At 40.6% G+C, this 288,358-nt stretch overlaps 2 protein-coding genes across 2 annotated transcripts; both read left to right on the top strand.

Annotated features, from left to right (window-relative positions):
* Positions 1-46,497: 46,497 nt before the first annotated feature.
* Positions 46,498-47,284, top strand: LOC308244444 (ubiquitin-conjugating enzyme E2 K-like). Its single transcript, XM_080660406.1, has one exon. The coding sequence runs from the start codon at positions 46,558-46,560 to the stop codon at positions 47,158-47,160; it is 603 nt and encodes a 200-aa protein (XP_080516532.1). The 5' UTR covers positions 46,498-46,557; the 3' UTR covers positions 47,161-47,284.
* An 18,553-nt stretch (positions 47,285-65,837) lies between these two features.
* PTPRO (protein tyrosine phosphatase receptor type O) lies at positions 65,838-279,284 on the top strand. Its single transcript, XM_080663098.1, has 27 exons — positions 65,838-66,340; positions 177,587-177,860; positions 185,569-185,727; positions 190,215-190,367; positions 192,099-192,539; positions 194,403-194,564; positions 198,152-198,348; positions 206,076-206,196; positions 206,542-206,735; positions 207,680-207,791; positions 212,522-212,673; positions 213,840-213,960; positions 229,839-229,978; positions 231,884-232,016; positions 234,079-234,199; positions 238,550-238,618; positions 241,090-241,173; positions 246,335-246,370; positions 250,394-250,475; positions 260,984-261,074; positions 262,166-262,242; positions 262,790-262,924; positions 263,149-263,271; positions 267,819-267,973; positions 271,060-271,195; positions 275,666-275,785; positions 277,033-279,284. Exons 1-26 carry the CDS (start codon positions 66,266-66,268, stop codon positions 275,768-275,770), a joined length of 3,648 nt encoding a protein of 1,215 aa, XP_080519224.1. The 5' UTR covers positions 65,838-66,265; the 3' UTR covers positions 275,771-275,785; positions 277,033-279,284.
* Positions 279,285-288,358: the final 9,074 nt, after the last annotated feature.

Genomic DNA, 288,358 nt, shown 5'->3' with positions numbered 1-288,358 from the left:
GTCCCGAGGATGTTCCCGGGACCCAGGCCGCTCAGCGCCTGCATGTGCAAATTAACCCTCCATCTTTGTTGGGTTAATCCACATACTCACTCCTGATTGGCTGGTGAGCGTAGCAGAGGTATGGTCAATTTACATGTTTCTCTTTTATTATATAGTATATGTTTAGTGTATAGATATAGCTTTAATTGCCTTGGCCTTGAATTGACACATATTACTACTTCTTCTCATCTTCCATTGGCAATACTTTGTTTCAGGGTAAAACTAGATATTTGGGGAACTGGGGAATGCAGTATCTGGCTAGACAGCCTCTTCCAGAAATAACTTTGTACTTTGAAAGACAGAATACACATTTGATAGACAGTCAGCCATACTAGTCATTTAAGACAGGTAAATAGTATTCCCATGATTCAGATGAGAAAACTGCAATTTAAAGAAATTGAATGACTTCCTTAATGTCACACAAATAGAAGCAGAAGAACCTGTTCCATGCCAGGTATTTTTCTAGATGCTTAATGCATATGATTTAATTTAAATATATGGCAAAGATTCTTTTAGTAAAATGAGTTAGATGAAATAAAGTTAAGTTGCACCCCAACTAACTGAATTAAAAGACAGCAGAAGTCATTAAAAGGAATAAATAACCTCTTTATATAGTGATAAGAAATGAACTCCAAGATAAGTTACTGAATTAGAAAAGAAAAACAAATTGATATAATAAAAATTGTATATTTTAATGTATTTATACTAGTATATACACATACTCATGCATGCATAGACTACCTCTGGAAGGAGAATGTATAATCTGCTGGTACCACTCTTTCTTTTGGGGAAGGGAACTCAAGGCTTGGAGAGGTACTTACCTTTCATTATCTACCCATTTATACCTTTAGGGTGTTTTATTTTACACCTATTGCAAATTTTAAATATTAGTAAAACTACAAAAAGTGATCAGAAGTAACCCATTGAGAATTGGTTATCTTTCTCCAGGTTGGAGAGAACTCCTTAGTCCTGATCTCCTACCCACACCCTTGGCTTTGGTGTAGCCTGGAAGTATACCCCTTTGACTTGAAACGGTAGTGACTCCTGGCAACCTTAGGGGACACTGACCCTGGTTCCATTGCCAATAAACAACTCTTTGGCATGGTTCTGCTTCCCTGTTTCCTGGCAAATGAACCATCCAGTTGGGCTAAGCACCAACCAAACTCCCTTCAAATGTGCTGCTTGTGCCTAGATCTTCTCTCTTGAGACTGAAAGTCTACCCAGGCTTTCTGGATGACTGGCCCCAGTGCAGCACATGGGTAGAATATCTGCAGACATAAACTGAGAAGAACAACTAGCAAATGAGTAACTTGAGAACAAAGAATAATGATGATTCAAATGTGAATTCCATGATTAAGAATTTTAAAGAAAACAGGAATCACTTTTTCCTTTTCGTGTTTATCAGAGCAAATCATCTGTGACTTTTTATGCCAGTTATCTAGATAGGTCAAGCTTTACTGTGACCAGAACTGATTGTCACAAACATGGAAGCAGGTGCAAACAACTTAAAAAAATAGACTTGAATAGAAATAATTACTTTATATGGTCATATAAGAAGGCATATCTTTATGCCCAAAAGGCATACCTTTTCTACTTGGCAAAATTCTAATTATCTTTGCTCAGAGAGAGAGAGAGAGAGTTGATGAGTTGGTTGAAATGCCTAGATTCCAGTGTTTAAAGTTGTTTACTATAGTTTAGAAAATGCTAAAAATTATATTTTAGTTCAAAATTGCCTCACAGACAATAATTGTTGTTCAAGTGATGCATGAAATATTGTTCAAGTCCTCTGGTCTTACTTTTGAGTCCTTTTTCAGGGAGAAACTGCAATTAACAAATCTAAAAATTAACTCTAATCCAGCCCACTAAATCTTCCTTTAAAATTATGTACACAATTGTTGTTTCCACCAGGAGTTAAAATAATTTGAACTACGAAGTGAAAACAAAATTTATAATTAAAAGCTCTTTAGAGCACAGATTGTATTAGGGTAAGTTCTGTTACCATAGTTAGCTAAATATTAATAAAAGAAAAGAAGTGAAGGAAGTCAGACATTCTTAAACCTAATGGGTGGGGGAGCATGAACCTGTTTGCTTGCCCCACTAAGGATTAACACCCCTCCCTTCCCCGCTTTGGTACTGTATGTGGGGAGGAGCAGGGGGAGGTTAGCTTGTGCAATAGATGTCAAAATGCTGGACCATAAAGGCTTGTCAGTCTAACTTGGGAAAAAGATGATGGGCTAGGAGGTGAGCCCAATGCAAGCCCTCCAAAGCTTGGGAAGTTGGTTATTTTGAAAAAGCTCCTGGTTAAAAACCCAGGGGAGCAAAGAGGTTCCCATACCCAGCCCCTCACCCCATGACCCACACTCACCTTGTTCCCTCCCATCCCAGGAATATCTGGCAATGGCAGACCATGTGGGCTACAAAAGGACTAAGCTTTAATATGAAGCAGAAACTCCAGACATTAGCCTTTGTCTTGGCCTTTCTGAAAACCTGGTTGGACTTTTTCTGTGGAGGGATGGAGGAAGATGGGAAATTGAAAACCCAGGAGGGAAACTTTGATTTGTATCACAAATAAATCATCTTACCTCACCATAATCTCTCTTGCCTGAGTCTATGAAATGTTTTCCTTGCCACCCTGTGGAAGAACCTAATTTCCACTGACAACAGTTATAGCCCATTTCTTAACTAGAACATGATGCTCTGCTTGGAATGCAGAAGAAGAAATATTAATGTGACTTTTCGAATTCTTCATGTTTGGGATATGGTACTGTGGACAAAAAAAGGAGGTGCTGTAATAAATCTAATTGAAAGTAACCTCACAGGATGATCTGATCATAAATTTCTAACTGGGCAGGTCATGGTGGGTAATCATGCCCCAGGCATATAATTCTTTAGTAAAAGATTTATCTTGGCCTTAAACAAGCTCTGTTCATTGTGTCTGTGCATCTAGGTTAACACATCTCTGAAATTCCTCTTTTTCAGACCCCTTGGAAGCAGCAACCACCCTCAAGAGAGCACATAACCTTATTATCTATGCTATGATCTAATCCCCACCTTGCTTCTCCCACCTTCATGTAATCTTCCTTATGTTGCATCCTTAACTTCCAATGCATAAAAGAAATTGCAAACTGTAATTCTGGGAAGCATTTTTCTCAGTCTGTTGAGACCTTGCTTCCAGGCCGATCTTCTCTTTGGTTCAAATAAACTCTTGTAAAAAAAATTCTACAGGTTTGGATATTCTTATATCAATAGTACATGTTACGTACACTCTTTAATTTATTTATGCATGCATTCATGCCAGACAAACACTTTAAAGATCATTTCTTTTAAATGTATTCGAACAGTAAAAAATGTCAGTATACAATATGCTTATTCTACTTCGGCATAGAAATGGATGTCTCAGCTTAAATGTCCATTTTTCCAAAACCAAATAAAAGAGCCATTCATTTTTTTTAGTGTTTAGATATAAGAGTTGATTCGGGTTGTTTTCCTGAGCAGGATGCAAGGGTGATTTCTTTCCCGGGTCCTTGTCCAGATGAGTTTGAGGAATGAAGCCACGGACAAAAGGTGGAAGATGAAAAGGGTGGAAATTTATTGGAAGCAAATACAGACTCCCACGTGGGAAGGGGGTCCCCAGGGGGTAACCTCCTAAGCTCCTTTTTGCTAAGGTTTATAAAGACTGTAGTTCTTTGTTTCTTCACTGCCTTCTAATTGGTCACTCTTTTGCAGAATATCAGCTTCAAAGCCCAGACCCCACGTGGTGCCCCCCTCATTCTCTTCCCCTTCAGTGGTAGAATTCTCTATCTCCCGTGAAAATCTGTTTTCCTCTTTCTCCCATTTGTTGGCATTTCTCTATCTTCTGTGAAAATTTGTTTCCTTTTTCTCCCCATACTCTGTGGCTTTTCCCTATCTTCTGTGAATGGATGTCTTCCTCTCCCCTTATCCTGTGGCACCTTTCTGTTCTCTGAATGTATGCCCTCTGGCAGCACTAAGCCCTCACCTAAGCGGTCCTCCCCCATGGACCCTCTTTATTCCTAAAACTCCCTAAAACTGCCAATTTTATCCCTAAAACTCCTTTCAGAGTGAAAATGAATTTTGACTGCTTTCCTAATGTTTTTTGTTTGTTTTTTTGGTTGGTTGGTTGGTTGATTTATTATTTGGTTGTTTTTATTTTCATTTCATTTTTGCCTATACGGAAATAATGCCCTAAACTGGCCCCTCCACATCCACGGTGGCCCTTTCTCAGCCTTTCATCATAGCAGCCACAGCGATTAATTATGTGACCATTTTATGAAGGTGTCTCAACTCCTAAGGTCTAAACATAGAGCAGGTCTTTCTTTAGCTGCTGAGCCACTCTTTCCTGCTAGGCAGCATCTTCCTGGGCAATATCTCAGCCTGATTCCCTGTTTTCAGTCCCTTTATATCACTTCGTCTCATTTCAGCTTCTAAGACTCAGTCCTGTTCATTTGAATACTCTCATCCCATGCCCAGTGCAGCTCTTCTCCCCAGCCCGTCAGCCCATGTGGCAGGTGTGGTTCGCGTGGTACTGAGTGGAGAGCTGCTTGATTTCCTCCACTCTTTCCTCTTTGGATCTGAGGTAAAGCAAAGAGACAAGGGGGACAGAGTGCTTACTTCTCTGACTACCTCTGCAGGCCACAGACCTCTCCTTGTTTGCAGAGTAACCGATGTCCTAGCTCATTGTCTGTGAGCTGCAGGGGCCAGGTGGCAGCTCTCTCCTGGGCACTGGCAGTCCCTTGTCACATTCAGCCATGTCTGCCAGCTGTCACCTGCTGCAGCAGCCCCAGTATTCGTCTGGCACACCTGCTGCACACAGTATTCGTCTGGCACACATGCCTCTTGTTCCGCACCCAAGCCCTGACAAGCCTACAATCCCATCCTTTCTCCAAACCTCTAGTACCTCTCCAGGGAGCTATGAGATCCAAGTTCCTCACATCTCATAAACTGGAACCTATGGGGGGGGGGTGCGGAGACTCTTACGTCTCTTCCCTCTAATTCATCACACCCTTATTTCCCAGCACAGGGCAAACACTGGCGAAGCTCCCATTTAACCATGTCAGCATTGCCAGGCTCTCCTTGCACCTGCTTCCAGGCCCCTAATATACTCTGATGCTTGTACAGGAAGGATGAAGACAAGGATATGGAGGTTATACAATACACTGAGTGGCCAGATTGTTATGATCTCTGAACGCATAATAATCTGGCCACTCAGTGTATATCCTATAGAATAAAAGGCTAATATGCAAATTGTCCCCTCGACCAGGAGTTCAACCAGCAGGCAGGCCAGCCAACCGTCCATGTCCCCTCCCCCTGGCCAGGCTGGCCAGATCCCACCCATGCACGAATTCATGCACCAGGCCTCTAATATACACATATATACTGAGTGGCCAAGTATAAGAGCAAACTCAGCAGGGGCGCTTTCTATTCTAATAGGTGGCTTTGTGAGTGCCCCACTTATTATTTTTGGCTTGCTTTGTTCTGCTTGTTTTAATGAATGTTTGAATAGTACAATGCTACTAAGAGCATGATCAATGAGAGAATAAGTACAGACATTGATAGTAAGCATTTAGAATTGAGAGCAATTTGACATGGAATCAGTGAATTCATCTTGCTTAATAAGGAAGAGACTTGCTTTGTGTTTTCTTTATATTTATTCATTTTTATTGTTTTCTCAAAAGTAACAGGCTGTGGTGTGGGAAAGAGAGAGGGGAGGATGGGAGGGGAGGATGAGAGGGGAGGGAACAGACAGGGAGGGGAAGGTGGAAGTAGGGAGAGGGGAAAGAGGAGAGGAAGAGTGTAAGAATGATATATATTATATATTCTCTTTAAACTGCCTGAAATTTATTATATGTACTGGTGGAGGATAAAATAAGCACATAAACCCTCAACTCCACCACTTTGATTCTCTTAGCTGGTGATTTGCTCTCCCGCCCACTGATGTTCTCTTTCCCATGCCATCCAACTCTTTGCACCTACTCTTTCCCCACCTACCTGGCCAATTTCCTCATCACCGGTCTGCCAACCACTACTGCTTTCAATTGTGCTGCTTGAAATGCTATTTAAACTAAAATGAACATATATTATGGTTCCTAAATGATCTTCCATACAATTTTCATGCACTATTGACCTGTGCCTACATTTCTTTATAGTTTATAATAAAATTGCATTCCCATTTTTTCATGCTGAACACTTCACAGGTTATATAAGACCTCTTTCCTTTCAAAATTATTCAAAAAGATTAGTGAATTAGCTTGCATTACAAAAAGCAATCACGGAGAGAAAAAAGGAAAAATGTTTATATAATGGTGTTACACATTTTTCTGAGCGCAATCTGTTGGAAATTCACTTTCTCATTCAAAAATAAAGATAAGTAAATTGAAATCAGTTGGGTTTATATCAGTGTGAATGGAGTGGTCTAATACATACTGACAAGGAAATGCTTTGTTAAAGATGAACTAAAGGATTGCCTTTCAACTACATTTGACTTTTGGGTCAGTGTTAGTTTGGAGTTCGTTTTCCCTTCCCCATGGAGGAAGTATGTTAATTTATCTGTCAACAAGATAATAAAACAAGACTCAGAAACATTTGAGTCCTTATATTTGTATTTCTTGTCCACTTTGTTCAAGATTTGATTGAAATCAAAGTATAGAAAATAGAGAATGTATTTGGAATTCTACAAATTAAGAATTTATTTTTATTCTCTTAGTTTAGTGTACAGAGATACATCACAATAAAACTATGAATATTTAATATAGTTGAAAGAGTCTAGAAATCAGGGAAGATAGAGACAGATAGCAGTGCAAAGGGGAGGATATGAGCAAAGAGAGATTGTGTGTGTGTGTGTGTGTGTGTGTGTGTAGTAGAAGACAGAGGAGGAGAGAGAGAAGTGAGAGGAAGAAGAGGAAGTCTACAGAGAAAGACAGCTCACAATTTTCCCAAAAAGATTTAGAGATGTTGAAACATTCTTTATTTCCTCATCCTCTAATTTTACAACATTTTTCATTTTCTCCACTTCCTCCTTGCCCGCCACTGGACACAAAAACTCCCTGTGACCTTCCATTCTCTCCCTTGTGCTCACATTCTATCTCCTGGGAATCCTTCCTTTCTTGTCCTATGCCTCACAACCTCAAAAAAAAAATAAGAAGAAAAGAAAGAAGAAGGAAAAACCCCACTTAAAAAGAAGCTATAGTAAAGGTTACTGTGAGGGGATTAACAAAATCAATAGGCTTTGAGTCAAATATTATTTCTTCGAGAGCCCAGAACTGGCCTATAGGATTTCCTTTCACCTCAAAATCTCACCAAATGTTTCTAGAACATCTAATATATTGGACTCATGCCATGTTCTTCCTCTCTGTCTTGTGCCATTTGATCTTCCCCTGTCTACAAGTTAGTAGTTTGTAATAGAACCAGTGGAAGGTGGAAACAGAGTAAGGCCAGTCAATTTTGTGCTTTATAAAAGCCTAGGCTCATTAAAGATATTGTTATGTGCTTTCAGAATGTGGAGCGAAGGAGAAGTTTCTTTGCAAGAAGAAAGCAAGGGTGAGAGCAAACCCAGAGTCTCCCCAAGGTGGAAAGAAGATAGAGCATAGCAAGCAAGAGGAACTGGGGACTCACTGCTTTTGGGTGTGTCCTAGGCCCTGGAGTTTTGCACCTAACAAGACCCCATGCGGCACCTTGTAAAGGAGCACCAGGGCTCTGGACTTCAAACAATGGGCATCTGAACAGGAGCCAGTGCGGGTCTCATACTGGAAGTGCCTTCTTAAATATTTGCTGTGTATGAAACCCAGGACCTTTGCACACCCTGGAGGATTGGTGGCATGGGAGCTTAGAGTAGATTTAAATTAATTTCAGGAAAAGAGGAAGCATGACACTGCCTGCACCTGGAACTCATACACACTCTAGCAGTACTGTGAATATAAAGAACTACATGTAACAGGAAAGTACGTAATTACACAATGTATGTATATACATATGTATGTAATATAGAATCAACATAAACGTTACATCTATGGATTGCATGTGGACATTAGGAACCCTTTCAAGCACACGTGTCTCCCTTTAAGTGTCATGAATATCACTCCTGGTCAGTAATTCTTCCCGAACTTGTGATACCAACTCTCCTAGCTCTCCAACTACTTAGAAGCTGAGGAGAGCATTTTGATGTCAGCTCTCTGATCCCATTCAGAGTGCAATTCCCTTGAAATGTTTCTGCCTCGGTGCTCTGGGTGGACTACAAGTCTGTGTGATATTGTGAGCTCCACCTCACATCTCAGCACCTGGGAACCTCTAGGTTCATAGCCAGCCCTCAGCATATATTGCTCTCCAATTCTTTGCTCTCCATATTTAGGGGTGTGTGTGTGTGTGTGTGTGTGTGTGTGTGTGTGTGTCTGATTAGGAAATAATTCCATTCATTTTTCTATAGCATTATCGTTTATCATTTTTAAACATTTTCCTTGTGTTACTGACCCCATTCGTCCAGGAGGCTATTGCTGGAGGACAGCAACACAAAAACTTAGCCAGCAATTCCACTTGGCGGCCTGATAAACTCTCATAAATGCCTTGCTTGTAGCACAAGAACATAAATGCATATTTACACGCAATATGCATCTCTGGCAAATACCCCTTCCATATCTGAGGGCCATTAATTTGGACTTAACTAGTTTCCTGTAAAAATAAATTGCACGGGTCCAAGGAAGAATATTATGTGTTTGAATAACTTCCTCTGCCGGCTATAAAAATTAAATTAAATTGATATGCAAGTTATGACAATAATGAGCCTTTGGATGATCCTACACCACAAACATCAACTGAAATGAGCTCCCCAGTTGTCACTGAGAAAATCAAAAGGATCTTAGTTTGAGGAGTAAATATGTGATTATGGTGATTATGTGTGAATTGTGATTATATTCTTCAATAAAGAAAACATGGTGGGATTTACAACTCTCCTCTGAGAATCAATCAGTGAATTAACACACATTGAACACCCATGGGGTTCCTGGAGCTGAACAAACAAATTACTTCAACAACCTGAAAAACATCAGCTAGTGGACTGAGATGTACAGTGAACCCAGCTGAGTGTTGCCCGAGCAGAACCATTAAGCAGGCAGAATTTATTCTCTCCATGGATAGCACCTGCATTGTGCCTTCTAAGAGAGTTTGGACCAGAAGTCGAATTCTGTTCCCAGTTCTGTCACCTTCTAGCTACATAATAATATCCAAGACACTTCACCCTCCTGAGGTTTAATTCTATAATTATGAAGTGGAAAATACAAAGTTTCAGAGGAAAAAAAGAAGTGAGAAATTGCTTTGAAGATTATTAACATTCTACACATAGAATATTCTCTGCTTCATTTTTTCTCAAGACTCCCCCAAGGCATTGTTTTGTTCTAAGTCCTCTCAATGACTTCCATGCTGCTAAATCAAAACCATGGCCAGCCCTCAGCATGTGACACCAACCAGTGGCAATTGACACTACTCTATCTTCCTTCTTCATTTGGCTTCCAGAACATACATTGTTATTTCTCTCCCTAAATCTCTGGCCATATTTTCTCTGGTGGGTCTTCTTCATCTCCCTAATTTTTATCCTTAGAGCAATCATGGCTTGAGTTCTTAGACTTTTTCTCTTCTCTACACCTATTTTTTTCTTCCTGCGCTCATCTAGTGTCCTGACTTTTAGTGTTATCTCCATTCTGATTATTCCCACAGCAGTCCAGACCTCCCTTGCAGATGCTAGACTTTTATATTCTACTTAGAGCTCCCCTGGGATATCTTATAAAACTAAAAAAAAATAATATGTTCAGCACCTAATTGCTCATCTTTTCCCTTACACTTTTCCCACCCACAACCTTCCTATCTCAGTTAATTGCAACTCCATCTTTCCATTTGCACTAGATGAAATTCTAGTCATGTTTGACTTTCTCCTTAGGCCCTGTAGCCAATTCGTCTGTCCCTTATCCCACAGCAAGTCCTGTTGGCACTGCCTTCAAAACCTATCTACTGACAACAACATCAATCATCATCACTCTGGTATAAACCACCATCCTCTCTCTCCTTAAATTATTTTCCTAGCCTTCTATCCATTCCCTCTGACCCTGCACAGCTTATTCTCAATAAAGCACTCAGAACAATCCCTTAAAAGGTAGTGCAAATCATGTCACTCCTTTGTCAAAACTTTCCAATGTCTTTTCATCTAAATAGGGTAAAATCCAAAGCCCTTACAATAAACTTTAAGATTTTGCAGGATCTGTTACACACACACACACACCCCCTTGGGATACAGCAATAACAAAACATACAAGCATATATTTCTTCAAAGCACAAACATTCTAATGCGTTGATAACTGATTTTAAAAACGTAATTACCAAACATATTAAATGACAGATGATATTTTAAAAAAACCAAACATATTAAGTGACAGGTCATATTAAAAAAAAAACACGGAAGAAGGAATCGGGAGTAAGGCAGTTTGCAATTTACAAAGAGTTAGGGAATGTCTCACTGAGAAAGTGAAATTTGAGTAAGTACTTGAAATAGCTGAAGAAGTGAGTCATGTCTATATTGGGAAATAATACCCAGAGCAATGAGAACAATGCCTGGCAGAAAATAGACAGACGATGAATTTTTAAATAGATTTTAAATGAATGAATGAATAAATAAATGAGTTTTGTTATTACTGAACCTGTATATAAAATTAGCCCTAATCATTTTTCATTTTAGGGAAGAAAAAGCATGTTAAGAGAAATGATTCCTACTGTAGATGATTCTACACTGACTGGAAAGTAGACTTTGATTACTGGTGCCTGGACTTACTTATTAAGCTGAATTCAGCTAACATGTCAGTTTGGAGGACTCAGACAAAGGGAAAATTAATACATATTTGTGAGCTTTTTTCCATGGCCCTCTGCTGGGAGCTCATGAGGAAGATTTGAGGACAGAGAGAAAATTGGAGCAAACTCCCCTGCGTAGTGGTGCAGTCACTGAGTAGGTGCCTGGTTGGTTTGCTGCTGGAATCAAGCACAAAGCATCACCCACTTCTCTGGGGTCCTCTGTCTCATGAAGCAAATCTAAGCCTCTGGGCTGGTAGAAAACCCGTTCATTCCTGGCACGGGAAGAGAGCCTTGCATGCTTAAGCCATTGCTTTAATATTGCAATGTTTACATAATGCAAAAGCTGTATTTCTAGGAATCTTCAATGCCAATTTTTTTTCATGCATATTACTTTGCTCTTTGGAGCTCTATGGATAATTTTTAATATTTTGGTGTTAAATTTTCCTCTTAAAGTAGCAAGAAATCAGACAAAGATTTGCCAGGGATCCACCAGAGGAGAAGAGAGTCACAGCCATCAGATGAGACAATCAATTTCTCTTCAAGCCACCCTATTTGTGAAACTTTGTTACAACAGCTCTGCCAAACAAATATCCCTTCCATAGCTGAGGGCCATTATTGTGGTCAATAAACCTAGGAAACTGTGATCAAACCAGTAATTAGAAAAATTAAAATAATAATGATCTATTTCTACACACCAGCTAGATCGGCAATAGTACAATACCACCAACTATGATGAGAATGCAGAGCAATAGAAATTATCATCAATACTGCTGACAACCACTTTCAAACAGTTTGGAACAAGCTGATATCATCCAATTAAGGTTCACTCCTTAATCCAGCTATTTCACTCTTAGGTATATAACAGGATTTAATCAGTGCACTAATGATGTCTAGGCATCAGGATACATACAGAAGAATCCTATCTAATAAAGACAGAATATGCAAATTGACCATAACTCCACGACAAAGATGGTGGCGCCCACGGCCAATAAGGAGGGAATGTGCAAATTGACGCGACAAGGTGAGAGGCAGAAGGTGGCTCTGGCCGGAGCGAAGTTGGTGCCAGCAGCCAGGGGAAGGAAGGCCTATTCTTGCACAAATCTTCGTGCATCAGGCCTCTAGTGTTTAATAAGAAGCAAAATGAGAAACAAAGTAGATGTACATAAAGTAAATAGAACAATCAGGGTATATTCATATAATGGAACACCCTGCAACAATGAAAACAAATAAACTAAAGCCACATAAAAGAACATGGGGGCCTATTCCAAACAGCATCCTAAAAATTTCATAGGCATGGTCCTCCAGGTGCCTAATTCCTAATTACTTATTAAACTGAGTGTACAAATTATGTGTTTTATTCTATTTAGTTACATTTCACAATAAAACATCTATTTTCATTTGGGGAAGTTTAATGCAATGGCTTCATTCTTTAGTCAGAAACGAGTCACTTGTCCACCCCAAACTGAGTCTGAGAGGGTAAAAATACGATGACAATGAGATTCAGTTTAAGGAGAAAGAAGAAAGCAGGTAAGGAGTTAGCAGTGTCTGGTGCACATGTGCTGGTCATCATTTGAAATCCTGGAGTGCAATTATAGTTTGAAAGGTATGTGCACAAATGAAAGCCAAGTATTTCATCTGGCGGTCAACGAAAAATAAAGGTCTGTCTCAAAACCTGAAGTAGACATTTACAATATTGAGCTTCCTGAGAATTATTATGCCAATGATTAACTTGATTCTGAAGGATTTTCAGAAGAAAGTGTGCCTACTTTAAAACTAATCCCTGGGAGACAGACGTAGACTATCATAGACTATTCCACTTTGTGGACTTAGTTTATTCCCCCACTTGGCCTAGTGCCCTGGGGGACGGCATCCCTGAAGCTTTTTCAGCTCTGCTGAAATCCTGAGGATATAACGGGCATGTCCGCTGCAGGATTTGTTACTGAATTTTCATCCCGTGCCCACCCTTTCTCTAAGTCCCAGAGGTTTTTGGTGATTCAACTTCAGTGGGTTGTCAAGGCCAACACTTACCCACAATACCCTGCTCCCTAATATCATCTAAGGGTGGCTTTGGGGAAGTGGAGGGAAACAAAGGGGAAGTCGGCTACCTGGGGCTCCTTAGAACACTTTGCCTTCTTGGATATTTTCTTTGGAGTGTGGTAGAGAAGTAGAGATGCTGGCAGTTGTATCTTTTCACTGTGAAGCAGCAAGCATGAGGACCAAAACAAGCAAACCACAGATTGTGGAGCAGAAACTTAGACCAAACCCAGATCCCTATCACCACTGCAGCATTAGCTTGGGACTGCCTACCTCTGGGCTCCTGGCATCACAAACCACTAATTGTATTAGATCTCCAAAATCATTTTTCACTCTGTCTACAGGGAGATAAACATTGCTGTAGGACACCATCTAGAACCTATGTCTTATAAATCACTGACCAACAGTCATTTGAAATTTGACTTAAAATCAGTAACATACCTGGATGAAAGATGATAACTTCAAAAGTAACTGAAATAAACCCTTAGTGAAAAACGAGGGCATTGACTGATTCTAATCTCTGACAGTGTCTGATAATTTGGGTTCAGAAAAAAATTCTCTGATACCTTTGATAATGTGGGCAAATAGACAACATGAAGATAAAAGCAGAAGTGAGGTGAAAGAAAAATTTGTTTGGCTGTCACCATATTCCATAACCAACTGCTAAAACTTGATGTCTGGCACAATTTTGATCAAAGGCTCAAACCTGCATATCTTGACTCCAGTGTCAAATGTCAGGAACTTGATTTGAGACAAAGATATTTTCCTTACTGTAGGATAAGAGGAAGTTCTAGCCTTAGCTGGTTTGCCTCAGTGGATAGAGTGTTGGCCTGAGGACTGAAGAGTCCTGGGTTTGATTCTGGTCAAGGGCATGTACCGGTTGCAGGCCCCTCCCTAGCCTGGGCCCTGGTGGGGGCGCATACAGTAGGCAACCAGTCAATATGTTTCTCTCTGTCTTTTCCTCTCTCTTCCACTCTTTCTAAAAATCAATGAAAAAATATCCTCGGATGAGGTTTCTAAAAAAAAAAGGAGGAAGTTCCGGGTTGGTGTCAATGAAATTGTTATAAAGTAGGGATGAGTGAGAGGCATAAATTCTTAAAGAGAAAAGAGATGTAACACCAGCCCAAGGAAAAAGTTCTGAATTCCATCAGTACACCTTAGGCCTCATAGGTGATAGGAGGATATCACATAATAATTACAGAAAAGGATTATAAACCCAAGGACTTGGAAATACCTTTTGAATTTAAGGGATCCATTACTTTGGGGGGAAGACACTGGGTTGCAAACATATAAATTTAAATAACTAATTAATTTCAGAGAAGAAGACAAAATTTTAGAAAGTTTGTGCTCACATGACAGTCAAAAATGTGATCATGCAAAAGAACCCACAGCAACATCGCTGGCTCAGCCGAGTTAACAGGGAGTCACAATGCTGTGTGTGTGTGTGTGTGTGGGCGGGGGGGGGGCGGTCTGGGTCTCAAGCTATTTGAAATGCTTAGAAGAATTTGTGCTACTACATTAGTAAGTCTGTTTTATTTTATTTATAAGTCCGGTGCTTAGTAGGATGTTGTTAGATCTATATTTGGTATTTCTAATAAAATCTGTGTGCTTAGGCAATTAAACATTTGAGATAATTCAGTTGTATTAAAATCGTCCTGGTAGCATGTCCAAAGCATTTTGATTAAATATTTAATGATGTTAAATGTTTTAAAAAAATTTGATCTGAAAGCACTTTTTTTCCCCAAATTCCTACATATTAAAAGTAAACTAAGATCTATAAGATAAACAAAGTCTTAAAAAAATTTAATTTTCAAATGCTAAGTTTAATAAAAGAAATACTGAATAAAGCCCAAGTATTAGACTTCCTGTTCTAGCACAAAGTCCCCACCTCCATTACGCCAGTATTTTTCTCCCTCTAGCTCAGGCTAACTTGGGCCAAGTCCCACAGAACAGATAAAGGAATCCTATTCTAAGTTAGATAGGCACAAATCTTTGAAACAATGTCTATGCCAATGCCTGCATTTGTAGTGCCACCTAGTGTTAAAGAAGGATAATAACATTTTCATAAGTCGAACAAGGGTGGGGACATGAAACCCATTTCAATGACACTATTATCAATCAATCTTTAAGTGCTTTAGGCGTGAAACTTGTGAAAATAATGCTGATTAAAGTCTTTTTCTCCCCTGAAGTTTTTTTGATTTAATAAATCTTTATGGTTCAGATTATTACAATTGTTCCTCTTTTTTCCCCCATAGCTCCCCTCCACCCAGTTCCCACCCCACCTTCTGCCCTTACCCTCCACATTGTCCTCATCCATAGGTGTACGATTTTTGCCCAGTCTCTTCCCGCACCCCCCACACTCCTTTCCCCCCAAGAATTGTCAGTCCACTCCCTTTCTGTGCCCCTGATTCTATTATACTCACCAGTTTATTCTGTTCATCAGATTTTTTTATTCACTTGATTTTTAGATTCACTTGTTGATATGTATTTGTTGTTCATAATTTTTATCTTTACCTTTTTCTTCTTCTTCCTCTTCTTAAATAATACCTTTCAGCATTTCATATAATACTGGTTTGGTGGTGATGAACTCCTTTAGCTTTTTCTTATCTGTGAAGCTCTTTATCTGCCCTTCAATTCTGAATGATAGCTTTGCTGGGTAGGTTCTTGCTGCTCATCACTTTGAATATTTCTTGCCACTCCCTTCCAGCCTGCATAGTTTCTGTTGAGAAATCAGCTGACAGTCGTATGGGTGCTCCCTTGTAGGTAACTAACTGTTTTTCTCTTGCTGCTTTTAATATTCTCTCTTTGTCTTTTGCTCTTGGCATTTTAATTATGATGTGTCTTGGTGTGGTCCTCTTTGGATTCCTTTTGTTTGGGGTTCTCTGCGCTTCCGGGCCTTGTAAGTCTATTTCTTTCACCAGGTAGGGGAAGTTCTCAGTCATTATTTCTTCAAATAGGTTTTCGGTATCTTGCTCTCTCTCTTCTTCTGGCACCCCCATAATTCTGATGTTGGTACGTTTGAAGTTGTCCCAGAGGCTCCTTACACTATCTTCATATTTTTGGATTCTTTTTTCTTTTTGCTTTTCCGGTTGAGTGTTTTTTGCTTCTTTGTATTTTAAATCTTTGACTTGATTCTTGCGATCCTTTAGTCTGCTGTTAGGTCTCTGTATAATATTTTTTATTTCAGTCAGTGTATGTTTAATTTCTAGTTGGTCCTTTTCATATCCTCGAGGGTCTTGCTAAATTTATTGCCCTTTTCTAGAAAATTCTTGAAAAACCTTATAACCATGGTTTTGAACTCTATATCCAGTCATTTCCTTTCCTCCATTTCTTTCATTTGTGACCTGTTTCTTTGTCTCCGCATTTTGGCTGCTTCCCTGAGTTGATAGAGTGGCTTTGTGTGCTAGGTGTCCTATAGGGCCCAGTGGCTCAGCCTCCCAAGTTACCTGAGGTGGACACTCTTGGTGCACCCCTTTGTGGGCTGTGTGCACAGTCTTGTTGTAGTTAAGCCTTGATTGTTGTTGGTATCACTGGAAGGAATTGACCTCCAGGCCAATTACCTGTGAGGATCAGCTGTGTCTACGCTGGGAGAACTTCTGTGCCAGAGACATCCTTATGAGACCAGACTTGCAAAAGCCTCTGTGCTCAGCTTGGATGGGGCGGAGTCTCAGGGCAGAGCAGACAGCATTGGTTTCCCGTCAGCCCTGCCCTAATAGGCCCCTGTGTCTCAGTGTCCCGTGGTAATTGCTGCAAGCACCTCTGAGAGAAAGCCGCCCTCGAGTTCCGCCCACTGCCAGACAGTCCAGTTTCTCCCCAAATGAGTCTGGGTCCCCAGAGTCTCGCCCAGAACTGGAGTTCAGCGCAGTCAGGAGCTTCTGTCTCCCTCCCACTTGAGAAAGCCAGCCACACACTCAGTTGCCAGTCCTCTCCACACGCACATCTCAGTACCTCTGCCTCCTGCAGCTCCTCTGAGTCTCAGTGTGCTTTTCTCTTTCCCTCTAGTTGTAGAATTTCCACTCAGCCAGCCTTCCTGTGGCTCTGGATGATATCTGTTTTGTCTTTAGTTGTAGTTTTGAAATTGTTGTGCGAGACAGCAGTTTAGGTGTTTACCTATGCCACCATCTTGGTTTCTCTCCCCTGAAGTTTTTTGGAATTTTGTGTTCCTTTTTTTTTAAATATTCCCAGAGCACATTCATTCATATATATTCAGTAATATATATATATATACACACACACACACACACACACTGAGTGGCCAGATTCTTATGATCTCTGAACACATGATAATCTGGCCACTCAGTGTATATCCTATATAATAAAAGGCTAATATGCAAATTGTCCCCTCGACCAGGAGTTCGACCAGCAGGCAGGCCGGCCAACCACCCATGTCCCCTCCCCCTGGCCAGGCTGGCCAGACCCCACCCATGCACAAATTCATGCACCATGCCTCTAATATATATATATCTTGTCTCTTTGGGGAGTTAGGAAAATTTCTGTCTTCAAAAAGCTGTGTTCTAGTGGAATGCTTATTTCTGTCATTGTATTTATCATGGTTGGTTCATATTGGAATCATTTATATATGTCCACCTCTCCTACTGCCTGTGAGCTTTGACTCCTCCAAAGTGTTTCATTACTAAAAGGCTTTGCAGAGTCAGTGTTCAAAATGCATAGGAAATTAGATAAGATGTGGAAAAAAAGGTTAAGTATAATTTATGAATCAATTAATATTATAGTTTTAATGAGCTACCTTTCCCTTTGGGTTTTTGATCAACAATTACTGTTTGTCTATTCTATGTGGGAAATCACCCTGTTGTATACTTTCTAACTAGATTGAGATAAAGACATTTTTCTACTTTTGTATGAGAATGAACTATCATTCTCTGCTTATAAAAGAGAATTTTTAAGTCTTTAATTTTTAAAACTAATTTGTTGTTAATTCAACTTTTCTACTGCATTGTATTCCTTAATTGATCAAATGTAATGCACCAGGTGAGAAAACAAGTATTCAGGTGCTATGTGCATCAGACTTCATCTTCCACAAACATTATGTCCTGCTTTTCAGAAATGTGATTGAAGGATCTCAGGTGTGTGTAAAACTAATCAAAAGAAGGTGTAGTGTTGTTATGTGGTGTTTTGTTTGTTTGTTTGTTTGTTTGTTTGTTTTTTGTGTGTGTGTGTGTGTGTGTGTGTGTGTTTAAGGACAATTAACACTGTTTGGCCTGGGGTAGAAATAAAGAGACAGTAGATTTTTTTTACTCAAAATTTTTTAGCTTAAGAGTCCTGATATCATATCTTCCATTGTACGGAATCTCACTTGCCAGTCTTAAAAGTATGAAAAATCTCAACTAGATTCACAGTGAAGAAGCTGGTCTGTGTAATTTTCATGTATTTGAAGCTCATGCAAGTATAATGCAAAAACACTTTACGGTGTTTTGGCTCCCCAAATAACACCTGCATCTGTGAGTATGTTATATTACATGGCAAAGGGGAAATAAGATTGTCTATCAACTGATCTTATTTATCCAGGTGGGCCCAATGCAATCACAAATGTCCTTCGTAGAGGAAGAGAGAATTGGAGGAGAACCAGAGAGGTGGCAGCATGAGAAAGACTCAGCGTGCATTTGCTGGCTTTGGAAATGAAGGAAGGGGGCTGGGAAGAGAGGGTAACCTCTAAATGCTGGAAAACACAGGAAAACGGATTCTCCCCACGAGCCTTCAGAAAGGAATGCAGCCCTGCTAACACCTTGTTGTTAGCCAGTGAGACTGTGTCAGACTTGTAATGAAAACTGCAAGATAATAAATCCATATTGCCACTAGGTCTGTGGCAATTTGTTATAGCAGCAGTACAAAACTAATACATACCTAGACCCTCCCACCATAGAATGATGTACACTTTGTTATAAGTACATTCCTTTGGATGGTAATATTTCTGTGCTGGTATTAGAATTAGGCTGCAATAGTCAAATAAGGAATCCGGGTACTGCTATCAAATCCAGACATTTGATAGCAGTATCTGGAGGAGCCCTTAATGTGGGATTTGGTAGCATAAAAATAGTGATGTATTGAGAATGAGAAAGATCAAACATATACACATACATCTTAAGTCTCTTATTGCTGTAACCTTCGTTTCCTTTAAAGTGCTTCATCAATAAAAGGCTTTGCATAGAATCAGTATTTTAAAAAATGCATGTACAATTAAATAGGTGTGTGAAAAAAACGTTGAGCATAATATAGTGAGGTTTTGAAATAAATTGTTCACTCCTGATATCAGAAATGAGTAAAAATGTAATGTACCAGAGAGAAATCTCAGTTATTTACCAATCTGCATTTGTGGTTTTTGTGTTTTGTGTTTTGTGTGTGTGTGTGTGTGTGTGTGTGTGTGTGTGTGTGTGTGTGTGTGTGTTTTGCCTTTGCATTCTAAGTGGTACTGAATTTTCTCCAGGTTTCCCGTGGTTCTCATCTGGTCTGTGTTGCAATACCATTTTCTTGTGCCAGAACCTTTATCACAGTTTGTAAAAGATTCTCAGTATGTAAAATTTTAATTGCTTCAGACTTTATCATCAATAGCTTTATAGGCTTTGCTCTGGAAAATGCGAACCTCTTGCTTTGCCTGTTACCTCAGAAAGGCTTTGCCTTCATCTCTCTCAGTGCTTTAGCTCTGTTCTGAGGTCTGATCTTTGTGCTTGAGTTCTGTGTCCATGTGCGCTCATGATGAAGTTGGGAGTACCAAGTTAAATCCTTCAATGTAATGCCAGGTCATGAGCATAAGCTTGACTTCTGTTTTCTCATGCCTGGGAACTTTTTGATGCCCCCCACCACAAGTGTGCAGGGTCTTAAACTATCCCTTTATATACAAAGCCTCTTCCTGTAATTCACCATTTGAAATATTTCCCTAGGTTATAGTTAACAAATAAGATTATATTATATTCATTAGTATTAACATGGGTGCTGTGGATGGTGAAGGAAAGTTTTTCAGACTTGTCAATGGTCCTATGCATTGAAAGAAGTTGGATATTAAGTTCTTCCATGCTGCTCACCAACTCTTGAGTAGGAAAAGGTATGGAGATTTCTCTCTAGTAGGAGCTCTGACTTCTCTGGCGGGAGGAAGAGTGATGACAATGACAATAGTCCATGACCCTCTAAAATAGTCCCATGTGTTTGCCTTCACTGAGCTTAACATAGATAACTGCCTCTATCATATTTTCTGTAATCAGTTTCTTTACTCTAGAAAAGTGACTCTAAATCATTTTGAGTGGGGCATTGGATTCAAGATGGCAGTGGATGCTGTCTCCTAAAGCAGTGCTTTCCAAACTTTTATGTGCATACAGATGACAAAATGCATAGTCCGATTCAGTAGGCCAGGGGTGGGTCTTTAGAGTCTGCCTTCATCTGGAGACAAGTTGTCAGCAAACTCCAGCCTGCAGGCCAGTGCAGCCCATGTTTCCTATGGTGTCATTGGGTCTGTGTTGCCTTACCATTTTGACCTATGGCTGCTTTAAGCTACAACGGCACAGCGGAGTAGCTTGGCCAAGCCCATATGGCCTGCAAAGCCCTAAATATTTACGGTCTGGCCTTTAATAGGAAAAGATGTCCAATCCCTATCCTGGAGTATGGCTGGCAACCTTGGCTGCATGTTACAATCACCTGAGGAACTTTTCAAAATCCGAATGCCTGAGCTATACTCCAGGTCAGTTCAGAATTTCAGAGGTAGGATCAGGCATCATTTTAGGAAAATTATATTTGAGAAATCTCAAGAAAGTTGAGAAATACTGTTCTAGAACAAGGGTTCTCAAATATGGGTGAGCACAAGAATCACCTAACCTGACTTAAAAATGCAGAGTCCAGGGCCACATTCCCAGAGAGTAGGGTCCAACAGGTCTGGCCTGGGGCCTGGGAATCCACATAAACACGTCAGTGCTCCTGACACAGGGACCCCAGGACCTCACTTCAGAAGAGACAAAGTACTTCCAATGTCATAGAAACTCTCTTTCTTGAAAGTTCTGCACCAACTCAGGTGTTTACGGAATTATGAGTCATGAGAGTGAGTCATTATAATAAAGTACAACCAGTCCCAACTGAACTTCCTACCAGGAGCACAAGATAGGTTTCCCTGGCAACCTGATTGTGCCTAACCTCTGAGTGTCATTACTGCTATAAACTGCCGAAGAAAATGTCCACAGGTTTCCCCAGAACAATTCCCAATCTCCGTGATTGCCTTTAAGAGTTGGCTTTTATAAGTATGGGAAAGTGACATGAATAGCCCATACTGAATAATTCGAATCCCCTAGAAGGATTTTGATCCCTCTGGCCCAGTTTTGGGTTGTTTGAAAGATTAGCAGGATAAACAGCTCATTTTCACTCAAGCAGAGTACTTAAACGGTAATAACAACCCAATTTCTAGAATATCAGCAAAGTGAACCAAATCTCTAATCAAATGATAGCAAATGGACAGGAGACACGCTAGATTTTCAGGGAACCTGGTAACCATGCACTGCTCACTGGCAGGGGCATCAAATCAATGGTTCCTGCGTCTCCTCCATGTTCTACATTTGCAGGGGATGGCAGTGGCTTTTCAAAGCCGCAGGGAGGTTACCGTAAGCCCGGCTCTCACATCTGCTGAGACCCAAGAGATCCAAGAGCGTTGTTTTATCGAGTTTTCTGCAGTCTTGCTGAAGAATTGCCATCTAAGCACTCCTTTATCTTTCCTTTACCTCATGTCTGCTGTAGGTTTGTTAGGATCCTGGGTGGTATTTGTGTTTAGAAATGTTTCAGTTGAAAGTGCAACCAGGCAAAAGGAAGAAAAGAATATTCAAGAAATTGATTGTTTCCTTTTCTTTCCTAAGATTCAAAGAAAACAAAATTCATCACATGCTTCTGGGTGGGAGAAAGCTACTGTACACCTTCGGGCAGCAAAATTCATTTGAGTACATGGAGTAAGGATCTAGTTTTCCACAGGTCAAAGATATTTTTGGAAAGGGTAAAGTATTTTTTGTTTTTTTTTTCGGAATAGTTGCTGAGCCTCAAAGGAAGGAAATAGGATATTATGTTCTGCATTATGGCAAAGAATGATTAGAAAGCAGGCAATTTATGTCAATTTGCTATTCCCTGCTCCAGGCTTTAGAATTTAGGAAATTAACAGATGTCATGTCTCGGTTGGCCACAAGATGGCAGGATTTCAGCACCTTCCCGCAGGAGGACGGCATCCTCTCCCTATCAGGGTTAATGGATGGTAGTGATTGCCACATGATTCTCTCAAGAGCTTTCACACTCTCATTCATGAAATACAAATATGGTTCATGAACTTATATTTTATAGTTTTAAAATATCAAAAGTCAGCCATGCACATAAAATAGTTGGCATCCACAAATGGAAAGGGCTCTAGTTTTATTGTCTCTTTCAACTCTCTCCTTGGATGAGGTCTGGGGAACCACCTGGATGCTGGGTCCCTTGCAAAGGCTTCCTCAGAAGAGGCAAGCAATGCTGCCTCTATGGAGACAACTTTTGCAGCTTCACAGGACAAGTGGGGAGAAGGGAAGGGAGGCAAACTTTGACAGTAACAATGAAGGAAAAGGTGGGAGAGGGGAGAGTGTTTGCACTTGGGGTGCATGAAGGGTGGACAAAGAAGTGTGTCCGCTCTCTCACCTTTATTCACTCACTTACCCATCTACTATTTATTCCAAACTTTGATTTCCCAGACAGTGTGATATTCCCTACAACAAGGCCTGGCTCTACCCTTAAAGAGCTAGTCCATTAGACTATATCTAGTAATACAGAGCAAAAGAAAATGTCCATTTGACAACTGGATTAAAACAAGACAAAACAAACTACAGAACAAATGGGAAAGAAACTGGCCACATGGCAAGCAGGGATAGAGAGGGCAGCAGTCAGGGATTAACAAGGAAGAAAAGGGAACTAAAATGAAGGATTGGGAAATGGAGTCACCCTGGGGAGTTGAGAGGTTAGCATTTGTAATCCAACTGGGAGCCAGTGTGAGGAGAACACTGACACTGGAATAAACAAAAACAAAAACAAAATAGAAAACAATCACCACCACAACAAAGCACTTGGGTTTGACAGTTACTCCAGGATTGCCTAGCTGTGTGACCTTGAGCAATCAGTCAAATCTTTAAAACCCCTATGTTTCATCTGTACAATGGAACCTGCAATGACTAACTCAGGAAGTAAGACTATTAAAAGTGTGCCTGGCCGATGTGTCTCAGGGGTTGAGTGTCGACCTGTGAACCAGAGGTCACGGTTCAATTCCTGGTCAGGGCACATGCCGGAGTGGCAGGCTCAATCCCCAGTAGGGGGCATGCAGGAGGGAGCTGATCAAGGATTCTCTCTCATCGTTGATATTTATCTCTCTCTCTCCCTCTCCCTTCCTCTCTGAAATCAATAAAAACATACATTAAAAAATAATATGAAAGGTGAGTGTGCCCGGCATACAGCTGTTTATTGCAGAGCATCAGGCACTTTACTTCTCTGTCAAGTGCTTTATAAATATTAGCAGGAAATAAGGAGGGCAAGGGACCCCCATGCTGGGCACACACAACAGACACTTTTTCCCCCAGGCCCCAGCTCTTCCTCAGGATAGTGAGGGTAACAGGGACATACTGGGCTCAGTGATCCTAAGAAAGACAAACATTTCATGGAAATAGGCTGTTTGTTTGCTTGTTTTACCAACATAACATCAATGCATGCTGCTTGTGATATGCAGAGAGTTTAATCCAAAATCTCATGCCCCTTTTCCAGCAGTAATCACATGATAGTCTTAGGTGTGTTCTTCCCACTTTTGGGCCGTGTGTGTGTGTTTGTGTGTATGTATGTCATATATATATATATATATATATATATATATATATATATATCTCCCCATATATCTGTGAATATAACTCAGATACTGACTGTCTCCAAGTTAAGACCCTTTCTCTTCACCTTTCCAATCTCGGAGCTAAATGCAGCCTTTTTCAATAGTCTACACAATAATTCAAGGTTATGATCAGAATTCATTGGCTAAGATATGAGAGGCCTTCAGCTGCTTAGAATAGAGGTGCTAGTCAATAATCAAAACTATATTACTTATATAGCTAATAATAAACCTTGCTAATACTTCATCAGCATTCTTCTATATACTCAGAACTATTTCTAGCCATTTGTACGCATAGTAGCAGTAATCTATTATGAAGTAGGTTATTCCCATTATATAGATGATCATTCGGAGGCATGGGAAAGGAAGTAAATTGCTTAAGGTGACACAGCCAATGTGTCATTGCCAAAATACAATGAGACTGGCTCCAGAGTCAGTGCTGTTAGTCACTGAACTGTACAACATGTGTCCGACAGGAAGTACTCTGTGCAGGCTTGGTTGTCAGGGACCCAACCCAGGTGTCATTGACCCCAGGAGCTACATGTTCTCACTCCCAGCAGAGCTCCGGCTGATCCCGGTGGGCGTGGAGCTCCTGTGCTGGCTCTAAATTAGGCAGCTGGGCCAAAAGGAGATACGGAGCATCCATTAAGCGCAAAGTGAGGCTAAGTGAAATGTGTCAGGCAGAGAAAGACGAACACCACATTATTTCACTTACATGTGGAATCTAAAAAACAAAATAAATGAGCAAACAAAACAAAACAAAAACAACAACTAGATACATAGAACAAACTGATGGTCACCAGATGCAAGGGGATGGACAAAAAGGTGAAGGGATTAAGAAGTACAAATTGCCAGTTATAAATATAGTCATGGAGATGAAAAGCACAGCATGGAACTATACTCAGTAATATTGTAGTAACTATGTATGGTGCCAAGTGGGTACTAGACCTCTGGGGGGGTGGGAATCACTTTCTAAGTCATATGAATGTCTAATCACTATTTTGTACATCTGAAACTAATATAATGTTGTATGAAAACCGTAATTTTAAAATTTTTTAAGTAAAAATAAAGAACAAAGTGAAGCAGTCTACTGAGCAAGGCATGGCATGGAGGGAAAACTGGGAGGAAAACAAAGGAGGAGAATGAATGAGTGCAGAGGATTACGGCCAGGAACCTGGCCCGGCTGAGAGCCTCTGAGGTGAGCATGCCAAACCTCGCAGCTCCGAGCTTAGCGCCCAGAATAGCTGCAAGGAGGCACGCTGCCAGCGAGTCACTTATTGCAGCCAGAGCTTGGAGCACTTCATCAGATGCATCCGGTTTGTGTTCATGAGCTATGAGGTGGAAATAGGTGGTCAATTGCAATGAATTGGCATGCCCTGAAGTGGGCCAGCCATTGCCGGAAGCCAGATCTCTTGCAAGTTGAAACCTAATCTTTCTTTCCTTGAAGTGGCTGTCACACATCTAATTGGTTCTGCACATTTTATCCCTATATTACAGGACTCTCAAACGAAGAAGATATTTCTTTCTTGGGATGATTCAACGGAAGTTCAGAGTATAAGCTAGCAGGACCACGTCTAGGGAACACTCAGGCCGGGTACCCATCCGACAAGCCAGTCCCCTACTTATGGCATGTTACAACACGCCTGGTCATCCGATGCCAGCAGACCAGGGCGGCTGGCACAGGAAACATGGCGCCAGTATGGGGAGGGCCAAGATGACCCTGAGAATTCAGGAGCTTCCTTTTCTGTCAGTAATGATGTGTTGTCATGTTACCAGTTGGCTTCAAGATCTATCTGGACTGCAGTTTATCAATTGGTTATGTCAATGAACTCTGGGTGTTTACTGTTGCCTTGAGTATTTTTTTCTCCTGAGTAAGATTGTCTGGCAGAGGCTCCCCGTGTCCCCTGTAGATTCCTCTTACCAGGCCTGGGAGCCTCTCGCCCAATTTCTGTGACTGTTGACTTCTGTTCCAGAAGATAGCCACCTCACCAGGAGAGGCCTGGGATGTTACCATGTTCCCTCAAGTGACCTATGGCAGACTGGGGTGGGGTTGCAACAGCTCAGTCTCCTTGCCTCTGGGCAGGACAACTCTTACGTTGTATCTACACACCAATATTCCCTGTGGGATCAGCCTGAAGCTAAGATTCTCCAAAACCATGGTTTTGCCTAGCTTCTCCTCCCACCCTATCCTGTTCCCCTTTCTCTCCTATAGGTTTTTCCTGAAGGCATCCATCAGTAAGTCACCTGCACAAAAACCCCTGCCTCAGGTCCTGCGTCTTGGGAACCCAGCCTAAAACATCACGTAAGATCTTTGTCAACAAAGACCACAAGTTATACACATGACACTGTAATATTTCTCAAAGCTCAGCTGTTCACATACCACCTGTATTATTTTGCCATATTTGCATATTACTCATGCAACTCTTTACCCAACAGTTGGTTTCAAATAGTTTTCAAAAAAATAAAAACAACTAACCTTGTCCTCTAAAAATATTTCTGAAGCTATGAGTTTAAAGTGCTAATGAAAATGTTAATACACAGGAAAGTATATGTAGTCATCTAAATATCATCCCATCAACCACCATGTGTCACATGCACGTAGACTGCATCTTTAACAACATGATAACATGAAACGTGTGCTCCTCTCTGATTTGTAAACCCTGTGTTTATTGCTTTGTAGTACTATTGCAGAGCTGTGCCCACATTGGAGGTGGAATAAATTCCTGTCGATTTTAAAAATTCAACAAATATCTTTTATTTCCTCCTAGCCTCTGATCTTGCCAATAGTCCTAAGGGAGATTTTCATGACATGGAGTAAAAAGAGGAAAGGAATATCAATTTTTTAAAAGCAGAAATAATTTCAAAATCCTTTGATACTTCAATTCTACCTTTCATGTTTGGATTTTCCTAGGTCCCTCTGACAGCATGCTCTTGTTGCATAGGAACATCTCGGATTGCAGGATTAAATTAAAGTTTAGTGCAGGGAAAGGAGAGCTTCCAGAAACTCTTACTGCTAGGATGATTGTCTGACATCATGAAATGCAGATGCTTTTCTCCGAGGAGGAGGACGCATCGGTGACCATCTGCTCAAGTGACTGAGCAGAACAAGACAGACTCTTGAGATGGTCACCCTTTTCCTCTGAGCTGTGGCCATGCAGCCAGAATGTGTGCTTGAGTCCCGATCCTCACAGGTGGAGGCTGATGTTAAGACAGTCATGCACCATGGGCCACTTTATCACCAGTGTGGGGCCAAAGGCATACAGACAACACAGCGCCTGCAAGGGTGGCTCTTCCTCCTGACTTCTCCCATTGTGACTGCATTGACTTTGTTTTGGTTTGTAATGGCTCTTTTGAGATAAGCAAAGTATTTCAATGTGGAAGATGATAAGCCAATTCTCAACAAAATGCTTTTATCTCCAGCATAATGGTCTTTCTATACCATTCATCCTTCACACATTCCTTCTGAAATAAGCTAGTACTGAGGAGATGGAAGCCAGAGGTCCATTATATCTTGAAAAGCAAACTTTTTACAATAGCAAACATTGCCAGAATCATACATGTTAAACCTAATGGAATAAGTTTAAAATTAGGGATTGAGAAAAAAAATAGCACCTATTGGCTAAGAAAAGAGTGCAGACTGGGTAAACAAGTTGTCACTTAATTGGATCTTCAAATTCTTTCCCAAATAAAAAATTATCCTATATAATAAAAGAGTAATATGCAAATTAACCGTCACTCTGCTACACCCACAAGCCATGCCCACAAGCCAATCAGGAGCGAATATGCAAATAAACCCAACCAAGATGGCTACAGCCACAGAGGGCAGGAGGGAGGCTTGGGTTTCCCCAGCAATGGAGGAAGCCAAGCTTTCCACCTGCCCTTGCCGGCCTAGGCCTCCACTCAAGGCTACAAAGTTTCAATGATAGAAGATACATAAACCCAAACAGAAATGGTGGCAGCCATGGAGCTGGAAAGAGCAGGAGGCTAGGGTTGCCCGCGGCGATGGAGGAAGCCAAGCTTTCCGCACACTCTGGTGGGCCCAGGCCTCTGCTTAAGGCTACAAAGTTTCAATTATAGAAGATACATAAATCCCAACAGAAATGGCTGCTGCCACGAAGCAAGCAGAAGGCTTGGCTCCGCTCCAGACTACAAAGTTTCAATTGTAGAAGATAAATAAACCCCAGATACCAGGGCCTCCACTTGAGTTGCCAGGGGGCGTGGCCGGCCTGCAAACCACCACGGCCCCTTGCCCAGGCCGACTCACGCCCCAAGGGAACCCCCACCCTCATCCGGGACACCCTTCAGGGCAAACCAGCTGGCCCCACCCATGCACCAGGCCTCTATCCTATCTAATAAAAGAGTAATATGCAGATTGACCATCACTCCAACACACAAGATGGCTGCCCCCATGTGGTCAAAGATGGCTGCCCCCATGTGGACACAAGATGGCCACCACAAGATGGCCAGCAGGGGAGGGCAGTTGGGAGGGACCAGGCCTGCAAGGGAGGGCAGTTGTGGGAGATCAAGCTGGCAGAGGAGGGAAGTTAGGGCAACCAGGACTGCAGAGGAAGGCAGTTGGGAGGGACCCAGGCCTGCAGGGGAGAGCAGTTGTGGGGGACAGGCCTTCAAGGGGAGGGCAGTTAGGGGTGACCAGGCCTGCAGGGGAGGGCAGTTAGGGGTGACCAGGCCTGCAGGGGAGGGCAGTTAGGGGCGACCAGGCTGGCAGGGGAGCAGTTAGGCATCAGTCAGGCTGGCAGGGGAGTGGTTAGGGGGTGATCAGGCTGGCAGGCAGAAGCAGTTAGGGGCAATCAGGAAGGCAGGCAGGCGAGCAGTTGGGAGCCAGCAGTCCTGGATTGTGAGAGGGATGTCCGACTGCCAGTTTAGGCCCGATCCCACTGGGGGGGGGGTCCAGATTGGAGAGGGTGCAGGCTGGGCTGAGGGACACCCCCTCCCCCATTCATGAATTTTGTGCACCGGGCCTCTAGTTTTAATATACTACTTGATGTTTTTCTCCATCAGTGTGTGTATCACTGAATGATAAAGTCTGCTCACAGCCAAACTTGAGCTCCATCAACATATCAGTTAATCTTTGGTTGTGGGTTTTCCTGGTGCAAGAAAGTATATCATCTTGGTTGTATCCTGACTTTTCATCTGGAAGTGGCAAGGAGTGTTCTTTTACAAGAGAGTTGTTTGTATTTCCAAGTAGTTACATAAGCTTAAACAGTTCAGTATGATCCAAATATCTGTTCATTTCCAGAAATGTCCTCAGTATTAAAGGTTCAGTCCTAGGTAGATTTCTTTTTTTTCTTGTAGGCTCTTAATTGCGTTAGTGGCTTGAATGGTTCCTCTTTGCTTCCATCACTCAATAGCTGTGACCTTGGGAATCCAATTTTCTCCTTTCTTGTAGCCAGGTAAGCACCACAGCTTACAGCCAACCCAATCATCTCTGGGTTGTGGGATGTGGGTTAAAATACAAAAAATTTTAATTGTATATTTAAAATTTTATGCTTATGCTGGATTAGATTAAATTATTTTATTGAATTTATTGGGGTGACATTGATTAATAAAATTATACAGGTTTCAGGGGTACAATTCTGTAATACCTAATCTGTATATTGTATTGTCTGTTCACCAACCAAAATCAATTCTTCTTCCATCATCATTTATCCCTCCTTTCCGTTCTTCTACTTTCCCCCATGCCTACTTCCCTCTGGCAATCACCATTGTCTATGAGATTTTCTTTGCTTAATCTCTTTACCCTTCTCACCAGCCCCCAACCCCTTTACTAACAAGTCCTATATGGGTAGATACAGGTGTCCTAATTAGCTCTGTATGTAAGACAGGCATGTGTCACACGTGGTAACAGGCATTCTGGGGGAAGGGTGTTAAGTTCTAAGTGCAGAGGAGGTGACAGTGACGGTGTCATGGCAGAGATTGCATGTCATTCTATAAAAAAGAACTTGGCCTAAGCATAATACCAATAATTCATAGGCAAACATCAAAAACTGGCAGACATTTCTGTTCCTAGTTAGAGCTCTTTATTAAACGCATCAAGGGGTAGAAACAATGAGGATGAAATCAGATATGACACAAAGAAGTCAAAATCATTCAAAATTATCCAGGCTATTTGAATCTCACGTTAGGTGTGCTTTCTGCCTTGAAATGTTAGCTAATGATAATGTGAAATCACCACAATTAGTAAGACATTTAGAATTTAAGCATCCAGAAGAAATGCAGGCAAACCTTTACAATTTTTTCTACTGATGTTTTGAGCCCCAGGAAACCCAGTTCGCTGATCTTTTCAGTGACAACAAGTGACTCTAGGTAATATGCTATCCATAAGACATGTTTCCCAAGATACACGGCCTTAATCAGTTCCTTCAAGGTAAAGGTGAGATTTTAACAGGGTGAGAACTACCTGCTTTCAGAAGGAACTTGTCACGCAGAGCACATTTTGGGAACTGCTATTGGCTAATGTTTGTATTATTATGTGATTTTGTTGCTGAAAAGGATGTGTGTCATCTATAAAAACTCTCATACCTGCACACTTAAAAATTTGACCACAGACTTATTTAAGCTGTTCCAAACATTTCCAAATAAATAGTTTTGATGGATTTTGAATCAGTTTTTAAAATATAAAAATGCAAAATATTTCCACTTATTGTCAGGAACAATGGTTGGCATCTGGGAAGATAGATGTATAGTAGCTACATTTTAAAAAAGACTTTTGTGAAGTTGGTGGATGGAGTAGAAAAATCAATATCATAAAATAATAAACATGACAACTATGCACTTCACTTATTTAGATCTATATATATTTGAAGGTATCTTTTTCAAGATGTGACAGCCATTCAAATCTGTTTTCAAAGTCAAATGAATTTAGGATCTTTCACTTCTGCCAAAGATTAAATAACAGTAACCACATTTACCCTCCAGCCTGAAATTATCTTTTAAAAAATAGGTACAATAAATCAAACAATAGTTTTCAAAGCACTGGAATTCAGGCGTAAAGAGCAGTGATTCATGACAAATGGGAAATGAGAAAAGCCCATGACTGTCCCAGCAGGCTGCCTTCAGTTTCCTGTCAGCAGCTCAAGGAGGAAGGCCAGGTGGAGCCCAGAGAATGCCTGAGTTGAGGGCAGGAGCTGAGCTGAGAGCTTGGGAAGTTGGAAGTTGCTAGCATTTGCAGGACCGAGCACCAGAAGAAAGGCGCCCTGCAAAACAAGAGAACCCCCGATATCTGCAGAGGACTTGTCCTCAAGTGATCAGCAGAACATTACAGGGCATTCATGTGAGGAAAATACCCAATCCCAGGAAAAAACACCTGAAAGACTAGAAAGAACAATAGTTAATGCTCACACGAGTGGGAGATGGCCCACAAGGCTCCCCAAAGCCCTTGTAAATTCCTAAGTGATAAGAGCACTAGGGCCATTTTTTGTTCTAATATCTCTTCTGGGAGTGCGGATGAGGGGGTAATTGTGACCACTTAACTTGCCTGTCTGGCTGGTGCAGAAGACAGATTCTGGGATAATGACTGTGAATTACTGCAAACGTAATTAGGAGGTGATGCTAATCACAACTGTGCTTAGAACATCATATCTTTATTAGAGAAACTGAGCACAGCTTTTGGCTCCAAGTATGCAGCTATTCTGAATATGGAAATATCTTTTCTGTCTGCAGGGCTTCTACCCAATAACCATTTGTAAACTTAAAAACAAATCTTATTCAATGCTCCGATATCCCATCCAACATCACATCTAACTGGGATACCTTTATGGCCTGGAAAACGCAGCAATAGACTCTTCCTACAATTCAAGGGTGTTTCATGTATCCCATCACCCAGAAAAACCAAGCAGTAGAATCGTTCGATGAGTACTCATATGGCACCAGCTGGCATACTGCTCCTTAGATGTTGGCATGCTGTCTAGTGGAATATGGTATATGTCTTCAACCAAGCAATAATTAATATAAGGAACTATTTACACAAATCCATCAGGGATGGAGGTTATGCAGAGTCTCAAGAGGTTAGCTGTCCCTTCACCAGGATGAGCTGCTGGCTCCTGCCCCACTGTGGAGTGCCCAACTTGCCAACCACATGACATCAAAGCCGAATCCCTCAATGGCACCATCACCCATGCTCTGGCCATGCTACCTGGTGGCAGGTTGATTACCTGGAACCCTCCCAACCTGGGGGTCAGGGTCAGTACTTTGTCTTCTGGGAGTGGTTTCCTTTTCTCCAACCCAAATGTTCTCCATCATTATTTTCTCTTTATATCATTTCCAGCCTATTCTCTATTCTCTGCAGGACGAGAGTTTTCTGTAATGCTAAGGTGAAGCATGAAGGAATGTGCTTGACTCCCTTTGGTGGAAAGGGTTGCCTCCTCATTGGAGATCAAGATGAAAATTGATCCACTTCAGTTGTATCCTGTGTATTCCGTGTGTCATGTCATGTGTATTCTCATTATCTAGCTTCCTAGCAACGGTATTCAAAAAAAGAGGCATCAATATTGTAGGTAAAAATTACAATAAAGATATGACAGATTAAAGTATAGGTTATTTTTTTCCGGAATTTTATATTTTACTAGAGGCTTGGTGCACGAAATTCGTGCACAGGTGGGAGGGGGTCCCCTCAGCCCAGCCTGCACCCCCTCCAATCCGGGACCCCTTGGGAGATGTCCAACTGCAGGTTTTAGCCCAATCCCAGGGATCGGGCTGAAACCTGCAGTTGGACATCCCTCTCACAATCCAGGACAGCTGGTTCCTAACTGTTCACCTGCCTGCCTACCTGATCACCCCTAACTGCCCCCTGCCAGCCTGGTCACCCCTTAGTGCCCCCCCAGCCGGCCTGGTTGCCCCTCACTGCCCCCCTCTGCCGGCCTGATTACCCCTAACTGCCCCCTGCCAGCCTGGTCACCCCTTAGTGCCCCCCCAGCTGGACTGGTTGCCCCTCACTGCCCTCCTCTGCTGGTCTGGTCACCCCTCACTGTCCCCTTGCCAGCCTGGTCACCCCATGCAGCCTGCTGGTCAGTCATTTGGTCATCCCTCGCTAACCCCCCTGCCAGCCTAGGTCACCCCACGCAGCCTGCTGGTCAGTCATTTGGACATCTCCCGCTAACCCCCTGCCGGCTTGGTTGCCCCACACAGCCTGCTGTTCGGTTGTTACTGTGAGGGTGTCATGACCAATTTGCATATTATACTGTTATTAGTATAAATGGCAGTTAACTTAAAATTTTGTAATTTGTTGTGATTTCTTTATCTCATTCTAAATATATATTTACTTTCACACATAATTTTGTATTTTCAGATTTTAAATTCTTTTTCTTTAAAAAAGGTCCCCCAAATCTTATAAGCTTCAGGGCCTTGGACCTACCTCTGGGCTCTGAACTTGCTTAGTGTCAGTCAACAGGGTAATTTCTTCGTCACCAACACACACTGCCAGGCTATCACCATATAAAGGACCCAGGATGGTCACTCATTCTATTGTTAAGATGTCTTGGGAATTTGATTTAGTTGCTTCTAGAGCAGTGGTTCCCAACCTTTTTTGCTCAGATCCGAGCTTCCAGGACCCACAATGTCCTCAAGTGCTGGGGTATGATACATCACCCACAAATAAAATGGAGTCTATTTCAATATCCTGACTAGAACAACACAGAAGGATTTTTAAATATTTATTTATGTTTGAAGAAAACTTGGCTGCCTTACACTTGTTTCTCAACTGCAAACATGCTTTTAGTCCTCAGCACCAATTTTCTGAAATCTTTTGTTAATTATTTGGTAACATTTCACATAAAATAAGGAGATGCCAAAGCACTTTCAATGCTCTCCGATATGATTAGGGGGTAGATATAAATGAATAACTTTCTCTTTGTGAGGGAATAAATTACCCTGCTCTGAGATTTAAAATATCAGAAAGGATGAGTACCAAAAAAATGCCCTAGAGTAAAAATGTGTGCTTGCTTGAATCAGAAATAATATAAAAGGGGTTTTATTCCTGTATGTTTTAGAGTCAAATCATGTATAGATGCGTGTGTGTGTGTGTGTGTGTGTGTGTGTGTGTGTGTGTGTGTAAAAGAAAATGACCAAGAAACATTTCTTGTTTTCTTACCATCATCATCTCTGTTAACCGTGAGAGGTTTAATGGAGACATCTTTTGGCTCCATTATTCTGATACAGATGTCATTAACTTCTCTCTGACATATTTTTAATTGCTGTTAGTTTCTATTGAAATTCATAATCCTGAGGGAAAGTTAAACTCACTGAAGGATCTTTTTGGCTTTATTGCAGAATACTAAGCAGCATAAATGTCTGATACTGACATAATTAATAATACTGCATGGAAAGAAATATATTCCAAGGGACTGGCAAAGAATTCAATTATTAGATATTATGCAGAATAACATATATTTTATAAGTTATTGCCACTCTGGTGTCATATTCTGCAGAAATAGTTTTATTTCTCTCAAAACATAGAGAATAGCTTATTTACAACTCAAAAATTCAGTCTCCATTATACTTGTATTTTGTCATAACTGGTGAAGTACAATTAACCAACTAAGATCATGGCATTTTCTTACTACTGTGGAGCTAGTCTGAGGAATTTTTTTCTTTTTTTAAAAATATGTTTTTATTGATTTCAGAGAGGAAGGGAGAGAGAGAGAGAGATAGAAACATCAATGATGAGAGAGAATCATTGATTGGCTGCCTTTTGCATGCCCCCTACTGGGGATCAAGCCCACAACCTGGGCATGTGCCCTTGACCAGAATCCAACCTGGGACCATTCAGTCTACAGGCTGATGCTCTATCCACTGAGTCAAACCAGCTAGGGCTGAGGAACTTTTTTCTACAAATGTTTATTCTGATAAAATATATATGACTAAGCCTTTAAAATCTCTTTCAAATGCATTAATTGTGTTCCCATTTATATCCCCAATATTTCCATGTGGTTAGTAATTCATCTATTCATTTGAAAATTAATCTGTAATCTTACCAATATTTTTTAATTGGTGGCCTTTTCTGTATATTACTATTTTGTGTGAAATTTTTATATACTGTAAAGCAAATGGGTTCGTTAAATATATTCTCAATGTAAATTCTTTTTCAGCATTATAAAAGTATGAAAGAATAAATGTGAAAACTTCCTTGTTTACCCATTCTGTGAGTTATACTGCTTTCCATATGGATTGCTTTTGTGGGGGGTTGAAAAATAATTTTCCTCCCATCTTTCTAAATTATTTTACCTAAGCTGAAAATCAAATTAACTTGAGGCAGATTAACAGAAGAAAGAGTCCAAAATTAATGATAGATGTATATGCGGAGGTTCCATCTATATATATAAAAACCCAGCTACCATAAGGACCAGAATGACTAGAGACCAGAACACCATGGCCCCTCGCCCAGACTGGCCCCACCCTCTAGGGAGTGGTTAGGGGTGCCCCTAGGCAATGCGATAGGGTGCGAGTTTGATGGGGGAAAGGTGAAGAAATAGAGAGGCAGGTCTTAAGGTTGGGGCGGTGGGCCCAAAGGAGGTTTGGAGTGTGCTGGGAAAGGAAGAGGAAGATCCGACTGGAAAATGGCTCAGCACAGTACCTTTCTCATTGCGAACCAGGACGGTGCCAGCTGTGGACTGAATGGGCGGTTGTTTCATGAATGTGCTTGGGACCAACATGTTCATGGCAGCGGCAGTGCTCCCGAAACTTCCCTGATTCCAAATAGTAAACAGCTATCAACGTCAAAGAACAGAAAAATCCTCTCCAACTGGAGGCCCTGGACTTGCAATGCAACTGAAGGAAACACCGTTTAAGGAGGAGCTAGAAAAACTGGAAGTATGCCACCAGAGGATTGTGGGGGATTGTGGAGGACGCCTGGGCGCCTACGGCTACCAGGGGTGGGCAAACTTTTTGACTCGAGGGCCACAATGGGTTCTTAAACTGGACCGGAGGGCCGGAACAAAAGCATGGATGGAGTGTTTGTGTGAACTAATATAAATTCAAAGTAAAGGAGCGGAGGGGAGAGCAAGAGAACCGGATAGAACAGCCAGATCCGGCCCGCTGGCCATAGTTTGCCCACGGCTGGAGACCGTGAGCCTGTTATTGTACAGGTACATAGTCAGCCGTATAGTCCTCAGTTTCCCAGCATTTGGAGGTGACTTCTGGCGGGAAATTATTTCTACTGAGGTTTGCTGTTCCCTTGTGGCGAGGAAGAGCAGAATTAAAGGTTTCCTTTGTTACCTTGGTTTGAAGCAGAGGACAAAAGCCGGGGGTATGACCAGCTCTAGGAGGAGTACACACGCACCTTCCAGGAACTGCAGAAGAAGCGCACCGCATCAAAGCCTTCAATGAAACCATCAAGATCTTAGAAGAGCAGGGCCAGACTCAGGAGAAGTGCAGCAAGGAGTACCTGGAGCGCTTCCGTGTGAGGGCCATGAGAACGAGATGCAGAGGATCCTGCTGAACTCAGAACAGCTCCAGTCTCACATCGCCGAGATCCACAAGAGCCGCACGAAGCTGGAACAGGAGCTGCGGACACAGGCCTCGGACAACCGTGAGATCGATAAGTGTAAGCACAGCCTGAAGCCAGACCTCATGCAGCTGCACAAGATCCCAGACCAGTGCCTGGTATGGCTCACCCAGAAAGGCGCCCGGCAGAAGAAAATCAACGAGTGGTTGGGAATCAAAAATGAGACTGGAGACCAGTGTGCGCTGATGGAGGATGAGGATGACCTCCCCCACCATGAGGAGCGAACCTGGTGTGTGGGCAAGATCAACCGCACGCAGGCTGAGGGAATGCTGAACAGGAAGCGGGATGGTGCCTTCCTCATGTGTGAGAGCAGCCAGCGGGGCTGCTATGCCCGCTCTGTGGTGGTGGACGGCGATACCCAGCACTGTGTCATCTACCGCCCGGCCACTGGCTTGGGTTTTGTGCAGCCCTACAACCTGTACGGGTCTCTGAAGGAGCTGGTGCTGCATCACCAGCACACCTCTCATGCAACACAGCGATGCACTTACCGTCACACTGGCACATCCTGTGTGAGCCCACCCCGCACCCCAGCCCCCTGACTCATACAGAGCAGGACTCCATCTTTCTGTCTGTCTGTCATCTGTCTGTCTGTCTCTCTTCTTTGTGAATCTTTCTGTCTCAATCTCCCTCTTGCTTTCTCTGAGTCTTTCTCTTCCTGTCACTCTTTCTATCCCCATCTCTGTCCTCTCTGTCTCTCTTAGTCTCTGTGCCTCTAAGTCTCCGTTAGAGGAGCATACCTCCTCCACCCCATTCCCCCTTTCCCCATGGGCACTGCCCTCCCTGGCTCTGGCTGCCCCCACCAGTTCCTACAGTTCCCCCAAGATCCCCCTGCCTGTACCTGCCATGTTTACAAAGGCCCCTGGGGTGCTCAGCCCCAGCTTGGTGCCCTGATTTTTAAGCCATAGACCTGGGGTCAGGGCAGGAAGAAGGCAGGAAGGAACTTCGCTGGGCCACTTCCAAGAACCTCAGCTGTGACATTTGGGGCCGGACAGGGGGCGGGGGGTGGGTCCCGCCCGCCCCGCCCGCCCCGCCCCACAGATCCAACTTCCCCTCCAAACCCTCAAGTGAAACCCACACAGGTTATCCCCACATGGAGCTGCTGCCCAGAAGCCCTCCTCCCCCAAAAGTAAAATTATTAAAAATGACCTCAAGAGCTGGGCCCTATCGGACCCCAGGCTTCCCAGGAACCGAGGCTGCTGCAGGTACTGCTGGGCCAGCGGAGATGCACCGCTGCCCACAGCACCTCTGCTCGGTGCAGTTTCAAGGCTTCTCCTTGATCACATTGGGTTCTGATTTTGTTTCCTTGACTGTAAACCCATTTTCTCCTCTTTTGGGACAAGAACCCCGGTTTTCTGTGCTGCCATGGACCCCCCTCCTGCCTGCCCAGCTAGGCTGGCAGGTGGGTTTTGTATCGTACTTTGATACTGATGTGGATATAAAACATTGAACTTAAAAAAGGAAATGGGATAGTGACAAATAAGAAACTTTGGAGACAGTGAAGGGCAGTTTGTCCAGACTGTTGAGAGCTAAGAATTAGAGTTTAATTGGGATAGAAAGCCTGCTAATAGCACCTGATGCCTGAAATCTGAGCACTATACTTTTAGGTTTTCCAGTTCAAGTTTTTGGAGACTGCCTATTAAAACATTCCTGGCTGGAAAGTGTTTGTATAGAAGCCCAGAAGTGTTAAGTATTTGCTGTGTTTACCATGCTTAGCTCTCTGTAAGGAATATGGAATAATGTTTAGCACCTCATGTTCTCAAGAAGCTTGACTTTTAAAATAAAAAAATGAAGAAGAAATATAAATATTAAAAATAAAAAAAGAAGAAGCTTGAGTTTTAGGGGCAAAATCAGGAAGCCAGGTGAGCAGTTAGGAGCCAGCAGTCCCGGATTGCAAGAGGGATGTCCGACTCCCAGTGTAGGCCCAATCTGCAGGATCAGGCCAAAACCAGCAGTCAGATGTCCCCCGAAAGGTCCCAGATTGTGAGAGGGTGCAGGCTGGGCTGAGGGACCCTCCCTCCCCCCCCTCCGTGCATGAATTTTGTGCACTGGGCCTCTAGTAAGAATGTAAGACCCAAGGGTGCACATTGGGTGGTTGAGTTTTATATGTCATTCTGAACTAAGAAGGGGTTGTGGTTTGGGATTTCAAAAGGCAGGAAGGCAATTCACATGCAGATGAAAAAGCTAATATTTGGTAAATAAAAGTTTGTTGGGTCATCATTAACAGTGGGACACAGTGAGGACTTTGAACATATGGACCTTGCTAGGTTCCACTCTGTTAAATGCTAGTTTATAATAAACGATAGTTGTCTGATGAATCTTTCTTCCTGGCACAGGTTCTCCATCTAAATTCCTTTTAGGCGGATAAAGGGCAAGAGTCAACGGTTCTTTCTGAGTTTTTAAAAACAACCAGGTTAGCCTGACCAGCAGGCTCAGTGGTTGAGCGTAGACCTATGAACCAGGAGGTCACAGTTTGATTTTAGTCAGGGCACATGCCTGGGCTGTGGGCTTGATCCCCAGTAGGGGGGTGTGCAGAAGGCAGATGATCAATGATTCTCTCTCGTTATTGATGTTTCTATCTCTCTCTCCCTCTCCCTTCTTCTCTGAAATCAATAAAAATATATTTTTTTAAAAAGTTTAAAATAGTCAGTATCCCAAAGAGCATATTTTCCATGTCAAACTCTGCTCTCCTTCCCCTCTGTAATCTATTATAAGCAACACTGCTGAGACCATTTCTTTCTATCCACCTTGTGGAGTGTCTTTAGGATAGATATATAGATGTAAATTAGCTGAGGCAAAGAGCACGAATAGTTCATATTCTGATTAATTCCTTGAAATGAGCCCCTAAATTTATTCTACACCCAGTAGTTTATAGTTTTTTTAAACCATTAGAAACACCAGATGATATAATTTAAATTAATGAAATATATAATATATATATCCAATGCAATACATTATAATTAGCATTTTCCTGATTACCAAAGAGGTTGACCATGTTAACATTTTATGTTTATTTTGTTGTTGTGGGTTATAGCTTAGTATTTACCAAATTAGAAATTTAAACAGGGCGAATTTTAAAATACTAATTTGTTAATTCATTTAAAAACAGTAAATCTACTACATGTTAATGTAAATAACATGTTCAGAGAAACAAATAACAGTTTTGAAACAAAAAAACAGTGAAAATGTAGCATTATTTTATATTTTTGCATATCATTTTTATGTTTGATTTAATATAAATTGTCTGAATTATTATTACTATTTCTTCATTTTATCTGTTGAAATATGTTGTTTTGGTTAAAATATATGAAGAAAATTCAGCCCCATACAGATATGTTATTAGATAAGGGAGGAATCCTTAATGCCCTTTTTATTTACTTTTATTTTTTCCATCACCATTTATCCCCTCTATGCCCTCTTCACCTCCCCCCTCCAATCACCACACTGTTGTCTATGCCCATGAGTTCTCTCTCTCTTGTTATTCTTTTTTGCTCAATCTCTCCACCCCTGCAGTACCCTCTCCAACCCCCCCAACCCCAACCTCCTCAAGCTGTCTGCCTGCTCTCTATCTATGAGTCAGCCTCTATTTTGCTTGGTTCAGTTTGTTCATTAAAATCCACATATGAGTAAAATCATATGATACTTCTTTTTCTGACTGGCTTATTTCACTTGGTATAATGTTCTCTAGGTCCATCCATGCTGTCGCAAAGGGTAAACTCTTTCTTTACCCTTTTATATCCACTCATCTACTGATGGACACTTGGGATGCTTCCAAATAATCATAAAATTTTTCTTCGTTAATATACCAAAACTTGACAAGCTATAGTATTTTAAAGGTTAGTGATAATGTGGAAGCTGAAACTGTATAAATGTACTTTCATATTCTATGGCATTAACTATATTGATCCATCTTGTATTTTTTATTAATTTTTATTATTGCATGCTTTTGTAATATTTTCCATTTGTTATTTAGAACATATTGGTTCATTGATTCATGTGGATCTTCCAAATGTGAAATATCCTATCTAATAAAGAGGGAATACGCAAATTGACCATCATGCCATTCCAAAGATGCGAGTGCCCACAGCGGAGGCCGAGTTCCCGTAACAAGCCTTAAAGAGCAATCAGCAGGGACCTGAGGCTGTGTGGCGCTGGGCTGGGGCAGGGGACCTGAAGCTGTGCCCCCCCACCCCGCCCAGTGGGCCTTGACGGGGGACCTGAGGCCATGCCTCCCACTCAGCAGGGCTTGACGGGAGACCTCAAGGTGCATCCCCAGCCCCGGTGCTGGGCCGGGGAAACTCAGGCTGCTCTCCTGACCCTGGGCTGGGGACCTCAGGCCTCGACCCTGTCCAGCGGGGCTTGATAGGGGATCTGAGGCTGCACTCCCCCTCCCAGCACTGGGCCAGGGAACCTGAGGTTGTGCCCCCCCCCCACCTGGTGGGGCTTGACAGGGGATCTCAGACCTTGCCCCCCACCCAGCAGGGCTTGATGGGGGACTTCAAGGCATGCCTCCCAACCCGGCCCAGGCTGGGGTCCTCAGGCCGCACTCCCTGCCCCACCACCAGGCCAGGGGACCTCAGGCCATGCCCTCCATCCAGCAGGGCTCAATAGGGGACCTGAAGCTGCACCCCCCACCAGGCGGGGCTTGATGGGGGCCCTGAGGCTGCGCCCCCAACCCGGTGGAGTTTGACAGGGGACCTCAGGCTGCACCCCACACCCCAGTGCTAGTCCAGGGGACCTCAGGCCGCACCCCACACCCCAGTGCTGGGCCGGGGGACCTCAGGCCACACCCCCACCCTGGCACTGGGCTGGGGAACCTCAGGCTGTGCCCCTTGCCCAGCAGGGCTTGACAGGGGACTTCAAGGCACGCCTCCCACCCTGGCCCAGGCTGGGGACCTCTGACCATGCCCACCACCCCGGCACTGGGCCGGGGAACCTCAGGCTGCGCCCCCTGCCCAGCTGGGCTTGATGGGGGACCTCAGGCCACACCCTCGCCCCGGCACCAGGCTGGGGGACCTGAGGGTGCGCTGGGGGACCAGAGGCTGTGCCCTACCCTATGGGGCTTGATGGGGACCTGAGGCTGTGCCCCCTGCCTGGCAGGGCTTGACAAGGGTGGGGCTGGTCGGGTCTGGATCTCGCCCAATGGGGGTGGGGCCAGCTGGGTCTGGGTCTTACGTGATTTTGAGCACCACAGGTGGGTGGGGACTTGACTCTGGGTCCTGCGGCACACCCCAGACTCTGACAGGAGGAAGATTTTCATATACATTTTACTAATTTTATTTTATCTCTGACACTTCTATTATAGAGAAAGGGCAAATAGCAATATTAAGATATTTCCTCTAATTAATCCCCTTTTAATGTGCATGAATTTTGTGCACTGGGCCACTAGTCTCTTTATATAACAGAAAAAGTTAACATCTTTTAATATTTCACTAATCTCACCAGAGATCTTTAAATATTGAAAAGCTGTCCAGCTCACAGTGGCAAATGCAAAATTCCATTATTTTGGGTGGTTGTGGAACTTGAAAAGCTTATTCCAGTTTTCCCTTATTTATACTTTTAATGGCAATAGGATCTATAGAGATATTCCTATTTTATTACTAATATTGGTTAATTTTCTTCTCTTCCAGGTATCTATGTTTATGCAAACCCGATTCTTGGCTCTCTGTTCTGTTCTACTAGTCTATTTGTCTATATCTGTTCCAATAGCATACTTTATTAACTCTTGTAGCCTTGTAAATATTTTATAACATCTGGTAAGGATTGTCCTCTTCTTTTTCTTCCTTCCACTTTCTCTTCTTTTTCTCCTCTTTCTTTTTTTTTTTTATTATTCCCCTTCCTCCTCTTTTCTTCTTTTTACAGTAGTTTGCCAATAGTTGGTTATATGATTGTCCATAAAAATTTAGATATAATGTTTCAGGTTACACACACACACACACAATCCAAAAGAAGACAATAGCAGAAGAGATGACCAAGGGAAATGAATACATATGTACACAGAGACTTGTACAATAATATTCAAAGCATCTTTCTTCATAGACAGCCAAACACTGAAAATAACTCAAATGTCTATCAACAGCAGAATAAATAAATATGTCAAGGTAGATTCATAAAATGGAATTTACTACTAAGTACTACAAAAGAATGAACTCCTGTTACACACAGCAAATTAGGTGAAACTTAAAAACTTTATTTGGAAAAAAGTAGCCACTTATAGGATGAGAGAATTCAAAACAGTGGTTGCCACTAAGGAAGCAAGGTGAGGTATTTAAATGCAAAAACGCAAAGGGGAAATGACTAGGGTGTTGGAGATTTTCCATATAATGATTAGAATGGTGGTTACCTGAGTGTGAAAACCCACAAAATTATATCCTCAAGATCTGAGCATTTTGTTCATTGTAAATTACTCATTAATAAAAAATGCAATCCACTTCTATATAAATGCATGGTTTCAGAAATCATAATGAAAACTACAAATTATTATTATTTTTTATTTTTTTTAGTATATTTTTTATTGATTTTTTACAGAGAGAAAGGGAGAGGGATAGAGAGTCAGAAACATCTATGAGAGAGAAACATCGATCAGCTGCCTCCCGCACACTCCCCACTGGGGATGTGCCTGCAACCAAGGCACATGCCCCTAACTGGAATCAAACCTAGGACCCCTGAGTCCACAGGCCGACACTCTATCCACCGAGCCAAACCTACAGGGCCGAAACTACAAATTATTTTGAACTTGGTAATATCACACAACTTGTGAGATAGCTGAATTAGAGGAAAACTTATAATGTAGAAAAATACTAGAAAATTGAATATTGCATTTTTTTTCAAACAAGTTAGTTCTTTATTTTTTCCAACAAAATATGGGATTCATGAACTGTACCTTATTTTTAATTTTCAATGTCTTTATTCATTTTATCTTAACCTATTTTACAAAGGTACGCTCTTTTATTAGTCATTTCAAAAAACCACCTGGCATCCTAAGTTATGCTATTATTGTACAACTTTTATATATAACTAGAGGCCTGGTGCATGAAATTCATGCACTCGTTGGGGGGGTCCCTCAGCCTGGCCTGTACCCTCTCGCAGTCCGGGAGCCTCCTGATTGATTGCCCCACCCATCGGTGGCCAGGACCTCCCTCTGTGGGGCAATCATGGGGCGATGGTGGGGCCCCTAACCAATCGCATCGCACCTGCCTTGGCTTGCCTGGTGCCAGTGGGTGTCATGGTGTGGTCATCCGGATGGTCATTCCACTGTTCAGCCGTTTGGTTGATTTGCATATTACACTTTTATTATTATAGATTTTAGGAGCTTTTTGGTTTATGTTTGCTTGTCCGTTGCTGTCTTCTTTCAACTGTCCTTATTTTTGTTTTATTTTTTGTTTGATAAACTTTAAAGTTACTCATTTATTTTTTTAAGTGTGTGCAACACCCAAATACAGACCAGCAAATTTCAGGACATTTGTTATCTTTCACACTTGAGAGGGTAGATGTAACGTTCATGAACAATTCATGGAAAGTTTGATGTGTAGTTATTGATCTCTCAGCATTCCTAAGTATGTCTTTCTCACCAAGTGCAAGTAATGATATTTAAAAATGCTTGTTTCTGGGCTTCAAGCGAGGATCTGCAGTCTCTGAGGCAGAAATTTCCTATATTAATAATTTCTAAACTCCATTGCCAGAAGCATGAGGCTTCTAACTACTTCTTATCAGTTTTGAGGCTTTCTCAGCGCCTGGCATATGCTTGAGCTTTTCTGTGAGTAGGCAAATGTTCCTCGTGTTGATTTGGATATTTACTTTTACTCTCTGCTCCAGTTCCATTTTGTGACTCAGTAAACAGGAGGTAATTTCACGCTTTATGAAAACTTGGAGTGATTGTGGATATTTTGTTTTTAAGAAATGGAAATGCAGATTGTTTAGTGGCTGCTGCTATTGATATTATGCCACATGGTAATTTAGTGTCAACCTAACTTTTCTACCATTTTAAAGTGCCAAGGCTAAAGGGAAGATTAAGAAGGGCCATGCATTACCAAAGCAAATGAACCACTTTCACTGAATCTTTGTCAACACAGCCACCTAATTTGGGAGGCCCAGGAAGTCTAGGAATTGTCTGGAAATAAATCTTCTGAAGCTCCTTTTTAAACATTTTTAAAAAATATTTTTAGATAGAAAGAGAGGGAGAGAGAAAAGAGAGAGAGAGAGGCCAATCATTTTACTGCTCCTCTTATGTACCCATTCATTGGTTGATTCTTGTTGATTCTTGTTTTTTTGTTTTGTTTTGATTTTTAATACTCATCCGAGGATATTTTCCCATTGAATTTAGAGAGAGTGGAAAAGAGAGAGGGAAAGACGGGGAGAAACATTGATGTGAGAGAAACAAATAGATTGGTTGCCTCCTGCACGAGCTCCGACCAGGGCCTGGGCCTGGGGGGTAGCCTGCAACTGAGGTACATGCCCTTGACTGGAATCAAATTTGGGGCCCTTTGGTCTGCAGGCCGATGCTCTATCCACTGAACCAAACCAGCTCCGGCTGTTGATTGTTGTATGTGCCTTGATCGGGGACTGAACCCACAACCTTGCCATATCGGGACAAGGCTTTAACCAACTGAGCTACCTGGCCAGGGCTGAAGCTCTTTTTTAAATGTTTACCTCACCTTGCAGTTATCATCTGAAAAATGACAATACATAACACTGAGGGTTTATATTTAAGCAAATGAAAACGACAAGGACTCTTAATATCAAGGATAGGCCAGTGTATCTAGTTTAGGATTGAAAGCCCCAATAGTAGTTGACATGGATCATGGAGACCTGCAAGAATTAGTAGCTCCAAAAGTAAAGCAGTGAGATTCCCAAGACATCTTTCAGATTGTCAAGGTCATTGCCAAAGGACCGCATGACTTGAATATTTGACTTCTTTTTTAAAATAAATCTTTAATGTTGAAAGTATTGCATATGTCCCCCACTCATTGTCCTCTCCCACTCCCCTCCCCTCTAAGCCTTCACCACTCTATTGTCTGTGTCTATGGGTTATGCATATACTCATATGAGTTCATTGATTGATCTCTTCCCCCCTCCACCCGCCTCTGCCTTCCCTCTGAAGTTTGACAGTTTGTTCGATGTTTCTATGTATCTGGTCTATTTTTGTTCATCAGTTTATGTTGTTTATTAGATTCCACATATGAGTGAGATCATGTGGTACTTATCTTTCCCTGACTTAATTGACTTCTTAAACTCAAAGTAACTTATTTGACTTTATAAAATCTTCACATGTACTAATAGTGAAAAAATTTAAAATCATTTTTTCTAACCAAGTATCTGAACATGAAATTTTGCTAACATTGAATTGGTTAAAAAACAGAGTAGTGGCATGTATATTTGATTTTTGCATATCTATTTTCAACTCTCTAAAAATAATTTTAACACTTGCTTTCTGCTAAAAAGTCCAAATGAGTTTTTCAAAAAAATACAGAATATAAAAATAATAAAACTAACAATAGCCAGAGGACCCAGCCAGAAATACTTGGTATGTAATAGACACTTAATACTTTCTGAATAAAATAACAAATGAATGAGTAAGAGATTTTTGTCTAATTAAGGGTTAGGTAAATAAAAAATAAATACTAAGTCAAATGAGACTAACAACACTATTGATAAAATGTTGAATAAAGCATGCATACAAACAGGAAGATTCATTTTGATACTTATCTATATGTACATATCCAGATTGCTCCATTAAGTCAGATTATGACATTTACTTTGTAAACTGATTATACTATCATATAGCTATTAAAGAGAAGCTCTCCACAGATTTATGTACAAGCAGACAATTTGTCTTCATCCTGATAGAGGGGCAGAAGGGGGATTTTCTTTTTACCTGTTTCTTAAGAGCCTATTGCTGTTTTCTGTGAAGGCAGAAGATGAAAATCAGAGTAATTCTCAGTCCTTAGATATTTTTATCTTTTGTATCTACACTCTCCATTGGTGAGCTCAGACAGTTTCAATTTTGAATACCATTTTATGCACTGAAGATACCTATCCAATCCATAGTGGAGCAACCTCATTTCCAGAATGATTTGTTTAATTCCTATTCAATAGCTCTACTTAAGTGTATAATAAAAATTCAAAATTAACATGTCTAGGTGGCAGTGTTCGGGTGTGAATCGCAGAGGGAGGAGGCAGTGGAGGGAGAGGTGGCGGCGGTGGTGGCGGTGGTCCTAGCGGTGGCGGAGGAGGCGGGTACCAATCAGCTGCGGGCGGAGACATGGCCAACATCGCGGTGCAGCGAATCAAGCGGGAGTTCAAGGAGGTGCTGAAGAGCGAGGAGACGAGCAAAAATCAAATTAAAGTAGATCTTGTAGATGAGAATTTTACAGAATTAAGAGGAGAAATAGCAGGACCTCCAGACACACCATATGAAGGAGGAAGATATCAACTAGAGATAAAAATACCAGAAACATATTCATTTAATCCCCCTAAGGTCCGATTTATCACTAAAATATGGCATCTTAATATTAGTTCTGTCACAGGGGCTATTTGCTTGGATATCCTGAAAGATCAATGGGCAGCAGCAATGACTCTCCGCACGGTATTATTGTCATTGCAAGCACTATTGGCAGCTGCAGAACCAGATGATCCACAGGATGCAGTAGTTGCAAATCAGTACAAGCAAAATCCTGAAATGTTCAAACAGACAGCTCGACTCTGGGCACATGTGTATGCTGGAGCACCAGTTTCTAGTCCAGAATACACCAAAAAAATAGAAAACCCGTGTGCTATGGGCTTTGATAGGAATGCTGTAATAGTGGCCTTGTCTTCAAAATCATGGGATGTAGAGACTGCAACAGAATTGCTTCTGAGTAACTGAGGCAGAACGAGAGAGCTGCTGCTATAGTCAAGCTTGCCCCTTCTTGAGGAGCCTCAACATCTGTTATTTTTAGGATTCTGCATAGATTTCTTTTAAACTGGCATTCTTGCCTAATGATGTTATCTGGGCACCATTGGAGACTGGAAAAAAAAAAAAAACATCCCTGCTCTGTAAATAAAGCTAATTAAACGTCAGCGTAAATTTAAAAAGGGGAAATACTTTAATTTTTTTTCTTAATAGTGTAAAAATTCTTTGAGCTAAGTGAAACTATGGAAAAAAAACATGCTACTTTAGTATTTAGCAGTGTACCAGAATAGCAAGAGTTTGCTTCAGGGTTTTGTTGAATAATTAAGGTAATATTTTGAGTGTGTCAGGGCCATTCAAATTGTTGGTGTTGCATCACAGCTACCTTAACTGTTTTTAACATGGATCTTCTGTGTGTGTGAATTTACTTACATGCTTGTACTTGACTTCTTAAGATGGGTAGCTGAAAAGACCACCATTTTAAGCATTTGAGAATTCTTAAACTTGAGATTTATCTAGAATGAAGATGGTGACCTCTTCAGAGCCTTTTTGTCCTGGTCAGCAGACTGGGACACTATATTTATTTTTCCTCTCTTACCACACACAGCTAATATCCTAATAGTAAATTCTCTGGGAAATGTGCTGAAGGACAGTATCCCTTGCCTCATTTTTTTTAGGTTGTCCATATGGAATGTTATGTCAGTTCTTTACTCTTAAAAACGTTCCTATGTTAAGTAATAATGTAAAGATGGAGCTGCCAATTTTGTTTCTCTTGCAAAATCAGTAAATACTTGATGTTGCAGTATTCCCAAGATTTAATAATAAAAGAACCCAACTTAGTTTTTCAAGTGAATTTGACATCTATTTTTAAGCTGATGAAGTTTTTCTTTGAGAACTCGAAAAGATGAAATAAACCAACTGCAGTTTTTTAGCCTAATTTTGTCTTTATAGAGATTGCTTTATCAGATACTTTAAAAGTCACTCTTGCTTGCATTTTCCCCTATTTACCCATGAAAGCTGTGTTGATGTTTAACTGTACATACTTCAGATGCACATAGGAATAGAAATGTGTTATAAATCTAGCTTTCTTTATGATGTTTCTGATAATACGAAAATTGAAAACTTTACCTTCTCTTGTACATATAGTCAGATTTTCTGTGTATTAAACTTACATTTCATTCTAAATTCTAAAGTTTGAAAATTTTTAGTTTTGCAAGTTCAAGCACTAATTTGATCATTTTATGAAGGTTGAAATGGATTTATGCAGGCAGTTCTATGCATAGAAACACAGTTCTTATTAAATTTTCAGGACAGGGCAAATAATGAAAATGTAATGGAATTGGAATTAATTAAAGCAAGGCTGTATATTGAATGTCCTATATAAAAGGTTTGCTTTCTTCAAGTGTTATTTATCCTAAATTATAATTGTTAAGTGTTTGGAAAATAATTTTAAACCATAAATTCAGCATAATTTCATTGACGTCTCAATAATCTTAGAAGCAATAAAAGAACCATTGTTAAATATATTGTAACGTTAAAGATGTGAGGTTCTTCCAAAAACTTGTAAGGCTTTCCTAATCAATAGTAAACTCTAGTAGTAGATATTATTGCATACTAAACACAAGTTGCTATGTTTTTTTCCCCCTATATGTTTGCTTAAGCATAAATTTCTTTATACAATCAAAAAAAAAAAAAAAAAACAAAAACACAAAACATGTCTAAAATTGAGCACTGATTCACCCCTCAAAACCTGTATCACCTTTAATCTTTCTCTTTTCAAATGATGGCAAGATCATTCTTCCTGTCTAGGCCAAAAATCTGTGTGTCATCTTGATTCCTCTGTTACTCATTTGTCAAATTCATATCTAATTCATGAACAAATCTTGTTTTCCCTCCTAAAAACACTACCTAGACTCTCAGATTTCTCAGCACCTCCATTGCACATTTTTTTCTTGCCTGTTTTATCCCATACTCTTCCAATGGTCTTCTTTTATACAATGGCCTTCTAACCTTACTTCCAAGAGTATACTCCAACACAGAAACATCGCAGTTAAATAACATCACTCCTCTGCTCAAGACTCTACACTGGTTCTCTATATCTCAAATTAAAAGCCAAAGTCTTTACAATGATCTCCATTATCCTACATAATCTTTTTCCAATATCCCCCACTCTCATCTACTGCCAAAGTCCCCTACATGTTCCATTCCAAACACATTGTTCTTTTTGCTGTTCCTTAAATATCAGGGACATCACTGCTTTCTAGGTTTTGTTCCCTTTGCTTAAATGCATGTCTTGATTCTAAGCACTAGAACATAATCTGACACAAAAGAAGTGCACAATACATATCTGTCAAATAATTTAATGAGTTATAATTCAAGATTAATGTTAATTGAATTTGTTTTATCAAAAGGACAGATTTTTAAATTGTTCATATAGTACCAGAAAAAGTAAGAATATGCTTAAAGATTAATGAGGTACTTTAAAAAATGAGCCAGGCCCTAACTGGTTTGGCTCAGTGGATAGAGCGTCGGCCTGTGGACTGAAAGGTCCCAGGTTCAATTCGGGTCAAGGGCATGTACCTTGGTTTCAGGTACATCCCCGGTAGGAGGTGTGCAGGAAGCAGCTGATCTATGTTTCTCTCCCATCGATGTTTCTAACTCTCTATCCCTCTCCCTTCCTCTCTGTAAAAAATCAATAAAATATATTTTAAAAATAAAAATAAAAAATGACTCAGAAGCAACATTGAAGAGGCTTATACACTCTAAATGGCAGCAATTAAACACTAACAACACCAAATGCTGGCAAAGATGTGGAGTAACATGACCTCTTATTTGTTGCAGGAGGAATGCAGAGTGCTCCACTTGGAAGACAGTTTGGCAGTTTGTCATAAAGGTAAAATACTCTTACCTTATGATCCAGCAATTGGGTTGATACTTATGTTTACACAAAGACCCTCACATGAATGTTTAGAGCAGCTTTATTCCTCTCTTTGTGACTATTAGACAAGGGCTAGGCTGGGCTTGGGAGCCGAGGGATGAGGTTGATCTACAGCTGAACGTCATGGAGTTCAGGGAGACCAAGTGTGTAGAATTGAAGCAAACAAAATGAGTGACAGTGTTGGTGCCAACATGTGGCTGGAGTACTGCCTAGGGTGGCTCTTGGGTGATAGCAAGTAGTTAAGGACTCAAATGAAGTCTGAGCATGTTCAGATCTTCACAGATCTTGATGTTCTTCTGCATTCACTTGCTTTCTTTCTCAATCCAGCCATCGTTTTAATTCTTTTACTAGAACCTTTAATCCCTCCATATCTTCTTTTTTATATTCCACTCTACTGAAGAATGTACTCAGACCAGTTTTTCTAAAGGATTCAGTTCTGATCATATCACTCTTCTGTTTCAAACAGTTTAGTAGCCCCCGTGCCCTTACCTTGGCCTCTGATGACAATCTCCTGGTCTAAATATACCTTTTCAATTTTAAGATCATGGTCTGAAGAGGATTATCTGGTGTTCCTTTTTCTCTTGCAAATGTGCAGGAATCAAGGCTCCTTCCATCTTATGGTTCTTCACTTCTCTAGGTCCTTAGAGTCCTCTCTATTTAGGATGAAAAAAAGAGAGTGAGGATTATGTATTAAGGCTTTTATGGACCAGGCCTGGAAGTACCCATCACTTCTGTCATAATTCCTGGGCCCTGGTTCACACTTGTCTCAACACTTAACTATAAGAGAAACTGGGAAATGGAGTGTACCTGTGTGCTGCCAAGAAGAAGAGACAGATGTGGCTATTAATGAGCAAAGGACTTTGTACATGTCAATCTTATTACTCCAACTTCTCTAACTGTACTCTTATTTTAGGGCATACTCTGGGCTTTACAGCTTCCAGGATTTTTACATATGTAAGTTCTCTGTCCCTTCCCTGAATGCTTTTAGCATTTGTTTCTATCTTTGCTTCTACTTACTATATTTTATCTTGTTTGTAGTTCTTTTAGTATACCATCTTTCCTACTAGGTTGCAAGCTCCCAGAGGTCAACAGCTGTATCTTATCTTAGCTGTGCCCAGCATGGCAAGAATTGAAAAATATATGGCTGGTGAGTGACTCAATGAATAATCCATTTAAATAACTCAGCTAAAAGGAGACAAAGGGGGAATTAACCAATTTCATAAGCTTAATTCTGAGATTTTGTCACAAGATAATATGGGAGAGGCAATCACATAATCAGAAAGCTGAAATATTTCTTAAAATACTGTTATTGTTAAGCACCTTTAAACACTCTTAAAATGCTGAAACTCATGTATATAAACATAAAGCAATATTGTCTTTTAAAAAACAAGTTTTTAAAAGATTGAATGTTTTTTTGTCCATACTTAATTCTTGCTGGGAATTATTATTTTTTATTTTTTAAATTGAAAAGCAGTAAAACTTGTCCTTTTTATAGTAAAATTTGATGAGTTTGGGCAAATGTATACATCACATAATGACCAACCAAGTCAATATTTAGTACATTTCCATCACTCTGAAAGTCCCTTTATGGTCAATCCTTTCATTTTTCCAGCCCTTGACAACCGTTAATCTACTTTCCTCCCATATAGTTGTGTCATTTCTGAAATGACACATAAATAGCTTCTTACAGTGGGTTGCTTTTTGAATCTGATTTCTCTTCACTTAGCATAATGTATTTGAAATTCATTCATGTTGTTGCATGTATCAAATCACTTATTTTCTTTCCTGAGTAATATTCTATTGGTTTTATATACCATGGTTTGTTCATCCATTTAAAAGTTAAAGGATTACTTAATTTTGAGTAAAATTATCATTCTAATAAAAATAATTTTCTCTTTCATGTTTCTCTCCTGATCACTCACCAATCTTAGAGGCTGCACAAGGTTTCCCAGGATAATTCTTGTGAAGATATGGGTAACTTATTGCCCACTAAAGAAAGTAGGAGTGTACTTGGAATAGAGTTTGATTTCCCATCTTGAACAATCACACCAAACCATTAATATAAATATTTCATATTTTGATATTTGATAGTATAATTATCATTGAAAATTATGCTACTTTACTTATTTAACCAATGCTTTCTGAGGACCTACTTTATTCCTGGAATTGACTTAAGTGCTCTGGAGAAAAAGGCAATCAAGTACTCAACATAATTCCTATGCTCATAGAATTTACAATCTAATGAATGAGATATTCATTAAGCAAATAGTGATAAAAATAACATATCGATAATAAAAATACTAGATGGGCTTTGAAACCTTAAACTATGGGGTTAGAGTGAGAAAGTAAAATTTGAACAGAGATCAGATGAAAGAGAGGAGAGGAGCATTCCAGGCAGAGAGGACAACATGTGTCTCAGTGTTGGGAGGAAACATGTTATGCATGAGTTTTAGAAATTCAGAAAGCAAAGAAGATAAAGGTGTGGCAAGAGACCTGAGAAGCAGATAGGGAATAGTTGACGTTGTGGGCCATGCTGAGGATTTTATCACCATCCTAGAAATGTTTGGAAGCCATTGGTTGGATTTATGTAAAAGAGACAGAGTGATCAGATTTGAGTTTCAATAATTGGTTCCAACTGGCTGCAAATGGAAATACTCCCCTATCATGCTTCAGGGAGAAATAGAAAGGGCCATAGACGCTACAGGTAGACTCTTGCAATTAGGAAAGTTACAAACAGTTCAACAGAAAGTAATGGTAATTTTGAACTAGAATGAAGGTGGTTGGGATAGAGAGAAGTGAATTGATGAAAGAAATATTTTTGAGGAGAGAGAACCAAGATGGCGGCATAGGTAAACACCTAAACTGCTGCCTTGCACAACAATTTCAAAACTACAACTAAAAGACAAAACGTCTATCACCCAGAACCATGGGAAAGCTGGCTGAGTGGAAGTTCTACAATTAGAAGGAAAGAGAAAAGAGCATTGAGACATGCACAAGCTCTGAAAAGCTGAGGTACAGAGGCGCATGAATCGGGCTGGTGGTGGGCGACTGGGTGCACTGCTTTTTTCAACCTGAAGGGAGACAAGCTCCTGATTACTCTGAACTCCAGTTTCTGGGGAGATGCTGAGGACCCAAACTCCTACGGGGAGAAGCTGGACTGTCTGCCATCAGGTTGGAAAGTGAGTGTGGCTTTCTTGCAGAGGTGTGCGCAGCAATCATTGTTTACTGTGCTGGGGCGCGGGACGCGGGGTCTTGGAAACGCGAAGACGCAGAGACAACTGACTGGCAGCCATCGCTCTTTGCCACACCCTAGCCTAGTGACTCCCTGAGACCCCGCCCCACACAATCTACAAACCCACTCAAGCTCCACACAGCGGCTTTTGCATATAAATGGTCTGCCCTATCGCAGCTTAACCTAACAAACTGCAACTCTGGTCAGACAGCTCCAAAACCTCCAAACCCCAAGCAAAGAGGAGAAAACTGTAGTTCTCGCTGTAGCTCCTGCTGGGTGGCCTCAGACAGTAGCTGACCTGCACCCCATTGGAGATCTAGAAGCTAGTGTATCTAGTGGTCAGTTTGAGATGACACCAGATTTCAACTACTCACATCCATAAGTGACACATTCCAGAGGCAGACTCAGTGAACACCAAAGCCCCACTGAAGCAAGTCCTGCCCCATAAGCGTGTCTCCAGCACAGCAGTTCATCCATTATAGACACAGCGGGTCCTCACAGCCAGTTGGCCTGGAGGTCAATTCCTCTCAGTGTACCAACAACAATCAAGGCTTAACTACACCAGGACTTTGCACTCAGCCCACAAAGGGGTGCACCAAGAGTGTCCACCTCAGGTGAAAGGCTGAACCACTGGTCACCTACCACAGAAAACCACTCCATCAACACAGGGAAGCAGCAAAATGCGGAGACAAAGAAACATGTCATGAATGAAAGAAATGGAGGAAAGCAAATTACTGGACATAGAGTTCAAAACCACATTTATAAGGTTACTCAAGAATCTTCTAAAAACCTCTGAGGAACTTAGTGAGACCTTCAAGGACCTTAATGAGAATACCAAAAAAATGGACCAGTCAGAAATCAAGCATACACTGTCTGAAATAAAGAATATACAGAAATTCAACTGTAGATCAAAGGACCCCAAGAATCAAACCAAAGATCTGAAATATGAGGAAACAAAAAACACCCAACCAGAAAAACAAAAAGAAAAAAAATCCAAAAATATGAAGATAGTGTAAGGAGCCTCTGGGACAATTTTAAGTGTACCAACATCCGAATTATTGGGGTGCCAGAAGAAGAGAGAAAGCAAAATATTGAAAACCTATTAGAAGAAATAATGACAGAAAACTTTTCCTACCTGGTGAAAGAAATAGACTTACAAGTCCAGGAAGCGTAGAGAACCCCAAACAAGAGGAATCCAAAGAGGACCACACCAAGACACATCATAATTAAAATGCCAAGGGCAAAAGACAAAGAGAGAATCTTGAAAGCAGCAAGAGAAAAACAGTTAGTTACCTACAAGGGAGTACCCATACGACTGTCAGCTGATTTCTCAACAGAAACTATGCAGGCCAGAAGGGAGTGGCAAGAAATATTCAAAGTGATAAACAGCAAGAACCAACAACGAAGATGACTCTACCCAGCAAAGCTATCATTCAGAATTGAAGGTCAGATAAAGAGCTTCACAGATAAGAAAAAGCTAAAGGAGTTCATCACCACCAAACCAGGATTATATGAAATGCTGAAGGGTATTCTTTAAGAAGAGGAAGAAGAAGAAAAAGGTAAAGATAAAAATTATGAACAACAAAATGACAACAAATACATATCTACCAACAAGTGAATCTAAAAATCAAGTGAATAAAAAATCTGATGAACAGAATGGACTGATGAATATAATAGAATCAGGGACATAGAAAGGGAGTGGAGTGACAATTCTCAGCGGGGAAGGGGTGTGAGGGGTGCGGGAAGAGATTGGACAAAAATCTTACACCTATGGATGAAGACAGTGGCGGGGGGTAAGGGCATGGGATGGGGTGGGGAATCAGGTGGAGGGGAGCTATGGGGAGAAAAAAGAGGAATGCCTGTAATAATCTGAACAATAATGATTTATTAAATATATATATATTTTTTGAGGAGAGAAGTGAAGATGGCGACCGGCAGGAAGGTAGGGAGGGAGTGTGAGAGAGTGAGGGAACCATAGAGGAGAGTATAGACGTGTGTGGTGTGTGTGTGTATGAGCTAGGGACAGTAAGATTCTACAGGTCCTCCAAGGGGCTGCCAAACTGGGCAGTCTTAGATGGCGGAGCCCTGGGCACAAAGCAGACACTTCTGGGCGGCCTGTGAAGGCACAGAGACCATGCCACCCGAGTGTCACTGAAGTGCTCCGACACTAGGCCATGTGGCTGCCATGGTTTGGTGGGAACCAGGGAGAGCTGCTTGAGACTAGGATCCTGGCCTCAGCACCACCCAGTCGTGTCTCAGATGCAAACCAGGACCCTGCAGCCACTGGGGATAGAGTATTGCAACCACAGCTTCAGGCCAACAGATAACAAGAATGCAGACTTCCCAGCAGCAGATTTCTGTGAGTCAAAGAGCCTATCCCCCTCCCCGCAGGATCACTGATAGCACCATAGTAACTGATAGACCCGCCTCTCGCTTGGGCTGCAGACCTGCTAAGGGAATTTGAGCACAAAGACTGGAATCTGCTCCCCGCAATGCAATCAGGTGACCAAACCCTAAGCCCACGCAGGGCGCAGTGCCACCTGACTTCACAGAAGTTTGTTTTCCACAGCGCACACAGAAGTCTATTTTCTGCAGCGCAGGCATGCCACAGTGCTACTGTGCAACCCAGTCCCCCATGGTGACCATGACCCAGATTCTCCCAGCAAGAGGCAGCACTGAGCACCACTGACTTAACTCTGTTTCTTATCATGTGCGCCTGGGATCCCTGACTCACAGCGCACTCACATGAAGAGCCAGTGACTCCAATTCTTGGTGCATGTGCACACGGGAACCCTGATTCTCAGCGAGAAGCAGCACGAGGCAACAGAGACTCTGATACTTGATTCTTGGTGCAGACACAGGGAAACTCTGACTCATGGCACGTGCTAGGGGACTCATTTTTTGCACATGCCAACAGCACAGTGCAGGTGGGGTCCATGATTCTAGGTGTGCACATGAGACCACACTGAACGCTGGTAACACTGACCCTAGGCAAGCCTGGTTCCCACCAACCCACAGCAGCCACATGGTCTAGTGTCAGAGCACTTCAGTGACACTCAGGTGGTGCAAAGCTCCCCATGGCACATGGCCCAGGTCCAAGCAACTTGAAGTTTGAACCTTCTGGTGATAGTCAGAATGGGGAGACGACACAATCCCCAGAGGAAAGAAAATGAGGAGTTGCCAAGAAAGGAAATTAGTGAAATTGAAGAATGCAACATGACTGAAAAAGAATTCAGAGTAATGGTTATGGAATTCATACATCGGATGGATGAGAAAATCAACAACCTATGCAAGAATCAGGAAGAAATAAAAATTGATATAGCTACAATCAAAAACACCATGGAAAGTTTCAACAGTAGACTAGAAGAAGCAGAGGACCAAATTATTAAGTTACAAGATCAGTTACAGAAACAAGCCCAATCTGAACAGCAACTGGAGAAAAAAATTAAAAAGCAGGAGGAAAGCCTAAGGGAGCTTTGGGACAACATGAAATGAAGTAACATACATATAATAGGGCTGCCAGAAGGACAAGAAGAGCAGCAAGGATTAGAAAATCTATTTGAAGAAATAATGACAGAAAACTTCCCGGATATGGGGAAGAAAAAAGTTACACAAGTACAGAGAGTTCCAAGCAGGATCAATCCCAAAAGACCCACACCAAGACACGTCATAATTTCAATGGCAAATATTAACGGCAAGAGAGAGACAGAGGGTTACCTACAAAGGATCCCCCATCAGATTATCAAATGATTTCTCAACAGAAACACATCAAGCTAGAAGGGAATGGAAGGAGGTATACAAAGTGTTGCAAAGCAAAGGACTGAATCCAAGAATACTCTATCCAGCAAGACTGTCAATCAAAATTGAAAGGGAAATCAGGAGCTTCACAGACAAAAAAAGGCTAAGGGAGTTTATCACCACCAAACCAGCAATGCAAGAAATGCTAAAGGGAATACTGTAAAAAGAAGAAATAAAAAGACAAGAAGGAACACAGATACAAAAATAGATATGATTATAAACAAGTACCTTTCAGTAATAACTTTAAACATAAATGGACTAAATGCTCCAATCAAAAGACATAGAGTGGCTGAATGGATAAAAAAACACGACCCATATATATGCTGTCTACAAGAGACCCACCTCAGTACAAGGGACTCACACAGATTGAAAGTGAAGGAATGGAAAAATATCTTTCAGGCAAATGGAAATGAAAAAAAAAAAGCTGGGGTAGCAATGCTTATATCTGACAAAATAGACCTCAAAGTGAAGGCCATAACAAGAAATAAGGAAGGCCACTTCATAATACTAAAGGGATCGACACAACAAGAGGATAGAACCCTGATAAACATATATGCACCCAATGTAGGAGCACCCAAATACATAACAAAACTCCTGGAAGATATCAAGGGAGAGATCGACAACAATACAATCATAGTAGGGGACTTTAATACACCACTGACATCACTGGATAAATACTCTAGACAAAAAATCAGCAAAGACACAGCAGTCCTAAATGACTCACTAGATCAGATGGACTTAACTGACATCTTCAGAACATTGCATCCCAAAGTCACGGAATATACGTTCTTCTCAAGTGCACATGGGACATTTTCAAAAATAGACCACATATTGGGTCACAAACAAAGTCTCCCCAAATTCAAGAAGATTGAAATTATACCAAGCATCTTCTCAGACCACAATGCCATAAAAATTAGAAATAAACTACAATAAAGACAATAAAAAATTTCAAACACTTGGAAGCTGAATAGCATGCTATTAAATAATGACTCAGTTACCAATGAAATCAAAGAAGAAATTAAAAGTATCTTGGAAACTAATGACAACAAAACACAACCATCCAAAATCTATGGGACACAATGAAAGCAGTCTTGAGAGGTAAGTTCATAGCTCTACAGGCCTACCTCAAAAAGCAAGAAAAAATGGTAGTAAATCATCTAACTCTACAACTCAAAGAATTAGAAAGAGAGCAACAAGAAAAGCCCAGAGTGAGCAGAAGGAAGGAAATAATAAAGATCAGAGCAGAAATAAATGACATAGAGACCAAAAAAAAAAAAAAATACAAAAGATCAATGAAACCAAGAGCTGGTTCTTTGAAAGGATAAACAAGATTGATGAACCTCTAGCTAGGCTCACCAAGAAGCAAAGAGAGAGGACTCAAACAAAATCAGAAATGAGAGAGGCGAAATAACAACAGACCCCACAGAAATACAAAGGATCGTTAAAAAATACTATGAACAACTCTACTCCAACAAACTAGAAACCTAGAGGAAATGGACATATTCCTAGAAAAATACAACCTTCCAAAACTCAATCAGGAAGATTCTAAAAATCTCAATAGGCTGATAACTATGGATGAAATTGAAGCAGTCATCAAAAAGCTCCCAGCAAACAAAAGCCCAGAGCCAGATGGCTTCACAGGGGAGTTATACCAAACATTCAAGGAAGAACTAAAACCTATCCTCCTCAGACTATTCCAAAAAATTCAAGAGGAAGGAACACTTCCAAGCTCATTCTATGAAGCCAGCATCACCCTAATACCAAAACCAGATAAAGACAACACAATGAAAGAGAATTATAGGCCAATATCCCTCATGAACATAGATGCCAAAATCCTCAACAAAATTCTAGAAAATCAGATCCAGCAATACATCAGAAAGATCATACACCATGACCAAATAGGATTTATCCCCGAGATGCAAGTATGGTACAATATCTGCAAATCAATAAAAGTGATACATCACATAAACAAATTGAGAGATAAAAATCACATAATCTTTTCAATTGATGCAGAAAAGCATTTGACAAAATCCAACACCCCTTCTTGATCAAAACACTCAGCAAGGTGGGAATAGAAGGATCATACCTCAACATAATAAATGCCATATATGAAAAACCCACATCATACTCAATGGACAAAAACTAAAACCATTTCCCCTAAGAACAGGAACAAGACAGGGATGCCCCCTCTCACCACTCCTGTTCAACATAGTACGGGAAGTACTAGCCATTGCGATCAGACAAGAAGAAGAAATAAAAGGCATCCAAATTGGAAAAGAAGAAGTAAAACTGTCCTTATTCGCAGATGACATGATATTTACATAGAAAACCTTAAAGACTCCATCAAACAATTATTAGACTTAATAAATAAATTTGGCAATGTAGCAGGATACAAAATTAGTGCCAAGATATCTATGGCATTTCTTTACAGCAATAGTGAACTTATAGAAAGAGAGACTAAAAAAGCAATCCCATTTACCATTGCACCAAAAAAAAAAATTAAGATACCTAGGGATAAACTTAACTAAGGAGGTAAAAGACCTATATGCGAAAAACTACAGGACACTAAAAAAAGAGATAGAGGAAGACATAAACAGATGGAAGAACATACCATGTTCATGGATTGGTAGAATCAACATCATCAAAATGTCCATACTGCCCAAAGCAATCTACAGATTCAATGCAATCCCCATTAAAATACCAACAGCATATTTCACAGACCTACAACGAACTTTCCAAAAACTCATCTGGAATAAAAAAAAGACCCTGGATAGCCACAGCAATCCTGAGAAAGAAGAACAAAGTGGGTGGGATCTCAATACCAGATTTCAAGCTGTACTACAAAGCCACTGTTCTCAAAACAGCCTGGTACTGGCACAAGAACAGACATATAGACCAATGGAATAGAATAGAGAACCAAGAAATCGACCCAAACCACTATGCCCAATTAATATTTGACAAAGGAGGCATGAACATAAAATGGAGTCAAGACAGTCTCTTCAACAAATGGTATTGGGAAAATTGGACAGATACATGCAAAAAAATGAAACTAGACCACCAACTTACACCATACACAAAAATAAACTCAAAATGGATATAGGACTTAAACATAAGATGGGAAACCATAAAAATACTAGAGGAATCCACAGGCAGCGAAATCTCAGACATATGCCGAAGGAACTTCTTCACCAATACCGCTCCTATGGCAATGGAAACTAAAGAGAAAATAAACAAATGGGACTACATCAAAATAAAAAGCTTTTTCACAGCAAAAGAAACCATCAACAAAACAACAAGAAAGCACACTGCATGGGAGAACATATTTGCCAATGTCATCACCGATAAGCGTTTAATCTCCAACATTTACAGGGAACTCATACAACTTAACAAAAGGAAGATAAACAATCCAACCAAAAAATGGGCAAAGGACCTAAATAGACACTTTTTGAAGGAGGACAGAAGGAAGGCCAAGAGACATATGAAAACACGCTCAAAGTCACTAATTATCCGAGAGATGCAAATCAAAGCAACAATGCGGTATCATCTCACACCTGTCAGAATGGCTATCATCAACAAATCAACAAAGGACAAGTGTTGGCGAGGATGTGGAGAAAAAGGAACTCTTTTGCACTGCTGGTGGGAATGCAGACTGGTGCAGCCACTGTGGAGAACAGTATGGAGTTTTCTCAAAAAACTAAAAATGGAACTTCCATTTGACCCAGTGATTTCACTTCTAGGAATATATCACAAGAAACTAGAAACACCAATCAGAAAGGATATATGAAATCCTATGTTCATAGCAGCACAATTCACCATAGCTAAGATTTGGAAACAGCCTAAGTGCCCATCAGCAGATGAGTGGATTAAAAAACTGTGGTACATCTACACAATGGAATACTATGCTGCAGTAAAAAAGAAGGAATTCTTACCATTTGCATCAGCATGGATGGAACTGGAGAGCATTATACTAAGTGAAATAAGCCAGTCAGAGAAAGATAAATACCACATGATCTCACTCACTTGTGGAATATAATGAACAACATAAACTGATGAACAGGGACAGATCCAGAGACAGAGAAGCATTGATCAGACTGCCAAACCTCAGAGGGAAGAGGGAAGATAAGGGAGGGTGGGGGAAAGGAGGAGAGATCAACCAAAGGACTTGCATGCATGAATATAAGCCTAACCAATGGACAGGAACACCAGGGGGGGGGGTGAGGGCATGAGTTAGGGGGGGTTGGGGGGTTAATGGAGGGATGAGGACACATATGTAATACCTTAATCAATAAAGAAATTTTAAAAAAAGAAATATTTTTGAGGTAAAATGACAGGAATTTGAATCAAATTAGAAATGGTGCTATTGGGGGTGGGGAGAAGGAGACCGCAAGTATGCCTCAGTTTGGTGTTGGTACATTTATGGAGATAGGGAACTATGGGGGAATTATTATGAGTTCAGTTGCAGACCTTTAAAGTTCAACCTGTTTTAAACGTTCAAGGAAGGAGTCAAGTGTACCATTAGTTATACGGTTCTGCATGGCTCAAAGAGTAATATCGACACTATACAGTGTATCTAGAAATGTACAGCTTCCCAATTATGCTTTTCTTCATGTCCCTTCATAAAGCGGATGTTCTCTAGGACACTGAAATCTCCCCGAGAACATTGGTGTTTTCTTAAACAATTTTACTCTAGATTTTTCTGCTAAGATAGTTAATAACATCAATCTATCATTGGCATCCTCTAGCCCTCTTCAGACTATAGACTTCTTCACCCCTTCTCTCACAGAGTAGAGAATATTATTAACTTTGTAATTTTTAGCAAGAAAATTGATTTAGTGTGATTGATTTGAAGTAAAATTGTCACTGCAACGTTATTATGCCTACTCATAGAATCCTTAACTGTTAAGGCCATGCAGTACAGTTTCTCCAGTACCTGAAGTCACCATGACAAATTTTTCCATAATTATACATTTGCAACCATTTTTTGTTTTGTTTTGTTTTGTTAATCTTCACCCAATGATATTTTTTCCATTGATTTTTAGAGAGGGTAGAAGGGAGGGAAGGGCAGAAAGAGAGAAGGAGAGAAAGAAAGAGAGATAGAGAGAAACATCGATTATTTGCATCCCACCTGTATCCCAATGGGGACTGGGGATCTACTGGGGCAGGGAATCCATCTGGGCCAGGATCAAACCTGCAACCCAGGTGTGTGTCCTTCCTTGATCAAGGGAATCAAACCCGCAACTCATTGGTGCACAGGCCTATGCTCTAATCACTGAGAAACACCGGACAGGTCTGCAACCACTTTTTAAGAGAGGCATATATAGACTCTGTTTGTCACACATGTTAGATAGTAAATGTTGCATTACATCTTCAATTTGAAGGGAAGTAAAGAAGGAAGAAAAGGGAAGGTCAGCAGGCACCATTTTCATTGAGCAAACAATCTGTCTTGCTTTATTGACATACTATATACAAGTTCCAGTCATGCTTTTTTCCTAGGCTAAAGTGGATCCTCTCACGCAGGATGCTGATGCTTTAAATTATAATTAATCAAGATACCTAGTTATGGAGAACAGCTTGGTGAGTAGATGATAACAATGCCTGTAATGGTTCAGAAAAATTATTATAAAAGTCCATTAGCCAATGCATCACATACAAACAGGCTATGAAATAAAACTGCATGATATAGGGGTGTTTAATGTCTTTTTAAAAATTAGGAAAAGTAAAGGACATGTGAACAATACACAGTAATCCTAGCACATAATTGACTGCTAGAGGGAATAGTATCTAAAAATAACAATCTGCCTCCCTAATTTAGGATCGTTCATTCATCCCATAGCCTGCAGTTTGTGTCCAATGATTAATATCTGCTCAGGCTTTCCTGTTCTTTTGAGCAGATGATTTTAGTCATAAAACTATGCCCTGTGTTACAGTATTCTTATTTGATTTTCCTTAAAATTATGTAAGAGTCAAGTTAAAAAAAATGATAGATCCCTCAATACGCATTATTTAGGAAGAAAAAATGAGGCAATGGGAAAAGAGTATCCATGTAAAAGCAAATATGACCTTCTGTAGTAAATTTCACTGTTTCTCAAGTGTGACAAGAATAATATATCTTGGCAGTTAAAACATGCTATTCACCTGAGGCCTGTCAATCATCCTGATTTTGAAAGACAGAATTTATGAATTGTCAACACGTCTTTTAGGCGAGAACCCAGTGTTCATCAAGAGCAAAACTAAAGCAAATGTTCAAATAAATGGAAAGTCGAAATGCTGCCTGGGCATTCAATTATTAGAACATATTACACATAATCTAGAGTTCATATGTGGTAATAATGGTAGCATGTGAGATATGGATGACAAACTACATGGCTATTACTGTGCTTTTCAAGTGGAATATGGTCTGGAGATCAATGGCTTGGGTTTTTCCTGCGAGCCACATAAAGCAAACTATTTGTCATTGGGCAACCCCCATAAATGCAACTCTCTAATACTGAAAGTGCTGACAGCCTTGTAGGCGATTTCAGCAGTGAAGCCAGGACTAAACATACTGAACTACATTAGAGTTGGTCCCTGGAGGACAGAATTCAGCCTCATTGGCAAGGGCACTGGAAGAGTTCCATTTGACTCCTCATTAAACCTCTCCTAGGGATTGAAACTCCTGCTCCGTGGCTGCTATTGCTCCTCTTTCTACAGGAGAGATAGTGTGAACTACACAGGCATAGATTCATTTTCAGATATTTAGGCAAAGGTTGCTTTGCCTAACAAAAATAAAGCCTCCTACAGATTTAAAAAAGGATCTTCCAGTCTCTTGCTTATTAAAAACCTTGTTACTATTTCCAGAGGAAATAGCTTTATTTCAGTTTGTGGGGATTCATGTTAAAGGCCTGTCTTAGGGCATGTAAAAGGTTCTGCTTTTCTGCATTTAGCTGTTCTCTGAGAAGCAGCATTCCAAGGAAAATAGTTGGTGATAATGACCTCAGCCTTCTTTACCCACCAGAATTGTTGGGATAATGAAATCAGAACAAACACTTTGAAGCAATTGGTGAAGCACACATTACTACATGCACTATATCCTGCCAATGCCCATTCTTATTGATTTGGAATCTTGAAAATAGCATACTTTGGAAGTACTGCATTGGAAATTGCTGATGATACAGCATTCACATTCTTCTGGGAGTCTCTCCTAGGAAGATTCACAAGACTGTTTTTGTTTTAAGTGCAATAAAAACAAACGAAACTATTTTGTCTAGCAAGAGCTGTGTAAAATACCTTATGATGGAGAGAAAATTTTCTGTGATTATCAAATAACTAGAGGCCAGGTGCCATGAAATTCGTGCATGGGGGGGGGAGGTGTCCCTCAGCCCAGCCTGCACCCTCTCCAATCTGGGACCTTTCGAGGGATGTTTGACTGCCTATTTACAGGGATCAAGCCATGGGGGTGGGGCCAGCCTGGGTGAGGGACTAAGGGCTGTTTTCAGGCTGGCCACACCCCCTTCAGGGTGGGGGATCCTGCTGGGGTGCCTGGCCAGCCTGGGTGAAGGGCTGATGGCTGTTTGCAGGCTGGCCACAGCCCCTTCAGGGTGGGGGATCCTGCTGGGGTGCCTGGCCAGCCTGGGTGAGGGGCTGATGGCTGTTTGCAGGCTGGCCACACCCCCCAGTGACCCAAGCTCCCAGCCCCTCCTTTTTTTCTTTTTTTTTTTTCAGCACCTCCTTGAGTGGAGGCCAGAGCCAGCTGGAAGGAGGTATCTGGGATTTATTTATCTTCTATAATTGAAACCTTGTAGCCTTGAGCGGAGGCCAGGGCCAGCCGGGGCGGGCGGGATGCTTGGCTTCCTCCATCACCAGGGGCAACCCAAGCCTCCTGCTTGCTCCAGCTCCATGGCCACTGCCATTTTTGTTGGGTTAATTTGCATACTCTCTCCTGATTGGCTGGTGGGTGTAGCAGAGTGATGGTCAATTTGCATGTTTCTCTTTTATTAGTGTAGATACCTACAGTCTTTGGCCATCTAATTACAGTGGTACTTAATGGAGTATTAATAATGCAAATTAATGAAGAATGCTTTACTGTTTACTGTTAATGTTTCCCCAAAGTGGTCCATATGTACATGTGTAAAAAGGCATAAAAAGCTAAGCAAATTCTGATAGAAGTGATGAAGAAAAAATAGAAAGACAACATAGCAAAATATAATCATATAAAAATATGCATCACGTTGAAAGTTCTTTTTGCATTTACAAGATAAATGGTATCAAAGGGTGGCTCTTGAAATTTACAAGAAGTCCTGATTCCAAATGGAAAATGTGTATACTTGTGCTATATCCTCCTTGGTGAGTGTGGGATGGAGAGTGCGCGAGTGTTTAAATGGGATAGGGAGAATGGAAGAGAGAAGGGTTGTATTCTCTTTCTCTCTCTCTCTCTCTCTCTCTCTCTCTCTCTCTCTCTCTCTCTCACACACACACACACACACACACACACACACGCACCATGCACTCACTCCATTGCTAGTCACAACCACCACTCCCTTTCAGGAGTTACTACTGGTGCTTTATAACCAAGACTGAAAGCAGATGTGGGGAGGTTGAGAGGGGACTGGGATCTGGTCCCTGAGTTGGTCCAGAGGAGTCAGGAAAACCACACGGAACTCCCAAGACTGAGACTGTGGGAGGGGTTGGGGCGGAGCCCAGCGATAAGAGGCAGCGGGCGGACCCTGGTGGGAGGGCTGGGAGGTGCTGCCACTTTATGAATCCGCAGCCCAGAGAATATTGCTGTTGCCAGAGAGCCTGGCGAGGTGGGACAGGGTCCCCGCCTCTCGCTCGCCACGCGGATCCGCGCCTCCTCTGGCAGCAGCGGCCGCGGTGGCTGCAGAGCCTCGCCCACTCCTCCCACCCTCTCCATCCTTAGCTGTTAAAGAACAGCAGCGCCTGGCACGTTCCTGGAGGACCCCGGGTGCAATACAGGAAAGAGAGCCGCGGCAGGGAGACCGGAAAGGCAGCATGCGCCCTCCGGGAGCTGCCTCGGCGCCCTAGGTCTGAGGCTGCTGCCCCAGTTCTCCATTGTGAGCCGCCACCGGGGCACCAGCCTGCACTGCCGTCCCTCTGGGTGCCCCATCTGCGCTGCGATGGGGCACCTGCCCGCGAGCACCCGCGGCGGCCGCCGCCTCCTGCCTCTGCTCGGGCTCTTTGTGCTGCTCAAGGTAGGGAGCCCTGCACCCCGCCCGCGGTCCAGCCTGCGCCCGCACTCGGCTCCCGGCTCTGCCACCACGGAACTGGGCGCCCCGGGACGCGATGGCCTCGCGGCTGGGAGCACGCTTTGTTGTCCTGGCGGGTGCGTGTTCCCCGCGCTCTTAGGGGACGTGGTGGGAGAATGGGGAAGTTTGCTCCCTCCAGCTTTCAACCTCTGTGCTCTTTTACCGCCGCTGCTAACCACATCGGAGGTGGGCTTGTTGGATAATGCTTCCTCCGGCAAAATGAGGTCACTTTCCCTTCTTCTGGCCGCTTCGTACTGCACCCCAATGCCGCTCAACCTTTCCGCCTCCCCCAGCGGAGTGTGAGCCTGCTTTGTCTTGATTTACCTTTTGCTGGGATTACACTGGGGGCGGGCGCTGAGCTCCCCGGCTGCCCAAGGGCTGCTGGGGGTGGGTCGTGAGAATGGTTTTCTTTGGAAAAAGGAGTGTCAGCTTGAGCCTAGAGGGGACTCCTCGCTCCCTGAGAAAACCCCTTACAAAGTCTCCAGACTTTCCCCACTGTATTTACCGAGGATGATAATCGGTATAATTTACATTCCAATGGCAGAAAAATCGGTATAATTTACTTTTTCATGTCTTCTTTGGAATATCCTACTCCAGGGTTTTACTTTGAGGAAAAGGAGAGGGCTGCTTTAAAAAAAAAAATCTAGTTTGACAACTATACTGTACATAAAAAATTAGACATTTTAGCTAGATGTTTTCTTGGAAAGTGGTGTGAAGTTATGAGGTAATTGTCTACCACTTGCGTCTTCGGTAGGTCTACTTCAGTGTTGTCCTGAGTCGTTCCTGTCCATTCTCCCCAAAGCAAACTGTGTCTGCTGGTCACGGGGAGCTATTCTTTCAGCACCACAGGCTACCTTCCTCAGAAATGGACAAGACATTGATGGATGCAAATGTTTCCTTATTAAAGAGTCACTTCTTGCTGGCATGCGCCATTGATTATGAATGCTTGACAAGGAGACTGTGGAGCAGGACCAATGGATTGAAAACAGTGTCACTTCTAAATATTCCATATTTTCATTTATCTTAATGGAAAAATAGTTTCAGGGAGAAACAGCAACAGAGTGTGTAGAGAAGATTCTAAATTATATTTACTATGTTTTTACATTTTTCTTAAATTTAAATTATCATTTTACTTAGAATCTGGTTAATAATAAGCTCACTAATATGCTTTCACTCCAGGGAAAACTCTGTGAGCACATACCCGCACACCACAATGCATTAGAGTTAAGTTTCCTATTAATTTTTCTACCTGTCAAATTCTGTCATGACTCTTCGTATATGCAACACTTGTCATGCATCCAAAGTGAGAAATGGAGTCACCACACATTTTACTAAGTAACAGCTAAGACTTACACATATGACACCTGCTCCAAATCCAACCTTTGGCACAGCTGCAAGTTTTTACTTGAATTCTTTGTAATGGGGGAGAACTCCAGAAATGGGAGAGGGCATAGAGTGCTGCAAAACTTGATATTGGAGTGAGAAAATGGTCAATGATAACATAATGGCACTCTCAGTGACCGTGATAGAAGTTCGCCTTGTTCCTTCCACTTAGTAGCTGTACTTCTGCACATTTGCAGATTAATGGCAGTTACGGTAAACTTCATCACATAGTAAATACACTGATAGAGCTTGTCATTTAAGTAAATGTTGTAATGGGACAAACAATTTTGTAAAGCTTTGCCCTTTATTTTATACTAGAGGCCCAGAGCACGAAATTCGTACACGGGTAGGGTCCCTAGGCCTGGCCGGTGATCAGGTTCCCTGCCTCCCCGCCACCTCACCTCCTCCTTCCCTCGCCCCCTCAGTGCCATGCCGCTGCCACTGGTCACCCACCATGTTCCGCGCCGCCCCCTGGTGGTCAGCACACGTCATAGTGAACGATCGAACTCCCGGTCTCTGGGTTGAACTCCCGGGGGGACACTTTGTATATTAGCCTTTTATATATTATAGATAAATGCAGTGCTTTATGTCACTTGAATACAAAGTACACCAGAGGAAGGATACCTCTGTGCCACTCAGTCTGATATATACTGAATACACACAATGTGCCAGACAGTCTTCCAGGCATTTCACATTTGCAATTTCATTTAATCCAATTTTGTTATATTTTACAAGAGATGTTCAAAATGGCAAGTTGGGCACCTAGGGTTATGCATTTACATTTGGGGAATAGTATATTACATGGTAAATTGGGTACATAGTATAAGTTCTTTATAATCTGGAGAAACTTTTGCATCTAAGATCCTGAATACATGTCAGTAAAATAAGTTTAATATGCTGGTGGTGACAGGAACATGAAGAAAAATGCGATTATTAAATATGTTGTCAATTGAATCTCAATGATAAGATCTAAAAAGGTCTATGTGTGGTAAGAAACAAACCATTCACCCCCCCCCCAAAATCTCTGAAGATCTCATATGTCAATAAGTCTTTCACTGCTCCATTTGAAGTATCTTCATATGAAAATGAAAATCTCTAAAAACCATAGAGAAACTCAAGTATGAGGCTTGATTTATAGTTTTATCTTTTTCACAAATTAAGTGGTAGGACAGTCTGAAGATCTGAATCAGCTATAACCAGTTTCATTGAGGTAATCCAAGTGTGCCTGGCCATGATGTCTTTGTCCATCGTTCCTTATCCATGGCTTAGTGATGTACACATTTAATCAGGCATCTCATATTGTCTAAACCACCCACTGAATATTATAAGGTGAATATCTGCATAATCGGTGCTGCATAAGCACAATATTGTTTATAAAAATTTTAAATATATGTCAATATTGATGGTATATATATAAATACAAAGCAAAAGACTTTGTTTATCAAATACACTGGGAGCCTACCAATCTCAAAATCTTCTACCCATATATGAATGCAAATGGAATGTTTTTCTACTGAGTCTTCCTCTTATGCATCTTCCCTTAATTCCCCTTGAAGACGATGTAACTTCTGTCATCTATCATATCTTTACCAAACCTCTCCCTGACAATTGTCTCCTGTATCAGTTCACTCTATATGGGGATTTTGTCAAGTAAGATGCAAATGGTAGACTATGACATCATAGGAATGTAAATTCTGCCTTCCCTGAAATGATGCTTATTAGTAGTCAACTGGAATGGTTCCCTAAACTCATGGGCTTGGCATGAATCCTTCTTTCTTTCTTAACCTCCTTTCTGTATTTCTTTCCATTTCTGCTCTTACATGACTTTTAGCCAAAGAACATCAAATTTGAAAAGAAGGCCTTAATTATATTCTCTGAAAGAGGTTTATGTTTAGCATTATGATGCTGGCCATAGTACTCCTATTCAGGAGAAATATCCACTTCCCAAGGTCTGTCTGCCTTTCCTCACTTCCATATGACCTCCTCTCTCCTTTTCTTTTTCTCCCTTACACAACTCCCTCTCTCTGTCTCTCTCTCTCTCTCTCTTTCTCTCTCTCTCTCTCTTACGCACACACACACACACACACACACACACACACACACATTCACATTCCTTATTGAAGGTTCATCTGCATTCTATATTATATAATAATAGAGGCCTGGTGCATGAAATTTGTGCACTGGGCAGGGGTTCCCCTCAGCCCGGTCTGTGCCCTCTCACAGTCCGAGATCCCTTGGGGGATGTCCACCTGCCAGCTTAGGCCCACTCCACAGGCCTAAGCTGGCAGTCGGACATCTCTCTCGCAATCTGGGACCCCTCGCTCCTTACCACCCATTTGCTCGCTGCTCCTTACCGCTGGGCTTGCTGTTCCTTAGTGCTGCCATGGAGGTGGGAGAGGCTCTCGCCACCGCTGCTGCACTTGCCAGCTGTGAGCTCAGCTTCTGGTTGAGCGGCGCTCCCCCTGTGGGAGCGCACTGACCACCAGGGGGCAGCTCCTGTGTTGAGCGTCTGCCCCCTGGTGGTCAGTGCGTGTCATAGCGACCAGTCATTCTGGTTGTTCTGCCGTAACGGTTGCTTAGGCTTTTATTATATAGATTGGCAGATGAACTATAATCTTTTCATCTTCCAGAGCAGCCTAGACCATCCTCATAGGAATAAAGTTTGCTCCTCTGTCACTGATTCCTTTGATAAATGTTGCTACCAACCTTTTAGAGAAACCCTCTACATGTGACATCCCCAATAAGTTGGAAAAGAATCATTGGGCTGGGCTTCCATAAGGGATCGGTGGTAATAGTTTTCACTGTGCACATCCATTTGCTTTTGTTCTTTGTTGTGTGAAAGATTATTATTTTATGAAAGAATAGAACAGTCACTCTATACCTCAGCCTCATTTTGATCCATAAAAATATACATCTATATGCATAGGTAATTAAAAGCAACATATGAATTGTACTTATTTTAAATGTAGCACTATATCTAGCATCTAAATATACAACTAAAGTTATTTAAACTTATAAGCACATTGACTCTTGAGTATCATAAGTACAATTTGAACTTGAGTCTTGAGGGTGTGCAAAGGATCTTTGGTGTTAAATACAGTTGTTGTGTCTAAACCATTGTGATTGACAGCTGTGTGCCAAAATAGAAGGCTTAGCAGCAACTTAACAGCAATGACCACATACCAGTATATTTAGTTTTCATTTTCTTCCTCAGTTAATACCTTTAGGTACATACTTCCAATGGTGTTGCGTTTTCAGAAGCATAGTCCCAATGCAATGATGAGCTTTACTGGAAAGCACTTAATGTATTCATTTAATTACTCCAACTATGTTGTGAATATTTTTGAAATAAAGAAATTTCATTTGTAAGCTTTTGTATGCCACTGTACTTAGTATGTGATATTAGGCAATAACAGAGGCTTAATAAAGAGGATTCAAATTTTGACTTTATATAATTGGTTTCTGACTGAGACTTGTTAAATATAATAAATGACTTGTGAACACATCTTTAAGGAAAACATGAGAAAAGTATTGTTATGTGAATTAAATCTTTATAATTGCAATGCAATCATTACACTAAAAACAAAAACAAAATGTTACCATTCCCTTATATGAACAATTCATTAGAATCATAGATCAAAATACTGATATTATTCTTTTCCAGAAAAATAAAGTCCTGGTTCCTCATTCATTTATCAGTGTTACCTCAACTGCTATTTATTTTCATCAATGAAAAACTAGAGTTAAAATACTATGGGAAATAGCTTTCTACCCTCTATATGTGACCTGCAACTTCAGGCAATACTCACATATGCAGGTCATATTCTTTTTTAAAAAATATATTTTATTGATTTTTTACAGAGAGGAAGGAAGAGTGATAGATAGTCAGAAACATCGATGAGAGAGAAACATCGACCAGCTGCCTCCTGTACACCTCCCACTGGGGATGTGCCCGCAACCAAGTTACATGCCCTTGACCGGAATCGAACCTGGGACCCTTCAGTCCGCAGGCTGACGCTCTATCCACTGAGCCAAACCGGTTTGGCTGCAGGTCATATTCTTGTTTCCTCTTCTATTTCATCTCTCTTTTATGACTACTACCAACCACAACTGACAAAGATTTCTGCATTACTTTAGTAGAGATTCTTTAATTTTTTTGCCTGAACTTGGCCCTTAAGAGATGAGACCTTTTTTATACCCTGGTCTTAGTTATCTGTATGGGTGGTGTTTAATCCAAGGGCATAGCCTTAAAGAATTCATCTATGGTGGCCTTAGAGACCCATTGTACCACCTCTTTGAGTTTAAATAAATGTGAGATACTTCTTTGCACACTTGTGTCATTGATTTGAGGTTACTGTGGCACAAATAGAAATGAGTAAGAAGGTGAATGGGGTGGGATGAGGTGGGAGGCAGAACACAAGGCTCTTGTCCTCTTCTCTCCTGGTGCTTTGGGCTCTAGCAGGTTCCATATTGTTCCAGCAGAGGACAAAGGAGAGAAGGGCAGTGAGCCAGGATGGGGGCTTGAGGAGCACCAACATTTAACAAGAAATCTATAAAGATAAAGAAGGAACAGCCAGAAAGGTACAAAGGGAAAGCAGACTCAAAGAAACCCAGAATTCAAGTGGGAGGGATTGGCCAGCAACCTCAAACACAACAGAGGAGTCCTGTAAACTAAGGTCTGGAAAGTATTGTTGGGTTGGGAACTAGGTAGACTGTTGGTCTCTGTGGAGCTTGGGAGCAGTAGCATGCTGGGGGTGCAAGAGGAAGCTGGTTGCTTATTTGTTCAGAGCATAAGCAGCAAGTTGGAGAGACCCGATTTCATCTCAGCTCCCAGCTGTGCCACTTACCAGCAGCAGGATGTGGGGAAGAGTTATTTCAACTCTCAGGGGCCCCTTTGACAATCTGTTACATATTTATCTCAGAGTATTATTGTCAGGAATACGTGGGATAATAACCGTAACGTACTTTAAACAGTGTCTAGAATACAGTAAGCACTCAATAGTGTTATATACAAAAATAAAAAGAGGAAAAAGAAATAGGACAGTAAAAATTGCCAATGCAAAATCAATAAGTAGAACAATAAAAATGTGTATAGAGCATCATCTTCCAAAATGTGCAATGTCAGCGGGTGTTATTGAAAACAATCACTTCTGTAATGGCATGAATCGAGGCAATAATCTGTTTAACTCTGTTTAAACTAGTATTATTTTAGTACCAGGATATCTCAGAATGTTTAGTATGTTCATATGCGTTTTTGTCTTCCAAAAGAGAACGATGATGTATGTATAGCATTTCCCAAGTTTGACTGTAGCATCATTTTTCTAAAAGTGATTCATGGAAATAGTGAATATATTCTAAGAAACGATGCCTATACTTATATACCAGGTATATTTTTTATTTATCTCTCTCTTTTTAAAAACGAGAAATATAACCTTGATGGTAAGGAAAACGTAGCAGCAAAATGAATTATAATTTAAATTTCAGAATCAGAAGAAGTTGCATGGAGGAGAGCAACTCTTCCCAGCTTTCTTATCAAGGACTGATATTCAAGAAACTCCCTTGAAGAAAAAATGTACATAGTCTCCTTATTTTATGGATTGTGCTAATTCTGATTTTGATCAGTGTACATACAAAACTTTTTTGGGGGTTTTGACTATTAAAAATATGGAAAATTCATTTTAACACTATTTTCCAATATTATCTTAATATATAACAAGAGCACAATATATTTTGTTCTGTATAATTATTTTGTTGAATCATAAAACTATACTTTTTAAAAATCATCTAGTTCAAAACTTAAGCTGGTCATTAGATCTTGCCTGTTCTATTACTGCCAATTGGTCTTAAACGGTGAGATTACTAACAGTTGAGAGGTGGCTGCTCCATTCATGGACAACTGTTTTGCTGTTTGATTTGGTCTTGAGACAAACCATTTCTGGTTGTAGCTTTCACACATTACTTGTATCTCCATTTCATGTTAGGATACACTATGCTGTGACAGTTCCTGCTTTCTTAAATGTTAAGAATAACTGCTTTACCAACAGGCCTGACAGGTCATAAAGATCAAATGTGAAAAGGTTGTCATCTCACTGTCCTGTCTTCAAATTTCCATCACACCACTTTCGGCTGTTTACACCAGCCCACATTTTCTGCCTATTCCCCTTTCTTCTCTTTCTTGGCTATAATAGCTACTTGGGGATAAGACAGTCTCATTCTACCCATGGGGATCCCATGATGAACCATGGTAAGGACTTGAAAGTATAAACTAAAGGGAAAAAAATGCATGGTCCATGGTAAGTATTCTATTAATGCAGATTTCATTTTATTCCAATGTCTGATCGAGGGTATTTTCTCAACATATCTTTACCAAACAGCCAATCTAAGATCACCCCATCACTCTGAAATTTTACTATTGTATCCCAGGTTTATTTGCTTCAGAGAATATATCAGTCACTATGAGACATTGTATTAGGTCTTCATTATTACTTAGCACCTTCATTGAAATGCTTGTAGGTTCAATGAGATCAAGGACATGACCCATTTTGTTTACTACTCTATCCCCACTGCTGGAAGTGTGTCTGGCCCATGGTAGATGCTCAGTTTGTTGAGTATTTGTTGAGTGAATAAATGGGGTAAGAGAGGCCAAACAGAAGGTATGGGACAGACTCAAGACAGAGGAAGAGCAGGATGCAAGCATGCAAATGTGAGGAATGGAGCCGATGCACAGTGAGAGGAGACGAGGGAGAGGCAGTCGGGCAGACAATGCTGAGTGGGACTTGGAGAGGGTGTGCAATCAGAAGGGGGACATGAGCTGGAAATTCCATTTGGTGATCTTGTGGAGGGAGCAGAAGTTTATGACCACAAGTGAAAATGAACTCTTAGGCATAAAGATTAGTTTCCGCGCACATTTTTTTCTTGCTATCTTATTAGGTCAGAGTAAACCACTGAGGAGAAATAATTTGTGCCAACTAATTTTTCTTGGCTTTACAACTTGAATACATCAAAATTAAAATAATTTTTAAAATATTTTTTCTCATTTTTATTTTACTCTGCATGTTGATGTACCCAGATTAGTTCTAGATCTCTAAAGACATTTCTGGAAACTCACACAAATAATTGAAGTTCAGATGATCAATTTTATTTTTCTTCAATACTTATGTTTTTTTTATTTTTGAAAATGATAATTTTATTTTTTAAAAACATATGGGTAATGTACAGAAAAAAAATTTTTTTAATATATTTTATTGATTTTTTACAGAGAGGAAGGAAGAGGGATAGAGAGTTAGAAACATCGATCAGCTGCCTCTTGCACACCTCCTACTGGGGATGTGCCCGCAACCAAGTTACGTGCCCTTGACCGGAATCGAACCTGGGACCTTTCAGTCCGCAGGCTGACGCTCTATCCACTGAGCCAAACTGGTTTTGGCTGTACAGAAAAATTTTAATGGGTTTTAGAAAATGAATATAGTTTTCTGCATAAGGTTCCAACAGGTAATTTCATATGGAAACAAATGTCAATTTGAATATTTATAAAATATTTTATTATCTAAACATGGACAGTTAGTTAAACGGGCTGATTAAATTTGCATTGTATTCATTGAAATGTTTGTATATATACATCAAAAAACTGGATTGTCAAGATTTTCAAAAGACTAAAATATAAAAACATATGCTTAAAATAAATACTCATAAAATTCAGTATTTCACTAGAGAATTGAAAGGTATTACATTATTAATCTATATCCATAGCCTGCTATTGTACTGGTAAAATAAGGGAGTTTGGGTTAGTTGTCATTTTTTTGTGTGACTTTAATTTTGTGTTTATTGATAAATTCCTATATCCTTTAAAGCCAAAATAGGGGGGAAATTGTGATCAGATTATTTATAAACTCATACACATGGCTAAAATGAAGTCCCTTCCTCCATAAATTTATGATAAGGAGAAGTGCGCCTGGATAATATAAAAATAAAATTAATAATTTATGATTAATAAATTATTTTTCTTAAGTGTAATACTTTTTAAAAATATCAATCAAAATTTCCAGAAATCTTTAAGAACACATTTATAAATTTCTCTTTCTGTCTCTGAGTTGATGCCTCAGAATTAAGCTAGCTGTCATACATCACCCTTTCTCTCAGATAAACCAGGAATTTCCTTTTTAAGTCAAGTTGGTTATCCATAAAATAGACATTCTAGTAATATTACCTTGATAGTGTGCTGAAAACTAAAGTATAATCATAAAAATGGGAGTGTTCTTGCCAAATGCCACAAAGTGTACTAGTAAGCATACATTGTATATGCGCAGTGCCAACACTATTACCATAAGAAATACCTCATTACTTGGATGTACTTAAAATTCTTAGATTTTATCTAGAAAGAAAAATTGGCTTCTAAAATTTCTGAATGTTAAGTTGATTAAGGTGAATAATAAAATGCCAAGGGAATTATACATTGTCTGTAATGTATTATTCAACAGTAAGCCATTTGGTCCTTCCTTAATGGGTTATAGAAAAAACCTGGTTAATATGAAGTACACCAATGCAATATTGTTATTTGCATATAAATATAGGGATGTGATTTAGCTGAGTTTATTTTGCATCATCGTAGGGAATTTCTTTTACAATTTTCCCTAAGTCATACTTTTTAATTAGTCTTTCAGAAATGACTATAGGCCTCACTCAAACTAGTTAGATCTTTGGGATTTGTAATATGGAAATTCTGGTATTGTCAAAACTGTTAAAATGACGGCAAGGACTCAGACTTAAGTACCATGCACTTTATTCTAAAAATTTAGGTAATAACTTGTTTCTTTTTAATTAGCTAAAACTGTTGCATCTGCTAAAAATCCGCCACTTTTTATAAGTGTTCCAGGCTGCTTTCTTTAATTCACTTTTTTGTATTCAGTTGATCTTTGGACAACATAGGGGCTGGGGCACTGACCCCCTGTACTGTCAAAAATCCATGTATAACTTTGACTACCCAATAACTTTAGTAATTTCCATACATCTGTTGATTGGAAGACTTGTTGATAACATAAATATTTGATTAACACATATTTTTATGGTATATGTTTTATATACTGAATTCTTATAATAAAGAAGATAAGCAAAAGAAAATGTTAAGAACTGTAAGGAAGAAAAAATGCATTTATAGTATTTATTTTTAAAATTTGCTTATAAGTGGACCCATTTAGTTCAAACCCGTGTTCACAGGTCAACTGTATTTGCAACTGTAAAGAAAAGATAGCTGTCTTTAAAGTCCATTTTCACCTGATTGCTGCAACATCTTCTTATTTTATTTTTTGAAGGTTAATTGAGAACCTAATGAGATCTTTTTATTGAAATTCTTGTTGCTATGCTGAGGCCTTCAATTAGTGTTTTTACTATGTGGTTTCTTGTGGTACTGAAGTAGGGAGTTCTTAAACTGACATCTTTGTCTGAATCAGACATGCATCATCATACAGAGGAGTTTAATGAAAATGTATTGAGAATTAGAAAACCAATACATATTCAATGTGGAAAATGTATAAAATACAGCAGGCAGAAGAAGAAGAAAGTATAAATGCTTATACATTCCATTCCGAAATAGCTACCATCTGGGGATTTATCATTCCAAATTTTTCCTATGTCTGTGTATCCGAGTGTATATGTAAAAAGGGAAAAAAGGAGTAGCAAACTGCCTTACTATTTTAACTTGCTCTTTTCACTTAAATATATTATGATGATTTTTTCAAGACATGGACATTTTTAGTCTTCTGCAATTTAGGACACTAAGCCATAGGTCTGTCGGTAAAATGAATCCAATTCCTAATTGTATTTGCATCAGTTAAGACATGGATGATCACATATATTGATAATAATTATGAAGTATTGAGGATTATAACCTATACTAGAGGCCCAGTGCATGAAATTCGTGCACGGGGGGGGGGGGTTGTCCCTCAGCCCAGCCTGCACCTTCTCCAATCTGGGACCCCTTGAGGGATGTCCGACTGCCTAAATGGGCAGTCGGACATCCCTCTCACAATCCAGGACTGCTGGATCCCAACTGCTTGCCTGCTTGCCTTCCTGATTGCCCCTAACTGCTTCTGCCTGCCAGCTTGATCACCCCCTAACCACTCCCCTGCCAGCCTGACTGATGCCTAACTGCTCCCCTGCCAGCCTGTTTGCCCCTAACTGCCTTCCCCTGCAGGCCTGGTACCCCCAAACTGCTCTCCCCTGCAGGCCTGGGTCCCCCCCAACTGCCCTTCCCTGCAGACCCGGTCACCCCCAACTTCCCTCCTCTGCCAGCCGGGTCACCCCTAACTGCCCTCCCCAGCAGGCTTGATTGCCCCCAACTGCCCTCCCTTGTAGGCCTGGTCCCTCCCAACTGCCCTCCCCTGCTGGCCTGATTGCCCACAACTGCCCTCCCTTGCAGGCCTGGTTCCTCCCAACTGCCCTCCCCTGCTGGCCATCTTGTGGTGGCCATCTTGTGTCCTCATGGGGGCAGGATCTTTGACCACATGGGGGCAGCCATCTTGTGTGTTGGAGTGATGGTCAATTTGCATATTACTCTTTTATTAGATAGGATAGAGGCCTGGTGCACGGGTGGGGGCCAGCTGGTTTGCCCTGAAGGGTGTCCTGGATCAGGGTGGGGGTTCCCTTGGGGTGTGGGGTGGCCTGGGTGAAGGGCCTGTGGTGGTTTGCAGGCCGGCCACGCCTCCCGGCGACCCAAGCAGAGGCCCTGGGATCTGGGATTTATTTATCTTCTACAATTGAAACTTTGTAGCCTGGAGTGGAGCCAAGCCTTCTGCTTGCTCCGTGGCGGCAGCCATTTCTATTGGGATTTATGTATCTTCTATAATTGAAACTTTGTAGCCTTAAGCGGAGGCCAAAGCAGGCCAGGGCTGCAGAAGCTTGGCTTCCTCCATCGCCGGGGGCAACCCTAGCCTCCTGCTCTCTCCAGCTCTGTGTCTGCCGCCATTTCTGTTGGGATTTATTTATCTTCTATATTTGAAACTTTGTAGTATTGAGTGGAGGCCTGGGCCAGCAAGGGCAGGCGGAAAGCTTGGCTTCCTCCATTGCCAGGGAAACCCAAGCCTCCCTCCTGCTCTCTGTGGCTGCAGCCATCTTGGTTGGGTTTATTTGCATATTTCCTCATGATTGGCTGGTGGGCGTGGCTTGTGGGTGTAGCAGAGGTATGGTAAATTTGCATATTACTCTTTTATTAGATAGGATGTATGCATTTCATTAGTGTGACAGTTAATTACAGAGAACATCTTCAGATGCTTTTTTGACAGGCATTTGTTTCCTATTTATCCACAGCTAAATTCCATGTAAAAAGAAACTTAAGAATAAAGGATTTCAAGGCAGAAAGATCGAGGATTGAATTCTGGCTATGCTCCCTGCTAGCTGTGTGGCATTAGCCACTGTACTGACCTTTTCAAAGAAGGCACAAATGACAGTGGCTGCCCAGGTCACCATTTCTCCAATGGTAAAGTCTACTATCTTCTCCACTACCTGCTATCCTTTGAGGAAATAGCTTCCTTTTTGATTCATATAGTTTGTAAAAGGGATACCATCCTCCTACTTGACCTCAATGCCCTGGACAGAGGAGTCAATCAAAGGATGAGCTGTGACCCAAGCTAAGCCCATTTTGGGCCTGCATCTCACTGATCACTGTCTTTGAGATTGGCATGTGTTCTAAGCCAATTTATCCTTAAGGAATTTAGGATGTTTAGGAATTTATCCTTGCAATTGTTTGCAAATTGGCAATGATGAGGCAGAGTCCTCACTTCCAGTGGCACTAAGACATGAGTTTGGAAGCTGTCTTCAGTCATAAATCTGACTCACAAGAAAAACTTTTTTTTTTCCTAGCAGAAATAGAGGAGGTAGGAACAATAGAGACTTACATTGCAAGAAGACTGTCGCATTTCTCAGACCCCAGAGGGTCACTTCACAGGTACTTAGACTACAAAACAGCCATCTACCAAAATTCAGTTCAATTCATCATAGCTGATAAGGCATATTAGCAATCCTTGGAATATTTAAGTAATCTGAATCAGAGTGATTATATAATTTATCAAACCAGCCAGGGCACTTCCAAGAGTGAGAGATCATTATGCCAGTCAACATACACCAATCGATCTATTCTGAAAAAACCAGGGCAGATGGTTACTCTTTCTTGAATATACTAACACACATGTTTGATGCAGTATGCAGTCACTAGCTCTTCATCCATCTCACCCATCTCTGAGAACCTCTGCCTCAAACAAGATGAATTAGCCATATAAGATGAATGGTAATTATCTTCATCAAAACTAAAACCTGTGCAGGAATGTTCATACCAGCTTTGTTTGTACTAGCCAAACACTGAAAATAACCAAAATGCCCTTCAATAGGTGAATGGGTAAACAAACTGACACTCCCATACCATGTAATACTACTCAGCAATGAAAATGAATGAACTATTGATATACACAGCAACTTGACTGGACTTCAGGAAAATTATGCCAATCTTAAAAGGTTGATTACTGTATGGTTTCATTTAAGAAACATCCTTGAAACAACAAATTTATGAAGATGGAGAACAAATTCATGGTTGCCAAGAATTAGAAATTGGGTGGGGGAGATGAGGACGTATGCATGGTGATAAAGGGGTAGCATGAAGGAGTTTTGTGACAATGGAACAGTCGTGTATCTTGATTATGGGGTAGTTACATGAAGTTATATATGTGATAGAAGTATATAGAACTACACACAAATGAACACATAGATAACTAGTGAAATCTGAGTAAGTCCTGTGGATTGTACCCATGTCAATTTTGTAGCTGGGATATTTCCTGGTTTGGGGTATTTTCTTCTTTTGATATGCAATATGTCAACATTGGGGAGGCAGGATGAAGAGTGCATGGAACTTCCTATAAATGTATAATTACCTCAAAAACGTTTAAAAACTTTCTTTGAGTGCCTGACCCTCTGCTAAGTATTCTGACTGATTGACAGATATAGTTTCTTTCTTGAGGACTGTCTCTAAAAGGCAATAATTACTCCTGCAGGGAAAGTAAAGCTATCTAAGCAAATGTGGAAAATACACAAGAACCTTACAATAAAACACCATTAGCTGCAAACTCAAATGCATTATGAGGAAGGTTACATATTGAACTATAGTCTTAATGAGATTTATCTACTGAGTTCTGGAAATGGCTAAATATTAAGGCATTGCCATTTATATTTCCCATAACACCAATGTTAAAGACAACATTTTAATGACTTTTCAGAGAATCAGTTAAAAATGAAGTCATGGAAATTACCATTGTGGGAGGAAAGGACAACATACTATATTGATTGATGAAATAATGTCATTTTTCCATTCCTTTAGCAATTTTTAAGTAACGTCTAGGAATAATATAAATAAATTAGAATGAAATATAAAGTTTAAGACAAGCTTCAAAACTTGAGTAAAACAGGAGATATAAGTGGAAGATATATGAAGGTGAATAGATGTTTAAATATTCCAACCAGTCAATCATCAAACGTGTATTAAACTGGACATGTAAGGAAGGCACTGCATCCATCATTTTTAAGAGAATAAAACAAAATTATGCCATCAGGAAGTCTGTAATATAGGGGAAAATATAAGCATGCAGCAAGTTAAAGGGCAATATATGATTTAATACTGTCAGAGAAGATTGAAGTAGTAATATATTAATTTGCAAATGAATGAGACAGACTATAGTCAGCTAACTGCTCTTACATCATAAGGGAGAGCACTTACACTTGAAGAAGCACTGTTTTTATGAAGGAAGACACATTTCTATCTGAATCTTCTCTGGGAGAGTTCAGATGGATGGACTAGGTTCAGAAAAACATTTCAGACTAGAGAAATAGAAGATTAAAAAGTAAGAATGTGAGAAACTGTAAGTCATGCTTAGGAGGCTTGAGTAAAACCGAGAGGATGGGTCATGAGGAGGATGCCTGGTTGGAAGTGAGATGGAAAAGGTTGCTTTGTCCAGCCATGAGCTTCTATTCATAACCTTCTCTTTAACAGTGCTGCAAAGGCAAGCATTCAAATGAGCTTTAGCTCAGCAGTGGTGTGCAGGAAAAAAATTATCACACCTCACTTTAGCTTTAATTGCTTTTATAATTTTGAATTTGCTGCTAAATGCAAATGCTTAATTCTAAGTATGTGTGCTCTGTCTTAATTAGATAAAATAATCCTTTGTTGCTTGGGTAGTTTAGTAAATTAGTCCCTAGATTTCAATTCCCCTGGATCATGTTGTTTATGCATGAATCTTTATGCACTCTTAGAGAGAAATGAAAAAATATATGGATATTGTTCAGAGACAAGTTGTAACTGTCAGTATACTTTCAAATTTATATCTGCTGCATGTAACTAAGAAGTTGTCATGTCTATTACAGTAATTATAATTCACATATACTAGTATATGCCCCATCCTTGTAGAATTTCTTCTACAGTTTTACACTTTAAAAGTACAAGTTAAAATTACTGTTTTGCTAGCCAAAACTTAAGAGAAGATCTAAACTGTTCTGTTATATACATAAATATCCTATCAACTCAGCAATCAAGGTCCTACCAATAGTGCCATATTTTTATATAAGACTAGAGGCCTGGTGCATGAAATTTGTTCACAGGTAGAGTCCCTAGGCCTGGCCGTCAATCAGGGCTGATCTGTGGGGTGACCAGTGGAGTGATCAGCGGGAGGGGGCTCCCCACTGGCACCCGCCTTGGCTGGCCTGGGACCTGCAGGCTGGGGGCAGCTCCTGCATTGAGCATCTGCCCCTGGTGGTCAGTGTGTGTCATAGTGACTGGTTGCTCTGCTGGTGTTCTGTTGTTTGGTTGATTTGCATATCAGGCTTTTATTATATAGGGTATGTCCCAAAGGAAATAAACCATACAGTTATCTCAGGCAGAAATGAGAAGAGAATTCTTCTAAACTTTGCTGCCTTATTGGAGATGATGGTGAAGATCACTACCATTTACTGAGTGCCTGCTGTTTGTTGGGGACTGTCTCGGAGACTTTACATATGTGAACTTACTTTGTACTTATATACTCCTGTGTATCATTATCATCATTTCAAAATGGGGGAAACTGAGTTTCAGAGAGGCCCTGAAGGAATTAGGAATGAAACTCTGGTCTGTTTGACACAGCTTCTATTTCCCCACTCCCTAACTCACAATGTCTGCCTCTTCCTCTTCCTCTGGAAACATCCTGCAACACAGCGGACTGAATCAGTTTCTAACTCCTTGGTGGGAACTGCCATTTGGACAGAAACAAGGTACAGGTTACTCCTAGGGTCAATTAGTTCCTGCTTATCCCAAATCTTTCTTGCAGTTTCTCTTTTTTGTCAATCTGTCAGTCATAGAGTCCCAGACCAAAGCCTGCTGACTATCACAAGATTCCTATAAATTCACTAGTATCAAGCTTATACTTTTGGTCCTCACCTTCTTCAGTTTAATGGACATGGGGCTGTAGCACTTTGTTAGGTACGTGCACAGAGCTGAGTGTAATGTCATGTCCTGACATGGAGAAACTGTATGTCAATTTTCATACATCCAGAGCTTTTACAGTCAATGACATAAGTACCCACGAAGATTTTTGCCCTAGCTTTAGAAGCCTGCATGAGATTTCGTGGTTTGCTGGCTTTACGGGACTTTTGCATTTCAGCATGCCTTTCCCTCCATGAAAGATACCACCTGTACAGAAAACAATTTTTAACACTAATGTCTTCCTTTTGATTACATTAGATTTGCAAATTTAAACAGATTAATGGTAGTGTTCTGTGTTCCTCTCAGCTCTTCTGTTTAATACTCTTATCTGACAAAGTGTAAATAGAAGACATAATGAATTACTCACGACTTGCATGTCAAGTTGCATAAAAAATTACATCCTCAAGAGGCCCATTATTACATATCTGACTGTTCTGTGAAATTAGTTTTGCAAAGAAAAAGCATACCTGAAGATAACAGTTGTATTTGTTTTCCTTTTTTAATTTAATTTATTGGAGTATTTGCAAAAAGATGTGAAAGAACAACATTAACTGTTAACACAATTTTAAGGAGCTTATATCATTTGCTGAGGGAATGTTCTTTCTCTTTTTTTCCTGTTTGTGCATGAGATACTACACTCTGTATAGATGCTTCTGCACAAGGAAGGCCTCAGAATGTGACTATTATCTCTTTAAGACACATCTTGCTGAGAAAGTTATTAACAAAGCACACTATGCCATACCATCTCCCCCATAAACTGTCTCAACCTTGTGCTGGGAAGTGCACTACTATGACTGAAAAAAAAAAAGGAATGATTGTTCAGCCATTTCTTCTGTCTGATCTGTCTGGAGTTGATCTGAATGAAACGAGGTCTCTGCTTTCACTGGAGAGCTCAGCATTTCATATTTAGCTCTCAATCTGTTTCATGGTAATTTTTGAAGAAACAGACAGCTCATGACTAAATGTGCTGTACTATTATTAAAGGTGTGCTGCCTTTATAGGTTTCTATCACTTTGAAGCAAACTGACAGCTGGGAAGAATTTTTGAATGAGCATATTTTCTAAGTTTTAAATAGATTATTTTATAAAATGTAGTATATGCCTCAGGTTAGAGAAAACCAAGTACCTGATGAAAAAATGGTGTTAGAGTTACCAATGAAATGAGACAGCCTAGAGGAAAGACTACCTGCCCACAGTGGCTTGGGCACTTCACCTCTCTGTAAAAGTAAGAATCATAATCACTTCTGCCCCCCGGGAATACTGTGCAGTCTAAATGGGATAATCTGTGAAAGCACGCTGTAAACTGTAAAGCTCAATTTCAATACATGATACTATGTTATTCAAATGATTGCATTCCTTTGTTTCATTTGCTTTGGTATAAAGGTGGTTTCTTTCTCCACATTTACCTGGATCTGTCCCTGTGTGTAGTGTCACAGAGGGCTTTAATTAATACTGCAGTACATACTCTATATTTAAAAACAGTAAAGTCTGACCTATCACAGCTTGCTTATGGGACTAGAATGATTTAATATAGAATATTTGTAAGTATTGACATCTAATAACAAAATATTTTCAGCTCAGCTCCACCTCTGGTCTACCAATCAGATCATTCCCATAAAAAATTATTTTCACCCAAATTCATAAATATAATTCTGTCAGGCATTATATTCATACAGTATTTATGTCTATGATCACTTAAATTATTTCATAAGTTATTTTCAACCATAATTCATTTATTTTTTCAATGAACATTTATTAAACGTTATACACCAAATACTGTGCTAATCACTCACTGTTTTCTTGAGTTTCACTCATCTGTGGGTACAAATGTGTACATATTTACAGTAATAACTCCAATTATAGAGCAATTGACCCCATCTGTACACCAGGCATCAATCTTATTCCTATAGACCTCCTTCCACAGAAGTGTTATAAAACTTGGAAATATGCGAATAAATCAATGAAAATAATAGCAATTTCTTCCTCCCAACTCAATAACTTAAGATTAATAAAACACCTATTAATAGAGGTGAAAGCATGCTCAGTGAAATAAGCCAGTCAGAGAAAGACAAGTTTCACATGACCTCACTTATATGTAGAATCTAATGAAGAAAATAAATCGTTGAACAAAACAGATCCAGAGACATTGACACAGGAATCAGAGAGAAAGGGAGTGGGATTAACCAAATAACTTACATGCGTACATGCATATTCCTTGCACAGACAATAGTGTGGGGAAAGCCTGGAAAGGGGACATTTGTAATACTTTCAACAATGAAGATTTTTTTTAAAAAGAGGTGAAAGCAAATGTGATATATATTATTGAAATGATTTCATATTATAATTAAAACTTTTATATGTGATCTTTCAGATCATATAAAATGTATATAATATTTCCTTAACAATGTTTCCAAAATACTATATAAAAATGGGGTTTAAGTTTGTGATTTCATAGCTCTTTTCATATGCTGATCTCAGTTCAATATCAAGTCTCTCTCTTTCACAAACCATCTGGGAGATTGACAAGTTGCATCTCACCAGATGGCCTCCCATACCAACCTCTCACTTCCATGGCACCATACCTCAATGATAAATCCTGGAATGCTTTGCTACAATGTTTCTACTTAGGAAGCATGCCACAGCTCATGGCATGAAGATTAATCGCTGCCCACTTCATCCCCCAAGATTGAAATCAGATATGCTTGCCATTGGGTGCTAAACTCTTTTGGAGCACAGAGGAATTAAGCGATTCCAGCTGTGCACACCCACCAGCCTCCTATCATCCCATCTTTCTACAATTTCTCTTCCTACTCCATCCTTCCTCTCCACTCTTGGTCTGTAGTTTTATTACTTACACTTATATAAAGAAAGTCCTTTCTTCCTCTCTTTTTACTAGTAGCTCACATATAATCATTGGAAAATATACATTAACGCATCAGAAAAGAACTACACAGGTTTGAATTCTGTGTGGGAGATAACATCTTCCTGAATCTAATATGCAGCTTGATTATATCTTGTAACAAGAAATGTAATTGCCTGTGTCAATTATTTTCTAGAATAACCGCATATTTAAAAGTGATTGCCTGTGAAGAGGCTCTTAAGTCCCTTCTGACTTCCTTTTGTCTTTATAAATATTCGGGAGGCACTAGAGAAGTCACGAAGGACAGGGGCATAGAAAGGACTCTTAATTTTTTTCAGCTTAGAGAGCAAATCTGACCTGAATATCTTCTATTCCTTTTCCCTTCTTCTTCCCTCTGAACCCCTCTCATAAGTTTTACCAATTCTTCCAGCCATTTTGTGTTTAAGAACAACGTATGCATTCACAAATATGACAGCTCTCATTTCTCTGGTGCCTTGAACATCTTTCTTTGAACATACTGGATTGTAGCTTCTAGATTTTTGCTTTCTTTTGTCCCTCTTGACTTTCAGGCTTCAGTGCCTCCGTATTCTCTGGTAAACATATAAAGTCCCCATATCCTCAAACCCCTTTTTTGACTATCAAGCCTAAGTACCTGCTATGTTGTTCTTCTCATTCAGCAGTAATTTACTGTCATAAATGTGCCACCGCCATAAGAACAAGCCGTAGCACATGGAGGTTTGCCTCCAGAAATTTTATTTCTAATTTCCATTTTACTTAAGTTTTCAAAGTGCTATTTGTGTGCTATTTTATTTCTCCCATTACCTTCCCAACTTGGAAATGATAACAGTGTGCCTGCCTCATTTTTATATGTGGAGGCTTACTTCTCATTCTCTCAGATGCAAAGCCACAGGAAGTTGTCCATGTTTGGCGGAGGCAGAAGGAGTTTGAGGGAGCAACCTCTGTTGCTCACAGACAAGTCTAATGCTTCCCTCAGGCATGATTTTTGTAGACTAGAAGGACATTAGCCAATCTTTCTCAAGAATCCTGCATGTTCTAATTTTTTGTATAAAAAAAAGAAATGCGATGATCAATGAAAGAGTAATCTCTTGATATAGAAAGAACAGATTCGTTCAGGCATAGGGATGGGGAATGGCCAACTAAATCATTTAGTCAAAGGATAAAGGAATGGAACAAGATAAAACCTGTCATCACATTTTCCTGTTTAAAACACATCAATGGCTTTCCTTGGTTCTTTGGAGAAAATTCTTCATTGGCTGAAAAGTCTTTCTTGATTTGGTTTTTGACTACTTCTTTAGTATCGTTTCTTCCCCATTCTTCACATTTGTGCTGTGGTCATTCTGAACTTTTCTCAGTGCCTCAAACTTGACACTCATTCTCACTACTCTCCAGTCCTTTGTATATGCTATTCTCTATGCCTCAAAAATTCCTTTCTCCTACACTCTTCCCCTAATATAACAAGTGTGTAATCATCCTCCAGGTCTCAGCTAAGATGACTTTTTATATAAAAATGCATTCCTGACTTTCTCTCCTCCCAAACAGGCAGAAATGCATACATTTTTCCCTTTTCCCAAGAGCTTCTTCCCATTCCATCCCTATACATCCATCTGGAAAGGTCATATTTATTCTTTAAGACACCTAAAATATACTAGGCACTTTTGATAGGCAGAATAAATGGTCCCCCAGAGATGTGTTCACTGTAACCTAGGAATAAGTTACCTTATATGAGAATTGAGACTGTGTAGATATTAAGATTGAAGAATTTATGAGAGCAAGAATATCCTGGAACTTCCAGTGGGGTTCAACCTAATCACATGAGTCCTTAAAACTAGGAAAAGAAGGTAGAAGAATAGTCAATCAGGACACAGTAACAGAGACTCTGCCATTGCTGGTTTTGAAGGTAAAGGAAGGGGCACAAGCCAAGACATTCAAGCAGAATCTAGAATCCAAGAATAGTCCTCAGCTGACAGCCAGCAAAGACATGCAAGCCTCAATGCTACAACTGCAGAGAACTGAACTCTGCCAACAGTCTGAATGAGCAAAGAGATTCTCTCCTAAAGTCCCCAGGAAGAAAACCCTGCCAACACCTGGTTTTAGCCCAATGAGATACACACCAGATTTCTGACCTATAGAATTGCAAGGCAATACATGTGTATTATTTTAAATTTGTTATGGCAGCAATGGAAAACTAATACAGCATTGGAATACACTCTTGGGAGAGAACAATAATTAAAATATACTCCTAATTACAGTATGTCCTTCAAAGCATATTTGAAGGCCACAGAATAGTCTGGTCAGGAGAACAACTTTATGGGCAAATAATGCCAATGCAGTACAATTAAATCTATAATAGAAATATAGACTGAGTGGCCAGATTATTATGATCTCTGAACGCATAATAATCTGGCCACTCAGTGTATATGTTTCATATTTTAAAAAACCGGGAAGGAATTAAGGAAGGAGTCAACTAACTCTATTTGGAGTGAAATCAGAGAAAGTTTCAGAGAAAAGGCAATTTTAAGATGACAAATTCTAGTTTTCCAATTGGGTGGCTGGATAAATGGACAGTGCACCAGTTGGTAAAATGTTGGGCTAAGAAGTGGTGCTATTGGAGATGAAGCAAATAGATGGGTAAGTGACACAAGGACTTATTTATTGTACAAAATATTTTTGGATGAATAATGTGGAAGGGTTTGCAGTTTAGAAAGTTTACTCTAGCCACCATATGTTGCCTAAAGAATAGAGAAGAGGCAGGACTGTATTTGAAAAGACCGCTACAATAATCTTAGCAAGAAAGGATAAAGTCTCTGCTTCGTAATAGATATCATTGCCTAGAAATGTGTTATGTGTCAGCAACAATACCAATGCTTTACACATCTAATCTAATTTAATTCCTGTTAATCAGCTCTGTGAAGTAGATGCCATCTCCATTTCACAGATTTAAAAAACAAAGCTTAGACACATGTGCCCTCCAAAAACATGTGCCCACTTGGCAAGGAGGTAACAAAAATGTGACTGAAACCAGGAGTTAGCGGGATTAAAACCTGCACTGGAATCCATCAGCATGGGAGGAGGGTAGAATGGAGAAATTCAATAGGTAAAATCAATGGGGCTTAGACTGTTCCATGTGGTAACAAGGAAAAGAGAGAAGCTAAGGCATACTATCAGTGTTCTGACTTGAATTATTAGATTAAAGCTGTTAGATAATGAGGCCACAGTAGAAATTTTCTGGATCAGGGGCAGGGGAAGATAAAAGTTGCATTTTGGATAAATTCAAAGTATGAATGGGCTATGCAAGTAGAGATGTTCAGAAGCCAGTGAGTCTGAAGTTCAGAACTAGGACATGGATTGAAGGTGAAAGCTACTCATATATAACCTTTCTCAACGAGGACATTGTTTATAAAAATCTTGGAGAAATCTCTTATTTCTAAGGCATAGTGTATGAGCTTATTCTTAACTCTGATCTGAAGAATATTCTCATCTGAGGCTAGAAGATGTTCCAGCTTAACATCAATATGCTGAGTTCCAGACTGAGGCTGCTGGTTGGATGGCAGATGACCTCAGGGTCTCAGACTGGACCCACGTGTCCTGGCTGCTGGGGCCAGAGCCCTGTTTCCATGGAAGACTCTCTATGCCATGCAGCCCTGATGCATTGGCAGCCAGCGTGAATTTAAGCACTTTGCTTCAGATAACTTTGCAACCCCCTTAGTGAACATACCGACTTCCCATCCCAACCCCCAGTTAAATGCCTATCAGTCAATTAGCAGATTGACAGCTCAGCCAAGGGAACAGTGAAGGCGGGTTTTACAAAGAACTGTCAAACCTGGCTTGAGTTTGCTAGTGGAAAACGAGAGACATTTAGGGTAAATACTGCTTCATATCCCTGATCAAAATCTTTTAAATGAAATAGTTGCCATCAAATATTCTGGTATTCAGTTTCTTGAAGCTGCCTAGTTACTTTCTTAGAGGGAGAAGCAGCCACAAACTGCAAAAGACTACCTCTGTTGTACCAGACACACAAGAAGAGATTTTCACCATTGCAGAGCTATTTATACACAGCCAGCTTCTGTCCTCAGTTAACATACACACACAACTCCCATTGATTTCAATGGAAACTCCAGGCATGTGGCTGAGAACAGAACTTGGCCCGCTCAGCCATGAGGCTTGGCATTCTTTTGCTCACTTTGACAACTTCAAAAGTGGGTCCATTAGCATATGAGCTTTTTGATAAGAATTCTTGATTCCTTCCCTCCTCTCCCCACACACATGTTTTCTTTTCGTGGCTATGCCACACAAAATGGAAACCTGAGAATAGGTTCCTTGCATAGAATAAACTTTGTGAGGGACTTGAAGAAATGAGACTTTCCAAGTTTCTGGATTTAGAAACGTGACAAAATAGTTTTATGAAAGTACTGTAAGTCCCCGGGCTACAGGCTGAGAGTCTGACTTCACAACCACCTTGGAAATACAAAATAATAATAATAATAACAACTTTGAATCCATAAAATTCTCAAGTCCAACATTTAAATTGCAAAAGACACATTTCAGTAAATATTTGAAACCTGCCATGAAAATGTACCTTCAATTCTTTCATATAGGAATTGTTCCTTCTCTAGTCCAGGTGACCTGGGGCTGCTCTCACCAAGACTCCTGCCTCTGTGATAAGGTTACATGTCAGGCTGGGCAATTGAGGTCTCCAATCCCTTAGACACAAAAAACTGATCCAGAGGTGGGCATAGGAACCAAGGAAAGGTAATCAATGCATGCTATTTCAAAGATTATAGGGGAAACGGAGGCACCGGAGATCGGACAATGAAAAAAATACAGAACTTTTCGCTCTTTGGGAACAGTTTTCTACCACTTAGAGAAAACTTGACAACAAATACTGAAGCCAACAGAGAGGAAAGTCAAGATATTAAAGTGAAGACATTGTTTAATGATATCCTGAAAGCCCCTGGATCCAGTCATGCCTTATTGGATTTTCCCAATATGAAAGAAAAGCCATCCATTTTATTCGTGAGCTGGTTTGAATTGAGTCTCTATAACTTAAAACCTGTAGAGATGTTGCAAAATCTATTTTTCCATCCCATGTAAACATTTGTATTCTACCAGTTCTATACATTCTGAAACTTTTCTAAAAAATAACCTCCGGGGAACATGTCACCTAGAAATTACTGTGCATGAGCTGCACACTGAAAGAGACGGAAAGCATGCAGTGTCTCCTCCTCTTTGTTCTATAGGGAAAAGGAAGCCAGAGGAGGTCCCTCTCTGTGGATGTGCTTTGAGGAACCATCTCATTGTCTTGGCTCTTGGCTCCTGCCCAGTGAGCACCCTGACAGGGTGTGAGCCCAGCAGGTAGCCCTGGTAATGGATCTGGCACCATGGAGAGTGTATTTCAGGGCTCACTCGGCTAGACCAGCTACCATCATCACATCAGTTCGCCCCAAATTATTTGTTAGCGAGAGTTAGGAACTGTTCATTGGTAACTACTATTTTCGGAGAAGGGAACACAAAGGGTGGAGGGTGGGGGATGGGATTTTCAGAAGTGTCAAAACCCAGAGGGACGTTGTTGTGCTCAGACCAGGAAATGTGATTCAGCCTTCTTACACATGAACTGGAAGGAGCGCTTATAAAAACAGGTTTAGTTACCTTCATTCAGCAAACAATAGATACACATTAATAGTTTCTCTGGGAGGTAGATTCCATCAGCCACCCAGAAAATATATTGTTAGGGATAAATGCCTATTATTTACTTCCTGAGAAATGTGATTGTTTAAGAAATTGTTTGCTTTCAGCATGGCCTGACTTCCGTCATCATTATCAACATGCTTTTTCTAACATATAATAACTAACTTTCCAGATAGTCACCTTAATGTGTTACATGCCATTGACTGACTCCCAGCGACTGTATGAGAGAGTGATGCCCACAGTGTCCTTCGTCAGCAGCCTGCTCAGCTCCTGTAGACTCATGCCTGTGGCTTATTCTACACAGTCTCCCTCTTTTTCTTCTGCCTTCTATTTTTCCCAGCATTATTGTCCTTTCCAAAGAAACCTGCCTTTTCATCATATACCTAAAATAGGACAGCTTCAGTTTAGCACTTCTATTTATATGCAGATTGCAGTATCCATTAGACCTAGAACACTCCCTCACTACACACACACACACACACACACACACACACACCCCATAAAGCTAAAAACTGTTAAAGTTTAAGTAGTTTTACTCATTTAAGAGAATCACAAGCATTGATTTAACAGTAGTGGTAAAAAGAAAGCTCATTTTCTTCCATTTTAAGGTGTGTATTTATTTATTACTACTGCTAATAATAAGGGGGCCGGTTAAAGAGGACTTGCTCTAAGCACCTTACATACATAGTCTTACTGAATACTCACAACAGGCCTATGAGACAAGTAAACTGACCTCCATTTTGCAAACGAGAAAAACAAGCTTCAGAGATATGAAGTGCCCAAGCAAAAAGGATGAACTCCAAAGCCCGTCTCATAACCACTGAGTAAATTTTAGTACATTATTGTATGTATTTTTTAAAAATATTTTTATTGATTCCAAAGAGGAAGGGAGAGGGAGAGAGAGATTGAAACATCAATGATGATAGAGAATCATTGATCAGCTGCCTCCTACATGTCCCACACTGGGATTTAAACCTGCAACCTGGGTATGTGCCCTGACCCAGAATGGAACTGTGACCTCCTGGTTCATAGGTCAACACTCAACCACCAAGCCACACCAGCTGGGCAACTGTTGTATATTTTAATGGAAATTTATTAAAGGATATCTAAAGAACAAAATTCTCTAAGCATGGCCATTTCTCTGCTCTATACATTTCCCCCCAATGCACTTTCCTTTAGCCTAAGTTAATCTTCTCAATTTTAATATTTTTAAAAATTCTCAGTAGTAAAGAAATTTAGGAGAGGGAGGATGAAGGGGGAGAGAAAGGAAGAGAGAGCACACAGATGAAAATGGGTTTAGAAATGAAGCAACTCTGACTCATGTTGGAGGCATTTCTCTCTGCCTCCTTCCAGAGCTGTCATCGGAGAGGGGCCTCTCTTAGGTTGGGTTGAGTATCTGTCCCACAGTTCTCACTGCTTCACACCCAACTCCCTTTTCCTACTATGAACTGAAGACAGTGACCAAAAAGGATCTTTCTCATTATTAGTCACAGGTCCTTTTGGGTTTGAAGTAATAACTTATAATTATCCTCTCCCTCTTCCCTTGATTTCCATGTTTACCGCACGGTCTTAGGCGAATAACTCAGCTGCCAATCTCCTTTCTCTGCCCAGGAAAAGCCCAGTTCTTGTTGGGCAATTTTAGTCCCCACAATTAAGAAAACACTTTCAGGGGAGGGGGGCTGGAGGGCTGAGTAAAAAGTGCAGGAATTAAGAAGTAGAAATTGACCTCGGCTGGTGTGTTATCCAGTGCAACAAGAGTTAGCTGGTTTGATCCCCAGTCACAGCACATGCCCGGGTTGCAGGCTCAATCCCCAGTAGGTGGCATGCAGGAGGCAGCCGATGGATGTTCTGCTCTCACATTGATGTTTCTCTCTGTCTCCCTCTCCCTTCCTCTTTCTCTCTCTCTCTCTAAAAAAAGTACATATTAGGAGTTACGGAATAGTCATGGGGATGTAAAGGACAGCATAGGGAATATAGTCAAATCCTATATAATAAAGAGCTAATATGCTAATTAGACCAAACAGCAGAACGGCCATCTGGACGACCTTCTGGATGACCACCCAGATGACCTTCGGATGAAGCTGGGGCTGCGAGGGGCTGCAAGGGGCTGTGAGGGTAGGCCAAGGCTGTGAGGGGCTGTGAGGGTCGGCCGGGGCTGCAAGGGGCTGCGTGGGCCAGCCGAGGCAGCCGGGGCAGTGAGGGCTGAGCCCCTTGCACAGATTTCGTGCATTGGGCCTCTAGTACTGTAATAACTATGTATGGCGTCAGATGGGTACAAGATTCATTGGGGTGATCACTTTGTAAGTATATAAATGTGTAATATGGTTGTGTACCTGAAACAAATATAATATTGTGCCTCAACTGTTAATTTAAAAAAATAAATTAAAAAAATGAATTTAAAAAAGAAGAGAAAATGAAAGAAAAGAAACAAAAGAAAACTCTTCCCATGTGGACATATATAGCCTGGTGGGTGGGGCTCTTCCTGCAAAGCAGACTGCCCTCATACACAGGCCAGGACATAGGAACATGTGTTATCTCCAATTTATTGCCAATATAAAACTAAATCATAGCCTTATCTTTCTCCTCATCTGAAATTAAAAAAAAAAAAAATGCTTGAAGCCTGGCTGGCATGGCTCAGGGATTGAGCGTCGACCTATGAACCAGAAGGTCATGATTCGATTTCTGGTCAGGGCACATGCCTGGGTTGAGGTCTCGATCCCCTGGTCGGGGCGTGCAGGAGGCAGCTGATCAATGATTCTCTCTCATCATTGATGTTTCTATCTCTCCTATTCCCTTCCTCTCTGAAATCAATAAAAAACATATATTTTTTAAAATGCTTGACATCTTGACCCATGGGTGAAAATTTTGGTCAGATCTTTTTCATCTGATAATCATATATCTTCATTAAAATTACCAGATGAGCCCTAGCCGGTTTGGCTTAGTGGATAGAGCATCGGCCTGTGAACTGGAAGATGCTGGGTTCGATTCTGGTCAAGGGCACATGCCTGGGTTGCAGGCTCAATCCTCAGTAGGGGGCATGCAGGAGGTAGCCCATCAATGATTCTCTCTCATCATTGATATTTCTATCTCTCTCTCCCTCACCCTTCCTCTCTAAAATAAAAAAGTATATATATTTTAAAAATAAAAATAAATAAATAAATAAAATAAAATTACCAGATGATTTAATGTCTTTTTTAGAATGAAGTGTTAGGATTAAAACTCTTTATAAACTGACATTTTTCATGGCTATTTATAATGTACAAAGAAAAATAACCAAAAAAGGACTTTTATTCATTTGAGGAGGTAGCTGGTATTTGCTAGCAGAGGAGAACTGCCATATAATTAACTGTGTCAAAATGTTTTCTTTGTTCACAGTTAATCTAACTGCAGCTGCTAGGAGGCAGGAGGCATAAATATGACTGTGTACTTTTAATTACAGAAAATGACAGGCGTAAGTTGTGACTGGAGCCTTGCCTGATATTGTTACAGGCGAAAATGTTGCTCAGAGGCTCTTTGAATTAATAAGTAGCCTTTTGTTTTCTTGGTGTCAAAATTTTATTGACGTTAATAGCGAAAATAAAAGTAAAATTCATAATTTTCAACAGCCAAATAAAATTTAAATACATTCAATGTAACACTTAGAGAGAAATCGTGGCACACAATAACCCTCTAGTATTGAACTTTAGATGAAATAATATTTCATTCATGTGTCTTTGTCCTGGAGAAAGAAATGCCGCACATATGTAAGTTTTCTGGAGACACCTTTAAGAATTAAATTCTTTCCCCCCATTTTCCTCTCCATTCTATGCAGAGGTCGCTCCCAATTTAAATTTTTATCCTAAGTGCTCTATTAATAATGAAGAAAAATATTGCCTATCTGCTGACTTGTCTGTTTCTAGTGCTGTGTAGGGATGCTCATAAGTAGAAAGGGGGGGTGTCCCTAGCCCTGGACTTTATTCCCCTCTAAGTGTTTATGCCTAGAAGGTAGGACTCACTAGCAATGAAGCAGCACATCCTTCTTGGGACATGGTTCTCTTCTTCCCCTTGTTGTGCCGGAATGTTCCCTAGGCTTTATATCAAACAAAACGTTTTATCTTCTTTGTAACCTGAGCAAGGTACTTGAAACCTTTCTGAAAACCAGTTCCGTCTTCTGTCTTCTGTAAGGATGAGATAGGAGAATCCATGTTTAAATCCTAAATGTACTGGTTGCTCCAAAATGATATATTTTATATGCCTTTCCTCTATGATTGCTTTTTAATCATCTCTTTTCTTTTATTCGTATATATCTCTTCTGTGCAGTGTTAGATAGGTAGGGGGTATGGCTTTGGTTAGAGAGGTTCCAGGTGCCGTGGTCAAGGCTGTGGCTAAGAGCTGTTTCCAGCTTCCTTGTTGCCTTCATTCCACTGTTGGTGCCTCTACGCAGTCAGTGTGGGGGCGGCCGTCACCTTGGTGACAGCAGCTCTGCACAGCGCGTGTGGTGTGAACACCGGCCTAGTGCAGAGTACAAACAGTTCCTGCTGGCTCAGTAATTCACTGTAAGCAGACAGGCTACTGTCTTTGTTCTCCTGGCAGCTCTGCTGCTGAAATACATCAAGGATAGAACACGTTAGTGGAAATTGCGCCTCTCCATACCTAATTACTGCGTGCCAATGTATTCTGTTAGTCAACAGCTGATGGCTCTGGCTGATTGTTTCAGATTGCGCTCGAGGGAGTCCTTCTCATCCTGCCTTCCCCCGTCGGAATGGGGTGTGCGGCAACTTCACTGATTCACTTCAGTACGCTGACTGGTTTCAACGGAATAGAAATGAGCAGTAAGAAAATATTACAAATCAGCAGATGTTCATTGTGGATTGACTCCGTATAAGGGGAAACGGACCTAAACAAGACCCACACATTAAATTGAATTGGCTAGTAGATACTGGTCATTTTATATGTTCCAAGGACTATGCTCAGTATATTACATGTATTTTCTCATTTAGAACTCATAACGCTAAACATTGGGTCTCATTTACAGTTGAAAAACTGAGATTCAGATTCCTTAAGGGTCATAGGCCAAATCATAGAGCTAGCAAATGTCCGAGCTAGTGTTTGAATCCAGATGTCTGATTATAAAGTTCATGCCATTGGCACTCTACCTGTTGTTCATTATTTTTTTACTGTTGCTCTTTTTAAATCTACTGCAGCATTCTAAACTATGCTTTTAAGGATAAAAAAATTAAAAAATAAACCATGCTTTTAAAGGTTATTAAAAAAAAGGGAGAAAAGGAACTGACATCGAAATTTTATTTAAGACGATCTATCCATTCTTGAGTCCAATGTACTTGATCTTGGTAAAGACAATTATTCAACTCCATCCCTACTCTTACCTACTCCCCCAAGTCTCCAAACATTTCAGACAGGACTTCAACCATGACCTGGCTTCCTTCCTGCTATACACAGTCAATTCTGCTCAACCCATTTGGACTCTTAGAGAATCTCTAATTCAGTTTGCAAGTTGCATAAATGAAAGAAACCCAACATTAAACAAATTATTTATGTTCTCACGGTGATTAATGCAAAGACAGAACAAATAGGCAGGTTTCCCATCTGTTGACTTAACATGCATTCTGCCTCACTTTATTGCCTGTATCTTTAACCTGTTAGTTCAGAATGTGGATAGAAGTGATTGGTGGCAGGTAGAAATCCTAGGCCAACATGGAAAGTTTGTCCTTGCCAGAACTTCTGCTCCGTTTTAATTACATCTGCTAAGGATTGTATGCCAAGTTTACATGCCTCTCCCTAAAGGCCCCTGGCATTTTTACATCACTTTCATTCATTTACTCCTTCATGATATATTTTGTGTAGCGAGACCAAAATGATCATGTATGGTTTACATATTTGTGCACGCAAAGTTGAATGTTAGGTGCACCCAGAAATAGAACAATTAGAGCAATTCTGTAATATAAAACCTCAGTTGAAACTAGGCTATACTCTCAAGTAAGTTTGATACAAGTAAGGTGCAAAAACATCATGTATTTCCCAGAATATCCAGCCTGCTAGTTCTAAAAGATAGAGATCATGATCTTAGAGACCACCAGAGGTATTTTAATGGATAGATTCGGGTAGGGGGGTATAATTAACATTTATAATAATATGGATTCTCATTCACATAAAAACATAGATCTTTCCATTTATATCCAGGCATTCTTTCCAGCCTTTCATTATTGTTTGATTAATTTTCAATGCTTTTGTTGGATTTATTCTCAGATATCAAAAAGTTTGCTTGCTGTTGTGAATGATTTCCTAACTTGTTTTTGTTGACTTACTGAAACAGAGGTGATTTTTTAAAATGTTGATCCTGTGTCCAGCATCACTGCAGAACTCTCTTCTTAGCTCAAAGAGTTTGTCTTTCTACTTCCTAACCTCATCTTGTTTAGCTGATCCCTCAGCTTTGCTTCAACCACACTGACCTTAAATAGTTCTTAGACTTCTCCAAGCATTTCCCTTACTCAGAGTCTTGGTTCTTCCTGCTTCATGTGCTTCAAATGTTCTTCAGCTCAGCTCTGTATTCTTGACCTTTTAAGGTTCCATTTAAAAATCAACATTAGGTTTGGCTCAGTGGATAGAGTGCCAGACTGGGGACTGAAGGGTCCCGGGTTCCATTCCAGCCAAGGGCACATGCCCAGGTTATGGGCTCAATCCCCAGTAGGGGGCTTGCAGGAGGCAGTCAATCAATGATTCTCTCTCATCATTGATGTTTCTATCTCTCCCTCTCCCTTCCTCTCTGAAATCAATAGGAATATATTTTTTTAAAAATCAACATTTCAAAGAGGTTGTTCCTGACCAGACTATCAAAAGTGGGCCTTCCATCTCTTTCGCTTTTCTAAAATCACCAGCATCACATTTATATCCCTCATAGAATGTATCACAAGCTGCAATCATTTCATTTACTTATGCATTTTCACTGAAACATGAGTTTCATCTGGGAAGGGACTTCTCAGTGTGGCTCACTATGGTCTCCTCTGCACCCGAGCTAGTAGTCTGACAAATAGTAAGTGTTCAGAAAATGATTACAGGAAGAGTGGTCTGAGGCTAAAGATCTCTGGTTATAGCATAGAAGATACACTTTCAAAGCATATATTGATTCATTTTGTATCCATTGTCCAAGAACGCAGATATTATGTAATCAAAGTGAATCTCCATAACAAAGAAAAATTGCAAAAATTTCTGTTCCAAGTACTGTCTCAAAGCACTATGCAGAAACAACCCGAAATCAACATGTTATTCATCTCAAAAATATAGTTTATCAGTTAGTTATTCATATACATATATTTTAACCTACAACATATAGTTACATGTTAAAAACATATGCCAGCACAAGAGAATACACTATAAATACTCAGTAAATAGACCAGGAATCACTTGCTTCAGAAACTCAAAGCAGGAAAAGAATGGGGCCTGTTTGGTCAAGTCAAGGTGCATTTACAAAGTGTTCTGTCAGTGAACCTTGTATCTGCAGTAGAAAAAGAAGTTATTCTGATCCATCAAAAAATGAATCAAATATCCGGGCGGGGGTGGGGGGGGGGCGGGAAATATCCAGCGGGGTATCTGGTTTTGATAAAGAGCACAAATGACTGAATGAATGAGTTTTAAATGTGTTTTGTGGATGTTTAAAAAAATACTTTGAATTTTGTCACCATGTAGGTGTTAGGCTGTGTTATAATATACTGTAGAGCCACTAGTTTTCAACATTAAATCAAACTCCTGTTTGGAGAATAACTCCCCCTTCGTTATCCCTATACTCATGCCAAGGTCTTCTGGAACAGCATAACCTATAAGCACAAACTATTCCATGGACCCCATTTATGGTCATTTCTATTTTTGTCATGTTTGTTACCATTACTGGAACAAACTACTACTGCATCCCTTTCTCCGTGCTTCTGAAGCATCCTGAGGACTGCTGATTCACCAAAAACTGTGAAAACCACCAGCAACTACTGAGAAAACAATGCAAAGTGAAATAACCCTGATTGGACAGTAAATAAGGAATTGAGTGTTGAGTCCATATGCATTATTCCTGGCCATATGCATCAGAGCTAGATGCCAGGGTTTGCACAGTAGCATCATACTTATTTTACAAATGCAATATAATTTCGATATTAAAAGTTCATCTCTTAAATGCTTCTAAATATATTTTCTAGATATGTTCTTACATTTATCCTGAACCTGTTAGGCCTTTAGAGAGCAAAGAGCAAATAGGAAATACTTGTTTCTTACAGAGCATTTTCTCAAGTAATGTATCATATTATCACATGCCCTTTCTTCTATGATATAGTTTATAAAGTCTTGGAGTTCACTAGGAAATAAATTGGAAACTAGGAACTACGAGCAAAATAGGAGCCAATACACCAAAAGGAATGACCCCTAATGTAAAAGTGACTTAAACTACAATATAAATTCTAGTTCCAGAAAGTTAATTTTGACATACATGTTCAACAGGTATTAATAAATTACATGAAACCTTTAAAAATTTCAATTCGAGGTAAGTATTCTGATTATTATAGACTAAAAACACAGCTTTCTAATTCCAAATTGGAAAAACAAAACCTATATACCAAAATGTTTTCAGTTGAAACATTTTAAAACATTATATATTTTTATTATTACTTGAACTTTTTAAAGTTAATGATTCAACCTAAGCTTGAAATACCTTGCAAAATGGGATGGGAATGAAACATATAAGAAGGAATAGGCTACAAATTCAAGATGGCAGAAATTTAATTTATGGGCCGACTTCGAGTCTGTCTAGGGAGGAAATTTGGCAATCTCTTAGCAAAATAAACTAGGACTTAGTTTCTGTATGGAATGAAGTTTGAAATTAATATGGAATGAAAGTAAATATTTAGAAGATTAATTCTTGAGCTCCCTCAATATCTTACTTTTGCAAGACTTTGCAAGTATCTTCTCCAGGGACAAAAGAAAGTAATTACCTCTCCCACACATGGTGTTTAATCATGCTCTATTTTTCGAAGAACAGCTGTGCAACACTGGCTGGGCAACAAATTAAACACACCTCCTTCAACTTTCCTAGATTTAAAGAGATAATGACTGTGTTGGGTGACAGGATCTGAATTCAAAAAGATTTTAATAGGTTAGAGCTATAGGCTGAAAAGGAGATGAAAGTGATCATGGATAAATGTAAAAGCTTAGACTTGGGTCCAAGAAACCAAATGAGAAAACTCAGGGTGAAGAAGATTTGATTTAATGGAACAGGAGAGTGAATTGAAACCCACAAAATGTAAAAGCTTTATTTGACAAGCAGTTAAATATGAGTCACTGGTTTGATCTGACTTACAAAAAACACCAATGTGACTCATACTACACAAGCAAAAGCAATCATATCCAAGAACTAACTTAGGTAGACACACAAAAAATAATAGCAAAGGACTTAAGGCTCTTTGCAAACAAATGCCATCACTGTTAAAGTTTCTTAATACCTTAATCAATAAAGGAAAAAACAAAAAAACTGATAAAAGGAAAAAAAAAAGAGATCAGAGAATCTGACTTACATAATGTTCATTTTGCTAAAACTCCAAGAATTCCTCTTACGACTGACATTGTAAACTTGTAGACACTTGGTGCATCAGAAGATTATGCACATTAAAATACTAGCACATACATCATACATAAATCAGTAAAACAAGGTTGGGATAGAATGAGCTTATTTTGGAGAGCTATCTGCTTAGCTTATGCCACACTTGTTAAGTCCACATTACATTCATAATTCTGGCAAACACTGACAAACAGATCATTGTACAATACAGAGGGAAAATTTAATCTACATAAGAATCACAAGAGGATCCAAGAATATGATCTATAGGACATTTTTGAGGTTTTACTCCAGAGCATAAGATTGCAATAGGACACATGTGCCAGGAGATAAAATACACCTCAAAGCATATGTGCCTTTATGAATATTCGTTATTATAGAATTGGTACATTTCCCAGGTGGAAAAGTGTTTTCTTGGCTTCCCTTTCTTACAAATAAATCACTGTAGTAAAAACTCTCAAAGGAGTGACAGGTGGGTTTTCTGGAAATATTTACCATAATTGATTCCTGTGGGTTTCTAAATGCTTTCGTCCAAAACCTCATTCATCATCTTTCTGTCTATTTCATTGTAATTACAGGATTTTCTATTACTATATCATGACAGGTCAAAGCAGTGCTGTCTCAAAAGAGCCCTTGTGTTAGAAGGAGAAAAACACATCCACACACCACCCAGCAATCCAGGTTCATGACTGTAATTAAATTTACAGGGGAGTCCCCCTTGTTTGACAAGGAAGGAAGTGGGATGGTTTTCAGGGCTTATTAAGTTTTAGCAACAATGCTGGATACCTGCCCCAAAACTTTCTCTGAATTTTTGCAGTGTCTATATACATTTGGCTGAATAACAAAAAGACTGAATGATTTTGTTCTACAACAAATTGGTACATATTGATGTTGCTGAGCCATACACTTGAACCCTTGGATCAGTGGTCCCATTCATTGAAAAATATGAACATGCTCTTTGAAAAAACTAATATACCAAAATTTGCTATTCTAATATGAAGTCATTGCAGTTAGAGACTTCTGGCCTGGGATCCAAAAATAATGCCATTTTTAATGGGTTGATTGCTAAATCTCTTGACTTTTGCATTTTGACTTATTCTTTTTCCTTTCTCCTTCTGAATTTGACTCATTTCCTTTTCACAATTAAGCTTTGTCCCTGCTCTGCATCAATTCTCCAACTTTGACCATTTGTTTCTATCTTTACCAAGAATTCTGACTCTTTGTCTTCCCCTTCGTCCATCCCCATACCCTCCAGCCAAATCTGGCCCACCCACATGATCATACAATTTATGATGTAGGTTTCAAACAAAAGTATAGAAAAATTTGTCTTCAAAAGTAAGAACAAGTCTCACTTTCAAATCTTATCATTTGAAATGTGTTTAGGTCTTTGGAATTAAAAGATGTGCTTATTGCCACATGGTTCTTCTTTTGCTGAAGGGGGATATGGTTTTAAAATAAGCGGAAAAGCAGTACTTTACTTTAGGTGAATGGAAATGCATAGAAGTTGTGTTTTATCTAAATAACAGATTTACATTAAAGGGAAAGGCAGTTTAAGGTAAATTTATTAAACTAAACTAGACATGACCAAAATAGCTTCAAGTAGCTGAGCAAATGCTTAAATGGTGAGATTCACTTCACCCTCACTCATCTTATGAGCCAAGTTCCAGTAGCAGGAGGTCCCCACACCAGCTCCCCTTGCTGCCTAGGACTTCTCATTCCCTCAAGCTTCCGCTGCTGCCACAGAAAGTGGGAAGCCCTCCATATGGAAAATGGAAAGCGCTGAACTTGCTACCAGATCCTGCTTTTGGCTATTGGCTATTTCATGCTGGGACCACTGATTTTTGTCCTTTTGGCAAAGGAAATGGAGAGATTTCAGTACAGGGTCTGAGCTTGAGACAAAGTTCAGAGAAGGGCAAGGAAGGAAGCCGGGTTCCCAGAGTAAGGTTTAAGAGGAATTAGACTTTTGCTTTTAAATTTGTTGCTAATAAATGACTTTTAAGGGAGTTGGACTTTGCAAAATGTCTCATGAAAGACATTTTGTTCACCAAATTCTCCTCAAAAAAATCGTTCTGTGTGTCAAGTATGTGTGGTAGGTTAATGTTGATATATATTCCTAATGAATCACCCATTCAGATGTGCTGAGAATGTTTTCTGCTTTTTTAGCATTTTGGGATGCAATTGAGAACTTGAGACACTTGATTGATATAAATCTTGGGGCCTAAGGGGAATAAACTAGGAAGCTCTTCACCCTTTGCTGTCTATAGCAGAGGCCATTGGTACAAAAGTATAGCTTTCTAGTTCTATAATGCCATTAATCAGAAAGACTCTAACGTCAATTATGGATCTAATTAGGAGATTCTTACCGATTATGAAACCCAGCCCCTCTTGTTTGACCACAGCGGCTATGTGGCAATACAATTTGATAGTTTCTTGATGGTCTTAAGAGAGGAAGAGTCACTTCTCTAGAGAGAGAAAGCTAAAGTCCATTTAGTTTAGATACCTTGCCCAAGATGACAGAGGTATAGAGTGGCAGGATATGATGAGCAAGAAAGAAGCAGGCGATGGGAAAAGAAAAATAACTTCTCTGATTAAAACCACAATGAATTGGTGGGATTTTATTTTTCTTTAAGAGGAAGAACAGTGCAATTATACAGCTTAGAATGGAGCCAAGGGAGGAAAGCCAAGTACTTGACAGTGAACTCCCATGAAAGAACTTGACCTGTGTTCATCAGTAAACTGCTGGCGTGTGGGATGGGAATGAGAAGGATCCATAGGACTCTCCCTACTGTCTTGTGAATTGAACCTGCCATGAAAGGGAAGCCAGATAGTGATGTTAAAATATGATGAAAATACTCAGTTTTCCTTTATAATTTAGCCTGAGAAATAAACTGATTGCCTTACCAGTACCAAGAGTTTTCATAGGCAATGTTGCAGAGAATAATTTTGTGTTGGATTCAGACTAAAACTGGTACAAATGGACCATCTATATTTGTCACTCGATTAATTAGCATTGGAGCTGAGTCAGTTAATGACATGACTGTAACAAGGGAAGATTGCAGTGTGAGTTCATAGGGTAGGTAGTAATTAGTGTCTCCAGATGTTTTCACATTGAATCTTGTTAAAATACATGGGAAATTTAAAGTAGAATTAATTACAGTACCTAGGAGAAGCTGTTACCATATTCTGATCCATAGATAAAATGCTAAGTGAAGTGGGCAAAGGGGTTTGGTAGAAACAAACATAATGATGGAGTCACACCGTTGAACACAGGCTTTGCTGCCTTGGACTGTTAATGCTACCATAGTGATGGCAAACTGTCCTGTGAGAGATACACAATAGAACAGGAGGAGAAAGTAATTTGGGCGTGAGATTGGCATCACAACTGAGGCCTCTGAGAATAAATCTTCATCATTGGTTTTATATTATTTTATATGAAGAAAATCTTTTGGAGAAGAATATCTTAGGAATGATGGAAATTGAGAGGTTCCCAATGTCTATTTTAAATTTATTCTCAATCTCAGCTTTACTTTTCATCTTTTTCTCCCCACCACTCTGCTATTTCCTGAGTATAATATATTATTAAACTCTTCTAGCTTTTTATTCGGGACAATGTTGATCTTTCAAAAGTTGAGGAAACAGGGATGCTGAAATGATACAGGTAAAGTAGTATTAATTTACTTATAATTATTATTTGTGCTCTCTTCAGCAGCACCTATACTAAAATATAATTATTAAACACCTATTATGCAAAATCATTTTCTATAACCTAGTGACTGACATTTAATCAGCACTCAAATAAATGTTGATTTTATTCTTCTTGTTTACTACCAGGGATAAATTTGCTCAGAGGAAAAGACGTTAGAAAACAGAAGAATCATGATTATAAACAAATTTAGTATAAAGTTCTAAGAGAGAAATTCTTAATTTGCATTCCAGAGTAATCTTAGAGACTAAGGCTCATGAACACATTTTTGAAGTATGTAATTTTGTACTGATATGTATATATTGGGGGTGGGAGTCCATACTATACATCATAGTTTTTCAAAGATTCTACCACTCCCAAAATGCAAAGAACAATTGATTGAAGAAAAGGCATGAGTATTCCAAATAAGTTAGAATAAATGCTGATTATTGGTACAGACATTTGTTGTCACCTCCAAAATTAATTTGATCTTTAGTCTTATCCAGTAAAAAAAAATGTTACTACCTCCAGGAAAAAGTCCAAACTCCTTAAGATGTTGTTGAAAACAGTGGGAGAGGGGATTAACCTTACCCCACAGAATTCCTGACCCACACGTGCACACTTGTTCCAGAGCCCCACGCCTTTTCTCAGGCTCTTCCTGTGTCTACAGGCTGTTCTCACCCACCTGGTGACACCTCCTCCTCCTCTTCAAATGCCATTTCTACAGTGAAGCCCTCAGCATCCTCAGCATCCCTAATACATCATGTCTCTGCCTGCCTCTCCCACATGACCATACATTCACTTTTGGGCAGGGGTCATGGGATCTGAGTATGCCAGGATCTAGAACATAACCGGGTACTATACATCTCTGCTGAATGAATGAATGAACTAACAAACAAATAAAAGGCCAATCATGCAAATTATTTAAATAAGGGAAATAGGGCTGGAACATTAGTGTTTTACTGAGTAACAAACCAGAAAAATCTTAAGCAGTGATTTCCAAACTCAAAAGCATATCTCCCTGATGATGCCAAATTCAGAACACTTTCTGTATTACTGTTGTTATGCCAGAATTCAAGGTTTTTTTCTGATTCTTCCAGAGCCTACAGCTGTACATCTACAGAGCTGATTATTCCCCTGCCCTCACAGTTTGACTTATGTGAATTATGACACTACTAGTGGCCTGGTGCACGAAATTTGTGCACATTAAAAGGGGATTAATTAGAGGAAATAATTTAATATTGCTATTTGCCCTTTCTCTATAATAGAAGTGTCAGAGATGAAAGAAAATTAGTGAAATGTATATGAAAACCTTCCTCCTGTCAGAGTCTGGGGCACACCAAGGGACCCAGAGTCAAGTTCCCACCCACCCACATGCGCCTCAAAATCACGTTGAGACCCAGACCCGACCAGCCCCCGCCTCTATTGGGCTAGATCCAGACCCGGCCAGTCCCACCCTTGTCAAGCCCCACCAGGCAGGGGACGTAGCCTCAGGTCCCCCGGCCCGGCACCAGGATGGGGGGTGTGGACTGAGGTACCCCAGCCCAGACCAGGGCGGGGGGTGTGCCTTGAGGTCCCTGGTCAAGCCCAGCCAGGCAGGAGGGTGCAGCCTCAGGTCCCCTGGCCCGGTGCTGGGGCAGGGGGAGCAGCCTGAGGTCCCCTAGCCCAGCACCAGGATGGGAAGCGCACCTTGAGGTCCTTTATTGAGCCCTGCTGGGAGGGGGGGCATGGCCTCAGGTCCCCTGGCCTGGCGCCGGGGTGGGGGTTGTGGCCTGAGGTCCCTGTCAAGCCCCACCAGATGTGGGGTGCAGTTTGAGGCCCCCTGTCAAGCCCAACCAGGCAGAGGGGCACAGCTCAGGCACCCCCAGCCCGGTGCTGGGGTGGGGGTGTGGCTTGAGTTCCCCCAACCCAGCACTGGGGGTGCACCTTGAGGTCCCCTGTCAAGCCCCGCTGGGTGTGGAGCACAGCCTGAGGTCCCCTGTCAAGCCCTGCCAGGCAGGAGAGCACAGCCTCAGGTCCCCTGGCCCGGTGCTGGGGCGAGGGGAGCAGTCTGAGGTCCCCTAGCCCAGCACCAGGACGGGAAGCACACCTTGAGGTCCCCCATCAAGCCCCGCTGGGTGGGGAGCACGGCCTGAAGTCCCCTATCAAGCCCAGCCAGGCAGGGGGGTGCAGACTCAGGTCCCCTGGCCCGGTGCTAGGGCGGGGGGTGTGGCCTGAAGTCCCCTGTCAAGCCCCACCTGGTGGGGGGCATGGCCTGAGGTCCCCTAGCCCAGCACCAGGATGGGAAGTGCACCTTGAGGTCCCCTGTCAAGCCCCACTGGGCAGGGGGCATGGCCTCAGGTCCCCTGGCCTGGTGCCGGGGCGGGGGGTGTGGCCTGAGGTTACCCAGCCTGATGCCAAGGCGGGGGGTGCAGCCTGAGGTCCCCTGTCAAGCCCCATGGGGGCAGGGGAGAGCATAGCCTCAGGTTCCTGCTGATTGCTCATTAAGGTTCCTTATGGGAACTTGGCTTCAGCTGTGGGTGCAGCCATCTTTGTGACAGAGTGATGGTCAATTAGCATATTCCTTCTTTATTAGATAGGATAAGGAAAGCAAAAGAGATCCACTTAACTGCAAACAGTGCTCATTACAGAACAACCTCCAGCCAGGCCAGTGCAGAGGGCCTTAGGGAGTGCTAGACAGAGGGAATTTTTTCCTTGCAAGCACAGATTATTTTTCAACTGTGAAAAGCTATGTGCAGGTTTATCCTCTTAGTGGAAGTATGATCAGTTTCCATCATGTAAGAAACAATATGTGGATTACCCAAGAATGTTTCAATGTTTAAATCAAATTCAAGGAAAAATTATGTGAATTTAAGAATAAATATTACACATACATTTTGTACACTTCTTTTGGATAATACAGAAGATATATTGATCCAACAACCCCCAGTTATATTGTAAAATTCTGTATTTTAATTATGACATTGAGACTTTTTTCTCCCCATACTTTAAACTGCTAAGAAATTATAAGATTTGAAAGACCTTTGGTGATAACCAGAGTCCTGTCATTAGCAAATGCCAAAATAATAATAATAATACACCTAAAATGATAAAGTACTAGTGTCTGGGCTGAATAACTCTTTAATTGGAAATAGTTCATGTTTAGTATTCAACATTAAGTAGTGATTAATAACTATATCATGTGCTCTCTTAAATAGGATAGATAACAACATGTCTAATTTTAATGTAATTCAGTGAAAAATTTACTGTTACTCTAAAATGCTATCTGATTACTTTCAGAGGAGTTAAAAAATTTTTAATAGTGAGCATATCCATCAAGCATTAACAGTAAAAGCCCTTAAAATTTTTATTATCTGAAATTGTTGCAATAAATGGCTAGAAGGTCTTAATATTTAATAAGCACGTATTGCTAGTATATCCTTTTAAAAACAATTCAAAGGAGGAGTTTGTTCTTTTCTCCACCCTAGAAAAACATCTATTCTTGTTTGACCTCCTTCCTGGCTCTCACTGACGGATCATAGAAAAAGGCCTATTTTTTTCCGACTTCTTAAAAATCTATTTTGACAGTTTTTTTTTTTCCCTCCAGGGAATCTTTAAATAGCCAGGTAACAAGAATCTCAGAGTGAATGGTACAATGAATGTGAAAATGAAGAATGACATTCAGAACAACTTTTTCTCTAGTTTCACATTCAGGGAGCTCAGTTTACTAATGAAGAGATTTAGTCTAACCATGTTCCCCTAATATTGCTGTCACATTTAGTAAATTGCTGTTATAGTGCCGATTTAAAATGATAAGCTCTTCCTTTCACACAGCTTTGACTATCATCTAATTCCATCCTTTCACCTTAAATCCAGGCTTGCAATGCCAAATGCTTTCTAGATGAATTCCATATTCAATTTCACAATTTGAGATTAAGTTGTTAATCTCGCCAGTCTAACAAGTAGCTCTCCTCACAACATTGCCTGTTTTCCATTAACACAGCCATTTAGTTATCCAGGCTCAAGAAATTGATAGATAGGACTCAGCTGCCCCTTAACTTCATGTTTCTAGAGAGTCTCCAAATAAAGGTTTCCTCCTAAAACTTTTTCAAGTTGTATTTTAGTCTGCCCCCTGGTGGTCAGTGCATGTCATAGTGACTGGTTGGACGGTTGAACACTTAGCATGTTAGCCTCTTATATATATAGACTAGTGACCTGTGCAAGGATTCATGCACATTGAAAGGAAATTAATTAGAAGGTGGCCAGCGGGGCAGGACTGGGAGAGACAGGCCAAACACACCCTGGAGCCAACCTCCCACGGTCTCTCCCCAGTGTCTATGGAGTGAGCAGGGTCCCCAGCAGGTGGGGTCCCTCAGCCTGGCCTCCAGGGATCAGGCTGAAACTGGCTCTCCAACACCCCCTGACGGGTCCCAGAGTGCAAGAGGGCACTCTGCAAAGTTGCTGTGGTACAAGGTGTGGAACGCAAATGCAAGTGTGCAGTAAACCAGATTCGGGGCCAACAGTACCCCAGCAACAGCATAACCTATGGCCAAAAGTGGAATTGTGTGGCCCCGTGAGGAATCAGGCTCCCTCCTCTCTGGTTTTGAGTTGCATCACCCAAGAACTGCTGCTGCCAAGTCACTGTGGCTTGGCAGCTCCTGCATTGAGCATCTGCCCCCTGTTGGTCAGTGTGTGTCATAGCGACTGGTCAGATGGTCGGACACTTAGTATATTAGCCTTTTATATATATAGATTGTCTTTCTCCAAGTCCTGAACAACTAGCTAAACCATTTGTTCTGTTCAGAAGTCCAAGACTCAGACCATTTACCCTTCCATGGAAAGTGAACTTCCAAATGTTATCTTTGAAGATTTACTACCATCATCATGTCCTTTAGAGCCATCCCTTAATGAGCCTAGAGTGTAACAATTATTCAGTAAAGTTAACATGAACAAATGACACCAATTTATCTGTGACTCAGTTGTTGTCTCCTTTGTCATTTAGTTATAGGGAACCCCATGATGCTATAGCTATGAGTTGTGGGAACAGGATTGGTGCCACACAGTTGATTTAGGCATTACATAACTTACTTGTGTCATCTGAAACTACTCAGGCCCAATCCTGAGTGATACATTTACAATAAATCACTTACTTCTCTTTTGACCCAAACTTGTGACTCAGTTAATTAGATAATGCACAGCTTTATTCCAATAGTAATTTGGTGTTCCAACATTGGGCATTAGGCCTCTACTAGGTTCCATTATCAAACAGGAATTACATTTTCCAAATGTTGCTACAGAAGGAATGGCTTTGCTCAATCTAGTACCATAGGGGTTTTTGCTGTGACTCACCTACTGAGGTTTTACCTTTATTAGGCTGCCAGGAATACTGGCCACTTCCTGCTAATCATGTCAAATTACCATTTATTTCACCAGTATTAGGAACCAACATGATGTGTTGCAGAATATAAAAAACAATCGAAGTCTCTGAAGACTATATAGTGACAGAGAGCAGTAGATTTAACGTAGCTCTGAGGCAAGACAATGAATGGATATTGCTGTCTTTCCCATGTAAAACTGATCTTGTTTTGATTTCTCTTACCCAGGGGCACTGAGGAAAACACTTTCACCAAAGCAGTAGCATCCACTTATCAAGCACAAGAGGCTGAGTTAATCTGCTCCCCAAAACATACCAGCTCCAACATGTGGTAATTAGGCTTAGCATTTGGTTAAGTTTTGATAGTTCACTGTCATATGCCATGATCCATCTGGCTTATTCAAGGCCCAGAAAATTAATTAATTGGCATTATAAGGGGAATGTCCACTTTTGAAACTCTATAGTTTTGTGTTAGTGGGTTTTTTATATATTTTTTTTATTGGTTTCAGAGAAGAAGGGAGATGGAGAGAGAGATAGAAACATCAATGATGAGAGAGAATCATTGATTGGCCACTTCCCGCACACCCCACACTGGGGATCGAGCCTGCAACCCATGCAAGTACCCTGACCGGGAACTGAACTGTGACCTCCTGGACTAGGTTGATGCTTAACCACTGAGCCATGCCAGCCAGGCTGCAGCTCTATAGTTTTTAATGATGGTGTTAATGTCTGAAATTCATTTTGACATGAAGTTCGATGTCTGATTGCTATCTTTGCTGGAGGTGATGAGGGGTATGCAGTTTCAAGGGCTTTTACATGGCCTTTCCTACCACACTTGCTGGTGCGCCCTAATGAGGTAGCCGATGGGAGGGTTCTTCCAACCACAGAGTGTAACCACCCTAATTATACATTCAGGAGCCTGTGGAAATAATTACAGCATTTTTCCTGGTCCACTTGAGATGGACTTGAACCCTAAGTCTACTTATCACCTGCAGAAGATACCACAGGAGTGGAAGAAATCGCACATAGCCCTAGCTGGTTTGGCTCAGTGGATAGAGCATCAGCCTGCGGACTGAAGGGTCTCAGGTTCGATTCCAGTCAAGGGCATATACCTTGGTTGCAGGCACATCCCCAGTAGGGGGTGTGCAGGAGGCAGCTGATCAATGTTTCTCTCTCATTGATGTTTCTAACTCTCTATCCCTCTCCCTTCCTCTCTGTAAAAAATCAATAAAATATATTTAAAAAATAAATATAAAAAAAAAGAAATCACACATAATAGAACAGATAAGGACTATGGTAATACTAATATTTAAGAGGGAGGCAGAGGGAAAACACGCAGTAAAAGAGACATGGAAAGAGAGATGAAAATGGAGAATAAAGTGATAGCAAGATTCAACAAACTAGGGAAGAATATATTTTAAAGGGAGAGATCATCAGTGCAAAATACTGCCAGTATAACAGTGAAATTAAGAATGAAATAAGGCCAATAGATATAAAAAATAGGAAGACTATTTTCCTTTGCTTGAGCAATTGAAGCAGAAGAGCAGGGGCAGATGTCAAATTTCATGGGGTTGAGAAATACAGGGGAGCATAGGCAATGAGTTTACACTTTTAATTAGTTGGCTCTTGAACAGACAAAGAGTAAAGGGATGATGGCTTGAAGGGGAGGAGGAAGCAGATAAGGAAGTGGCTGTTATTTAGGACTGGGACAGGTATGAAAGAATTTTGGTCAGAGAAAAATCAAAGATATAAAAGGGTGATAAAAGATTCTTCTTTTCCCTAAAAGCCTTTGTTCTTCCAATTCTAATGTGAATAATAAAAAATATTTCCATAGTCCCTTTGGAATTGAATCTTTAGTCTCTTATCTTGGCTAGTTTTATTACCAACATCTTAATTTTATTTTCTTATTGCCTATAGCTTAGTGCGGTAAGATTTGCAAGACTATTAAATGTTAGACTGCAGCATGAGAGAAGGAAGGCATATTTCCACAATTATCTTGCCTAAATTGAAGCTGTCCAAATCTGAATTACTAGTGCTTTTTAAGAGATAACAACCTATTTCACTTTATTGTCTCTCAATATATGACAGCACTACAGAATTAAAGATCACACACTGATGATGAAAGCCATTGTATTGGAAAATGGGATATTCTGGTATGCCTGAAAAGATTGATTAAGCAATGAACCAAGACAAGTGTATGGTTCTTTCAAAGTAATCAGGCCTTTGGGACTACTTAAGGTTATAAACAAAAGCAGGTGTCTAATTCCTCATGAGTCCTTTTACCATTGATAGTGCAGACACCAGTGTGTGTATGTGTGTGTGTAGTATACCATTTCTAGAAGGTCCTGTATTCTATAGGAGTTATTTTCTTTTATTTCTCTTTATGAGTAGAATGCCCCTTTGGATGTGTTCTTATAGAAATGTATTTAAATATGTGATGTGAGGTATACAAATGTGTGTGCCAATATACACAAAAATATAAAGGTTCATATATGCAAAAGTATATATTTTGGTGTAAACATTTGTATGTTTGCATGTGCAAATTAAGGTTTAAACATAGGTGCTGGACTTATTGGAATCACACTTGACTCTTCAATTATGATTTTAAAAGTCCCTTAAAAATATGAGAAAATAATTCAGTTAGGCATGTATAATTAATTTTGAGAAAAACACAGATATCCTTAGTAATAGTGTAGCTTTAAATGTTACTGAATAACTATATTTTTAATTGAAGTTATTGCAAAGAAATTGCTTTGAGTCAGCATTCTTTATATAGCTAAAAATTAACAATAAAAATTTTGGATTCAAAATATGATTCTTAACATGATGTGATGGTAATATGTGACGAGGGGGAAAAAAACCTCTTCATTGAACAAAGAATCTGCAAACAGAAATCCATAGTGCCAGAGCTGATATCTACGGGCCAGATCATCAAATAGCGATATTAAAATATTTCTTCTAATTAATTTCCTTTCAATGTGCACAAATCCATGCACCAGGCCACTAGTAATATAATAGAATAAATATAATATAATTAATGTAATATAATATAACATAATATAATCTATAATAATAAAAGCATAATATGCTAATTAGACCAGACAGCCAAACGACCTTCCAGGCGTCCTTCCACATGACCTTCCAGACAAAGCCAGGGCTGTGAGGGCCGAGGCAAGCCACCGTGGCTGCGAGGGCTGAGCCCCTTGCACGAATTTCGTGCATCGGGCCTCTAGTATAATATAATATAATAAATATAATTAATATAATATAACCCTGCCAGGCACTATTCTGAGTTATTTACAAGCATTAACTCATTTAATACTTACAGAAATTCTATGAGTTAGGTACTGTTTGTATTCCTATTTTACACATGAGAAAATTAAAGCACAGAAAGGTTAAGTGACTTGCCCAAGGTCAAATAAGTGACGGAGCTGGGACTCAAACCCAGGCAGTCCGGCTCAACATCTGGCTAGTATGCAGTACAAGGGCCTCACACAGTACAAGTCTGTTTCTCATAGAGTCAGGGTTTGTCCCACTAAACTAGAAGTTCCATGAAGGCACAGACCATATCTGCTTACACTCACCATTGAACCTATGGTACCTGACACATATTAGCTAACCAATGAATCATTTGAATATTAATCTGGTCCCTATTTTTCATGTCTTTTAAAAGTTTTTTCATAGAAAAGTGTGTTGCTTAGTGTTTATACCAAGATTATTATTTACCTGGTTAGAGATAAGAAGTGGTTCAGAAATGTTTGTTTATACTAAACTTAGTACCAAAAGACCTTGAAGACGACATAACATGAATACATAAAATGTGGTAGGAAGATCTAATTTACAAGTAGATAAGAACAGCCCTAGCCAGTTTGGCTCAGCGGATAGAGCATCGGGCCTGTGGACCAAAGGGTCCTGGATTTGATTCTGGTCAAGGGCACATACCTTGGATGCAGGCTCCTGCCTGGCCCGGGCCTTGGTCTGGGCTCATGTATGACGCAATCAATCGATGCGTTTCTCTCACATTGATGTTTCCCTATGTCTTTCCCTCTCTCTTCCACTCTCCCTAAAATACCAACGGAAAAATATCCTCGAGTGAGGATTAACAACAACAACAAAAACAAATAAAAACAAATTAATTAATTTTTAAAAAAGAGATAAGAACAAAAAGCAAAACCAAGGGTAGAAACACACCACCAAGACAGGTTAATATACATACAAGTGCTGGTCTATGCAGGCACTTCTAGTGGGTCACACATTTGTCCTAAGCTTTTTCATTGTCACAGGGAGAAAGGGAAATCAATCTGTTTCAATTTTGTCCTGTCCTTAAAATTCAAAAAGAATATTGTTAAAGAGAAGTAAACTTATTCTTAGTATCGAACTAGGAAGACATCTCTTCCAAAGATCTTCAAAAGAGACCCTGGTAAGGACACGAGCAATGTCTTCCATCTTCAGTGTGCCCTCCCTCTGTACTGCCTCTTAACATGAGACTAAGGCACCAGACCCAGTCTCCTTAGTGGGGAGGGAGCTGTGAAGACTACAGGTTCTCCCTCTGGAACCAGCCAGTGCTTGCTTTTAGTCAGAAAATTGGGGTAAATCGCTAAGCTCCAAATCATTGTGTTTCATTCTGAGTTAGAATTAATAGTAAATTGAAATGATACCCTGCATAAACTCCTTTTATTTTTTTAAATCTTCCTAGTCTGTTTTCTTCACAGCAACCTGTGTAACTTTGAATCCCTCAAATCCCCTGTTTTCCTAGACTGAAACCTACAATCCTTAATAAGTCCCTCAAGGCCCTGCGTGATCCTCCCCACAGTGGTCTCACCCACCACACCTTGTACCACTGTGCCTGTTGTTCCCACCCTTAGGCTAAGTCACAGTCATTTCTCCATCATGGCAGAGACATTCCCATGTCAGTGGCTCTGCACATGCCATCACGTTTGCATGGGACATGCTCCCCTTTCCCACTCTACCACCCCTTATCTAGTTAATTCCTGCTTCTCAAAGCCACTGCCTCTACTCCCCTTAGGTGAACCGGCACCTTGTATCATTACAGTCTGCCATCACACTTTGTACATTTCCAATATGGAAAGTATCACTACTTTAATTAGCTCATTCAATTTCTTCTTCGGTTGTTCAACAGATATTTATAGATCAGCATCTACTCTGCACTGGGTAGTTTTTTAGCTCTAAGATATAGCCATGAAGAAAATGTACAATGATATCTACCTTCCTGTAATTTCCATTTTAGCAGTGGAGAGCTAAGAGCCTTCAAGAAAACATAAGCACTGTGTGTTCAGTGACTATTTCTGTCTTGTTCACAGAGGCATCCCCTGAACATAGCACAATGTGCCAGATATAGTTTGTATCAGTTTGAATAGCCTGGGTAACAACGGAAACAAATGACCCTAAAATTTTAGTGGCTCAAAGCAATACAGGTTTATTTTTGGATCATTCGATATGACTGAATCTCTTCCCATCTTCCAATCACAATCATTCAGGGACATAGCTCTGTAGAACAGCCATCCTCTCAAATACTGCCAATTTTTATGCCAGAGAGAAAGAGAGAAAAAACTCTCGAGTATTAACAATGAGTTATATATTCCAACCCAAAAGTACATGAAACACTTCCACTTACAACTTACTGGCCAAAATTAATCACCTGGCTATATATACCATAAGGAGCCAAAAGGAACCATAATTATTTGGCAGATGTCACTATTGACAATGACAGTGAGAACTTAATATTTAAGGAAATGATGACTGAATCACAATGAAGAGCAACTGTGACATGAATAAAAGCCATGTATCTTAGTCTATGTGAATTTCTCTGTGGAATATACAGGGTGGGGCAAAAGTAGGTTTATAGTTGTGAGTACATAAAACACAGAGTTTATTCTTGTATTATCACTTATTGTATTATTTCCTATAGAACAACTATAAACCTACTTTGCTCCCCCCTGTATGTGTTCTATGACATGAAAAGTATATATAGATTAGGCTAATGATAAAATGAGTTTGCATTGCTTCAGCGTACATCATCTACTTATAGCTTAATTAATCAACCAGGGATGACAAAATTGTTATGCACAAAATATAAAGTAGATATCTACAGACAAATAACTGAGAATTCACTAAACATTCAAAATTATTTCTTTAAATGAACTATAAAATGTTTCATAGGTCAGACTTCACTAGACTGGTTCAATGGCTATTCTTTCTGCATTGCTTTGCAAATCAGACTTAAACACATTCTGCAGGGTTGATTGAAAAGCAAGATCTATTGCATGTTTGCTCTCCTTGCCAACAATAATTATGTATTTTTTTCTGAATATTCAATTTCCTATATTTAATTAAAAATTAATTAAAATTCATTAGGGTATAAATTACATCTTATTATTTCATTGAATCCTAACTATGTGTCATGTTTCTTAAACACAGAAATGGCCTCACATTTTCTTTCAATATGAAGTGGAAGAATTGTCAAGATTACTTTGATGCCCAGATGGGGGTTTTGTATTTGTTTGACTGAATTCTGTCTTTAATTTTGGGCATGAAAGGAGCTTTGGGAAATTAAATTAAAAGGTTTAGCCACAACAAAGAGAAAACGCAATAGGAATTCCTCCTTGGGGTATAAGATTCTTGTGAAATTTGCTTCTACTTATTGGGATTTTCAGCTACAGAATTCTGAGCCCCTCTGAAGAAACTGCCCACAATGCTCTGCTTTAGAGCAGTGCTTTCCAATTGAATTCTTTGGACATACTCTTGGGAGAATGAGAGTTTTCTATGTAAATTGCTGAATTTACATAGAATTTAAATATCATGTTCCCATTTGATAACAATTCAAATGCATACAAATAAATATATACAGATATATAAAAATATTCTAAGCAATCAAGATGCTAAATACTGACATTTCCTCTATGTCTGAATTTTTTAAAAATGTTATTGTAGTAAGAACACAAGATGAGATCTATCTTCTTACAATATGTTATTGTTGACTATAGGTACAAGTTTCCACAGCAGATCTCTAGAGCTTATTCATTTCAGGTAACTGAACCTTTATGCCTGTTGGTTAAAATGCCCCATTATTTCCCCCTCCTGATAGGACCTGGTAACTACCATTTCAATGTTTCATTTTCTGAATCTACTTTAGAGGTATCATATAAGGGGGATCATGCAGAACTTGTCTTTCCATGTCTGGTTTATTTCAGTTAGCATATTGTGCTCAAAATGTTTTTGCATATTTCAGAATTTACTTTTTATGGCTAAATACTATTCCATAGTATATATATGGCACATTTTCTTGTTTTATTCATTTGTTGATGGACATGTCCTATCTTGGCTATTGTGAATAGTGCTGTAGTGAATATGGGAGTGCTAACCTCTCTTAGAGATCCTGATGTCTGTTATTTTATTATCGCCAAGCAAATAGTTATTCTTACTATTGATTTATAGGGTAAAAGAAAGTAGTTATAAGAAAATAGTGGATTCAAACCAAGGGAAACATAAATGATAAGCTAAGTGAAGCATAGTTTCAAAATCACTAAAATAATAAGATTGGTGTTAATATATGAAACTAAAAAGAGCCTACACTGGCACATTCAGTACTAAGCACATGCATCAAATGCAATGTAGTGACTGCAAAGATTATCTACCACATAAAATTAATATTGACAATTTGTATTTTTTCAGTTTTTGTAGTTTTATTTATATTTTGATTGCTAAATTTTGTATTACATTCATGGGTAGACAAAATGTCTAATAATTTAGAATCCATGAGGGGAGAAGAAAATCAACAGTACTCTTTTTGGTGAAAGAAATTGGTAAACCATTATCCAAGATGATCTTTATTCTCATTTAACTAAACTGCACTTAAAAAACAAATTGCCTTGGCTGGTGTGGCTCAGTTGGTTGGAGTATTGCCCTGTCATCCCTTATGCTGAAGGGTAGCGGGTTTGATTCCCTGTCAGGGCACATAAGCAGGTTACAGGATCTGTCCCTGGTTGGGGTGCATGCGAGAGGCAAAAGATCAATAAATGCTTCTTCTCTCTCTCTCTCTCTCTCTCTCTCTCTCTCTCTCTCTCTCTCTCTCTTTCTCTCTCTCTCTCTCATCAGTAGATATATCCTCAGGTGGTGATAAAGAAAAAAAATAAAGGATTCTAAAGTGACTGTTTCTCATTTTTAATTTATTGAAAGTCAATTAATTATCACTATTTTAAATCATATATCCTGAACCAACCACAAGCTTTTTTTCATACTAGAAGATAAGTTAATAATAAATTTATAGTACGTCAAGATTGGTGGAACTGTATATATAGTCTTACCAGCAGATCAGAACCAAAGGAGCAAGACATGAGGTACAGTGAAAAAAGTGGAAGAGATATGAATATGGTACTGACAATTGTAGGATCAAGTGCAAATTCCACATATTTCTTGCCGGGACTGACCGGCAGACCCTGAGCAACGGATGAATGGATTACTCTGACACACATTTCTGTGAAAGAGAGGCTAAGGGACGGCTTGGCAGGAGGCACCAAAACAGCCCAGTTTGTCTGCCTCCTTAGGCTTTTATTGTTACAACAGCTTGAACTAAAATTAACCTCTAGATACCATCAGCAGGGTAGGTATCCTTGAAAAAGCACATGCTTCTACAAGGTCGGGTTTAAAGACTAAACATAGAGATTCCAGCAAAACACACAGGGGCTAGGACTTGTTTGGAAAAGTCAAAGCAGGGGCTGCCACCTTCAGCAAGGATCCCCTAAGAGGCCCCCGGCCTTTTGGAGAATCCTCCTTACAGACTTTCCAACCAAGTCCCGTGCTTCCCCACAATTTCTGTATAGTTGCTAAAGGAAACTTCATTTGAGATTAATATATTTAATTTTTATTGTATAATTTAATTATTTTATTTTAATCTCTGGTACAGTTGGGTTGTCTTTTGCTTACCATATCATAATAAATTTGTAACAGTGTTGGGACCGGAATTCAGGGGTCCCCTGATCCCTTGTAGTACTCTTATAACCATAACTCACTGTGTATAACTCAGAGGATGGTTTGATTTGTAATTATCAGAATTACGTACACAATCTATCTTCTGGCCACTGGTATGCAGTCAGTGCACATGGATGTGGTGAAAATAAATTGCACAACACATGTTAAGGATAAATGGCTTCTGTGAGCCCAGAAGAGCCATGAAACTTGAAATAAAATGTTGTGTTTCTAGAACAGCCAAGCCAATCTTGAAACTTTAGTAAAGAGCATGCTTTGATCATCATCAATTTTTCTTATAGTTTTATATCCAATATCCACCTTGAAATACTGTCATTTTAAAAACTTATTTAGATGCTGATGTTTAATCTTCTTTTGGCATTATAGCCTCTTTGCTCACTTTCTGATTAGGCTATTTTATACGCTTTTTCCTTTAGTGAACCTCCTTGGTTAAACAAAGATAATGACACAGTCTTAGGTTAAGTTTACTTATGACTTTCTCCTCAAGTCTTTGAAATCAGGTCACAGAAAAAAAATAAATGTTATCAATTCAAAGTGTCCTGATGTAATTGTGCTCATAGAGAGTGCGCAGAGGCCACATAAATGATGAGGCTGAGAAAGGATCATTATAATACTCTGTTCACTTTCTGACTCTCCATTTACAGGATAAGAACTTTAAAAATCACAGTATGAGAACAATTTTGCATCAACATAAAGTGAAATAGTACAATATTTCACTTTCCTTTTTTTTTTTCTAGTCACCAAGGTGGTATAGATTTAGAGATTACATGATATCATCCTGATGAAAATAGAAGCTAAAACAAAGATGTGGAAAAAATCAGCGGTTTGGATACATATAGTAGTTTATAGCCACTGTTATTTATGCTTTTAATTCCATCACAGTCTGAGTGATTTTCAGGAGTTTTGGGGTCATAGGAATAAGAATGCCACTGTTTCTCTACATTTACTTTAAGATAAGCTTCATCTCTCAGTTAATACAAAGTTATGTTCTAATCTCCAATCTAGTGCTATTTTTGGACTCAGCATTATTTAGAAAAATCTAAGGACAAATGTCAGTCTAGACCAGCCGTGGGCAAACTACGGCCCGCGGGCCGGATCCGGCCCATTCGGCTGTTCTATCAGGCCCGCGGAGCCGAAAGAGCGGAGGGTTCTCTTGCTCTCCCCTCTGCTCCTTCACCAGCAGCAGTGTTAACATGGCAACATCGGGAAACACGGCCGCAGCTCCTTCTTCTGAGTGGGCGGATTTATATCTGCCCATTCAGTAGAAGGAACAACCTCTCAATCTTCCAGAGGCTCCTTGTAATGCCCGCAGACGCGTCCCCCGACATCACCCTGGGAATGTGTAGACACGTTATCGTGGTGATGTAGGGAGACACGCCCCTGGAGAGCACAGTATCAGAGCATTAGCTAAAAAGGAGACCAACAACACTGTTCCCACTGAAGTTGATGTTTTAAAGACCAAAAACCTTTCAACCCAGTCTACATTGCCATCTACATCTATGTCCCGGGCATAATTTGGAAGTTGCACTAAAGAAAATGTTTAATTTACTGTTTACACATTTTGTTCTTTTCTATTTGTTTTAGTTTTAAATTATTTTATTATATTTAAGTTTAATTTGAAAGGCTTTTGTACCTTTCCTTTGTTAGGCAATTTTATTTTGCCTTTGCCATCTTCAATATAAGGTATGTGATTGTGCTATGATTCCTCCATTTTTTGAAGTTTCAAATTATAATCATTAGTGTTTACATTCTTCTTGTTAAAATGTTTGAAATGAATAAAACTATTGAAATAAAAAAAAAAGACCGTACCCTTTTATGTAATGATGTTTACTTTGAATTTATATTAGTTCACACAAACACTCCGTCCATGCTTTTGTTCCGGCCCTCCGGTCCAGTTTAAGAACCCATTGTGGCCCTCGAGTCAAAAAGTTTGCCCACCCCTGCTCTAGACCTTAGGATGCCCTCTATCCAGAATCCAATGTATTTACAGTCTCATGGAAACTCTCACTTTGTACATAAATGCAGTTACCAGTTTCTTTTCCCAATTCAGTTGATCACCCATTCTGATCGATTGAATCCCTAGAAGTTAGTATAGTATCTAATCCAAAAGCACTCCAAAATATTACTCTTTGGGCAATACTGGGCTTCGTGAGAGACACAGAAAAAGCAGACGATGCATTCTTTTCCTTCCAGGTAGCAAAATTTTAAGAAGAATGAGGGGAAAACTCAAACTAAAAAGGAAAGCATGTAGATGACCCTGCCTTCAAATTTTTCTTTGATCTTTGTGTTTGAGGCTTGCAACAATCTATTTATTTATCAGCCTAATTCACTGTGCCCTCCCAGCAATTTCAAAGTTGAGTGCTTCTACAAGATAAGAACATTAAATGATGAGAGAGAGCAGGCACTGATGGGATGGGATGAGGCATTTGATAAAAAGGATGAATTTAATCTTTTTAAAATCTAGGACTCTAGCTCAAGATTTTTTTCTTAAGTATTCTCTTTTATCATTCTTTAATTTTAGTCTCTAAGACTGAGACATGATTATCTCCAAGAAAGAATACGTATTTTATATGAACCATATATATATTTCCCTCCTTTGGATATGCCTGGATGCTTCTCTGTGTGTGTGTGTGGCGTGGGGGCGGGGGTATTTTTACTGATGTTAGTGATTACAGGTCTCTGCTAGAATCATTGCTATTCTGCTTTCATTATCCCAGATTAGAAAAAGAGAGATAAATGTGGTCATTTTTACTTTTTTACTCTGTGGAAGTCTGCATTGTCAAGTAACGCCCCTCAAATAAGATCAGTGATGTTATATGTTTGATAAAATGGCCAAGTACTGGAGAGTGGAGAAGTCATGGGAGGTTCCAGTCTTTCTTTATGTTATCTTGAGAAAGTGCTTTAACCTTGATGGAAGTCAAATTTGCTATGTAGATTGTTTCTTCACAAACATGATCTCTGAGGTGTGAAAATAAAAGAAAATGCGCCTTATTTTCCATTTTATAAGTGATAAAGCAGACTGTAATTTCTCTTAGCTCCAGGTTTTTTGTTGTTGTTGTTATTACCTGCAAAATGGCAATACTAATATCAGTCTCCTTGGGTGGTTAAGAGCGTTAGATACTTATAAAGAACTAAGTTTCCAATAAATGGTACTTGCTATTATTATTAACATCTTGCCTCCTTTTGCTTCAAGGTTAAATGTAAGTCCTGGTTCCCCTTAGAAAATCTTTTCTGAAAACTCAACCCTTTGTGATGCTTGCCCATTTGAAATGAATGCTGACCACTTCTCGGTATTTGTCATATGTCTTTTGACATGTGCTACTTTGTACTTACGTTTTTCTTTTTATATGTTTGTCTAATCTTCCCAGCTAGATTCTAAAGCTCAATAGATAAATAACGCCACCTTGTCTTTCTAGGGCCTGCCTACCTTATAGAGTGCCCTGTGACTAGAAGACTCTTAATAAAAGTTGAGGATAATACAATTACATTTCCACTTCCTGACTTTTTTTTAATAAATGGAATTTCTATATTAAGCTCCTGAAATTATTATTTTAAAAATAATACTTGAATAATAATAAGTTAGGTCAGTGGTCGGCAAACTCCTTAGTCAACAGAGCGGCAAGGTGAATCTAAGTCAAACTCTCATCAGAATCCACCAAAGGAAAAAAAAAGGGACCTGGTGGAAGTCAGCCAGTCAGTACCAGAGTTGCGTCAAAACACTTAGCTGATTGCAAAGCCTGGCCTTGTCTCTCTCTGCCAGTTTACTTTCCCAAAGATGTTCCAGTTTTGAGAGGCCTGACAACAACGGGCTCAGAGGTATTGCCAGTTTACATCGATTCATGCTGTGCTATGGGTTTATGCCGGGGTTTTCCCTGGCACTTAGAATTAAGAAGCAGCACAAGCCAAGGGAGTATTTGCTCTCATTTGTCAATGCAACATCAATACTTCTTATAAACAGCAGACAAGAGTGTAAAAGTAATGATTATTGTGACAACCACAGGAAGCAACTAGCTTATAAAAGGTTGTTCCTCTCCCTCTTACTATCAGATTAGGGACCACCAGATTCAGCAAGTTTAGGAAAATATAGTAGAAGAGAGAGCCTTATGGTAATGCCTGTGTGGTTAAGGTTACACCAGAGTGACCAGTTAAAGGATAATGAAAAAAGAGAGATGACAAATACAAAGAAGGGGAAAGAAGATGTACCCCATAAGAAAATAATACGTTTGCATAAAAATGACACAATTTGACACAAGAAGTATCAAATCAATAAACACATCTAGTGAGTATACATAAGGAAAACAGTTCCCTAAATATGAGATCACTGGCCTTTATTTGATATAGAGGCCCATTGGATGAAATTTGTGCACTGGTAGAGTCCCTCGTGGCTGCCAGCTCCCAGCCGGGGCCTCCCTTCATTCGGGTGGTCAGCGCACATCATAGCAAGCAATCGAACTCTTGGTCAGTCAAACTCCCAAGGGAACACTTTGCATATTAGGCTTTTATATATATAGTTGAGAGCAAATGTTAATCAGAATTGTCACAAAATGGTTAAACTCCATGACCATTTTTTCTTCACAGATGCATAATTATATCAATAGACTTTTTATTGAACACATTACCATTGTAAATCAGTGTGTCAGGGGGAAAGAAAAAAGTGTGCAAAGATAGATGGTCTTGAATTTGAATCAAGTTTCTCTCATTCATTTTCTTAATGTGTAGCCATGGCAAATTATTCTGAGTCTTGGTGCCCTAATGTAATAATCAAGATTTTTTTTTCTTACTGATGGCTGAGAGCATTTTTTTTTTTAAATATATTTTATTGATTTTTTACAGAGAGGAAGAGAGAGGGATAGAAAGTTAGAAACATCGATGAGAGAGAGACATCGATCAGCTGCCTCCTGCACGCCCCCCACTGGGGATGTGCCCGCAACCCAGGTACATGCCCTTGACCGGAATCGAACCTGGGACCCTGCAGTCCGCAGGCCGACGCTCTATCCACTGAGCCAAACCGGTTTCGGCGTTGAGAGCATTTTTAAATAAAAGTGCAGTGTTTGACATTCCATATGGTGCCTCCTGTTGCATTGTATTTGTATAGAAGTTTTGGACTTAAAGAATGATAATCAAATTTAGCATTTTGATAATTATGTGAGGGACAGCAAATATTATCTACTGGGGTTGTGAGCTGGGCTAGTGCTTCGAGGGAAAACTAGAGAGCTGGAAAAACTATAAAGGGGATCCTCTCTGGGGGGTTGTGGGAAGGGTGGATCCAGAAAAGAGAAGGAAGGAAGAAGGCCCAGGTATTGGATACAATGAATGCAAAGGCCTTGCTGATGGGATATGGCTGGGCTACAAGAGGTTGCTGGTTTCAGAAGTGGGCTGGGACCTGGGTGAGTGGTGCCTGGGAGATGGCTGGGGCGGGGCCTTGGGGCCAAGGGGGTGGGACTGTGGGACGTTGTGATTAAGCCAAGTTTCTCAGCCTCGAGGAGCATCCTCTTTAGGAGGACATTTTGCACCAAGCAAAGATAGGGCTGTGAACTTGCCTTTTTATCACAGCCTCTGAAGTGTAAGGACCGCCTTCCTTGAGGATGAAGCCTGGAGGGGTGGAGTATCCCTGAGCCCAGGTCACCCCCCCGCCCCCGCCCATTTGCCCTCCAGTTTGAGGTATGTTTGATGCCCCCTAAGAACAAAGGTACATGGATTTTGAGTGGCATAGGTTGGGGGGAAGTTTCTAATTATACATCTAAAATTTGGAAAAATAGCAATGGTCTACATTGGAAACAATATATATAGTACCTGAAGACTATCTTTCAAGAAGCAACTAAGCAGCTACGTTACATCTTGGGAGGAGGGGTAAGGGTAATACTAATGGTTTTGAAATAGTTAACAAGGTTCATAAATAACATTGCATTATGAGAGATTCTCTAAGGTAATTATTCTTGCTTAGTTTGATTTCTAATGTAAACAGCAGGTATCAGTATCTATTCATTAATTAAACTGAGATAATATTATCAACATAATAATATGCATTATTTATTATGTTTCATTTGCTTTCCATAAATATTCAAGGTATTTTCATGACCCAAACATACAAAAGTGATTCTGTGTAAATCACTCCTTTGTAACTTGTAAAGACACATGTTTTTAGATTCTTTTTACCAAGAGAAAAAAACTGAGAATGGAAGAAGCAGAAAACATGCTAGAAAAAAACAAGTAAAAGTTCAGTATGGTCTTATATATTTTATGTAATTTAAGTTGCATATACTTCTGATAAAAATGGATTTCTCTAATATTTTCCAGGTATAAATGCAAGGATAAATTATCCTATGTAAATAGTGGTAGTCTGTAAATTAGGTTCAACCTGCCTATCATCATCATTAATGGAAAGTCCTGCCAGTTATAAAAATATAATTGCATCTGGACAGAAATGTAAGCATGTGACAGAGAGTATTGTAGTCAGGGGTTGAAATATAGGATGGTTCATGATGAGAAAGCCACGGGTTCCTTACTGAAGGAGTGGTTTATTATTGACGTCCACATCTCATAAGCTCTTTATATTTGATGATAGAATTAGAAAGATAGCAGTTTAAAGCCAGGCACACAGAAATTATGTGTCTCTGACAGCTGATTTCCTAAGCTGAGATCAGGATGCTATGCAATTGACTTCCTAAATGAATTGCATGGACACTTATGCAATATTTTTGGTAATGAGAAAATGTTAGCTCACTAAATTAAAGTCTGAGGAAGTAAACTGCTATGAGAAATGTAAAGTTGATTATTATTAAAAATGATATTTGATCTGTATCTTAAAGATAATGAATGCCCGTTAGGTCATTCAGTTATTAAGAAATTAGTTTAAAAAGGAAAGACGATGTTGGTTATTCAGAATATGTCTTTACTTCCAGAGTCAAAGCAATTATTCAGGTTTTTAATCCCATTTCCTCCCAATTGGTATATTCAGATAATTATACATGGTCCAAGTTAACTATTTGCCTAATTTTTTTTTGGATATTTGCTTCCATTGTCTATGCAGAAAGCATAAGCTATGTTTCATGTAAAAATGAAATAGAGTTATGTGCAGTTTTTTCCCCTAATGACCGAATCAAGTTTACTTCAGAGAAAGCAGTCCTATTTTTTAATCTTTCTTTGCTCCTCCTGGGCATATGTCTTACCCTTGGAGAGGTAACGGAAAAAGTGTGAATGTCTTTGGGGAAGCTGAAAGCAAAGTATCAAGGCTCTAGGATCTCAATGTAATCAACAGTGACTATATCGATACTCAGTGTTTTAATACAACCCATACCATTCCCAAGTCTGAACATGACACTTTAGCATAGTCAACCCTGACCTAAGAGTTTGGTGGGTACATTTAGAATTTAAGAGTTTAAGATGGAGAGTCTGAAGGACAATACTAATTACTTCTATGATGTTTAAATTAGTCAATCAGAATACAATCTACTTGGAAAGTGATTTCATATTATGACATTTTTAAAAAACATCTTAATCCTCACATAGTCTATGATTTACCACAAAGACTCAGAACATTATTTTGAGTCATTTTATTTAATTTAACCTAGCCCTACCACAATTTGTGGGGAAATAAGTTAGATTGGCCAAGCAGTTTGCTTCAATAAATCTAAAAACAATTTAAATAATTATCACTGAATGAGAAAAGAGAGGGCCATCGAGCCTCTGAGAAGGGCATGTTGGATGCTTTGCCAAGACCATTGACTACCATCTTTATTGTTTTCCCTCCCAGAGCCCTGGTGAGACCCTCCTGTCAGCAAAATTGCCATGTTTTGGGGGTCAGTCACATATGGTGAAAACCATGAATCTTTAATCTGAAAATGCCAGATTTTCTAATAAAAATAGCATTTGAAAAATGCTTTACAATATTTTAAAGCACTAAGTATTATTATTTCTTGCCCTAAGGGATACTGTTCCTATTGAAAGCCAATCTTTAGAAATCAGAGTTTTTTTCAGTGTTTTAGAGGTCCTTAAACCAATGTACAATGTCAGCTACAACACTTTACACATATTTCAAGACAAATAAGAGTTTTTTATTAACAGTTCTATCACCTGGCTGTTTAAGTGCTATAAAATGAAATGTTTCGCTGTCAGAAAGGGTATCATGGGGTCATTGGCTAAGTCACCAAGAATGTTTTTTCTGTTTGTTAAAGCGTTAGTTTAGCTGCTGCTGGTTGGGGGATAAAGAAAACCTTTAACTAACATTCCTGTCTCTTTTTTTTCAACCTATTTATAACTGGTTGAGTCATTATAAGAAAATGACAATAAGCAACCCAAAGTAATTGTTTTGGATAATGTTTTATTCTGTATCTTCTTGTAAATGAACATTTGGTGGTCTTTACATTCTCCTGAAAGATTTAAGCTTTCGTGTGCTAGCCACTAATTACTGGAAATAGTATTACATTTTATAAAACACCTCTAGTACTTACAGAAATAACAGGCCTATAGACAAATGTCCTTGACACAATCAACTAATGATTGTGTGTGATTTTTATAGTGGATGACTGTCTGCTTTGAATAGAATATACTAATAGATTCTTAAATCCCACTCCTTTTGAGATTTAAAAATTGCTTATTTTAAATGATTATTTTAGGTGGCAAAAATATTTCATTTGAGTAAAGGGTTCAACAGCTAAATTAATAAAAATAAACAATTGACTTAGGGTCAAGTAACATGTTAAAAAATAAAGTTTAAGCATCAACATGTGCAATAGATATTTTCATTTATCTAGTATGTATGAAATGTACATTGCAAAATAATTAGAAGGGAAACAATTGATCTTTACCCCATCTGCCTTTGTACAGATATTTATTTAGTTCACTATTTATGATCAGACCTGTCTGGTACCCGGAAGTAACTGAACACTTTGTGACATACATTTGGGAAATGTTGATGTCCTGTTTGCAGTATAGGTGTACACCTCAAACTTAAATTCCGTATGAATGAGATTTAGGAATCTTGTTAAAATGCAGATGTAGATTCATTTATCACAACGACACCACGGCTGCTGTTCTGCAGGCCTCAGAGTAGCAAAGCATTCCAGAGTCTGCCTAGGGCCCATCCGGCAGGCCTTCAGTGCTCACTCTTAATCAGAATGGCTAGGTCCCGGTGCAGAAAACAGCTTCCTTCTTTCCCCCTTTATTCTCCTTCGCCCTAACTCAGTCCTACACAGAAATTTTATTTTACCCTGATAAATTGAGCACGTATGTTTGTTCTGTTGGAGGTGTGCCATTTCGGTTGAGAATCCTGAGTCCTAATGGTCTGATTCATGCTTTTGACAGTATTTATTTTAGATTTTAATTTATTTAGCTGCTTCAGTCACACTTATAAATTACCTTTCAGGATGGCTTCTCTTCCTCACAATTACTTTGGCCAGAGACTCACATTTTATTTTAAAAAGCACAAAAGAAGGGAGGAAATGGATGTGATTATTTTTTTCCCCTTGGAAAGGAAATTTAGTCCTCTAATAGTCATTTAGAAAATGACTGAATGTGTACCGGTTTTTGTAAGCTAAATTAGCCTAAATCTACCTAATTATTTTTTAAGCCTATAATGTTACCATGGAGAGTGTGAGGCCAATACTGCCCATTAATTTCTTCAAGAATGAGCTCAAAAGCTAATTCCACCAAGATGGTGTGAAAACTAGAAAGCATTTTGGGCGAGACGTCTTAATAAGAAAAATGGCAAAGAGCTGGTGTAGCTAAGATGGAAAGGCTAAGAGAGACAGCTGCTCTATACACTTCACAAGAAAACACTCCGATTTTCTCCGATTTCTGGAAAATCCCTAAATTGTTTTCTTTGCCGACACATCTAACTGCCCAAAGACAAAATGCCCTATATGTCCTCTTTGCATTCTCCCAGGTAACCAATAGCTTTCTCAAGAAAAAGTAAGCAACATTTGCTTTCACACTGTCCCCAGCTTTTCCTTCTCTCTCTAATTGCTCTTATATAAATCAGGGTTTTAATTGGGTGAAATGAATTTATTATACACTCTATTGATTATATGAGTCATGTAATATGCTATGAATTAACTATATGTCTATTATTCTTTGAAAAAAAGGAATAGGTGTTTAGTTCGAAGACTATCCTATAAAATAAAGATGTAACCTTCACAGCGTAACGACCGACCACATAATGACCAGATCACGGATCAGCAGGAGGGTGGGGCAGTGAGCTACAAGTGGGTGGTGGAGAGCTACAGGAGGAGGCAGGACAGCAAGCTATTAGGGGGGGCGGGGGAGCTACAGGAAAGCAGGGCAGTGGGCGGAGAGCTACTGGAGGGTGGCAGCGAGCTACTGGCACATGGATTCATGTACAGGGCTACTAGTCTAAATATAATTATGGTAGCCAGCTCCAATATTAAAAGGCTATTGTGAAGGTGAGAGCAAATGTCTCCTTTTTACTACAGAAAATCACAATTATATCAACAGGTAACAATCACAAGGAAAAAATTCTCTACCCTGCTAAAGAGTTTTTTTGTATAATCAGAATCCTAACAAAGTCTCCTATTTAAATGCAGGGCTTGTATAAGTCAGACATGGGACAGGTAATACTTCTCATATATTTTAATTTTTTTTAAATCCTCACTTAAGGATATTTTTCCTTTGATTTTTAGAGAGAGTGGAAGAGAGAAGGAAAGACAGAGAGAAATATCAATGTGAGAGTAACACATCGATTGGTTGCCTCCTGCACGTGCCCTGACCAGGGTCCGGGCCAGGGAGGAGCCTGCAACCAAGTTACGTGTCCTTAACCGGAGTGGAACCCAGGACCCTTCGCTCCACAGGCTGATGTTCTATCCACCGAGCCAAACCGGCTAGGGCACTTCTCATATATTTTAATCTCCTACTTTATTTGTCTGTCAGTCCCATAGCAATGGACCCCTTGAGGCCGGGGACTGTTTCTTATTCATATTTGTATCTCCTGCACATACACAGTGCTAGCTCATATTCAGTGAACAAATTTGATTGAGTGGTACTAGAAGGCACAGACTTATGACTCTGAAACCTTTCCCAGTGCCATGTCCTTGTCACGATGTTGAACGAATGAATGAATCATGAGTCTCAAGCTTACTTAACATTTCTCACATGCCATGATTTATGATCAAGCTAAGTCATGGCTCCTCTCTGTTAATCCAATTTCCCAGGATTTTTATTGCTAGCCCTCTGCTAAGAGATGAGTAGTTTATATACTGGGAGTGTTTTTACCACTTCCTTTTTTTTTTTTTTTTTTTTGCAGCTAATGTGCTCTTATCCATGACTCATTTGAGTTTTGCAGATTTTTCTCTGAGTTTATAAACAATAACACTTGAGTTCCCTGGATTTCTCTTCATTATCTTTGTGAATTTGCCCTTGTGTCACTGGTTGATCAGAGCCAAATAGTAATACAAAATCAATATTGCAGCATATGAGATGTGGAAAGTGGCTGGAAGTATAAATTTTACATTAAGTTCCTGTCTATACACACTTATACTGATTGGCATAAATGTAAGATTCTCTGATTCTTATTCACCTCAGCCCTATGTGTGCCTTCCTGAGAGCCACAGGACTCCCGTGCTTTGAGGAACTACCTGGACAACTTTCTGGGAAAGGTCAGGCCTTTAGTCCTACACAGTCAACCAAGTGCAAAGCTACCCAGCACCAGTAAAAGGAAAGAATAATGCCTGTGCAGGTATAAGATATAAAGAAAGAAGTGCGTAGCCCGGCCAGCATGGCTCAGTGGTTGAGCATCGGCCTATGAACCAGGAGGTCATGGTTCAATTCCCAGCCAGGGCACATGCCCAGGTTGCAGGCTCTATCCCCACTGCGTGGGGTATGCAGGAGGCAGCCGATCAATGATTCTTTCTCATCATTGATGTTTCTATCTCTCTCTCCTTCTCCCTTCCTCTCTGAAATCAATTATATATATATGTGAATTCTCTGCCTTTATTTACACATTTTTAATAATTCTGAATAGAATCATCTTGAATACAACCATTAGATAAAGGATCTTTAATTCATATCTTCATGAAAACAGCCAAGGAACATACTGAGAACAACTGAACCCAATCAGCTGTAATGATGTATGCAATGAACTGTACACAGCACAAACACCAAGCCGCACTCCTCAGTGTGGCCCCTGTCCAACAGCATTGGAATCGCTTGGAAGCTTGTTAAAAATGTACAAACGAGGGCCTGCCCCAGACTTACTAAATCAGGGTCCCATTCTTAACAAGGTGCCCAGGAGATGTGCAGGCGTATTATGCTTGAGAAACTACTCTAACAAGTACATAGTACCTATTGATCACACTCCAGTTCCTTTTCACAAGGAAACTGATAGAGTCTTAACCAGTGTGATTAAAGGGATGTAATTGGAGGACAGGAACACTGGTCTGCCCCACATTCTCTTTCGTGTCTGTGCTGCTCCCGGCGTCTACTCTAAACGGGGATTCTTCGGCCTTTCACACTAAGGTTTAGACTTTCCTTAAATATGCACTCCAATTACAGCCTTTGTGAACTGAGACTCCAGCTGGTAGCTCTCAACCAGGTAGGACTATAGTTCAGAGCAATGCCAAGCAAAATGAGGTGAGAAGCTTGGCTGCCCATCTGCACATTGTTTCCTACCAGTCTGCAGCATAAGGACCTTGGTATCGTGTGCAAGGGGAGATAAGGAGCTTGTGCCGGAATGTAAATGACTTGCGTCATGAGGCACACTCTTCATTTTAACTGCTTAATAAGACTTTCTCAATGGAGGCAGCAGTGTGTTGGTTTTCATTCAGGCACGAGCCCATGGACACCCTCAGGAAACAAGAACTTTAAGTAGCTCAGGCAAAGAGATTAAGTGCAGATGGCCTCTCTACTTGCTGTAATGTGAACGTACTGAATCATTCCAAGCTCTTCATGTTATAACATCCACTAGAGGCCCAGTGCATGAAATTCGTGCACGGGGGTGTGTGTCCCTCAGCCCAGCCTGCACCCTCTCCAATCTGGGACCCCTCGAGGGATGTCCGACTGCCTACAGGATCGGGCCTAAACGGGCAGTCGGACATCCCTCTCACAATCCAGGACTGCTGGCTGCCAACTGCTCACCTGCCTGCCTTCCTGATTGCCCCCGACTGCTTCTGCCTGCCAGCCTGATCCCCCCTAACCACTCCCCTGCCAGCCTGACTGATGCCTAAATGCCCTCCCCTACAGGCCTGGTCACCCCTAACTGCCCTCCCCTACAGGCCTGGTCACCCCTAACTGCTCTCCCCTGCAAGCCTGGGTCCCCCCCCAACTGCTCTCCCCTGCATGCCTGGGTCCCCCACAACTGCTCTTCCCTGCAGGCCTGGTCGCCCCCAACTTCCCTCCTCTGCCAACCTGGTCACCCCTAACTGCCCTCCCCTGCAGGCTTGATCGCCCCCAACTGCCCTACCTTGCAGGCCTGGTCCCTCCCAACTGCCCTCCCCCGCTGGCCTGATCGCCCACAACTGCCCTCCCCTGTAGGCCTGATCCCTTCCAACTGTCCTCCCCTGCTGGCCATCTTGTGGTGGCCATCTTGTGTCCACATGGGGGCAGCCAAATTGTGTGTTGGAGTGATGGTCAATTTGCATATTACTCTTTTATTAGATAGGATAGAGGCCTGGTGCACGGGTAGGGGCCAGCTGGTTTGCCCTGAAGGGTGTCCCGGATCAGGGTGGAGGCTCCCTTGGGGTGTGGGGTGGCCTGGGAGAGGGGCCTGTGGTGGTTTGCAGGCTGGCCATGCCCCCACCCCCCGGTGACCCAAGCAGAGGCCCTGGTATCTGGGATTTATTTATCTTCTATAATTGAAACTTTGTAGCCTTGAACAGAGGCCAAAGCAGGCCAGGGCTGCAGAAACTTGGCTTCCTCCATTGCCGGGGGCAACTCAAGCCTCCTGCTCTCTCCAGCTCCATGGCTGCCGCCATTTTTGTTGGGATTTATTTATCTTTTATAATTGAAACTTTGTAGCCTTGAGTGGAGGCCTGGGCCCACCAGGGTGTGCGGAAAGCTTGGCTTCCTCCACTTCTGTGGAAACCCAAGCCTCCTGCTTGCTCTGTGGCCACAGCCATCTTGGTTGGGTTAATTTGCATACTCACTCCTGATTGGTTGGTGGGTGTGACTTGTAGGTGTAGCAGAGTGATGGTTAATTTGCATATTACTCTTTTATTAGATAGGATTGTATTTACTGCTAGGTTCCTAGAATCTAGCCCGGAGATGGGCTGCATTGTGTGTCTGTTGAGTGTACAAAGTGCCAGGATCAACTCCTGTTGTCCTTTTCTTTTTCCTGGCTTGGATCATGAGCTTCCTGAAGTAGACATGTGGTTGGTCATGCTGACAGGGTCTTCAGCAGAAGCAATTGTAGGGACCAATCACAAAAGTATCAACTATTGCTATAACAAGGTAGAAATATTGTGATACCTCAGAAAGCTTCAAGAGTAAAATCTTGCATGTCAGATAACACATTTTCTACAATGTAAAATTTAGAACATTATGGATGCATATTAAATCAGGTTTTCAAGCTAGAGTAAACAGATCAAAATAGATGCAATTTTGAAAGGACAAAGGTGAATTTGAATCATAGAACGAATAGTCACAGAGCAGCTGTAATTTTTAGCAGGTATTCACGTGCTTCTTGAGAAAAACCTCCTTTCCATTCATTCATCCCAACAAGTTCATTTATCATCTTAAGATCTTCCGTAGTAATAAGAAAGGGACTAAGTGATATGATCTAATTTTTCAGACTCGGGAGTTTTAGAGCAAGGTCAAAGTAGTACTACAGTGGTCCATTAAAAATAGCATCTCTAAAGTGTCAGAAAAGAGTACATACCAGAGGATGAAGCAATTCAGTTGCTTACCCCCTTTTTCAAGGTCCCTGGGGATAAATGTTTTCATTATACATGATCCATGTAGCCAAATATTTAACCAAAGCTAAAGAAAATAATTTTTCTAACAGTTTGGGTGAACTTCATCCCATCCATGTGACAGGATAAAGAGTGGTGACCTCCAAGTTTGACCTATGGGAATCTTCTCTTCTAATTAATAAACAAACTGTGGTATAAAGTCACTTGGTGCATCACATTTATATAATGCCCTTTGAGAGCGTATCATTTAAGCAGCACTGTGTTCATTAGAGAGAAAGGGCACAGGAAAAAAGAGAAAGATAATGTGGTTTGTTTCGTTTGTGTCTTCAGAGAAAAGAGAAATAATCCAATATTGAGCAGAACTTATTAAGATTAATAAATGTGCATTCAAGCATCCATTCAATAAACTGAGTGAGTTACTCATTGGACATTGCCCTCTCGGAGTCACACTCTTCAGGGCTCCTTAGCTGATTTTTTAAAATTTAAGTCTGATATTGTCACTTTCCTGCTTATAACCTGGCTCTTTCATAATTTTTGGAACAGTTTTTTTTTTATCAACATTTAGAACAAGCTTCAATTGTCTACCTTGTCCTGAGAACCACCAGATCCCAGGTACGCCTGATTCTCTAACCTTCCTCAATTCTTGTACCAGCCACCTCACACCTCCTCCTCCTCCTCCACTGCAACAAACATCTGAATCAACCAGGTGCACCTGGTTAGGATTCTCCCACTCTGCCTGGAATGGGATCACATCCTTTGAATTCTAGAAGATAGCCTTTCCTTTATAGACACTTGGCTGAGGCATCATTTCCTTCTTTCCCATTTTAGCACATTTCCAGACCAATCTACACCACCATGGAAAGGATCCTAAAACGTAAATCCTTATATTTTTACAGGAATTAATTGAATACTGTATGTAAAGTATTTAGCACAGTGCCTAAAAATAGTAAATGACTGTCATTATACAATATGCTATGATAATTACCCTAAACTGAGAGACAATATAACGCCGTGGTTAAATGACTAAATTGTAGAGTCGGACTCCACTACTTACTGGAACACTTTGTCAGTTTCCTCACCTGTAAAGTGGATACAATAACAGTTCCTACCTCACAAGATAGTTGTGAAAATTGAATGAATTTGTACAGTAAAAGTACTTAGTATCTGCCACATGGCAAGTATTCAATAAAAGTTAACAATAACAGCTGAAACCGGTTTGGCTCAGTGGATAGAGCGTTGGCCTGTGGACTGAGGGGTCCCGGGTTCGATTCCGGTCAAGGGCATGTACCTTGGTTGCGGGCACATCCCCGGTGGGAGGTGTGCAGGAGGCAGCTGATCGATGTTTCTCTCTCATCGATGTTTCTAGCTCTCTATCCCTCTCCCTTCCTCTCTGTAAAATATCAATAAAAAATATATTTAAAAAAAAAAGTTAACAATAACATAATAGAAACAATAACATAATGTATTGATTACCCAGTTTTAGCAGTTACCAAATGTTGTTGTTATTGTCTCACTTAGCTATCCCTCTTTCATCTAGATATTGTTACTGGAGTATTATAAAGCAAATTCCAGACATCATCTCAGTTTACCTTTAAACACTTTCTCAAAAAATGATGAGTTCTTCAATAGAACCACAATACCCTTTCCACCCCTATCTTGCATCATTGTATCTCTGGTATTTTATTGAACTTATTCATATCCCTGTATCTCCTTCTAGGCTCTGAAAGCTGTGGTTCTGTTTGATTCATCTTAGCTGCTAGCTCGCTGGCTTTCTAGAACATTATTGTTCCCCATGCTAAAGGTATTTTTTAAAAAGAGAGAGAAGGAAGAAAAGAGGCCCATCTAACAAAGTTATACAGTTGACATTAAAAGATACAATATAATACAATTCATGCCTGAATGGCACTAAGGTCCCAAATACTGTGGTCCTAGAAAGAAGGCAAGGTTTAATTTGCCAACAAGTTGTCATTCCATTGCCTGGGCCAGGTAGAGAAGAAGGAAGCAAAAACAAAAGAGTGTGTCATTCAGTATCACAGGGGTGTCAGAGTGTTTACTTTAGAGTCTGTATCTACCAATAATTTATTATATTATTTATGATATTATTTACTGGAGGACTGCAATGTTCAAAGCCTTGTGATATCTAGTATGAAGTTCAAATATCACATTGCTTAGGGTCAAAACCTAGCTTTGAGAGAGAGAACCGAGAGGGCAGCGTAGGCAAACGCCTGTACTCGCCGCCTCCCACAACCACATCAAAATTACAACTAAAATACAGAACAACCATCATCCAGAACCACTGGAAAACTGGCTGAATGGAAGTCCTACAACTAGAGAAGTAAAGAAGAAAGCACATTGAGACTGGTAGGAGGTGTGGAGGTGCGGAAAGGGCTGATCTGGCACCCACGTGTGCTGCTTTTTTCATTGGGAGGGAGATGGCCTCTGTGGAGGCCGCCTGGAGAAGCAAGGGGTCCCAGCCCCACACCAGACACCCAGCCCAGGGTCCCAGAGCTGGGGAAAGAAGTCTCTATGGGCAGTAAGAACTACAGGCTGTAAAAACCAGTGTGGATTGGGGCTGAGTGACACACAGGCTGCTGGACACCCAGCTGCTCCTCTTAAAAGGCCGGCCCCAGGAACTGAACTTACAAGCTCCTGCTTCCTCTGAGCTCCAGTGCTGGGTGAGGCTCTGGGGGACCCAGACACATACGAGGAGGAACTGGACTGTCTGGCATTGGGGCAGGAACTTACAGGCAGCTTTCTTCCAGACTGAGGTGCTCGCAGTGGTCATTGTTCCCATGCTGGGACCACCCCTGTTGCAGGGCTGACTGGCAGCCAATTCTGTTTGCTCTGCCCTGGTGATTCCCTGAGACCCTGCCCCACCCAATTTACAACTCCACCCAAGCTGTGTGCAGCAGCTTTTGCATATGAATGGCCTGTCCTTTTTCAGGCTAAAAACCTGTCAAACAAGCTGCAGCTGGGTCAGGGAGCCTCAACCCTATCAATAAAAAGCCCAAGAGCTGGCACCAGCACCTGCCTTGCTTCACAGCTGGGCCTCCTCTGGGCACTTCCAAACCCCATACTAAGAGAAGAAATCTGCAAATCTCTCTGTAGCTCCTGCTAGATGGCCCCAGGCAGTGGCTAACTTTGCACCTCCCTGGAGACCCAAGAGCCAGTGTGCCCAGTGGTGAGTGTCAGACCATACCAGATTACAACTCTTCACATCCGTAAGCAACACACTCAGTGAGCACCAAAGCCTCACCGAAGCAAGTCCTGCTCCTTAGGGGTGTCTCCTGCACAGCAGCTCTCCCATTGTAGTTGCAGCTGGTCCTCACAGCCAATTGGCCTGGAGGGCAATTCCTCCCAGTGACACCAACAGCAATCAGGGCTCAACTATAAGACTGTGTACACAGCCCACAAAAGGGTGCACTAGAGTGTCCACCTCAGGTGACTGGGGAGGCTGAGCCACTGGGCCCTATAGGGCACCTACTACACAAGGCCACTCTGTCAACTCAAGGAGACTTAGCAGCTACCCAATACATAGAAACAAACACAGGGAAGCAGCCAAAATGTGGAGACAAAAAAACATGTCACAAATGAAAGAAATGGAAGAAAGCAATATAGAGTTCAAAGCCACAGTTATAAGGTTCTCAAGAATCTTCTAGAAACCTCTAAGGGACTTATGAGACTTTCAAGGATCTTACTGAGAATGCCAAAAACAGTGGAAAAGGACCAGTCAGAAATTAAGCATACACTGACTGAAATAAAGAATAATATACAGGGATTCAACAGTAGACTAGAGGATCCTGAGAATCAAATCAACAATTTGAAATATGAGGAAGCAAAAAAAATATTCAACCAGAAGAGCAAAAAGAAAAAAAGGATTCAAAAATATGAAGATAATATAAAGAGCCTCTGGGACAACTTCAAGTGTACCAACATCCAAATTATGGGGGTGCCAGAAGAAGAGAGAGAGCAAGATATTGAGAACCTATTTGAAGAAATAATGACAGAAAACTTCCCCTACCTGGTGAAAGAAATAGACTTACAAGTCCAGGAAGCACAGACAACCCCAAACAAAAGGAATCCAAAGAGGACCACACCAAGACACATCATAATTAAAATGCCAATGGCAAAAGACAAAGAGAGAATCTTAAAAGCAGCAAGAGAAAAGCAGTTAGTTACCTACAAAGGAGTGCCCATATGCCTGTCAGCTGATTTCTCAACAGAAACTATGCAGGCCAGATGGGAGTGGCAAAAAATAATCCAAGTAATGAATAGCAAGAACCTACACCAAGAGTACTCTACCCAGCAAAGCTGTCATTCAGAATTGAAGGGCAGATAAAGAGCTTCACAGATAAGAAAAAGCTAAAGGAGTTCATCACCACCAAACCAGTATTATATGAAATGCTGAAGGGTATTCTTTAAGAAGAAGAAAAAAAGATAAAGATTAAAAAATATGAACAACAAAGTAGTGACAAATACATATCTATCAACAATTGAATCTAATAATCAAACAAATGAAAAATCTGATGAACAGAATAAACTGGTGAATGGAATAGAATGAGGGGCATGGAAATGGAACAGACTAAGGAGGTTCAGAGGGAAGGGGGTCGAGGGTACAGGAAGAGATTAGACAAAGATCTTATATGCATGTGTGCATTTCCTATGGACACAGACAATAGGGTGACAAGGGCCTAGGGTGGGGTGGGAACTGGGTAGAGGGGAGCTATGGGGGGTGGAGAAGAGGGACATCTATAATAATCTCAACAATAAAGATTAAAGAGAAAAAAAATGGACCAAGTATTTGTGCTCTTATAAGAAAAAAAAATCTATCTTGGCCTTTAGCAGCTCTGTGACTTGGGCAGGTCACTGTCTGCGCTTTCATTCTTCATTTTTAAAGTGGGACAGTCTTAGCACCTACCTCATGGGATTGTTGAGAGTAGGTGACATGATTAGAGAATAGCTGATTTATGATAAGACATTTTTAAATTTTTGACTATTATTATTATATAGTTACAAGAGAACAACAAAACAGATGTGAAGCTTTCCATTTAAGAAGAAAAAGAATAATTTTAAGATACTCTTGTCTGCCACAGAGTTGCTAAGCAAAGCTTTCCAGCAATTCCAAAGAAACTTACCCAGGAAGTAAAATTTTAATATTGCCAGACTGAGAATATATGATGCTTTTCGGTTGTAATTCATTCTCACCCCTGTAAAATGATTGCAAAGGAGAGAGAAAAAAAAACATGATCACCATGTGAAATGGTTTTTCTTTTCTTTTTTTAAATGGATTTTTTTTCCCGAGCATTTGAAGTAATCTTAAAAACTTACCCAGTACCCACTACATACATATTAAGGTGATGCCTTAGTGCAAAGAGAGCTTTTATAATGGATAAAATGGGGGCGGGGGAGGGAGTGTGAAAAATAATTATAAAATTTTTTAATCTATAATGAGTGCTTACCATGTGCCAAATGTTTTCTATATTAGGTTGAACTAAATAGCACTGCCAATATTTGACATTTGACCTGAGACAATGGCCATGTAATAAGGTTTAGCCAAATATGTTTTTCTGTTCCTCCAAATAACAGTGTTCTCATTTTTTCAGGAAGGAAATCAGGGCTTAGAGAACTCACAGGTGACTTGCCTAAACCACAAGGGCTACAAAGTGGCAGCATAGGGATGTGGGTCCATGTTTGGGGGCTCATCTCATGAGTGGCAAATTCCAGCACTTTTTGCATATTTCCTGGTCATGTCAATAAAACCACATGCTATAGTAAATGAGAGACTGCACAATAGGTATTAAATATTTAAAAGAGGTGAATATTTACTGCTTGGTCAAAGGCCGCACAAAGCAAGGGGCTGTTTTAGTAGTTATGGCCTGAAGATGAGTCCCCTGTCACATAAAAACAGGAAGAATGTTTCTCTTCATTATCTATCTATCTATATAAAACCCTAATATGCAAATTGACCGAACAGCAGAATGACTGGCGTAACAACCAGTTGCTATGACATGCACTGACCACCAGGGGGAAGATGCTCAACACAGGAGCTGCCCCCAGGCCACAGGCCCCAACCAACAGCCACGGTGGGAGGTGGAGCTGGCAAGTGGGCGGTGCCAGGCCAGCAAGGCGGGTGTAAGTGGGCCCCCCCCCAATCGCCCCTCTGGTCGCCCCGCAGATTGGCCCTGATAGCTGGCCAGACCTAGGGACCCTACCTTTGCCAGAATTTTGTGCACCAGGCCTCTAGTAATGAGATAATTGCCATCAATAAATTTCTGTGTATCCTATTGCACATTCTTCCTCCCTAAATTCTTAAAAGTAATCATCATATTGATATGCAAAGATAATTTCTTACCTATTTGCTTAATTTTTAAAAAATATATATTTTATTGATTTTTTACAGAGAGGAAGGGAGAGGGATAGAGAGTTAGAAAAATCGATGAGAGAGAAACATCAATCAGCTGCCTCCTGCACACCCCCTACTGGGGATGTGCCTGCAACCAAGGTACATGCCCTTGACCAGAATCAAACCTGGGACCCTTGAGTCCGCAGGCTGACGCTCTATCCACTGAGCCAAACCAGTCAGGGCTATTTGCTTAATTTATTAATGGGAGGTGAGAAAGAAGGTATATTACACATTTAGGGAGAAAATCATTTTAGAAAAGTTGAAGTAAAAACTGGTGAAAGGCAGGGTCACCTGGTGAAAAATGTTGCCTTAGGAGAGAGGAAAGCCAGCTCCTGACCTACTCCTCTCCTATGCTGCAAAACTTGGGTAAATCTCTCCCCTTTCCTGGACCTCCAATTCCTCTTGTATAACATAAGATTGTGGGCTAGATGCTCTTTGAGAGTTCATAGAGTTTTGGGAGGTTTGGGGGTGCTTTATTTAAATGAGTTTTTAAATTTAGAGTTGACATTCAATATTATTTTATATTGGTTACATATTGGTTAGACATTTATATAATGTACAAAGTGATCCTTTCAATAGTTTTTGTAATTTAATGATTTTGTAAAATTAGACTATTGGTTATCTTTATTTAAATACTAGAGGCCCGGTGCATGGATTTGTGCACTGGCGGGGTTCCTCGGCCTGGCCTGTGCCCTTTCGCAATCTGGGACCCCTCAGGGGATGTCAGAGAGCCAGTTTTGGCCCAATCCCAGACGGTCAGGCTGAGGGACCCCACCAGTGCATGAATCTGTGCACTGGGCCTCTAGTATGCATATAAAATCTTTAGTTAATCTCCTCTGGCCCCCACTTCCCCTTCCCTCTGAGATTCATCAGTCTGTTCCATGTTTCCATGCGTGTGGTTTCTGCTCCTGCATTGAGCATCTGCCCCTGGTGGTCAGTGTGTGTCATAGCTACTGGGCGGTAGGCTTTTATATATAGAGATATTCTTATTGATTTCAGAGAGGAGGGAGAGAAAGAGAGAGAGAGAGAGGGAGAGATAGAAACCTCAATGATGAGAGAGAGTCATTGATCGGCTGCCTCCTGCACAACCCACACTGGGGGGGGGGGGGGGCGCGAGCCCACACCCCAGGCATGTGCCCTGTCCAGAAATTGAACTGTGACCTCCTGGTTCATAGGCCGATGCTCAACCACTAAGCCATGTTAACTGGGCAGACTATTGGTTATCTTTAAACTGTATGTTTTTCAAAGTGTTAATATGAAAGAAGTAAAATGGAAAAACACGAATTAGCTTGTAACCTGAAATCTTTTTCATTTTTAATATCTTTTTTTCTTCTGGAAATGTAAACTGAGGTAAGTTATATTTAAACCAATATTAGACAAGCCTGGGGGGGGGCGTGGATAGCTAGAAATTACTGAGCACTTTTAAATACTTTTGGAAGATTAGATATTATTCAGCATTCTGTCTATAAACCCAATTTTAGTACTTGCTTAAGATGAATGCAAACATTTTGATTCATTCAGACCTATCATATAATTTAGGGGACTTAAAGGGGTTTTTTGTTTGTTTTCCAGGTGTGCAATGACATCTCCGGTTTATTTAGTTTTAGAGTTGCTTCTTTGCTTTTAGCATCACCCTGGAAAAGGCGAGTAAAAAGATAATCATAGGTTTTCTCCCATTTATTGCTTCTGCCTATCAATATTCTCATTACTTCTCGAACACTCTTAGATGACTCAGAGTCAATGCCATGAATACTGATGATAAGAGATGAGGCCAGGGAGAGAACTTATTATAGTTCCATCTGTCTTTCTGCTTTTACTTTTCTTCCAGCTAAGAATTTAAGGGCACAAGTTAAGAGAAAACTCTGGCCATCATGGTGAATTCATTAACCTTTTCAGATATGACAGGCTAATGAGTCATGCAGTCTACAAGGGCACCCACCTCTGACTTGCGGGACAACGTTTCAAATTATCAGCATTTTCCTGATACTTTAAGTTGTAACTAAATATTCTCAAATAAGTATTGCAAGAATATGAAATGTAACATATGTACTATCTTTTCAGGGTAATAGCCTCTTATTTATGTAGAGCACATTCTACTTTAAATCTTGTATTTATAGAACATCAAAATTCACACATTTGATAAGGTATTTTCTTTCTTGAGGCTTTACCACTAGAGTATGAAGATGGAAATTTTTAAAAAATGACATTGATTGATGGTGAAAATGTCCCATTTTTTAAAAATATTTAACATTCCATGTTATAGGACTATGTCTTAAGTAAGAATATATCTGTTAAGAACAATGGAACCAATTTGTAAGTATTCGTGAAAATAACAAGGATGCATTTTAAATGAATATTTATTCATCATTTACAAAGATTTAGTAACTCTCCTGTGTGTTGTTCCAAGAGAAATAAACTCTGGAGATAAAATGTCTTTGATCCTTACGGAGCATGCAGTCTTTGGGGAGACATGTACACAGAATAAAACAAGTCAGAAGATAATGATCAACACATCTATAATAATAAAAGCATAATATGCTAATTAGACCAGAGAGCTGAACGATCTTCTGGACGTCCTTCCGGACAACCTTCTGGATGAAGCCAGGGCCGAGGCAGCCGCCATGGCTGCGAGGGCCGAGTTCCTTGCACGAATTTTGTGCATTGGGCCTCTAGTAGTTGTTATATAAAGAAAAAATAATGGGTGCATGAGAGGGAACTTGATTTCTTCTGAGAAGCTAAGAAAATATCCTGGAAGAGAAAGCATTTGAGCTGAAGATTGAAAGATACCAGTACAGAGACTATTCCCAGATGAAGAAACAGGAGAGCATTGTGGCCAGAAGAAACATGGACAGATGTTAAGGAGGTGTGTATTTAGGAAATAGCTGTGGGGTATTTAGGGAGTGGTTGCCAGACCAAGACTGCTCAAGTGTAATGTGAAGGTGAGCTGGGCCCCACTGGTGCTGGCCATTTGGTGCAGATGTGTGCCACCTCAGAGGTCACCCGTCTCACCTGCAAGGCTACCTAGGTCTCTCTTCTTTAAGCATCAGGTATTTCCTTCCTGAAGCTGCAGTCATTTCACTGCTATGTGTTTCCCAATGACCAGAGGCTACGATAAGATTGTATTAGCCACTATTTCTTTCATTGAGTTGAATTAATAAATTTATTTTAAAATAGATTTTCATATATACATGGGTGTCTTTATAAATCCTTGGTCTCATTGCAGTGTTTAATTTATTCCTTCTTTCACAAATACACATTGTTCTAATGACTATACCTTTATAGCATTGATGCTGATAAATGACAGTGTCATCTTTTTTCAAAGTATTTGTCACTTTTATGCATTTACTCCTCCCAAGAAATATATAGAATCAGCTCCTTAAGTTCTTTAAAGTTTCTTTTTAAAAAAATATTTTCTACTGACTTTTTTACAGAGAGGAAGGGAGAGGGATAGATAATTAGAAACATCGATGAGAGAGAAACATCGATCAGCTGCCTCCTGCACACCCCCCACTGGGGATGTGCCTGCAACCAAGGTATATGCCCTTGACCAGAATCGAACCTGGGACCCTTCAGTCTGCAGACCAATGCTCTATCCACTGAGCCAAACCAGTTAAAGCTATAAAGTTTCTTTTGAGGGAGCTGCATTTTTACTGTCCATGCAATGAACTTACAAATTAATTTGATGAAAACTGATAACATGAAAATGATTATCTCTTCCATACTACAATATGGTGTGTCTTTCCATTTACCAAAGTCTTTCTAATATCTTACTCTATTTTTAATTTTCTTCTTAAAAGACTTGCACAATATATGCTAAACTTATTCCTAAATTTTTTCATTGCTTTTTAACCTTTAATGAGATCTAAAATTCCATTAAATTTTCTAATTGGGTCCTGCTGATACACAGAAAAACTATTAGTGTTTGCATGTCTTATTTATAATTGCTGTATTCAACTCTCATATTAGTTTTGTAGTTTTTAAATTAGTTATCTTGGAATTTTTCTTAGACAATCATACCAAGAAAATTGTTAGCTTTATCTCTTTCTTTCCAATATTTATACTTTTTTAGTTACAGTGTCTCATTTTGTATGCATGTGTGTATAATGCAAACTAATGGTGATAATAGTCTTAATTTTCTGATTCCTGGTTTTAATTGAAATGCTTCCAATGTTTCATCATTTAGAATGGTCTTAAGCAGAAGTTTTATTTCACCCACAAATTTATATGACACTTGGGCTAGTACTGAACTTTAGGTCTCCAATCCTTTGTCTGAACTCTCTAGCATCTTTCCAAACACAGCCTCCCGTGTTTCAGAGGAGAAGTCTGATGCCAATCTGAGTCATTCCATTGTGGTAGCTTGTTAGGGTTCTCCACTCTTTTCCTTGTTAATTTCTAGAGTTGTCTTTATCCTTGGAGTTCAAATATTTCATCTAAATGTATATGGATTTGGAATTAAGGTGGTTAGACAAAACATCAAACCCCCAGTTAAATTTAAATTCAGGTAAACAATGAATATAAAACTGTCTTAAATGTATGTATTTTTATCTGCAAATCTGACAGTCTTTATTGGGTATTTATAGTTGTTGTTGTTATTAGTACTATTACCACTGTTTGGCACTTTGTGGGCTGTTTTGAACTAAAGTCCTTTTTCAGCTTAGTGAAATATTTTTTTAGTATTTCTTTGATACTTTGTACTGGGTCAGAAAACTGGTTCTTAAAATCTTTGTGTCTGTTGAACATAGTGCTAACTTTATCCCACAGACAAGCTATTCTTAATTTGGTTGTGTGCCTTAGGTTCTAAAATGCTTACATGGTAGAATAGTACAAAAACTGTGGGTTTCATTCTTCTTTATTCTCTATCCTTGCTTTCTGGAAAAACAAATATTGGAAATTCTGAATCTGTTCTGTATTTCTCATAAATTTTCTATTAAATTTATATTTTTTTCTTTTTTATAATTGGGAGCTGTCTTAGCTATATCAATTGATTATTTAGACCTTTCATTAAAATTTTAAAATTTTAAATTTAGTATCATGGTTTTAATTTCTAAGATTTTTTTTTCCTGATTTTAGGCTATTCCTTTTTAATAGTATTTTGCTCTTGTTCTATGACTTTTGAAATTATTTTCTGTTATTTCATTTTTGGGGGTTCTTCTAGGATTAGTTCTGTTTGACCTGTTTTCTCCTTTTACAGGAAGGTATTGGTTTTCCTCCAATTCTGGTGACTCATGGTTATCCATTCTTATTTATAAACATTTATGTTTATAAATGAAGGATTGGGTTTACTGATATAGGTAACTACAGTGTTTTTTGTACCATAGTGGTGAAAAGCTGATTTTGCAATAAGCTTCTCCCCTGAATAGGAGAGGGAAACTCGGGGTCTCTAGAAATGATTTCCGGGCATGCTGGCCTTCCTTTGTTATGAAAGTGGGAGGAGGCAGAAAAACTGAACCCCTTCATAACTATCAAATTACTGCAAATGATTATTACTACAGGTGGTTCTGTTGCAAGGGTGCTTGAGAATTACAATACAATGGTCCTTAGCACTTTCACTCTGTTCAGTATTGTCTGCAAAAGTCAGGGAAAGGCAAATGGATCGTGCATGGTGTTGTTTTCCGTCTGTGGGAGTAGATTGTTTTTTCTTATTTTGTATTCAACTTAGAAAAGAATTAGTAGTCAAGTTGAAAATATAGACCCTTACTTATGTAATTCAGTTTCTTACAAAAGGATTATATATGAAAATAGACCCAATGTGCTAATGAGAGTGTAAATTAACTTTCAAATATCCTTCCATCAAGATGTTATCCCACCCTTTTAAACTATATATATATATATATATATATATATATATATATATATATGTGTGTGTATATATATATATATATATATATAAAACCTTTTAAACTTAAATTTTATTTATTTCATGTAATTCCTTACCTTTCTCATTTTTGTCTCTTTTTTAAAAGCACCATTTTCAAATCTGAAATACATTCTGAGTATTTCTTTCAAGCTAAAATGGTGCTTGCTTTGTGGTATCAAAAACAAGAAAACTTTCATCTTTCTACTTGCTATAGTTAGGGTATGACCCATTTATTGATGGTTCAAGATGACACTTCAGCCATCACTCTATATTCTAAACAGCTAAGTAGAGGAAGGGGATAGGGAAATACAATGGCTGCATGCTGCTTGTCTTTTAAGGAAACTTCTCAATGCCTAAAAACAGTATACCCCCTGGCTGGTGTAACTCAGTCGGTTGGACATTGTCCCATGCACCAGGAGGTTATAGGGCACATACCCGGGGTATGAGCTAGATCCCCAGTAGGAGGCATGCAGAAAACAGCTGATCAATGTTTCACTCTCACATCGACTTTTTTAAAAATATAAATAAATAGCCCCTGGCTAGGTATATATCAGATGGTTAGAGCATCATCCTTATATGCCAAAGTTGAAGGTTCCATCCCTGGTCAGGACATTTACAAGAATCAATCAATGAATGCATAAATAAGTGGAACAACAAATCAGTGTTTCTTTCTTGCGCTCGCTCTAAAAGATCAATAACATATCTGCTTATATGGAATTTAGTCACATGCCACACCTTGCTGCAAAGAAAGCTGGGAAATGTAGTCCTTATTCCAAGTTATGAATAGTGATAAACTATTCCAAGGAAGGACTGGAGTGGAAAGATCACTTTGAGAAAAAAGTGGTCCTTGACTAAAACAGACATGGATATTTCCCTCAGGGACACTGCCTGGACTGTAAGACACAGCCATCACAATGTTAGATTCTAAATACTGAAATTGGGGTCCAATAACACTTTGCCTTTTGCCTCCAAAAGAATGGAGCTGGGTATGAAAGAGGAGCTCAGTGACTGTCACCCTCATCATCTCACTTAGTTATTTCACTCACATTCATTTTGCCTTCAAAAATTTTACCTTTTGGAAAGCCATACCACTTAATTATTTCTCTCGTTTCAAAATATCATGAAGTATTTCATTTTTCTCTCACTTCAATTTTTCAAAGATTTTAAGAAGCTACGTCAAATCACCTGCTTTTATAATTAAAATAGTTAAGTGGATGAATAACCTAATTGCCAAGCTAAGAGATATTTACAGTTATTTTAAGAGGGAATTATAATGTTAATGGTTCAAGTAATTGTTACAGTTCAATGAAATTGGTTTTCTATGGATACAACTATAAAAGCAAATGAAAACAATAAGAGACTCATTGTTTTTCAAAGGGTGATTTCTTGTATATTTGGCTTCTTATTTTAGAAAAATATTAAGAATAAAAAAAACTTTGTGCAGCGTTTTGAAATCTTAACCAAAAGGACAAGATGTTATTTCAATAACTGCTTGCTACTCCTGCCTAATCATTCCTTTGAAACCTACTTTCTCACTTAGAGGAGCACTCTAGTCTCTCTCCATATTCCCGCTACAGATTACCACACAGCAATCTCAGCTAATATTCTGTGGTCACTCAAGCATCATTATTTCATTTATATTAATATTCATTGTGACCTTGAGCTCAGCAACTTCTTTTCTTTTTTCAAGACCAAATGTTGTCCTATATCTTAACATTTCAAAATCCTGCAAAACTCTCCTCCCTTCGCTAAATATGTACTTGGTCTCCGAATCCCAGGGCAGCCACCAAATCCCGTGTGTGCCCGTATCCCAGGTCCTTCTTTTTACCCAGCATGCAAAAACAATTGCTCATTTGAAAGTGAGTAGTCCAGTAAAATATCCTTCACAGGATTATCTCTTTTACTTCTTTCACAAATCCTATCAAATATTAGAACAACTGCTAAACCACTTTCAACAACTTAAAAATTATTGCTTTACAATGTAAAATTCAATGGAGACCCAGATGAGAAACCTTATGTTCAAATGCATTAAATTCTCATTTCACATCACATTTCAAAATAAATGTAGGTCTTTATTCAGCATTTGGTTTTGATTCACAAGCAAAAAGGTATCACTAAAAATAAATTAATTTTGGTGGCATGCAACATATAAATAAAGATAAAGAAACTGAGGGCAAGTAAGTGCTTTATTTTCTCTCAGTGTGAATAGTAAAGTAGCAAAGATCAATATTCCCTGGAGAAAAGGAGAAAACTTAATGCTTTTTGTCTGGGGTCTGAAAATACATTTGAGCATCAAGCATTTTCTACAGACATATCCTATATAATAAAAGCCTAGGTGGCATCACGCCCTCACGCGATGCCCTTGCGTGATGTCATCACAAGATGGCTGCCATAAGATGGCCATGTGCACAGTGAAGGCAGGGCCCTGTAGCCACTCTGTGCGGTGAGGCCTGGGGATCCCATGGCTCTGTGTGGTGTGGAGGAGGCCGGTTCTGGCGTCTCCACCTCCTAGCATGAAGGAGGCAGATCCCGGTGGAGGAGGCGGGTCGTGGCAAGGGAGGTCAGTTGTGGGTGATCAGGCCAGCAGGGGAGGGCAGTTGGGGGTGATCAGGCTGGCAGGGGAGGGCAGTTGGGGGTGATCAGGCCAGCAGGGGAGCAGTTAGGCATCAATCAGGCCAGCAGGGTAGCGGTTAGGGGGCGATCAGGCTGGCAGGCATGCAAGCAGTTAGGAGCCAGCTGTCCCGGATTTTGAGAGGGATGTCCGACTGCTGTTTTAGGCCAGGCCTAAACCGGCAGTTGGACATCCCCCAAGGGGTCCCAGATTGGAGAGGTGCAGGCCGGGTTGAGGGACACCCCTCCCCCTGTGCACGAATTTCGTGCACTGGACCTCTAGTGGAAAATATTACACACACACATATATACATGGCAATTTTTTCCAATTTTTGTAGGTGCTATTCTGATGAGTAAAACATTTAATTTATAGTAATCTTTTGACAAGCTGACAAAACTGAGTTGATTTTTCTTAACAACTTTTAAAATTTCAACCAAGTAAATGTCAAAAAATATTTTGAAATTTAAAAGAGCTATTGAATGTGTGCAAACATATAGCTAAAGGGATGTCCAGTGTTACCACTAATTATCATGGTGAAAGTGTGAAGCAGCTAAATAAATAAAAATAAGAGTTTGATTAAATAAATTACCATATATCTATAATTTTGTCCTTTTACATTGCAAGAACCACAGACAGTCAATTGCAAAAGAATAGGAAATATTGTAAAGAAGCACTAGCAGCTGTGTTGTAGGACACAGCCCCAGCTCTCTTCCTCTCTTCTTAAGAGTCTCTTTGTATAAAGCTCTCAAAGATGCCAGAGTTGCTAGTTTCTCTCTAACTTCACTTCCATAAGCCGAGATGCTCTGTTCAGCTTTTCAGTCACTGTAATAAATAGAGCATCTCCTATAACCATAACAGTAGACAGGGAGCTCATATGGCATAATAGACCTCCCCAATTATCAAAGGATAAGAGTAATTGTAAAGATCAAACATATGACAGATCTTTCAAGAGTATGTGAAAAATGCCATTCAAATAATGACTCGTATTAGAAAGTCAGATGAATCATGGTTTTATATAATTTGTGATAGTTTTACAAAATGCAATTTTCACCTATATTGAAAATTAAAGCGAGGAAAACCTATAAGAATCTTTGCATAACTGAACTGACATGACATATGGGTCATGCAGCCTCACTTGGTTAGTATTCTGTCATCCTTTCAAAAAGAACTTATTTATTAAGTCAATCTCAATGCAGCTTTGCACCGCATGGGGTATAAATCTGTTGATCTTTTGGAATTTTGGCTAAGGTTGACTGTAGTTCCTAAGCAAGTGAATTAGCGAGCATCTATTTTTCTTCTTGGCAACCTCTCTGTAAAATGCCTCTTTACCTCTATCAAATTCCTTTTCCCAATAGTTCCCACTTCTCTATCACCACTTTGTCTTCTCTTTCTTGACTCAGAATTTTTGAGAAAGATTGAACTGGAGTAACCAGGTATCCAAGGTTAGAAGAAATAGCAATGCCCTCCATGGATAACACAGCATGTGTCCCCAAATACTCCCTCAAATTTTAGTTGCTGTATCATTGAAAGCATTCCTGTCAGCTAGCCATTGGCTCAGGCTGTGATTTCTGGGCCCAGTTGTTCTAGTCATATTAGATAGATTTATTTTCCTCTTTAAACTATTTGTGCTAGCCGAAACCGGTTTGGCTCAGTGGATAGAGCGTCGGCCTGCGGACTGAAGGGTCCCGGGTTCGATTCCGGTCAAGGGCATGTACCGTGGTTGCGGGCACATCCCCAGTAGGAGGTGTGCAGGAGGCAGCTGATCGATGTTTCTCTCTCATCAATGTTTCTAACTCTCTATCTCTCTCCCTTCCTCTCTGTAAAAAATCAATAAAATATATTTTTAAAAAAAATAAAAATAAATAAAATAAACTATTTGTGCTAAAGGAACAACCCCCCAATCTATGTGGACCAATACTTACATTAAAAATAAATGTATAACTGTATACATCTATTTTTGCATACATTTATTTTTTATGAAAATATTGGTACACTGGCAGGAACTGGATAGAGGAGGGCAATGGGAGGAAAAAGAGAGGACATCTGTAATACTCTCAACAATAAATATTTTAAAAAGAAACAAAGGGCCATTAAAAAGACTTTTGAAATGAAAAAAAAAATGTATGAAAAATTAAATTAAGTTAGAGCAGGTGTATAAAATACAGGTCCCAGTTTGTTTATGATTATCACATGACAACAGACACAGCCTACTATGACAAATTGTTATAAACAGTTTCAATGCTTACCCTTAATTGGTGTACTTTGTCACAGATGATTAATAAACAGTTTTCAGACTGGCATTGTCCCACGGACCACTCTGAGTGATAATGACTGAGGAGCATGGGACTGCTTATCTCATTGTGGGCTCTGTAAGAGGCAAACACTCTGAAGTTTCAAGTACACAAAAGTGGAATACTGTAGAGTCATTTTAAATGAATATTAGCAGAGAATATTTAAGCGTGTACAAAGATCTTTCTTTCCCATAGACTATCATAAAGCGGAAATGTGTCAAAGTTAGAAAGAAGTATGACCCCATTTTATTAAAGAACAATAACATAGTGAGTCAGGAAGTGTAAAAACAGTTACTTCCAGATGATGGATTTATGAGGGATATTTTTTCCTTTGTTGTTAATATTTTCTTATCTATATATCTTAATTTTTGTACCATGATCATGTATTTCTTTTATTAAAATATTAGCACTCATAGAATGGGTTATTATTTTTAAATTGATCATTTATCAATATTTTCATATTTTAATCAAGGTGTATCACTGTACCTCTATATGCTTTGATAAGTAGCTACATTAGAACCTCCATAAATGAAGTACACAGCCTTAGAATGTGACAAAATGTAGGTACCTAACAAGCATTTATTGTCTAGAAATGGAAGGGTTGATGTTATTTGGTTTTTATTTTCAAAGTATTTAGTTTAAAGATGAATTTTCTTAAGTATCAGCAATTTCATCTGGCTTAACCTAACATTGAATGGACTTATATCTGAGTAATATGTCTATTTTTCCCTTTTGTAACTAACAATCCTATGCCCATAAATTCTTTATTAATTAATCCTTGTCTCCCTAGGGCAGGCCTTTGACATGTCTAGGACAAACCTCAATCAAATGTCAAAATAGGGAGAACAGAAACAGCTCAACTGAAATGTATCAACCAAATCCAATTTAGATGAATTTATTTCTTCTGGGAGAGCACTTAAGAAATTGATATTTGTAAAGTAGAAAGTGTAGCATATTAATAAAAAGTACTAAATGCATCGTGTGTTTTTTTAATAGCAAAGTACTTAGTGCTATCGTACCTTTTCAATATGGTATTAATCTGTTTAGAACAAGGCAAAATAGCCATGCACTTCCTCAGAAGATTATCCTAGTGTTCTTTCATTTGAAAGGGGATTAATAATCCCAAGCCTTTCCTTTAAAGTTTTGGATTTCTATTTAAAAGTATATGTTTTCTGTCGAGGTTAAAATTTCACTAATACACCCTCACCTCTCTAATTAAAATCTCCTGGTCAGGGTGAAGGGAATTATAAGTAGAAGCAGAATCAGAAAAATACACCTTTCAAAACCAATTAGTCCTTTGTCCCACACACCAAAGAGATGGGGATGGGAGGAGAGGTACTCAAAGCCGGAGCTGCCAACAGTCCTTCCTTCCTCTCCTTTTTCCTGGGGTCCAAAGGCAAAGTAGGAAAAGACCCATCTCACCGCACCAGTGGCGAGTGTTTTGTTTGTTTGTTTGTTTAAGGAAAGCACTCTCCTACATAAGCAAGCTTGGAGAGAACAGTCCAAGTTGCCCTTCCCCTTTTCTTTTTCTTATCATCAGAGACAAAACCCAGAAAGTAACACCTACATTACTCCAGGACCCTACATCACTCATGCTTGGGATAAGTACCATGCCTCATTTGCAACCCCCTTCCCTGCATGTTGGCACACAGTAAGGGTCCCAACCTCCAGTGACTCCTTTCATATTTGCTTCTTGCAACCTACATGCAGCAAGTGAGTCATCAGGCCCCCAGCAGAGGACGGCCTGGAAAGAAGAAGGTTTTAGGGATCCAGCCCAATGGATCGAAAGTTACACCACACGCAAAAATAAACTCAAAATGGATAAAGGATGGGATAAAAGACGGGATACCATAAAAATCTTAGAAGAATCCACAGGCAGCAAAATATCAGACATATGTTGTAGCAATATCTTTGCCATGCCTCATTTGCAACCCCCTAGGACTGTGGTCGGCAAACTGCGGCTCGCGAGCCACATGCGGCTCTTTGGCCCCTTGAGTGTGGCTCTTCCACAAAATACCACGGCCTGGGCGAGTCTATTTTGAAGAAGAAGTTTAAGTTTAAAAAATTTGGCTCTCAAAAGAAATTTCAATCATTGTACTGTTGATATTTGGCTCTGTTGACTAATGAGTTTGCCGACCACTGACCTAGGGCAATGGAAGATAACGAGAAAATTAACAATGGGACTACATCAAAATAAAAAGCTTCTGCACAGCAAAGGAAACCATAAACAAAACAAGAAAACCCACTGCATGGGAGAACATATTTGCCAATGTTATCTCCAATAAAAGTCTAATTTCCAAAATTTATAGGGGACTCATACATCTTAACAAAAGGGAGATAAATAATACAATTAAAAAATGGGCAAAGGACCTAAATAGACACTTTTCAAAAGTGGACATACAAAAGGCCAAGACACATGAAAACATGCTGAAAGTCACTAATCATCTAAGAGATACAAATAAAAATGACAATGAGGTACCATCTCACACCTGTCAGAATGGCGATCATCAACAAATGACAAGTGCTGGCGAGGATGTGGAGAAAAAGGAACCCTCGTGCACTGCTGGTGGGAATGCAGACTGGTGCAGCCACTGTGGAGTTTCCTCAAAAAATTAAAAATGGAATTCCCATTTGACCCAGTCATCCCATTTCTAGAAATATATCCCAAGAAATCAGAAACACCAATCAGAAAGGATATATGCACCCCTATGTTCAGAGCAGCACAATTTATAATAGCCAAGATTTGTAAACAGCCTAAATGCTCATCAGCAGATGAGTGGATTAAAAAATTGGGGTACATCTACACAATGGAATACTATGCTGCTGTATAAAAGAAGGAACATCATTTGCAACAGAATGGATGGAACTGGAGAGCATTATGCTGAGCGAAATAAGCCAGGCAGAGAAAGATAAATATCACATGATCTCACTAATTTGTGGAATATAATGAACAACATAAAGTGATGAACAAAAATAGATCCAGCCCTAGCCGGTTTGGCTCAGTGGATAGAGCGTTGGCCTGCACATACCCGGATTGTGGGCTCGATCCCCCCCAGTATGGGACGTGCAGGAGGCAGCCAATCAATGATTCTCTCTCATCATTGATGTTTCTATCTCTCTAGCTCTCTCCCTTCCTCTCTGAAATCAATAAAAATATATTTTAAAAACTAATAGATCCAGAGACATAGAAGCATCAGACAGACCGTCAAACTTCAGAGGGAAGGCAGGGCGGGGGGAGGGCAAGAGATCAACCAAAGGACTTGTATGTATGCATGTAAGCACAACCCATGGACACAGACAGTAGGGGCATGAGGGCATGTGCTGGGAGGTGGGAATGGCTGGGGAGAGGTCAATGGGGGAAAAAGAAGACTCATGTAGAGTTTAAAAAAAGTTGGTTCTTACCACACAAATGATATAGGATAACAACAAATGTCCATGCTATACTCTTTGTGAATGGGTTGCAAGAAAGAAAGGCTGTAAAAAGTATAAATGTCATAAAATAATGAATATCAATGTCTAAAATTGTGGTTAAATTAAACAAAATCACAGCAGGAATTTATTGCTCAATCCCAGCCCATTTGCAAAGAATAAAAAGGCAATGCAACGTAAATGAAGCTCAGGGGGAATTTGTCACCTTAGCTTTGAATACTCCTGCATTTATGATGAACTATTTTACCACCAGCCTTCACTGATCTTACTTGATCTCCACCAAGAAAGATGGAGGTTTGGATAAGCAAGGCAGCACTGACACAAAATTAGCTCTAGGAATAAGTAGACCCAATGAAGGAATTATTAAACTTAAAGACAACTAACGAGTTCTTAGTGAAATTCCTGATGGATGCATTTAAAAGTTGATTCTGGACTTTGCCACAAAACTATGCCTTGTAATTATTATTTTCCACACACAAACACAAAAAGGCTCTTGAAAGCAAAGTTTTTGAGAACTAAATTTGCCACCTACATAAGTGGGTTGCATCTTATTGTCTTCAAACAAAAAGGACAGTTTTAGATACATTGGGCTGACGGTTCTTTTGAAACTAATGGTTCAATATCTTAAATCAGGTTCATTTCAGAAGGATTTCCATTTATGAGGGAGAAATTGTGTATTTCGTGTCAGGCTTCTCAGGGAATATTTATTTTATTTCAAAGTACAATTCCGGTTGAGCTGCCTCACAGAATCAAGTGAAAATTGTTTCCATTGTCATTGAGATAAAGAATGATTCAGTTTTCAAAAATTCCAAATTGTGTTTAGTTGTGGTGACTATAACAGAGTCACAAACCTGCAGCAGTATTATAGCAACGTAGAACTACTTTGAAACATACGATCCATATCTCATTTATTTAGCCTGTGAGATATTGAAATGCCAAACATTAAGTACATATGCCCTTCCCAGCTTAGCACATCCTAACATAACTTGGTTACAGAATATGTTAAAAAGGATGGTTGTTGTTTTTTAATACTAGGAATTTTCTTTATGGGATCTTATTTAAAAGAATCCATCTGGGGTTATGGTTTGCCCTATTCTATCCTACCCTGCCTAGCAGAAAGCACTGATGTTGAAGAAAGGCTAGTTAGGATGGAGAATTGGCCTTGTTTGCCTGCCCTTGTATACAGACTCGCACAGTAGGTTTTCATCCGACATTTGTTGAAAGGTTTCCTTTAGCAATTTTCAAATTCTTAGCCTGGCATTCAAGACTCTTCTTCATTTCCTCTAATCCAGCCTTTTGCCTTGTCTCTCATTGCTTCTTCACACGTGCCATGTGATATCACTGAATAAAACCTGGACTTACCTGAATGGGTCCTGTACTTAATACTGTCTGCCTCTAGGGAGCTGGCCTCACTATTTTCACCAGCCCAGAGCATCAAACTGAATTACTTCCAGGATCTTTTCTAATTTTAAGTTTAATGACTACGATTCAAGAAAATACCACTTCCTATATGAAACATCCTTTGATTCCTCCCGCTGAATATAATCTCTCTTGTTTAGTTCCCTTCTCTTATTGTTCATGGCATGCTACATATTTGTGTCCATGGCTTTTGTTCCCTGCTGTATTTGCAAGTTCTCTGAGCAATGTTGCATCTTTTTTTACCTTGTGTCTCCTACAACCCCATGACAGTACCCTGCGTTCAGAACGCTCCCTCTAATTATTGGATTGCAGTGAATTACTAAGCAACTCCCTAGACCAGGGGTGGGGAACCGTTTTTCTGCCAAGGGACATTTGGGTATTTATATCATCATTCACGGGCCATACAAAATTATCAACTTAAAAATTAGCCTGCTAGATTTGGTCAAACATTTAATTAACTCACCCCTAATGCCTAGGCAGGGCCAGACCAAATGATTCCGTAGGCCCGAGGGCAGGACAACCCCCACCCCTGCCCTAGACAATGCAGGACTTTTATGCAGTAGCTTATTTACCAGATTTTCCTCTCCAGGGTATTGGAAACCCTCAGACAGAAGTAGCTCAGAGAAACGGCTCTTTCCTGGTCCTAATTCAGATCCCGCCCTGCTTTGCCACCTCAGCCCTTTTCCTGTGTTGATGGTAAGGATGTGACTGCTGTTCAGAAACCTCGCTGTTACACGAAGTGCACAAATTTTAAGTCTTCCTGTCAATAATTGTTCAATGAAGTTTTAGTTCTTAAAGTGCAAGCTTTCTGCCTCTGCTACATGGAGTTTATTAACTACTGCTGCTCTTTCTAGGTCTAAATATGATTCGCACACCATGCAACCCCAGAAATCGACAGGTGCAACCCTCTTTTCTGACTTCTTAATACACCGTTTCCATGTGAAAACAGTCACATTGAACTGCTCAATGTGGAAGTGGCTTCATGAATTATCCAAGCCTGGGGTGAGAAAAATAATACTTAGATCCAAGGCTTGAAAGAGTCACACACATAATTTTCAAACACACGTTCCTCTAATTCTTTTGAACACCTACTATGTAACAATTTCCATGCATATTATTTTATCACCATCTCTGAATAATTCTAAACATAAATTTTAAAAAATTGAAGCATAAAATTAAGTAAAACTAAGGCTAAACATGGTGAGTGGTTAACCTAGGTCACAAAGCTGCTAACAGGATTTAAAGGCAGGTACCGAACTCAGAGTCTAGTGGCTGTAGGGTGACACCAGGGTGTCAAGATTTGTCAACTGCAGTGGCACAAAACTAATGCTTCTCTGAGTCTCATCCATGTGCTTCTCCCGTGGGGCAGCCATCCTCTGCCAACGCTGGCTTGCCAGCGGCTTATCAGAACATTATCTTGTTCTCTCAGCCACCTGTTTTCACTCTGCAAATCCTCCCAGTTAAAGGGACTGACTTGCTCGGGCTCAGCTTAGCCTTCATGTCTTGGGGACTTGCAGAGTCTTCATTCCTGTGCCTGTGAGTGAAAACTGCAAAGGCCTTGCTCCTCAGAGTGAGTTCTGTGGACCAGGGTGTTAACTTCCACCAGGGGCTCCTTAGAAATACAGAACCTCAGGCCGCAGCCCAGACCTCCTGAATTCATATGTCTTTTAAGTTTAAAAAGCCCGAATCTAAAGTACTTCTCTTACAATGTAATAAATTGTATTATATATGTTTGCGACTAAATGCAGTAAAATTAAACACACACACACACACACACACACACACACCTCTTCGTTTCTTGTTTTTAATTTCTTCATTTGTTATAAAAAAAAATGGCGAAGTCTGAAGGTAGTCTTCATTGCCTCTTGAAAAGTAACTGACCATTCATCTAGGTGCCTCTACAGCGTGCACAGAAAGCCCACCTAAGTGAGCTCTATTTCTTACAACAGAAGGGAAATAGTTGATTTGGCAGGTTTTGGAAGGCAAACCATTGTCATGGAAATATCACTGGAATGGGGTCAAGAAGACCTGCATTTAAAAAGTCTTCCTCTGAGCAGCCAGACACCCTCAGGCAGGCCTCTTCTCACCTCTGGGACTTGGGTTTCCTCCACTGTATTAAGAAGTTTGGATAACAATCTCCAAGGCTCCTTCCCCCTGTGAGCACTGTTAGGATTCTACTAATACTTAATGCTCTCTCCTCATCTCTTTCGCAGCTGGGAATTCCGGGTAAGTCTTGCCTCCATTATTGCTACGGCCTAATCTGCTTCGTTTTGCCCTCTCCAGATTAGGGCTCCATCCTACCACTAGTTCTTTTGTTCTCAAAAGAAAATATAATCGTGGTCATCATGCTTAGAACACTGTAGCTGCACCGAGGTAGTGCCCAAACACCTGGACATGACCTTCAAGGTCCTCCCTGGTCCTCGAAGGAGCTGTGCTGTCCTCTGTCCCTGAACCCACTGCTGCTCCCCATGCCACTTGCCTGAAACGTCCCCCACACTCAGCTGTTTCCCCAGCTGAGTCCGGCTAATCTTTTAAGCATCAACTCCACCATCACCAGGCAAAGGTGTTCTTACCACGGGAGTACTTCGTGCTTCTGGTCATAATATTTGATGCTTCTCCATGTTATTGCTCATTTAGAATTAATCTCCCTGAGAGCTGAAACAGTCTCCTTGCTCACAATCATGCTCTTGTACCTGACACCAAGTAAGCGTTACAGATTTTAGTTGGATACTTTGTAAGTTTTAATTGTCTAACCACTATGCATACCTGAAACTAATACACAATAATATCGAATGTAAAGAGTAATTGAAAAACATTTTAAAATAAAAACCAAATTGTTGTTTGACTGACTCCTATTTAAATTCTTACTCTACTGGTTCCTAGTTATTGCTAAAATAATAATAATAATAATAATAATAATCTCTAAATATGGTTTTCAGGCTTAGGCATAAGTAATCTAAAATACCTAGAACAAACCCTAGGGTATATTAGGCATGTAATATATGCTAGCTATTACTATTGATATCATTCTTTTCTGTAATTATAGCAGTTTGTATGGGCTTAATTATAATTACCTGAGAAATGAAAATCGCTTTCCCACTCTGAATGCTAAAGGGAATTCACAAAGAAAAAGATACATTAATCAGCTAAACAAAATGTATCAGGTTAATGGTGTTTCTTATTCCAATGAAACAGAGAATCATATTGTTATGTACTAAATGTATATAATTAATCACATTTGCTATAAATTATGTAGCAATAGATTCGGAAAATATTGTACTGAATTATCATAAAGTATTATTGAATTCTTCCAGTAAACGTCCCACCATCTGCTTCCTTGAAGCTTAAGCTAATGGAAAAGGCTCGGGAAAAATTGTCCTTTTGAAGAAAACAGATCCTGGATACTTATGACCTAAAAGGAAATCTGGCACGCACCTCTTAATATTCTTAGAAATTACTCATAGGTGCAGCATTTATTAAGTCACAGTTCTTTAAAATTATGAATTGAAAGGGATCCAGAAGTTCAGTCTTGAATCTCCACAGCACCCTCTTAGCCAAGTGGGTGAAAGGCCTCTGAATGAGCAGTTAGATGATCAAACCTCTATTAGTTCCCATAGTAACATATGATTTATTAATGGTTTATCTATGAGTCTTTAAGAATATATCCTCTACAAATCAGAAACAAATTACAACACTGTCTTAAGAGAAAAAAAAGGAAGGTGGACTGTGGATAAGGAAACAATTGAGATATTATTAAATATTTAACCTGACATTTTCCTCTATCAGGTATTAAATAATAGGTATAGTGATGAACAACAAACATACAAAATGTCAGTCTTATTCTGTCATGTGTTATTACTCACTATAACTCTTATTCCCAATTTATAACTTTTCTTCATTATCTCCCACTCATTCTTTCTTTATATTCCTTTAGTCTTTCCTCTTCATCGAATTCCTTCTCTCTACCGAGTTACCTCCTTGACTCTCTCTAATATCTCTTTGTTTGGCCAAGTATTCTTTTATTTCTATAATACAGTGATATGACTTTGCCCTAATAATCCAGGAACTGAGCTATCATAATATATACTCTGACATATAAGAATAGGCTGGACACTGCCTAGCCAGTGTGACTAAGTGATTGAGCATCAACCCATGAACCAGGAGGTCACGGTTTGATTCCTGGTCAGGGCACATGCTCAGGTTGTGGACTCAATCCCTAGTAGGGGGTGTGCAGGAGGCAGCTAATCAATGATACTCTCTCATCACTGAAGTTTCTATCTCTCCCTCTCCTTTCCCTTCCTCTCTGAAATCAGTATATATATACAGTATATATATATATATATATATATATATATATATATATATACACACACACACACACACACATATGTGTGTGTGTATATATATACGTGTGTGTGTGTGTATATATGTGTGTATATATATATATATATATATATATATATATATATATATATATATACTAGAGGCCCAATGCACGAAATTCGTGCATAAGGGGGGGTGTCCCTCAGCCCAGCCTGCACCCTCTCCAATCTGGGACCCCTTGAGGGATGTCCGACCACCTGTTTAAGCAGGCGGTTGGACATCCCTCCAACAATCCAGGACTGCTGGCTCCCAACCGCTCACCTGCCTCTGCCTGATTGCCCCTAACTGCTCCTGCCTGCCAGCCTGATCACCCCTAACACAGTGGTCAGCAAACTCATTAGTCAACAGAGCCAATATCTACAGCACAACGATTGAAATTTCTTTTCAGAGACAAATTTTTTAAACTTAAACTTCTTCTAGCACCACTTCTTCAAAATAGACTCTCCCAGGCCATGGTATTTTGTAGAAGAGCCACACTCAAGGGGCCAAAGAGCCGCATGTGGCTCTCAAGCTGCGGTTTGCCAACCACTGCCCTAACCACTCCCCTGCCAGCCTGATCGACGCCTAACTGCTCTCCAGCCAGCCCGATTGCCCCTAACTGCTCTCCCCTGCTGGCCTTGTCACCCCTAACTGTCCTCCCCTTCCAGTCCGGTCGCCCCTAACTGTCCTCCCCTGAAGGCCTGGTTGCCCCCAACAGCCCTCCCCTGAACGCCTGGTTCCCCCCCCAACTGCCCTCCCCTGCAGGCCTGGTCCCCTAAACTGTCCCCCCTTGCAGGCCTGGGTCCCCCCCCCCAACTTTCCTCTCCTGCAGGCCTGGTCACCCCCACAACTGCCCTCCCCTGCAGGCCTTGTCACCCCTAACTGCCCTCCCCTTCCAGTCCAGTTGCCCCTAACTGTCCTCCCCTGAAGGCCTGGTTGCCCCCAACAGCCCTCCCCTGCAGGCCTGGTCCCCTAAACTGTCCCCCCTTGCAGGCCTGGGTCCCCCCCAACTTTCCTCTCCTGCAGGCCTGGTCACCCCCACAACTGCCCTCCCCTGCAGGCCTGGCCCCCCCAACTTTCCTCCCCTGCAGGCCTGGTCACCCCCACAACTGCCCTCCCCTGCAGGCCTGGGTCCCCCCCAACTGTCCTCTCCTGCAGGCTTGGTACTCCCCCAACTGCCCTCCCCTGCAGGCCTGGGTCCCCCCCAACTGTCCTCCCCTGCAGGCTTGGTACTCTCCCAACTGCCCACCCCTGCAGGCCTGGTCCCCCCCACAACTGTCCTCCAATGCAGGCCTGGTCCCTCCCAACTGCCCTCCCCTACAGTCCTGGGTCCCCCCCAACTGCCCTCCCCTGCTGGCCTGATCGCCCACAACTGCCCTCCCCTGCTGGCCATCTTGTGGTGGCCATCTTGTGTCCACATGGGGGCAGCCATCTTTGACCACATGGGGGCAGCCAAATTGTGTGCTGGAGTGACAGTCAATTTGCATATTACTCTTTTATTAGATAGGATATATACATATTTTTTAAAAAGATAGATGCACTTAGTCAGAATATGTAGTGAAAGGCTAAATAAATGTAAAGTAAGTGGATGGACTTACATTTACAAATATTTATTAAATTCCCAGTAGAAAGTATTGTTGGTGTTAGAGCTTATGATAGATAATAAATGAGATCTGGTTCTTTGTCCTTAGGGGATTAAAATCTACCAGGAAATCTATATACAAAACTAACTAAACATAGCACAAAGGAGACCATGAGAAGCAATACAAAGAGAGGGGAAAGAGGTATAGAAGAAGGGAGAAGGGGAATCCTATTCAGGGAGGAGGAAATGGAAATAGAGTAGTTAGCAAGTTGAAATTAATGTTGATTATAGGTATTGTATTCCAGGGTATTCAAGATAGGAAAGGCATTGACATTAAAGCACATTGATTTTAAAAAGTCATAAGACTTCCACACTCCGTTACTGGCAAAGCACTGCATGCTAATTAATTAAGTCTTTATTATTACTTGAATAAAAGCTTTATAAATAAAGATCATTCAATGTCAACAGTGTCCATTATTGCAAATTGGCATAAGGTACCTGTTTCAGGCCACCAAGAACAGCTGCTGCCTTTAAGAACAGAAACTTTAAAATAACAGGCAAAGGTGTGAAAAGAGATTTAAACATTTATGTAAAGAATCCCATGAAAAATTTTCACCACTGCAGTTAGTCTTTCCAATGGTAAGAACCACTTCTTAAATGTATTTCAATGATGCAAATATTTCTATTGTTTCACCTTTTAAAATATATCTTGCACAGGGCAATAGGCAATGTTTAATGATGAAATGCCAATGAACAGTAAGTGCAGTATGTCAAGTAAAAGTAATAATACTTCCTTACCGAATGCCACAGCCTGATTTCTATAAATGCCACCACTTTCCCAAAGAATGACATCCTTTCACTCGGCGCAGTAAATTGCATTCTGTCCTTTTACAGCTGTTCCCAAAGACAGAGATATTTTTGAGCTTCATTTATAAAACATAAATATCAGATTGTTGTTCCAGCCTTCTTGTAATTCAAAATGGCATCAGTGCTGGCTGAACACATTACTCAAGCTGTGGCAAGTAAGCAATGGTGACAACTTAAAGTTAACACTGTGCAATGGCGATACATATGCAAAATGTTAACTTCAAATGCTTTAAGTCGATGTTATAAATACTTAATGTGAGGAAAGCAGGAGCTTGGTAAGAGTGAAGAGCTATTTAAAATTATTTCCACCTCTTAGTTTAAGAGCAATCTGTCTATTGCTAGATTTGTATGATCCCACGTGCAGTGATGTGTCCTGGGAAAGATTTAAACAGAGGGCTGTGGGGCTATAGGAAACTGGTTCTTTCTGTGGTCATAGAGGCTTCTCAAAGAAGGTGGCATTTGATAGAGATGCAGTGACAGGCAGAATTGGATCTCCGAAATGGGGAAGGAGATATTTCAGGCAGAAGGAATACTTAAATAGAAGCACAGAGCAGGAAAGCACTGGCGCATATGGAGTGACTAGTTTGTGGGGTTCTTGGGGTTCCTGACAGAGAAGTAGTGGCAGATAAGAGGGGATGGTTATTGGGGACAGATTGAGGAGGGGTTTGAGTGTCAAGCTAAAGAATCTGTTTTTTTATTTGGCATAAATAAAATAACCTCAGTGATTTCCCCTCCCTCACCCAGTACATTCACATGATCAGAACTGTGTTTTGATTGGGCACTTTCAACTGTGCTAGGTAGTTTACAAAAAATATCCAATATAGTTAAAACTGTATTAACCCCATTTTATAGATGAGAAAACTATCTCAGAGATGCTAATAGCTTGCCTATGTGTGTTCGATAATCTAATAAGCAAAAAAAAAAAAAAAAAAATACCCTAAATTTTATGCTCCTTATTCTTTATAACCCCATTTTCATAATTTTATTGCTTTACCAAGATCCTGTAACCTCATAATTATGTTACTCTTCATAATTCAGTATTTTAAAGCAGGAAGAAATAGAAGAGTTAGACTAGTTTAGAAATTATTTTAATAAGACAATGAAAAATAATATTTCTAATTGAATTACATTTCTAATAGTTCAGATAACAGTAAATTAGATCTCCACTATTCCTGAAGGCTGCACATTAAAATATTGCATGATTATTATTTTAGAGATTTGTTATGATGTTGAGAGTTCATATACAAATGAAATCAAATTTATTTTATTGTCTATTAGATTTCCTGTGATATTCAGAAAGCTTTGCAATGCAGCTAACAAGAGCCTCCTTAGCCAAATTATTAAATGCAACTTCCACTTTTTTAAAACCATCAAAATTAAGCTTAGCATGTGCAAGGCATAAAATAAGTCATGTATCTTAATTGCATTTTTTGCATTTTAGTCTCATAACACCCTTGTAAGGTAGGCATTCTTTTTCCATTTGATAGATGAAGAAACTAAGGTCCAGAGAGGGCTCTAAGCGGTAGTCTGTATGGGATGGAATTCTATTTGCTTTAAGTCACTATTCTTTCCACTATACGAGAATGTCCTGTAACTCTTCATGGGGTAAAGATGAGTGATCTTAAAAGGACATTCATGCCTCATGGTTGCAAAGGAATAAAACAAAAGATACTCTGAAGCCCAGCTCATGGCAGTTTTAGAGCAAAGTAGCATCAATTTGCATGCACAAACTTTGGAATCAGAGAATTATGTATTTAACTCTAGTGTCCACCACTAAAAAGCTATGTGACCTTAGGTGTGTTACTTAATCTTTCTGAGGCTCAATTACTAAAATGAAAATGCAAGTAATAATAATAATAATCCTATATAATCAAGAGGTAATATGCAAATTGACCATCACACCCTCACAAGATGGCTGCCTATAACCAGGCCGGCAGGGGGATTAGTGAGGGACGACCAAACGACTGAACAGCAGGCTGCATGGAGCAACCAGGCCGGGGGGGGGGGGGCATGAGGGGCAACCAGGCTGGCAGGGAGGAGGCAGTTGGGGGCAACCTGGCTGGCAGCAGGGGGCAGTTAGGGGAGGCCAGAAAGGGGGGGGGGGGCAGTTAGGGGCAATCAGGCTGGCAGGCAGGTGAGCTATTAGGAGCCAGCATTCCAGGATTGTGAGAAAGATATCCGACTGCTGGTTTAGGCCCAATCCCTGGGATCGGGCCTAAACCAGCAGTCGGACATCCCCCAAGGGGTCCCAGATTGGCGAGGGTGCAGGCTGAGCTGAGGGGACCCCCCCCATCCGTGCACAAATTCTGTGCATCGTGCCTCTAGTAATAATAATATATATTTTAGGGTTTTTTAAAGAGGATTCATTGCAGTAATGCCTAAAAAGTTTTTAACACAAAATAGATGTTTAATACAAGTAAATTCTATTGATAGTAGCAATTGTATTACCACACTATGGTATTTCCTCGATTCCCAGGGCTCCAGCTAACCATCTCTGAGTCAATCTCTTTCAGATATTAGGTCCAGACCTCCCTTCTGAATTCTGGATGCATATATCTCATCACCTTACTTGGCATCTACACTTGGATATCTCACACGCATCTCATACTCATTACATATCAAACTGAACAAACTAATGATACACATCACCCCTATTCCTATCCTGTTAATATCTGCTCACCTGCCACCTTTTCTATATATGATCATGAGAATGATGAGGAGATGGAGGAGGAGAATGATAAGTGTGTATGTACAAAATCAACACCACAACCAATCAAATCTCGGGTCACTGAGTTCTGAGGATTATACCCTGTAAATTTCTCCTGATACCTGGTCCTAGCCACCATCATTTCTTTCTTAGGATACTTCAATCATACCTACTCCTGCCTCTCATCACCAACCAGCTTCTTGATTTTCCTGTCCCCTTGAGACCTAAATAAAATTGACTTTAAATCCCTTTCCATCTCTAATGGAAGTTCAAATACCCTTGGGGTTTTTATCAACTTGGAGAGGTTTTCACTCTCACAATTTCCTCTTCCCTCAGGCTCCAAATCTCACAAATATAGCTTCCATGCCCTAACACATGGATATGACTCTCAGCAGCTTCAGCAAATTCCACAAGTGATCCACTCACACAGAGCATTTGTGAGTGTAGCAAACACTAGTGCAGACTGGGATTTAAGGAGGTGGAGAAGTGTTTGCTATTCAAAATGCACTTCCAATGGGACATTAGGCATTTCCAGTTTTAAATGCTCTTTGACCCCCTCACCATCTGGATATTTCCATTAGATGATTGTTCCTTCTATATCCCGGCATCACACCATCTTGCTGGCTCTTCTCTCCTTGTTTTTTCTAGCCCCTTTCCTCTTCTCTCCCCCCTCTTTTCTGGAATAAAGCCATTTTTGTCTGTAACTTGAATACTAATTTGTACCTAATTTGGTTGTGTGTGTTTTTGTTTGCCTTGATCCCTCTGCTCACACCGTCAATGCTCACTTCTATTCTAAGCGGTTTGTTATCATGCATTTTTTCATCAGAAGTTTCCCCCAATAAGAATTTGGGAGTCAACAGTTAGCATAATAATTTTTTCTTCTATTAAAGAATGCAAATCTGATCATTTTACTCCCCTGCTTAATAGCCTGAAAGTGGCTTCCCATCGCCATTAACAATAAGCCTCAACTTTTTTAAAAAGCCCTACAAAGCAGCCCATGATCTTATCTCCACTATTGGCCATTCTGAGGTTATTCTTGTTTCTCAAATGCATTATGCTTTCTCCAGCCCCTAGGTCTTCATATACACTGTTCCTTAGCGACCCTATTCTTTCTCCAACTCATCACCAGGCCAGCTCTTAATGTCGCCTATAGACTACCTTTGTAGTCTCTTACTTCCTCTAGGTTAGATCCTCCTGTTAGACCTTCTTTTATCATCATGCACTTCTTAACAACGCCTTTTTTTCACTCATTATTATTTAATCATTTATCATGGTGTACTTCCTCTCTGTTCATGTAGACTACCAACATTATTGGGAGAGGGACCAAATTTCTTTTCTTATCATATCCTTAGCATCGGGCACACAGTAGGTACTCAATTTTTGAGAACTTCTTGAAGGTCAACAGTGAGCAAAGCATGTATGTAAAATATTGCACTTCATCTCCCTTAACATCTAAGCTTTCATTTATCTGGCATAGAAGGATCAGCCTCCTAGGAAAACCATCAAATTCCAGTGATGGTGGAGGGTACAAGAAGCTATTTGCTTTAAAGGTCTGACAGTGTTGTTGTTGATGATGTTAACAACTCAACAAGGAGGGGAGTGAAAGCTCGGTGCTTACAAAAGGTCACAAGGGACATACCTCAATATGCTGTGAACTGCGTGGTTGGTAAGAGACTGCACTCCCAATCAGTTCTCATCAGGATTTTTAATTAACTGGTGTCACAGTCGGAGAGACACTTCGTGCCTGTGGGGAAATTTGACTGAACTCATCCATTCTCAAATAAATGATTAGCACCATCATCTTCCACAATGTCTTTCAAGAAGTGGGACAGCTACATTTTTACAAGCATCTTTCCAAAGTAAAACCATCTTAAAACTATAAATACTGCAAAGAATAGAAAAGAGGGATGGAGAATTTTTTTTTAAAATCAGGCAAAATTATGTTTGTCAGTGCTTCATTTTATGAAAATAGCACTTGTTTCACAGGCAGAATTAACCTTTCAGGAACCCCTATTTTTCATAACACATTAAGCCAGAAAAATGTTGCATGTTTTTGGAATTTGCCAGACCATTGAACTGTGGAGAGCAATTGTATTTTGTGCCTTTCTGGAGGGTGGACCCACCTCCTCCCAAGTCAATCATCAGCCAGGCACAGCTTCCTAGGTCCCTGAACTTCTCAGCACAGTAGGTCCCAGAAACTGTTCCCATGGTAACCTTCAGTCAAACAGGTTAGCTCAGGCATACAGCACAGGCATAACATACACAGGCATAACAGCAAAAGAAATGCCTGCTGCTCTTGTTCAGAATGCTGCGAAAAGGGCGGGTAATACTGATTACTGAATAAATGAATGGTTATTGAATGATATATGAATCATGGCATTAGTGACCTAAAAAGATACAATTTCTAGTGTTTATATGTCCCAAAGAAAATAAATGAAAAACCATAGATCATAAATTTGGTAACAACAGTTAGCTATTCTTTTTGGAGGATCTACTAGATATCACATATTGGGCTAGGAAATATACACAGATAATCTTGTTTGTGACCCCACAAAAAACTCATCAAAATAGGTTTTAGTATTTCCATAATTAATCTCAAGCAAGTGAGGCTCAAGGAATTAAAATGAGAGACTATCCGGGGAATTTGAACCCAGGTTCGACTATTTCCAAAATTTCTTTCTAGCTCCAAATTTATATTTTTCCTGATATCACAGTTTTTGAGCATCTGTCAACCATATCCTAGAGAGAAATAAGTCATGGTTTGTACTGAGGGAGCTCACCATCAATTAAGTACAGATATGAAAGGTATCATTTGGGAAATCACTTCGGCTCTAGGATCTTACAGTCTGGGTACTGCAGAGTAATAGAGTCATAACATGTGTAGTTGAAAAATTGCCTTGAGTGCCAGCTCCCCCACATTATAATGGAGAAGCCTTGAGAAATCCATTTAATTTCTTTGTACCTTGATGTTTCCATCTGTGAAGTGAGATAATAAGTTAATAGGATGTTTTGAGGAACAAATGAGAAAAATGTATTTGAAAATGCTTTATGAAATATAAAATGTTACATACAGTTAATATTATCATGCTATATGTCAGAATATCTTGGCACATCTCTTTCTCACAACAGTTTCTTTTCAATTAAAAATGCCAGGTTAAAGTTTTTCCTCAAGCATGTTTTGTTTAATCTTCAGAATTAAGAGTTCTGCAGAGCTTCCACCCCAAATCCATATTGGAAATCTAATATAATTACTGCATTAATACATATGTGTTTATACTAGAGGTCCAGTGCATGAAATTCATGCACGGGGTGGGGGCGCTCCCCTCAGCCCAGCCTCCACCCTCTCACAATCCGGTACTGCTGGCTCCTAACTGCTCACCTGCCTGCTGGCTCCTAACTGCTCACCTGCCTGCCTGCTCCTAACTGGTCACTCCCAACTGCCCCCCCCCCCGGCCAGCCTGGTTGCCCCCAACTGTCCCCCTCTTCTGGCCTGGTCGCCCCTACTGCCTCTGCCTGCCAGCCTGATCACCCCCAACTGCCCCCCCTGCCAACCTGGTCACCCCTCACTGCCTTCCCTGCCAGCATGGTCACCCCCAACTGCCCCCCCTGCCAGCCTGGTCGCCCCACACAGCTTGCTGTTCAGTCATTTGGTCATCCCTCACTAACCCTCCTGCTGGCCTGGTCACCCCACACAGCCTGCTATTCAGTTGTTTGGTCGTCCTTCACTAATCCCCCTGCTGGCCTGGTCGCCCCATGTAGCCTGTGTTTGATCGTCTGTCTGGTTGTTTTGGTTGTGATGGCCCCTGGCTTTTTATATATTAGGATATATATATATATATATATATATATATATATATATATATATATATATATGCCCTTCCCTGCAGGCCTGCTCCCCTGCCGACATGATCGTCCCCAACTACCCTCCCCTGCCAGCCCAGTTGCCCCCAATTGCCCTCCCCTGCTGGCCCGATTGCCCCCAACTGCCTTCCCCTGTGGGGATGAGGGGACTGGGTGACTTCGGCTGGATGAGGGAGGGCTGAGGGTACTGGGCTGTGGGTGCCGCCAGCTTGTGAGGGAGTGACAGTCAATTAGCATATTCCCTCTTTATTGCCTGTGGGTGCTGTAATTTGTGAGGGTGTGCCAGTCAATTAGCATATTCCCTCTTTATTAGATAGGATATGTATCTTCAGAGTGATATATATATATACATATGTATATGTGTACTATATATATATATATATATATATATATATCACATTTTACACACACATATGGCAACTTGCTAAGGGAACATCCTTTGTATTTACTTTAAATTAATGCTTCATGAGTAGCAGAATTTAGTTATCATTCTGCACGCTGGCTGGACAGAACAAAAGAGTAGGAAGCTGAAAGTCCTAAGATGGACTATTTGATCAAGGAAATGACAATGCTAAAAATCCAAAGGTTGTAATGTGACAGCCTATGGGCTGAGGCTTGCCTGTAAATGTGTTTTTTCTTTGGCCAGTATAGCTTTATTTTGTTGCAATTGTGCTTTTTAATGAGGCTTTTAGACAATGCAGGTACCTCCCATTTGCTAACTATTCCATCATTCAATCCTCTCAAACTTGACTGCTTCTCACACTTATATCACCTGCCTGACATTTGAGTTTGGACCCTTTTACCAAACGAGAGGCATGAGAGACAAGGGCTCTGCATTATGAAACTGTTAAGACAGAAACGAATGTATCTGAGCACGTCAAACATGAAAGGCAGAGCTGGCGTGAATGCGGACTCAGGCAAAGGGAGAGAACTGACACACTCTCCCTGAAAAGATATACTTAGGACACATATAAAGGAGTCTGGCATTACACTGCAGATTGTAAACATATTTATTTAGCAAGCATTTATCAAGGGCCTGGTGTATGAGATACAGAGCAGTTCCTGGCAGCACATAATAACACCACATAAGTTAATGGTATTTATTATATCATCATCCCTATCATCATCCTTATTATTATTGATCAGATACAATTCTAGAAAGGACAAAGGCGCATTAGACGTGTCTTTCTCTTTACTTCCAACCAGAGTTGCATCCCCAGTGTCCTGCAAAGTTCCTGATACACAGCTGTTGCTCAAAACACATCTGAAGAACAAATGCATGTAAAATGGAAGATTCAAGGAGCCATTTTTAGCCTTCGAGATCCGCATCCAGATTCTGCTCTGACAATCTTTGAAAGAGGCTGTGAATAATTCTAAGGAAGTGCCAGGAGGAGCCCTGCCCTGACAGGGCAGCTCTGGGACTTGGTTCTTCCTGAAGGAACTGAAAAAACACACATGAATATCGTACTGCAAAAGGTTTCCTGGGAGAGAGACAGGAGGTTAAGTGGGTGAATTACATAATGTCTGCAGAGGATCATGGCTATCCGTAGTGCTATGTAAGCACCGGACATCATTAATATTACCATTTTAAAAAATTGAGCATCTCGTTACGTCTTATGTGGTAACCTTAGCACAGCAGAATTTTCTAAGTGTTCCTTCTGAAATGCCCTCTAATAAGTATAATCATTGATTGGGTTGCCAACTGGAACACAGGTATTGTTCTCTAGAGGCACATCACGCATGCAGGTTTGGTACACCCAGCACTTGCTCGGGCTCTCATCATGTCTCACCTGAATTGTTCCAAAGTCTCCTTACTGTCTCCTGGCCTTCGATGGGCCCAGCCCACCAATTCCTAGCTCTACTGGTCCATACTCCTAATTATATTGTTCTTTCTAAACTGTGATCTATCTAATCATGTCACTTTTCTGCTTTGAAACAATTTATGATTTCTTTTGGCCTAAACAATATCCAAATTCCTTAACTAGGTACATCATGGACGGGGCTATCAACCCTTTCCTCTGAGCATCCTACCACTATCCAGCCACTCCAGAGGATTGTGGGATCTCTCCCCGCTTCTCCAGATTACTTTCCTGATGTTTGTTCCCCTGGGAAACTCCTGAGTATTTTTCAAGCATTACTTCCACTCTGAAGCCTTCCCGCAGACCCATCCGCAGAAGCAGAATTAATTGCTTCATTCTCTTTATGTCTACAGCACTGAAAAATTCTTTTGTACTGACCAGCATCTTTGGCTGAAAGTTTGAAAGTCCAGCTTCAAAAACTTAACCCATAAACCAAGATTTATTCACTTATGTCCCCACACTGCACAGTGGCTGGGCCTTAGGTTGATGGAGACCATGTCCTCTCCCTCCAGCAGCTAATCTTCTTAGGATGATGGAGACCAGGACCTCTCCCTCCAGAAGCTAGTCTTCATGGGGCAGAAATGATAGACACTGGTGTCTCCACTTGGCATCTGTACATACTTGAAACAAGAGGAGAAAGCTCCTTCCCACTAATTAGCACTTAGCTAATGTTGGTTCCTTGTTGAATTAACAAGTGGATAGCTTTCCAATGTTTTGTGAATAAAATATCCAGTGGACATAATTAAGAATTTCATAGAGTTTTGAAGTTAGTTCAATGAAAGTGTATACAACCTCCATAATTAAAAGGTCATTGAGTGATTTGAGACTTAACTAAAATAATAACCTTTGAAATAAAACTAATACATATTGATTTCATACTGTTATCATTTTTATAAAAGCCATTTAATCTTTACAAAAACCCCATGAGTTGCAGGAATTACCACTCTTTTATAAATTAAGAAGATGAAGTTAGGAGGTCCTTGGGCTTTCCTAAGCTCTCACAGGTAATAGGTATAATTGCAGAAAAGAAATAGAAACTCAGGCTCTCTGATACCAAGTTTACTGCTGTGCTCTTAAGCACATTATTTACCTTCTATGAATAAAATGGGGAGAGTAACACTTATGTCTGAAGACTGTTATAAGGAATAAAAGAAAAAAAAACACACATAAAATTTGCAGTGCAAAGCCTGGTCCAGATTAGTTTATCTCTATATATAAAAGCCTAATATGCAAAGTGTCCCCTCGGGAGTTCAACCAACCAGAAGTTCAATCACTCTCTATGATATGCACTGACCACCAGAAGGAAGGCCCCAGGTGGCAGCTGGCAGCTGGCAGCCGGGGAAAGCCCTGACTGGCAGTTGGCAGCTGCTAGGGACCCTACCTGTGCACCATTTCGTGCCTGGGCCTCTAGGCGATAGATAATAGTCGTTACATTTGTCAGGGATGTTGGAGGACTTCCTAGGATTTCTGACTGGTATGTATCTGTGGCCTGTCCTCTTCCTTGTCCCACATCCTAGGGACTCATCCTGCATTTTTCTCTTCTTAAGTGCTGCCCACTCGGTCTCAGTAGGTTCTGTAGCCTCCAGGCTATGGAACAGGTAGCAAGCTCCTGGCTCCTTCTCCTTCACTGCAGCCAAGCACCCAGACCCTTCTCACTGCCTCAAACAGTTCAGGAAAGAGTCATACCAATGACATGTGAATCCCAGACCTTGTCCTGACATTAATTTGCACCACTGTCCTCTCAAGTGTGAAATGAGGGTGTTGGACCGGAGAAATGTCTATATTAAAATTTGTTATGCAAAGGAAATTTTAGTGAAACTATTTTCACTGTACAGTCAAGCAATAATACTATTACCCAGTCTTGGGGGGGAAAAAGAGTTTTAAATTTTTTTTTTAATTCACCAAATAAATCAGTATTGGCCTTGCCTAAGTTTGTCAGATCCATTTCTGTTACTTTTAATTCTTCCTTCTTGCTCTACATCTCAGCAGGGATTACATGCATGAAGCATATATTCAGAATTTTATCCTAAATATAGATTCTAGAAAAAGCTGAAGCAAAGAGGCTAGAGAAGAAATAGTATGATGACTTTTTTTTAGGCCCAATGCCTAGATCGCACTTGGCCTGCTGCCTTCTTCTCATTAGTGCCACTGACGGAACCTGATTAGCCCACCTGATTTATTTTTAGCAACCTGGGAGCCAGGGGCCAATGCTGATTTCACGGCTGATCTCCAAAGCTGTCCTTCGATTTGGGAAGATTAGCTCCTTTCCCTGGAAGATTCACTATCTACAAAGCATCGTGACATGTTAGGCATATATTTCATAAACACTTTACAAAATTGAATCTATTCTTTCCATCATCATAAAACTTTCAGATATTGGCTGTTAAAATATGGAGTGAACGATTCTTAATAAATATGAATACGATGCTTGTAAACTTGTTGTTTTCTGGGCTAATCAACTCCTATAATAAAAGACGAATAAAAGCCAGACTTCAGTGTCCTTGCATATTCAGTGTTTGGTGTAGCCTCTCAGTCCACCCAGGCCACTGGCCATAGAGTCATGCACCACTTAAATGGAGAAATAAATGTCATTAGGCAATTTTGTTGCTATGCAAACATCAGAGTGCCCTCCTACAGTCTTCGATGGTCTAGCCTAGTGCACACTTAGCCTATGTGGTATAACCTATTGCTCCTGGGATACAAGACTATACAGCATGTTACTGTAGAAAACAATACCAGAGTGAATCAAGCACAGTGTATGAGGCTGCTGCTGGTGTTACACAGCATACCATTTTACAGCAAACGTTTCTATAAGTAGAAAGAGTACACCCTACCCCAGCCGGCATGGCTCAGTGGTTGAACATCGACCTATGAACCAGCAGGTCATGGTTTGATTCCCAGTTAGGGCACATGCCCAGGTTGCAGGCCCGATCCCAAGTGTGGCGTGTGTAGGAGAAAGCCAATCAATGATTCTCTATCATCACTGATGTTTCTATCTCTCCCTCTCCATTCCTCTCTGAAATCAATAAAAAATATGTTAAAAAAAGAAAGAGTACACCCTAAAATAATGATAAAATGTAGACTACAGTATATACATAAATCAGCAACATAGTTGTTAATTATCATGATCAAGTATTATGTACTGTACATAATTGTGTGTGCTGTACTTGTATGCAGTAGTAGGTGTGTTTACACCAGCATCACCACAAACATATAAGTAATGCGTTGAGGCCTTACAATGTTACAAAGGCTACCATGTCACAACTACAGCCCACACTAGGCAATAAGAGTTTTTCAGCTCCATTATAATCATACTAGAGGCCCAATGCACAAATTCATGCATGGGTGGGGTCCAGCCAGTTCCGCCCCCAATCAGGGGCGGGGGAATCGATCGGGGGCGGGGCTTGCCAGGGGGAGGGGCTGAAGGAGGTTGGCTGGCGGCAGTGCGTGTCATAGCGACCGGTCATTCCAGTCTTTCCGGTCGTTCTGGTCATTCCGGTCACTTGGCTTTCATATATATAGATGGGACCACCATCAGTTATCAGTCTGTTGTTGACCAAAACATCATCATGCAGAGCATGGCTGTATAGAAGGGGCCACATTTTATGTTTGACTCCAAAATACTCTTGATTTGAAAACTGGTTAAGAACCTCCCAGGTGTGGTGGGAAACCAGCCCTGTACAGGGAGGGCAGGGAGAGATGGAAGGAAGGCAGACCACCCAGATTGGTGAGTGACAGGTTTCAAAAGCAAGGGGACTTACCTTTAAGAAGCTTGTCTTGGATCTTGAGTAGATCTTCACACAGCCCACCAAATCTTAAAGGTTTATATAGATTCCTTAAGGCAGTGGTCGGCAAACTCATTAGTCAACAGAGCCAAATATCAATAGTACAACGATTGAAATTTCTTTTGAGAGCCAAATTTTTTAAACTTAAACTTCTTCTAACGCCACTTCTTCAAAATAAACTCGCCCAGGCCATGGTATTTTGTGGAAGAGCCACACTCAAGGGGCCAAAGAGCCGCATGTGGCTCGCAAGCCACAGTTTGCCGACCACTGCCTTAAGGGGTTCAGTCATAAACAGGAGAGGACTTCAGTGGGGTCAGTCATGTATACCATTGAGATGGTCGCAACACCACATTTCTGTCTCAATGCTATAAGTGTGGGGCAGCTTCTGGGAACTGAAAGACAAGCTGAATGCACATTTCCAGGAAAGAGGAGGAGATGGAGAGGGGTCCTGATCTCAGGTCAACCAGAGGTCACGTCCTCTCCATGACCTTCCGCAACAAGTACAGAACTCAATATGAAAAACCTACCCATATGTCTGAGGACGGGACCGTGTGTGGATAAAGGGACATTTTAAAATGTTAAGAATTACCCAGGTCACAAAGCACCTAGCACGTGTCAGGGGACGACTGCAAGTCCAGCGCTGGTCGGCTGTGCATGCATGTGGGGGTGCATGGTGTCAGCGGTGGGGGCAATCCTGGTGGGTCCTGCAGCTGGATATGCAGCTAGAAATAAGATACAGTCCTTGCCCTTAAAGGACTTAGGGTCTAGGGTGCTTAGACTATCATGAACACCATTAAGTCTATTAAATGTTGACAGAATCAAACTGTTAATGGCGAGATACTCTTTAAAGTACTAGGACCTGTAAGAACTAGATTTCTAAAAAAAGTAAACAAGGAGAAAAATAGTCAGACATTTTTTAGGTCTATATAATCTCTTTTATGGTACTGCTGGGTACTGTGTGCTTGATGTGTCTTCTGACAATATGTGTGGTACCAAAATTAATAATAAGTAGATGAATTCTAAGAAGCAAATGCCCACCTATAGTTAATGCGATTAGCATTTTTCCCATTCATTTAATTAACACTTATCAGTGTAAACTGTGTGTCAAACTCAATGTGTCAAAAGGGGAAGGCAAACATGTATGTGGAACAATAATGGAACTCAATTTTGATTTGTGTAAGTCAGTGGTTAAGAGCTCAAACAAGAAGTGCAATCTTGGTCAAGTGATTTAATCTTTGTGAGCCTCAGTTTCCTCCACTATGAGCTAAGAATGAAAATAATGCCATCTTAGGCATTATTGAATACTAAATGAAATGACTGTGTTTGACTGCCTGGCTTAGTTAGCACCTGGATCCGTGTAAGTCCTTAACAAGTTTCAGCAATTTTTCTGTCCCACGTTCATAGAAGTCTAAGAGGTTCAGAGCTCAGGCTACTGCATACCCAGAAGATAAATTCAAAACAAAGCAGCAAGTGGTACAAAGTATATGAGTCTTGTTTGATACCATAGAGCAGAAGGACTGGTCCTGCCTGTGGAGTATAGGGGAAAAATCAGGACGAAATAGTTAAACCACCTACCCAAATGCTTTTCCAAATGCTGTCCATAAATATTTACCTGGAGACTTGAAGCAAAGCTTTCAGTCCTTTGTCTGCCGACATTCTCATATAGGCTGTGAATCCTCAGTCTGGTCTCTTCTTCAAAGAGCATCTTAGCTCCTATTTTTAAGGACTGGCTAACCTTTAATGAGGAGGATTACCACGGTGTCTCAGTACTGGCTTTTATTATTTAGAGCTGACAGGTGAGAAGGGAGGGAGGAAATCACTGCCTAGAGACCTTTTTCTAGAATGCTCCTAGGACTGCCATAGCATTTCTCCCTCCAGCAGATCTCCTCCAGCAGAGTTGAGAACAAGGGGCTCTCTGGAAGTTGAATGCCACGATGATTTTATTCATTCATTATTTACTCATTTCCATGATGTGCATCTTGTGTTTATTACATAACACAACCCATGAACTGGAAGCAGTTTTTCAATGAAAAGGAATCCTCAAAGTAAAACCCTGAGAAAATCATGCGACAGAGGAGAGCTAATCTCTCTTTCTGCCTTTCCTTGTATACGGTGTAACTCTATTTTACAAAGTAATGCTGACCACATTTATTTTGGAAAAATTATCTCAGTATAATTTTATTGCTAATGATCTGAATTTGACCTCCATTTCCATGTTTTCTCTTTCCTTAAACAGAACGCTACAACACTCCATGTAACTGTTCAAGATGACAATAGCATCGTTGTCTCTTTAGAAGCTTCAGATGTCACGAGTCCATCATCTGTGTACGTTGTGAAGATAACTGGTGAATCAAAAAATTACTTCTTTGAATTTGAGCAGTTCAACAGCACTTTGCCTCCTCCTGTTATCTTTAAGGCCAATTATCATGGCCTTTATTATATAATCACTCTGGTAGTGGTAAATGGACACGCGGTTACCAAGCCATCCAGATCAATCACTGTGTTAACAAGTAAGCATCATGTGTAATGTTGTCCTTTGAGTTTCTTCTTTGTCTGTATTCTTACGGGGTTCTAATTAAAAGAGAAATCAGCGCAGAATGGCAAGCTCAAGGGAAGTCAAGTCACAAAAATTCAAAGTTCTGCTTTATATTAAGTATACAGTTTTTTGCTGAAGTTTGATAAAGTTTCACTATTATATTTTGATTTAAAAATGTTTAAAACTAAAAGAAAGTAAGCCTTAATGAGGTACTTTAAGACTTAATGACAATTTTAGATTCATAATTGGACCATGTAATTTTCTACTATGTAACTTAAAAGAGTATGATCATAATTAAGCTATTTGTCTACCATAACATTTATTCTCATATTAAGCAATTTGGCTCTTGAGACATTAATTTATACTCATAGTTAGCCTGCTCAAATTCTATTTTACATCTTTAGCTGAGAGAGAGAAAAAGATATCATTATTTATCAGTCACTATTCCCACCTCATCTTCATAATAGCCTTGGCATCCAGTGCCCAAGAAAAATGCCAGGGGAAAAAATCATTGGCGTTTTAACTTTCAGTAGCCCATGCCTTAAAACGTTAGTGCTGATATTAGGAAATTTTTAGGATTTGGTTTTAACTATATGTGACTTTACTCTGACTTTAATACCTAATCTCAAATTAAGATGCAATTCTACTGTGTATGTCAAGGTGTGGAAAAAAACTGTTCTATATTATATGGTAGCGTTTATCACTAGAGTAATTTAATGGCTCAACAAAGTTCTTGTTGCTCTCCACTGCAAATATTTCAGTGGCCGCAATTTTTAAAATCCCAGGAACATGTGATAATTCTGTCAGTAGTTAAGGAAAAAGACATAGTGATACTTTCGTTTGGGATAAAGAAGAGAAACACCAAGAAGCAGAACTCAGAATCAAGCTAGAGGACATATTTTTAACATGTCTATGAAATTTTTTTTACGTTTTACTTGGCAGAGTCCCAAGATCCGTAATGAGTCCTAAAAATTAGGAATGGCACAGACCCAAGACCTTAAGGGTTAAAGATATAATGAACTAATCTAGGACCTAGTTGAATCAAAGGAAGTATTTGCCTGGTAAAATGCTGTCTTAAACAAGCTCCAGAAAAGGTGAATTGGGAGTTAATAGATCCAGGCATCAGATCTAGTTATATAATACCTATAATACAACTCCTTGAAATCAGAAGCTTTGTCTTACTCATGTTCATCCTATATAATAAAAGGCTAATATGAAAATTGTCCCCTCGGGAGTTCGACTGCCCGCTATGACGTGTGCTGACCACCAGGGGGGTCACACAGAATGAAGGCCCAGGCTGGCAGCTGGCAGCCGGCAGCAGGGAGAAGGAAGGCCCCAATCGACTTTGATTGCCGGCCAGCCCTAGGGACCCTACCCGTGCAGTAATTTCGTGCACTGGGCCTCTAGCAATTTCATAAGCATCTAGTGTGAACCTTATGCTTAATAGGTGATCAGTAAATATTAAATTCAATTTAGTTAAGCAAACAGTAGGAGAAAGAGCCAGGAAAAAAAAAGACTAAAACACAAAACAAAATAAAACGATAGGGACTTGCTGACTCAACATTCATTAGCATGCCCTTAGCCACTTCTGATTAGACAAAGCTGGAGGAGTCACCCTTTAGCTAATGACTCATAAAGAAACTTGATAAGTAAGTATTTGATTAGAATATTTCCAGAATATCTCATTGAAATTTTAGCACCTGCAGTGAGTTCTGTTTAAAATATTTTCCATTTTCCTTTGTGATTTCATCTTTGACATGTGGGCTTAGAAGTGTGCTGTTGAATGACCAAAAATTTAGCAACTTTGCAGAGATCTTTTTAGTGATTCTTAAGTAAATGCTGTGCGATCAATTATTTGTGTGGTTTCAATTACTTGACATTTGTTGAGATTTGTTTTATGGTCCCAAATATGGTTGATATTGGTGTATATGCTGTGAGCACTTAGGTCAATTTAGTTGACCTAACTATTCAAATCTTCTATATCCTTCTTGATTTTCTGTCTACTTGTACTAACAACGCTTGATAGAGGAGTGGGAGTCTCCACGTACCTCTGTGGGTTTGTCTATTTCTCCTCCCATTTCTCTTAGCTTATGCTTTACATATTTTGATGCTCTGTTGTTATGTTGTAGGTGCAAACACTTTTAGGATTATTATGTCTCCTTGTTGAGCTGAGCATTTCATGGTTTGCAATGTTCATCTTTATCCCAAGTAATGTGCTGTGTGTTGAAGTCTATTTTGTCTGATATTAATATAGTCTTTTCAGTTTTCTTTTATTAAGTATTGTCATAATATACCTGTTTCATTTTTACTGTCAATCTACTTATGTCTTTATATGTTAGCAAGTTTCTTGTGGACTGAATAGAGTTGGATCTTGCTTTATTCCAATCTGGAAAGTCTCTGCCTTTTAATTGAAGCACTGTCCAATAAAAATAGGATGTTAATCACACAGCAATAAATTTTCAGGTAGAAAAATTTAAACACTTTTTGAAAAGGTGAAATTAATTTTAATAACATAATATAATCCATTGTATTCAAAATATTATTTTAACATAATCAATATAAAAACAAAATAACACTTTTTCTATTTTAAACATAAATTAATTAAAATGAAATAAAATTAAAAATGTGCTTTTTCAGTTATACTAGCTTCATTTTGAGTGCTCGATAGCCTTACGTAGGTAACAGTTACCAATTTTGATAATACAAGTTTAGAGCATTTACGTTTAATGTAATTATTTACAATGTTAAGTTTAAACCTACCACAAAGCCAAGCTGTTAGTGTGGAGGTGAGTCAATTCAGTGATTAGTTGAACTGGGTTTAAGGCATTAGTCACCGTTAGTTCACGGATTTCGAAGTCCTCCAGAAGGAGTGCCAGTAGTGGTCCTGGGGATTTCTCAGTCTCCAGTTGTAGACTTGGGGTTCAGTGAGCCCCACCCACCTGCACCACAGAAGGGCTACATGATTTTGCCCTTCCCCTAACAATGGATTGCTGTGGCTTCTTACTAGTGCTAAGATTTTGGTGGGAGCAGGGGAGGAATTGGTTCTTTGGTCCAGCCTTAGGCTTAAGCAGACCCTGTGACTCTAAGGCATTCTTAGCATCCCTACCCCTTAACACTAAAGTCTACCTTAAAGCTGAGGAAAGTCTAGAGTTAGAGAGCTTCCTTCCTCTTCCAAGTAGTAGCAGAACTCTACTCTGTATCAATGCATGAACAAAGAGTCCAAGAGAGTTTCTGCCCCTCTCCTGGGAAATGTTATCTTTTAAATTGGGGTCTCCTTGCCTGAAAACTGGGAGGGAAAGATCTCTCTGCCCCTCCCTAATGCCTTAAGGCTTCTGTTTTGTATTCAAGAAAGGTCCAGGGAATGAAGAAAGGGTTTCTCCCACATCTTTTAGTAGCCCAGTCATCATCTACATGCCTGTGCCCCAGAGGGTGGCTCTCTTGCCCTCAGTATTTCTCATGAGCACCTAATAAAGGCCCATGAGAAGAACTGGAGAGAGACCATGGACTCAACTTGTGTCTGGGACTCCCAGTCATTCTAAACCAGCATTGTCCTAGAACTTTGGAGAGATGGGAATGTTCTATATCTGCATTATCCAGTCCAGTTACCACTAATTCTTAATTTCATTTCATCTTGGTGGATTCTTTCGTAAGTGTAATTTAAATAGCCCTAAGGGGCTAGTAACTAACTTCCTGGACAGAGCAGTTCTACACTGTCATTGAGAACACCGCATCCTTATGAATTCATTGAAATCTTAGTTGCTTTCTTCTTTTCTGCTTGAACTCTTCCTGCCATGCTCAGCTAGGTAAAACCTAGTGTCCTTTCTGTCCTCAGAGGGCTTGTCACTCTGTAATTTACTTTGTTTGGTTGCCTTGTAACCTCACCTCTCTGAGAGATGCCTGAAAAGTTATGATCTCATGAAGTATTTTGCTTTTTCTTCTTGTTGTTGGGTGTTGGGAAATGAGATTGACTTGCAGCTTTCTACATCCTAAGCGGAAGAGGAAACTGGCATTGATTTCCAAAAAGTAAAACTGAATGCGGTTTCAGTCTCTCCTCTTCTGTCCCATTTTTAAAGGCTCAATTATATCATCTCAGATTTCGAAAGGGATCGTAGGTTGGGAATATAAAAACTGTGTATTGATGCACAAATATTTCTATGACATTAGACATGAGGTAATATTTAGGGTTCAGCTTTCTCCTCAAAAAAAAAAAAGAGGGAATTCAAATACATGTTTACTAAGATTACTTTTGAGCTCTAAAATGATCTTTATTTGTTAGTTGGTGATGTAATTTTGCCATCTTTATTTTTTCTAATGAGAAGCTTTCCTTAAAAGTTTAGGAAACATTTGTAGCATCTACTCACAGAGTTGACACGTTGTTCTTGAGAATAAAACGGACCTTTGTTGCAGTCACTTACTGTTTTGACGAAATAAGCAATGACCAAGCAGTTGGCCCTGGGGCAGTCCTTTGATATTTCTCTGTAGTTGTTCTGACTCTGGGCTCTCTAAGAAAGCTGAGAAACATGGCAAAGAATAAATTTAGCACAAACACATTGTTAGGCCAGTTCAAAAGAGTTTCACAACACTTAGGCTCTGACATCTGATTAATATTTAACTGGTTGAGAACTTTCAGTATGTTGTGCCCACTTTAGATAGAAAAATCCGTTTCTCAATAGATCAAATGATACATAAAAACTATTGTTCAGAGATTGGGGAAATATCTCCTCAGCTAGTAGTCCTGAAGATAGTGGCTGCAAATACTGCAGAACGCACATACAAACACTCTACAAATATGAAATTCTACACAAATCCATCTACTATAAATAAAAATAATTCATGAGTTTCTACCTTTATTTATTGCTTATATTCTTGATGCCATGTCCTAGGTGCCAGAGAAATAAAAATCAATAAAAATACCCACACTCAAAGGTGGTATACTAAAGTGGAAAAGACAAATAAACAAGCCATTACAAAATATGATAAATGCTATCTGTGAATGATGTAAGAGAGAGTGCCTACCTAGCCTTCCTAAAGAACATTGGGGAGATACCACAGAAACATACAATCATTGAAAAGTAATGAAAATTTGTCAAATTAACAGAGTTTGTAAAGTGTTACAGAGTCAACGGGAATTATGTGCAGAGTGGAAGCATGCATAGCATGGCACACCTGTGAACTGCAAGGAGTTAGGATCAAAAGCTTAATAATAGGAAGGGTAGCTAGGAAAATTGGAAACAACCTAGAATACTTTGCCAAAGAGGTTAGACCTCAATCTATGACCAAATAAACATTTAAAATAATTTATATTGGCTAACAACTCCATTTCTCTGTCCAGTCCAGCCTGGATTCTAAGATAAGAAATGAGAGTGTAATGGAGTGGCTACAGAGAAAGAAGTAATGAATTAAATCAAGATTTAACCTTGTCATCACTGAAAAACACACAGTAATAGCAGCACTGGTTTATGGCATATCATTACTTTCTAATAATCCTATATAATAAAAGCCTAATATGCAAATTGTCCCCTCAACTGGGAGTTCAACCAGGGGCAGGGCAAGCCGGCCAACCGCCCATAGCCCCTCTCCCCAAGCTGGCCCTGGCCAGCAGCCACAGCAGGCAGCCAGGGAAGGGAGGCCCTGGCCGGCAGCCACAGCAGGCAGCCAGGGAAGGGAGGCCCTGGCCGGCAGCCAGCAGCTGCTAGGGACCCTACCCGTGCACAAATTTTGTGCACTGGGCCTCTAGTAACAATAATAATACTAGTAATAATGAGAGATAGTAAAATATTTTTAAAGAATGCATTTGAGTTCCATTGAAAGCAGTAATTTTTGGATTGAATATGGGTCAGTAATGCCTGGGCATGGACTTCAGAATAGACAGCTGACCTGAGTCACTTATGCTAAAGCTGAGGAAAAATGTAAGAAGCAAACATGTATGTGGGCATTTAAAAAATTCTCTTAGTTTATAATTCAAGTGGCTGGCAGCCAAACAAATCACAAAATAAAATATCTCTGCTCTAATCCTCATGTGCACCTTGAATTTCAAAGTTTGCATGTACTTTGATGTGCAGACTTCATATCTCAGGCCAGGAAAGACTGAGTGGACCCCCATCTTCTCTGCTCAGTGGACAGAACCCCAGTGAGGATGTGAAACGGGACTGCAGCAATGGAAGAATTACTGCTCTGTGGCAGCTTTCTGCTGATAGCTTTCATTTTGTTTCTCTTAGATCCAGAGCCAATAGCTGGACTCGGTAGACTCCCTGGGTTAGTAATTAGACTGGGTTGAAAGAAACACCTTCAGATGGCTCAATACTTCTTTGGGATTAATCAACGAGAAATAGTCTTCAGGAGGGAGATTGTTTTGTTTGTTTACATGACACAGAAGTGAGTAACTGCTGCCTTTAGTAGGAAGACCAGGGATGGAGGCAAAGATAAAATAGAAACATTTTAACAGAGACTATAGCTCATCGTCTACATTGAAATGAGCACAATACATGCTGCAATCTAAAGGCCTCTTTACGTGTTTATAGATGTTGGCTTGTTTTTTAAGAAAATTCCAGGGAAAATCATACTTTAACATGTGATTTCAGTCCTTCCTGAGTCTCTTCAATCAAAAGCAAAGCAAAAGCAGGTTAAGATCCTGAGGAACAAAAGGAAAGTTATTTAGCTACATACCGAGACAAAGTAGGAACTCGATAAATTATTTGTCGAATGAACTAAGTCTTATTTGGTTTCCTATGTTAATTAAACTGAAATTTTAAAAAATGTGAAATTTAAATTAAGGATATCGCTTTCCTTTAGTTTGTAGGTTGTTTAAAATTTCTCTCTTGTTTTTAAAACTTTGAAACAAAGTATTTTTTCTCTATAATGCAATAGTTGACTATAAACCAAGTTATTTTTTTTAATTTTCTTGAATAAATTTTATTCAAGTAAAAATTACCCAATAGTTCCTTTAGATGCATGGGGGAACTGTCTCATTTTACAAGGCTTTTGCTGAAGGGTGGGATGCAGAGGAAATACAGACATACACCAATCACAGTTTTTAAAAAATAAGTATTTAAAAAGTTTTGTGATGAATTAACAACTTGAACAAAATAGGAATAAACATACTTAAAACTTCCATAGAAAGAGTAATTTGATAAACACCATAAACTCTAATTATCACAACATAGGATGGTTTGCAATCTTATACTCAACATAGAAAGATTAAGTGCTAAGTTTACACAAAGAAATAAATGATCATGTAAGCATTTACCCTTGGTCATAGTCAAATGTATTTTCTGTTACTGCTTTGTTACTAATATCAAATTTTATTGGCTTGGGGTAAAGAAAAATGAACTAGGAACCCGGAGATATAGATTCTGCCACACACTTGTTAAATTTTCCTTGACAAGTAAATTGAAGGTGTTGAGTTACTATTTTTATGTTTTGTTTGTTCTTCTTAGATTCAGGCAAATGGAAAAATAAATATCAAAGTTATATGAAAGGCAGGAAACACTATAAGATGTACTTTATTAATTACTGCTAAGGAGAACACTCAGCTCATGTGGACTGAGAAATTTCATGCTCACAGGTGATAAAAATGTGTGTAAAGTTTTGGTAGGCATAGTCCTTGGTACTCCCAAGTATGGATAATGGCCTTTCTCCCTTTTGCCCCATTTCCCTTTTCTTCATTTACTCTTTTTCTGCAGAACCTCTCCCTGTAACTAGTGTTTCAATATATGACTATAAACCTTCACCTGAAACAGGAGTCCTGTTTGAAATTCATTATCCAGAAAAATATAATGTCTTCACGAGAGTAAACATAAGCTATTGGGAAAGTAAAGACTTCCGGACAATGTTATATAAAGGTAAGAGGCAAAAGGAAGAAGGAATAAATGATGATTGATTATTACTGTTTACATGATTTTTGCCAAATGGTCTTCACTCTTGCTCTAACTATATTTTATAGTTCACTATTTGACCATAACTCATTAAAACAGTTATTGATTCATGACAATCTTGTGATGAAGAGTCTTAGAATATGTGGTTCATTAAAGTCATGTTTCATGCATAAGCATGAGAAATACTAAAATTATTGTCACTGACATGTTATTCTTCCCAAGGTAACATGTTATTCTTGCCAAAGGTAACATGAATTTATTTCCTGTGGGGAGAAGAGAGAGAGAGAGCCCAGGGGAATTAATAGTTTCAAAAGAACCAAGCCAAATTCTCAGTAGACTTTGGTTGGCTAGGAGGTGGGGGGAAAGGATGGAGAGGGAGAGAGAGAAGAGAGAGGGTGTTCAACTTCACTGGAGGTGAATCAAAGTGGAGGAACTTAAATACTCAGGACATACCCTAGCCAGTTTAGCTCAGTGGATAGTCAGCCTGCACACCAAAGGGTCCTGGGTTCGATTCCAATCAAGGGAATGTACCTTGGTTGCAGGCTCCTCCTTGGCTGGGGCCCCAGTCTGGGTGTGTGCAGAAGGCAACCAATTAATGTGTTTCTCTCATATCGATATTTCTCTCTGTCTTTCCCTCTCCCACTCTCTCTTAAAAAAAATATCAATGGAAAAATATCCTTGGGTGAGTCTTGTGTCCTGAATATCTACACTAATAAAAGAGAAACATGCAAATTGACCATACCTCTGCTACACCCACCAGCCAATCAGAGAGTATGCAAATTAACCCAACAAAGATGGCGGTGGCCACAGAGCCAGAGCAAGCAGGAGGCTTGGGTTGCCCCCGGTGATGAAGGAAGCCAAGGTTCCCGCCTGCCCTGGCCGACCCTGGCCTCTGCTCAAGCCTACAAAGTTTCAATTATAGAAGATAAATAAATTCCAGATACCTGCTTCCAGCTGGCCCTGGCCTCCACTCAAGGAGGCGCTGAAAAAAAAAAAGAAAAGAAAAAAAGGAGGGGCTGGGAGCCATCAGCTCCTCACCCAGGCTGGCAAGGCACCCCAGCAGGGACCCCCACCCTGAAGGGGGTGTGGCCAGACTGAAAACGGCCCTCAGCCCCTCACCCAGGCTGGCCACACCCTCATGCAGTAACAGTCCCTGCTGGGGGGCTTGGCCAGCCTGCAAACAGCCATCAGCCCCTCACCCAGGCTGACCAGGCACCCCAGCTGGCCCCCACCCGTGCACCAGGCCTCTATCTATACTAATTAAAGGGTAATATGCTAATTAGACTGGGAGACCTTCCAGGAGACCTTCCAGATGTTCTTATGGACAAAGCCATGGTGGCAGGGCCAAGGTAGAGGCAGTTAGAGGCCAAAAGGAGAGGGCAATTGTGGGTGATCAGGCTGGTGGGGGGTGGGGCCATTCAGGGTAAGCAGACCAGCAGTGGGGCCAGTTGGGGGCAAGCAGGCTGTCAGTGGGGGTCAGTTGGATGTGATCAGGCCAGTGTGGGGGGCAGTTTGGAGTGATCAGGCCAGCAGGGGGGGCAGTTGGGGGTGAGCACACTGGCACGGGGGGCAGTTGGGGGTGATCAGGCTGGTGGGGGGCCATTTGCAGGTGAGCAGGCTGACGGCGGGGGGCAGTTGGGGGCCAGCAGACCAGCAGCAGAGTGGTTAGGGGCAATCAGGCAGGCAGGCAGGTGAGCGGTTAGGAGCCAGCAGTCCCCGATTGTGAGAGGGATGTCCGACTGCCAGTTTAGATCTGATCCCTGTAAACCAGCAGTAGGACATCCTTCAAGGGGTCCCAGATTGGAGAGGGTGCAGGCCGGGCTGAGGGACACCTCTCCCCGCCACCCCCCCCCCCCCCCGTGCACAAATTTCTTGTACCAGGCCTCAAGTATATATATATATATCCTATATAATAAAGAGGTAATATGCAAATTAACCCTCAAGCCATCACAAGATAGCTGTGCTCACAGCAGAGGCAGGGTTCCTGTAACACAAGATGGCTGCGCCCACAGAGGAGGCAGGGTTCCCGTAACATGCGATCAGCAGGGACCTGAGGCTGCGTGGTGCTGGGCCGGGGTAGGGGACCTGAGGCTGCACTCCCCGCCCAGCGGGGCTTGACTGGGGACTTCAGTCTGCACCCCCTGCCTGGTGGGGCTTGACAAGGGACCTCAGGCCACACCCCTGGCCCAGGTGCCGAGCCAGGGGACCTGAGGGTGTGCTGGGGAACCTGAGGCTGCGCCCCCCCGCCCGGTATGTGCCAGGGGACCTGAGGCTTCACCCCTCGCCCAGTGGGGCTTGACTGGGGACCTCAGGCTGCGCCCCCCCCGCCTGGCAGGACTTGACAGGGGACCTCAGGCCATGCCCCCACCCAGGTGCCGAGCCGGGGGACCTGAGGGTGCGCTGGGAAACCTGAGGCTGCGCCCCCTGCTCGGCATGCACCAGGGGATTGAGGCTGTACTCCCCACCCAGCGGGGCTTGACGGGGGACCTGAGGCTGCATCCCCCGCCTAGCGGGTCTTGACTGGGGACCTCATGCTACCCCCGGTGATGGAGGAAGCCAAGCTTCCCACACACCCTGGCCGACCCTGGCTTCTGCTCAAGCCTACAAAGTTTCAATTATAGAAGATAAATAAATTCTTGATGAGGGACCTCAAGGCACGTCCTCCGCCAAGCGGGGCTTGATGGGAGACCTCAAGGCATGCCACCCACCCCAGCCCAGGCCAGGAGACCTCAGGCCACACTTCCCACCTCAGAGCCGGGCCGGGGGACCTCAGGCAATGCCTTCACCCTGGCGCCGGGCCGGGGGACTTCAAGCTGTGCCCCTCCGCCCAGTGGGGTTTGACAGGGGACCTCAGGCCACGACCCCACCTGGTGGGGCTTGATGGGGGACCTCAGGCCGTTCCCCCCGCCCTGGTGCCAGGCTGGGGGACCTCAGGCCTCATCCCCCACCTGGCATGCACCAGGGGACCTGAGGTTGTGCTCCTGCCTGGCACCAGGCTGGGGGACCTGAGGCTGTGCCCCACACCCAGCGGGGCTTGACAGGGGTGGGGCCAGCTGGGTCTAGATCTCACCCAATGGGGGTGGGGCCAGCCAGGTCTGGGTCTTGCGCAATTTTGAGGTGCATGTGGGTGGGCAGGGACTTGACTCTGGGTCCCACGGTGCGGCCCAGACTCTGACAGGAGGAAGATTTTCATATACGTTTTACTAACTTTCTTTCATCTCTACACTTTTATTATAGAGAAAGGGCAAATAGCAATATTAAAATATTTCCTCTAATTAATTCCCTTTTAATGTGCACGAATTTCATGCACCGGGCCACTAGTGTATGTATGTATATGTGTGTGTATATATATATACATATATATATATACACACATATATATTCAGGACACAAGACTATAACAACTACAACAATTCTCTGCCAGGACTTAAATGATGATGTCAAAGTTGACCGGCTGTAACTGGAAACATATATTGGTGAGGTGGGTATGCATATTGAAACACACAGGTCATGGTGTCCAAAAAGATATCATTTTAACTTGCTGCTTTTACAAATTCCTTTCTTCCATAGACTTCTTATTTTTTAAATGAGGCACTGTTTAGAAGATACACAGTGCATTTTTCAGTTTTTTATAACTTTAAAATATTTAAATAAGCATAAACATAAATTCCACAAGTTATTGCATTCTTTGTTTTCAATGAAAACAGACTATCTGCAAATTAATAAGTGGGGCCTTATTTGTTTATTATTACATCGCAAGTACAAGCTCATGAGTGGTTGAAAAGCAATCACTGGAACTTTTGCTGAGTTAAAAGCCGTGAGTTTTAAAATAAGTGAATATGGTCTCTTTTTTCAATTAACTTTAAAATTATTTTTGGCTTTTAATTTCATTAGTGGTGTTTTTAATTTCTTTCTCTCATTTCTTTCTAACTTAGACTGGATTTCTAAATTTGTTATTTTCTAAATTAAATCCAAGTTCTTATTTTTTTCCTTTTTTGAGCAAGTTTTGTCTGCAACTGTCAGATAAAACCATTCTACTTTTAAAACACACTAGTTTTTACAGGTGAGCCTAGAAAAAACATTTCTTGCAAAATTACTTTTTTCTAAGTCATAAAGTGGCAAAATACCTTTAGTTTTCATCTTAAAGTAAATAGCTAATATAAACTTAATCTCCACAACTTCTATACATGTTCTCTACTTAATACACCAAGTGTTCCTGGGATCAAAATTCAGCTTCAGTTATATCCAATTCTTGCACAAAATCTTTTCAGGACTGACTCTAAAAATTCATATTTTCATCTCTAACCTTATACCAAATTGTTATTACTTTCCACGCTAGAAGTTGAAAGAAATACTATTTATTGATATTTTATTATTTTGATTAGAACTTCCTAAAAGTGTGTGTCATTTAGAAGCTCAATATTTTAATATAATTGATTTCTTTCTTTTCCCAGATTTTTTTAAGGGAAAAACAGTATTTAATCATTGGCTGCCAGGAATATGTTATAGTAATATCACCTTTCAGCTGGTATCTGAGGCAACTTTTAATAAAAGTACTCTCGTGGAGTACAGTGGTGTCAGTCATGAACCCAAACAGCATAGAACTGGTAAGTTCTGAAAATTTATATTTACTGAAAAAAAATGTAATTATATTATATGTTGTATGTGTACTTTTATCATTCTAAGAAAAATTCTATTCCAGAACTAAGAAAGAAAATAAATATATATTTTTAATAATCTAAAACAGCCCTAGCCAATTTGGCTCAGTGGATAGAACATCAGCCTCCCGAAAAAAGGGTCCCAGGTTCAATTCCGGTCAAGGGCATATACCAGGGTTGTGGCCTCGGTCCCCAAGTAGGGCGTGTGCTGGAGGCAGCCAATCAATAATTCTCTCTCATCATTTATATTTCTAGCTCTCTCTTCCTTTCTCTCTCTGAAATCAATAAAAATGTATTTTAAAAATAAATAATTTTTTAAAAGTATTTAAATTATCTAAAACAAATTTTCTATCAGTGTAAAAGGAAACTAGCAAAATATTCAGTAAGGAAACTCTAAACTATGTCAATGTAATCATAGATGTATAATCTTTAAATTAAAAAATACATGATCCAAAAAAAAGAAATAACTGGATCAAGTAGACATCACTTATTCTATATGCACATATAGCAGAAAAACAGATGGAAGATGTTTGAGTACAGATATTTAGATTATTGAGGGAGAATATTGGGATTCAGATGTATCTAAAACTTGTAGTGTTTAATTTTAGTAGTATAACTGATATTCAACACTAATATGGGATGGATGCATTGATGATGGATGGATGGGTGGATGGATGGATGGAGGAATGGATGGATGGGTGGAAGAATAGATGGTTAAAACAAATATGCACCTACTACATATCCATTACCAATACCAACATAAGCGTTTAATATAATTAGACAATGTAATTGTCTGTGACTGATGTGCCTAAGTACTCAGTAGGAATGCTGGAGAGTCCATTCATATGAACACTGGGAATGGCTTATATGAGATCACCCCTGAGACTCTTCCTATCCAAAATTGTAAGTTGTGTCATGATTCTCATTATTAGGCCAAGACAAGGAAACTATGTACTTTAACTCATGTCAACATCTAAGACATTTTATTTGTATTTTTAATTATTCAATTCAAGTAAAGAAACATTAATTGAGATCCTTTTACCTGGGAGTTGTTCTAAGTACTGAGAGGAAGACAGAGACTGGTGAGAAAGGTTCCCTGTCCTCAAAAATGGTAGATGTTCTGTACATGTTCTATAAGGCAGCATGCAATGAATGTTATAAAAAAGGTATAAAGTTATATAACAAACCAAAGGAGGGCGAGATTAACTTTTATTAGACTTTCATGGGAGAGGTGATATTTCAGCTGCTATTTGAAGAATAGGTGGAAACTATTGCAGGTAAAGACCATGCAATGTGCCTTCATAATTTTCTACTTCTAGAAAAGTATGCTTCCATAATTCATAAGCACATTTTGTGCTCCTATTTTTCATTTTAGAGAGGTGAGACGTAAAGCCATAAATTACCACTTGGACAAGCATGGTATATCACAAGTTAAAGTAACCAGAGGTATGCTAGTTTGTGACTAGTGGTATACAAATGTCAACCCATCACTCACAAAATCTTAGATGTATGTGTACTGGAAACCACAATTGTTCTTGGTATAAATGAGAACATAGAAATATGTAAGTTAAGCTAAACTCTATTTTGTAAATCTGCCTAGTTAATAGATTATGCATTCACTATAATAGAGTTTAAAAATTACTTGAAACTTTTTTCAGAAAATGTATCTTTCTCTTACAGCCCCTTATCCACCTCGAAACATCTCAGTTCGTATCATAAACTTGAACAAAAACAATTGGGAAGAACAGAGTGGCAGTTTCCCAGAGGAATCCTTCATGAGGCCACAAGACACAATGGGAAGAGAGAAACTCCTCCGTTTTACAGATGAAACTCCTGAAGTTCCCTCTGGCAACATTTCTTCTGCCTGGCCTGATGTTAACCGCAGTGACTATGAAACTACACCCCAGCCATATTGGTGGGACAGTGCATCTGCCACTCCGGAAAGCGAAGATGACTTTGCCAGGGCGCTTCCCCTGGGATATGGAAATGACACACTCAGCGAGACTGAGCAGCCAACGTCAGGCTCCTTCTCATCTTTCCCTGTGCAAATGATACTGAGTTGGTTGCCACCAAAGCCACCCACTGCCTTTGATGGGTTCCATATCCACATAGAAAGAGAAGGTAAAGCACTAGGAGATCAGAGGGAAGAAGAAGTGATACAATCAAAGGGAAGGAAATGAAAACATTCTCAAATTTAAGTGTAGGAAGAAAGACCAAGGGGAGACAGTTAATAGCGAAAGAGAAATGATAAAGAAAGGTAGGAATGTAATTAAGCATCCAGGGTGAGCTGAGACCAGGAAACAAAATGAGCGCATTGGATGAGAATCCGCAGGTTTGCTTAGTTCCTAAGTTGCAGGTACTGGCCACTGTACACCTTTCACTGCCCACCATTCCCCAGGCCCAGGTTGCTGAGGGAAACCTTATATTGGAAAGACTTTGAACTAGAGGTCTAACTATCATCACGCGTTATAAAATAGCCTGGAGAAATTTTCTGTTTTCATTCATTTTTGAAGCATGCAGCAAAAGAATCTTCCTGGCAAAATAGCTACTTTCCCAGGAGTTTCAAGCCTGTGTTGGCTCCTCTACTTATTCTCATTTCCCTGGTGTGTGCTTCTGTGGTCGCCACTCCACTCATATTTTTCCAGAGAAGCTGGTAGTAAAACAGGAAGTGCACAGCAATTGGTGTTTTCACCATAGCTAACATATTACCGATGGTATTCACTTATCCAGCATCTGAGAGTCATTCTTTATATTTCAGCCCACTAATTTATAAAAAGCAATGCCATGGCATTCAGTAAATCTGAGTCGCGAATAATATTTAAACTGCTGTTTGGTAGCTTATTTATAGTTATTCATTGTTTGTCTTGTTTGTACAGTAGCATACTTCATTGTATGCTTTCCAGTCTCACAGTATGGCTTGTAAAGGTTGCCAAGTTGTCAAAAGTTGAAGTTACAATGACAACTGTATTTGCAGATTAGGGCATTAAGATCATGTCATTTTATATATGACATATTGTTCGCCCCAATTTCATTCAGTAGGATGAGATACAAAATCTGTGGATTCCTCTAGACTAGATGATAGAGCAGTAAACCATACCCAGTTACCGTATAAAACTGAAATCCTTAGTCATTTTCAATAATCTGAGTCAAAAGTTGTAACAGTTGCCTGGAATCACTTGTATTTTTTTTTTTTTTTTAAGTTTTCTTATTCCGGCTTTTATTTGTCTGTTCCTCAGTATATCCTATGGAAAATAGAGTCTTGTTACTCAGAATTCTTTTTTAATACCTATTTCTGTAAAGGTTCAAATGTGCTGTTATCTGACTGCACTGTGTTCTGTGGAAGGCGATTAAAATCACCAACTGATGATAACTTCAAAGGAAGTAATAAACATCAGGAGACGGACTTTGAAGCAATATAAAAATTATTTTTTATTTTTAAAAGTTCTAGAAGCAAACAAATAAAAGAAAAATATTACAAGTGTCAGAAAATATATCCACAGGAGTTATTTCTAACCAGAAATAATTTTTAAATAATTAGTTCTAGTTAGAAATAATTAAATATTATAAGGCATTTCTGGATATTTAATGTTACCACAAGGAACTTACAGGATATTTGTTGCTGTTTACTTTTTAGCCCTTATATCTGGATGACAAAGTTAATTATTGCTATCTCTTAACATTCTATTTCTATTTTGTGAATGTAGTTTTGTTGGGAAACCATACTTAAAAATACATTGTATATACTCACCCTCGTTTTATTGATTTGGACACCATATTGTAGTTTGGTTATTTAAAACTATTGTGAAAATCAATTCAAACCCTTTGTCATCTTTTAATTATTGTACCTTTAGCTTAGAAGTATAATTGAATTTGACAAAAGAAAGAAGACAATATAAAAATACATTTTTAATGAATTAACTTGTCTGTAGTCAAGGCCTTTGCAGTTATCCATTTATATATTTTCTCTTTTTATGTATGATTTAGAAAACTTTACTGAACATTTGACAGTGGCTGAAGAAGCACAGGAATTTGTTACAGAACTGAAGGAGCCTGGGAAATATAAGTTATCTGTGACAACCTTTAGTTCCTCAGGATCTTGTGAAACTCGAAAAAGTCAGTCAGCAAAATCACTCAGTTTTTATATCAGTAAGTACCAAAGAAATGGTTTTGCACTTACAGGGGAGCTAGAACAATGGAACTGGTGAGATTAATGATGATGCTCAGGCATCATCTATTCATCACACCTTTCAGACTCTGAGAATTCTTCAAGGTCAAGGGAGTCCCAAATCCAGGAAATGTTGAGAACAAAGGAAATATATGTGTGTTTAATAGTCGCAAACCTACAGATTTAACTTAAGGACTTTTTTTATTATTGCGATAATTGCACATTTATTTTTTAATATATTTTTATTAATTTCAGGGAGAGGGAGAAAGAGACAGAAACATCAATGATGAGAGAGAATCATTGATTGGCTGCCTCCTGAACACCCTGTACTGGGGATTGAGCCGGCAACTGGGGCATGTGCCCTTGACCAGAATAGAACCTGGCACCCTTCAGTCTATAGGCCGATGCTCTATCCACTGAGCCAAACCAGCTAGGGCTAATTGCACATTTATTAAGCTGATCTTTCACACTAGGCACAACAAAGTCTCAAAGGACATGAACACACAGTTTGGGAAATATGACTTTTGTTTAAGGTTGTAATGACAATTGATATTGTTGGACTGCGTGAAAAGTCTCGTTAGAATGTTGAGCTTATAGAGCGCAAAAGACAAAGGTTGAAGTTCAGTGAGACCTATGTGGTCACCATAAAGTTGGCACAAAAATACAAAGTTAGAGCATCCTAAAAGGCCCAATGTTAAGTCTCAGGATGGCTTCTACTGATTCCATAAAAAGTAATAGCAAAGCACTGGCCCATTTTTTTCTCAGTGGTTAGAGCATTGGCCCATGAATCAAAAAGTCTAGGGTTCAACACCTGGTCAAAGGCACATACCTGGGTTGCAGGTTCGATCCCCGGCTCCGGGAGGTAACCAATCAATGTGTCTCTCTCATCCCTCTCTCTATCTCTCTTTTGTTTTTTCTCTCTCTCTCCTTCCTTCCCCATTCTCCCTTCCACTCTCTCTAAAAATCAATGGGGGAAAATATCCTCAGGTAAGGACTACAGAAAAAAAGTAATAGCAGAGCAATAAGTAGCTTCTAGAGGCTGCACAAAGCCCTAGCTGGTTTTGCTCAGTGGATAGTGTCAGCCTGTGGACTGAAGGGTCCCAGGTTCTATTCTGATCAAGGGCACATGCCCAGTTTGCAGGCTTGGTCCCCAGTAGGGGGCTTGCAGGAGGCAGTCAATCAATGATTCTCTCTCATCATTGATGTTTCTATCTCTCTCTCTCCCTCTTCCTTCCTCTCTGAAATCAATAAAAATCTATTTTAAAAAATAAAAGTTGCACAAATGGTGCATGTTTGTAACATTTTTATGTAATCTGACTCTGGTTACCAGAAATTTAGAGGCTAAAAATCAATTTGTACTCATTGGGACGTTAATGTGCCTCTTGTCAGCAGAAAGAAGAAACAGAAGGGAATGGGTAAACATTGCTCTCCAAAAAGAATGACCACCATATACTTTATCACCATCTGCAAAGGCAAAATACCACCTTCATCAAATAATTCTCGGGGTGGGGGGGGGCGGGCAGGGGAAATAGGAGGAGGACAGAAGCAAGAAATCAGTTTATTTAGTAGCTTACACATGTTGACAATGTCCCGTATAAACTTTTACTTAAGAAACCAAAATGTCACCCCTGGTGGAGGCCTGAAAGATCCTTAAGGCATGCAGAAACAAGTCACAGTTGCCTTCCGTGGCTTCCCACGATGGGAGATCTTTGCCATGAGATCCCTTGAGAATGCAAACCAGGTTTACTATTCAGTTCTTCCCATGAGGCTAACAATGTTCCATTAACCAAAACATTTCCTTATCTGCTTATCGAGTCCCCTGCAAGTGTTAACGGCTTCCAGAAAACTCCCTCAACTATTCTGGCCATGCTGGCTCTTCCCTTCCCTGAGTTTCTACTGTTTCATAGCACACAACACGAGTGTGGTATTTTTCTAGGTTTATTTTATTTGTGTATACATCTTGCTTCTGGTACCAAACTATTAAATTCTAGCCTGGGATTATACTATTTGCCTATTTATTAATTCTGTTGTACAGTCAACAAATATATATTGTGCCACTGTATGGGTTTTAGAACCAGACTTTCTGTGTGTGAATGCCAGCTCATTTACCCTCCCCCTGCCTTAGTTACCTCGTCTGAAACTGAGATTAATACTCGTACTTGTCTCACAGGTTTGCTATGGAAATTAAGGGATTAGATTTATAAACACATATAGACTCAAAATAGAGCCTCATAGGTAATGCATGCTATATCTCTTTGCCATGATCATTATTGTTATTTCCCCTGCCCCAGTTATGGTGAACCTGCGACTAGCATCCCACTTGCTCCCTTTCCTGTCCTGGGTCCCAGCCTAGGAAGACAGCTACTATTAAGGAATGGGGAAATATTTCCTAAGCAAATGAAAGCAAGTTGCACATTGGAATTGCAATGGGGAATTTCTGTAGGTAATAATCACCTAAATAATTCTGGAGTCCTTCCTATGAGTCAGGCACAGTGCCAATCACCCCTTTAGAAACTCAAGAAAACAAAGCTATTTTATCATGAGGAACCCACCGTGTCCACAAATTATCCCCAGGTTTTAGCCAGCTTCTATAATTGAGCCAGCCTGTTGCCCATTTCTTCTCTAATATAGTCATACCCTGCCTCTTCTATCCTACTGTTACCAAATTTGGATTTTTTTTTTTACACAACTATAGTAGAAGCTAGTTTGAATCTTAAAGTAATTATTGCTAGAGACCAAATATCCTAGCACAGTGGTTGGCAAACTCATTGGTCAACAGAGCCAAATATCAACAGTACAACAATTGAAATTTCTTTTGAGAGCCAAATTTTTTAAACTTAAACTTCTTCTAACGCCACTTCTTCAAAATAGACTCGCCCAGGCCGTGGTATTTTGTGGAAGAGCCACACTCACCGGGCCAAAGAGCTGCATGTGGCTCGCGTGCCGCAGTTTGCCGACCACGGTCCTACAACAAAGAAATTACCAACACTGATGACATGTCACACTGCTATATCCACTCTTTGTTAAAAGAGAAGTAAATTTGCACCAGTGAAGAATTTTCCAGAATTAACTCAGATGTACATAATGGAAATGAAGCTTCTATCTCTCACTAGGGCTGTTTTTGCTGCTGCGGCTGCTGTTTAGGTCAATGATGAGGGATACAATTGACCTAAACAGAAGATGGGCAGACGATGTCAAGACCAGTCAGGCTTCCAATATTTTTCTTTTTTAATATGTGTTTTAAATTTTTTTTTTATTAATTTCATAGAGGAAGGTATAGGGAGAGAGAGATAGAAACATCATGATGAGAGAGAATCATTGATTGGCTGCTTCCTGCACGCCCCACACTGGGATCAAGCCAGCAACCCTGAGCGGGAATCGAACTATGACCTCCAGATTCATAGGTCAACGCTCAACCAATGAGCCACGCCAGCAGGGCCAGGCGGCCAATCTTACTTGGAATATCTCTTTTAGGGCGAAGGGGAAACAACATGATTTTTAAAACTAGCCTGTTGTCTCAACCATCTCAGGGTGACACGTGCCTTGTGCTCTCCTTTGAAACCTTCAGGTCCTTCGGGAGAGTGGATTGAGGAGCTCACTGAGAAGCCCCAACATGTGAGTGTGCATGTTTTAAGCTCAACCACAGCCTTGATGTCCTGGACGTCCTCCCAAGAGAACTACAACAGCACCATTGTGTCTGTGGTGTCCCTCACCTGCCAGAAACAAAAGGAGAGCCAGAGGCTAGAAAAACAGTACTGCACGCAGGTAAAGGAAGGGATTGGCTGTGGGCTCACTCACCTACTGCAGCGCAGCCTGGCAGGCAATGCGGGCGGCCTCGGAGAAGCTGGGCTCAGGCCTCTGGTGCTCCGTGAGCCAGAACAGGAGCGGGGAATGAGTGTGCATGGCTCTTGGGTCACAGTGATCTTCCTTTTCCCTCTTAGGGTGGCCGTCTCCTTCCTTTCATTCCTCACGCAGGAGAATTTACTGAGCACCTGCGATATACCAGGAACTAGGATAGATACTGGGGATCTAGATATTTTTATACATCCTGCTCTTACAGAGCTTATAATCTAGTGAGAACAAAGGGTAACTGAGCATATAATTACTGCAGAGTATAAAACAAGGCCCAGGCTGAAAATCACCAGGAAGCCGTTCGCAGGAACGGGCCTGAGTAAATAGGGATTGAGGGGGAGGATTTGGAAACTGGTGAGAAAATTTTCCACCAGGGGAGTGGACAACCAGAGAGAAAGTTTGGGGCAGTTTTTGTTTCTTTTACTTTTTCTCTCTCTTTTTTTCTTTGTTATTTTAACTATAAAAGAATGCATGCTCACTGAAAAAAAAATAATTCAAAAATTAAAAGGCTACAATGTAAAAAACTCAATAATCACAACTGAGAAGAGTTTTGTAGGATGTTAGGAGTTAGCTGAGCACAGAGAGGGCAGGTGGAGACATTGAGCAGATCAGCAGTTCTGGGAGCGGCTACCAGCTGTGTGCACACACCTGTCAACAGTCCTGAAGGAAGCCAAGCAGGGTGGCCGAGAGCAGGCCTTGCTCTCCGATGTCCTGAATACTCACCAGGAGCTGGAGCCCAATAGCATTTTCCTAAAACCTGGTTTTAGTACCACATTTTATTACGTATTCCATTTTATTATTGCATTAAATCAAATTGACTGTTTCCTGATATCTTACAAACACAATATTTACCTCCCTAAAGGCAAAAGAAAAAGTATCAATTCATGTGGAGTGCACTGGAAATATAATACTCAGAAAAGATGCCTGCTATATGAAAGCTATTTGGGATGCTTCCATTTATGCCACAAAAGTCAGGCATTAGTGAAATTCAAAGGGAGAATTTTTTAATTGATAAGATGAATTCAGGAACTGTAGCCTTTGGAGCACTAGAAAGCCTTAGCGTGCTGAGATAAGCCCACGCTTAAAGCTGAGGCCACCTCTTGACTTGAATTAAATTAAGGAGTAAATATGCTGAACCAATTAACTGTTCATCATCGCTCACTGTGCAGCTTATAAGCTTCCTTCCCTGAGCGCACCGAAGATGATTGGCTCTGGGCATTGATAGAAAAATGTTTTTCTCTTACAGAACGTGACCTAGAACTTGACTGCTCCAAGGTACATTCTTCCTTGCCCCAACTAATGCGCAAATTATGTCTTTTTTACATGGAAACAGAAGGTTAAAAGTATAGATAGATAGTATACATTATAAATGATCCAGAAAGGGCTGGTCTAAGTGCACTTTGATAGCACCTTTGTGAAGTGCAAACATGAAACTATTAAAGATTATAGGCAAGGAGACCAATATTTAAAATAGAGAGTGGGAACTAAACCATTGTGCTAGGTGTTATTTCAATTACTACAAGAATGTTTTGAGGATTTTGTTATTGTTACACCCCATCATCCATTATCCCACTACACACACACATTTTCAGATCAGAAAACATCAGTTCAAAAAGTCTCAAAAACCAACCTACAGTCACGTGACCATTGACCAAAGGAATCCAGAAGGCATTCTCACCAGAATCCATCTGACTTGGACTTAGTTCTAAAGCAATAAGTATCCATAAAGAAAATAATAATAATATTTCTTTAGTTTTATGTTCAGTGGTTCTGTGACTACATTAAATAGAAAATTCAAAATACAGCTCAAAAATAAGTGTGATTCTAAAGACAAACACATATTCACAATTCATGTAACATTTCACTGTTTTATAGTTTCATTCTCCCTATTTTGCCTCTACCATCAATGTACCATAGGATCATTGCTTTATATCTCATCTAGATCATCCATGAGATTCCCTGCTCGTGCCCCTATTCCTCCTACAACTCCACTGATTTTTGTGATAGGTGGATCCTGGGTGAGATGTTAGGAATAAAACAAATTTGATTTGAACCTTAAGTTCATGAAGCTCAGGATCTGGTCTTCCATGCAGATACATTGTTTTAATTTAATATAAATTTGTCCTCATCTCATATATATTCTTCATATCGGGATTTTTTGTGTGTGTGTTCCATGTATGTGTTTGTATGTGACTGTTCATGGGAAAAGGAGTTTTGTGATATATCTCTCCTAACAACCATTTTAAGCTATTCATTAATAAATTCATATATGTTGAACATAAAGTCAGTGCTCAATTGGTGTTATAGAAAGGACCCAGTCAATTCTCTGAAGTCTAATGTGATTTTGGCATTTTCTCCAAAGACTCACACACAATCATAAATTTCAGACTTAAGAAGCATAATATAATATATATATATATATATATATATATATATATATATATATATATATATATATATGATTTGCCTTGGTCCATAAGTGTTTTTTGACAATTTATAGGAATGTACAACTAGATGACAAAGTCAGAAGACAGAAAAATCAGTCTATTGGCTTTATAAATGAAGAAATGGTAGCACTAAGAGGCCAACTATTTAGGGAACTTGCCTAAAGTTACACACTGATTCGTGTTAGAGCTGAGACCAGGACTTAAGTGATCTGACCTCCAGGCCAATGCTGTTTTAGTTGGACTGCATGTGCTACACTAGGAAGGGGGTCACCCTCACTGCTCATCTTGACAAGGTCAAAAGTAGTGACTAAAAGCTTTGAATCCAGTATCAGACCTGATTTTAAGTTACCAGCTATGAGTCCCTAGGCAACTTTCTTCATCTCTATGTCTGTGTGTCTTAATCTGTAATATAAGGAGAAGCATATCCTACCTCATAGAGTTGTACTAAAGATCAAAGTCTGGATGCTTAATGCAGTGCTTGGAATATAAGTGTGCAAGGAATTGTTAGCTTTTATTATTACACAAACCTAACAGGATTTTTTTAATCAAGGGGGGGAGATGGAGCGATTCTATGGTTTCTTCACAGAAAAGCCTGAGTAATTGTAACAAATATATAGAAGAGAACTAGTGGAATGAGGATTACATAATGTAGAAATAAAATCATTTCAGACTCAAAGGACCCCTCACCACCATCTACTTCAACTTAGTTATTTAAGTTTATTGAGTATTTCTTATACTGTCTAGTCCATCTTTCCTCCCATTTCTTTAGCTCAGAAGGTGACTAGTTGGAGAAACATTAGGCTGAATATAATTCTCTGCAGTGAGGACTAAGCTAGTCAGGAGTGGGAGAGAGGAAATATTGGAATGCAAAGATGGGGTGGAAATTGGGGAAGGGGGTATGAAATGATCCTCTAGAGAATAAAATACATATTATTTAATAAGGAGCATTTCCTCTTCCTACCTCCAACCCACCCCCAAGAAGGTATAGGATAAATAAGAAGGCATGGAGGGACAGAAGTGTAGATATAGGGTGGTAGCAAATATTCAAAAATTGGGGATGATATTGGTGTTTATGATTTGTTACAAGGTCATTTGCAATATCATTACCCTCTCTATATATATATATGTGTGTGTATATATATATATATATATATATATATATGTGTGTGTGTGTGTGTGTGTGTGTGCTTTTTATTTTAAAGGTATAATTTAAACTACTGAAACTGCTACATTCACATGGTTATTCTCACATTGGTTCTGAGGGTACCAGTGGGCTGGGAGAATCCTTCCAAAGGGCTGTCATCCAATCCAAAAGCATACGCCTTTTTATGGGTATTTAAAAGTGCCCATTGCCCTAACCCAGTGGTCGGCAAACCACGGCTCGTGAGCCACATGCGGCTCGCGAGCCACGGTTTGCCGCTCTGTTAACTAATGAGTTTGCCGACCACTGGACTAGACTAAATGTTACCGTGTAGTTGGAAGCTGTGAGGATTAGGCAATTGTGGCATATTGTATGCAAAGAGGTAAAGGGTAGTATATGACAGTGGTCAGCAAACTCATCAGTCAACAGAGCGGCAAACCGTGGCTCAAGAGCCACGGTTTGCCGACCACTGCCCTAACCGCTTTGGCTCAGTGGATAGAGCATCGGCCTGTGGACTGAAGAGTCCCAGATTCGATTCTGGTGAAAGGCATGTACCTTGGTTGCGGGCACATCCCCAGTAGGAGGTATGCAGGAGGCAGCTGATCGATGTTTCTCTCTCATCGATGTTTCTAACTCTCTATCCCTCTCCCTTCCTCGCTGTAAAAAATCAATAAAATATATTTTTAAAAAATAAATAAATACAAGTGCCCATCAATAGCCATTCATTTTAATTAAAATTGATAAATTACAAGTAATCTTCAAATGTATAATTTTCCTAGGACAAATTCATTATTATGACATTCAAGTGGCTGTGATTCTAGGTACTCATTTGAATAGTCAGAATCGACTACTGCCTAAAATATTATCAAACCAAAGGAACTTTAACAACACCCAGAAACAATGTACACTCTTTATTGTCCTGTGTTATTCTGATGTGCTTAACGAGTGATTAATGAACTAGGTCAGCATTCACAGGTATGGTAATATGTCTAGAATGTTTCGTGAAATTTAAAAGAAAAGTTTGGAGCCATGTTGATAATATGACACCTGTATGGTTCAATAGCATATTATTTATGGATGGATGTACCAAGGAAGGTCTGGAAGATTGCCCACCAAGATGTTGGAAATGGTGGAAGGAGGCCAGTAAGACTTCCAATTTATTTACTTTTCTTTTTACAATGAGCAAATAGTATTAGTTTTACTGTTTAAAAATGTATTTTAAAGAAATAAAAAAGGCATAGCTTAGTTGTGTGTAATATACATGTTCTTATCCATACCTTATCTCTTTAGGAGGTACTCTATCAAATGAGGATATCTAGTTGACCAGCCTTGTCTAGATGGCTTCCAGCAGAAATAAATTCTAAAACCTGGGCAAGAAACCCTGATATAACTAATGTGTGACTAGAAAAGGAAAGGTGGAAATGCTAACATTAATTCAGTTTAGTCTTATTTTGATCAAATTAATTGAAAATAAATTTTGGCATGCTGTGGGTGCACGTATGTGTAGAGCAAATTGTGCCAATACAAATTATACAGTTTCTGCTGGGTAGAATCAGTTTCTGGTACTGGGGAGGTTTTACTTTATATAATATCACTAAAAGTATGTTTATTCTTTTTTTAATATATTTTTATTGATTCAGAGAAGAAGGGAGAAGGAGAGAAAGAGATAGAAACATCCATGATGAGAGAGAATCATTGATTGGCTGCCTCCTGCATGCCCCCTACTGGGGATCGAGCCCGCAACCAGGCATATGCCCTTGACCAGAATCTAACCCAGGACCCTTCAGTCCAGAGGCCAATGCTTTATCCACTGAGCCAAACCAGCTAGGGCAGTATGTTTATTCTTAAAATTGTGATGAGACTTCGGCAAACTATGGCATAGGTAAGCTGTCAACAATATTGTTTTCCATTTATTTAAGCACCTTTGCAGCAATTTTACAATTTTATGTACCCTAGAGGCCAAAAAGTTGATGAGTAATAAGAGTCAACTTTTTTAAAATTCTGTCTTAAACATCCTTAGAATTCTATGAGATATATAATAGTAATGTTGATAGTTCATCAATGAGGAAAACAAGGTAGAAATTATTTTAAAATTATAAATTATAATGAATTCCCATGTTTATGAGGGATAAAGTCAAGATTTGATCTTAGGCAGCCTAACAGAATACCTGTGTTCTCTCCATTAAGCAGGACTGTCAACATCAGAAGCACCAAAGCATACTTCTTAATCATCAATCATTATGCACACCAACATTGAATTTAAATGGGTATATATTATCTAGCTGTTTTCACTATTTTTCTCTATGTGTTTTTTGTTACATAATCAAGAGATTTTTAAAAATCATTTAAGAGGAGCTCATCTAATGAGAAATGTTCTTGACAACATTATTTCATGGGGTCACAATAGCCTTGTAAAGAACTTCATTCATTTGTGGAATATAATGAACAACATCTATAATAATAAAAGCATAATATGCAAATCAACCGAACAGCAGAATGACTGTCCGGATGACCTTCTGGATGATCATGCTATGACACGCACTGGCGCCAGGCCAGCTAAGGCAGGTGTGATGCGATTGGTTGAGGGCCCCGCCATCACCCCACGATTGCCAGGCAGAGGGAGGCCCAGGCCATCCTTTGTGGAGTGATTGGTGGGGGGACTCCATGATCGATCACCCCAAAGAGGGAGGCCCAGGCCAGTAGCTGGCAGGGTGATCAATGGGGGTGGAGGGGGGGCTCTGAGATTGCCCCAAAGAGGGAAACCCAGGCCACCCTTTGCAGGGCGATCCATCGTGGAGCCCCGGCTGGGTAGGTAGGGCCTCTCTCTGCTGGGCAATTGATCACAGAGCCTAGAGCCCCATGATCAATCGACTTGCAGAGGGAGGCCCAGGCCAGCCAAGCTATTGCACCCCACACCTGTCCCCCACAGCTGGAGGCAACCGGTGGTGGGGGAGGAGGGGCAGTGCCGCACCGATGGCAAGCAGTGGCAGCAGCAGGGCAGAGCCAGCTTCCGGCAGCCAGGGGAAGGAAAGCCCGGATAGGCCCTGATCACCAGCCAGGCCTGCCTAGGGACCCTACCCGAGGGGTCCCAATTGCGAGAGGGCACAGGCCAGACTGAGGGACAACTCTCCTACCCCCCTCTGTGCATGAATTTCATGCACCAGGCCTCTAGTAAACTGATGAACAAAAATAGATACAGAGACATAGAAGCATCGAACAGACGACAAAACTCAAAGGGAAGGCAGGGGAGTGTGTGTGGGGGGAGAGATCAACCAAAGGACTTGTATGCATGTACTAGTATAAAGCATAACCAATGGACACAGACAGTGGGGGGGGGTGAGGGCATACGCTGGGGGGTGGGAGTGGGCGGGGAGAGGTCAATAGGGGGAAAAGGAGACATATGTAACACTTTTAACAATAAAGAATTTAAATAAAATAAAAAAAGAACTTCCGCTATATCTCTATGCTCAGCCATGACTCGCCTGTAGTGCGGATTAGAGGTCACACACTAGGCTTCTAGTCTCAGCACTGAATCTAAATATGTGACCTTGGGCATTCTCTCGCTTTACTTTCCTAATCTATTAAGAGACTTGGACTATCTAATTTCTGAAGTCATTTCCATCTCTATAATTAGATATTATATGCTTCTCAGTGACAAGGGACTGAAGGCATTCCTGTACTGATCTTCGTATGCCATCGAGTGACACTACAATTTAGAATGTCAGACTCTCCTTACGGTATTGCTGATTTGATTATGGTTAGAGGTTTATGTGTCTCTTGTGTACATAGTTACAATTAACACTGATGGGTATAAAGCATTTCACGGGGCTTATTAAATCCAGCCATAGAATCTGAATGTTCTGGGCCTCCTTCAGTATTCACATAAACTATAAATCATCCTAATTTTGAAATCTGACCTTCCCGGGCATGAGTAAAGGATTCTGGATTTCAAAAGCATCTGTGGTTCCACAAAGAGTCTCTGAATACAATTTTAGCCTCTGTGTCACATTCTAAAAGCTCTAATGAAATCTTATTGGTTGTTTGGTTTAAAGGTGAACTCAAGCAAATCTATTATTGAAAATCTGGTTCCTGGTGCCCAATACCAGGTTGTGATGTATCTAAGAAAAGGCCCTTTGATTGGACCACCTTCAGATCCTGTGACATTTGCCATTGGTAAGTCACCAGGTACAAGAATAATAACATTATCAAAGTATTATTTGGAGGGGTGCAATGTCCAAGCTCAACTCATTATCATCATATATGGGAGGCCCATTCTTGTTCACCCAACATCCTACCTTCAGAATAATAAACTATTGCAATTGTATAGCTGGAGGGCATCCTTAGCATTTACTATTTGGAGGGGGGTTGGGAATCAGAGGCAAATATGTTTAGTTTTCAATGATTGTATCAGAAGAGCAAAAACCTTGGTTATTAAGCAGAAGTTTGAAGCCATTGCTATGATATTAAACATTCCTTCTTGGCTTTCTTTTTTCACTTCCCCCTCCTCCTTCCTCTTAGTTCCAACTGGAATAAAGGATTTAATGCTCTACCCCTTGGGCCCCACAGCAGTGGTTTTGAGCTGGACCAGACCATTCGTAGGAGTGTTCAGGAAATATGTGGTTGAAATGTTTTATTTCAACCCCGCAACAATGACATCAGAGTGGACAACCTACTATGAAATAGCAGCGACCACCTCCTTAACTGCATCAGTGGTAATATTAGCCATCTGACACACTTCCCTGTGTAAATAGATGTGCCTATATGTACCTCATGTCGGGAAAAGGTATCTGCAGATCAGACCATTTTGTAAATATACACAGCTTGCTGCTCTCAAGGTTTTTTTTTTTTTTTTTTTTTGGTTGTTTTTAGGATTGATTTTAGTTGTTTGTTTTGAGAGCGAAAGAATTGTGTGCAACTGGCTTTCGCCCCAGTTTATTTGTTAATCTATATTTTAGTAGAGCTACCAAGCGCTTATTGTTTCTTACTGCTCTAGGGAGAAAAACACAGGAGATCACCTTTCATCATTTAATAATTAGTTGACACTGCTTAACTGTAATGATGATGATTCTTGACATTGACAAAACAGTTAAGTACCTGTAGTGTCAGGCCATTAGAGAGCTGGTAAAGATTGCTCTCTTTAAACCTTAAATAATTTTAGAAGTGCAGTTTCCCTACAGGTCACACATGAAGTAACAATTGCCCTCTACCCTGTTGATGACTCTGGTAATTGTCACCCATCAAGGGCACATGCCTATGGTCCAACCTGGGAGAATACAGAGTTATGAAAGGTCATTTGGCTTAGAAATAGGGAGACATGTATCTACAGTCACTTGCAAACAAGTCCTATTTCACTTGTGTAATATAACTTAGGAAACTGCAAAATGAAACCAATATTGGAAGCATCTGACTCTAAACCTTTGAATCACTTTTTAAAATTATATTATATTTTTGTATAGCATTTTATTTACACCTCACCTCATTCCAAAAAGAGGTGGTATGTGTGTGTTTTTTAGTGGAAAATTTTGTGAATACGACAAGGCACAGAATATAAAATAAAAATTATTGATTAGTTCTTTTCATGGCCAAATAGAAATAATTCTATTAAAAAAATATCTGATTTTGCCCCTTAGTCTTTTGTCTCCTTGCTTTTTTTTAGAGAATAGCTAATCTGTTGCCAGCATGGTACTACAACTTCCGAGTGACCATGGTGACATGGGGAGACCCAGAATTGAGCTGTTGTGACAGTTCCACCATCAGCTTCATAACAGGTGAGTGGTGTGCGGGGAATGGTTTCCTGAGGAGAGCATTATCTGCAGAAGGTTCTGAAGAGACACATCTCCAGAAAGTGCCGGTCACTCACTCAGCACCGACTGAGCCCCAGTGTCATGAAAGATCATATGCTTGAGTCTGGAAAATTATTATTTGTTTAAATAATAGCCTTTAAAAATTAAAATATTATTTTTATCCTGAGTTACTGCCCTTGATTCATTTTTATTCTGAATCACTGCCCTTGAGTGGTGTGCCCCTGTTTGAAACTGATCAGAAAAGAGATGTGCTTCACACTGCACTCAATTGCCTTTGCCCATTTGATGGTTGTATTTGCTAGAGGGCCTCCATGTCCTTATTAATTACACCATTAAAGCCCAGGCTGACTACAGTGTTGTCCACTGCAGGAGTTAAAAGCCTGTGGAGACAGATAGACCTGGGTTTGAATCACACCTCTGCTGGATGCTATATATGACCTTGAGCAATTAACTTTTCTAAGCCTTGGTGGTTTTTTAATGTGAAAAATGGGGATGATACTAGTATCTATTCTCTGTTATTATCTACTAGAGGTCTGGTGCACAAATTTGTGCACATGTAGGGTCCCTGCAGATGGGGAGCGGGGCGGGGGCGTGGCAGGCGGGGGGAGGATAGCCCAGCCAGGGGGAGGGAATACAGGCAGTTGGCCAGCTGCAGGAGGTTGGCTGTGGGAGTGCACTGACCACCATGGGGCTGCTTCTGCGTTGAGCATCTGCCCCCTTGTGGTCAGTGCACATCATAGCAACCAGTCAATTGATCATTTGGTTGCTTAGGCCTTTATATATAGAGATTATTATTTCTCAATTAAATAAGCTGCTTAGCAAAATACATGACACAAAGTTTAAGTAACTTTAAAAAATGGTTCATGTTAGATCTCAGAGCCTTAAATTGTGTAGTTTATCATCATATAGCAGAGATGGTAAAAGTGATCAGAGGTGACAATGAAAAGGGGAAATTCATAAAAGAGACATTAACCCTAGTTGTTTGAATTAAGATTTTTCAGGAACTTTTGGGTAACTCTAAGACTGTAATTAGAGTTGTACTGAGAAAAGAGAAAAATATTTTTAGATGAAGAATAATTTTGGCAAAATGTTTTCCTCACTGGACATCTAGCTTTGTTCCATTTAAATTTATAAATTCAAAAAAAAAAGAAAGAAATTAATCCTATGTGAATTCTTATGCAATTTACTTATATAGTTCATCACTTTTCCTTACTAGCCAATGGTAGCGCTCCCCATTGGCTCAAAAAAGGAGAAAATACCAATTATTTAAGAAGTTTTGCCCTAACCGGTTTGGCTCAGTGGATAGAGCATTGGCCTGCGGAATCAAGGGTCCCAGGTTCGATTCCGGCCAAGGGCATGTACCTTGGTTGTGGGCACATACCAGTAGGGAGTGTGCAGGAGGAAGCTAATTGATGTTTCTAACTCTCTATCCCTCTCCCTTCCTCTCTGTAAAATATCAATAAAGTGTAATTTTTTTGAAAAAAGAAGCTTTGTGTTATGCTGTTGACTATATCAATAATTACATATTTAATTATAATTAAACTTCATTCTATCAATAACTTTATTAGTATTAACTCCCTGAGAATATTCTTCTCTTCTCAGATAGCCATGCCTGGACTGGAAAAAGCCAGGAATTCCCATCTGAACACTTGATTGAACAGACCTGGTTCTGCTAATTTCTGGCTTTAGAATTATCTCAATGATCCTAGACTTCTATTTTCTCATTGGTAACACTCGGAATATTACCTCACACCTGGCTAAGAGAGCCAAGCTCAGGGCATTAGAACTCACACAGTGAGGCAGAACCCACCTTGCTGTCATTGCAGTGTCTCAGAGGGGCACATGGGACATGAAACATTCATAGGATTCATAGTTCTGGACCCAAGTGGTCTGGCGTGCCTTTCAAAACTGGGAACTGACTGGGATTGGGCAAAGGTAATGATGTAACAATTAGGTTGACAAAGCAAGTCTGCATACGTAAACTGGTTAATCAGCAAGCTGCTTGCCTCAGTGGGCAGTCTATTATCTTCAAGAAATTGATCTTTGGTAATTTCCTATCTTTTCCTGGGACAAATTATTAAGTTGTGCTTACATTGGTGGTCCATAGTCTTATCTGATATAGGTCTCAATTCTCAACATCTATAATGTGGACATAACAATACCCCACGAATAGTGTGAGAATTAAATTACCTAATGTAAATCACTATTCAAACATAATGGTAGCTGATTTATTTTTCTTCTCATTTCATTTTAAAGCAAATAAGGATCACAAACTTCACTTTTCTATGCTTTTCCATTGTAACCCAAACTGCCAAATTGTGCAGTATAAACGAAAACAGGAAAAAATATTTTAATAAGGTGTGATTTATCAGGACCTCAAGTCTACTCCCTGTTAGGCAACTTATCTGCAAATCAAGTTCATAATTATGCTGGTGTACCAAATAATGCTTAATAAACAAATAGTGACATCTTGTGGTCCTTCAGCACTATGCTGGATTTTAAAGTAACAACACAGAATATAAAAATCTGAAGACCTTGTACCTGTGAAAGGGAGCTATGTGCTTCTGGGTTTGAAATTTCAAATATGTTTTTGTCCTCATGATAATTAGAACATGAGAAAATATTTTTTGAAGAAATATAAGTATATGTAGTTGCATACAATGAAGTATTGGGAATATATTAAGAGACTACAAAGAAGCCAGGGTTAATATCCTTTATTAGAATATTCTGAAATATAATGTGGGTTTGTGTTATTTGCTAAGATACATTGTTGATATTTCAAGATTTTATTGTCAAATATATAGACACTAGAGTCCTGGTGCATGAAATTCCTGCACTCGGGGGGTGGGGGGTGAGCAGTTCCTCAACCCGGATTGCAAGAGGGCACAGGCCAGGCCAAGTGACCCCACCAGTGCATGATCAGGGTCGGGCAGGGATGTGGGAGGTTGGCCAGCTGGGGAGGGACCATGGTTGGCCAGCTTGGGTGGGACCGTGGGAGGGCTCCAGGGCATGTCTGGCCCACCTCTCTCAGTCCCGATCAGCCAGACCCCAGCAGCAAGCTAACCTTCCAGTTGGAACGTCTGTCCCATGATGGTCAGTGCACATCATAGTGACTGGTTCATCAGTCAACTGCCTGCCCCCTGGTGGTCAGTGAATGTCATAGTGAGCGGTTGAAGGGCCTTAGCATATCATTAGCATATTACGCTTTGATTCATTGAATGGATGACCGGACACTTAGCATATTAGGCTTTTATTATATAGGATGCTACTGCTATTTCACATGACACAGAAATGTGTTTTTTACTCTATATATTACAAATCTAGACAGTGAATTATTTCAAAGCATCATTAGTGATGAATGTTTGTTTTGAGTATCAGTAGGAAATTAAAGAAAATAATTCTTTATGATTTGTAGAAATTCTCCTCCAAATATTTTAGTTGGTTTTTTGCTGCATCATGGAACAGAAAACTTGCTTGTCTTTAAACCACCATTACCATGGAATTTAAATTCAACTGTTTATTTGTTTCTTCAAATCTTCAGAATTATCATTTACTTTAAAAATAATGAAAATATGCTTTCACAGGCCATATATTATAAAGCTTATGATGAGCTCTTCTTCCCAATTGGGAATTTTCTTAAAGTTTAAATGTATCAAAATATAAAATCCTATCTAATAAGAGTAATATGCAAATTGACCATCACTCCAACACACAAGATGGTTGCCCCCATGTGGTCAAAGATGGCTGTCCCCATGTGGACACAAGATGGCCACCACAAGATGGCCAGCAGGGGAGGGCAGTTGGGAGGGACCAGGCCTGCAAGGGAGGTCAGTTGGGGGCGATCAAGCCTGCAGGGGAGGGCAGTTAGGCATCAATCAGGCTGGCAGGGGAGTGGTTAGGGGGTGATCAGGCTGGCAGGTAGAAGCGGTTAGCGGCAATCAGGAAGGCAGGCAGGCAAGCAGTTGGGAACCAGCAGTCCTGGATTGTGAGAGGGATGTCCAACTGCCCTCGAAGGTCCCAGATTGGAGAGGGTGCAGGCTGGGCTGAGGGACACCCCTCCATGCATGAATTTCGTGCACCGGGCCTCTAGTACATTAATAAAGTCAGTGTTAGAATTTAACTTTGCATTCTGATAAAAAATCCTTCCGCAAGCATTTATTAAAAGCCTACCTTCTGCAAAGCACTGGACTAAAACACTGTCAATGATTTTGCCTTGTGTTTTATGGAAACAATATTTCTTTTCTGTCCCTCTACTCCCACTGTCCTTTATTCCCATAAACACCTTGGCTGTATCACAAAAAAAAAAAAAGATGTATTTTTATAGAACAGAGCTTCTAGTACTTCTTTAAAAATAAGTTCACCAATGCCTAATGACTAATTTATTGATGCAACAAGCATACCCAAACAAGTGAACATTTTAGGAATTTTGTAACTGAAATTTACATAAAAGACCTTGACACCCTCAGGTTCAGATGGGGTTGTCATGCATCTGAGCTGTAAGGTGAGGTCCTAGGAAACAAATGCCCACCTTGTACTATATACCTGTGGTACTGAGAGTCCCAGGTCTACCCAGGACCATCATATGGTGTGAATTTCAGTTCTTTAACGTTACATGGGATTTCTTGCTATATGAATAAGCACTGTGATTATTAGTAATCTCTTACATTAAAGTGTTCTTCTTTTCTACCTTATAGCCCCAGTTGCTCCAGAAATCACTTCTGTGGAATATTTCAACAGTCTGTTATATATCAGTTGGACATATGGGGATGACACAACTGACCTCTCCCATTCTAGAATGCTGCATTGGATGGTTGTTGCAGAAGGAAAGAAGAAAATTAAAAAGAGCGTATGTTTCTTTGAATCCCAGTATGGGCATCTGAACATGCATTTGCATAAACTATGGAAAACCATTAAGCAAAATGTATTGAGACATTAAACAAATGTTTGTATGCCCGTTGGCATTGTTTTATGCTCTGGAGATAGGACAGTGAACAAAAATTAAATTCCTTTTTTTATAGAGCTTACTTTTTAATCTTTAATAGTTAGCTGAAATAGTTGTAACTCTTAATTTCACTTATGAAAGTTATGATTTGAGTGTTTTCTTCAGGATGTCAAACATTTTCAAGAAAACCATAGTTAAGGAATTTCAATATTTTGTCCTTATATCCCCCAACACCTAAATATTTGGGTATGTTAGTAATGCTGATTTCTTTTCTCCTGGTATAATAAGCTTTTTGACATTGTATTAGTTAAGGGTACAGAGTAAATGACTTTAATTTAAAATAATATAGTGGCTCAAAGAAAAGCAAAGTTTATGTCTCTCCTGCTGGCCCAGGACTAACAGGGCACCTCTTCTGTACCATAAAGGAGCATCATGGTCCAGATTCTCTCTCTCTGTTGCTCCAGCTGCCACTCTATGTCAGCCTCATCTGCACAGGTGACCCTTCATATCATTAGCATCACCTGTGCAAGGAAGACAGGCCATGAAAGCCTGGTACCTACACAGTGTGAATGAAACTATAAGTTGCCCACATGACTTCTATTTACAAACCATTGGTCAGAATTGGGTCACATGCTTTCCTCTAGCTACAGGGGAGTTCTGGGAAATACAGTCTTCATTTAAGAAGCCAAGTATCCAGACATGGCTAGGTTTCTTCTGAGTGTTTCAGGGCTGAGAAATATTCCTATCAGGAACAGCCCAGCAGTTACCTTTTATAAAATTTGCTGTGAATATGAGGGAAAACATCAGAGTGATACCTGTTCCAAACAAGGGAATTAATTGCAAAAATGCTCCAGTGTGTATTACGCATATTTAGAGCTACTTTGCATTTGGCTCAGATCAGGAATTTATATCATTTTAGAGGAAATAACTTATTCATAAGGTTGTAATCAATTGTAGATTGCAGCACAGAACAGAGAGGCCATGTCTGTGATAGTCCTGTAATTGTTTAGAATGGTATTACAGTTCAACTTGATCTGAAGGTTAAACCCTCGATTTCGATGATCTTGCAGGTAACACGCAATGTCATGACTGCAATTCTCAGCCTGCCTCCAGGAGATATCTACAATCTCTCCGTAACTGCTTGCACTGAAAGAGGAAGTAATACCTCCATGCTCCGCCTTGTCAAGCTAGGTGAGATGAGTGCACAGGTGTGAGTGTGAAAGTGATCATGCTGGGGAAACTAGCGTTCGCATTTCTTGGTTTAGCATGGTCTTCTCAACTCAGTGAAATAACAAAAAACAGCTCGCTCTCTTTTAGAAGTAAAATATAGCCATTTATACTACCAAAAGAGTTTGTTCATCTTAGTATAAGTTTCTGTGAGAGCAGTGTTTACTGTATTGGGAGACAGGAGTGTCCATCAGTCATAGTAAGCTTAGAGAAACTAAGGAGTCTCAGGACTTAAAGATGGAAGGACCTTTGAGATTATCTAGTGCAGTGTACTCAACCCATCAGAAGCCATTTCCTTTTCATATCACTATTATGTAAGGCTCTCTTTAATATCTTCAATTAAATGAATAAGAAAAATAACCCATGTATTGATATTTTAAAATTTGACATAATGTCTTAACTTTAATATAAAATCAAGATAAAATAAAATAATCCTATATAATAAAAGCCTAATATGCTAAATGTCCGGTTGTCTGGTCAGCCATTCAACCAATTAAAGTGTAATATGCTAATGATATGCTAAGGCTGCTCAATGTGATGTGCACTGACCAGCAGGTGGCAGACACTCCGACCGGTAGGTTAGCTTGCTGCTGGGGTCCAGCAGATTGGGACTGAATGAGATGGGCCGGACATGCCCTGGAGCCCTCCTGCGGTCCCTCCCCGGCTGGCCAACTTCCCACGTCCCTCCCTGGCCCTCATCATGCACCGGTGGGGTCCCTCAGCCTGGCCTGAGCCCTTTCACAATCCAGGACCCCTCAGGGGATGTCAGAGAGCCAGTTTTGGCCCAATCCCGCAGGCCAGGCCAAGGGACCCCACTGGTGCACAAATTCGTGCACACACCGGGCCTCTAGTTTATAATAAAAGGATATAGATTCCCTATGTATATGTTCAGATACAGCTCTTCAAAAAAATCATAATGAAATTACTTGATGACTACAAGTAATAAGTTGGAGTTTACAAGAAGTAAAAGGATCAGTAGTTCTTCCATATAAGAAGTATAGAAATAAATGAAGAAATGAACAAGTTCATGTTGATTAGTTATAAATAACTGAGCAAGCATAAGTACAGATAGAATAAAACCTAAAATTAAGAGAAGTAATAAGAGACTAGATATATTTTCATCTGCTAAAAGAAAGAGGGAAATAACCTTAATTAAAGTAGAAATAACATGCCAAGAAAAATAATAAGCTGTGAATGAGGGAAAATGAGGAAAGTATGATAGCCTTGAAAATGAGCTAAAACTTATTGTGTAGTGTAGTATCAAAATAATTTTCCATATTATGGAACACAACTAATATATGACCCTGTGCAACACAAACACATCTTCTATATTCAACAATGTACCATGCATTGATATATACATTTAGTTTCTAATAGTTAAAGGGATCTCAGAGATGATCATCCTATAATCAGCAGCAGGCAAAAGAGGTTGGATTGGCAAAAAGTTGTGTGGTAGACCTCAAGGGACAGTATCAGTTTAAGAGTACTGACCCCCAAAACAAATGCATTTTAATTCAATATGTAATTTTCACAACAGAGATCTTATTTTGTTTTTTAAAAATTAAAATATATAAAATGGCAAAATATTTTAAAACACTTAACATAACTCACTGATATCACTGCTTCAGATGTCTGCTAATTTTAAGCTGTGTCTGGGTGTATTCATGAGTCTCAAATAATCACTCTTATTGCATATGTTCATATGTGCAGCTATAAGTTAAGATTGATCCAGGGTATTTTTGTTAGCAGTTTAAATACCCTGAGCAGCATGGCTGACAGCAATGTACATTTAGAAGACTCCTAGAATAGCCCAAAGAAAACAGAGCATAATCTTTCCTTAGTTTACCCAATAGTTGCATTTCTCTGTAATCCATTGCACTAGGTCTTAAATTTTTTGTCTTATATTTGCCATGCAAAAACTAAATTCTTGCACTGAAACCCTTTAAACTTAAATAGGTAGTTGGAAATACATGACATATTGAATAGATACTATGGGCAGAAAAAAGTAAATTGTTACATAATTTTTAAATCACTTCTTAATTCCACTTGTATATCTTTCTTGCTGACAGCTTCCTTCTAAGTTATTTTACTTAACTCCTTGAAAAAAAAATCCAATATTACACTGTAAAGTACTTGCAATTATATGTATTATGGATTTATTCTGGTGTGACATTAGAAAGTCACATGGTACATTGGATATGGACAATTTTTCTGTTTGGAGCTTCCTTCATCATTGCAGGACATCTAGCATTTCTGTATCCTGCTCACAAAAGTCCAGTTAGCTTCTGCTGTAACTATTAAAAACATTTCTGCAAATTTCAAAGTACCCTCAGGGGAGCGGTACTGCTCCTATTGAGACTCTAGTAGAGTTCAATTTTGGGCACTACAGGCAATCTGCTCTTCTTCCCTAGCAGTCTACACTTGAATTCTAAAAATGTGGCTATCACCAGCTTCCAGCATTTCATTATCTTCCTATTAAGAAAAAAATAGCCTCTCTGTCAATTCCAACCATTACCTGTAAATTTGCCCATGTATAAATGTCAGTTTAAAATTTGTTTCTGGAAAAGTATAACTATTTAAAGATTATGCTCATGTTCCCCATGCCTTTCTTTCCCCAAGCTTTATCATTACCGGTAGCTGTGATTCTCAGGGCTTAGCTGCTTTACCCAACTCATTTGATTTATTAGTCTCCCTTAAAGTGCAAGTTCAGAGGTGCTCTTACCAAAATAGCACTCAGTAGGCCTGTTGCATGCTTCACTATCACTTTTATGTGACATTATGGACTAGAGGTCTAGTGCACGAAATTTGTGCATTCCACGGGGGGAGGGGGGGCAGCGAGGGAAGGGGTCCCTCAGCCCGGGTTGCAAGAGGGCACAGGCCAGGCCAAGAGACCCCACCAGTGCACCATCAGGGCCAGGGAGGGACATGGGAGGTTGGCCAGCCGGGGAGAGACCACAGGGGGGCTCCAGGGTGTGTCTGGCCTGTCCTGCTCAGTCCCGATCAGCTGGACCCCAGCAGCAAGCTAACCTACTGCTCGGTGCATCTGCCCCCTGGTGGTCAGTGCATGTCATAGCGACTGGTCAACCAGTCAACTGTACCCCCTGGTGGTCAGTGCACGTCATAGCGAGTGGTTGAGATGCCTTAGCATATCATTAGCATATTACACTTGATTGGTTGAACGGACGACCAGATGACCGAACTCTTAGCATATTAGAATTTTATTATATAGGATGATCTATGAGGCGAGTATGGGTTAAAGTCATAAACTGGGACAATTATACTCACTCTACATTGGAGTCTGAGTAAAAACCATGATAGTTTCCCAAACTTATAATGAGGTTTTGGGCCTCCATAGATCCCTGTTAACAGACAGAGCTACTTAAACTAGTTTAGAAAGTTCTTTAAATTTTTCAAGAATGAAAGGCAAGTTCCCACAGAAATTATTTCTAGTGAGTCAGAACCCTTAGAACCAATAAGCTTTTCCTTGTAGATATTTTAATATCACACAGTATATTGCCTCTATTTTTTTTCCTTTCTGAAAACATGACCGTCTGTATATAATGTACCTATTCTCAACCTTCCCTTCCCCCACCCTAAAAACTAAATAACCTTACTTTTTATTCATTTGTCTATTTTCTATTCTATTCATCACATTACTGCATTTTGTAAGCTCTTTCAATTTCCTGTAACACAATGCCTTGCCTACTGTAGATGCTCAGTAGATACTGAATGAATTGAATTGAAATTGCCAACCTCAAAATTGAAAATAGTATTCCAATTAATATTTAACCAAAATAAGTTTCACCTTTCAGGGAAATGAAAACATTTTGCTTTAGTAATAGTTAAATTGAAATTATGTTTTTTTTTACAAAACTTTAATGCTTGTCATTTTATGTTTCTTTAAAGCATTTATTTGGTATTCATGGAAGTCAAATTAATTTTAATTTACAGAAAAATACAATTTCAGCACCCAGATTTTCAGGGCTTGTGTGAATCATAATGCTGTTGCTGAACCTAGACCAAAATTGGTTGGGTTAACAATCCTAATTCAGTTTCTCTGTGACAGAGGCCTGTTTGGAGTCATTCTACTTGCTGTCATGGAGGACAAGATCAATATCTATATAAAGAAATCAAACTATTAATGAACCCAGTACAATATAAATTAATTCAAGATGGCATGTGCAAGGATAGAGAGCCTTCAAAACAATAGCCAAGAATTTTCAATTGTCATCAACTAGAGGCCCAGTGCATGAAATTTACGCACCCGGGGTGCGGGGGTCCCTCAGCCCAGCCAGCGCCCTTTCACAGTCTGGGAGCCCTTGAGGGATGTCTGACTGATGGCTTAGGCCCTTTCCCCAGGGAGCAGGCCTAAGCCATCAGTCGGACATCCTTAGCACTGCAGCAGAGGCGGGAGAGGCTCCTGCCACCACCACTGCGCTCACCAGCTGTGAGCCGGCCTTCTGGATGAGTGGCGCTCCCCATGTGGAAGCGCATTGACCACCAGGGGGCAGTTCCTGTGTTAAGCATCTGCCCCCTGGTGGTCAATGCACATCATAGCAACTGGTCATTCCGCCATTCCGTCTATTTGCATATTAGCCTTTTATTATATAGGACTAGGGGCTCAGTGCATGAATTCATGTACCTTAAAAGGAACTGTGGGCCACGAGGCTGCAGTGGGCACAGGGGCAGGTCTAAGCCGATCCTCTATGCCCCTGCCTGGCCCCTCCCACCATGGCCCCCAGTCCCCTGTCTGCCGGCAGCCCCGCTCCCACTGCCACTCCTCCCACGCACTGATGTACCCGCTGACAGCACGGAACAATTGGGGCCAGTGCCAGCAGCTGGTGCGAGTGGTGACCCTGGCAGTGGCAGCAGGTGTAAGAGGTGGCTGCCAGCCCCAATCGCCCCTCAAGAGCAGGGGGAATTGGAGAAGAAGCCTTCAGGGGCAATCGGGGCTGGCAGCTGCCGCTCATACCTGCTGACAACACTGAGTGTTCAGGGCCAGTGCCGGGCGCCAGCAGCAGATGCAAGCAGAGGTTCCCACGCCGGCAGCAGGTGCGAGCACTGGGTGGGACTGCGGCATGCGGGATCAATGAATTTTCAGTAACTACCAGAGGCTCGCCCCGATGACAGTGACCAGTGTCCCGCCATGTTCCACGCTCTGCCACCTGCTGCCAATGCCCACCATGGTCCACGTGTGCCCCCTGGTGGTCAGCGCAAGTCATAGCAACAGGTTGTTCAGTTGTTTGGTTGTTCCGCCATTTGGTCTATTTGCATGTTAGGGTTTTATATATATACAGATAAGCATTCACAGAAGGCATGTACCAATAGTAGTGCTATTTGCAGGGCTTTGAGCCAGTCATCCCATTAAGAATTTTAGATTGCCGTAAGCTCCATGGTTACTCTAATGGTATGTGATGATAGCTCCCTTTGTCAATCAATAAATGTGTCAATCAAATCCTCACTAGTATTTGTTAATTTACAAGAACTCATTGGTCTGCATTGCAGCTGTGGCTTCAACCAGCAACCATTCACAACATCTAGTCTTTATAAATCTATCTGGAACTCTGGATAAACAAGACAAGAAGAGAAATAGGAATGAGAAGTGTTGGACATACCACAAAATAGGTCACTAGTAATAGAATAGCCATTCATTCATTCACTTAGCAAATATGTACTGACAACCTTCTCAGCACTGTTCAGATGCCAGAGTACTTCTAATAATGAACCTACTTGTAATAATGAACCTGCAAGACTTTTTCACTTGCTATTCACAACATGCTTATGATCCAGTAAAGAAACAGAACAATAAGTACTTTTACAGAACATTACAATGGGATAGTGTGGTACAGAGTGACTATGTAATTAAAGAAAACACAACTTTCTTTGAAGAAGCAATGAAGACATATCTGAACAACAAGAAAGTATCTGCCATGAGAAGGTTGGGACGGAGCAAGTTAGGCAGAGGGACTAGTCAGAGGCCAGAATATACAGGATTTGTAAGACATACAGCTGAGATTTTATTTCGAGTGTTATATGAAACTATTTAGAGAATTAAAAAATAGCTGAAACCAGTTTGGCTCAGTGGATAGAGCATCGGCCTGCAGACTGAAGGGTCCCGGGTTCGATTTCGGTCAAGGGCATGTACCTTGGTTGCGGGCACATCCCCAGTGGGGGGGTGCGCAGGAGGCAGCTGATCGATGTTTCTCTCTCATCGATGTTTCTAGCTCTCTATCCCTCTCCCTTCCTCTCTGTAAAAAATCAATAAAATATATTTTAAAAATAATAATAATAATAATCTGACATATTTAAAATAATCCCTCTGGTTGTTCAAGGGAGAAAGGATGGTTGGGTCAATAATGAAGGTGGAGAGACCAATTAAGGGACTATTTGTCCTTAGCTTTAAAGACAGCATTCTAGCCTGGCTGGTGTTGCTCAGTGGTTGAGCATTGACTTATGAACTAAGAGGTCACAGATTTGATTCCTGGTCAGGGTACATGCCTGCTTTGCAGGCTCAATCCCTAGCCCAGAAAGCAGGAAGGCAACAGATTGGTGTTTTCTTCTCATTGATGGCTCTATCCCTTTCCCTTCCTCTCTCACTAATATCAATAAAAAAACATATTTAAAAACAAAACAAAAGAAACAGCATTCTAAATCAAACAAGTGCCATGGGAAATGATGGTAACTTTGACCAAAGTGGTAGTAATAGAGATGGAGAAAAGTGGACAACATTCAGAAGCTAATTTTTGGAGGTTTTGTTCACAGGACTTTCTGAAGGAATGAAAATAGGAAATGAGAGACAGGGAAATTAAGAATGATACTAGGCTTTGCTCTTGAGCATCTAGGGTGGATGGTGGTGCAATTCGCTGAGGTTGAAAAGACTGGAAAATCTAGAGAAGTAAACTTGGGGTAAGGTGAGAATCAAGCCTTCTTCCTTGGAAATAAAAAATATTGAGAAAACATCCAAGTGCAGTTGTCAGGTAAGGAGATTATTGATACAAGGAGATCAGGAGAGACTTCTAGGCTGGAAATGGAAATTTGGGGTGTCTGGATAAGATCACCAAGTAGTAGGCAGAAATACAGGAGAAGAGAAGCCCTGGGTCTAGCCTAGAAGATGCACCCCAGCACTTAGAAACTGAGCAGAGGATGAGAAGCCAGCAAGAGAGACGGAAGAAACAGCCATGGGGCCAGAGGAAGCCAAAGGACAGAATGTCTATACCACCGTGGTCAAACTTCTACCTTATCCTGATCATAGCTGTGCTCAGGCAGGTTCAAGATAGGAATTAAGTAACTTGAGTGCTGGGAGAGATTTGTAATTTAGTGCAATGTCCTCATTTGAGCAAGCTTGAACCTTGAGAAATTTGACCCACCACACACTGTTGAGCCTGCATCTAGAAATAGTGATCCAGTACTTTATATCCATCTGTTGCTTATGATTTCCTGGATTTGGGTGGGGTTTTTTTAAAAATAAAAACCTTCCATTTTCTATTAACACATTTAACAGAACAGGGAGGAGCCACACACCCATCTGTGTGGCTTCCTGTTTTAGAATTTGGGTATTAATGACATTGGCTTGATTTCTTTTTAACCTCAGTCATGAAAGATTTTATATAAATTAAGAATCTTTAAAACATAATTGGACTATAGGCCAAAAAAATCAAAAGACTTTCAGCTGTTAAGAATTTGGGGAATATTTGAATCTATTTCTTTCTCTCATAATATTTCAGATTACAAATAATTACACACATTTGGATGAAATGTCATTTCTAACTGTATAAAAGCCCAGTTATCACACGTACTACCCTTTATGGTCTCACTCCCAGTTGAGAAAATTTATTTATTATGTTGAAGTCATTGAGTTTATAATTTTGGGTATAGTTGCTTGGATACACACAGTTCTCATATTTGGTGAGAAGTGAGTAAAGTGCTGTGAGTCACAGTATACTAAAGTTAAAGTTCCTCTCTCTATCTACCCATGCTTTTCTTAAATCCTCTCCTAGTAAGTGACTAACTTGTTATCCTCCTTAACCCCACAAAAAGAAAGAAAAAAAGAAAATGTAGTTAATAAAATAAGAATATGAATAAATTGTGTCAATGGAGCACAGAGAGAAGGAAGGGAAGAAGGAAGAATATATATATGCTGCCAGTCAGTAAAAAGAAACTAATAAAATACTTAAGGTACTATACTGTTTAAAAAATGAATTCATTCTATCAGTCAACAAATACTTATTAAGAATTTACTATGTGCTATGCACTATTCTATGTGCAGAGGACACAGAAATAAATGACAAAACTTCTACCCTTATTCTAGTGAAGAAAAAGGGATGATTAATATAAGATATCCAAAGGTGATAAGTTGATTTAAAATGAAGCCAAAAAGGGGGAAGTATTATGGGGGGTAGAGGGTGCAATTTTTGTAGGGGGTGGGGATAGGGTAAGTTTCACTGTAAAGGTGATATTTCAGTGAAAACCTGGAGGAAGGAGGGAGCCTTGTGGATAACGGGAGGAGATTCTGTCGGGGCAGAGGGAACCACAGTGCAAACCTGCAGAGGGACCAGTGTGCTTGGCAAGTTCACAGACATGTCAGGAAGGCAGTGTGGCTGAAGTGAGGTAAACAGAAAAGTAGTAAGTCAAAGAGCCAAGGGGTAACAAAGGAGCAGATAATGAGGGGTCATGGAAAAGACGTTCTACTCTAAGGAAGATGGCACTCCTTTGGGTGGTTCGAGCAGGGAAGTCACGTGACCTGGTAAGTTTTACAGGATCACTTTGGGGAGGGTAGGCTGTTCAGGGCTGAGGGTAAAGGCAGCTAGATAAGATGACCGTACATCCCCTTTGTCCTCTTTAGCAATCCCTTTCTTCCCCAGACTATTTTAATTTGGACACTTTTTTTTATTTGATTTTTTAATTGATTTTAGAGAGGAAGCGAGAGGGAGAGAGAGAGAGAAACTTCAGTGATGAGAGAGAACCATTGCTTGGCTGCCTCCTGCACACCCCCTACCGGGGATCGAGCTGGCAACCCAGGCATGTGCCTTGACCATGAATTGAACCTGGGACCCTTCAGTCTGCAGGCTGACATTTTATCCACTGAGCCAAACCGGCCAGGGCTAATTTGGACACTTTTGATAAATTACACGGTCATCTTAAAGTTAGGAGGCTGTTGCATCTATCCAGATAAGATATTATACTTGCTTGGATCAGGATGGTAGTCATGCGGGTTATAGAAATTTTATTTTGGAAGGACAGAGGTACTGCTTATTGAGTTGGTAAACTTTATGGCAGAGACAGGTTTGGGGGAAAGATCAGAAGTTCAGGTTTTGGGTGTGTCATCATTTGAAGGTGTCAAACATTAAAGAGCAGACACTGAGTAGGCACTGGAGCTTGGAGTCTTTAGGATTAGAAATACAGATTTGAGGGTAGTCAGGAAACCAAATGGATGAGGTTACTGAGGAATAAATAAAGAAAAAAATGCTATCCAAGGACTAAGTCCAGGGACACTCTATCTTAAAAAGTGGAAGTAGTGAACAGGAACCAGCAAAAACAATCTGAGGAGTGGCCAGTGAAATAAGAGCCAGAAAAAAATGTGATGTGTTAAGAGCCAAGCAAAACAAGTGCTTCAGTGAGTACAGTGATCAACTTGTCAAGCCTGCTGATAAGTCAAGATAAAAAATGACCATTGATCTTCACAACCCAGAAGTCACTGGTGATTTGAGGAGGAAGCATTTGGATGGAGTGGTGAGGGGGAAAAAAATAGTTAAAAGGATTTCAAGAGAGCATGAAAGGGGAAAAACTGAAGATAGCTGGAATAACAAAACTTGTGGGGAGTATTATTGTAAAAGGGAGAGAACATGAGCAGGAGCTGAAAGAAAGTACCCAAGAGTGTTAATTTATTTGGTGGGGTTTGCTTTGTTTGTGTTTCTTATTTCCTTAACCAGCTGGAAACAGCTTGTCTGTGCGCTAATTAGAGTGATTCAACAGAGCAGGAAGAATTGATGGTACAGAATAGTTGGAGGTGAGACTTGTTAGAGTGATGTCCTTGACTGGGCCAGAAGAGATGGCCCAGGGTACCCGTGGAGGAGGTGGCCGTACACTGGGTGAATCTGTAGTAAGATGATGAATGATAGAGTATATGGGCATTAATGGGGCAGATGAGTAGGGTGATGATAATGATAGGAGTTTGTGGAAGATTTTCCTATTGACTTCTTTGCAGAAGATCCTTGCTGTGCTATTCCTCCGGTACAGACCTGCATGGCCAGCAGCCCCATGCAAGCATTGTTTTCTGCATTAGGCTATCAGGCTTATCACCGTTCCATAGCTCCATTCCTGCACCTAAGGCCGACTGATGCCTCTTCTTCATTTATCTCTCCCATTTTCCACTGCAGTTTTTGAGGTTTCACTGCAATTCGCCAGCTGCCCACAGCTAAGCCACACAACTTATGTACTTCCTTAAAAGTGTTTCTCCTCCCCACCAAAAAATGACTTGCATGTTTTACAAGTTTCTCCTGAATATGTTAGAGGAATCTGGATGGTGGACCCATAGGGCAGTGACTGATGTTTTGCACTGATTTATGTACATCATAAGCAAGTGCCCACTCTGGATAAGTTGGTCTTCCGGGCAAAGGAACTTTTCAGGAGGCTTCATCATCCCCAGTTACATGGAAATGAATGGAAAACACCCATGTTTGGGGGGAGGAGGCTAGGTGTATGAAGGGCCCTTAACTAGGGCTACAGAGGTTTGGATTCCAGCTGTGGCTCTCAGGGATAAATTGTGTTACCGTAGAAAAGTGGCTCAGGCCCTCTGGAGTTCAGTTGCCTCTTCTATAAAATGAGGGTCTGGACTAACTGGTCTTTAATGTTCCTTCAAGTTTTAGAATTTAATTCATGCATGAGTTCAGAGTTAAGGCAACAAGGTTAATGATACATAAGAGCAATGATTTTGTCCTAAGAATTGTGCAATATGTAACTCCTAACTAAATAAAAAGGCTAAGTATAAACACATATCCCTGAAACCAAAAAAGAGGAAGTCAGAAATTTTGTTTGAAACTAAGTAAAGTTAAATGATAGCTTTCTCTAAAAGAATATAGCAATCTTAATTTACATAAACCAGTAAAACCATAAACACACCCAGTGATTCACAGAAAGGAATATTGCATTTGCTATTATTAAGCCATAAAGAATTTATTTAAAATGTAATGGAAATGACAGGTATTTCTAATTCCTGAGCAAATGAAAATTTTGTTTTGTTTATGAATAGGGCCTAATTATAGTTTAATGCTAAATATTTGCCGGAATTTTTTTTAAAAAAAATTTCCAATGTTGTTTTTAAATGGTCTAATTACTTATTAAATATATCTAGGAAGAGAATCACCCAAAGTCAACAAGAGAATTAGCCTAATAAACTTTAGTTTAACAAAGGTTTCTTGCTCTTTAATATGATTTTCTTCTTCTTGATTTATTGCATGTCAATCTTAATTCACTCTCAATAATTTATCTATCTCTTTTTTCTTCTTTCAAATTAGTGCTTTCTTTTTCAGACGTTTTGACTACATTGAACATAATTTATTCAATTTATACCTTAAGTCACAGATGCTTTTTTTTGGCCAAGTTTATACAGCTTATTCTGTTTAAGGTAGTGCTGCCTGAGTTGAAGAAAATAAAAATAGATTTTAAAGACATATGATAAAGATGTTAAAGACTATCCTTTGTATACTAGGATACCAGCAAATTGCTATTAGTGAGGCTGAGGGTTGAAAATAGATTTTGCCACCACTGATCATTTTTTAGAATGTTTTTCTATTGAATTTCTCTTATCACCAATGCTCTGCATTTGTAAAATAACTCATCCAGTTTAGAGGTATGAAATGTAAGCAGAATGAATCTAGTTGGCCCTTATGGATATAATCTTGACCTCATTAACATCACCCTATCAGCAGCTAAACTAATGGGTCACATTAAAATAAGAAACAATGTAATAACTGTCAGAGAAAGATGGATTTTAGACAATAAATGCATTCTACTCTGCTCCAAGGCTAAATATTACACCTGGCTCCCTTTGGAATTGTCTAGGAAATAAGAGATTTGCTGCCAGAGCCGAGAATAAGAATTAGACACTAGCTTGTACTTCACTCGAGGTCACCTTCACTCTCCAGAGAGCCTGGGCAACAGCTTGAGCCTCTCCTAATCCAATCTAAATTAAATGGTAGAGGTAGCTTTTCAGCTTTCCATTCTGCCCATGGTCTGTGCATTGTACTTGATCCCTTTTTAAAATTAGTTTGGATTCCCAACTCATATAGGAGAGGCATTGAGGAAGGGGGAAGAGAAGGAAAGGGAGAGGGCCAAATGGTTCATTGCAACACCAGCAATGTGAGAAAGCTTTTAGAGAGTACTGAAAAGCAAACAACCCTGTATCTATACCCCAGCTTGTAAAAATAGCTTATATTATCTACATCCATAGGTTCTCACATCAAATATCATAGACTCTGAAATTATTTTAACCAAAAGGAAAGCTTGTGTCATGGAGCAGGGCAATTTTGAATAAGTTAATATTTAAAATGTGATTTAAAGAGGTAGAAAATGGTAATCAGATGTTCTATAACTACTATCTACATGACTATGTTATATAAAGTGTTTTTGTATATATTATCTTAAAGCTCATTTACTCTTCATAACATGAACAAAGTATGCCTATTCCTCTCCTTTATGAGCTAGGCTATATTTGATATTTTGAACAATAAGAGACTGTATTAGTTTGTTTGCTAGGGCTGCCAAAATACTTGACCTATTTGGATTTGACACAATAGATATTGATCACAATTGATCATGGCACAGGTAGGATTTATCATGAGCAAAGTGGTGTTTTAAAACGATTTAAGCCATTATTGACAAATGAAGAAAAAGCCAACTTGAGGCAGGGCAAAGGAGTAAAGGACTACTGTAATGACTGATATGTGTGATGACAAAGCCTGCAACATAATGAAAAGAATGAAGGGAATAAATGACAACAATTATTAAAAGACATGCTGTCTGGCACAGAGCAGCAGAAGAGCCTAATATAGTTGTCTTAGATGATTGAATGAATGGTGGTACTCCTGAGAGAATCAGGAGTAGTTGGAAATTAGAATTGATTTGTGAGAAGGTGAGGACTCCAGGTTCCATTTTGATCATATGGAGTTTGAGGTAATAGTGAGATATTTGAGTAAGCACAGATTGGAAATACATGTGTAAAAAAGGCAGATCTGAAGATTAGTAAGGATCTGGGCAATGTTCATATCGGATAACTAATCTAATTGTATCTACCTACTAGAGGCCCGGTGCACAAAATTTGTGTACCGGGGGGGGGGGGAGGTCCCTCAGCCCAGCCTGCACCCTCTCCCATCTGGGACTCCTTCGGGGACATCCCTCTCACAATCCGGGACTGCTGGCTCCCAACCACTTGCCTGCCTGCCAGCCTGATCACTCCCTAACTATTCCCCTGCCAGCCTTATTGACACCTAACTGCTCCCCTGCCAGCCCGATTGCCCCCAACTGCCCTCCCCTGCCGACCTGGTCACCCCCAACTGCCCTCCCTGCCAGCCTGGTCACCCCCAACTGCCCTCCCCTGCAGGCCTGGTCACCCCCAACTGCCCTCCCCTGCTGGTTCGGTTGCCCCCAACTGCCCTCCCCTGCTGGCCTGATCGACCACAACTACCCTTCCCTGCCAGCCATCTTGTGGTGGCCATCTTTGACCACATTGGGGCAGCCATCTTTGACCACATGGGGGCATCCATCTTGTGCGAGTGTGTGAGGGTCAATTTGCATATTACCTCTTTATTATATAGGATAAAAAAATGTATAGAAAGGTGTTCTAGGGATTCTAATCATTGTCCAATAGACACACTCTGAGGAGCAGTTCAGTAGTGTATAATTTTTCAAGAGAAATAACCCAGGCTCAGCTTAACAAATAATTCATACCTACCCCCAGACAACCTCACACTTGCTTTCAAAGGTCCAAGTTCTACCCAAGTTAGAATCACTGGAGGATTTATTCTATGACTCATAATCCTATTAGCAGTGTGGGAACTGGAAGTTGGTCTCTGTGTTTTATCAACAATCTTCATCAGAAGGAACGTGAGACAATACAATGTCTGGAAGAGTAGGCAATTCATTGCAAATGAGAAAGGGATCCTGACATCTATTGTAAATTATTCTTTTCCAAGACTAACTCATCTCTTTCCTCCTTCAACTCTTCTTCCTACCCTTGTCAAGCTGACTCTGGATAGAACAAAGACTTCTTTTTAGTTGGACACAAATTTAGGTTACTTGCAATAGATCATATCAAGAATGATTCTGAAATACTTCTTGGGTTCTGGACAGGACCATGATGATGATAGTCTACAAAGAAAGTGTAACCTTCCCACACAAAGACATACACTTGTTAAATGAGTGAAAAGGCTTCTAGGGATTTTTCAAGCTCTTCTAAAACCTAAGACCTGGAGACCGACTTAGGAGAGTGGGGCTGATAATAAAAAGAAATCCAAGCAAACAGTGGGAGCATTTGTCTGACAGGGACACTCAGGTGGGCAAAGAATGCTGTTATGTAAACCCAACAGCAAGATATGATATGTCCAAACGAGCAAGGTCAAGGCAGTCTGACAGCAGGTCACAGGGACCCTGGTTTAAGAAGTTGGGTTCAGACATCGCCCCTGGTATGCAGGACATCATCCAAGGAAAGGCAGTGCCCCAAGGACAGTGGCGCAGGGAGGGGTTCGGCAGAGATTCAGGAGTTTGGGAACAAGACAGCAAACCACTTCCTAGAACCGGGGAACAGACAGGGGTTGGTCTCAAGCCAACAAGTTCAGTGACTCGATTACTGAAAATGAGCATGAAGGGGCCTGGACAGCATTAGCTTACATAGCTAATGAATTAATTTATTGGTGATGATAAAATCTCTAAAAGAATAAGATAAAGAAATCAGTTCACTAACATTTTATTAACTACCTAGTCCCTTTCCATCAGTATTTTTCTTTTTTAATTTTTTTTCAATTACAGTTTACATTTAATATTATTTTGTATTAGTTTCAGGTGTACAGCATAGTGGTTAAACAATCATATACTTGAAAATGTGTTCCCACTGTTATTTCCAGTTCCCATCTGGCACCATACATAGTTATTACAATATTATTGATTATATTTCCTATACTGTACTTTGCCTTCCCATGACACTTTTCTCAATCCCTTCACCTTTTTCACCCAGTCCCCCAGTCCCCCTCCCCTCTGGCAACCATCAGTCTGTTCTCTGTAGCTGTGGGTCTGTTTCTGTTTCATCAATCTTTTTCTTTAACCAAGAAATCTTATCATCTAGTTAGCTTTACCCCTTTTAATATTGGCTATCATTTCAAGAAATCATTCCTAACTAAATTATTTTAGTCTCAAGAGAAAGGAAGGCAAGTTGTTGGCTAACCACCAGACTGAATCTTATCCTTAACAGGGAACGCACACATCATTTTCATTTTCTCAGTCTTTTAAATTTAGGTTCTTGTTTCTTACCCATAAAGCTCTGGATTATCAGGGCCTTGCGAACTACAGTGTAGATGACATAAAAACTATTAATAGATGATGTCTGTAATAAACCTGAAGTAGGAAACAGAACTGTTCCAAAAAGAGAAGTATAAAATAGAAGAGGAAAAAAAGGCAATTAGATGACTGTCTTGGTGAAAGGACATATTTCAAAAGAAATATAAAATCTTCATGGCGCTCCTAACTACCTATATTTGGATTTTTGTGTGTGGCTATTTTATTTTGCTGATCGGTGAAAGAAGAAAGAATATGTTAAATTTAATTGAACATTTTTAAACTTTTTCTTTGCTCAGAACCAGCTCCTCCAAAGTCACTCTTTGCAGTGAATAAAACCCAGACTTCGGTGACTCTGCTGTGGGTAGAAGAGGGGGTAGCTGATTTCTTTGAAGTCTTCTGTCAACAAGTTGGCTCTGGTCAGGAAACAAAACTGCAGGTACCGTACACGCTCGTCTTCCTTCTCCGAGTTACCTTTGATTAAGGCTAATTAGCTGAGCAAAATGAAAATCTTTGCTTTCTTTGACTGATAGAAAATGAGAACACTTCATTTATGCTTTCGTGTTTCAGTGAGAGAAATTAATATGCTCAGAACAAGCCCAAAGTATGTTGTGAGAACCAAGTTGCCAAATTGCCAAGTTTATTTTCACCTTTGAATTTCTCTTTCGTCCCTAAACCTTAGCCCCTCTGGTTCATACTGAAGGATTAAGGGGGTTCACTTTTCCTTTTGGACATTAAATCCATTGAGAGGATGAAGAGACTGCCATGGAAAACATAATTTAACAAACATGAACTGATTCCAATTTTGTGAAGGTCACTGTAGGAACACAAATGGCAGAATTAATACCTGACTTCAAAAACAATTTTTCATACAGTTGTGGATAGTTCATTATTCTATAAATAATGAAATTAAAACAAGTGCCACAAAAGAGATGCATATTACTAAGAAAAATGAAAAGAAGCGTCCATCTCTAGTTAGTAAGAAGGGAAGAAAATTTTGTTTGGCAAAATGTAGGCTAGGTGAGGTGATTGTTAAAGCTTTAGAATCACAGCAAATATGGTGAACACTGAGTTGGCTGACAGCTCAAATATATTTTACAGTCAGACATGGAAGGAAAATGGAAAGTGTGAGGAATATCATGAAATACAGTGAATAATAGATGCTTTTTAAATAATGAAATTCTTGAGATTGAGAAGAAAGATTTCTGGGAGTATAAATCTTTTTATACTGAGTGTTAAGATAATTTGCTTTATTCCTTTTCCCTTTTGATATTGACTTCTACTAACTTATCTCTTTTTTATCTTTACTGGACAGCAGAATCTTTTTTTTTTTTTTTTTCATCCTAAGAATCCTTTTTGAAAACCACTGCTCTGCCAGTGGTGGGTTTTTTCCTCTAGAACTGCAGTGTTATCTTCCTTTAAGAAAACAAGGGGTAGGCTGCTACTTACTACAACTGAGTCTTGTTAGCAAATCTTTCCTTAGAAGCATTCTTCTACAGGACAGTGAGAGATGGGAGTGGGAAATAAGCGCTGATGCCTTTCATCTCTTTAGGCAGTAGTTTTCAGGTCCTTGTTTTGCTGGCTCATCTTCTTACAGTGTGCAGTAATACCTGTCACTAGTCTGATTATCGGCTCACCAAATGAACAACTTATTCTGCATAGAATAGGTGAATATTAAATATTTTTGAGAATGCAAAGTCGCTATGCCTTTGGTGGATGCTATTTAAAAGCTGAGAATGCAGACAAGGTGGGGTGGTGTCCTTAATATACAAAGAACTACCACAAATACAAAAGATAAAGACCAACAACTCAAAATAAAGATTTCACAGAAAATAAACACAAAAGTCTCTTAAACATATGAAAAGATGATCAACCGTCTCTCATGGAGAAAGAAATGCAGAATAAAATTACAGAGAGGTATAGTTTCCCTTAATAAGATTGGAAAAGCTCAAAGAGTTTGCCACTATGCTATGTTAGAAGCAGATAGGGCAACAGGCATTGTCAGACATTGATAGTAGGTAGATAACTTGGAAATGTCTATGGAGGACACTTTGTCAATACCTTTCAAAATTAAAAATACACAGCTTTTGACCCAGCAATCTAATTGCTATGAATATATAAATATATATACATATATTGTGTATTTGCAAACATATACTTATGTTCCCATAATTGTGAAGTTATGTTCCCTGTAGCATTATTTATAACTTATTTTTCACTGCTATCCTTTTTTGTCTTTTAAATTTTTTATTCTGTCCCTCCATTACCAACTCAACTATGAAAAATTTAAAAATCAAAATAAATGAAGGTTACATAACATTTATTTAATTTTCTGCATCTCCAGGAACCGATTTCTGTTTCTTCTCATGTTGTGACCATCTCCAGCCTTCTTCCTGCCACTGCCTACAACTGTAGTGTCACCAGCTTTAGCCACGACAGCCCCAGTGTCCCCACATTTATAGCCGTCTCAACAATGGGTAACTACATGCAATAGGGGGATCTGGTGTCTTTAAAAGTTATATCTTTCCAAAATTTTTGTATGTTTTATTTTTAAATATATATAAAATCTATCCTTTTCATGGAACCCATACTTGTTCTATTGAAAAATTCTAAGCTTTGAGGTCAGGGAGTGCTTAATTTCTATCCCTATGTGATTTAGGGGAAGATATTTCCTATATCTGAACCTTTGTTTATTCATCTGTCAAGCTAGAATAATAATATGTAACTTGTTGAGCTGTTTTGAGGCTTAGAAATAAAGGACATAAAATCCTGGCACATGCTGTCTAAATGCTTGTTGGTATCAATTTCACCATCCTCTTCAGTGGTAGCCACAGTACCCTAACTAGTGGTCGGCAAACTCATTAGTCAACAGAGCCAAATATCAACAGTACAACGATTGAAATTTCTTTTGAGAGCCAAATTTTTTAAACTTAAACTTCTTCTAACGCCACTTCTTCAAAATAGACTCGCCCAGGCCGTGGTATTTTGTGGAAGAGCCACACTCAAGGGGCCAAAGAGCCGCATGTGGCTCACGAGCCGCAGTTTGCCGACCACGGTGCCTAACCAACTCCGGTTCATCTAGTTCAGCTTTTGCCATTAGTTGTCAAATAATGGCAAGACTCAGTTTCTGGGTCAGAGCAGAAAAGTTTCCAATCAAGCAGAAACTATGAGTCGGGAAGTTTAAAAATAATGAAAGGTCTAGAATAATGCTGTTTCCTTGTTCTTTTTCTGAGCTATACGTTTTATTCCCCTCTTTGTTAGTCTGATTCTACAGTCTGAGATCTCCCATGAAACTGCCTGTAATAAAACTACTCTTACTATCACATTACCCTTTACTGGATCCATTTTCATTTCCGTAACATGTCATATATTTAGCCACTATATCCAATGATGAGTAGTGTAGGCTTTTTTGATTTGTTTGTTTGTTTTGGATTTTTAAATTTTTGTTTTTTCAGAAGAGAGGACAAAAATGGACCTAATAAGTATATCATATCAATACATCCTTTTACACTCTTCTAAATGTAATTGACTGTTCATTACTCCTTGTCATCTCTACAACAAGCCAGAAGCAATTGTTATTATTAAACTTACTTGCTGGTGAGGATAATGAGGCCCAGAGAGACAGATAAAACAGCCTCCCCAAATGGCAATTAGTAGTCAATTGAACTTGAACCAGCTCTTCTGACCATGAGTCTACTGTTCTTTCTGCTCAAGTACTCTGCCCATGAACTGGAGCCACATTGTCCCAAATGGGACGTGGCAACACCCGGAGACTTAGGAATTGTATATGCCAGTTCCGTGATTTTATGATCAGTGCAGAGGATGGTATCATTCTTGGCTTCACTGGCTCCCTGTTAATAGTTTTATAAAACATTTAACATAAATTCCCACCTTTAACACCTTACTCTTCCATGAAGTGTGATGAGCGAGGCAATGTGCAGTGCCATTGTAGACCGATCATCATATAAAGTATATGAAAGGGACACAACCTCTGTTCTCAAGGGCCCTACAGCTTATGAAAAGGTTTAATCTCTTGAGTTGTACAGATGGAAAACCTCTCAACATATGGTTACAGATCATCAGAATGCCTGCTTCTAGCGATGTGTTAAGTGCTGTAGCAGATGGCAGCTCGCTAATGCCTTTTTCATATACATTATTAGTTGTGAGTGAAATAGACAGTGGTGCTTTCTGACTTTAAAATCATGGGCGTAAAATAAGAGCCTGCAAGCTTCTGGAAAAGTTAAAGAATGAAAATACATGTTAATGACTTCCAATGCATTTAAACTATATCACAGGAATTGCAGTGTATCATTTCCCTTTATAAGAACATCCAGAATGTAGGCCTGAAATACTTTCAATCAATCCACTAACTTGTAGTTGACCCAGAAGAGGTTATTGTCAGCTTGTAGAAACATCATTGTTGCTGTTGTTGTTGTCATAAGTCCATTGCTCTCAAAATCAGATGGAAAACCATGAGTGGGTTCAGTTAGTTTCCATGTAATGGAAGCTGTAACTAGAATGTATGGTGTATCTGTTTAGTTACAGTGATGAATCCCAATGTGGTAGTCATCTCAGTGCTGGCCATTCTTAGCACCCTGCTAATTGGATTGCTGCTGGTCACACTGATCATTCTCAGGAGAAAGCATCTGCAGATGGCTAGGTAAGTTAAGTTTGGTTAATCTTTTACCCACAGCCTTTATAATATTTTATTTATCATACATGTATGCTTTATAGCAGTAAGTTGTCTACTTCTATTCCATGTTTTCTTCTTTAAATTTATCGTTATTATTGAAAGTATTACCGATGTCCTTCTTTTTCCCCCCACTGACTCCCTCTACCCCACTCCTTCCCCCTCCCCAGTCTTCATCATACTATTGTCATGTTTTCTAAGAAGACTTTTAATATTATTTTAGAAAACATTACCATTGGAATGGTAAAGCAAAAGATTGTTGGTTTATACAAAGTCAGACCTCTTATCTATGGATCTTGTCATTTTAAGTGGCCATACTTTACATTTGGATAATTTCAAAGTTGTTTTGTAGTAAAAGAAAAATCTATACCTACTCAGAATGATTGATAAAAGCTAATATATGTGGAGACCACAAGAAAGAAAACAATCCCTTTCCTCATTAGTTCTGTTGAAGCTGTCTTATGATAAATTATTGTAGAGTTTGTAATTAGGTCTGTTAAAAGTCCCCCATCATTTTTGTTAATATTATTTAGAGTTGCAGGCAGTTTCATTTTTCTTGCTGTTAGAAGAGCCTTTTGATTTATGATTTTGATGATTCCCTATTCCTTTGACTACTGATGCATTTCTTATCAGAGCACATTGTCAAGAACTTCTGTGGTCCCTATATTATCAAAACAATGACAAATCCTCTTAAACACACACACACACACACACACACACACACACACACACACACACACACACACAAAACAGTTACCTTGTTAATTACTACCGGGTTTGGGAAATTTGATTCAAATTTATATTTGCCCAATGTTAGTTGGCTGACTTGTCATCAATCAACATCCTTCTTTCTCAGAGTTCTATCATTCACCTATTCTTAAAGAAATGTATGGCATAGTCAAAGAAAAATCAGACATCCAAATATCCAAGCTGTTCACAAGGAACTTAGAGCCTAGCTGGAGAGATGCAGATAAATAAATACATTTAAAGGTATGAACTGACTTGTATCAGGAAGGATATAAAAATGGAATAACATGAAAGTAAAGAAAAGTGATTAGTCAAGAATATAAAAATCAAGCTTCTTAATGTTGGCATTAGAACAAATCTTAGAAGGATAGTGAGGGTAGTGGCACAGCACTGTGGCTAGAACATGGAGCTCTGAAATCATACTCCTTAGGGTCAAATCTTGATTTACAACCTATTTGTCCCTGTGGAGCCCAAGGAAACTTTATTCATTTATTTAACAAGTATCTTTGGACACCTGTTTTGTGTCCGACTCCTCTAGGTGCTTGGAATATAACAGTATACAAACCAGGCAGCTTGTCTTCTAGTGAAAAAGATAGACAATAAGTAATAAAGGTAAAAGTTAAAAGATTAGGTTGTATGTTAGCAGACAGTAATAGAAAAATAACAAAGCAGAGTAAGAGAGATTGGTAGTACCTGTCTGGGGAATATGAGGACAGGAGCTCTAAGAGGGGCGTAGAGCTCACTGAAAGGGTGACATGTGAGAAAAGACTTGAACATGAGAGAGTTAATCATGTGGTATCTGGGGGAATAGTGCACCCAAGATAGGAGGCAGGAGCATGACTAGCAGGTTCAAAGACTAGCTGGAAGTCAAGAGTGGCTAAAGCAGAGGAAATGCATGGAGGAGCAGCAGGAGTGATGTCAGATCATATAGGGTTTCATAAGCAGTTGTAAGGACTTTGGCTTTTACTCTGAGTAAATGGGCAGCCATTCGAGTTTAAGCGGAGATTAAAAATACCTGACTTACATTTTAACATTTTCATTTTGACTTTTATGTAAAACAGGCTGTAATAAGGCTAGGACAAAAGCAGGCCTGAGAACTGAGGCAGCATTGACCATAATCCAGGCAATAGCAAGACAGTAGTAGTTCAACCCATAGGAGTAGCAAAGGTGGGTAGGGAAAAATGATCAGATTCCAGATATATTTTGAAAAGAGAAGCAATAGAATTCTCTAATAAATTGCATGTTGGATGGATATGAATGGAGTCAAGAATAACTCCAAGGTTTTTGGCCCTACCAACCAAAAAGATGGAATTGTCATAAACTGAGATGGGATTCCACATGAAAGGGTTTTGGAGGGGGGAACATCAGGACTTCAGTTTGGGAAACGTTACGTTGGAGATGACTGCAAGTGCAGGTATGGAGTAGGCAGCGTAAAAGTCTGGTGTTCAAGAGAGAAGTCTGTATTGAAGATATAAATTTGGGAGTTGTTAGTATATAAATGGTGTTAAAGCCGTAGATGGGATGAAATCCAGGAAGTGAAAATTAGAAGAGAAATCTCTGGATTAAACATCAGAATAAGCTAGTATTAAGATTTTTATGGAGAAAAAATGGGTAGCAGCAAAAGAGACTGACACGAGACATCCAGTGGACTGAAAGGAAAACTAAGAGTGAGGTAGCCTGGAGGCCAGGGCATATCAAGAAGGGGATATCTGCCTGGCTGGTGTGGCTCAGTGGTTGAGCATTGACCTATGAATCAGGAGGTCACAGGCTTGATCCCCAGTAGGGAGTGTGCAGGAGGCCTCCAATCAATGATTCTCTCTCGTCATTGATGTTTCTATCTCTCTCTCCCTTCCCCTTCGTCTCTGAAATAAATAAAAATTTTTAAATAAAGAAGGGGACAATAACCCCTACCTTAGTGGATAGTGAGGAGCAATAATGCAGTAATAGCAGAGCATAATACTCAACTCATAGGGAGTGTGCAACAAAAGCTAGCTCATAATAGCAATAGAGGAGGGGGCAGGAATGTGGTAATGGGGGTAGAGGTATTAGTGAGGGTGTTATTGCAGGAGCATCCTCAATGCTGCTTACGGCAAAATATTTAGGACAAGTGTTTCTGCTTCAGCCAGCTGGTTTTAGGACAGAGGTTCTTAACATTTTCTGTGCCATGATCTGCTGGCAGTTTGATGATGCTGTGGCTCTCTTCCAAGAAAAATGCTTTCTTTTTTAAGTGCATAAAATAAAATACATAGGATTGAAAAAGAAACTAATTATGTTAAAATATGGTCATCAAAGTATGTAAAAGAACAAATGTGTTGTATGCTTCTTTATTAATGCATTAGGTAATAATATTTGGTAAATGTACAGTAATTCTCATATTTTCCCATAGTGATATGGACAATATTTCAATACCTGCAGAAAATCCATTATGGAAAAATATCTGCAATTTCTGTTGTTAGCAAATCTCACAAGTACTGATGATATTATTGTGACTTGTTACTTACTTTAATAATTGAAGGAACTGCTAAATATATCTTCATAGAGCCCTAAATTCCATTCTTGGACCCCAGTTTAAAAACCCTTGAATTGAAGAGTAAAAAAATTTCTTCTAAGTTAAATGTAAATAAATTCCTATATATTATAGGAAATGGACAAAGGAAAGTCAATTGATGTGTAATTCAAAATACAATATGATATAATATAGTCATGTATTTTTCAAAAGAAGAAAACTATTCTTAGAACATCTGATAAGAACAGGAAGATAGCTGAATTAGCATATTGTGCCAGTAATGTCAAAATCTCTACTTCAATTCTGAATAAGTCCATCAATTTCATGGAGAGGGAAAATGAGATGCATGAGCCCCAGTGAGCTATGTTATTTATGCATGATATTAAGCAAAAGATGGAGAAGACATGAGAATATGTTTACCCTTTTACTCCAATTCTAGAAAAAAGGTTAACAATATTTTCTGCTGGCAGATTAATAAGCAACATTCTGGATAAGAGGTTCTGCACAGGCCTATCTGTTTTAATATGTATCATTCTTTTACTCTCATCTCAAGTGATGAATACAATGAGGATCACATCATGAGGGGAAATTTTTGGTGGAAGAAAACAATACATCTTGATCCACCATCATTATAGAGAGGAAATCAATAGGCTATAAAAAACAAAACCCCATGAAGAATATTTTCTAAAAACAAAAACAAACCAAAAAACAAACAAAAAAAAACAAAGCCTTCATTTTATCTAGAACAGTTGCTGTAACTTACTTTGTGAAAAATATTAAATCCCAAATAGTTCAAAGATTTATTTAGGATCCTGAGTGCCCTTTGGAAAGGATTGTGAACTGAAACCTTTTGGCCTCGACTTGCTGTGGGGATGTGCGACCTTGTGAAAAATTGTTTGTTTTGCTTTATCTTTCTATTTTGCATTTTATGCAAAGAGAAGCCCATAGAACTCATTAGCTTTTTAAAAATGTAACGTTATGATGATGAGCCAGTAAAGACTCATACGTCGCGGTAAAAGAGTGCTCCGTCAAGCAGTCACCTTGACTTTGTGATTCCTTACATACAGGGAGTGTGGAGCGGGAACTTTTGTCAATTTTGCATCCTTGGAGAGGGATGGAAAGCTTCCATACAACTGGTGCGTATTCTTTCAGAACAAGCCTCTAGACAGCGTAGCTACGCTGTTTATGCTCCAAGCTGTGTTTTACTATCTTTGGGGGATAAATGGTTTTTGTCTGATTATCCTTTTTCATAATTTCTCTGACAGTGCACTTTCAAAGGTCAGATCTGCACAGAGTATATTGGCATATATTAGTTTAATACAATTATGAAGTAACAAAAGTGTCATAGTCTGCTCTGTATTCACTATATTAAACAAAGGACTCAGGGGTCCAGTTCACTGTCCCCCAGACCATTGGAGGGCCGGACTATAGTTTAAAAAAAAAAAACTATGAACAAATTCCTATGCGCACTGTGGGCCCGGGATGAGTCGGCTGCTAAGCAGGACAGGCAGCGGCACCCGGCGGGCCGGATAAATGTCCTCTGTGGGCCGCGTGTGGCCCACGGGCCATAGTTTGAGGACACCTGGATCAGTTAGTCCAGTAGCTCATAACTGTGCCCAAGAAGGGCCTACACTGAACAAGTGGGGGCTGGCGGCATGACAAGAAACCCCATTGAAGCACGTGGCACAGACAGCATCTCTACCTAAGCTCACCGTTCAATGCCTGGGGACATGAGCCACCACCTCTGTTCAAACATCAAACAGAAGTATACAGCCCAGGGCCCTCGACTCCTACTTACAGGTAAATACATACCAAAGCCAAGAAGGTTCCATGAGAAAACATGGCATCATTTTTCTTTATTCAGTATTTAGGACCTGGAGGGAGGAGGTATTTTGAGAATGAAGAAAGCACTTTCAGGGGATTAAACTGGTTGACATTATACTTAACAAGGATACACGAGAATTAAGCATACATGGCAGTCAATACCAAATGACACAGCTAAGTAAGTAACCATTTACTGAAGCCAGCACTGCTTACATGATCTAGTTTGGCTTTTGTGCAAGCAACTGTGCAAAGCACATTTAAACACAGATATTTCATATTAATTCTTGGTAAGTAATCTTTGTTCTGTTTTTACTAATCCCCCAAAATGATTAATCTTAAAGAAATTGATATGTGATACTGGACATTTTACTCTACAGAATCAATGAGGCAGGGAGGATTCTATTTAAAATATAAATTCTACCTCCCTGAGTGGGCACCTATCTACTTGAGGCCCACTCTGGTTGAAAGTCTAGTTGGAATAGGATGCTTTTGCGCTATTTTTAAACTTTAGTCCGAATGGAATTTTGCTATTGAAATGTGACTGATTCACCGGTGAAGAGAGAGAAATTCATAAACCCTTGATGGTGAAAAGTTAGGAGACATTTCTAGCTTTGTGCAAACATATTACCACGTTTTGCAAGATGAAGAGACTAATTCCCTGATATTTGTTTGCCGCCTGGCCCATCCTTAAAAATGGCCCAGTCACAGAGCAGTGGTGAGCAGCTCAGGGAGGAAATGATTTATTTGTACACATGCCCCAGGAGAGCTGTGTATTGACTGCACAACCAGTCACAGCTTATAAAATATGGGAGACCCGTTACTGGAGAATTGAGGCAAAAGAGACTTCACTTCAGGACTTTTTTATAAAACCCAGAAAATTCTCATCAACTCTTGGCAAAGACAGGTTTTCCAGGCCCAGCATTTTCGGGCTGAGAATAGCTATCTCAGTGCAGATTTGTAAAAACTAAAGTGACAAGGCAACAGCATTTCCCCCTAATTCTCAGAATAACTATCAATGCAAACATACGATATTTTTAAGTCTGCATTAATGAATGTTCTATGTGACAACTGGTTGGAATATCTGAAATTGGTTTCAAACCATGCATTTTAAACCACCGGTCTGAATGAGAATTAAAGTGAAACTCAGTAGGTTTGCTCCCACTCAGCTGAGTATTGGTTAAGCTCACAGACTAGGCTACTGTTCCTGAATGAATGGCACCTGAGTGTCATGCCCTACCTCCGTGTTACTTTTTAGAAACGGTGTATAAGTTAAAATAAAGTTAACGTAGAAAGTCACAGAAATGCATGAAAGTGTCCTGAAAGCTTCGAGTCTTCGCCAGGACCAGTACATGTAAACTCACCATTTATATTCCCTCTCACAGCTACCAAATGATGTTTTACAGGTTCCTTAAAATAGACTTACTTATGCACTGCAAGGGTAACATCCAAGAGTAAGACTCGAGATAACTAATGAGGCATTTAAGCGCTTCATTTCACTGAATGCGAAATGTAATCACCTAATAGCAGACTAATTAACACAATATACATTGGAAAAAATCTGATTACAATAAGAGGCTGTGTGTGAATGAAACTGATTTTGACAATATTATAGCACTTCAGCCCTCAGGTTTAAATTTCACAGAACGGAATAATATTTCACTATAATTAAGGTGCTCATTTTACTTGATTCCAGTGAATAATGTACTGATGTCTGTTCACAATTTATCTTACTAACTCTTGCCACTTCTTCATCTTTACATCTGTTATCTATTAATGCTCACAGGCGTAGGAGTATATTTGCTTTCCTAACCCTGCTACCTTCATGTCTTTGGACTGATTATCTTTTGGCATTTTATATTAATCCTTGGTAAGTGATTTTTATTTTATTTTTACTATTTACCTAACACAGTCTTTAAAAGTTAGCTTTCAGGAAGTAAACAAAACAGAAAAATTCTTTTATGTGTTGGCAGCATCTAAAATTATTCATCAGTGAAATGAATTAAAGCAGTGAGTGGTACCAAGATGCTAACAATAATGTTTCCCAATTAAATTTTCTTCTTGTGATGTTCTGGCATGCTTTCCTTCCACATATTTCCAGTCATTTGTTTCTTCCTGAGTCAATCCAATGGCCTCTCATCTTTATAAATGATGCTTTCCATGTTCCTTCCCATCTCCAGCCATTGCAGAGTTCCATATTCCCAAGAAGGAAGAAATGCATTGAGGTAGAGAAACCCAGAGCACCGCCCCCGGAATTTGGGGCCTCCATGTTGATTTTTTGTATAAGAATGCTAACCTAATGAATATGGAGCAAATGACCATGTTCAAGCCTCTTTGTATAACTGTCTTATTTATTTATTTATTTATTTATTTATTTATTTATTTATTTATTTATTTATTTATTATTTTAATATTTCTTTTATTGATTTCTAAGAGGAAGGGAGAGGGAGAGAGAATTGTTGATTGGCTGCCTTCTGCATGCTCCCCCTACCCCCGCCCACTGGGGATCAAGCCCACAACCCAGGCATTGGCCTTGGCTAGAATCGAACCCAGGACCCTTCAATCCGCAGGCCAACACTCTATCCACTGAGCCAAACCAGCTAGGTCTAACTGTCTTATTTAATTGTCATTACTCTATAGAGGGTATTGTCACCCCATTTTAGAGATATGGAAATAGAGGTTGAAGAAGATTAACTAAGCACTTGATGAGCTACTGTTCTTGAATGACTGGTACCTGAGTGTCATGCCATACCTCCATGAAAACTATTACTTTTTTAGAAATGGAGTATAAGTTAAGATAAAAAGCCGCAGAAAGTCACAGTAGTGCACTAGAATGCGGCTTTATACGAATGTGTCCCTTGCTTAATTATTTGATTTTCTCATTTTCCACCATTCATTTTTTAAAATAAATCTTTATTGTTCAGATTATTACAGGTGTTCCTCTTTTTTTCTCCCCCCATAGCTCCCCTCCACCTGATTCCCCACCCCATCCCATACCCTTACCCCCCGCCACTGTCTTCATCCATAGGTGTAAGATTTTTGTCCAATCTCTTCCTGCACCCCTCACACCCCCTTCCCCCTGAGAATTGTCAGTCCACTCCCTTTCTATGTCCCTGATTCTATTATATTCATCAGTCCTTTCTGTTCTTCAGATTTTTTATTCACTTGATTTTTAGATTCACTTGTTGGTAGGTATGTATTTGTTGTCATTTTGTTGTTCATAATTTTTATCTTTACCTTTTCCACCATTCATTTTAAGTTTATATCAGGTAGGCCTATGCTTATTTGCATATATATATATATATATATATATATATATATACACACACATATATATATATAAAAGTTATATATATGTAACTTTTTATTGATTTTAAAGAGAAAGAGACATTGATTTGTACTTACTGATGCATTCAATGGTTGATTCTTGTGTGTGCCCTGACCAGTGATTGAACTCCCAACCTTGGTGTATCTGGACGATGCTCTAACCAACTGAGCTCCCAGCCAGGGCTTGCATGTGTTTTTCAATAGGTCCCTCTGATGAACACAAGATCAAATTTCAGCAACCCTTCAAGGTCCACTACTTACAGTGCTTATCAAATAACATGAGACGGAGTTGGGGGTAAAAGCCCTTCAGTAGTTTGTAGAAAAACAATCCTGAAACAGGAAATGGTTATCTCCAGGCAAGAACAGAAGGCAAAACATAGAGCCCCATGCTTTCTGTCACTTTCAGTAAACTGCACACACACAGATCAATCAATAAAAATATACTGATCATAACCTATGTTTTCAGCCTGAGACTTGTGCCATGCCAAATATCAAAGTAAAATTCATGGTCCCTTCTCCTAGCTTAGCTCAGTACTCAGAAAGCTGCCCGGATTCCCTGCTGTTTGCTACTTTTCATCTAATAACTCACCCCCCTCCTAACACGCTGCCCAGCTTCTTCTCTAAACGACCCACTTCACCAGGAGATATGTTCCTATTGGTTTTCCAAAATCCCCCTGATGTCTGTAGTGGTTCATGTGGAAATCAATTCTCTTTCTCATAGTGTTGCTGGAATCTTTTCCCAGGATGGTCGCAGATTCGGGGCCGAACCCCAGTGCTCAGTTAAGGATTGTATTCTGCCACAATTTCTGACTTTCATGATCTTAGATCGCCTATCTCAGTGGTCGGCAAACTGTGGCTCGCGAGCCGCGGTTTGCCGCTCTGTTGACTAATGAGTTTGCCGACCACTGGTCTATCTGGATTCAGTGTTATTACTCTCTCTTTTCTTTCTTCCACATTCATCCTCATACTGTTTCCTACTGTGCATCTGTCTGGTCTAAGTCCTCCACAGTTGTTGACATTGTAAGCATGAAGTAACATTTACTTTAAAATGCTCAGCTTTGCTCATGGTTATTGCATGCTCTGTTCAGAGGATGATGTAATTCTAAAGACCTTTTCTTAAGATTTGGGGGTGATTTACATTTAGCTCATGAAAAAGTAAGTAGTGCTTATGAAATTGGAGATATCGAGACTTTGGGGAGGGATTTTGTTTTTAATCATCATGAATCCCATGTTCTGTCATTGCTTTATATTCTTCTTTGCAATGAATTCCAATCTGGCTGACTTTCTAAGACTGTCATACCATGAAGGACTTACAAAGAATGCAGCTTAGCTTCTTGGAATCACTGGGGCATTGAACCTTACCTAACATAAATGATAGGAAAAAATTAAAAGAAGTGTATCATCCTATATGGACATATACCATATTTCTGGTGGTTATCGTCAGTTAGTCATAAAATCTTTTGCAATGAGATGATACCCTAAGCATTACCCAACATGTTCATTGTAACATGCACACACACTAGCTTTTTCCATAATGTGCTGAAGTTAAAATTGTTAGCAAAGCCTTAACTTACATGTTTAAAAATGAATTTCCCGTGAGGTTAGTCTTAGAATGAACACAGCAATTACAAATGTTAGATAATTATATCACTATTGCTGTGGAGTCTCATAATTCAGTACTTTTGTCATGTCCCACAGCCTTAGGATATCTGTAGAAATTCAGCAAAATCTAGGTATAAGAATGAGAGTCGTACACAATCATGAAGACCTACAATTATGATGATCAGAGTATGACAGTGAGTCATCTTAAAGCAAGTGGTAGGATTTCACATGGGTTTAAAGTTCATTCAATCAATGAATGAGATTGAAAGAAACACCAGTGCCTCTCCTCCATGAGTCAGATTTCTGAACAGCTGTGAATAGTAGCAGCTTAATATTTCAGCACTGAATTCATTCAGTGTCACCCTCCCACACACACTTGTTTCTTCCCCGGTTCCCTTAAAGTCTGTTTGGTTAGGAAAGGTTTCTTTCTTTTTAAAAAATTTCACTCCCAATCACAAAATATGTTGGCAGCCTCCTGACTTTGCCAGAACCATCAGTTATCTATGCTAACATTCTGCTACATGAAGTAAATGTGGGAATCCTAAAGCTAGCTGAATTACCATTGCAAGCGCTGAGTAGGAGATTATTCAAGAGGCATTTCTTTAGGTTCCCAAATGCTTGTATGGTACAGCTCTGCCCAATATTACAGTGAGGTTTTGGGAGGATAACGGAGAGGCAAAGTAAAACTGGAATGTTTGTTCCTTTTACGTAAATCCCAAGTATAGAAGACAACGAGAGGATAAGGACAGGAACTCTTGAATGGATTGTCTTCACTCAGAATTGGGGAAGAATAAAAACTACTTGAAACCAGAAATACCACTTGCCTTACAGACATGCCCCTACATTTTCTGTCCTGCCTTACTTTCTCTCCATCCGAAAGTCCCATTTCTCCAATGGGACTATAGGAGTCCAAGTATCAAATTCTTAATTGAATCATTAAGTAAAAGGGTCAGGGTGACATAGCAAAGTTGTTTGTTTTAACTGAATTAAATAAGCATTTATTTAACACCCACTATGTGTTCCAATAATTGTGCTCAGCTCTGGGGGAAGGGATGGTCTAGCTGCCAGACTGTCAGTCTGATGGATGGACAGTCAGACAATGTGAGAAATGCCCTGTGAGTAAAGCGCTGTGCAAGCTGAGAAAGTAGTGTTTTATTCTGCTAACGGCTTTCTGGAAATGTAGGTATCCAAGCATGCATAATTCTCATGTAAATAAATATTTTGGCACACGAGGGTACTCAAATCACACCCAGTTATTACTATAGATTGTTTATTTTCTGAAAGTTTGGATGCTTCCATCAATTTTCAAAGATCCTTGAAAATACTTATAAAAAGTATTTGTTCACAATCATACCTGGTACTACTTATATAAGAAATTAAAATATAATAATGAAGTGCTTCAGCAGACTATCTTAGCATTAGCTACTAGATCAATTATCTTACTTATTGGTTGAAAACTATTCCCCTAAGCACCCCCTTGTAATTAACTGAAGTATACCTTGAGTTGAGCTTACAAACTAGTAATGAATTAAGGACAAGCGAGTAATTGGTTCAATTAGTTTATAATTGAATATAAACAATGCCATAGTAGAATTATATAAGACACAAGCCAACACTGGTAGCACAAATTCACATGCCCAACAAAAATGTCCAGAAAAGCTATTTTAGTTTTAATTAAGAGACCAACATATCTTCCCTCCCACCATTATTTCTCACTGTTATTCCCTGGTTCTTTGCTTCTTACCTATAGAACTGGGAGAATTCAGGTGGTTGGTATTTTTATATATTTGCAAAATGATTTTAGCAACTTAATCACCAGTAGCAAGAAATTATATATTTCCAGATTTCTGTTTCTGGCAAATATTAAATATAAAGTATAGGTATGTTTCTGCAATCTAATAGAGTTTTTTTTAATGAATCTGAAATTATTATCATATGTTCTCATTTAAGGGAAAGTAATTAAACAAATCTGAAATATGTTTAGTGAAAATTAAATAAAATCGAGGTGTTTGATGTAATTATTTAAAATTATTCCAGTTTAATCATTATGTTAATCAATTCTTTTGCCCAGATAAATTTGTCTCTTTTTTTTTAATTCTCAGGAGTAAAAATGGTTTAAAGAAGAGAAAACTGACTAAGTAAGTGTTTTCATTATTGAGATATAATTGATATTTAACATTGTGCATGTTTAAGGTGTATACTGCATTGACTTGACAGATTTATATATTGCAATATGATTACTACTCTAGCATTAGCTAGCATCTCCATCTGTAACATAATAATCATTTTCTTTTTGTGGTGAGTACACTTAAGGTCTAGTCTCAGCAATTTTTGTGTAATACAGTAAGTGTTTCTTATTATTTCATTTTTAAATATTTTCTTTAAAAATGTTCTTCATAATGATGTTAATGTTACAAATTAAAAAGATTGCTTGTTTTCAAATAGAAGGGGTGCTTAAGAAAGAGGCAAGGAGCATTTGGGATCTTACTTCCAGGCATATATCCTCATTTTGGCTCAAATAAACTTCTTACAATGATTAAAAAAAAAAAAAGAAAGAGGCAAATATGTATTAAAATGGCTAAGATATTGTGTATTTACACATATGGATGGCATGACTACTAAGAAGGTGGATGTATCACAGAAACCATATCAGAAATAAAAAACATATTATCACCAAATGAAATCTGAGAAAGAATAGGTTGTTAAGAATTATCAAAGTCTTGCTGAAGGAAATGTTTTTCTAAATTGATAAAAAAATTAATTTTTAGCCACATCAAAATTGTACAAAAACCTTTGTAATTTTGTACTTTGAAGTTCTGTGCTTATTGCAGAGAGGCTTTTACTAGATTTGATGTTATAATAAATGCTTTGAGAAGTGCTGCCTCAGGAAATCTTTGTAATAAATAGAAAAAGACAATTGCTCTTGCTAGCCTGTGGTTTTCCTTATCTACTGAACTGTTAAATTGTAAGAATTAAGATTCTGATGGGTGAAAATTAGCCATCAGTTGATTTCAAAAGCCTAATTAGATGATCACCTCCAGGCCTTCAGTTAAACTGTGCATATAAAAGAGTGGAACATCTATAAATAGAGCTCATCCTTGATACTTGCCCAGGATAGAATATTGGTGAATTAATCTGAGGCAATTAGGGGTTCCAGCCAGATCTATGACATCTATGCCAATGAGGAAAAAGTCACAGAGCACATAATACAAAAGAAAAGTTGATGCAAAAATATTTCTATATAGCCTTGAGGTACATAGTATTTTAGCACATGTAAATAACAGAATAATTTTTTTCCTAAATCTATTTCAAATCAGTATGCATCCATTGGCATATACCAAGTGATACAGGAGACACAAAACTGGCCTAAAGAGAGGAGAGCTACTGTCACCTGGAAGGAATGATTTGACAGAAACAGAAAGACTTTGTTGCCCAAATTATCCATTTGGGTTGTTAAATGAGATAGAGAGGCATAGACTAGAGCAGTTAAAAGACAGGGTCTCAGAACCAAAAAGGGAGACTCCATCAGGGTTTGCTCCTCCCAAGGCCCAGGCAGAGGGGAGAAGGAGAAGCAGGATGTGGACAGAAGTTTCGGTAGACGTTAGGAGTGGTGGAAACTGCCCACAAGTCAGAACATTGCATCAAACCAGCTTCCTCATTCCCTCTTCTCATTTTCCCTCCAATCCTATCCCCTTCTCCAAAAGCCAGGTATTGGGGGGCTTTCTACCCCCCTCCCCAACTTTCTATTTACTTTCTCTTTACCTTTTCTCTTTCACCCCAAATGCCCCCAACCACCATGTCCCCTTGGCTCTCCTTTCCCATCTCCACTCATCTTCATCCCATCACTCCTTTCCTTCACCTTCTCCTTCCCTCTTTCCCTCTAAATCTTTGACCTGCTCATCTCTGCTCCCTCCCAGCTCCCTTTTTCTCATCCTTCTCTTCATCATCCTCTCCCTGATGTTCATACTTCTATCTCTTGGTTCTTTCTCTGTCTCTCTTTTCCCTCTTTTTCCTGCTTTTGCTTTTTCTAACCCCTAAATATTTTCTCTGACTGGCTGTCCCTATTGATGCTCCCATGTTTAGCCATTTTGGAGGAAGGATGGCCAGTTTGAAGTACAAAAGCTTTTAACCAGGAATCATTCTCTCTGGGTTCCAGCCAGGGTTGCATGGCTCAGTAGTCACGTGGTCTTGGACTACTCCCTTGATTCTCTTAGCCTTGACTCTCTCATCTGGAGCATGGTAATGTTGGCCATGTCTATCTTACCATCAATCAAGCAACATAACATACGTAAACATTTTAGGTGTATATAACTCATTAATGTTACTGTTATTAAGAAAAACCATTAAAGTTTAAATGTATTATCTGGGAGGTATAATGGCCTTTAAAATCTAGTAAAATAAGTTAATTATCAGATTAGCTAATGAACAACTTTAAACAAATGGCTATTAAGTACTGTGTATTTGCTATGAAGATATAAGGCCACACGTAGATGACATAAGCTGAGTAACTTGCAATAAAACTAAAAGAAAGGTCAACTATGTGGACCCTGACAGAGTAGAAGGCTTGGGGTAGGTGGCAGAGGACAGAATGCTGCAGAAGCTTAGGGAGCAGGTCAGTCTAGGTAGAGTACAGGCGCAGTAAGCAGCTATTGAAAACTATTGGAGACGGCATGGATGGACCTGGAAAATATTATGCTAAGTGAGATAAGCCAATCTGAGAAAGACAAATATCACATGATCTCACTTATTTGTAGAATCTAATGAACAACATGAATTGACCAACAGAATAAGACCCAAAGCAGGGAGGCATGGAACAGCCTGACATACCTCGATATGCTGTTGGGGGAGACGAGAAGGGATAAACCAAAGAACTTATATACTTACTAGGAGCCCAGAATCCCGCAGCACCGCCCACCCTCAAGTCACTGGTCTGGCCCTGCCTCCCTCCCTGGGCCCCACAGCAGCCGGGGCTGCTGCTGATCAGGCCGTCCCCCAGCGCACGCACACGGAGGCCCCTGCCGCCCCACCCCTGACGCTGTGTGGGAAACCTCCTCCTGTCTGGTCAACCCCTTAAGGCGTCCCAGTTAATTAGCATATTTCTCTATTTTATATATATAGATATAGATATAGATATAGATATAGATATAGATATAGATACAGAGATAGATAGATAGATAGATAGATAGATAGATAGATAGATAGATATAGATAGATATAGATATGCATAGTCCATGGACATGGGCAATAGGGTAGTGAAGCCATGGGGTGCTGGGTAGGGGCTGAGAGGAGGGGGGTAAAGGGGGGGAATGGAAGATATCTGTAATACTATCAACAATAAAAATATATTTAAAAAGAAAAAAAGGAAAACTACAGGAAATAAGCCATAATCCTTATTTTTAAAAAAAACAAAAACAAACAAGAGAAGAGGTGAGAACTTTTGCTACAGATGTAGAAACATGTGCTCGGATGTCTTCTTAGATGGTACCTCTGAACCTGCATATCGTTTGATAGATATGCAAACCTCTAAGCATGGCTCTCAAACTGAGGCCCTGGCAGCTCTCTGGATCTATTGCTCCACCCACAATCCTGCCTCTCTCCTGGGGAGACAGCGTGGTCAGCAGCCCAATTCCTTACACTTGTAAAGCTTGTTAAAACTGGCAAGGTTCTTTAATATACGGGGTGCAACCTTGTGAGGTGGTATGATAATAGTATTCTATAGCTGAGAATGCTGAATCTCAGAAGAGTTAGGTAAACTCTCCAAGATCACACAGAAAGTAAAGTAAAACCATAACTCCTACAAGTGTGCAGGGTCTAAGCCATTTTCCCCCCATAAACCAGAATTTTCTAGAAACCACACATATGAGTATGTGTGTGAGTGTGCAGGTATATACTATTTTACTGCTGGAGTAAATTGAAAATCTAAAGATATCTCCTATCTCAAGGATGCTTCATATAGATGGCTCTCTTTTTAATTACAATATAGTAGGGACTGGTAACTTTAATAAAAAAAAAAAAAAAAAAAAAAAAAAAAAACAGAGTGCTAACCTTTGAGAAGCAAAACTATTTTCTCCAAGAAAAGTGTTCATGTTTGAGAAGTACAGTGTTAAACAATACCTATCAATAGGGTTTTTAAAACATACTTTTCTTTGTGTTTGACAAAGCCCGGTTCAACTGGACGACTTTGATGCCTACATCAGGGATATGGCCAAAGACTCTGACTATAAATTTTCTCTTCAATTCGAGGTGAGTGAATAAAGCAGACCCTGCCTTCTGGTAGATGGGGCAAGGGGACTGGCAGGTTTGGGTTGGTGTCCTGTCCCTGCTCACTGGGCAGCACTTGGAATGAGGTTACATCATAAACAGATAAACAGGATGGGCTCAGGAATGTCTGATCTGCAGGTTCAGATAGGATGTCAGCTCTTAGTTACTAGTTCAGGATGGGGTGGGGGGGGGGCGTGGCACAGATGAAGGAAAGGAGGCACTGAGGTGAACAAACGTGGTTATGGGAGAAGCTACCATTGAAAATCAAGGTGATCGAGACTGCAGGAGAAAGCACGCTGATGATTGAGACTGGAAACAGATTTTCACTTTCAGGGGATTTTCAGTGTGTTTCTCATGCCACTTGGGCCACAGTATGGTGGGTGCAATGGATCTGTTTGTCTTATGGGCATTTAAGAGTCTATAGTGGGGCTCTTCTACCTATGGGACTCTTTGCATTCTACTTAATATTTCCTTGTGAAGTTTTGTTTCCTTTTCTTGGAGAAATTGGGGAGAATTAGACATGGTTTGTGTAGAAGAAAAGAGTTGGCGGCACCTCCTGTTTCTGAGGCACACATATTTGTTTGAGTTCAAGACCATGTGTCAGAGTGCATGGGAATGAGTAAGCCTGGATCTCAGCAGTGTGTGGACTATCACTGATCCTCACGTTTTCTTCCCACATGTTTCACAGCACATAGCACAGTCTGGACGGGCACATCTTCAGCTTTCTACGGGGGGCGGGGGGGGGGGTCCATGATTCAGGGGAATCTGAGAAAATGAAAAAACAAAGTGACTTTTCTAAATACTGTAGATTTTTTTAAAGCATCAAAGGTGCTCTTTCCTGTGAAATAGCAGGTTGTAGAATGTAGCTCCTTCCTCCTCATTATTCATATTAATTTCTTCTTTCCACCCATCAGCCAAGGACAGCTTTGGTCTGCAAGAAATGAGGAATCCTGGTGTGGAAATTCTAACAGTAAAGTTAAGGATGAGAACTTTAAATGTTATCAGATACAAAGCCCCTAACTACCACGCGTGTCATGAAAATTCCACAGTTAGCCATTGAGTGCAGGTGCATAAGAAATTATAGATGTTGCACCAGATGCTGTATTTCAAAGAACAGAAATTCAGTTTGAATTGGAGATCTATGGTGAGGCTGTCATTTCAGAAAGTATATCAATGAAAGGAAGAGAGTTTTATAAGAAAACATAAGCCCAAACTTAGAAATATAAATAGCAGATAGTTATAATGATGAAGATTATAATGTAGGTACACTTTCAACCTCATTGAAGCCACTGCCTCTTAATTTCTACAAGATTATATGACCTTGGTGACACAGCTACATCCCTGCCTTTGCTGGGAGAATGAGGAGTACCTCCCATCAAACTTTGGTATAACTATTACTGTGCTTCTGAAATGCATTATTATTAAAAATATTCAATTAGTCTTTTATTTTTTGTAAAAAGAAAATATTATTTTAGTTGTCCATCACAGGAACACAATTCAAACTAGTTTAGACCAAAGAAAAATCGAATTCATTCCCAGGAGGCTAAGTTATCTCATGTGACCAAAGGAAAGAATGAGTAGCTGAACCAGGAGGGCAGGGAAGCAGCCCTGTCAAAAGTATGATTGGAACCAGAGGCCACGCCCCTGCGGAGACCTCTTTTTATTTCTCACTTCTGCTTCTCTCTCTGTCTTGGCTTCACCTTCTTTCGCTGTAAGCCAACCTCTGTGTCTATGGCAAACACGACCACCAACAACCTCTGTGTCTTATCGTATAGTTTCCATGGTTTCCAACGGGAACTCTTAACTCTCTTGTTCATATTTTGAAAAATAATAGGGGATGATTCTGATTGGCTGGCCTAGGCCATGATGTCCCCTCAAACCAACGGCAGCCAGGGAGGGCAGAATCACCTCAGAATAGAACAGCTCTTACTGGAAGCACAAAGCTAAATCAAAGAAGGAGAGCGTTATTTTCAAAGCAAGGACACTGGGATAACCAAACAGTGAGGGATTAGATCCCAGCTGCAGATGCTTCAAAAATGTGAAAAGTAGAATTGTAAATTTTATGTGCTAAATGCTCACTTTTTAAGATGTTGAGGGCCTTTATACATTTGATGTTAAACACATCTAGGCTTATCTCATAGAATTTATAAAGGATATAGGAATGTACTAAACTGGGAATTCAAAAACCTGGGTTTTCCGTACCATTTTGCCACTAATTAATATTGAAAAAATCAAATTTTTCATCACCTGAGTTTCTTCATCTATAAAATGGTAGGCTTCACTGAATCAGTGATTCTCAATGGGACCAGTACCAGGCAGTTCCCTAGGCAGAGTTTGTGGATGTGTGGGAGTGTTTTTGTTGTGGTGGTGGTGGTTGTGTGTGTGTGTGTGTGTGTGTGTGTGTGTGTGTGTGTGTGTGTGTGTGTTTGGGTTGTGATATGGCTTGGGAGTAACCTACTAGTGGTATTTAGTGGGGAGAGGGAAGGGATGCTAAATGTTCTTCAATAAGTGGGACAGTCCCACACAGCAAAGAATTATCCACTGAGAACATAAGACTAAATGTGGGGTATGGATACATCCAAGCTTTAATACTCATGTGTGATGGTCAGGATTCTGCAGAGAAACTGAATAGATAGATAGATAGATAGATAGATAGATAGATAGATAGATAAGTAGATAGATGATATAATAGGATTTAGAGAAAGCAAGATGGAGAGATTTATTTTAAGAAATTGGCTCACATGACTGCCAGAGCTAGCAAGTGTGAAATCTGCAGGGCAGGCTGGGGACTCGGAAGAGGTGATTTTGCCACCCAAGTCCGCAGAATTCCTTCCTCCTCCAGGGACTTCCATCTTTCCTCTTAAGGCCTTCGATTTACTGGATAAGATCTACCCACATTTTGGAGGCTAATCTGCTTTCTCAAAGTCTACTGATTGAAATGTTAATCACAACTAAAAAATACTTACATAGAACATCTGGACTTGATGTCTGACCAAGCAACTTGGTGCTGTAACCTTGCCAAGTTGACACTACTAGAGGCCCAGTGTATGGGATTCGTGCACTCGGTGGGGGGTGGTCCCTCAGCCCAGCCTGAACCCTCTCTCAGTCTGGGACACCCTGGGGGATGTCTGCCTGCTGTGGAGGTAGGAGAGGCTCCCATCCCCGCCACTGTGCTCGCCAGCCATGAGCCCAGCTCAGGGCTTCTGGCTGAGCGGTGCTCCCCCTGTGGGAGCACACTGACCACCAGGGGGAAGCTCCTGCATTGAGCATCTGCCCCCTGCTGGTCAGTGGGTGTCATACCCACCGGTTGTTCTACTGTTCGGTCTATTTGCATATTAGCCTTTTATTATATAGGATGAAGTTGTTGTTTTTCTCATATATCGTCGTTCTTAGAGTATTATTGGTCATATATATAATTATTTGGTGTCAAGTCCTGATATACTGTGTCCTTTGCCATGGTGAGAAAATATAAATTACTCTCCAGAAATCTGCTTTATTTAAATCACAAGCTCAGATTGTTTGTTTTGGACTAACATTTGCTCAAGCAGTGACCCACTAGTCTGACTCACTTCCTTTTTCATTTGACAGCCTCCCAGATAGTTCCAGTTCCCAACCCTTCCACCCTACATCCTCATGGTATCTTCCTCTATTTTTAAAGACTCACTGTGCTCCCACACCTGACTTCAGTGTGCATGTTGGACCTTCCACATCGCAGCCCTCAAATTTTCCTGAAGTTGATAATTAATTGAGGCTTAAGGGAAAAAAAATGTTTCCTTTCCAATGGAAACCCAAGAGGATGTTAAATGGCTCAATCAGCTGGTCTAGCTAAATCCAGTGGCTGAACAGTTATTTGTTCTGTTTATATTAATGCTTAATAGTTGTATTCATTTTGATTCTGACATTGAAAGATCACATCCACAAAGAGAAATTTCATCACTTGTAAGCATTATGCAAATTGAAACTAATGTCTAGATTTATATATATAACCAATACATCTATAAGTCATACATGAAACTATACAAGTTGCTAATTTGCATTCACTGAATAAATTACTCTTCATTCTGCACCTGATTTTTTAATCTACTAGAAAGACTGATTATCCTTCTAACAAAAATATACATCTTTTCTTAAGGAGGTTTGGGAACCAGGGATTAAATTCAATTCCTCATTTCTTATGTCTCAGATGGAGAATGTTTTGAAGAGCCAGACTTCAGAGATTGAAATTTGAGAGCCAACAAAACACACCTTCTACTGTTCATTCTGCCATTATTTTCTGTGTTTTGTGTTTGATTGGGATGCTAGTGGAATGTGTGTCTCCAAAGATAAAAACAAAACTACTTTACTTCTCATATAGTCCACAAGGGATGGCCTCTGATTTCTGGGAGTAGCTCCCATTTGCACTGTTCTTACCTGTGTTTCAGTCCAGTTCACTAGAGACCTACCTGCAGTTCTTGTTGAAAAATGTTGCCTTGAACCCTCTCCAACACCAGGGATCATACATTGCTCCAGACCTGAGTTTTCTCTCATTTCTAATTTCCTAGGTTTGGTCTCTGTTCCCAAGTGCCTGTACAGTAATGTGTCCAATGATTAGAGTGTTGTCCTTAAATCCCATCCTAGATCCCAAAGCCCTAGTAGCTATTGCTAGACACTCCCGAGGTTGACTTTCTTCTTAGCCATCTTCTGTCACCTGCCCCAGATTCCCATCACTGCTGCACCCCATTCTTCCTTATTTGGAAATAGGGCCATTTGCAGATGTAATTAGTTAAGATGAGGTCATACTATAGTAGGGTGGAAATCCTTATGAAAAGACAGCTATGTGATGATTCAGAAACAAGGAGACTGCCATGTGATGACAAAGCAGAGATTGGAGTGATACAACTAGCACAGTGCACATATATATGCTTTGCTTTTCAAGACTTGCATGCTTTAAACACAGCCACACAGGATGGACTTCCATTGGGCCTTGGTGACTATATTGGTTTCCTAGCGTTGCCATAGCAAATTACCATAATCTTGGTGACTGTAAGCAACAGAAATTTATTCTCTCATAATTCTAGAAGCCAGAAGTCCAAAATCAAAGCATTAGCAGGGCCATGCTCCCTCTGAAGGCTTCAAAGGAGAATCTTCCAGTTCTGGTGGCTCCAGGCATTCCTTGGCTTGCACCTGCCTAACTCACATCTGTGCCTCCACCTTTACATGGCCTTCTCCTCTCCTCCCTCTCATAAGAACACTTGTCATTAGATTTAGGGCCCACCTGGATAATGCAAAAAGGACTTTTCTCATGATCCTTAACTTAATTACATCTGCAAACACCCTCCTTCCAATTAAGGCCACATTCACAGGTTCTAGGGGTTACAAGGTAGACATATCTTTTGGGGGGACCACCATTCATATGGTGACTCTGTGGCCTAGAAAAAACAAACAAACTCATGATGATAAATTATATTAGAATCAAAACTAGCAAGAGAAAATTCAAAAATTACTTATGTTGGTTTTAGGCCATCCCCTCATACTTTGACTTTCTGGAGCTTTAAGCCTCTGGAGATTCCATATGGTTAGAAAGAAAATAACTGCAAAGTACTGAGCTGGAAACTGTGTGTTCCATTTTCCACTTAGCGACAGGCTGAAGTACAAAAGATTGCGAGCATGTTGTGTATACATGGGGTTCCTGCTTTGCTGCAATTCAGATCGGGCAATTTACGTTTACGGTATTCAGCCAATTAAACCTCTCTTATCAATTTAGGGCATTTACCGCAGGGAGGCAACTCACAATTAAAGTTCTGTCAGCTAGTCAGCTTCCATATGTGCCCCAGCTCTCTGCTGCAATCTGTTTCCACCATTTCTTTCGTATCTGAGGTCCTTTCCTGTGGCTTATCAGTCTGTCCTCAAAGCAGGGGACTTGCGGGAAGAGTTGCTGGTCTGTTAGTACAAATGGCAAAGGATGGAGAATTGTGGGGCCAGGCAAACAGGCACATTTCACAACCATTATCCATAGTGCTGCATTAATCTGTTGGGTTTAATAATTTCATTTGGTGGTCACTATACACCAGCGAGGTGTAGAGAAATTATTAACCTTATCTTACAAATAATTAAACTGATGTGAATGAGACTTGAACTACTTTTCCAAGGCCTACAGTTTAAGGGGTACCCCAAAATGTGCCAGATGTTTTGATAAGCTATCTATAAAGGCGCTATTTAAATAAAAAAAAGTTTTTATCAATTTTTTGAGAGAAAGGAAGGGAGAAGGGGAGATAGAAACATTGATAAGAGAGAAACACCAATCAGCTGCCTCCTGCATGATCCCCGCAACCCAGGCATGTGCCCTGACCGGGAATGGAACCGGTGACCTCCTGGTACATGGGTCAACCACTGAGACACACCAGCCAGGCTATAAAGGCACTCTTTAAAGGAGGTAGATTTCCAAAATAAACAAAGGAAGCATCATTTAAATGAGCATATAGATGCCAAAAGGACCTAACCTAACACTGATTTAGTTGAAGTTTCTAAAACTAGGTTTCATTTCTTACAAGAATGATTTGAAAACCCTTGAAAATGGAAAAACCAGTAATAACAGTGACATTTAAAGGCATTTGGCAAGCAAGTGTTTTGATTAAGATAGAAAAACTTCTAATTTTGTGAATTGAGGATCAAAGTTAGCATAGTTCATCTTTACAATGCTTCAATTTAGGTCAAAAAGCTTGAGATTTTGTGAGCTAGAAAAGTCATAGTGCTACGGGAGCAAAGGAACCAAGAAATCTGGACGATTTTGGTTGGTTCGTCCTTGTGGACCACAGGCTTGCATCCCAACGCCATTAAGCACACACACTGAACTTTTTATGTGGAAGCCCCAGGAATTTCAAGAACTAGATTCTGAAGCATATGCTTTGCAAAGAGCACTGGAATCAAGACACAAAGATCATGAAGGAGATATCATTGTTCAGTCTCTCCAGATGTCATCAAATGTCTCCAACTCCTTTTGAAAGTCTTTCAAAGACTCTCAAAACTCTTCTCCCTGAGAAGTATTCCTCCAGCTTATGATTGAAGGAATAATTGGGAATAATTATGATAAGTAAAACTTGTTTGCAATATTAACATCCTATATGAGTAAGTAAAATGTACAAGTGGTTTCTCTACTGCCTCAGTTAATAATCTTATAGAAAAGTGCATTACTATATAGATAATCCCAGTTATAGATGGTTATACATGCTGTTTACTAATATTTCCCTCAAATTTGTTGAGGGGTATAACTTGTTATGCTGCATTGGTCTTGCCCTATACAATTTCAGGGAGCACCATTCACACAGACCACAGCATGAACGATGCCCCCAGGGAAATCTAAGAGGTTTGATGACAACCCTTGTTTCCTACCAAATACAGGACAAAGCAGCTTAGAAATCATCTGTCCAGTAGCATAACTTTTTGAGGTGTGATGGTTGTCAGTTTATAGAAAAATCGCTCTATCAATTCACCTTCTGATATAGAATTTATGGGAATACTGATACACACAGGCAGATTTTTGGATGTTCTTATTTTCACTGCAGGTTCCACTTACCCACTACTGATTCATCCTTATTTTTGAGGTTTCTTTTCCATCTATATCTATATCTATATCTATATCTATATCTATCTATCTATCTATCTATCTATCTATCTATCTATCTATGGCTAAGCGGCCAGCCAACTGGCTGGCAGGCTGACTGGCTGGTAGGTGTGATGCACACTGACCACCAGGGGGCAGATGCTCAACACAGGAGCTACCAAATGACAGCAACTTTGCAGAGTACCCTCTGGTACTCTGGGACCCCTCAGCGGATGTCGGACTGCAGATTTCAGCCTAATCCCTGCAGGCCAGGCTGAGGGACCCCACCTGCTGGAGTGAACCCACTAACACCACAGATGCCCTTCGATCCCCGGAGCCACCCCAGGTGTGGCCGGCTGGGGAGGGACCGCGAGAGGTTGGCTCCAGGGTCTGTCCAACCCGTCTTGCTCAGTCCCGCCCTGCCAGCCACCTTCTAATTAATTTCCTTTCAATGTGTACGAATCCATGCACCGGGCCTCTAGTCTACTAGTCTATATACAGTATATAAAAGGCTAAGTGACCATCGCAACTGAATGGATGACCAAATAGGCTGCGTGGGGCAACTAGGCCTGCAGGGAGGTTAGTGAGGGACAACCAAACGACTGAACAGCAGGCTGTGTGGGGCAACCAGGCCCACAGGGCGGGGTGGGGGGGGGAGTAAGGAGCGACCAAACGACTGAGCAGCAGGGTGTGTGGGGTGACCAGGCCAGCAGGGGGTGGGCAGTGAGGGGTGACCAAATGACTGAGCAGCAGGCTGTGTGGGGTGACCAGGCTGGCAGGGGGCTTAGTGAGGGGCGGCCAAACAACTGAGCAGCAGGCTGTGTGGGGCGACCAGGCCGACGGGGATTAGTGAGGGGCGGCCAAACAACTGAGCAGCAGGCTGTGTGGGGCGACCAGGCCGACGGGGATTAGTGAGGGGCGGCCAAACAACTGAGCAGCAGGCTGTGTGGGGCGACCAGGCCGACGGGGATTAGTGAGGGGCGGCCAAACAACTGAGCAGCAGGCTGTGTGGGGCGACCAGGCCAGCAGGGGTGTTAGTGAGGGCCAACCAAATGACTGAGCAGCAGGCTGCGTGGGACGACCAGGCCGGCAGGAGGTCAGTAAGGGGCAACCAGGTTGGCGGGAAGGGGGGGTAGTTAGGGGTAACCAGGTTGGTTGGGGGGGGGCAGTTGGGGCAACTAGGCCAGCAGGGGGGGCAGATGAGGGTGACCAGGCCAGCAGGGGGGGCAGTTAGGGGCGATCAGGCAGGCAGGCAGGTGAGCAGTTAGGAGCCAATGGTTCCGGATTGTGAGAGGGTTGTCCGACTGCCAGTTTAGGCCTGATCCCTGAGATCTAATTCAATACATATATATCTTGTATAACCCGGTGATCATTTGGAGAAGGTAAGGATTATGTGCATAATTCTCTGGGTGTAGAAAATTTGAAAACAAGTTTGAAAAGAAATCCATTTCAGGTTTTAGGAGGTATAGAGTAACTGAAATGTATGCAATTTGCACAAATGTTTCCTAGTCTCTGAGGAAATGTCAGTATTTCTCTTTTAGGCAATGAGCCTTAGAGAAAGTGGTAAAAGAAAGAGTGAGGAACAATGTAGGAATATTTTCCATGTAACAAGATATAGGATTGACAGGCACTTATACTAGAGGCCCAGTGCATGAATTCATGCCCAAGGGGTGAGGCGGGGGTGGGGTGTCCCTCAGCCTGGCTGGCAATAGGGGCTGATTAGGGCTAGCTGGCCAGGGGAAGGGACCGCGGGAGGTTGGCTGTGGGAGCACACTGACCATCAGGGGGCAGCTCCTGCATTGAGAGTCTGCCCCCTGGTGGTCAGTGCATGTCATAGCGACCAGTTGACGGGTCGTTCAGTCACTTAGGCTTTTATATATACACTAGAGGCCCGGTGCATGAAATTTATGCACGGGGTGGGGGTGTACCCTCAGCCCAGCCTGCACCCTCTCCAATCTGAGACTCCTTGGGGGATGTCCGACTACCCCTGATGGTCAGTGTGCTCCCACAGCCAACCTCCTGTGGTCCCTTCCCTGGCCAGCTAGCCCCAATCAGCCCCTATTGCCAGCCAGGCTGAGGGACATCCCCCCCACACACACACCCTGGGCACGAATTCATGCACCAGGCTTCTAGTATAAGAGCCTGTCAATCCTATATCTTGTTACATGGAAAATATCCTACATTGTTCCTCACTCTTTCTTTTACCACTTTCTCTAAGGCTCATTGCCTGAAAGAGAAATACTGACATTTCCTCAGAGACTAGGAAACATTTGTGCAAATTGCATACATTTCAGTTACTCTATACCTCCTAAAACCTGAAATGGATTTCTTTTCAAACTTGTTTTCAAATTTTCCACACCCAGAGAATTATGCACATAATCCTTACCTTCTCCAAATGATCACCAGGTTATCCAAGACATATATGTATTGTATTAGTCAGCTGTTTCTGCAATAATGCTATTATATACAAAACAACATCAAAATCTCAGTGACCTACAGCAACCTTTAATTTTCTCACTAAGGGGCTATGGAATAGCAGGGACAGTTCTCTTCTGGCCATAGGTCAAGGTCAGGACTGTTTCACGTGTCTCCTCATTTAGGGACTCGCAGCTTCCCTACTCATGTTCTTTTCACGGCAGATGGCAGAAATACAAGAGGGCGAAACGAACCAAACAAGCACATTTGAAGCATCTTATTGAACATGATTCTACCCAAGTTCATTGGCCAAAGCAAGTAGGCAAGAGTGGGGTGGTGAAGTATGTTCTATCCCAAAAGGGAGCTCTTCAGCTTCGTATGGCAAAGGGGGTGTGATGAATCTGTTATAGGCTGGAGTGAAGAATGGTCTAAAGTGAACATCCCATCCACACCATGCATGTATGGAAATCTCAAATCTATTCTCTGTCACTTACAGGAGTTGAAATTGATTGGACTGGATATTCCACACTTTGCTGCAGACCTTCCACTGAACCGATGTAAAAATCGTTACACAAACATCCTACCATGTAAGATTGTCAATAGTGCCGGTCTGACTCATATCTTTCAAAGGTCGAAGGATGATTAAATGCAGATTAATCAGTTTCACCAATCTCTAGCCAGACACAGTTGTGGTCTGGATCTTCAAGGCCATCTCTGATCGAATCCATGCTCTGATGTCATTAGATCCTATCATGTGTAGGAAGATGTAATCATTATGCTTTTAAATGAATTGCATCTGAATAGGAAAGACTGACCATTTGGCCCTTTGGTGATCAAATCTCTTAGCCAAATTAGGGATAAAATAACCTGTGTTCTCAATCAAATGAATTCTGTCAATTCATTGGCAATGGAAGGCGGCAAAGGAAAGGGAGCTCAATGTGTTAAAATGCCTCCTCTTTCTAACTTCTGGCAAGTTCTGTTGTAGCTTAGCATTTTTTAATAAAAGCAACATTCAAAGAAAAAGTAATATGAAGTACTAACAGGACAATTAAAACATATTCCAACATAGATTTAACTTTCCTCTCTGCTATACTCCAGGGGGAGCCAAGACAGAATGGAAAAGTAGAAAAAGAGGGTGAACAAGCTCTAGAAAAAGAATGTTTTCCTTAATAACATTTCTTGATAATCTCAGGCAGCATTATCATTATAACTCCTTACATCTGTACACATTGCAGAACTTACTTTTCTCATTTGAATTCCATTCACAAAAAGCTCATGCAGCTCCATTTTCTACTCTAGGTTTCCCAAAGGTAATGCATTCTTGGATGTCACTGTGTGAAATGGAAATCACATCGTTAAGATACATGCTGTAGCCTTCCATGCAATCTACCAAAATTTTTAGTTTCTGTAAATATTCTGCACACTCTCCCCCAAAAGATGACTCTAATTCTTCAAAGGACAGGAGAGCTGGTGGGAGAAAATAGTGATGGAGAGAAATTTATATATTTGTTTAAATGAGAAACTAAAATTGAGGTATGGCTAACATCTCAAGCTAAGACAAGCTTTATCTTCCTACTCTATCACTGACAATTTTGACTTGATATTGGGAAGACAGGATCTAGACAATTCTCCTTCCCACTCTAATTTTTAACATTTCCTTTCTTCTGATTCTGTACAGATGACTTTAGCCGAGTGCGATTAATCTCCATGAACGAAGAGGAAGGAGCAGACTACATCAATGCCAACTACATTCCTGTAAGTAAAAGAAATAAAAAAATAAAAAGTAAACCAGGCATCCAAATTCCAGCGCAGGCTGAGAAAAACCCATCAGGGACACAGGGATGCGTCGAACGGTCTAAAAGAAAGCCATTCTTCTACTAGAGAACAGTTTCCATTATTCCATCTCAGAATAAACAATAGGAAACAGAGAATCCCAGAGATTAATTATGTTCATATTTCCTTATGAACGACTAGGGAAAACAGTAGGTCATCTTTCTTGTGTTTAAATGTTTTTGGCAGCCAAACCAAAAGGGCTCCCCCTGAGCACCTGTGTTTTAAAATACCTATCAAGACAGCAGTTACCATTTTAGAAAGTGAGGGTGTGATTTTACAGGCTTCCCAAGGATCATGCTTAAAATCACAGTCAGTCACTCTGACAGCCTCTTCCACGGGAACAGGGGAACACGGTACAGAGGTGTGAGATCCGTGGCCAGGTTTATCCCCAGTACATTTTCAGTGTTTTTCTAATTTATGCAGAACGGCCTTGGTTCCTCAGGTGACAACTCTGTCACTTCCCTTTCAGGGATACAACTCATCCCAGGAGTATATTGCCACCCAGGGGCCACTGCCTGAAACCAGAAATGACTTCTGGAAGATGGTCCTACAGGAGAAGTCTCAGATTATTGTCATGCTCACTCAGTGCAATGAGAAAAGGAGGGTAAGTGCCTATGGGGCTGTCTCCACTCAGCAGCAAGTCCCACACCAGCCACCGCCATGAATGGAGTGCTTACCCGCTCAGAACCTGCTCTTGCTTCCTATTTCAGCTCACAGTGTCACATACACCTCTTCAGACACCAGTGCTTTCATTTTCCCTAAGGGAGCACAGGCTTCGTCTCTCCTCCGGCGTGTTTGTTTGAACATGTTGTGTGGTTTCCACCTCAGGTGAAATGTGACCATTACTGGCCGTTCACGGAAGAGCCCATCACTTATGGAGACATCACTGTGGAGATGATCTCGGAGGAAGAGCAGGATGACTGGGCCTGCAGACACTTCCGGATCATCTATGTAAGTCATGAAGCACAAGTTCAGATGCTGTCCCAGGATGAGGGAACCCTCCCCACCCAGGTGTCAGGAGACCAACCCACTATCCAACAAGATCATGAGCACTTCAGGCTTTGCAACACTTCTTCCTTCAAGAGGAAAAACCCACTTTCAACATCCTTGTTTCCCATGTCATGGAACCTGGTGGGATGAAATGCTGGCCTGCAGGGCCTGAGGGGATGGGGAGAGACGGCCCTGCCCATGGCAGGTTAGCCCAGGGCAGTAGAAGACATGTGGGCCTTGTTCCCAGGCCTGACTGAGGAGGGGCATGCTCTCATGACTTATACTAACCATATGTGAGTATAATTAGCATACGCAAGGCACACTTACCTTTTAGATTAAACACTTAAACCATGATTTATTAGTTTGGGTTTTGTTTGGTTTGGCTTTTTCCCCCCTTATTTTGTTCTGGTTTTGTTTTTATTATTTCAAAGGTACTTCAGGGCATTTTTATTTTTATTGATTTCAGAGAGGGAGAGCGAGATAGAAATATCAATGAGGAGAGAGAATCATTGATTGGCTGCCTCCTGCACACCCCCTACTAGGGATCAAGCCCGCAACCCAGGCATGTGCCCTTGAGCAGAATTGAACCTGAAGCCCTTCAGTCTGCAGGCCGACACCCTATCCACTGAAGCAAACCAGCTAGGGCACTTCAGGACACTATTAATCATGGTCCCACATCTCTTTTGAAATGCCATTGATTTCTGATTGCTAGGTTGTCAGCACAGTCTGTTCCTCCCGCCACCTCTCTAAGGACAGGCTTGAAGCATGTGCAGTAGGTTCATGTGCAGGCGAGGTGCAGACATCATCTGCAGAATAATACATCCCTGCTGTATTCTCCACGTGAGATAGCCCAGAAAATAGGAGGGAACCTATTTTCCACTTGAACACTCCCTGCTGAGAACCAAGTTTAATAGGAGAGTCCTCGTTAAAAACGTGCTGCTTAGAAACAGCCCTTCCTAACCGCTGTGACCAAATTCACCTTTGTCTGTTTCATAATACTGTGAGCTAAGAATGAGTTTTATCCTTTTAAATGTTCAAAAAAAATCAAACCAAGAATGATATTTCACATGAAATACTCTAAGGAGACATCCATAATCACTCCGTAAGTGATTCTATAATCAAAGGTCAGTGTCCATAGATACCATTTTGTTGCAACACAGCTACATGTGTGTACATATTGTCTGACTGCTTTTGTGCCCCATCCAACTGGAGTAGTTGCAACAGAGACTGCAGGACCTGCAAAATCTAAAATACTCTCATCGGCCCTGACAGAAAGTGTTTGCTCACTATTAATATAGACAATGGAACCGAAGAGTGTCCATGTCCATACAACATAAGCATTCATTAACTACCCATTTATTGATATTTAGAAGAGATAAATCACTTCTGAGCCACGGGTAGTTAGCAATGGTTTTGGCTACGTTGAGAATTTAGGCAAATCCCTATATGACAATAACAGATTGTCCTTCATGCTGGTCCATTGCTTTGAAATACCCACCTCCTCCTGTTCCCTAAGCACATTCCTATGCAGTTTCAACTCCAATGTCACTTCCTTTGTTAACCTTCCCTAGTCTCAAGGGACCTTTATCCCTTTTCTCCTCTGTTCTGAGTCTCATGGCTATTCCTCCATCACAGTACACTGTAGATTATTATAATTCTCTCGCTGCAAGTCTGCCTCCCCCAGTGTGAGTTTTGGAAGCAAGTACCCTGTTTTAATCATCCTTGTAAATCCACTTAATACATCTTTGTGGGGTGAACAAAACAGTGAATAAATCAATGATTTCAAAAATAATAAAGCACTTGGAAAGCATCAATAGATTTCCATCAGAGAAAATATTTGACTATCTGAATGCAATTGAAACTCTGCTTTCTTTCTTGGCAATTTCAGTGGGAAAGCCATTGGAAACTATTAGACAAATACAAAACAAATCTTTCCCTAAGTTTGCACCTTGGGGGGAAAATTATAGAGCACAAAATAGGGTTTGTTCCCTTGACAGGGAAGAATGACATAAATGGTTGCATAGTCAATACTATGCTTCTTGTCCTTGGTCTTAAATGATGACCTTTCAATGACAAGCATGTGAATGACTCAGAATATAGAAATAAAATGTTCAATAATGTTTCCTGGTAAGGTGTTTATACAGTATTTATAAGCATGAGGTCCCAGAGTGCCCTCTTTGGGCCATAAACAGACAAAAATCTGAATTTTAAGCTCCCTCGGTGAAGGATAAATTGCTGAAGAATATTGTGCAGTAGTAATGAATACAGTTTTCTATTTGTCTCATATTTTGTTTACAGCCATCCTTATCCTCTCCATATTGAAATGTGGGAACTTTTAGAGTACAACAAGGTAAAATTACATAAGTGATGAAATCAGGGTAAAAGAAATTTTGGAAAGTCTAAATAAGATGTAACCCGAAGGAGGAAAATGACCATAACTCACAATTGTCGCTTTCCGCTACTTCAAACTTGGCATGAACTGACTAAGAATTAGAGAAAAAAACAACAGCACTAACCCCTTCGTGCTCTTGATGAGTGCTTGCTGCTCAGCTGGCAGGGGTCACCCTGATACCAAGTCCCCTGCCTTGCTGCTAGAGAATGATTTAAATGCTTCCTATTTTTGAAGGATCTGGACTATTTTACTAGGGTAGCTGCATACATTTTCAGATCAACTGTAATATGTAACACTGTTCAAATCTTTGTGCTAAGCCTGCCATCAGCATTTGAAAAGAATGAGCATTTCCATGAACTTTTCTGGGCAACTAAAAATATCTAGTGATTGCGTATCTTTAAATCCTCATGGTGTTGAATAATTATGCACATTTGATTATGCTTGGGTTACTTGCTTGCCATACTTATTGTAGACAGCAGCGATGGCAGCCAGCATTTTGCAGACTTCCGGCTCCGTGTGTCTAGGAAAGAGCCCACAGTGAGGGAGGCTCTGGGTACAGCTGGGGGTATATGGCCTTAGGTGCTGAGGGGACAAAGGGTCTAGTAAGTGCTGACTTTGTTATATTTACACAAATCTTATTATATATTTGTTTTCCTACTTCATTTATGCATTTATTTCTACTTATACAAATTTTACTCCGCCCAAGACCACTGACTCTTTAGAATTCATTTCTCTTTAATACCTGAACCTAAATTTTAGCTCCAAACTCATAGCCAGGCCAAACTCTTCCAAATGATGATAGAGTTTTTCATTCATTCAGTGGGTGCTAGGCTCTGACCAAGTTTGAGGGAAGGGGAATGAATTCGTTCCTTGTGAGGCCTGGGTTTGGAATACTGATAACAAGATCAATCATTATGCTTATAAGTTAGTGAGGACTAAAAAGAGTGACTTTTGAAGGATCCACATCCTAATCAACATTTGCTCAGTTCAGAGGGAATAGTACAGGAGTGGGCAAAAGTAGGTTTACAGTTGTTCATATGGAAAAAGACGTGCAGGTGATGATTATTACAATAGCTCTATTAACTCAAAAGAATGTCACAATGGCACGTAAACCTACTTTTGTCCACACCTGTAGAGTTGACCTATGGGTTAATCAGAACAGGACAAATATATAAAACATACCCCTGTACTGGGATTCCCAGAACCAATCGTCCAACTGCCCTGGGCTGCTGCAGTGAGTGGCAGGAATGATGTAGAAGTGGTGACGATAACAATAGCTCACAGGTACCGTCCTTCACAAATGAGCACACTGCATCCCCACAACAGCCCTTGTTACAGGTGAGGTTAACCTGCAACATCTGGAAAGACCCTTTTTAGATATGAGACCACTGGTGTCAGTGAGTTTGCCTTAGGTCAAGCCTGCTAGTATCAGAGACCAAGACAGGGATGGTTAAATAGGTGATTTCAGGAATAAGGACCGCAAGATGGGACAGAACAAGGAAGAAGTCTCACACAGCTATGAGTTCAGCTGAAGTCCAGCGTCAGTGAGGTCCCAGGGAGGGTGTTGGGGTATGAATGGCACCGTAGACTTAGTTGTCCCACCTGCCATAATGGGGCTGGCTTTTTGTACCCCGTTATCAGCCACTGGTTAGCTGCGGAATGCCTGGAGCAGGAGAACATAAGGTCTTGGGCATTTTTCAGAAAGGCAGCTCCCCTGGGTGAGGGGCAACTCTGAGAAGGGTACAGCTCTGTGCTGGGAAGGGGGACCCAAGGGGAACCAAGAGCACCTTCCACAGTGTTTAATTCATTGGCCAAAGCCGATGCATTTGCTAAATTGCTAGGATGCAAACCCTAATCTGTTTAAACTCCTATCTCTGCACAGGCCTGGATTAGCCCATTTATCCTACTATTTGAAGCTTTATACATTAGTATGTTTTTCCCAGGTCCTGCTTTGTGCCAGACACAATGCTCAGATCTGGAAAGGGAAGTATTCAGACCAGGAGTGGAATGTGGCTTTACCTTCCCATGCCATTCACCTGTGAGCTGCAGTGGCGGCCTGGGCCATCCTGCCACGGGGCTGAGAGATTAATACTCGCTTTGCCTTTTTCTCCTAAAGGCTGACGAGATGCAGGACGTGACGCATTTCAACTACACTGCGTGGCCTGATCACGGTGTGCCCACAGCCAATGCTGCAGAAAGCATCCTGCAGTTTGTACACGTGGTCCGACAGCACGCTACCAAGAGCAGAGGCCCCATGATCGTGCACTGCAGGTAACGTCATCAAACGCAGTTTCTGTTAAGCACCACGACCTTGGTTTTGTGTAAGGGAAATAAGTCAGTCAGAGAAAGACAAGTATCACATGATCTCACTCATCTGTGGAATCTAAGGAACAAAATAAACTGATGAACAAAACAGGTCCAGTGACATAAAAGCATGAAACAGGCTGACAAATCTCAGAGGGTAGGAGGGGGAGTGGGGGGCAAAACGGAGGAGAAGATTAACCAAATAATGTATATGCGTTTATGCATTACCTATGGACACAGACAATAGGGTGGTGAAGACTAGGGGTGCGGTGGGGGGCACTAGCAGGGGTCAATGAGTGGAAAAGGGGGACAGTTGTAGTACTTTCAATAATAAAAATTTAAAAATAAATAATACAATGCTTAACAAAACTAAAATAAAAAAGAAAGAAAAAAAAGTCTACCAGTCCATTAACTCCTGATCAGATTGAATTAATAAAATGAATTATGATTTTTAAAAAATTTTTATGATTAACTCAGGTCTTCCTAGACACGTTATTTACTTATAATATGGCCATCTTATATCCTCTAAGATAGATATTATTATTCTCCTTTTAGAATGAAAAAAGCTGAGGAGTAGAGAGGTTAAGGGGTTCACACAAGTTTATGCAACTCGAACCTGGAGGAGTTAGGGTTCAGGCATTCTCCACAGCCATGACTTTAAGCACTGCATGGTCTTACCCGATCCTATCAAGGACTCTGAGTGGTTTGTAACATGGCCAAATGCAAGGTCAAGTTAAAAATAGCTAACCACAGCCCAGAATAATATAAACAGACATAAAAGCCAGGTGAGGGAAAGGAAAAATGAGAACGTTCAGCTCATTGAGATAAACAGAATTGCTATGATTGCTTTTCAAGATTGCCTTTAAATTTCCAGATAGTTCAAATGAAAGGGATCCTTATGACCTACTGTATTAGCAAAAATCGAGGACCCTGCTAATTCCTTATGAGAAGGGTTATCTTTGAACTTAAGCTTTATTCCTACCAAGTGAGCAAAGCTTCACCAAAATCCATTGGTGTGACATATTGTTGTAAAATTTTTATGCAATCTCTGAAGAGCAGGGGCTATAAATATGCTCATATTGTATATCAGAGAAGTAAGATAAAGATGTTAGAGGAAGCACTGGCAGCCATGTCAACCTAAGCAAAACCTATATAATAAAATGCTAATGTGCAAATTGTCCCCTCGACCAAGAGTTCTACCGGGAGTTTGAGTAGGAGGTGGGGCCGGCCCACCAACTGCCCACGGCCCCTCCCCCTGGCCAGCCCCACCCCCGATACACCCCCTACCCGATTGAGGGTGGGACTGGCTGGCCAAAGGCCCATGTCCCCTCTCCCTGGCCAGCCTGACCTGATCAGCCCTGATCAGGGCAGGCCGGTCGGACCCCACCTGTGCACGAATTCGTGCACCAGGCCTCTCGTAGATCTGTAATCCTGGACCTACCTAGCACCTGGGCCTCTGTGAACTAGAATGAGTAGGGTGTGTGTGTGTGTGTGTGTGTGTGTGTGTGTGTGTGTGTGTGAGAGAGAGAGAGAGAGAGAGAGAGAGAAAGAGAGAGAGAGAGAGAGAGAGAGAGAGGGAGAGAGAGGGAGAGAGAGGGAGAGAGAGAGAGAGAGGAATATGTGTCTCCCTGGATAGAAAAGCTATCAAGTTTCTGATCAGGGAGAGGACCCTTGCTATCAGTCCACCATATGCATTCACAGGTTAAAAACTTTGCTTCACCAGATGAAAATGATCTAGTCTCACAATGGTTCCTTCCAAGAGCTGAAAATGAAGCTGCTCAACCATGTGGTCAAACTCACGGTTCCTTTCACAGCAGGTAGCAGGGACGGTTCTGGATGTGACTTTACAGGTGTTCACCAGGGCAGAACATGAGATAAGTCCTGGGTGAGAAGGGTTGTCCAGTACAAAAAGCAAACTAGGGCTCTGAGCTACAGGCTTTTACTGTTGGATTTCTCTCCCAGCAAGTTCTGCGTAGAAATCAATTTTGGCTTCCTCTTTTCTCACTTATGATAATCCAGAGTTTGGAAACACTTGGCCCTACACTCCGCATGACTGGAAGAAAAGAAGGGCTGACTTAACATGTAAAACTGTAGGGCTGACTTAACATGTACAACTGTGCTGGGCAATTGGTCAGCACAAATCACTCCACTTCCCTCTACTCTGTCTGGGCACTAGGATTTGGGGGCCATAATGAATGGGGTCCAAATATTAAATTTGATTTTGAGGCAACTACCTACAAGATTACTGAGGGATGGAAGCAGGCCTAGAACTCACTGGAAGGGAGACGTGCTGTAAGGAAGGTCTGGAATGGTGAACTCAACCCAGGGTTGAAGGCACACAAATTGGTCTGGCCCCAGAGCTGGAGCTAAGGAGTGGGCATCTCAGCTAGACTTCTGAGCTGGGTGTGAGGCTTAACTCTGAGGCTACTCAGAAGACTGAAATTGTATGTGTCTGGTTCCCCGGGGGAAGGAACCAACTCTCTCGCCAGGTCCATGGGCACTTCTTACCTTTCTCAGGGAGCAGAGAGCTCCAGGTGGAGGAGAGAGGTGTGGCTCAGACTAGTGCAGATCCATACCTCTTTTTTTCTTAATCCTCACCTGAGGACATTCTTAAAGCGAGAGGAAAGGAGAGAGAGAGAGAGAGAGAGAGAGAGAGAGAGAGAGAGAGAGAGAGAGAGAAAGATGAGAAACATTGAGTGGTTGCTTTCCATATGTGCCCCAACCAGGGATCGAACCTGAAACCCAGGTATATGCCCTGGTGAAGAACTGAACCGGCAATCTTTTGATGCACAGGATGATGCTCAACCAACTGAGCCCCTCTGGCCGGGCCAGACCCATGCCTCTTTAAGAGCAGCAGCAGTGATGGTCAAATGTGATATTAGAAGACACACCAACCACAATTGCATGGTTAAAATTAAGTGGAAAATATTCTCAGGAGTTTAGCCTTCCTTTTTTTCTCAATGGTGCCACCTGTTTTGTTTTTTAATCGCCAATTTGTTCCCCACTGTGTGGAAGCACTGTGTGAGTAACGTGCTGTCTGCGCACTCTTGCAGCGCTGGCGTTGGCCGGACGGGAACGTTCATCGCCCTGGACAGGCTCTTGCAGCACATCCGGGAGCACGAGTTTGTCGACATCTTAGGGCTGGTGTCAGAAATGAGGTCATACCGGATGTCCATGGTACAGACAGAGGTAGGGATGTAATCAATCGGTATCTATAAATTTGACCTTGATGAAAAAAAAAAAACTTCCTATTATTTCATCTCCTGTTTCAGTCTTGCAGCTGCTATTTCCAATTTCTTATTGTGCACATTCGAACTGCTTCAAGGTACAGGAGAAATATTCGTTTCTAAAATCCGTTCAGTGTACAGTGCTTGCGCTTTTATTGGTGTCATGTGCCCTTATAATTGAGAGCACAGGGATCTATCCATAGGACTAAAACATCTTAGAACAGAGTAAGAGTTCAGGGCAGCCAATCTGGGGAAATGCCACCGAGTGGACTCTGTGGGACTGATGTGATTTCACCTGTATTTGAAATGTCAGATTTGATTCAAAAGTTTGTCACTAGTTTGTCCACCGTGTGAATCTCTGTCCCAATTCACTTTAGATAATGATCAGGGGTTGGACTCACACTTTCTGTCCCCCCTTATGGTTTTAAGGATCCGCAACCTACCAACACTTCCAATTCCCTTGACCTAAATGAATGGCTTTAGCATTGTAACAACATGGCAGCATCCCTAGAAACATCCATCCCTCCGTCCCCTCCCTCCTCCAGGTCCCCTCCTCCTGGAAGCCTGGGAATGCACATGGGCTCCAGTGGCAGCCTGGGGCCAGCAGACAGCCTCACACCACCTCACAACCACAGTGGGTGTGCATCTGCGTGGGCCTCAAAAAGCAAGCATCATCGCTTGTTCATAGTCCTAGTCACCCAGCCCTACCCGAAGCTTCTCAGCTTCAGGTGTAGAGTCATCTCTTTTTTTGAAGGTGTTTGTGTGGGTGGAACAGAGTAGAACACATCCTGGCCAGACTTCTTACTCAAGTTCCAAGGGATTGAATGCTGCCTTGGTCTCTTGGTCTTCCTCGTGCTTTTCATGCGAATCACCACTAGATGTCAGTATAACTCAAAAGCCTGCAGTAATGTCTTAGGTTTCAAGGCTTGGGGGCGGAGGGGAGGGGGGGGGGGGGCGGTGTCTCCTTCATCCCTTTGACTTCTCTCCTGCATCCCCACTCCCATCTGAGCAAGGCTTGGCACAGCCATTCCAGTGTGTTTCTTTCTGAGCCAAAGCAGGATCATGCCACTGAGGAAAAGCAACCCATTCACATTCAGCTCTCAAGCGTGATGAGGAAGTACTCATGCATGTGTCCTCCCTTCCTTAGCCCGCTCCCACCCAACCCTTGGCTTTTACTGCTGTGGGGACATGAACGTGGCCTTGTTTAAAGTGCCCTTGGTTTCCCAGAGAAGCCTACTACCTAATGAGTAAACAGTGCTTCGTGGATCGGTCCATATTTTTGGCTTTCGCTTCCATAAATTTATATATCCTAATACGTGATTAAAACTCCCCATGTGTGTATTACTCCCCAGCTTCAAAGGGCTGCTCCTTATTTTAAGTATTTTGGATTTGATCAGTTGTCTGCCACAGTGACCTAATTTATAGCTTTTAGAACTTTATGGACTTTGATTATAGCCTGTTTGCTTTTGACTTTCCCAGTACAGAGCCCTAATCCCTTTTTAAATACTACCTTCCCCTGTCAGACCCTCCATCTGATTCCACGCCAGGATCTTTCTCCAGGTGTGGTAATAGCGCAACACGAGGGCGGCCTTGTGCCTCTCCCCAAGGCTGAGAAAACGTTGTTTTCCCCCCGAACTTTCTTGCCCCAAACTTTGGATGTTTGGCTTCTTTGTTTACAGCAGCATTTTAAGTTGTCATCTCTAGGGAAACAGTCTTTTTTAAGGATGATATCCCTTCCCTGAACTCTGGTGGGAAAATGCAAAGTCAGCAAAAGAGGCGAGGTCACTGCGGGTTACTTATTTTCCCCAACTGCTCCAGCTTCATTCTTGAGTTCTCTCGGGATTTTGCAGCGGGTCTTCTCTAGTTCAGCTATTTATTTATGTTGCAAATTCTTGTCCATTTCCCTTTGTTGTTCCTCGTTGTTGCCCTCTTTGCGATGCAACCTGTATTTTGAATGTTAGGATTTTCCCAACATCCTCCTTGAGCCCATTCACACCCCAGTCCTGCTGCCTTCTACTTTGCTGCTGTGAATAAGTAAAGAGCAGAGTGGAACACGATTTTTCTTCAGCTTTCTCATCCTAGGACACCCTGTGACACTAACAATTTTCAAGAGGCCGGAATGATCCCCAGCTGATTTCTGGCTCTGTGTATGTCTATCGACCACCTGCATATATTGTGTACCAGGCTTCTTCCCGTGGCCCGTTGCTTCCCATCACCTGGATTCCATCACCCAACCCCCTTCTAAAATAATGTTACGTACTTTCAGTCCTCCCACAAAAGCAGAAGGTGCATAGCACCTAGTCAGGCTGGGTGAGATGCCGTCCTCTCCCCTAAAAACAAGTAAATACAAAGAGTAGAAGTAACTGATTATGTTGGTCTTGTCCTCAGATGCACACAACCTGTGGCGTGGGCTATTTTTAACACGCCCTCTTCCCTTTTCTCACCTGTCCAACCTCCCCCCACCCGCCACCCCCTCCCACGGCTGCGCCAAGAGCAGCAAAGGGTAAAGAGAGTAGGGTTGTCGGGCCAGCCCCCTGGAGAAGGCCTGGGTCCCGCATGGCCACGGCACAACTCCCTTTGCCTCTCAAGCTCCATTCCTCCTCTGTAAACCCTGAATGACAATGTTTGCATTGTGTGAAATGACAGATCTAGTTAAGTGCTTCCAACTGCAACGTGCCACGTGTGGAGGGCATGGGCCTCCCTGGGGCTCTCTTCTATTGTTATCAAATGCTTGGTTTGATTTTCTTCTGATGGGCTTTCGAGGGAGGTCAGGTAGGCTTTGCTTTTGTAGCCTGTCCTGACTGGGGCTTAGATTTCTCAGGGACCTCAGGGACCTGCCCATAAAGAGTCTTTATTTACTTTTCCTGTGGTCTAGCTACTTTTTTTTTTTTTTTTTTTTTTTTTTTTTTTTTTTTTTTTGAGGCAAAGTTTGGCCACTGATTAGTTCTGGGTTGAGAAACCAGGTGACCAGGTCTCTGCCTTATTATGCCCAGTGCTAACACAGCCCTAGAAGCAATGGAGTGATGTGCAATAAGGAGTGAGGGGTAGCTCAGTTATTGATGAGATACTATCACTAAATAAGGGCCTATATTTTCTCCCACTCTCGTTGAAAAATACAGGTGAGCCTGAAGAATCAGCCCAGTGAGGTTCGAAGTCTTATTAACCTTACCTTTTGTATAAAGTTGTCATACAAAATGCTCAAGATCCTGTGGACATCTTGACTGGTTCTTATGGAAAGGTTATTTCTAATGGTATTCCGTATGGAGACAGTCTGGGAAATAAAGAGAAAGGAGAAAGATCACGATGTTACCTTGATTTTATGTTACAAAGACAGCTACTCTCAATATTTCAGCATATTTCATCCCGCCTATGTGTCCATATGCTCATTTTAAATTCTGCTTTTTCACTTAATAGTTTCCTATGTGTATTATCCCAAATTGCCCAAAATTATATAAATTTTATTTTAAAGACTGGATGTTTTATTATAGATATACCATTGATTACTTAAACCATTCTTCTTTGTACAGAATATTAAATTGGATTCTTTTCCATTTTATTACTATTATCTGTGTTCACAATGAAATTTTTAGCACTTTATGAATTATACCTACACTAATAATATCTAAAAATGACTGCTTCAACAAACTTGTCATCATTATTACTTTTTTTCTTTAGCTTTGGTCAGTTTATAGATGAAAGACAATTGTTTTAATTTACATTTTTATTACTTGGCCATTTTTTGCATGTGTTTTAATATTTCCTCAGTTTCCTTCAAAAACATTTAATAGGCATTAGAAGTAAAAAACACATAGTCCACACCTTCCAAGAATATTTGGTTTGGTGGTCAATGTATTTTATTTATATATTTGTCCATGTAAGTGTTTGTTACTGCTTTGGATGAATTTTAAACAAAAATAAAGGCATAAACATTGTAATAATTCTAGAAAATATTTTCCTTCCAGTTTCTAGTTTTCCCTTTATATTACTCTTTTCACTTTTAAAAGAAAACATACAATAGGTTGAAAATTTTATTTCTAATTTATTCCATGGCTTTGAAGTTTAGAAAACCCTTTCATAAAGTAATCAGAGAGGAATTAACCTATATTTTTCTTTATATTTTTATAAGTTTAATTTATTAAACTTCTTGGAATTTATTTTGGTATATTGAGGTGATAGACTTTTTTTTTTTCAAAATAGTCCATCATATATACATTGAATATTTATTGCCTTTAGCTCTATTATTATTCAAAATATTTTTTCAGTTGATTCTCTTGGATTTTCTAGTTACAAAATTGTCTCCTACCTAATAAAAATGTGTTCTTTTGACATCAGATCATAATATTTAACACTGTCATAATATCAATATACTATCTTTGCACATGTTTGTACAAAAAACATCTTGCTCTGACACATGGCCTGGCTTCTGCTGCAGGAGCAGTACATTTTCATCCATCAGTGTGTGCAGCTGATATGGACAAAGAAGAAGCAGCAGTTCTGCATCAGTGACGTCATCTACGAGAATGTCAGCAAGTCCTAGTCAGAATCCAGAGCAGTAAGTAGGGAAGTGCCCTTCGAGGGAGGGACATGATGGGCTACAGCGAAAGGTAGCAGCAGCCACTTGTCTGACTCTGATCCCACAGAGGTGGTCAGGGGAGGTGGGCACAGAGAGGCAGGCACTGTAGCAGGTCTTAGTGCTTCAGGGGGCCTTGGTTGGTGGGCGTGGCATGAAGGCACTTTGGCAGCTCATGATCATTTGACCTCATCCCTTCCACCCTGAACCTTAAATTACTCTGATTTTGGCTCTGTGCCTGTAACATCAGGATATTATCATCCACCCTATTTATGTAGACATTTTGTGCAAGTTGTTTATTGATTACAAAAGGGTCATAAAAGGACTACAAAGCAGACATGAGCTGGAGTGAACACCCCAAAGAAGAAAATATTGACAGTAGTTCAGGATAGCAGAGTCTAGAAACACCTTGATCTTACCCATTATAAGCACTTACTTGAGAACAACCTGAATACATTAGTAACATAGTCAATGTCATGTGCTCAAATTTCGACCAGAAGGTCAGATTTTAGTTGTGTAAGTAATTGGCTTAAGTAACAAGTAATCTGCCCACTCAACTCAGTAAGCAGAGTGTGGACTGTGTCTGAATGTACTAAGGCGGCAGGACCATGGAATGGGTGGGAGAGGACAGGGTGCATTGTGGGAGAAATGTGGAAGAAGTAGTATTTGGACCACTGAGTAGCAGGATTGTACTAGCTTTGTGCCTTTATATCCATCAAGAAAGAAACAGAAAGCACAAGGAGGCAGGAAGGATAAAGAATAAGGAAAGAGAGCCTGGCCGTTGTGGCTCAATGGTTGAGCATCAACCTATGAACTAGGAGGTCACGGTTAGATTCCTGGTCAGGGCACATGGGTTGTGGGCTTGATCCTCAATGGGGGGCATGCAGGAGGCTGCCAATCAATGATTCTCTCTCATCATTGATGTTTCTATCCCTCTCTCCCACTTTCTTTCTCTCTGAAATCAATAAAAAATGTATTTTTTTTAAAAAGGAATATGGAAAGAGAGAGAGACAAGTTTGCAGGTAGAGGGAAAGAGGTTCAGGTCCACAGAAAGTAGAAATCACACAGAGAAAGCTGCACAGATAACCCACGTCTGCCCGGGCTGTGGGGTGAACGTAATGAGAGCAAGTGGTGGAGTCAGAGGAAGGGGCTATACTTCCGGCCACAGGGCTGTTGATGGGCAGCTTTGCCCTCCCAGCCTGCTTACGGTTTCTCTCTCTCCTTCACAGGACAGGACACGGTGTGCGCCCATCCTCCCTTGCTTCCAGAGTTTTGGGGGGCCCTGCTAGCCATTTTGCTAAGAGGAGCCCCTGCTTTGTAATATGTGGCCAAGGAGATCATGTATCTCGTAGAAGCACCGGGAAGACTTAGCCTTAAAGAGCCTACAGTGTCTTTTGGACTCTTTCACTTCTGGACATTTAATAACAAACCAAATCCAATGGAACACCTGGAGGTCCAGATGCTCTGCCAAGGGCAGGAAGCACAGCCCCTTCCCACACGGTTTTGCTGGCCCGTCTCTGCGTGGGCTGAGTCTTTTGTTGCTGTTTTCAAGTGCAATGATTTTTGTCTGTGTATGATTTCATCAGAAAGTTGAATTGTTTCCTGCTCACACAATTGATCCAGCCCATAGCCCAAGAAGGAAAGGCATTGTTAGTCTAAAATTATACCTCATTGTTAGAAAGAGGCATGGCCACATATAAAGAAATGGTGATTCTACTTCAAGAAAATTGAACCAGCGATACCTGCACCCCAACACTGAGCTATGGGATCAGGAGCAGGGAGGGTGGACTGGCCAAGAGAGAGAGGTTCTACCCAGAGATCAGCCACCTATCTTTTCCAAGTACAAAAAGCTGGAATTCAGCTTCAAAGTAGAGTAGAAAAAAATATTTAATTCTTAATTGTTCTAGTTCTTGATGGCTTTCTTCCGTATTAACAGTCGAGTGTTTCTTCCTTGGCCTCTTGGACTACTGTCGCCAGCCGGGTTCTTTTCCCACAAACCAGATCTGATTCGAAGAGTTTTAAGTCTGACTCTTCAGACTCCGTAGCGGTCTGAGCAAGCTTGGTGCCTATTCTCTGCATTGTTTTTTTCATACCTGGGGAGCGATTTCTGTGAGAACTACATCGGATGTGAGAACCGCTCTTTCTTTCCCCCAAACAGCTGGGAATTTCTGAAACTATGGCAATGAACTGCAGCACGCTAGGACACTGGCTGCCACCTTTTTTTTTTTTAAATTGTCAAGTGTCACTGTGAATATCAACAGAGATTTCTTTTTGTTTTCTGGTGTTTTTTGTTGTTGTTGTTGTCAGTTTCATTTTAATCAGTGTAACCAGTAACATTTTATCCCACTCTTTAGAGTTTGTGTAATTCCAGTACATGATTGTGTATTGTGACATGAACGCTGTCAAAACGGACCCTGATGGCACCGTGGAGCCTGTCCCTTTGTGTCCCTGAGGAGTAAGAGCTGATGGTGTGCAAAGGAAAACCTTGTGAGCGGAGAGGAAACACAAGCCGGCTGCTTCCTCGCGGAGGTGTGGCCGCAGCGTGCGCTTGGCCAGGCTTTGCCCCTCTGCGTATCAGATCAGTGCCCCTCGCCCTGGCCTCCCTCCCTTCCTGATCATCTTCATGGAGCCATGAGCATAGGATCAGCTTAATATTTCATCAGTGACCTTGGTGATGGTGAAGGGTGCCAAGTGAACAGCTCTGCACCCCACCGTCTTGTCACTGAGAGGACCTGGCCACGGCAGAGCTTGGCGCAGTTCTCGGCGAGTCCTGGCCAGCAAGGCGAACCTGAGCCTCGCAGGGGAGACGGCGGGGGTGCCCATGGCCTGCGGGTTAGCAGCTGGGGCTCCCAGGCCTGTCAGTTACACTCGCCTCCCTTCCTCCCCTCCTCGCCTCCCTGCGCCACCGCCTCTTCTCTCCTCGCCCCTTTCTTTCCCTTCTTGGACACGTGAATAATGCATCACTCTTCTCAGGTACACACACCGCTAAAGCAAGGTGGCACATGTAGGTGTGGCATCTGTAGATTTTTCACACACAGACAGGTCCGGAGGGAAGTGTGCCACCTTGGATGAGCCGATAAGACGCCTGGGTGTGCTGGAATCCATTTCCAATTTCCGTAGGCGGGAACATCCCTTCCCCTGAAACTTAAAGCACGTCATAAATATTTCATGTTTTTCTCCAGCACCCCTTCGGGGAGGGATCAAATAGTACCAGATCGGTTTTCCCAAAAGAGGAGATGAAGTATCCAGACTTGAGACTGAGGACTCGGAGTTTAGATGACAGGAGGGTCACACTCCAGCACTTTTCTGGGTCTCGTTCCTCAGGCTCTCTGTCCATCACTGCCCCCGCCCAGGCACACTGCACCCCTCGATTTGTGAGCGGGTGGTGAGGAAGCATCTGTCTGTCAGAAGACTTGGGTTTTAAGCTTGACTTTGGAACTCCTCTCTCCTGAGTCTCAGTCAATAAACTTCTGAAAAACCTAAAAACAGCTCTGTATTTTGAGGGTGTAAAGAATATCAAATGTAATAACCCCCCAAAGGCGGGGTTATTGTACTTTGTTCTTTCATGGATCCTCAGGCCACTCTAAGCAGCTTAATTTCCGCCCAGGACTCAATGCTAAGCATTCAGAGGGGCGGCTGCTGTATTAGGAATTAGTTTTAAAAAGTCATCTCCGTACTGTTTTCACTGAACACAGAAGCATTGGCCCACACGGCTCCTAACAGTCTACAGAGTGCAGAGCCAATTTCTGAACTTAACAGAAAACTACCATGAGGGGCGATTTACAAATTGAATAGTTAACACCAACATAGCCAGCACTGCACATTATATGGTTTTATTCAACTTGAAAAGGAAAGGAAGTGATAGAGGACAGCATTTTTTTTTTTTTTGGATAGAATGCTAATTCAGGTATTACAATTTTCCACTACAAAGTCGGCATTGCCCCTACCTACTGCCCTAAATTTAAAATTACAAAAGTTAGTAAGATTTCAAAAATCTCTTCTAAAAATCTATCTAACCTCTTACAAAACGTTTAACCAGATTTTATCGGGTCTCTCTTTTTCTAAAAGCTGTCCCAGCCCCTTCGTGCGTTTCTGAAAGAAGTCTGCGGTGACAGCAGGGAGAGTGGGGGCTGGAGGCCCTGGATCTGGATTTTTTGCAGACCATATGATAGCTGCTTGCTAGAGGCCTGGGCCTTAGCCAACGAGTTCAGGTTACTGAATCCAATCTCTAAGAGCCAAAATCCTCCCTGCTTTCTAGCAAGGAGGCCTTCCTCTCCGCCTCAGGAAACGTCTGATGTAATGCACTTCAACTGAGCTGGCTCGTTTCCTAGCTCACAGATCGCTGGTCTGGTACTTGGCACGAGCTCAGAGTCCAGAGGCCATACCTAGGACTCAACACAACACCCACGTTGGCCAAAGGGGTTATAAAGAAACAAAAACATAATGCATGCAAAGACGGCCAACTTCTGCCCCTGATTTCCTAACAGCCCGTGTGGATGCCTTTGAAGGAAACTTAAGCCAGGCCATCGCTGGTGCCTGGCCTTCCAGAACAGCAGGACTTTGTGTTCCGTTTCAACTGACGCTCATCACCAGGCCTGTTCCTGGTGTCACTCCCTTAAATGCTTAGCTCTGGGAGTTCCATTCTAGGAGGGACCTGAACGAACTGAAGGTTGTCCAGGACAGAGCCACTAGAACCCTTAGGGATGATGTTGTCCAGGACAGAGCCACTAGAACCCTTAGGGATGATGTTGAAAACAACAAGTCATAGTGACAGCATGTGGGAAAAGTGAGGGTGTTCATAGGGAAATCATCTATTCAGTCAGTCAGTCATTGTACAAATGTTTGTTTACCTAATCATGGTGAATGAATGAATCCACCAACCAATGAAGGAGCTCTTCACTTGCAATATACTAGGCACTAGAAGCACAAATGGTGCTATGTACTGATTTTTTTTAATGTGTTATGGAATCAGAGTTTCGTTGCTGTTTTTGGAAGGACCAAAAAAAAACAAAACAAAACACATCAGTCTTTTTCAAGACTCGGTGCCTCTTCCTTGATGAGAAATTCCAAACTAGCCTACCCTCCTACTCAAAACACTCCCTTGGCAGATGGCTGATTCTTTCCTACTGAGCACTTCCAGGGTGTGGAACTGCCACCTCACAGGGCAGCACATCCCCTCATTTGTCAGAGAGCATTTCCTCCTGTCTACGCAGCCAAGCACTTAACATTGAGGCCGTGTGTCCATGCTTCTCAGGGCTATAGGCTGAAACCCAAATCTACTTCCCCTTTTGGTAAAAGGGCAGGTGCTGTGAGCATGCCACTGCCAGGGCATGAAATTTAATAATCAAATTAAAGCTGCCCAGAGCTTTAAACAGAGGCCTGGTTTTTCTTTTAAGCATTTACACCTGACTCCCAGGGGAGACATGGTGGGTGTGTTTTTTTCTCCTAATGCGATAAACTCTTTATATGCATATTCTCTTAATTTCTTAAGAGTAGGCATTTAGCAGAAGAAGAAATGGAGAAGCAGTTAGGTTAAGTAAATTGTAGCAACCACTGGGGATACCCACCTAGCTCTGTCTAGCCAAAATATCCCTTTTCCCCACTTCATGCTGCTTCTCATTCATAGTTCCCATTGATGAACTAAAATAGAATAGAATAGCTTCATTTTAGGTAATGTGTTTAATAAAAAGGGTCGTTTTCAATGCTAGAAATATTACATTTCTAACCCTTGAAGAAAGTAATTTTACTTAACATCCTATGCCAGGGACTGTAGGCGGGGCCGGGGTACGAAGATGGATGAGACCGGGTCCTGACTTTAAGGAGTTGGCATCCTCATAGGGAAATCACGGGCAACAAAGTGTTGCAGATGCTGTGACAGAGACACACAAAGCATCCCATGGACGCCCGAGAGAAGGACGGCGAGTTTCTTCTGGAAGGTCCAGGAAAGGCTGTCCTGCCACAATCAAGTGTGAAAGACTATGGAGCCACATTAAAGAACACCAGCGATGCACACTCATTCCTGCCGTCAGCACACACTCACGGAACACCCACCCCTCGGGCACCGGGCCCAGCGGATGACCAAACCGTCAGCCCTGCCTGATGAGGCTGACGCCAGAGTGACGACTTCTTTCCAGGCCTCCCCAGATGCTCATGTGTTACTCTGCAGACCGCCCCCCTTCCCCCCTTCCCTGGGTTTACTGTGATTGCAAACCTAACAGCGCACATCGGGGCCACATCTCCCAGCCACTTGCGTTATTTCTGGCAAGTGGGAGGTAAGGTAAAGTAAGACTTCACACCCTGGCCCCTCGCCCCTGCAAGTCACTCTGTCTCCTCCCCTCCCACCCCCAAAGACATGGTGGTGCCACAAAGATGGAAGGAGCCTGGGTCCCTGAGTCACCCGCAGGAGGAAGACCTGCCTGCTGAGCCACGACGTGATCAAGGAACGCATTTCTGTCGTGTTGGCACTGAGATGCTGGTCTTGTCAGCCCCGGCCGTCAGTCTGCCCTTAACTAATACGGCCGCTGAAGGACACCTTTACAACCAGGTTCGGTCTCAGGGACAGTGGGAGTTCTTCGGGGCAGTGGTGTGTGACTATCCAATAAAATCCCCAGAGAGCAGGTGAGCATTGAAACAGATCAGAGCCAGGGTAACCCACAATGCAAACAAGGACTCAGGAAAAGGCCACAGAACAATGATGGTTCTTTGAATAAATAAACTTTTCTATTAAAATATATGCAGGCTTCTCCAGAAGTGGATTTCCTCCAAGTTGGATCTCTCCTTCTCTCTCTCTCTCTCTCTCTCTCTCTCTCTCTCTCTCTTTTTCATGTCTCTTTCCAAACCCCATAATAAGACCATTACTTAAGAAACTCACTAGGATGTCTTAGTCTTATGCAAGGCTATTGGCTCTGAATCAGAGTCCCGGATTCCTATGAACAATAGGCTCCACAGTGGTTTCCCAACAATAAAAGCCCAGGAGGCCAGGAGGCCAGGAGGCTTGGCATGTGGATGCAGCTGAGCGAGCCAGGTCTTTGGCTTGTGTGTGTCACGGTGAATTCTGGGGCAGTGGATAGGACCTCAAAGCAGCTGACACAAGCAGGTCTGAGAACACCGCAAAGTCCAAGGGCTGCTTCAGCGAGGAACAGTTAACTGCCACCACTACAAATACAAAACAGAATGGTCTTGGAAGGGTTCCTTCACGTTCAAAACCAAACTGGGTCATGTCCTCCCTTAACCAATGAATGTGGGCAGTAGTACCGCGCAGGGCCCAGCAGTGGTGCAGAGCAGAGCGGTTTAGAAGACTCTGCCCCTGATTGAGACTCAGTCATCTCATCTGTGAAATGGACTTAGTGATGGCAGCTTTCTCATAGGGCTTTAAGAAGATAAAACAGATAATGTGTCAGGGGCTGAAAACAATATGTGGAGTAACATATTATATTACATGGCTCCCCCAGTTCAAGCAAACCTCCCACCATCTCCAAGGGCCATCTTGGGATTTTGAAGAAATTTCATAAGAGCATCTGAAGCTGGTCCCTGAGCGGGACTGGCTCAGTTTCTTCATGGTGACACCTGAAACTCCATCCCCCCTGATGCCCACAGTCTCAGACCTCAGAATAGAAAGCAGGTGCAGCCTGTGACCCAGCATGGACTCTGTGTCTCAGGCAAGTGGTGTCAAAGCAGGAGCAGACCCTCTAACCCAGAGGCCTGGGCTGCCCCGGCCTGGCTTTCTGCTTCGACTCTACCACCAGCTGCATCAGCCCTGTGTGAGTTTCGGGTCCCGTGCTCATGAGCCAGGCTAGAGGGTTTCCCAGCAAAGCAATGCCAGGGCCTGAGTCACATTCAGGGAGCACCACTGAATCCCTCTGCGCACCACTGTCCTTGTTCAAAGGTGGGAATAAGAAGCGCTTCCTCCACAGGGTTGCGTTGGGGTGACGTGTAAAGCCCTTGGCGTGGTGCCTGGTGGTTTGGGGATGCAGGGTGGCATCCTTGAAAAGCACAGACTTTTGAGTCACAGCATCCAGTGCTTTGACACAGAGGTGTGTTTCCTTGAGAAGTCGCCTACTATCACCCACAGAAAGAAAAGAAAAGGCGTATCTGCCTCGTGGAGCTGTGGTAAAACGCAGAACTGGCTGTGTGAAGCACTCGCAGAGGCCAGGCATCATCGGCACGGAATAAACGATGCAGGATTCTCTGAGTCTCTCTCGGCGGTTAGACCACCACTCCTGCCCGCTCATCCAGCACCAAGACAACCCCCGAGTGAGCATGCCCGTTTCTCGCGGGATCCCCCCTGGGAACACTTACAAGCATGGAGCACGCCGTCCATGAGGCCTGCTCCCCAGCACAGTGGTAACCACCTTCCCTGCTAAGAGCTGCCAAACCTGGAGTCAGCAACTCGGTCAGAGCGGCCTCCCGTGCACACATCTGATGGAGTGAGTTATGGGGGACTCATCAGCCTCACAAATACTAAAAGAAGTGGGAAGCATCCAAGTGATTCCAGATCGCTATTTTAATTTGCATTTTGTAAATCCATTGCGCTGTCACCAAGGCATAAAATGAGAAGTCATTTCCTCATTTTTTTTCTATGGCTGCAAGACAAATGAAATGAATTACCCAAACGTCTAAATGCTGCCCTGTAAGATCAGTTGTAGAGAAGAGGCAATGAACTGAACGTCTCTGTGCTGGTTTCCTAATGTAAAATGTGTTTTCACTTACTGGCTGCAGGATGCTGGGTTGCTAGATCTCCTCACCTTGCGCAGGGCTGCATTTGTAAGCTGGACTGCAGACCGTGGCCACTGCCTTAGCCTGTGGTCCCATAGCTCTGCCGCTCTCATCCAACACTAGCACAAGCCCTCAAGGAGCTGGAGACCCTGCCATTGTTATGTTTACCGAATAAGCCACAAGTAGATTAACACAGCAAATGCGTGTCTATTCCTGGTTCCGGCCTGGCTATCACGGGCAAGATTGGCACCAGAATCAGCTAATTTTTGGCCCTGATTTATTAGTATTTTATATAATTTTTACTTCAAAGCATAAACGTGGATCTCTGAGAAGACATGCAAAGGTAATTTTCTTATCTCAACCAGGTGGTGCTTTGAAGCGGAGGTCAGCCCCTGAAATCCCCTACAGTGGTCAATGGCTATTGAGACTGAGAACTGCATTTCCAGGTCTGATGTTGCCATGGATGGTCAGCTCCCCATCTACCTTCATGGGCTTGGAGGACCTTCACGGAGGCCACCTGGTGGGCCGGACCAGTGATTTCCCATGGGGCTCTGCCCCTTCAATGAGAGAAACTCTGATTTTACCTAATTTATACAGTGGAACACTATATAAAAGTCACATGTTTAAAAAGTATTTTCTGCTTAAAACTTTTTAACACACTAACCTATGATATCTGAGAGAAAAGATTTGTAGGCTATATAGAAGTTCAAGGGAATCGAATCTAAATTTAGTTGTCCCACTTGCTCTGTGACTTTGTATAAGCTCCTTGTATCTGAGTTTCAATTCCTTCGTCTGTAAAAGTGGGGATATCTGTGATATTCTCAGCACACATAGTTCAGTTCTTGTTTCCCTTCCTTTGAGAAGAGATGGGAGGGCAGAAGGCCTTATGTATTATCAGCTAAGAGGAAGAAATGTTGAAATGGGACAAGCTGTGAAAGACCTATAGGTACTAATTTCTCATCATGGGTGCGTATGTGTGATTCCTTACTTTTCCATGACCTGAGACTGTGTGCTCATTTGTAGGGACAGGAATGACTGAAGTCAGAGAATCTGTGTTCCTCTCACAGCCAGGTTTGAGGGACAGGACTGCTGCCAAGGGCAACCTAGGGCAGCCCCGAAAAGAAGCAGGAATTGGGCCACGTGCCTGGGACTGGTCAGGAAGGACAGAGCCCTGGTGACTAGCCCAGACCAGGACCATCTGGGCCTGGCAGGAGTCCTGGTTCATTGCCCACCTCATCCCAGCACCAGGTAAAGGTGATGTGCCTCAGGCTCTTCAGGCAGCAGCTCAGCGATTAAAATACCTCAACTGATATAGAAATTCAGATTCAGTAGGTACCTCAGCTGCCTCAGAGCACCTAATAGCCATATCTTACTAAGCCAATTCAGAGTCTAACAGTGCAGTGCTTAGTAATTCCTTTTATCTTACCAGAATTTTGCTAGCTTTTCATTTTATGACCTTTCTTTTACAATGTGATGAGATAAACCTGAACATTTGGGTACTAGAAGAAAGTTTTGCCCTGGCTGGGTAGCTCAGTTGGTTAGAGCATCTAGGTTACAGGTTCAATCCCCGGTCAGGGCACATACAATTACAAGAATGAGCCAGTGAATGCATAAATAAGTGGAACAATGAACTGACATTTCTCTCTCTCAAAAAAAAAAAAAAAAAATCAATAAATTTAAAAGATAGGGTTTTTTTTTGTGGGTTTTTTTTTTTGTTGGTTTTTTTTTGTGTGTGTGTGTATGTTTTCTGGTAACTGTAACCCCATCCACCAAAAAAAAAAAAAAAAAAAAAACACACACACAAAACTGAGTTTAAGGCAACTGGCTTCTTCAGCTTCTTTCTTGTCCTCAACTCTGAAAACAAAAAGGAACAAAGGACCCTGGCTAGTTGGCTCAGTGGGCAGAGCATTGGCCCACAAACTGAAGGGTCCTGGGTTCGATTCCTGTGGAGGGCATGCATTTTGTTTGCAGGCTTAACAACCAACCGATGTGTCTCTCTCACACCGATGTCTCTCTCTGTCTCTCCTCCTCCCTTCCACTCTCTGTAAAAATCAATAGAAAAATATCCTTGGGTGAGGAGTAACAAAACGAAACAAAAAAAGGAACAAAGCGTCCAGGAAAAAGGCTGTAGGGTGATGTGGGAGCAGGTCTTAGAGAGGGGATTAAGAAATCAAGATGAGGGGGAAAAAATGGGTAGGAGAAAAAGATGTGAGTACAGACTGAAATTCCTGTCTCGAACCAGAACTGTTAAAGGCATGCCCTTTGGGAAAAACTAAATGTCATAAGTATGAAATCACAGCTTCCAGGAAATCAGCAGTGCTGGTTTTGGGGTGTACTTTTGCCTCAGGAAATCAGTAAGACTAGCACGAGGGGAAAGTAAGGCAAGCTGCACAGTTCCTTCGATTGTACGCTCCAAGGGCAGAGGATACATTAAGGATTCTCTTCAATGTCCAGTTCTTAAGCAGATACTTACTAAACGTTTATTGAATGAAAGTTGTCTTCTCCTACTCAGAAGCCACCAGTCGTTATATAAACGCCTTGAGCACACAGCTTTGTAATAATATTCCTCATGCAAGCCTCCTCATGCAAGCCTCCTCATGCAAGCCTCCTCATGCAAGCATTAAGAAAGTGAGAAGACCCAACCTTGGTGAGATCTCCACCCACCCACCCCCCAATGCAGCCTCCACAAATTTAACCTTAGAAAACAAGTGAATCTCAAATTTTCCTAGAGAAAAGTATAAAAGGAAAAGTTTTAGTGACTAGAGTGTCTCCCACGTTAGCTTCCCACGACTCAGTGCCTCCTAAGGGGTGGGGGATGGGGGAAATGAAATTCACTGCTCACCTTTTATAAACAACCCAAGACTATAATCCTTGGGATAAGGAAACTCAACAGCTCTTTGCTTGGGGACAGTTCCCCAACTGCAGTGCAGCAACGGGATCCCAGCAGAGCAGCTTAGCCCCGCTGGACTGAGGAGTACAGACCAGAGTCCAGGGCCCTGGAAGTGGCTGGGATTCCCAAAGAAGGGCACCAGAGTGGAGGCAGTTGTGCAGGGAGAAGCCGCAGAAATCTATAAGTGAATCCACCCAGTTCATGTAGAGCAACATTACCCAAAGCTTACCAGGGAGTGGCTGCTACAAGGTTGAGAGTGGAATAGGACTACCAGAGGTGGCCGTGCTGGGGGACATTCAAGATTCAGCTCAGCAAAAGTGAAGAGACCTGCTTCAACACCTTAGGCATCCAGCCGAGATACAAACCACTCTGGGAATTCATCCAGAAGAGGGTATCCCTTAGAAGTAAAAACTCCACAGTATGAACTGTTTTTGACAGGTACAGACAAAGCCTAAAATCAAGCCTGACCAGTTATGCAGAAGAGTTTGTAGACAGAATCCCATCAAGGTGACAAGACCTTTTAAAACACATTGCACTTACCATGGTCCATCCTAACACAGCATAAAAGCAAAGGTGTGCAAGTTCAAAGTGATCAGCCATGTAGAACTGCTTGCTAGAACAAGAATCAATACGTTTCAAAGGAAGATAATATATTCTAGAGCAGTGGTCGGCAAACTGCGGCTCGCGAGCCACATGCGGCTCACGAGCTGCGGTTTGCCGCTCTGTTGACTAATGAGTTTGCCAACCACTGACCTAGACTCTTGATTCCAATAATTACAGGCTGTTGTTGTTCCTTGTGATTAAGCACCTATCCCAGTGGTCGGCAAACTCATTAGTCAACAGAGCGGCAAACCGCTCGTGAGCCGCATGTGGCTCAAGAGCCGCAGTTTGCCGACCATTGTTCTAGAGTATCTAAAACATATCTACAACGTCAAATATGTAATACAAAT

Source organism: Plecotus auritus (assembly GCF_963455305.1).
Source record: "Plecotus auritus genome assembly, chromosome: 3".
NCBI lineage: Eukaryota > Metazoa > Chordata > Mammalia > Chiroptera > Vespertilionidae > Plecotus > Plecotus auritus.
Note: the sequence above shows the minus strand (reverse complement) of the source record. Positions and strands in the feature narration are given on the sequence as shown.

Coding starts and splice junctions, on each gene's coding strand:
- PTPRO (XM_080663098.1), top strand. CDS start 66,266: ATGGGGCACCTGCCCGCGAGCACCCGCGGCGGCCGCCGCCTCCTGCCT. Junction 177,861..185,568: donor ATCAATCACTGTGTTAACAA/GTAAGCATCATG, acceptor CTTTTTCTGCAG/AACCTCTCCCTGTAACTAGT. Junction 241,174..246,334: donor GCATTTTATATTAATCCTTG/GTAAGTGATTTT, acceptor TTTAATTCTCAG/GAGTAAAAATGGTTTAAAGA.
- LOC308244444 (XM_080660406.1), top strand. CDS start 46,558: ATGGCCAACATCGCGGTGCAGCGAATCAAGCGGGAGTTCAAGGAGGTG.